Here is a 252,353-nt window from a genome sequence, read left to right on the forward strand (position 1 = left end):
TTCCATCTACTCCACCCCCCAAGCTCCCCCACCGACCCTGGCATCTGTTCTGGACATGTTACTTGGATTCCCAGTCCTTGAGTCCTGTCAACAACACCTCTTTTCTTCCAACGAGCATTTATAGTGGGGATGTGCGGGTGAGGTTGACACTGTCCCTGACTCTCGACGGGATGCTGGAGTGAGATAAATTGTGCCCCCCTCCAAAAAAAAAGAGGTATGTTCAAGTCCTAACCCCTGGTACCTGTGAATGGAAAAATAAAGAAATATATTTGCTGAGGTAATTAAGGATCTCAAGATGAGATCACCTTGGATATAGGGTGGGCCCTCAACCCAGTGACTGGTGTCCTTCTAAGGAAGATCACAGACACAGAGAGAAGGCCAGGTGAAGACGAGGCAGAGACTGGAGTTAGGAAGCCCCAAGCCGAGGAGCGCCAAGGGTTACCAGTTGCCACCAGAAGCTGGCAGGGAGGCATGCAAGAGATTCTCCCTCAAGTCTCCAGATGGAACCAACGCTGCTGACACTTTGATTTCAGACTTCTGGCCTCCAGAACTGCGAGAGAATAAAGTTCTGTTGCTTTAAGTTGCCAAGTTTGTGGTCATTTGTTACAGCAGCCCCAAGAACCTCATACAGAGGGCTTGAACCCCGACCTGCACCAAAGGCACTGAGCAGAGGGCCACGGGGTCTGGGGACAGAGCAGCCCCGACCTGGGGGTCAGATGAGGCTTCTCAGCCATGGCCACACTTGACATGGGCCTGTAACCTCACCAGGAAGAGACAGGGACATGGGAGAACCTCACAGACAAGGTCCAAGGCAGGACCATTCAGTGTTTTCAGTGCCCAGTTAACTGGCCGGTGGGGCCTCAGCCCAGGGAGGGGGGCTGTAGACCAGGGGCCTGGAGTAGTGATTGGGGTGGGCCCAAGGGCTGAGGCCTTGAATGGCGGGGTTGGGGCAAAGAGGAGAGAAGTAGGAATCTTGCCTAAAAACCAGAAAGATCTGGATGGCCTGCTCAGCGCCTGGAAGGGCTGCAGGGAGGAAAGGGGGAAGTGGGGATCCAGGTGGGCCTTGAGCACCAGGCCACCTGAGGAATCTTCAGGGAGGCGGATGTCAGCTCAGCATACACTAGAACTTTCTCATGCTCAGGGTCCCCCAGACTGAGAGCATCTCGGAGGGGCAGTAAGCTCCCCATTAAGGGAGGTGTGTAAACAAGAGTGCCTGGGGGACTTCCCTGGTGGTCCAGTGGTAAAGAGCCCGCCTTTCAATGCAGGGGACGATCCCTGGTCGGGGAACTAAGATCCCACATGCCGCGGGGTAACTAAGCCCGCACGCCACAACTACTGAGCTTGGGTGCCTCAACGAGAGAGCCCGCGTGCCGCAAAACTACAGAGCTCACGTGCCCTGGAGCCCGTGTGCCACAACTAGAGAGAGAAAACCACATGCCACAACTAGAGAGAAGCCCAAGCGCCACAACGAAGAGCCCACATGCCGCAACTAAGACCCAATACAACCAAAAGATAAATAAATAAATAAATATTAAAGAGAAAAAGAATGTAAAAACTTATTTTAAAAAAAAGTGCCTGGGAGAGACCCCAGCCCCGTACAAGGCTTGTTACCGGTGGCCCCGAAGGGCCCCTTTCTGTCCTGAGACCCTATACGCTGCCTGACTGGGCCCTCACGCCAGCAGCCAGTCTCAGACCTCCCCCTCCCCACTCCAGGAGTCCATTTCCCTGAATTACTCTGGCCCAAGCCAGCCATACCCCCTTTCCTGCCAGACTCTGGAGCCTGCCACCTGTGAAGACACAGATGCCATTCTTTGAGACCCAGAATTTGGGAACAACAGGCAGATTCTCATCACCCCCAACCTCCCAGAAGAAAGGCTGGCCCTCCTGGGCCTCAGAGCCCCAGCTTATCTCCCGGGACTCCCCTCCCCCTGCGGGAGCAACCTCTGCCGCCCCCTTTTAGTGTGTATTTCCTTCACACTAAACATCTGACATCTGTTAACCATCTCCACAACCCTCAGAGGCAGTACACAAGATTAAGAGCACCAAAGTTGCTGTGGGACCTTGGATAATTTTATAACCTCTCTAGGCCTCAGTTTCTGCAAATTGCAAAATTAATGTAACTGCCTCCTAGATGGGTTAGAATCTGGAGTGCGGCTGCATAAGTGATGGCTCTTATTACCGTTTTGAGCCAATGGGGAAACCAGCCCCGGTGCTGACTGCAAGGCTCTTTTGCCCCATTTACCTGCTGACATTTATAAGCCCCCACGTTTTCAAGTGGATGCTGGTCTGAGGGCCAATGAGTGAGATAGACCCTACCCTCAGGGGGCTCACAGTCTGATAGTGAAGGCCAACTTATGACCAAGTTACAAGGCGATGTGATAAGGGAGTACAGAGCACCGTGAGAGGGCAAAGGAAGGGTGGCCCGTCCAATCTGAGGGGGGAGGGCTTCCTGGAGGAGGTGACATTTAAGACCTGAAAGATGACCAGGTATATAGGCCAGGCAAAGGGGGTTGAGGAAGGCATTCCAAGCAGAGGAAACTGCAGATACCAAGGAGCTGCAGTTCGCTGGGCTGTAAACCCAGGAGAGAGCAGGGAGGGGGTTCCACCTGATCAATCCTGAACATCCAGCACCTGGGAGGTGCCCATAAGTATTTGTTGAGGGAATGAAATTCACTTGGGGAGGGGAAAGGAGCAAGACGGGGCTGTGGAGGTGAGAAAGGACTAAGCAGGGTCTTGTGGGTCCCCGGAGTTTGGACTTTATCTTGAGGGCTTAAATGCAAGTCAGAAGGAATCCTTTTGCTGGAACAAGAGGGTTGCGGTGGGGATGGAGGTGGGAGCATATCTGGAGGCTTTGCCACCCACACGGGTACCTGGGCTCCAGTTCCAAGTCCCTAGCCTGCTGACCAGTCCAGCCCTGGGGCCTCCCTCCCTGGGCCCAGGCTTTCCCTCACCCCCTCTTGTCCCTGAAGCCCAGCCTGTGCCCTTCCAGGTGCTGCACCCCACCCCTGAGCATAGCCCCCAGACCCTGAGCCTTTGTCCCTACTGTCAGTCCTGCTGTGGAGGTAACAAGCAGCGGGGGCTCCTCCTGTCTTTTGCAATAGGTTTCTTGCCACTAGGGTTCCGACCTAAGAACCTCAGTTTTCCCATTTGTACAATGAGCATTCCTCGTCCTTCCTCTCTCACAGGCTGGCTGTGATGAGCAGTGAGATGGTGCATCTGAAATGTAAAGCACGTTAAATACACATAATTTTCATTTTTACCTTTCACCATTATGGTAGTCAGATGTGTTCCTGAGAGAAAAACTGTAAAATACTAGAAAACAGAAAAAGGAAAACAGATGTAGTTCCCTGAAGTCCCACTGCCCAAGGGGAACATCTTGGTTTCTGCCTCAAGTGTGTGTTGTGACCATTCCAAAGGGAAACCCAGCCCCGGAGGAAGTGTGGGACAGGTCAGGCCGGCCCTCCAGGCTCAGGCCTTCTTTGAGGAGGAAAGGTTATATGGAAGCCCGTCAAGGCACATTTATTAAGCGCCGACTGTGTGCCCGGGCTGGACCGGGAGACAAGCCCTTCATATTTAGTGAGAATGTTGATTTCCCAGAAGGTTTGTCACTAAGGGTGGGATTGTGCCAGGGGACACTGTGGGGTTCAGAGCAGAGGCTCCTGAGGGCTGAGGGGTTGGGAGCCTCTGTCAGAAGTTCTTCAAAAACAGTCCGGTACCTCCAATCCAGTTTGGCCTACAACATCTGACACCTGGGGAAATTATTGCTTTCAAAATAAGGAAAGAAAATCAAAGTTAATATTTTATCTCACACAAATATTTTGTCAACTAGTAAACTGCACGTCAATATAGTGTGGTACAGAATTCTATTTCTGTGAAGTGTGGACCCATTTTGTGTGATGTGTTGTGTTGTGCGATGAGGCCTTCAGGAGAAAGAGGCCCTGGGGCCTAGGAAAGTCTTAATGTCCCTGGCCTCCAAATTCTTTCCCCAGACCCGGAATTGCCTAAGCTCAGCCTCTTCTGGGGGGTGAGACCAGAAAAGTGCGGGCACCATCACCAAGAAGTCACTGTTAACATAGGACAAAAGGGTTTCCCTGGTGGCGCAGTGGTTAAGAATCCGCCTGCCAGTGTAGGGGACACGGGTTCGAGCCCTGGTCCAGGAAGATCCCACATGCCACGGAGCAACTAAACGCGTGAGCCACAACTACTGAGCCCGCGAGCCGCAACTACTGAAGCCCGCACGCTTAGAGCCCGTGCTCCGCAACAAGAGAAGCCACTGCAATGAGAAACCCGCGCACTGCAACGAAGAGTAGCCCCCGCTTGCCTCAACTAGAGAAAGCCCGCACGCAGCAACGAAAACCCAACGCAGCCAAAAATAAATAACTAAAATAAATAAATAATAATAAAAAATAGGACAAAAGAACCACAGGAATGCATCTCCCAATACCCCCCCGCCCCCGCCCCAAGACCCTGAGATGCGGTTGAGGCTACCCTCCCCCAGGATGCCCAGGGAGAGGCGTCAGGGCCTTATGGGAGTAAGCAGGATGTGGGGCAGCCGCAGAAAACATTTGGAGGTGGTGGCAGGTGTCACCAGCAGGCCGCTGGCTGACACAGAGCCGGAACAGTCCTGGCAAGACGAAGGGGCATGAGCTCAGGGTTGGGCACGGAGCCCAGGAAGGGGTCAGGAGGGGCTGGGCACTGCCCACCTCCAGCTCCACCATGAAGCCTACTGTCAGGACACTGACCTCCTCCCCCCGCCACCAGCTCTAGCTTGTCCTGCCCACCCCTCAGAGCCCAGTGCGTCAGAACTCCAGAAACCATCCATACCCTCCCCCTCAAGGGAGCCTGGGATAGAGTTGGCATGGATGCTTCTGTGGGGGAGGAACAACTGACTGAAGATTCTTCTTCAGGGTAATTCTTAAGACTCTGCTCTTTCTTTTTTTAGCCTGGGAGGTGGCAGAGTATTTTCTCTAAATGTCTCGGTAAGCCAGAAATCAGGTCAGATATCTTTGTTGTATTTTCTCACCCATCGCTTTGGCCTTTTGTCTAGCTCTTGCCATCCCTCAGGCCACACACTTTAAGCTTCAGCCACGATGCCCTACTAACTATTTCCCCAAACACAACAAACTGTTTCTTGCCTCCAAGCTCTTGCTCAGTGCAATTCCTTTTGCCTGGAATACCCTCTATTTGCTTCTCTCCATGTAAACTCCTCTTCATCCTTCAAAACCCTCTCCTGTAAAGCCTTCCATGATTGCTCCAGCAGGTCAGTCAGGCTCCTCTCCCACAGTACCTGGACCCTCCCTCTAGCACATCACATAGAGTGTTTTTTCTGGAAGTATTTCCTTCCGTGCCTGTCCCTACTGGATGCTGGCCAATTGAAGAGTAGAAGCTGGTTTTTAGTCATCTCTCAATCCTTCACGCCCAGCATACAACAGATGCTTTGTCAATATTTAAAAATCAAGAACCCACATTTACGGCTTCCCTGGTGGAGCAGTGGTTAAGCATCTGCCTGCCTATGCAGGGGACATGGGTTCAAGCCCTGGTCCAGGAAGATCCCACATGCCGCAGAGCAACTAAGCCCAAGCACCACAACTACTGAGCCTGCGCTCTAGAGTCTGCATGCCACAACTACTGAAGCCCACACACCTAGAGCCCATGTTCCGCAACAAGAGAAGCCACCGCAGTGAGAAGTCCGCGCACTGCAGTGAAGAGTAGCCCTCGCTCTCCGCAACTAGAGAAAGCCCGCACGCAGCAACAAAGACCCAACGCAGCCAAAAATAAACAATAAATAAAATTTTTTAAAAAGATAAAAAAAAGAACCCACATTTATGAAGGCCTTCCATGCCAGGCAGAGTTTTCAGTGCATTACATGTATCTAAGACTCCCAACACCCCTACAATGACAATTACTTTATCAACCCCAACTCCACATATTCAGAAATGGAGGTGTAGAGAGGTTAAGAAATGTGGCCAGCAAGACATGGAAACAACCTAAGTGTTTGCCAATGGATAAATGAATAAAGAAGATGTGGTAGATATTCACAGTGGAATATTATTCAGCCATGAGAAGGAAGGAAATCTTGCCACTTGTGACAACATGGATGAAACATGAGGGCATTATGCTAAATGAAATAAGTCAGACAGAGAAAGACAAATACTGTATGATATCACTATGCGTGGAATTAAATTAGCCAAACTCATAGAAACAGAAAGTAGAGTGGTGATTACCAGGGCCTGGGGGAAAGTGGGGGTGGACGGGAGATGCTGGTCAAAGGGTACAAATTTCCAGTTCTAGATGACTAAGTTCTGGGGATTCTAATATACAGCGTGGTGATTATAATTAACAATACTGTATTGTATACTTGAAAGCTGCCATAAGAATAAATCTTCAATGTTCTCATCACAAAAAGAAATGGTAATTATGTGATGTGATGCAAGTGTTAGTAAACATTGTGGATCATTTTGCAATATACAAGTATATTAAATCAACCCCTTAAACTTACACAATGTTATACATCAATTATATCTCAATAAAACTGGGGGAAAAGTTATTTTTAAAGAAACAGAGTGGTTTCTGACAAATTATAAATGAGACCTGAGGAAGCAGTTCATGTATTTGATGCTCCCACAATTTGATTGTCTTAAGTGTGGCTTCTACTTTTATCTGGTGGGGGATAAGTCAATTAATTGTTCTATTAAAAAGAGAAAGAAAGAAAGAAAAGGAAAGGAAGGTACAACAGACACTGCAGAAATACAAAGCATCCTAAGAGACTACTACAAGTAACTCTATGCTAATAAAATGGACAACCTGGAAGAAATGAACAAATTCTTAGAAAGGTATAACCTTCCAAGACTGAACCAGGAAGAAATAGAAAATATGAACAGACCAATCACAAGTAATGAAATTGAAACTGTGATTAAAAATCTTCCAACAGGGCTTCCCTGGTGGTGCAGTGGTTGAGAGTCCACCTGCCGATGCAGGGGACACAGGTTCGTGCCCCGGTCCGGGAAGATCCCACATGCTGCAGAGTGGCTAGGCCTGTGAGGCATGGCTGCTGAGCCTGCGCGTCTGGAGCCTGTGCTCCGCAACGGGAGAGGCCACAACAGTGACAGGCCCGCGTACCGCAAAAAAAAAAAAAAAAAAAAAAATCTTCCAACAAACAAAAGTCCAGGACCATATGGCTTCACATGTGAATTCTATTAAACATTTAGAGAAGAGCTAACACCCATCCTTCTCAAACTCTTCCCAAAAACTGCAGAGGAAGGAACACTCCCAAACTCATTCTATGAGGCCACCATCACCCTGATACCAAAACCAGACAAAGACACTACAAAAAAAGAAAATTACAGACCAATATCACTGATGAATACAGATGCAAAAATCCTCAACAAAATACTAGCAAACAAAATCCAACAACACATTAAAAGGATCATACACCATGATCAAGTGGGATTTATCCCAGGGATGCAAGGATTCTTCAATATACACAAATCAATCAATGATACACCATATTAACAAATTGAAGAATAAAAACCATATGATCATCTCAATAGATGCAGAAAAAGCTTTTGACAAAATTCAACACCCATTTATGATAAAAACTCTCCAGAAAGTGGGCATAGAGCGATCCTACCTCAACATAATAAAGGCCATATACGACAAACCCACAGCAAACATCATTCTCAATGGTGAAAAACTGAAAGCATTTCCTCTAAGATCAGGAACAAGACAAGGATGTCCACTCTCACCATTATTATTCAACAAACTTTTGGAAGTCCTAGCCACGGCAATCAGAGAAGAAAAAGAAATAAAAGGAATACAAACTGGGAAAGAAGAAGTAAAACTGTCACTCTTTGCAGATGACATGATACTATACATAGAGAATCCTAAAGATGCCACCAGAAAACTACTAGAGCTATTCAATGAATTTGGTAAAGTTGCAGGATACAAAATTAATGCACAGAAATCTCTTGCATTCCTATACACTAATGATGAAAAATCTGAAAGAGAAATTAAGGAAACACTCCCATTTACCATTGCAACAAAAAGAATAAAATACCTAGGAATAAACCTACCTAGGGAGACAAAAGACCTGTATGCAGAAAACTATAAGACACTGATGAAAGAAATTAAAGATGATACAACAGATGGAGAGATGTATCATGTTCTTGGATTGGAAGAATCAATATTGTGAAAATGACTATACTACCCAAAGCAATCTACAGATTCAATGCAATCCCTATCAAATTGCCAATGGTATTTTTTACGGAAGTAGAACAAAAAATCCTAAAATTTGTATGGAGACACAAAAGACCCCGAATAGCCAAAGCAGTCTTGAGGGAAAAAATGGAGCTGGAGGAATCAGACTCCTTGACTTCAGACTATACTACAAAGCTACAGCAATCAAGACAATATGGTACTGGCACAAAAACAGAAACATAGATCAATGGAACAGGATAGAAAGCCCAGAGGTGAACCCACACACCTATGGTCAACTAATCTATGACAAAGGAGGCAAGGATATACAATGGAGAAAAGACAGTCTCTTCAATAAGTGGTGCTGGGAAAACTGGACAGCTACATGTAAAAGAATGAAATTAGAAGACTCCCTAACACCATACACAAAAATAAACTCAAAATGGATTAGAGACCTAAATGTAAGACCGGGCACTATAAAACTCTTAGAGGAAAACATAGGAAGAATACTCTTTGACATAAATCACAGCAAGATCTTTTTTGATCCACCTCCTAGAATAATGGAAATAAAAACAAAAATAAACAAATGTGACCAAATGAAACTTAAAACCTTTTGCACTGCAAAGGAAACCATAAACAAGATGAAAAGACAACCCTCAAAATGGGAGAAAATATTTGCAAACGAATCAACGGACAAAGCATTAATCTCCAAAATATATAAACAGCTCATGCAGCTCAATATTAAAGAAACAAACAACCCAATCAAAAAATGGGCAGAAGACCTAAATAGACATTTCTCCAAAGAAGACATACAGATGGCCAAGAAGCACATGAAAAGCTGCTCAACATCACTAATTATTAGAGAAATGCAAATCAAAACTACAGTGAGGTATCATCTCACTCCAGTTAGAATGGGCATCATCAGAAAATCTACAAACAACAAATGCTGGAGAGGGTGTGGAGAAAAGGGAACCCTCTTGCACTGTTGGTGGGAATGTAAATTGATACAGCCACTATGGAGAACAGTATGGAGGTTCCTTAAAAACTACAAATAGAATTACCATACGATCCAGCAATCCCACTACTGGGCATATACCCAGAGAAAACCATAATTCAAAAAGACACATGCTGGGCTTCCCTGGTGGCTCAGTGGTTGAGAATCCGCCTGCCGATGCAGGGGACATGGGTTCGTGCCCCGGTCTGGGAAGATCCCACATGCCGCAGAGCGGCTAGGCCCGTGAGCCATGGCCGTTGAGCCTGTGCGTCCGGAGCCTGTGCTCTGCGACGGGAGAGGCCACAACAGTGAGAGGCCCGCGTACCGCAAAAAAAAAAAAAAAAAAAAAAAAGACACATGCACCCCAATGTTCATTGCAGCACTATTTACAATAGCCAGGCCATGGAAGCAACCTAAATGCCCATTGACAGACAAATGGATAAAGAAGATGTGGCACATATATACAATGGAATATTACTCAGCCATAAAAAGGAACGAAATTGGGTCATTTGTTGAGACGTGGATGGATCTAGAGACTGTCATACAGAGTGAAGTAAGTCAGAAAGAGAAAAACAAATATTGTATATTAACGCATGTATGTGGAACCCAGAAAAATGGTACAGTTGAACCCATTTGCAGGGCAGAAGTTGAGACACAGATGTAGAGAACAAATGTATGGACACCAAGGGGGTAAGCCACGGAGGGGTGGGAATGGTGGTGTGATGAATTGGGTGATTGGGATTGACATGTATACAATGATGTGTATAAAATTGATGACTAATAAGAACGTGCTGTACAAAAAAATAAATAAACTAAAATTCAAAAATTTAAAAAAAAAGAAAAAAGAAAGAAAGGAAGGAAGGAAAGGAGAAAGAAAGAGAGAAAGAAGAGAGAAAGAAAGAAAGGACTTCCCTGGTGTCACAGTGGTTAAGAATCCACCTGCCAATTCAGGGGACACAGGTTTGAGCGCCGGTCTGGGAAGGTTCCACATGCTGCAGAGCAACTAAGCCCATGTGCCACAACTACTGAAGCCCACACATGTAGAGCCCATGCTCCACAAAAAGAGAAGCCACCACAATGAGAAGCCCATGCACTGCAACAAAGAGTAGCTCCCACTGCCCACAACTAGAGAAAGCCCGCACAGCAATGAAGACCCAACGCAGCCAAAAATAAATAAAATAGAATAAATAAATTAAAAGATCTCCTTGTTTAAAAAAAACTTTATGAAAGAAAGAAAGAAAGAAAGAAAGAAAAGAAAAGAAAGAAGAAATGTGGCCAAGAACAAACACTGGCAGGTGGCAGAGGTGGGATTCAAACAAATGAGTAACAAGTGGTAATAATAATAATAAGTAATGAGTTGATGAATGAAAAGATGAATAAAAGGACTGAAAGGAGGAGAAAAATCAAATAAAGAGGGATGTCCTCTGGATTGGGGAGGAAGTGCTCCCCCTCACATGTGAAGAGAAACCTTTGATCCAAATCTTTTAATAAAGAAATATATTCTTCCTTCTCCTGCTCCCTCTTATTACTGCCTCCCACTCAGGAACTGAGAACTGGCATGTAAAAATAGCAAACCTGAAGGAGTGTGAAGGAAGTGCTCAGCAGAGCACCCCACCAGGAGCTCCACTCTCCTACCGTGTCATCCACTCCAGATTTCTTTCTTTCTTTCTTTCTTTTTTTTTTTTGCTGTACGTGGGCCTCTCACTGTTGTGGCCTCTCCTGTTGCGGAGCACAGGCTCCAGACACGCAGGCTCAGCAGCCATGGCTCACGGGCCCAGCTGCTCCGCGGCATGTGGGATCCTCCCGGACCGGGGAATGAACCCGTGTCCCCTGCATCGGCAGGTGGACTCTCAACCACTGCGCCACCAGGGAAGCCCAACTCCCGATTTCTTGCTCATCCTTCTGAGCCCAGTTTATTTACCCCTCCTCTGTGAAGCCTTTGCCAACCCCCAGCAAGTAACAGAAACCCAAGGAAACTAGCTGAAGCAAAAGAGGGGGATTTATCAAAAAGATCTAGCGTTTCAAGCCATCCCAGGACATCAATGCAGCCAGATGTCCATGAAGGACAAGGATCAGGGACAGAGAGACTATCAGGAGCCCTAACGGCTCCCCGCCTGTGGCTCAGCTTCCTTCTTCCTTTTGCGCGGTCCCCCGTTGCGGGGGAGAACGGCCACCCACACCCACGCAGTTAACATCATCTTTAGAATTTCAATCTGTGCCACATTCTCAGGGAAGAGCTCTGATTGGCTGGTTTGGATCAGGTGATCAGCCCTGCTCCAATCCCCTTGGTCAGGAGTGCTGTCACATGGTACAAATATGGCAACTGGAGGCCTGCCCTCAGAGAATGAGGGGAGAAGCAAGGCACCCAAAAGGTGTCTTTGCTGCCTGCTCATTCACCCTCACTCTTCCTGCGGAATTAATCTCTCTCTGTGCTTACTGCTCTTCCTTCACAATTCCATTTAAGCTCTGATCGCGTTCTTCTGCTTGCTGTCTGAATTGAATTGGTGCGTGTGTGCCTATCCTTGTGCACAAGCCCACAGGAGGGCTCCAGCTTGCAGTATAGACTGACCCTCGACCCCTGTGTTACTTTAAGGCCTCCATCCTGAACCTCTCTTGAAGGCCAGCTTCATGGGTGTACAGCCTACACTTGGTTTAATGCTCTGCTTTTGCCCTCTTGAAATTCTCAATAATTTTTGAATAAAGGGTCCAGCATTTTCATTTTGCACAGGGCCCTGCAAATTATGTAGCTGGTCCTGCCTCTCTCCTTGCCCCACCTCGAGCTCTTCCTCCCAACCTAAGTCTCCGTGGGCTGTCATAATAAAATACCACAGACCGGGTGGCTTAAACAACAGAAGTTGATTTTGTCATACGTCTGGAGGTTAGAAGTTCAAATCAAAGTGCTGGCAGAGTTGGTTTCTGGTGAGATTCCTCTTTCTGGCTTGTAGAGGGCTGCCTTCTTGTTGTGTCCTTAATGGACTTTTCCCTCTGTGTGCCTGTGGAGAGAGAGTGCATTCTGGTGTCTTCCTCTTCTTATGAGGATGCCAGCAGATCTGATTAGGGCCCATCCTAGTGACCTCATTTAATCTTAATTACCTCCCCAAAGGCCCTATCTCTAAATACAGTCACACTGTGGGGGGGAGGGGTGGCTTAGGACTTTGACATGTGACTTGTGGCGGTGGTGGGGGACACAATCCAGTCCATAACACTGACCTTCTTGGATCCTAGCCCCTTTGCTTGCACCCCAAGCACAGCCTCATGCCTGCTCCTTGGACTTGCCTAGTGACACTCTCCCTTGGAGTTGACCTCTAGTTTTCCTCCTTAGTGATGGCCTACTTTGTCTTGGATTCCTCAACCTGGGCAGCACCCTGCCCTACCCAGTCTACTCCTGACCTTGTCTGTTGCAGTCCTTTAGGGCCTGGGGACCCCCCACCCCAGGCCTGGAGGAGGGTGGGGCCAGTCTCCTCCATGGCATGGGAAGCACTCACACCCTTCAGGGACTTTGTCAGCTGCTGGATGGTGCTTTCTTACTTGCCTAACTCATACTCAAACTTCAGAATTTGCCAAGAGCCCTCCCCTTCTTGCATGCAATTTCTGCCCACCTTCCACTACCCTCATGGCTGGGGTCTTATTTTACCCCATTAGCATTCCCACGATACCACATCACAATGGCCAATTTCATACCTATTGGTTCTGCTGGTGCCTTTGTCATCATCTTCACCCTGGTGCCTCACACAGGGTTGGCACAGAGCAGGCACAATAAATAATAAGCCCCTATTGAAGGTGAGGCTTAGGCTTGTCACCTTTGATCCTTTTCCCCAGACCCTTTCTTTTTCTTTTTAATATTTATTTACTTATTTGGCTGTGCTGGGTCTTAGCTGCAGCTCGCGGGATCTTCATTGAGGCATGTGGGATCTAGTTCCCTGACCAGGGATCAAACCCAGGCCCCCTGCATTGGGAGCGCAGAGTCTTAGCCACTGGACCACCAGGGAAGTCCCTCCCCAGACCCTTTCTGACTGTACCCAGAAAGTGTGCAGGGAGGATTGTCTGCAGGGACAGAGAGGGAGTTGGCCACTTCTAGGCCAGATGAGAAAATAATCTGTTGGTTTCTTAATCATATGGCTTTTAAAAACTAGAGCCATCAAAGGTCCCAGATAACCTCACATACTTTGGTCCTTTTTACTTTCTATTTGCAGTCATGATAGTCCTTAGGAAATATATTCACTAAGTTTTTAAAAATTATGGAAGCCATACAGTTATATCCTCACTGTAGAAAAATCAAACAAAAGGCTGTAGTTTAAGATTTGAAACACAAAAATTGGTTTCAAAAAACTGCAACTCTTTCTAACTCTGTAATAAACATGATGACCCAAAACCTATGGGATGCAGCAAAAGCAGTTCTAAGAGGGAAATTTATAGCAATACAATCAAGAAACAAGAAAACAAGAAAAATACAGGAAACAAAAACTATAAAAAAATACAAACACATGGAGCCTAAATCTGTAGTAACTGAACTCAGCTCCCTAGCCCACAATTCTGCTCAATAGCAGCAAAATCCCTAATATTGCCAAGTTACCACTGGGCACTTTCCATTTACACTTAGACTTTATAATCTTTGAGAAAGTTTTTCTTATATTTTTGACCTTGGCTAACAGTAGGAAATCCACTGCACTTTGAAACCCAGTGCAACATTTAATCAATAATCAAGGAGCAAAAGTTTCATAAAATAAAACTTAATTTGATACTCTCTGATATTTTCTATCCTGTTTCTATTTTCTATTCTATTCTGTGATGCTTTATTTGATTCTATTCTGTGCTGTCCACTCAGTGAATTTCAAGAACCACTGATGGGTCATAAGCCAGTTTCTCTCCCTGCCCCTTTTCCTCTGCTTCTAGTGTTACCTGAAAACTGGGTTTGCCTCTTGGTGGGTGTTGAGCCAAAAGACACAACCAAGCCAAAGATCAGGAGAAGGAAGGATTTACCACTTGCAGCAAGTAATGAGAACACAGGGGATCTCTCCCGAAGTAGCGTTGCCCTGAAGAGCAAAATTGGGGAAGTTTTAAGCTAAGGTACATGCATATTCATGAAGGGGCTTGAGTGGTATATGCATATTCATGAAAGGGCTTGAATAGAGAATTCAACACAGAATTGGGAAAAAGGTTGACAGAGTCCAAGCTTCAGTGGATTGTTGAAAGGTCAACATCTTCATTCCTTAGGTTCCAAGCAGTTTGGTGTCTGGGGTCTTAGCATGTAGTTCCTGTAGAACAACTTAGAGATGTCCAGTGTCCTTGAAACACTGGATCTTTTTGATAAATCCCCCTCTTTTGATTCAGCTAGTTTCCTTGGGTTTCTGTTACTTGCTGGGGGTTGGCAAAGGCTTCACAGAGGAGGGGGAAATAAACTGGGCCCCGTAGGATGAGCAAGAAATCGGGAGTGGATGAGACGGTAGGAGAGTAGAGTTCCTGGTGGGGTGCTTTGCTGAGCACTTCCTTCACACTCCTTCAGGTTTGCTATTTTTATATGAGAGGATACATGTGTATCAGGTTGTTCTTTTTTTTTAAATTAAAGTCTAGTTAATTTATAATGTTCTGTTAATTTCTGCTGTACAGCAAAGTGATTCAGTTATACATACATATACACGGAAACCCCCTTGCCTCTTTCCACTGAGGAAAACTTTTTGTTCTGAGTGCTCCAAGGCCTGCAGCACTTTATTTCTCAACAAATCTCTTCTTCTTCAGAAAGCCCCACAATAGAAAGCTCCTAGGGGAGAAACTTGTTTTGTTTCTGTTCTGAATTTTGAAAAGTCTAATTTGGAACCCAAAGCTGAGCAATGACTTCTTTGTTCCCCTGCATCCGCCCTCCCAGGAACCAGTGGTGGTGGTGTGGCTGGAGGGAAGAGTAAAATGAAAGAAAAAACAATAACAACCGCAGAATCAAAATAACTCTTCTACACAGATGGAGTGAAAACCCCCCACCCCCACTTCCCCACGCTACCCTCTGAAAGTAAGCACCTCTATCAGGTGTTTGTTTATACATTCCTGTATACATACATGAACACAACTTTGTGTGTGTACATATATATTCTGCTGTTATTTTTGTCATTTAGAACCAGCCTGCCTGGATTCAAATCCTCACTCTGCTATTTACTACATGTGCAACCTTGGGAAAATTACTTAACCTCTCTGTGACTCAATTTTCTCAACTGTAAAATGGGAACAACGATAGTGATTAACCCAGAGTAGCGAAGATTACATTTATTTTATTATTATTATTTTTTAATTTATTAATTTATTTATTTTTGGCTGCATTGAGTCTTCATTGCTGCGCTCGGGCTTTCTCTAGTTGTGACGAGTGGGGGCTCAGTAGTTGTGGTGCACGGGCTTAGTTGCTCCACGGCATGTGGGATCTTCCCGGACCAGGGCTCGAACTCGTGTCCCCTGCGTTGGCAGGTGGATTCTTAACCACTGTGCCACCAGGGAATCCCGAAGATTACATTTAGAGAGAGGCTAGCACATGATGAGCTATACAGTGTTAGGACTGTGATTTATTGCAGAATATTCCATTGTGTGGGCACATCATCGTCTCCTATTGAAAGACCAAGGTTGTCTTCAGGTTTCGTTCTTGCAAATAATGTTGCAATGAACACACTGGGCATGTGCATTTTTCTTGTTTTTTTTTTTTTTTTTTTGCGGTACGCAGGCCTCTCACTGTTGTGGCCTCTCCCGTTGCGGAGCACAGGCTCCGGACGCGCAGGCTCAGCGGCCATGGCTCACGGGCCCAGCCACTCTGCAGCATGTGGGATCTTCCCGGACCGGGTCACGAACCCGTGTCCCCCGCATCGGCAGGCGGACTTTCAACCACTGCGCCACCAGGGAAGCCCCTGCATTTTTCTTTGAAAAGTTACAGCCCAATTGTCTCCTCCAATGATTGTACCAATTTATACTCCTGCCAACACTACCTATTTTTCCTAGACTGTCATCAATACTGGACACCATCAGTTTGTTAGGTGAGAGGATGATGTGGTATTTAGCAGGCTTCTCCGCTGTCAGCTTGCTTTTTATTCCCCCATCCCTTGGCTGTGAACTGTGTTTATGGTGCCTATGGTTATATAGCGAGCACTCCTGGAACGCTTAGCCTGTGCTAAGAGCTTCTGCGGGTTGTCTCCCCAATTTCTGAGAACAGCCTGTAATGTTGGTTCCCCTTATTGTCTCCATTTCATAGATCAGAAAGCAGAATCCTCCCGCGATGAGCCACACCAGAGCTAGCAAGTGGCAGAGTAAGGGCTCCTTCCCGGTCTGCCTGACCCGGCACCTAACTGCTTAGATGTAGAAACTGAGGTCCAGAAAAGGGACGTTTCTCTGAGTGCACCCAGCACGTCCGTGGCTCTGCTCAGGCCCTCGCACGGCCAAGCCACCTCTGTCCCCACCAAGTGGGCAGCTGTTTCTCACCCACCATGGCCTGCCCTGGCCCCAGCCCTGCCCCAAGCTGCCCACTCCAGACCCTCCTCCAGTTTGTGTTCTTTGGCCACTGTGGCTTCTAGCATGCCTGGGGAAGGGACCCAGACTTCCCAGCAAATAAACACCGCCCACAGATTTCCAAATATACAGATAAGTGTTCCCTCCCGCCTCGGCCAGGACTGGCTGGAACTCCACACTTTCGGCCCTTCTTCTGCTCTTCCTGGTGTCGGGTTCTGGGTCTGAGTCCTCAGTGGAACAGCACGTGTCCTCCACGGTATGGGGGAGGGGAAGCCTGCACCGCGGGGCATCACTGTCATCAACAGTAGCAGAGTAACTAACAGCCATATCCCGGTTTGGATACACTTTTCCAGTGTTCACATTTTACGAAACAATTGTGAACAGAGTCTCCCCAAACAACTTGGACAACAGTGTCTTTGTCACCAGACAGAGCCCTGTTGGGAGTCATCTAACAGGGCTGTCACCAGCACCCCACACCCCAGCCTCACATCCAGGGGGGTGAATCAGGGTCCAGAGCTGTTCAGGTATGTTAGCCATCTCCACGTGGTTACCACTTACAAAGAGGGCTGCTTTTCAAAAATTTGATTAGGAAGAATTTTGAACATATACAAAATTAGGCAGAATGCCCACCCTCACCCAGTCCCCATCACCCAGCTTTTGCAGTTATCAGCTCAGGACTGATCTTGCTTCATCTTCATTCCTGTCTGTTCCCCTCACCTTTAAAACAAATATTGTATCATTTCATCCACAAAAGGTAAGAGTCATCTAAAAGATGAAGAGTCTTTTATTAATATAACTATAATAACATTTTCACCCCTAAGAAAGGAATAGATCTCTCATATCATCCAAAATCTGGTCAATATTCAAAGTTCCAGATACTTCAGAAATCTTTTCTTTTTTTAATAGTTTGAATTAGTATCTAAATAGGGTTAATACACTGTGATTGGTTAATATGTCAGGTTTCTTTTACTCTGGAATTTCCCCGTCCATCTCTCTCTTTTTCTTTTTCTTTGCAATTTATTTTGTTGAAAAAACCTTGGCTGTTTCATCTGTAGGGATCACTACGGTCTAGAATTTGCTGATTGCAGCCCCATGGTGTAGTTCAGCATGATTCTCCATCCCCAGGGGTTCTTATACATTGGGAGTTGCATCTAGAAGTGCATCTGATAAAGGCAGGCTTGACTTTTTGGGGCAAGAATATTTCATAAGTGGTACTGTTTCTCCCGTCTGGAAGCATAAACTGTCTGGTTGCTCCTCCTTTTATGATGCTATCCTGTTGCTTTATATTTTTAAAACTCTTATTTTGAAAAAAACTTCGAACCTATGGAAAGTCGCAAGGATAGTGCAATGAACTCTCATTGATTTACCAGTTTTTGCCACATTTGCTTTATCATTCATGCTCTTTTCATATATAGATACATTTTTCTAAGTCATTTGAGAATGGGTTTCAAACATCAAGCCCCTTCACCCTTAAATATTTCAGGGTGAACCTGCTAAGAACTCTTTTCCATAAGCATCTAAAAGAAAACCCGTTCTTCTATTTTCACAGTACTTCTGACACAGTGTGTGGGATCTTCCCTCACACTAAACAATTCTCCAGCTCTTCAGACATCAAGTTGGTGTCCTACAATTCAGTTCTGACATTAACTTCCCAGAGTTAGCATAAACCCCACAGGTTAAGGGCTCAGTCCCACAAGACTGCTCCCACTTTGGACACCAGTCATAAGTTGCCGGTTGTCACCTGTGCTTTTGGCCAACCAGCTATAAATTAGGGGTTCCTAGACCCTCGCCTCAAGTTTGATAATTTGCTAGAAAGAACTCAGGGAAATATTTATGTTTACCAGTTTATTATAAAGGATGCAGATGAACAGCCAAATGGAAGAGATGCATAGGGCAAAGTATACAGAAGGGCCGGAAGCCTCCATGCCCTCTCTGGGAGTGTCACCGTCCTAGCATCTCGATGTGTTCACCAACCCAGAAATTCTCTGAACCCCGTTGTTTAGGGTTTTTGTGAAGGTTCCATTAAGTAGGCATGCCTGATTAAATCACTGGCCTTTGGTGATGGAACTCAATCTCCAGCCCCTCCCGCCTCCCCAGATATCAGGAAGTGGGGCTGAAAGTTCCAATCCTCTAATCACCTGATTGGTTCCTCTGGCAACCAGTCCCCATCCTCCCAGCGTCCCCTTATTAGCATAAACTCAGGTATGGTTGAAAGGGGCTTATTACAAATAACGAAAGATGCTCCTATCACCTCTATCACTCAGGAAATTCCAAGGGTTTTAGGAACTAGGGACAGAGACCAAATATATATTTCTTATGCCACACTATCAAATTCAGGAAATGTTACAGTGATGACATTCTATTATCCAATATCTAGATCATACTCCAAATTTGCCAATTATCCTGTGTTGCTTTTTAAAATGACTTTAAAAGACTTATTTCCGGGAATTCCCTGGCAGTCCAGTGGTTAGGACTCTGCGCTTTCACTGCCGAGGGCCCGGGTTCAATCCCTCGTCAAAGAGACTTATTTCCAAATGTCTAATCCTTGCAGCCATGGAGTCGTATCCTCAGAAATAATTTATAAATCTATATTAAATTTATTTTTATTTCCTTTTTGTTATCAAAGCAATAAATGTACTTCGTTTAAAACATAAAACAGTCTAGGGACTTCCCTGGTAGTGCAGTGGTTAAGAATCCGCCTGCCAATGCAGGGGACATGGGTTCAATCCCTGGTCCGGGAAGATCCGACATGCCGCGTAGCAACTAAGCCCTCACGCCACAGCTACTGAGCCCGCGTGCCACAACTACTGAAGCTTGCGTGCCTAGAGCCCACGCTCCGCAACAAGAGAGGCCACCGCAATGAGAAGCCCGCGCACCACAACGAAGAGTAGCCCCTGCTCACTGCAACTAGAGAAAGCCCGGGCAGCAACGAAGACCGAACACAGCCAAAAATAAATAAAAATTTAAAAATAAATAAATAAAATGGTCTAAACTTATGAAGAAAACTAACATTCCTTTGCTTTCTCCCACTCCGTCCCCATGGCAGCCCCCCATGGCTTCAGCCCAGAGGTGTTTCCTCTGGGATTTACCTCCGTGTTTCTAGATAATACGCTTTCATTGCATTTCTTGGTTTTTCAAATGTAGACGTTTTCTGTTGGCTTCTACTATGAAAGGTCACAAAGCAGCCCTCCTTGATCACCCCTCACCCACACTCCCAGTATAGTTATTAATACCTCATGAGTTCTGGTTAGATATTCATTGGTTACATTGTTTTGACTGTGTAAATACTATTCACAGCTGAGCCACTCCCTCCCCACACCCCCGACCCTGAGACTCTCACTTGTAACGTGGGAACACAGTGGGTCTGCTCCCTTCACAGTGGGCACCCCCATCCTCTGTGCTGGAGTGGTCACAGGGAATCTCTCTAAGCTACCTCTTTCCCTCCTCTCCTGAGAAGCCTGTCACGGCTCCCTGGTGATCCTTGGGTGAAGTGCCATCCCGGGTCCTTTGAGCCCTGTCCCTTGTCTATCTGTCTGTCCTCACCTCCCCCACTCCCATTTTTTCCCCAGCAAAACTGAGTTATGCCTCGATCTCCAAACGCTCTAGCTGGTCCACGTCTCCACGCCCCACACGTGCCACTCCCTCTGCCTGGCACGCCCTCCCCAACCCTTCCACGGGGTGAACCACACTCAGCTCTGCTGTCCGCTCCTCAGGAAGCCTTCTGTGATGTCCACCTTCCAAGAGCTAAGCTTGCCCTTCTCTGGGCGCTTCTGCTCCCTAGCCAGCTCTGGAGTACTGGATCATCAACAGGGATGTCACCCCAAGGGGCCTGGAGGGCTATGCATGTCGTCCTTTCTGAAGTTCTCAATGGAGCAGGGCTCTGACTGAGACTTGCTGAGTGTTGGTTGAATTGACTGCTTGTGCCTGGAGCTCAGAGAAGGGAGACAGGGCCTGGCAGCCGGTAGGGGCAGGGAGGGTTCAGTGGCAGCCATGGTAGGGGGTGGGGTTGTAACTTATAAATTTAGTCTATCTCTAGACACATTTCATTTAGTTATTAATTTTTATACCAGAATGACAAAACCCTTTGAAAGGACACCCATTCCTTATAATAGCCTTTTGAGTGTGAAGTCATAAACTCTTTAATAAGATACATTCAAGAACCAAATATGGGAAAAGCTACCATTAAGATTTGGAGTTGGGGCTTCCCTGGTGGTGCAGTGGTTGAGAGTCCGCCTGCCGATGCAGGGGACACGGGTTCGTGCCCCGGTCCGGGAGGATCCCACATGCCATGGAGCGGCTGGGCCCATGAGCCATGGCCGCTGAGCCTGTGCGTCCGGAGCCTGTGCTCCGCAACGGGAGAGGCCGCAGCAGTGAGAGGCCCGCGTACTGCAAAAAAAAAAAAAAAAAAAGGTGAGGAGAGAGGCCTTCCTCCCACGCCCATTCCAGCATTGGCACTAAAAGAGACCACCTCCTCGGAGGCCCCAGGGCAGGCGTCTGGTCTGCGGCTGGGCCCACTTTCCTGGATCCTGACGCCTGCGACCCTGCCAAGGTCCAACTCGGCCAAGGTGGGTTGAGGACATGGCACGCTCTGAGGGCCAGGCTTCCCGAGGCTCTCATTGATAGGGCGCTTCCGTGGGCCGGCCCTGGGCTCAGCACATGCGTGCTTTGGCCCATCTCATCCCTAAGACACCTAGAGCCAGGTGCTATTGTTAACATCCCCATTTCCCAGAGAAAGTCTGCTGAGGCTCAGAGAAGGGTCATACAGGGAGAACGTCCTGGAACTGGCTACTAAGATCCCAGGGCTAAATGCTCTCAGTGCTTTCCATGAATTAACTTGGGTGAGGAGGGACCGTTATTATTTCGATTGAACAGGTGAGGAAACCAAAGCACAGAGAGGTTAAGCAACTTGTCCAAGGTCACTCAACAAGTAAGTGGCAGAACCCGGGCATTCGGCCACAGAGTTTTACTCACTTTGCTCTCAGCCTGATGGTGAGGGTGATGAGGAGGGGGGGCGATGCTGGTGCTCCCGCTCAGGACACAGCACACCTCAGTTTGCAAAGATATTGCACACTTGCCACCTCACCTGCCTTTCAGCCCAGAGAAGACACAGAGATCACGGCCCCCATTTTGCAGAGGAGAAAATGAAAACCGGAGGAGGGTAACGACTGGCACAATGTCACACAGTAAGTTAGCTGCTGGATAGGGGCTTGGGTCCCAGGTTTGATACCCAGGCCTGGGCTGGCCCTGGCCCCCTGACTGGCTGGACCCACTGAGTTTGGTGACCCTGAGGAAGGGGGTTTGGAGCACACAGGGCAGGTGGGCAGAGAGTTCTGAGTGGGGAGGCAGGAGCTCTGGAGGGGAGCCCAAGTCTTACCTCCGGCTTGCCGTGGGAACCTCAGTTTCCTCATCTGTCAAATAAATGGCCTGGATCTGCTGGACCCTGAGGGCCCTTCCAACCTGAATTCACGAGGTGCCTGGGACCACAGTGTTCCCTGCTCGCCCCGTTGCTTTCCCTATTAGTGCAGCCGAGCAGCCCCATTTCCCCTGCAGGATATTTTTTCCCACCTGTTCGCAGCCTCCTCCCATCTGGCATGGCTGCAGGCCTCAGGAAGCTGGGCAAGATGTCCAGCCAAGCCCAGAGCGTCACACTGGTTCGGGAATCGGCACCTCCTGTTCAATCTGCCTCACCACGCTGCCCAGTGAGCACTTACTCGTTCTGTTTTGTAGCAGAGTAGCCTGTCATCTGTCTGTCTGTCTGTCTGTGACCCTCTCCAGCAGGACTGTGAGCTCGATGAGGGCAGAGGTCACATCGAGAGATCAGAGCTTGATAAGCAGTGAGCTTCCCATTTCTGGAAGCATGCACAGAAAGGCTGCGTGTGGCCGGGATGTGGAGCAGGAGAGAGAATGGAGCCGGGGGTGGGGGGGAAGGGAATCAGGCCCTCCAGCTCTGGGCTCTGAGACCCCCATGAGCGGTCCTTGAGACCCCACAGCCCAGGAGGGGACTGGGAGGCTCTGTCCTCTGTGGGCAGTGGAAAGAGAACACAGAAGCATGAAACTGACTCATCAAGGATGTCTTTATGGGAACTGCGGCAGACACTGGCCTGAGGGCGGATAGACTCAGAGCCCCCAGGGCTTTTGCTCTGTAGGAGTCCCCTCTGTGCTTGGGCCACACTGACCGCCAATATCGGGAGGCCTTAGTGGGGAGCCACAACCCCCCACAAGTGTCCACGCTATCAGCCATGTCCTCTGGGGTCTGATGGGCTGCCACACCATGAGAGTGAAGTCTTCCGTGCTGTCGAAACCAGGATGGGCAAAGCTTGGAGAGTGCACTTCGGGGGAGGGGGACCGTTTGCTGAGCCAGGGGCATCTGCTGCATTCTCGCCCATTCGAATGGTCTGCACCTCCAGACGCACCGCGTTCCCTCTGGCTTCAAGGCCTTTGCCCAGGCCCCTCCCTCACCTGAAACACTCATCCCCTCCCCTGGCCAGGCTGACTCCTACTCATCCTTGAGGTCTCTGTTTCAGTAATTCAACAACTGCTTCCTGGGCACCTACGATGAGGCAGACACTGTCCCAGGTGAGCTGTTGGCGGTGAGTGAATAGTCCTGCCCTCTCAGAGTTTCCACACGATGCTGATGTGAGATGAGTTGCAATAGGCTTGTGGCTATAACGAGTAGCCCCCAAATCAATGGCTTAACCCAATGAAGGTCTATTTTGCACCCATATCACAGTCCAAATGGGTGGCAGGGGGGCTCTGCTTCAGTGCCACTGCCATCCCCTAGCCTTGGATAGGGTCCCCTTGGACCCTCTGCATCAGGCTGGCTGGTGAGGGAAGAGGGGGAGCGTGGAGAGTTGGGCAGGGAGGCTCCACGCCTTGGCCTGGAGCAGCAGGCATGCCACTTCCACCCACTTTCTCCTGGTGCGAGCTTGGCGGCAAACACACTGTCTGAATGCCCTGGGGCTGCTGTAACAATTCTTGAAACTTGGTAGCTTGAAACAACAGAAATGTTTTCTCTCATGGTTCCGGAGGCCAGAAGTCTGAACTCAAGGTGCTGGCAGGGCCATGCTCCCCCTGCAGCTTCCAGGGCAGGGTCCTTCCTTCCTCTCCTAGCTTCTAGGTGCTGTCAGCAATCCTTAGCATCCTGGGCTTATGGCCGCATCCCTCCAATCTCTGGCTCTGACTTCACATCGCCTTCTCCTCTGTGTCTTTCCCTTTTTGTGTCCTTCTTATCAGGATACTTGTTATTGGCTTTAGCCCCCTGATAATCCAAGGTGATTTTCTCATCTCAAGAGCCTTAATAATTATACCTTGCAAAGACTTTTTTCCAAATAAGGTAAAATTCATAGGTTCTGGGGATTAGAACACGGACCTATCTGTTTGGGTGCCACCTTCCAACACTAGCAGAATCACCTGGACTCCTTTACATGGCAGCCAGCTTCCAGGCGGGCAGAAACAAGCTATTGGTACAAAGTCTCTTAAGGCCTAGGCTCAGAAGTCCCAGAACATTATTTCTACTGCATTCTATTGGTCAGAGCAGGTTTCAGGGCTTACCCAGATTCAAGGGAAAGTAGAATACATAGAATACCCCTCTTGTTGGGAGATGTGGCAACGACAATGCCAAAGGGCACGCTTCATGGGAAGGGATGGTTGCTGCTGTCTTTGGAAACAAGCCAACAGAGTGTGTGTGTGTGTGTGTGTTGGCAAAGGTCTCTGCTAGAGGCCCCGGAAATGTGCTCCCTGATGATGGGGTTGCTGATGAGGCTGAGGTAGGAAATGCTCCACCCGAGTGGAGCTCAGCCACCAGCTGGATGATCCTGGGCCAGTCCCTCATTCACTCAACAACTACCTACTATGTGCCAGGCCCCGAGCGAGGCACTGGGGTCCCAGTGGTGAGCAAGCCAGGTCCCTGTGGAACTTTCCATCCCGTGGATGACAAAAGCTTGTGACTGGACACACTTGTCACAGAGTGTGACAAGTAGAAGGAGACCAGCAAGGAGATGGGCTGGAGAATCCCTGGGGACAAAAGAGGCCAGGATGAGCCTGGAGGGCAGAGACCCAGAGGATGACCCCTCCTGGGTCTCAGTTTCCTCCTCTGGACATCAAGAGGGTTTGTCAGAGCCATGAACTCAAACTATGTTCCCTGGAGTCCTAGCATCTCCCAGAGGCACCCCAGGGGCTACTGCAGGGGATACTGCAGAGGGGGCTGAGCAGGGGGCATCTAAACTTTGTGACTAATTGGGTTGGAAGCTTCCAGGGATCTCCCACAGTCTAGGTGCCAAGCTGGACGTCCCAGTCTTGTCCTGGTCTCATCCCGGTGACTGTCTGGGACAAAATTTTCCCAGGACCCCTCCTATTCCTGAATGGCTCTGCCAGGGCCCTGGGCTCTGGGGAAATAGGGAACCTCCCCTTTGTCTATTGGGCCCTCAGGTCCCCCTACCACCCCAGAACAGACCTCCACCAGGATGCTTACAGCTGCTCCTTTACCTTTGACCTTGGGTCTGCTTGATCTGGGAGAGCCCCAGGGACCCCAAACGAGGTGCCAGTGTCTCTCAAAGAGCGCAGGCTCTTTGGGGTCACACCCTCCCCTCTGTGTGGCCCTGGGTGGGCCCCTTGCCCTCTCTGATCCTCTGGGTAAGTCCTGCCTCATGGGGGTGAGCACAAAGGCAAGGAGCTGGTGAGATCCAGGCCCTCTGACGCTGGCTTGAGGTCAGCACAGGGGGAATCAGAGACGAGGCAGGAGAGGCCCAGCCTCCTGGGGACCTGCCCCTGGTGCTTCTGCCCCATGATCTGGGAAGCTCTGGACCCCGCCTGCCCCCAGGGGGTTGGGAGAGGACTGGGGGCGAGTTAGTCAGTAGGAAAATCATTTACTTCAGTTCAGCACCTTTTATTCCTGTGTTCAATGCAGTGTTGGGCATTGGGTAGGGGTGGGGCCAGAGATGCCAAAGAGAATAATCCCTTCCTGCCTCTGGGCCTCAGTTTTCCTCTCGTTCGCACAGGGAGGGAAGTCTTCCTCTGTTTCCTTCATGGGGAGACTGTAAGGACAGCGACAATACATGCAATACACGACAAGACGTAGTCCTTGCCCTGGGGACGGGCTCACCCTCTGGGAGGGAGGCCCGTGCCCCGCCCACCATTAGCAGCCGGCAAGAAGGGTGCCTGGGGCCCTGGGACCAGGGGATGTGCCAGAGGCTCTCAGCCACGGGTCTGGCTTCACTGAGCTCTGTCCTGGTGACAGAGGCCTCAACGGGCCACGTAAGGAAGGGAAGCAGTCCACGCAGAGGAGGTCACTCCATTCACAGTCCAGAGGGCCACGAAGAGGTAGGTCGTGCCATCTCATCCAGGTGCAGCGAGGACCCCCACCGCTGCTAGCATCCTTAGCTGGTGGTGCCCAGCGAGGGCTGTGGGGAGGCCGACTGGCTCAAGGTCACGCTGGGGAAGCTGGTGACAAAGCTCTCCCACCTTCTTATCTTCTGCAAGACAGGAGGGGGCGAGATCAGGGCCCAGGTCTCTGGACTGGGTGGTGGGCTTCAGGTGCTGTTCCACCTACAGCCACGAGGTGGTGGTAGACCCCAGAGACAGAAGCACGGCTCACTAGCCACCCTTCCTCCTAGAGGAAGCCGGCAGCTCCCACCCAGGGGGGCCCGGTCACCCCCTTTTCCAGGGGAGAGGGGAGCACAAGATGTAACTCTTGGGAAGTTGTACTGGCTGATCTCTTGCCTCCAGCAAAATCCACCCATCTAGCGCGCTGACAGATTGATCATCTCGGAACAGCTCTGACCATATCACCCACCTGCTCTAAAACCTTCCCTGACTCCCCAGTGCCTATGGGATAAACCCCAAAGGCCTTCAGGCCCCCCTGAAATACAGTTCTTGGATATCTCTCTCTCCAGCCCCTTCCCCAGACAGCTCTATTATCTTTTTGATCTACAGCCCCATACATTTCTGCCTCTGAGCCTTTGTTGCCCTGAGTCCCGCTCCTGGGGACCTCCCCCTCCCCTCTCGCACTCCTCCATCCACCAACCCTCAGCCAAACCTGTTGATACTGCCTCAGCCACTGCTGGCTGCCTTCTTGCTGGCCTTGGATCAGCTGCTCTGTGTCCCCCAGGCTCCCTGGCAGTTGCTCCTGCCCAGGGGCGTCCAGCCTTTCTGGGCCTCCATCTGAGGACCTGGACTTCTCACGCCCCTGTCTGAGGCTCAGCGCCCGGCGCAGTCGGCCTGCCAGGGGCCTCCCCCAGGGCTCCTGGAGCTTGCTGTAGGAGGGCCGTGGTCCTCGCAAGGACTGGCTGCGTAGCCCTGTCCCCATGGTTCTGGATGCTGCAGGCGCGGGACTGCTCCAGCCCCTTGGTGAGCCCCTGGCCTTCTGAGATGGCCTGGTGCCTCCACCCACCTGACAGGAGCTCACTTGGGGACAAAGGTTGGTGCTGCTGAGGTGGCCGTCGTAAACCGAAGGGCGGGTGGAGAGGCGGTGTTGTGGGTGACTCAGGGATGCTTGACCTCGGTGGCCTGCCCTCCACTTCCTCCTCCAGGCAGCCTTCCCTGACCACTCCACCCCAAAGATCTTGCTCTCCCCTGAACTACTGTAGTCCTGGCCGTCCAGACTCATTTTGTTGACAGAACAGATGGCTCAACAGCAAAACAGAGACAGGCTTTTAAGAAACAGGACAGCTCCAACCTAGAACGGTCAAATTCACAGAGACAGAAAGGAGCACGGTGGTTGCCAGGGCCTGGGGGGAATGGCAAGTTGCTTAATGGCTATAGAGTTTCAGCTTTGCAAGGTGAGAAACTTCTGGAGGTTGGTTGTACAACAATGTGAACGTATATAATGCTACTGAATTGTACATGTAAAAATGGCTAAGATGGTACATTTTATGTTTCTGTATATATTTTTTGCTACAATTGGAAATTTAAAAAAAAGAAAGAAAGAAAAAAGAAACAGGATAGTTCTAGGCTGGAAGTTAGGAGACTTGGGTTTTTTCCAGGCCTAGCTCTGCCCCTAATTTTCCAGCACAGAATAGGGTTAAGCACTCAGGCTCTGAGGACCAGCTGCTCCTGGGTAAACCTCGGTTCCATTCCCTGCAGCTACGTGATGTTGGGCGCCTTCTCCCTTGGTTTCCTTGTCTATAACAGAGACAGATAACTCACGTGTTGTCATGAGGATTAAATGTGATGATGCTATGCCCAGAAAAGGGCTTGGCATGCAGCAAGTGCTCAGTAAAAGTAAGTTGGTGGCATTCAGTATTTGAGGCAAATCCTTTCTCCTCTTGGTCAGTCTTCTCATCTGTAAAATGGGTTGTTGTGAACATCAAATGAAATCATGAATGTGGATGCCTCTAAAGGCAAGACTACCAGCAGCAGCTCTTTCTCCCAAGTCAGGGGAAAGAGAAAAGTACTTGGGCTGGGCCAGCCGATCCTCAGAATCCTAGAATTTGAGAGTTTAAAGGGAGCTCAAACATCTGGGCCACACTCCTTTTTGTTTTAACGACTATTTTTTGAGCTTTTTTTTTTTTTTTTTTTTTTCACTTGTTCTGGAGCTAAGTCCTCCCTATATTTCATTTAAACCTCATGATAGTCCTATGAGGTGTGCATCATTATCCTCATTTTATAGATCCCCATTTTGTAGATGGGGCAAACTGAAGCTCAGAGAGATTAAGCATGCCCAGTAAGCGGCAGAGCTGGGCCTCCCGCCCTGGTCAGACTGGTTTTAGAGCCCGTGTTTCAACCACTCTGCTCTCCTGTCCTGGTGTTGGTGGCAGAGGCGGGACTGGAAGCTGGGTGTCCTGCTTCCTCTGTGCCACACGGGGTGCCCTGTCTGGGGTCAGGGAAGTGCTGGCTGCAACTCTTGGCTCACCCCAGACTCCTCTGCGCCTGGTCTTGTTTTTTTTCCTCTCTCAGAATTTCTAGGCCTTCCTTGGGTTCAGGATCTCCTAATATCTGTCAGGCTCACCTCCCAGCCAGAGGAGCCAAGGCAGGGCCAGTGTGAAGAGGAGAATGGAGAAAAGGGCCCCTGACCCTCTGTCCCAGCCTGTCCCAGAGGTGGACTATGACCATTATTCCAACCCTGACCACACGTTTAATGCCTGACCCATGTGCCAACCCTGACCTTGGTTAAAAAGCAACGAAACCATTACACAGTCTTTAGCGCCTTCACTCCAGCACAGTTAACTCAAATCCTCACTCTCATCCAAGTCTGAGCTGGGAAGAGCTTGCTGATGACTCACGGGCCTCTGAGATGTGTCAGGGTGAATCACTCACTCTTGTGTCACGCCTGTAGCTGCCGACTACCCTCTTGCCAAGCGTGTAATCTTACAACAATTTCCCAAATCCGTAAATCCGTGGAGGACCAGGAGAAAATATGTGTTCTTTTCCTTCCCTCCCCACTGCCTCCCTGCCTTTGTCACCGGGGGGGTGGGGTGGTGGTGGTGGTGTGGTTCTTACCTTTCCAGACCCTGCTGGGTGACAGCTCCCCTGGAAGCCTGCCCAACCCCTCAGCCTGGGGTAGGGAGGCAGTCCCCTGTCCAGCCCGTCCAATACACACAGTAGCAGCAGTCACTCCAGGATGCCTTTCCCCAGCACACCGGTGTCCCTTGATGGCTAGGACAACATCTCTTTCATCTCTGTCCCCAGGACATGACATAGTAAATGCTTGGGCTTAAATATTGGAGACCATTATGTGTCTATTGCTGTGTAACAGAATACCCCAAAACTTAGTGGCTTAAAGCAGCTCTCATGTATAACCTCACAGTTTCTGTGGGTCTGGGATCCAGGCACAGCTTAACGGGGGCCTCTGGCTCAGGGTCCCTTGCAGGCTTCAATCAGGAGGCTGTTAGTCACTTCCAGGTTTGACTGGGGGTGGATCTGCTTCCAAGGTTGTTGGCAGGACCTGATTCCTCACAGGTTGTTGCAGTGAGGGTCTCAGTTTCTTGTTGATTGTTGGCTGTTCCCAAGGGCAACTCACATCATGGGGGCTGGCTTCAGCTGGAGCCGGCAAAAGAGTGTGAGAGATGGCAAGCGGGCAGAAGCCAGAGTCTTTGGGGAACTTAACCTCAGAAGTGACCTCCCATCACTTTTGCCATCACTGTTCCTCCAAGGCGAGTCACCAGGTCCAGTCGGCACCCAAGGGAGAGGACAATGGCATGAGCACCAAGAGGCGGGATCTTTGCGGGTCATCATGGAGGCAGCTTACCCATGAGGCCTGGGTCCCAACCCCATCAGACTGCCCGAGCCGAAAGCCTTGCACATTTATGGGACACTTACGTGCTTTGAGTGAGCAGCTTAACCTCACGTGCCTACAGTTACTCAGCTATAAAGTGGGGATAATATTTTATTTCATCAAATCTAAGATGACATCGATAGAAAGATAGCATTATTTTATACACCAGTAAGAAAGAATATCCACTGCCCATTCATTGGAAGATGCAGCCCCATTTCAGAGCTTGAAGTGTGGGGGGAAAAAGTACGTCTTAAAATTAATGAAACACACAATGTTTATTTCCTAAGGTGATCTGAGACTTAAATGCCTGGTACCATTTAAGGTTGTTGTGAGGCTTAGATGTACAGAAGGCTGCAAACTGGGGCAGGCTGCCCAGGTGTTCCATTTATTTATTTATTTATTTATTTATTTATTCATTCATTCATTTATTTATATATGGCTGCATTGGGTCTCCGTTGCTGTGTGCAGGCTTTCTCTAGTTGTGGCGAGCGGGGGCTACTCTTTGTTGCAGTGCACGGGCTTCTCACTGCAGTGGCTGCTTAGTACTTGTGGCACACGGGCTTAGTTGCTCCGCAGCATGTGGGATCTTCCCGGACCAGGGCTCGAACCTGTGTGCCCTACATTGGCAGGCAGATTCTAAACCACTGCTCCACCAGGGAAGCCCCAGATGTTACTTTTTATTAGTGAGCCAATGAAATTAATCCACACCTACACACTGTGGGCAAGCTCTTGTTTTGATTATGTCTAGGCTAGAAGTGAGGCCAAGGGGAGCAGGATAGAATCTCCACCCCCAGAAAAGGAAGGATTCTCATGTACATCAAGCAAGGCACCTTAAAACGACACCAAGTACTGAGTGTGCACAGAAGAGAACGGGAGACCCCCATCTGTCTTGGAGGTGGTTAGCATCTGGGCAGGCTCCCTGGAGGAGGTGGTGTTGGAGCCCAGCATTGAGGGCAGGGAGGACAGTTGCAGTAGAGATAGAGGTAGGATCCTGTGGGTGACCAAAGCCTGGGAACACAACGGGTTGCCCTTGGGTGGGAGAAAAATCTGGAAAGGCAGACTGGAGCCTGCTCTTCCTTCCAGACCTGGAAGAGGAATCTGAGCTTGGGAGACAAGGGGAATGGGGTGTGCCCTCCACTCCAGGAGCTTTACCTCTGTGATTGCATTTCACCCTCACACTCTCAGGAGCTTAGCCCCATTTTTCAGATGAAATAACAGAAGCTCAGAGAGGTGAAGCAACTTGCCCAAGGAGACACAGTCAGTAGTGGGCCTTGAATGCAGCCCCACAGAGTCAGGCCAGCAAACAGAGTCCTCAGCAAATGAGTGTTCCACCCCCCAGCCCCCACTCCTCACCCCGCTCTTCATGCATCCTACACGATGATCAGGCAGAACCATTAGCCTAAGGTTAATGCCACTAGAGTTTTCCTTGAAAATATGATGCCCACCATCCATGAGGCAAGGGGCTCATGTGTGTGTGTTTCAACTAATAATTTATCTCTTTGCCTGAGCAGCTCTTATAATACAGTACATTTTGGGGGAACTAGTTCTTTTACTCCAGAACAATGATCCATTGTTTTGGTTTTCATTTCCCAAAGGAAGCTAGAATGCCAGGCTATCAGGTTCAGCAAGAGATTTTGGTCAAGTTATCAAACAAAGGGAACAATAAATAGTAATAATGCTATTGATTATAAGAGCTCCCAAATTCTGAGCACTCAGGCTGTGCCAGGCGTTGTGTTTAGGGCTTCCTGTATTCGGTCCTGAAAGCACTCTGAGGACTCGGCGGAGGATTGTTCTCAGTTTAGACAAAGCGTGTATCAGTAATTGCAGGGTCCCAGAACTGGCCATGCAGATGCTCTTGCATTGTTTTCAAATATGAAGGACCTGATGACTATCAGTGGAGGGTCTGCCCCTTCTCCTGTCTGAGCCTATTACCTCATCTGTAAAATGGGCCTAAGCGGGTCTAGCCAGGGTGCCCTGAGGTTTCCTTTGTTAAAAAAACACCAGTCACTGGGCACAATCAAAACCCCTTGCATATACAGGTCTGGCAGGGCCCTGAAAAGCTGTCTGTACAATCACATCCCAGGAGATCTGTCTCTTGTGGGAAATCTTGGAAACAATTGCTCAAGGCCCTTCCACCTCTGAGGACTGTGATCTTAGGACTCAAATGTCAAACCAAAGCTCTTCCTTTGAAATCTGAATTCTAAACATTCTTGTCTTCTCTTTCACAACAAGGTGGCCAGTGGAGCAGAAAGAACACGGCCTGGGGGGTCAGCGGACTGGAGGTCCAGTTCCAGCTCTGCCCCTGACTAGCTATGTGATCTCTGAGCCTCAGTGTCCACACCTGAAAAATGGGTACAGCATACCTGCCCAGGGATGTGGGGAGGTCCAGAGGAGCTATGGCTCAGAGCTGGGAGGAGGATCTTACCCTCCTCTGCCTCAACCTGTGGGCAGAGGCCTTGATATGGACCTGGGGAAGTGCTGAGACTGTGATCTGCTAGACTGACGCCCAGCTTGGCAAGTGGAAGGTCTGACCGACTTGTAGAGATGCCATGATGGGATGGGCTTGTGTATGGAGGAGTCACCCCAAAAGCCTGGCTGGAGTGGCCTGGACCCCTCAAGGATGTGGGGGGGAGGGAAACATATCAAAAAGAGCAGAAGAGCTACTCCTGAACCACCCCCACCCCATCACACACTGTGAGGGTCCCCTGTTGCTTAGAATGGAGACACAACCTCTAGCCTGTGGAGAAGGGCTCTCGTGGCCATTCGTCAGTCAGTGAGTGGGTGCGTTCATCACAGCCTAGTGCCCTGCCTTGTGTTTCCATCAATAAGGGTTTATCCTGAGGTCTCATCATCAGTTAGGCTATCTGCGGCTCAGCGCGAACTGCCAGAATTTTGTTAATTTTAAAAAAAAGTGATTTTTCTTGGTCATCTCAGGACAGGGGTTCTGGGAAATCTAGGTTGTCCTTGTGAGATCCTCAGGGCAAACCTGGCCTTCCAGATTGTAAACACAAGAGTGGTGGGCTGTTTCTGGGTTTATAGTGACTGCTACAGTTTGAGGGTTCATGGCTTTGTCTGGGAGTCCCCATCCACTCAGATGCTTCTGCTTACCCAAGCCTTCTCAGTGCCAACTGCTCTTGGCCTTCCCCACAGCTCCCTCTCAGGCTGCACTTCCTGAACTTACTAGCAAGCTGTCCTCACTGTCCCTCTCCATGCCTTGACCCCATGATGCCCTCCCCCAGCTTTGCTTGGGCCATGTATGGGATCCTTTTTTACCAATATATTCACCTGATTAACTCTTGATTTATGCATGTATGTATGTATGTATCTATCTATCGACTTTCCCTCCTCCAGGAAGCCCTCCAAGCCCCCTCTCATGGGGAAAGGGACCCCTCCTTGGACTCCCATAGCACTCTGGCCATTATCTCTAGCACTTCACCACACTGTTTTGAAGTGGAGTGCTTTGAGGTCTGTGTACCCTCACTGGTCTGGGAGCAGCTTGGGGATGGGGAAAATACCTCATTTTCACCGTATGTCTATTGAGTGCTGCTGAAGGGGCTGCAGAGTGAAGGGATCACATTTGTCCCCACCACCCCATTTTCCTTCCTGGACCAGTTGACACCTCCCTCCTCCGAATTCACTCCTCCCTATCAGATCGATCGTGCCTGCTTCTCTTTAACTTTCCCCTTCCCCTTAAATGTGGTACCCTGCAGACTCCTCTCTCTATCGGACTCCGCTCAGCTTCTGGGGCAGTCCCATCCACTCCATAGCTTCGACCACTAAGTGTGGGCTGATGACTCCCATTCCTTCATTTGCCAACTATATGTTAAGCATCTACCATGTGCCAAACTCAACTTTTTTTTTTTCTTTTTGCGGTATGCGGGCCTCTCACTGTTGTGGCCTCTCCCGTTGCGGAGCACAGGCTCCGGATGCGCAGGCCCAGCGGCCATGGCTCACGGGCCCAGCTGCTCCGCGGCATATGGGATCCTCCCAGACCGGGGCACGAACCCGTATCCCCTGCATCGGCAGGCGGACTCTCAACCACTGCGCCACCAGGGAGGCCCCAAACTCAACTTTTGTAGAGGTGATGTTCAAGTGTGGGGAAGGGACAGGAGTATAGAAGATAAACAGACAAAAACCACGAACTTTCCAAAAAGTGACAGTTACTAAGAAGCAATAAAGAAGAAGTACTCCCAGCCTAACAGGAGCCCTGAGCTGCTCTGCAGCTGCCCCTGGACCACTCCCTCCCGACAGAGCCCTGCTGCCCAGCCTATGCCTCTTCTGGCTGGCCCTCCACAGGCTGGTCTCAGCCTGTCTGTCCCACTTCCCCTTCCCTTGCATCTCGCAGAAACTCAGCCAAGTTCCCCAACCTTCCGGGGCCTCAAGAGTCAATTTCACAAGTTGGGGCCTGTTTTAAAAAAAATAAATTAAATAGAAAGATTCCTGGGCCCCACCCCATGAATCAGAATCCACAGGGGCCTGAGGTCCTGGAATCCATTTTGTTTTTAAAGAGCCCCAAGGGATTCCTCTTATCAGGGAAGTCTGGGTAATAACTTCTCTAGGCACCTCAGTGGGTCTCAACGCTGACCCACATTAGAACCATTTGGAGAGGTTCTAAAACTAGCAATGCAATGTAATGCAATGCAGGGGATTCCATTCGCCAGAGACAGACTTAAATGGTATTCTGCTGATGATTCTAAGACCTCTGAGTTGGTGGTTAATATGTATAAGAACCATGGGGGAGGAGTGGGGCTCAAGAATCTGTGTTTCCAATCAGTACCTTGTCCCAAGGAGATCCTGTCACTAGTATTACAGAAGCCCACGCTGAGAAATGCCTTTTCTAGCCACACTGGACTCCTCATCGCAGCTTTTTCTTGGGCAGTTTTCTCTGTCTGGGGTGGAATACTCCTCCCAGCTTTGTCCTCCTGGAGGACTCAGCCTGGAGGTAGGACAGAGCCTGGATGGAGAGATGTCTTGTTTCCTAGTCAAACTTCAACCAATTTACGTGCCTGAGCTAATTGTCCAAAATGCGTACTACTTTTGTTCACAGCAGTCCATCTTTTAGTTCTCAATTAGTTTCTTTGTTCAGACCTCCACCTGGTGGTGTTGACATGGGATTCACCTGAACCTGCGTGGAGCCACCTGCCCTCTGCTCCAGACTCAGGATTTCACAGGGACCAGCCAGGACTGAGCTGATGTTCCCCGAAAACTGGGTTCACCTCTTGGTGGGTGTTGAGCCAAAAGATATAACCAAGCCAGAGATCAGGAGAAGGAAGGATTTATTACTTGCAGCAAGTAAGGAGAACACCGGGGATTTCTTCCAAAGCAGTGTCTCCCCAAACAGCAAAATTGGGGAAGTTTTAAGCTAAAGGTATATGCATGTTCATGAAGGGGCTTGAGCGGAGGAGAACACAGCATAGAATTGGGGCAAAGGTTAACAGTTAGGTTCCAGTGGACCTGGTGGTTGAGCACCTTGGTGGGGGAAGATGTTAAGTTCCACAAAATAGCTCAAGAAAGTGCTTCAGGCCAATCTTTATCATTGAAACAGAACTGGAAGTTTACAACTGATTTATTGTCTTTGCTATTGTTACTTCTCTTGCCTGATAACAGTGTTTGTTCCCTTAAGATCATTATTACTGAGACCTGTTCAGGGCAAGAACTGTGGTCAGGTGAGCTCTATGATGTGATGGCAGAGTCTGTTTTTTTTCACGTGCGTCTCCGGCATAGCACCAGGCCCATAGTAGGTGCTCAAGGGATGCTTGTTAATTGAATGAATACCTGAATCTGGAAAACTGGATTTTTTTTTTTTTTTTTGCGGTACGTGGGCCTCTCACTGCTGTGGCCTCTCCCGTTGCAGAGCACAGGCTCCAGACATGCAGGCTCAGCGACCATGGCCCACAGGCCCAGCCGCTCCGCGGCATGTGGGATTTTCCCGGACCGGGCATCGGCGGCGGACTCTCACCACTGCGCCACCAGGGAAGCCCGAAAACTGGAATTTTAATCCTTGTTCTGGTACTAAAATAGCTGTGTTGGACTGACCCAGGTTGGAGTTCCGCCAGATATGTGGAAGGACAAAGAAATTTGCCCAAAGGACCAACAAAATGGACACAACACAGAGAAGAGAATGGAGTTGTAATATCTCTCCACACTCAATCATCAAATTTTAGTTTAAAAGATGTTCTCATAGTCCTTGATTCTCCCAACTGTCTAGAAGCAGGTTATTTTTTCTCCATGCCTTGATTATCATCTGATGTACCTTATATTTTATTTTATCGTCTTTCTTCTCTCACTGGGAGGCAGAAATTTTGGTTTATTTTGGTCACTACTGCATCTCCTGGTTGGCACAGAGCCCAATTTTTGAAGCTTTCCGTTCAACCAAGCCTTCTAAACCCTCTAGGTCCTGAGTGGCCTCAATTTACAGATTAGGAAACTGAGGCTCAGAGAGGTGAGGTTGCTTGTCCAGGGTCACACCGAGACTCCTGCCCGTCACCATCACCCCCACAGCTGCTAAAAGACAATCACGTAAACCCGCCTGGCACAAGCGCCATTTCCTTCCTCCTGCCCTTCGCAAACCCATTATCCTCCGACCTCTTCTCCACCCACTAGCGTGCACCTGAGCCCACCCGGATCCCTGAGCCCACCCGGATCCCTGAGCCCGAGGGCTATCTGTTGTGCTTGGGGTTTTGAGAGACACGTGCTACCCAGGTGAATGAATCGCACGTCCCCACCCCCGCCAACAGCCAATCACAGCCTGTCAGAGCCCGGCCACTTCCGCCTATTGCGGGCCGCGGCTGGGGCCTTGAGGCCCACGTGGGGCTCTGGAGACAAGGGAGTAGGTGGTGGTGAGCCAGGGGCGGGCTCCCCCAGCCTCGTCACCAATCCAGGGGCCTGCCGGGGACGGGAGGGGCGGGGCTGGTGTGGGGCGCCAAGGCTTAAACGTGACGGGCAGGCGGGCGTAGGGAGGAGTCCCGGGCAGAGGAACGGTGAGTGACAGAGGACGGTGTCCAGTAACAGGAGGGGTTGGGCTGTCTGAGCCAATAAGAAGTCTGCAAGGCGGGACTGGGACCGCAGCAAGTTCGGTTGCGCGGAGACCGCAGCTGTTCCCTGTCAGTGGAGGCAGCGGCGGTAGAGGCGGTGGCGGCGACTTGCGGCAGCAGCGAGGAGGTGAGTGCCGGCGGCGCTGTGCATTTTCCTCTTCCCGCAGCGGGTCGGAGCGGGTGGGCGTGCGCCGGCGCTGCGGCGGGGGACGCTTATGTAAGGGTTGCGCGCGCCAAGGCGGCGCCAGCTCCACGAGTGACGGCTGGAGGAGACGGCAGCGGGCGGTGCGCGCCGCGCCGCGCGCCGCCCCTCCCCTCCCCTCCCCCTCCCGCGAGGGACTGTTTGCGCGAGCCCGCCCCCCACCCCCACCCTGGGGACCCCTAGCCTCAGTTCTCCGGGCCCGCCGCCCAGCGAGCATCCTTCCCGCGTTGGCGCAGCCCGGCCTCGTCCACTCGGCGCCCTGGGGGCCGCCGGAGGCTTTATTCCTGCTCTCGGGCCCATTTTGCAGATGGAGAAGCTGAGGGCACGGAGCCCTCAAATGCCTCGCGCGAGGTCCCTGAGGGCTCGAACCCAAGTCTGTCAGAATCCGGAGCCCAAGTGTCCCCCACCATACTGGAAGTTGCTCAGCTCTGAAGAAAGCCGTGGCGTGTAAGGCGAGGGTTTTCCGTGTTACGAGTGCCTGCACTCTGCTTCCCGTAGGATCCTCCTGGTAACCCTGGGGGGCATTCTTATAATTCCACTTAGTTTCAGAAGAGGAAGCTTGGGACGCCCAGAAGCAATGATTAGGAGGAGGTGGGGCTGGGCTCAGCCCGTTATTTCTACAGCTTTTAGCAGTTTACAAAGTGCAGTGAGTAGCAGCTGGCCCTCCGGGAAATGCCCTCCTGGGCACGCAGCCTGAAGCCCTGGCTTTGAGGACCTGCCATACAGGTTCCTCCCAGCACATCTTGTTTTGTGTACTTGGAGTGAGTTGTTTCACCTCTGGGGATCCCTTTCCTCATTTCACAAGTGCCGGGGCTAGGTCAGGTCCCTAGGTCCCTGGGAGCTTTGAAATTTTTAAAAATCTGATTAAAATTCATTTTGTGATAAAGAGGAAGCCAGGGATCCCCATTCTGTAGCTGAGAAAACTGAGGCTCAGAGAGGTGCCGCTATTTGCCAGATCATAACCAGAGCCTCCCCAGTCTTTACCAAGAACTCTTTGCCTTCCCGTTGCTCCCTTACCCACTGCTACCAGCAGCCTTGGCCTCCCCACCCCCGAACCCTTCCCCTGCCTGTGATGCAAATACTGGAGTGGATGTGCTCAGCATTTCGATGCCCTTGCAGCTACAGCTTTTCTGCTTGCCTGTTCTTCATCTAAACCCTTGAACTCTTCATCACATTCTTTGCACACCTGTCATGTTCAGAGCCCTAGACTGGGTGCTGCGCGAAGACGTGGGAGACGAGGTGCCCCAGAACTGCCAACAAACTGGTTGGGGGAGAGAAAAAGAAACAGAGCGTAAGCAGAAAGTCAGCATGCTGCAGATGTTTGTAGAGAGCTGGTGTGGGCGACGTATGGCCAGAGGAGGACGTGGAAGAGGAAGTTCCGTAGAGGCTGGCAAATCAGGGCAAAACTCACACCAAGGCCAGGGACAGGAGAACTGGACTGGCTGGGGGCTGGATGGGCGTGGATTAGGGAAGGCTTGGTGGAGGAGGCGAGTTGTGAGCCTCCTTTTTTTTTTTTCCTATAAATTTATTTATTTTATTTTTGGCTGCGTTGGGTCTTCGTTGCTGCCTGTGGGCTTCCTCTAGTTGCGGTGAGCGTGGGCGACTCTTCGTTGTGGTGCGCGGGCTTCTCATGGCGGTGGCTTCTCTTGTTGCAGAGCACAGGCTCTAGGTGCACAGGCCTCAGTAGTTGCGGCTCACAGGCTCTAGAGCGCAGGCTCAATAGTCGTGCCACACAGACTTAGCTGCTCCGTGGCATGTGGGATCTTCCCGGACCAGGGCTCGAACCTGTGTGCCCTACATTAGCAGGCGGATTCTTAACCACTGCGCCACCAGGGAAGCCTGAGTTGTGAGCCTCTTGAGTCCACGGGGCCCAGCATTGAAGAAGCAGTGATTGATTGGATTTGAGCAGCCACGGTTTTATGGTGAAGTACAGGTGAGTTTTAAGTAACTGGACCCTGGCAGAGGAAGGCTGAGGAAGGTGGAGGGAGCACGTGGAGGAGATAACACTTCCCAGTTGAGTGTGAGAAGTTTGGTCGGTCACCTCGCAGAGGCCTCTGCAGGGGGTGTTGTAAGGTGAGGGCACTTGCTAAGGTGCGGGTGAGTCAGAAGTGAGATTGGGTCCAGAGGCGCCGGGGTGCTTGGTTGGGCTCTGAGGGCCCAGCAGCAGTGGGTCTGAGCTACAGTCTGTTCTGTTTGTCTTCTAGTAAGCAACCTATGAGCACGTGTCCTTGTGAGAAGTTTCTTAGTGGCTGCTCTGCCCTGCAGAAAAGGGCTTTGTTCACTATAGCTGCACAGAATCTATTGGTTGAATTGATCAGAATTTCCACAGTTTACCCCAAAGTCCCCTCTGCGCCTTATCTCTTTATCTTTCTCTACTGAAGCCTGTCCCAGCTTGACTGGCTCTCTCCGTGCCAGTTCTCACCTCCAAGCTCATCCCTCAGAGGGGTTTGCCTTGATGTTGGAACCCCGGTGGATCCCTCCTGCCTTTGAGGTGCCAGTACAGGTGGCTTGTCTTTTTTTTTTTTTTTTTAATCCTCTGCCTTGTTTTCCCTTTGTCTCACTTCCAGCGCCCTGGGTGCTGTGCTAGGTCCCTGTCCTGACACTGTTTGCAGAGGCGTGGGGCACTGGGGCACAGCAGGACAGCAGATCCAGGTCTCATTCCGAGTCACAGCACGTGCAGGGGCTGCAGGGATGATTGTCATATGTCAGAGGATCTGGGCGGAAGGCCTGGGCAGGCCCCAGACTGTCCAGATCTCTCCCTTGCACTTTCCCGTGTGCGCTGGAGACCTCAGGCCCGCAAACATTTCCCGTGAGGACTAGTGTGGGCCTTCTGTCTGGCTCCCTCCCGGTGGCATCTTACTCTCCTCTGAACAGGGCCCCCCTCCCCCCATCCAGAAGGCGTGCCTGTTTGGGGGCAAGTTTCTCTTCCAGGCACATCGTTCACAGAAGTGGGGCATTTGCCTGCTCTCTCTGAAGCCTCACCTGGGCCCGCCTGACCATCTCTTCCCTTCCCTCCGTGTCTTAGCTGCCTCTTGTCTCAGCTGTGGATACTTTGCCAAACTGTCAAAGGAGTAGGGCCTGACAGTGGAAGATGGGACAATGACGAAAGGAGGAAACCGTTTCCTCTTCCTTACTGAATGAAAAGATGGGCTCCCGCCTGTTGGGCTTTTTCTTCTCTTTGACCCCACAGCTACCCTCTTCTGCCTCAGCCTCATCTGAGACTGCTGGCTGTTGCCCCGAAACTCACTTCTTTGTGTCCTTCTTCTGATCTTGTTCCTGACGATCTTGACTCTGCAGGACTTTTCCTCTTCTCTTGTCCTGTCGAAATTACTCTTCAGGCTTTCCTGCCTTAAGCCATGCTGAATCTATTCAGCTGGACGTGGGTTCTCTCTTTTAATAATAATGATAAATAATGATGGGTTGTTATTAATAATAAAAGTCATCCCTTTTTGAGCTCTTACTGTGTGGTGGCAGGGACCTTGCTAAGCCCCTTTTATGTATTATTTGATTATCACAACAACCCTACAACAGAAGTACAGTCAGCTCCTAGTTTACAGTTGAGGAACTGTGAGTGAAATAACTCCCCCAGAGTCACACAGCTAGGAAAGGGCACGGCTGGGGTCCTCCCCAAGCTGTCGGGCTCAGCGTACACGCTTGGGTCCCTCTCACGTACTATCCTGTTCTTACCTCTATTGGCTAACCCCCAACAATGGTGCCCTATGCAGGGTATGTGCTCAAGACGTATTTTATTGAATTGAATGCCCCAAACATTCATTTTCAGCCTTGACATAATCCACCAAGGCAACTCGTTTTCTTGGAACATGGTTTTAGTTCATTGGATGGTTTGCTGGCCTGTGTCTCCATTTTGCTCTTTACTGACCAGTGGCTAAAACTAACGGACAGGTGTGGCCTTTCAAAAACAAGCGGTCTGTAAACTCCAGAAAGTGGTCACGCACCACCAGCTGGGCTCCCATGGGTCCAAACACAGGGTGTGCTCTTTGTGTGTGGGGTGGTGGTCTCTGCAGGAAGGGATCTGAGGACATAGCTGGCGAAATAGGAAACACATCAGCTTCTTCATTTGTGTCCAGTTGCAGAGTGAGACAGGAACCAGGCTCAGAGAATCCGGAGGCAAGTTAGCTCCTGAAGGATTGGAGGTGGCTCGAAAATTGGCCTGAGGTTGGATGGCAGTGGGCAGGAGGACCAGGCAGTTCAGATCAAACAAGAAAAGTTTCTAGAACTTGTTCTTGTGTAGTGGGTGCCAGAGAAAGGTTTTACTTAAATGCTGCTTATTAGGCACGTCGGCCAACGTCTGAGCGTGTCCTCTATACCAGGCACGGTGCCGGTGCTTTGAGTGTGTACCTCCTTGGGAACCCTCCTACCTGGGTGGTGTTGTTACTCCCATTTCACAGATGAGGAAACAAGCTTTGAGTGGTTCTGGGAGTGGGTGGCAAAGCAGCAAGAATAGAGCCCAGGCAGATGGACAACAGAGCTGGGGTGCTCTCAGCCCCGTGCTGTCCTGGTGGCCCCCCAGATACCCCTGAGATCAGGGGAAGCAAAGCAGCAGTTCTTCTCTGGGTTCTAAGTCTGTGTTCCTGCTATGCCTGGCTTCTCTGGGGAGTGCTGGGAGAGAAACGAGGGTAACACTTTCTTTTTCTTTTATTTAGATAACCCCTTCCTCCTGAGAGCAGACAATACACTTGAGGGTAAGTCCTGTGCCTGGATCCAGGTCAGTGGGATGCCTGTGGGAGCAGCAGCTGTAGATGTTAGCAGTCCTGGCACGTCAGTGATCAAGCTCAATAAATAAAAAAGGCCAGGCTCTGATTTTTGGAAAATATATGCAGTCTTTGTCTGTTCCCGACTCTCTTGGTTTTCTTGGTTTTCACAGGAAAGTGATGTCTGGCTCCCTGCTGGCCTCAGTTGGCTGCTGGCCAGCCTCAGCAGGAGGCCCGACTTCTGGAAGGGTGTGGTTTGGGACGCCTGGTGGTGGGGGAGAGTGGCGAGGCTCCTCAGGACCACGGGAAGGAAGCATCTGTAGGGCTGGGCAGCCTCTGAGAAGAGCCCTTGAGTCCGTGTGGAGAGCAGGCAGCTGGGCACAGGAGGTGGCTCTGTCAGCTGGCTGTAAAAGCACTTGACACATGTGTCCAGACAACGACGAGGGGGTGAAGGTGGACTTGCCCCTTCTTCCCCCTACATTGTGCTCTGTGTGGCAGCACGGCCCTGTATAACCTCGTGCTCTTAAGGTTTCCCCTCACACAGGAAACTCCACTGATTGCATTGATCCTGGTGCATCTCCACAGCCTAAATTCCAAGGCCCTCGGGTCCGGGGTCCACCTGCTGGTCTGTGAGAGGGCCCTAGCCGGGCACGGTCCTGGCTCTGTGTAGCATCCCGCCTGCATTTCAGACACTGATATGCTCTTCCCTTCATCCAGAGGCAGGCCAGCCGCTACCCCCTGTTTCACAGCCAGGTGCCCTGGGAACATAGTGGCTCAAGGACAGCTTTGCCCAGAGCTTAGGTTCAGTGCTCAGTGTGGAGATTCCTTTGTCTGGGGACTTTTTTCAGATGATCCTTCAGAACCCATAAGCTGTTCTCCATCCTGAGATTTTTCCACAGTCCTCACGTGTCCTAGGTCTTGGGCCAGGAATGGCCGTTTTCCACTCTGAGATGGAGTTTGCTTGGAAAAGTGGGCGGAGTGTAAAGGCAGGTGGTATGAGTGGAAATGCCTCCGGACCTTTGATGGACTCCACCCTCCACAAACTTCCCACTGTTCCCTCTGCTTGCTCTCGGCCTACCATCTTAGCTGATAGAGTTGTTGTTGCTCTTACTGGCATCCCTGTGAGAAGAGGGGCAGTTCGGTGACAGTCCCAATTTCTCAGCTTACGGAGCTGAGAAATTGGGGCCCAGAGAAGGCTAATTAGCAGAATCCAAGATTCTGACACCCCTCCTTTTTTTTTTTTTTGCAGAGTGTCATCTTTTCTTGCATGCCTTCCCCAAATCCATCAGTAGGAAGGGAAAATTAGTCGCCAGGAAGGGCCTTCTTCTGCCGGGTCATCTACTTCGTTAAAGCTTGTTTGGCTTTTCAGTCCCTACTTCCCTCCTGAGTCCATGGAGCTTTGCTTAGTTACTGTAGCTAAGACTCTGCCATTGAAGGTTCCCGCCTTCCCCGTCCTCCTCCTTTTGGTCGCCTTGGTGATCCTGGAGGGAGGTAGATGTGGGCTTCTTTTTTTTTTTAAGTATTATTCCAGAAGGCATAACCCTGGGTCATCTCAACACCCCCTCACTGCTGCTGTTCCTCACCTCCTTATCCTGATTTGCCTATGGGGCGGGGGGCGTTTGGCGGTGGTGCTGGGATATCCAAGGCAGCTCTAGGTACATTTCCACCAGCTGTGGGCCAGACTCCACATGTGGCAGCTCCTCTCTGACTGAGGCCTCGGGAAGATTCCATGATCTGGCTGTGCTGAGTCATGCTTAGTCTCTGAGGATACGTGTGTCACCTTTCGCATGTCTGTCTCTGGTCAGCCCAGGGTCTGGGAAAGGCTGCAGTTACTATAGAATGATACCATGCTCATGATCTTTGCTATTTGTCCATTGCTGTATGCTTTTCTGAGGGCTTTTACTAATGTGCTGTTTATCAATATGAAATTGATTAATATTAAATCATTTATAATAAGTGGATTATTCTGGAAAACATTCCTCTCATGAATGAGGAAACTGAAGTTCGGTGAGACCAAGTGACTTGGTGAGTTTTGGGTGACTGGTGAGTAGCATGCTTGAGTGAGATTTTTTAATCATCCTCCCGCCCCCGGGTTTTTGTGTAATGCAAAGATTATTCAGAAGTTACTTTGATTGTAAAAATTGATTTTCAGTTTGTTCAAGTTACAAACTCAAAAATCTCATTCTTCCTTTAAGGGCCAGTCTTTTACATTTAGCTTTTAAGTGTAGCCTACAAATCCTTCTGTTCTACTTATGATTCTAGAAAATTTTAATAATCACTTTAAGCGGTCTTTGGGTTAATACTTGATCCATTTGCAATCTTAACTCATTTGAAAATTTTAAATTGAGTTTATGAGTTACATTCAACTTCCTTTAATAATACTTGCAATTGTCTGATTACCAAGTCTTTAATACTTAAATATTCCTGTTTAACTAATAAATTAAACTGACTCTTAAATTTTCTTAAACATTCCTATACTGTTTTATCTTATTTTTTCACACAGCTTTACTGAGGCATTTTTGACATAATAAATTGCACATATTTAAAGTGTACAATTTATATTTTGAAATATGCATGCACTTGTGAAACCATGACCACAATTAAGATAGTGATTATCCAAAAGTGTCCTTGTGCCCCTTGGTAATCCCTGCCTCCCACCCCTCTCTGCCTTTACCATCTCCAAGTAACCACTGAACTGCTTTCTGTTACTATAGATTAATTTGCATTTTCTGGAATTTTACATAAGTGGAATCATATAGTATGTACTCCTTTTTTGTCTGGCTTCATTCACTCAGCATAATTATTTTGAGGTTTGTCTGTGCTGCAATGTGTGAATAGTTCTTTTTATTGTTGAGTAATATTCCATTAGTGGATATTCCACAATTTGTTTCTTTCTTCACCTGTTGGTCATTTTAATTGTTTCCAGTTTTTGGTGATTCTAAATAAAGCTGCTGTGAACCTCTGTACAAGTCGTTGTATGGACATATATCTCCTTTTATCTTGGCAAATGTGTAGGAGCAGAGTGGCTGGATCATATGGTAGGTATATGTTTAACTTAAACTGCCCGACCATTTTCCAAAGTGGTTATACCATTTTACATTCCCACCAGCAGCGGATGAGGGTTCTGGTCCCTCCACAACCTTGCCAACACTGGAGACAGTCAGTCTTTTTCATTTTAGCCATTCTGAAAGGTATATAGTGGCATCTCAGGGTGGTTTCAATTTGAATTTCCCTGGTAGCTAATGATGTTGAGCATCTTTTTGTGTGCTTATTTGTCATCTGCCAATACTGATTTTATTTTATTTTTTATTAGTTTTTTAAAACTTCATCTTTTTTTTTCTTTTTTTAAAATGTTTTATTTATTTTATTTTATTTATTTATTTTTAGCTGCGTTGAGTCTTCGTTGCTGTGCGCAGGCTTTCTCTAATTGTGGTGAGCGGTGGCTGCTCTTTGTTGCAGTGCGCGGGCTCCTCATTGCAGTGGCTTCTCTTGTTGCAGAGCACAGGCTCTAGGCACAGGGGCCTCAGTAGTTGTGGCGCCTGGGCTCAGTAGTTGTGGCGCATGGGCTTTGTTGCTCCGCGGCATGTGGGATCCTCCCGGACCGGGGCATGAACCCGTGTCCCCTGCATCGGCAGGTGGACTCTCAATCACTGTGCCACCAGAGAAGCCCTGGATCAGCATTTTTATAGCAAAAAAAAAAATGGGAAACCACCAAATGTACATCAGAAAAGGATTGCTACATATGCAGTCCATTCAGTGTCATGCAGTGCAGCTTTAAACATAGCCCGTGTACCCTGATCAAACTGTTGCTGTAAAACTATTACCACAGAGCAAGAGCCAAGATACTTTTACTCGAGAAAGGTAAAACAAAATGTATAATACCTCATTTTGGTTATTTTCGAATGTTCTTCCAATTTTTTTTCTGGATGCTGGAATTATAAAATTGCGTGTTTAATAAATGTTGCTGTGTCTTTGTAAATAATCAGATTTTTAAAAAAATTTAGAGAAGTGTGGCATTTAAAACACTATTTGGGGCTTAAGATCAAGTACAGAGTGTTTAAGTATCAGAGTTCTTTTACCCGTATTCTTCAAAAAATTGTTTAGAGGGATGAAAACCTCTTCCTAACTGCCCTATGAGATATAGATTCCTCGGGAATGGTGAAATAAGGAGTTCTTAAAAGATATTCCTTTGTAAAAGAAATGAGAAAACTGGCAAAAATTGTCAGAATCAACTTTTTCAGAACTCTGGAAATTGACCAAAGGCTTGCAGCAATCCAGGGAACATTTATTCAAGAAAAATGGCTGAATCTTGTTTTCAACAAAAAATTATGAGGCATGTAAAGAGTGGCATATACACAGGAAAAGACACAATCAGTAAACACTGTCCCTGAGGAAACTCAGGCCTTAGACTTTATAGACAAAGACTTTAAATCATCGATTTAAAAATATGTTTAGGACTTCCCTGTCAGTCCAGTGGTTAAGACTCGGAGCTTCCACTGCAGGGGGCATGGGTTTGATCCCTGGTTAGGAAATTAAGACGATCCCCCATGCCTCACTGCATGGCCAAAAAATGTTTAAAGAACTAAGGGGAAGTATGAGAACAATGCCTCACCAAAAAGAGAGATGATCAATAAGGGATAGAAATTACCAAAAAAAAAAAAAAAATTCTGGAGTTGAAAATTACAATAACTAAAGTGAAAAAATCACTAGGAGCTCAACAGCAGAGTTGGGCAGGCAGAAGAATCAGCAAACTTTTTTTGTTTTGGCCGCACCACACAGACTTGGGATCTTAGTTCCCCAACCAGGGACTGAACCCGCACCCTCGGCAGTGAAAATGCAGAGTCCTAGCCACTAGACCACCAGGGAATTCCCAGAATCAGCAAACTTGAAGATAGGTCAATTGAGGTTAAACACTGAGAAACAGAAGGAAAAAAGAATGAAGGAAAATGAGCAGAGCCTCAGACACCGACAGCATACGCATGATGGGAGTCCTAGAAAGAGGATAGAAAGGAGCAGAACGAATGTTTGATGAAATAATAGCCCTAAAATTCCCAAATTTGATGAAAAAGAGTAATTTATGTACCCAGGAAGTTCAGTGAACTCCAAGTAGGATAAAATCAAAGAGATCCACACCTAGACACATCATAATCAGAGAATCTTGGAAGCAGCAAGAGATAAGCAACGCATCACAAGGACCTTTGATAAGGTTAAGAGCTCACTTCTCCTTGGAAACCATGGATGCCAGAAGGCAGTGGGATGAACATAGATGCCATATGAGGCAGAACCTTCAACTGTATTTGATCTTTGAGTCTTAGATGGCTCTGATCTCTTCCATCTTCAGGGATAACATGTCAATGTAGTCCCTAAATAACAATTACTCAAGCTCCTTTCACACTTGACCTGTAGGAATTCTTTTACCAAGTTCCCCTCTGCAGGTATTTTTAGAAATACCTAAGGAATACTTATTATGTGTTCCACCAAGCCTGGGACATAGTTGGGGCTCAAAAAATCTTTGTTAAATGAATAAAATCTACCTGGGTTACTGATTTCCTTGGCCAGCTGTCTGTTTTCTCTTCTGCATGTCACTAGTTCTCCCTGTTTCAGGGTTGTTGCCTCCTTCCTCATACTATTTTGCCTTCAACATGCAAACAGACTTATCTCATAACTTTTCAAAGTACATCTTTTAAAAATATTACCGGGGCGTCCGGGTGGCGCAGTGGTTAAGAATCTGCCTGCCAGTGCAGGGGACACAGGTTCGAGCCCTGGTCCGGGAAGATCCCACATCCCGCAGAGCAACTAAGCCAGTGCGTCACAACTACTGAGCCTGCGCTCTAGAGCCCGCAAGCCACAACTACTGAAGCCCACGTACCTAGAGCCCGTGCTCCGCAACAAGAGAAGCCACCGCAGTGAGTAGCCCCCGCTCGCCACAACTAGAGAAAGCCCGCGCACAGCAACAAAGACCCAACACAGCCAAAAATAAAAATAAATAAATAAAAATTTTAAAATAAATAAAATAAAAATATTACCAGATATTTCACAAAATTTTACTGAATGCTTGGGGATAGCAGGATGGAATTACAACACAGAAAAAAAGTTTTGTCCCCAAAGGTGAATTCAACCTTTACCTCAAGAAAAATAGAACAACTACTATAATCTACTAATGGCAGCCTCTCCCCTACCCCTCAGCCGTCAAGGTTTCAACAAATATTGGGGTCTCATCTCAACTATCTCACCCCAGGACACTATGGAACCAACTGCTGATGTTCTGTTGCTTTTGTTGTTGATAATATGCCTTATATGTGTATCACACTTTATAGTTTTATTCTTTATTGGACAGTTCTCATTGGGACAGGTTAAGGTTGTGGTTTCATCGTCATGGATGATGGATCAGAGGTTCGGGGGGGTTCAGTGACTTACCCAGCTCCACCAGTAAGAGGCAGAGCCAAGCTTTGGAAGCAGCCATTCCAGTTCCTGGCCTTGGGTTCTTCCTGCTGTGCCACAGAATATTAGAACATGATGCCTCAGTGTCACTGTGCACAGGTCTGAAAAGACCAACCCGAAACTCTCCGACTTTCCTACGTAAATTAATCTCTTGATCCGTGTTTGCTGCTTTTGTCTCAAAAGCCATTTGTTGTCACCTGGGCTTGTGGCCAGTTGGGAGTCTTCACTCAGGGCAGGGCTCTCCCTGCCATGTTGCCTAAGACCTTTTGCCTTTCCTCAACCTTTCTGGATTTTGACTATTCAGTTCCAGCCGGTTGCAAAACAGCTGTTTGTGTTTTTGCTGACCTGAATCATCTTTCCATCCCTTTTTACTTCTGATAGTCTTAAATGGCAGTTTCAATATTTGGCAAAATAAATTCCCCGTGATCTAATCCTGAGTTTTCACTCTTGACTGAATGGTTTAAAAAGGGCAAAAGTTATTACTGTGCATTATTCTAAGAAAGTGTTTGTTCTTTCCTCAAGCATTTGCTGTGCATCTGTGGCAGGCACAGATGGATCTGACGACATGGCCCCTGCCTTCAGTCGCTTATCCTGTGGTTGAGGAGAGAAGGGATGCATGTCCTGGGGCAAAATACATGCTCGCTTAAGTAGTAACTAGCTAATAAGGAACAGTCATAACTGCTGTTTACTGAGTGCTGTTTCTGTGGCAGGTAAGATGCTAAATGCAAAAACGAATGTTGAAAATTATCAGGCAAGTTCCTTAGGCTCTTTGAGCTTTGGTTTCCTCGTCTATAACATAGGGACAATAAGACCTTCCTCATGGGGATATTGGGGGGATTAAATGAAATAACGTAAAGCGGCACTTAGTGGGCACATCCTAGCGGTGGCTGTGTTGATGGGGCCAGTGGAGAATAGTTCCAGGAGAACTCATTATGGAGAGTAGAATACATGAGGCCAAGGGTCTGCAAGCTGAGGGGACTCGGTGGGAGGGGAACTGCTCAGAAAGGACTTCTTGGGAGAGCTGGCCCTTGAATGAGGGAGTCACATTGGGGTTGGTGGAGAGGAGGGGACGGTACCCTCGCAGTGGCACACGGAGCAAAGTCATGGCGATGATAAGAGCCAGGCGTGGGAAAGGGGTGATGCCCCTAGCCTCACTGGCAGGAGGAAGGCGATGGATGGTCCATGAAGGTGGAGATTTGTGTCTGCTTTGTCTTCTGCTGAACCCACAGGACCCTGGAACTTAGGAAACCCTGTTAAAAAAAAAAAAAAAGGATGCTGTTGGGGAGTAGCGAGCATCAGGGCTGGGAGATTCATTCTCTGAATGCCCAGCTGCCTGTTGGGATTTGAGACAACAAGAAGCCTCTGAGATGCTTGAGCTGGCGACCCCCCAAAAGGTGAATGGGGATTTGAGAAACTCTTCTGGAAGCAGTGAGCCAGCTGACCTGGCATGGGGAGAGGCAGGAGGTCAGGGTGGGGGACCAGCTTTGAGAGGCAGTTGTTGCAATTCAGACCTGCTGTTACCACGTGTGTGGACTAGGGAAGGGGTGGTGATAGGAAGGAAGAACTGAACACAGAAGAAAGGTTGTCATGGGGCCAAGTGGAGAGAGGACTTGGAGAGCTCTAGTTTGTAACTCTACCTCTGTCCCGAAATGCAGAGCAAGGAAAGCAACGCATTCATGTAGCTGAAGGACTGAGGTCGGGAAAGTGGAGAGGCGTAGGAATGAGGAGCTGAAATGGGGTGCCATCTTTGGAGATGGGCTATTAAACCCAACTCAGAATTTCCTGAGAAAATTGAGTTTGCTTGAGACTGGAGCAGTTAGTTCTGAGAACTTACCTGGAGAAAAGTTAGAATAGACGGGGGGCCCCTGCTGACGAGAGGGGAAGTGCGTGGAGACTGAAGTCACAAGTTAGGGGATGGTCAGCTTTACCTTCTATTGTAGAAAAGGTCTGAGTCTAGTCCTGTAGCTGGCCTCTCCCTTTGTTGTTGTTACAACTCTGAGTCAGTTTTCTCCCCCCTCATGGCTCACTTCTGCAGCTGGGGAGAACACACAGCTTAAAGAGGCTTTCTCTCTAGGGGGCAGATGAAGGACACTTCTGGGGCAGAGGGCCCCAGAATGTAGCCATTCCTAGCAGACTTATGGCCCCAGAAGGACGTTTCAGTCACTGCTTCTTTTGAGATTTTTGTCCCAGATCAGCCAGCCCAGCAGAGTAAGCCCAAGTGGTCAGTTATCGATGGGATCCCAACCAGGGGTCTCTGATGGTGTTTTTTACCTTCAACATCTCTGACACCAAATGTGTGCTGTTTTTCCCAGCACCAACAAATTCTCTGACTCTCTGGCACCAACTGGGTGATCTACAATTTAATTCAGTTCTGACACTAACCACGTGGAGTTAGCGCAGATACCAGAGGTTAAGGGCTGAGTCCCACAAGATTGCCCCTATTTCAGTCCCCAGTCCCCAGTTACCACCTGTACTTCTGAGCAACCGGCTAGAAATAGGGCATTCCTACCTAGGTTTGATAATTTGCTGTAATGGCTCACAGAACTCAGGGAAACACTTTACTTACATTTACTGATTTATTTTAAAGGATACAAATAAACAGCCATATAAAGGGGTACTTTAGGTGAGGTCTGGAAGGATCCAGGCACAGGATCTTCTGTCCCCGTGGAGTTAGGGTGCTTCACCCTCCTGGTATTCACCAACCAGGAAGTTCCCTGAACCCTGTGGTTTAGGGTATTTCTGGAGGTTCCATTGTGTAGGCATGTTTGGCCATTGGTGAGTAACTCAATCTCCAGCTCCTCCCCACTTCCTCAGAGTCCCGAAGTCCGGGGTTAGGGCTGAAAGTGCCAATCCTCTAATCAAGTGGTTGCTTCCTGCAGTAGCCAGCCCCTGTCCTGACGCTATATCTAGGGACTCACCAAGAGTCATTGGATCAGCACAAACTCAGGCGGTTGAAAGGGACTTTTATGAATTACAAAAGGTGCTCCTCTCACCCCTATCACTCAGGAAATTGCAAGCGTTTTAGAAACTCTTGTGCCAGGAACCTAGGGCAAAGACCAAATATATATTTCTTATTATATCACAACATTGCAGGGTCTCTGTGGGATTCTGGGCTTGGATGGGCTGGAGTTGTACCCTGGCTGTGAAATCTTTTGAGATGATGGAGGACCTTCCACCCTGAAATCTGAGGTCTGGTGAAACAGTTACTGATAAGGCAAAGGAAGCCCAGGTGTGACCCAGGTAATGGCCTCAGCAGCACTACACTTGAACCTAACAGAGTTTTATACAGGTTACCAAGTGGTAACCCAAAAGATTAGGGCTTGACTTAAAAAAAAAAAAAAGAGTTTTATATTTTAGCTCAGTAATACTTGCACCTGGTACAGATGTTTAAATGTATAAAAATCTTTTGTTTTCTCTCCCTTATAACCCAGTGTCTCTCCCTAGAGGCCACCTCTGGTTAAAGTGTCTTGTCTATCCTTTTAGAGATGATGTGGCCATTTAAAATAGAAGTATATTTCTGTACTTTTTTTCTCCTACACCCTCTCTCTGCTCTGTGCCCTTTTCATTTATGAATGTATCTTAGAGATCTTCCATATCAGTACGGATGTCTGCCTCACTCTTTTTCTTTTTTTTTAAACAAAATGCACATCTTTATTTGTATATTAGAGTCTGAAAGAATATATACCAAACTGTTAATTCTATTTGAGGAAAAAAAGGGAGGGTATCAGTTACTGTGTTTTCACTTGCAAATAATAGAAAATATATACACAAATATGCTTAAATAATAAATGGAATATATTGACCAAGTAACCAAAAAGCTCAGACGTGAAGTGGGCTTTGGTGAAGGGTTGATGCAGGAGTTCAGCAGTGTCATTCAGCTGCCAGCTTTTCTCTGTCTTGCCCTTTGCCTTCAAATGTAAAAACTTCTTGAGGACATTATGCTAAGTGAAATAAGCCAGACAAAAAAGGACAAATACTATATGATTCCACTTATATAAGGTACACAGAACTGTCAGACTTTTTTTTTTTAACATCTTTATTGGAGTATAATTGCTTTACAGTGTTGTGTTAGTTTCTGCTGTATAACAAAATGAATCAGCTATATGCATACATATATCCCCATATCCCTTCCCTCTTGCGTCTCCCTCCCACCCTCCTTATCCCACCCCTCTAGGTGGTCGCAAAGCACCGAGCTGATCTCCCTGTGCTATGCGGCTGCTTCCCACTAGCTCTCTGTTTTACATTTGGTAGTGTATATATGTCCATGCCACACTCTCACTTCGTCCCAGCTTACCCTTCCCCTTCCCCGTGTCCTCCAGTCCATTCTCTACATCTGTGTCTTTATTCCTGTCCTGCCCCTAGGTTCTTCAGAACCATTTTTTTTTTAGATTCCATATATATGTGTTAGCATACGATATTTGTTATTCTCTTTCTGACTTACTTCACTCTGTATGACAGACCTTAGGTCCATCCACCTCACTACAAATAACTCAATTTCATTTCTTTTTATGGCTGAGTAATATTCCATTGCATATATGTGCCACATCTTCTTTATCCATTCGTCTGTCGATGGACACTTAGGTTGCTTCCACGTCCTGGCTATTGTAAATAGAGCTGCAATGAACATTGTGGTACATGTATTTTTTTTTTTTTTTTTTTTTTTTTTGCGGTATGCGGGCCTCTCACTGTTGTGGCCTCTTCCGTTGCGGAGCACAGGCTCTGGACGCGCAGGCCCAGCGGCCATGGCTCACGGGCCCAGCCGCTCCGCGGCATATGGGATCTTCCCGGACCGGGGCACGAACCCGTATCCCCTGCATCGGCAGGCGGACTCTCAACCACTGTGCCACCAGGGAGGCCCTATCTTTTTGAATTATGGTTTTCTCAGGGTATATGCCCAGTAGTGGGATTGCTGGGTCATATGGTAGTTCTATTTTTAGTTTTTTAAGGAACCTCCGTACTGTTCTCCATAGTGGCTCTATCAATTTATATTCCCACCAGCAGTGCAAGAGGGTTCCCTTTTCTCCACACCCTCTCCAGCATTTATTGTTTCTAGATTTTTTGATGATGGCCATTCTGATTGGTGTGAGGTGATACCTCATTGTCATTTTGATTTGTATTTCTCTAATGATTAGTGATGTTGAGCATCTTTTCATGTGTTTGTTGGCAATCTGTTTATCTTCTTTGGAGAAATGTCTATTTAGGTCTTCTGCCCATTTTTGGATTGGGTTGTTTGTCTTTTTGATATTGAGCTGCATGAGCTGCTTATATATTTTGGAGATTAATCCTTTGTCAGTTGCTTCATTTGCAAACATTTTCTCCCATTCTATGGGGTGTCTTTCTGTCTTTTTTATGGTTTCCTTTGCTGTGCAAAAGCTTTTAAGTTTCATTAGGTCCCATTTGTTTATTTTTGTTTTTATTTGCATTTCTCTAGGAGGTGGGTCCAAAAGGATTTTGTTGTGATTTATGTCATAGAGTGTTCTGCCTATGTTTTCCTCTAAGAGTTTTATAGTGTCTGGCCTTACATTTAGGTTTTTAATCCATTTTGAGTTTATTTTTGTGTATGGTGTTAGGGAGTGTTCTAATTTCATTCTTTTACATGTAGCTGTCCAGTTTTCCCAGCACCACTTATTGAAGAGGCTGTCTTTTCTCCATTGTATACTCTTGCCTCCTTTATCAAAGATAAGGTGACCATATGTACATGGGTTTATCTCTGAGCGTTCTATCCTGTTCCATTGATCTATATTTCTGTTTTTGTGCCAGTACCATACTGTCTTGATTACTTTAGCTTTGTAGTATAGCCTGAAGTCTGGGAGCCTGATTCCTCCAGCTCTGTTTTTCTTTCTCAAGATTGCTTCAGCTATTCAGGGTCTTTTGTGTCTCCATACAAATTTTAAGATTTTTTGTTCTAGTTCTGTAAAAAATGCCACTGGTAATTTGATAGGGATTGCACTGAATCTGTAGATTGCTTTGGGTAATATAGTCATTTTCACAATGTTGACTCTTCCAATCCGAGAACATGGTATATCTCTCCATCTGTTTGTATCATCTTTAATTTCTTTCATCAGTGTCTTATAGTTTTCTGCATACAGGTCTTTTGTCTCCTTAGGTAGGTTTATTCCTAGGTATTTTATTCTCTTTGTTGCAGTGGTAAATGGGAGTGTTTCCTTAATTTCTCTTTCAGATTTTTTGTCATTAGTGTATAGGAATGCAAGAGATTTCTGTGCATTAATTTTGTATCCTGCTACTCTACCAAATTCATTGATTAGCTCTAGTAGTTTTCTGATAGCATCTTTAGGATTTTCTATGTATAGTATCATGTCATCTGCAAACAGTGACAGTTTTACGTTTTCTTTTCTGATTTGGATTCCTTTTATTCCTTTTTCTTCTCTGATTGCCATGGCTAAAACTTCCAAAACTATGTTGAATAATAGTGGTGAGTGTGGGCAACCTTGTCTTGTTCCTGATCTTAGAGGAAATGGTTTCAGTTTTTCACCATTGAGAACAAGGTTGGCTGTGGGTTTGTCATATATGTTCTTTATTATGTTGAGGTAGGTTCTCTCTATGCCTACTTTCTGGAGAGTTTTTTTGTTTTATCATAAATGGGTGTTGAATTTCATCAAAAGCTTTTTCTGCATCTATTGAGATTATCATATGTTTTTTATCCTTAATTTGTTAATATGGTGTATCACACTGATTGATTTGAGTATATTGAAGAATCCTTGCATTCCTGGGATAAACCCCACTTGATCATGGTGTATGATCCTTTTAATGTGCTGTTGGATTCTGTTTGCTAGTATTTTGTTGAGGATTTTTGCATCTATGTTCATCAGAGATATTGGTCTGTAATTTTCTTTTTTTGTAGTATCTTTGTCTGGTTTTGGTATCAGGGTGATGGTGCCCTCATAGGATGAGTTTGGGACTGTTCCTCCCTCTGCTATATTTTGGAAGAGTTTGAGAAGGATAGGTGTTAGGTCTTCTCTAAATATTTGATAGAATTTGCCTGTGAAGCCATCTGGTCCTGGGCTTTTGTTTGTTGGAAGATTTTTAATCACAGTCTCAATTTCAGTGCTTGTGATTGGTCTGTTTATATTTTCTATTTCTTCCTGGTTCAGTCTTGGAAGGTTGTGCTTTTCTAAGAATTTGTCCATTTCTTCCAGGTTGTCCACTTTATTGGCATAGAGTTGCTTGTAGTAATCTCTCATGATCCTTTGTATTTCTGCAGGGTCAGTTGTTACGTCTCCTTTTTCATTTCTAATTCTGTTGATTTGAGTCTTCTCCCTTTTTTTCTTGATGAGTCTGGCTAATGGTTTATCAATTTTGTTTATCTTCTCAAAGAACCAGCTTTTAGTTTTATTGATCTTTGCTATTGTTTCCTTCTTTTTCATTTATTTCTGATCTTATCTTTATGATTTCTTTTCTTCTAACTTTGGGGTTTTTTTAAAAATTTATTTTATTATTTATTTATGGCTGCGTTGGGTCTTTGTTGCTGTGGGAGGGCTTTCTCTAGTTGCGGTGAGCGGGGGCTACTCTTCATTGTGGTGCACGGGCTTCTCGTTGCAGTGGTTTCACTTGTTGCACAGAACGGGCTCTAGGTGCACGGGCTTCAGTAGTTGTGGCATGTGGGTTCATTAGTTGTGGCTCACGGGCTCTGGAGCGCAGGATCAGTAGTTGTGGCGCACAGGCTTAGTTGCTCTGCTGCATGTGGGATCTTCCCAGACCAGGGCTTGAACCCGTGTCCCCTGCATTGGCAGGCGGATTCTTAACCACTGTGCCACCAGGGAAGTCCCTATTCTGACTTTTGTAGTAATTATTCTCTTGATTTTCTCAATAGTTTACCATTTATGAACAATCTCTAAATAACTTATTGTTTAGTTGTGCCTTTTTTGGAACATCATAGACATGGAGTTGTACTGTGACTTCTGTGACTGGCTTTGCATTACATTGGGATTTATCCACGGGCATGCATGTGATTCCTTTCGTTTTCTCTGCTGTGTAGCTTTACACTGTATGAATGTGTTACAGTGTATTTATCCTTTCTGCTGCCAGGAAGCCTGTAGGCTGCTTCCATGTGTTTGTTCTTAGGAATAACCCTGCTGGGCACATTCTTATACATGACCCCTGGTGTATGGGAGCAAGTTTTTCCAGGATATGAAGTAGGAGTGGAATTCCTGCCACATCTAACTCTTCCTGGTTATGCAAAACTCTATTCCAGTGTGGTTGTACTAATTTACTCTTTTTCCCACCGGCAATATAGAGCATTGAGTATTTTCTGACCACCCATGTGGTGGGAATTTGAATCACAAACCTGTGAGTGTCATCTTGTGATTACAACTTCTTGGGGTGAGTTTTTTTTGTTTCTCCAAGTGCTCAGTGCCGAAGATAGAGACACTTGATGTTTTGTGCAGGTAGCTATTGGGGGTGAGGAGAAGTAGATCAGGTTTATTTCTGCTTTACTCATATTCTGAGGGAGTATGGTTGGAAGTCACAACTTCACTGGAGGTATGGTCTCCTTAGACCTCCCACTGTGGGTGGGCTCTGGGCTCTGCCTGTGTGCCCTTTGAAACTTTGAAAACTGAAGCTCAGGTTTGCCTCGGTTCTGCAAATGCCCTCAGTGCAAAAACTTCAATGTTTCCTTGCCTCTCTGGGTTTCTGCCTCTGCTTAGATTTGGACCCACATGTTCCTTGTTTTCTTGCTAACTTGTCTATTCTTTTAAGAAAAAAATTTAAATATATATACATATATAGACACACACACATATTTTATCTAGCATTTTTAGTTGTTTTTAGCAGGAGGGATGGACGGTTATCTCCCCCAGCTAGAAGAATTCTTGTTTAAAGTAGTGCTTTTGGAATAGAGTCCTTGCATCCCTAGGGATGTGGCTTCCATTCTCATGGGTCTTTGGATTTCACACTTGAGAATAAGACCATCCGCATCACAGTGATGTTATGGAGGCTGTTTGGGCCGTTCCCCCAGAGTTGTAGTACTTTGCTGCTTGGGTTGGGCCAGGAAATGTGACTCACTCATTTCAAACTCATGTGACACTGATTTGTCCCAGAAGGCCACTTTGTGAATTTGTAATGGAAGATGGAATCCCTGGGGTCTGCCCCTCCTGGTTTTAAAGACCTGTGGTTGGCCCATCTGTACCAAGTAGGTCTTGCCAGGGTCTAGGTCCACTCTAGCATTCAGTATATAGATAGGTTTGCTTTGGAGAGCAGGAATAGCACAACTATTAATACATGTCTTAAGGGATTTTAAAAATGATATTATCCTATTTCAGACCCTGATCCCCCTTGACTCTGGTTGCAGATTCCTACTTTCACATAGATCTTTTTCCAAATATTTTACCCTTCTGATTTATGAAATTCCCCATAATTCACATATTTTTGGCATTCCTGGGAAGACTGAATACCCTGCTGTCATTCTGCTGCTGCCAAACTGATCTTTTTATGTGTTAATTTCAGGCTGGCCTGATTCTTGTTTGGTTTTGTGTTTTCTTAAAAACCTTCTTATATTGTCCTTCTGTTGTCTGGAAACCAAAAAGGCTACTTATTTATTTTATTTTTCCTTTTTTTCTTATTGTGGTAAAATACACATAAACTTTACCCTGTGAACCATTTTTAAGTATACAGTTCAGTGGTATTAAGTCCATTTCACCTTGTTGTGCAACCATCCTCACCGTCCATCCCCATAACTCTTTTCATCTTGTAAAACAGAAACTCACTCCATTAAACAATAACTTCTATTCTCCCCTCCCTGCCAGGCCCTGGCAACCATCATCATACTTTTCGTGTTTTCATGTGCTTATTGGCCATTTATATATCTTCTTTGAAGAAATGTTTATCCAAGTCCTTTTTTCCATTTTTGAATTGGGTTGTTTGTTTTTTTGCTGTTGAGTTTTAGGAGTTCTCTCTATATTCTAGTTATTAACCCTTTATCAGATATATGATTTGCAAATATTTTCTCCCTTTCTGTGGGTTGCCTTTTTACTCTGTGAATAATGTCTTCTTTTTTTTAAATTAATTTTTATTGGAGTACAGTTGATTTACAATGTTGTGTTACTTTCTGCTGTACAGCAAAGTGAATCAGTTATACATATACATATATCCATTCTTTTTTAGATTCTTTTCCCATATAGGTCATTACAGAGTACTGAGTAGAAGTTCCCTGTGCTATACAGTAGGTCGTTATTAGTTATCTTTTTTTTTTTTTTTTTTTTTTGTGGTACGCAGGCCTCTCACTGCTGTGGCCTCTCCCGTTGCGGAGCACAGGCTCCGGATGCGCAGGCTCAGCGGCCATGGCTCACGGGCCCAGCCGCTCCGCGGCACGTGGGATCTTCCCAGACCGGGGCACGAACCCATGTCCCCTGCGTCGGCAGGCGGACTCTCAACCACTGCGCCACCAGGGAAGCCCCCTAGTTATCTGTTTTATATATGGTAGTGTGTATATGTCAATCCCAATCTCCCAGTTTATCCCTCCCCTTCTTCCCCCCAACCCCTGGTAACCATAAGATTGTTTTCTACATCTGTAACTCTATTTCTGTTTTGTAAATAAGTTCATCTAAAACATTTTTTTAGATTCCACATATAAGCGATATCATATGATACTTGTCCTTCTCTGTCTGACTTACTTCACTCAGTATGGTGATCTCTGGGTCCATCCATGCTGCTGCAAATGGCATTATTTTGTTCTTTTTTATGGCTGAGTAATATTCCATTGTATATATGTGTCACATCTTCTTTATCCATTCCTCTGTTGGTGGACATTTAGGTTGCTTCCACATCCTGGCTATTGTAAATAGTGCTGCAGTGAACATTGTGGGGCATGTATCTTTTTGAATGATGGTTTTCTCCGGGTATATGCCCAGGAGTGGTATTGCGGAATCACATAGTAGCTCTATTTTTAGTTTTTTAAGGAACTCCATACTGTTCTCCATTGTGGCTGTACCAGTTTACATTCCCACCAACACTGTAGGAGGGTTCCCTTTTCTCCACACCCTCTTCAGCATTTACTGTTTATAGATTTTTTTGATGATGGCCATTCTGACTGGTATGAAGTGGTACCTCATTGTAGTTTTGATTTGCATTTCTCTAATTAGTGGCGTTGAGCATCTTTTCATGTGCTTTTTGGCCATCTGAATAATGTCTTCAGATACACAAATTTTTAAAATTTTCATGAAGTTCAATTTGTCTATTTTTTCTTTTGTTATTTGTGCCTTTGATGTCATATCAGAGAAGTCCAGTGTCCAAAGTCATGAAGCTTTTGTCCTGTTTTCTTCTAAGAGTGTTATTATTTTTGGTTTACATATAGGTCCTTGATCCATTTTGAGTTTATTTTTGTATATGCTGTTAGGTAAGAGTCCAACTTCATTCTTTTGGATGTGGGTATCCAATATTCCCAGCACTATTGGTTGAAAAGACTGTCCTTTCCCCATTGAATAGTCTTAGCATCCTCATCAAAAATCATTTGACCATATATGTGAGAGTTTATTTCTGGGCTCTCTGTTCTATTCCATTGGTCTATGTGTCTATCTTTATGCCAGTACCACACTGTAATTGATTACTGTAGCTTTGTAGTAGGTTTTGAAATCTGGACGTATGAGTCTTCCAGTTTTGTTCTTCTTTTTCAAGATTGTTTTGGCTACTTGGGGTCCCTTGAGATTCCATTAGGATGGGTTTTTCTATTTCTACAAAAAATGTCATTAGGATTTTGATAGGGATTGCTTTGAATCTGCAGAATGCTTTGGGTAGTATTGACATTTTAACAATATTAAGTCTTCCAACCCATGAACATGGGATGTGTTTCCATTTATTTATGTCTTTTTTAATTTCTTTCAGCAGTGTTTTATAGTTTACATTGTACCAGTCTATCACCTCCTTGGTTAATTCCTAAGTATTTTATTCTTCTTGATGCTATTGTAAATGGACTTGTTTTTGTAATTTTCTTTTCAGATAATTAATTGTTCATGTATAGAAATGCAACTGTTTTTTGTGTGCTAACGTTGTATCCTGATACTTTGCTGAATTCATCTATTAGCTCTCACAGCTTTTTTATGGACTCTGTTGAGTTTCTACGTGTAAGATCATATCTGCAAACAGAGGTAATTTTACTTCTTCCTTTCCAATTTGGATGCCTTTAATTTCTCTTTCTTGCATAATTGCTCTGGCTGGAACTTCTAGTACTATGTTGACTAGAGTGGAGAAAGTGGCATCCTTACTTTGTTCCTGATTGTAGAAAAAGCTTTGTCTTTCACCATTGGGTATTATGTTTGCTGTGGGGTTTTCCTGAATAGCTTTTATTATGTGGAGGTAGTTTACTTCTGTTACTGTTTTGTTGAATGTTTTTACTCTGAAAGGATGTTGAATTTTGTTAAATGCTTTTTTTTGCATCAAATGAGATGATCATGTGGGGGGTTTTTTCCCTTCATTTTGTTGATGTGGCATATAACATTGATGTATTTTTGTTTGTTGAACCATCCTTGCATTCCAGGAGTAAATCCCACTATGTCATGGTGTATAATCCTTTTAATATGCCTCTGAATTCTGTTTGTAGATTTTTACATCAGTGTTCATAAGGGATATTGATCTGTAGTTGTTTTTTTTTTTCTTGTAGTGTCTTTGTCAGGCTTTGTTATTAGGATTCTGCTAGCCTCATAGAATGAGTTAGGAAGTGTCCCCTCTTCAGTTTTTTGGAAAAATTTCAGGAGGATTGGTATTAGTTCTTTAAATGTTTGATAGAATTCACCAGTGAAGCCATCAGGTCCAGGATTTTTCTTTGTTGGGCAATTTTTAATTACTCATTCAATCTCCTTACTAGTTATAGTTCTATTCAGATTTTTTTATTTCTATGTGATTTAGTCTTGGTGATTTTGTGTTTCTAGGAATTTATCCATGTCATCTAGGTGATTCAGTTTGTTGGTGTACTGTTGATCATAGTTATCTCTCACAGTCCTTTTGATTTCTGTATAATCAGTTATAACGTCCCCACTTTCATTTCTGATTTCAGTAATTTGAGTCTTTGCTCTTTTTCTCTTAGTCCATCTAGCTAAAGGTTTGTTAATTTTGTTGATCTTTTTCTAAGACCCAACTTGTGGTTTCACTGATTTTCTCTATTGTTTTTCTATTCTCTATTTCATTTATCTCTGCTCTTAATCTTTATTATTTCCTTCCTTCTGCTGGCTTTGGACTTAGCTGTTGTTCATTTACTTGTTCCTTAAGTTATAAAGTTAGGTTGGTGATTGAGGTCTTTCTTGTTTTTTAATGTAAGCATTTATAGCTATAAATTTCCCCCCTAGCACTGCTTTCACTGCATCCCATAAGTTTTGGTATGTCATGCTTTTGGTTTCATTTGTCTCTAAGCATTTTATTTCCCTTGTGATTTCTTCTTTGAACAATGGGTTGTTTAAAAATGTGTTTAATTTCCACAAATTTGTGAGTTTTCCAGTTTTCCTTTTGTTATTAATTTTTAACTTCATCCTGTTATGGTAGAAAATATTTTGTATGATATGTATCTTTTAAAATCTTTTGAGACTTAATTAGTGGCCTAATATATGGTCTATCCTGGAAAACATCCCACGTGCACTTGAGAAGAATGTGTATTCTGTTGTTGTTGGGTAGAGTGTTCTTCATATGTCTATTAGATATAGCTGATTTATTGTGTTGTGTGAGTCCTCTATTTCCTTACTTCTGTTTTACCTATTATTTTGATAAGGTATTGAAGTCTCCAACTATTATTATAGAACTGTCTATGTCTCCCTTCAATTTTGTCAGTTTTTGTTTAACATATTTTGATGGTCTGTCATTAGGTGTGTAAATGTTTATAATTGTTATGTTTTCTTGCTGTATTGAACTGTTTATTAACATATAATGTCCTTCTTTGTCTCTTTTAACCTTTTTTTATTTAAAGACTGTTTAATCTGATATTAGAATAGCCACTCCTGCTCTGTTTTGATTACTATGAATGAAATATCTTTTTCCATCCAGTCACTTTCAACCTGTTTGTGTCTTTGGATCTCAAGTGACTCTCTTGTAGACAGCATATAGTTGGATCTTGTGTTTTTATCCATTTTGCCAATCTCTGTCATTTGATTGGAGAGTTTAATCCATTTACATTTAAAGAAACTACTGATAAGGGGGGACTTCTGTCATTGCACTATTTGTTTTCTATATGACATAGCTTTTTTTGTACCTCATTTTCTGTGTTACTGTTTTTTTGTGTGTGTTTAGTTGTTTTTTGGTAGTGAAATGTTTAAATTCCTTTCTCATTTGCTTTTGTGTAATATTCTATAACTATTTTCTTTATGGTTGCAATGGGGATTACATTTAAAACCCTAAAGTTATAACATTAATTTGAATTTATACCAGTTTAACTTCAGTACCATACGAAAGCTGCTCCTTTACAGCTACTTTCCCACCAGTATCAGTTGTTTTGTCATAAGATTACATTTTTATATGTTGTGTGCCCCCAAACATAAAACAATAATTCCTTTTAGTGCATTTGTTTCCTAAATTATGTAGAAAACAAGATCTGAAGTTACAAACCAAAGTTACAGTAATACTAGCTTTTTCACTAATAATTTTTTTTCTTTAATTGTATTATAGTTGACCCTTGAACAATGCAGAGGTTAATCCACATATAACTTATAGTCGGCCCTTTGTATCTCTGGTTCCTTTGTATGCATGGGTTCATCCAACCATGGACTGTGCAGTATTATAGTTTTTACTATTGAAAAATATCTGTGTATAGGTGGACCCATTCAGTTTAAACCCGTGTTGTTCAGGGTCAGTTGTAGTCTCTTAAATCATGTAGAAAACAAAAAGTACTAAACCATTGTTATTATAATACTAGATTTTATAATTGCCAATGTTTTTACCTTTATTGAGATCTTTATTTCTTCATATGCCTTTGAGTTACTGTCTAGTATACTTTTATTTCACCTTGTAGGATTTCCTTGAACATTTCTTGCAGGGCAGGTCTTGTGGTCACAGAGTCTCTAATCTTTTATGTGGAAATATCTTAATTTCCCCCTCACTTTTGAAGGACAGTTTTCTTTTTTTTTTTGCTGTATGTGGGCCTCTCACTGCTGGGGCCTCTCCCGTTGCAGAGCACAGGCTCCGGACGTGCAGGCTCAGAGGCCATGGCTCATGGGCCCAGCCGCTCCCCGGCATGTGGGATCCTCCCGGACCAGGGCACGAACCCATGTCCCCTGCATCGGCAGGCGGACTCTCAACCACTACGCCACCAGGGAAGCCCTTGAAGGACAGTTTTGCCAAATACAGGACTTATGTTTGATAGGTTTGTTTTGTTTTTTAGCACTTTGAATATATTGAACCACTGCCTTTTGGCTTCCAAAGTTTCTGTATGAGAAATCTGTTAATCTTATTTTTTGAATTAATTAATTAAGTTTTGTCTGTGTTGGGTCTTTGTTGCTGTGTGCAGGCCTTCCCTAGTTGCGGCAAGCAGTGGTTACTCTTTGTTGCGGTGCTGGGGCTTCTCATTTCAGTGACTTATCTTGTTGCGGAGCATGGGCTCTAGGTGCACGGGCTTCAGTAGTTGCAGCACGCAGGCTCAGTAGTTGTGGCTCGTGGGCTGTAGAGCACAGGCTCAGTAGCTGTGGTGCATGGGCTTAGTTGCTCCGTGGCATGTGGGATATTCCTGGACCAGGGCTCAAACCTGTTTTCCCTGCATTGGCAGGCAGATTGTTAACCACTGCGCCATCAGGGAAGTCCTGCTGTTAATCTTATTGATGATCCTTTGTATGTGACATTTGCTTCTCTCTTGTTGCTTTCAAAATCCTCTTTGTCTTTGTCTTTTGAAAGTTTGATTATAGTGTGTCTTGGTGTGGGTCTCTTTGACTTCATCTTATTTAGAGTTTGTTGAGCTTCTTGAATGTTTATATTTATGTTTTTCATCAAATTTAGGACATTTACAGCTGTTATTTCTTCAGATATTCTCTCTGTCCCTTTCTCTCCCTTTTCCTTCTTTTTAAAAAATAATTAAGTAATTAATTAATTATTTTTTGGCTGTGCTGGGTCTTCTTTGCTGCATGCGGGCTTTGTTGTGGTGAGCAGGGTCTCCCCTTTGTTGTGGTGTGCAGGCTTCTCATTGCGGTGGCTTCTCTTGTTGCAGAGCACGGGCTCTAGGCATGCGGGCTTTAGTAGTTGTGGCACTTGAGCTCAGTAGTTGTGGCTCGCAGGCTTTAGAGCACAGGTTCAGTAGTTGTGGCACACGGGCTTAGTTACTCCATGGCATGTGGGATCTTCCCAGACCAGGGCTCGAACCCGTGACCCCTGCATTGGCAGGTGGACTCCCAACCACTGCGCCACTAGGGAAGCCCTCTCCCTTTTCCTTCTGAGACTCCTACAGAGTGTATGTTGGTACACTTGATGGGGTACCACAGGTCCCTTAGCCTCTGTTCACCTTTCCTTCAGTCTTTTTTCTTTCTGTTCATCAGGCCTGATAATTTCCATTGTTTTATCTTAAATTTCACTGATTCTGTTTTCTGTCTGCTGAAATTTGCTTTGGATCTCTGTAGTGAATTTTTCATTTCAGTTATCATACTTTTCAGCTCCAGACTTTTTTTGTTTCTTTCTTTTAAGGTTTTCTGTGTCTTTATTGATATTTTCATTTTTAATTGATATTTTCATTTATTTTCTTGCCTTTCTCCACATCTTCTGATAGTTCTTTGAGCATCTTTAAGACAGTTGTTTAAAGTCTTTGTCTAGTATATCTGCTAGTATATATATATATGTCTTTTTCAGGGACAGTTTCTGTTAGGTTTTTTCCTCTGACTGGGCCATACTTCCTTGTTTCTTTGTATGCCTTGTGATATTTTTTGTTGAACACTGGACAGTTGATTCTAATAATGGGGTAACTCTGGAAATCAGATTCTCCCCCTTTCCCAGGGTGTGTGTGCTGTTTTTGTTTTTTTGATTGTTGTAGGCTGTCTCTGTGCCAAGAATCAGCCTGAGGTGTGAACTTAAGGTCTTTTCAGATGTTTTCTTTCCTAGGCATGCATGGTCACTTTCTAATTTTCCCTGTATATGCAGTTGTTTTTGAATTTCCTAGTCTTCGATGTCTGGCTTCCAAAAGGAGAAAAAGCCAGAAATGAAGTGGGAGAAAAGATGGTGTGGAATCTTTAAATCCCCTGGCAGTCACTTCAGCCAGAGGGGGTGGGGCTTGCAGCAGTGGGGCTGGGTGGGGGGGATGAGAGGGATGCAGCAACAACGGCTGTCTGTCTCTTTGTCTGCACCTTTGTGATAAGAAGCAGCAATCAGTGACTGTCCTCAGTATTTGGAGGACAGAGTCCTTTCTGCCCACCCTGGCCCCACAAGCTCTGTGCCAGGTGCTGCACGAACAGTGGCAGAGTTGCCTGCCATTGGGATGGGTAGGGAGTGAGTAGATGCTCCTGTGCTAGGAGCTGAAACTGACTGAACTGAACCACAGTTGACCAAAACTAACTGTGATGTACCCTGTATGTATACAAAATAAAATAGGTGGGAGGATTCTGGGAAGGCATATAAGTCTCTTACAGGTGTGTCCATAAATATACAGGTATTATTTCCCACGTTTATATTCATTTTTTGTAGAACTCTACATTTTATAATGATATAAAAAATTAAGACAACTTTCCTCTAAAATACCTGTTTCTTTTTCATATTCTCCTTTACTAGTGCCCCTTTTTTTCTCCTCCCACTTTCTTTACATGAATTTTGCATTTTCTATTGCCTCAGTTCTATAAATTGCCTTCTGAGTTTAGCAGTTGTAGCCATCACATTTCTGACATGTTCTGTGCCGTGGAGCATTGCCTTTTTCAGTGTAATCAGTTGCATAGGGTCTCATTTCCCCTATTAGGTCTCTGCTCTCCAGCTTCCCCTCCTTTTTTTTTTTTTTTTTTTTTTTTTTTTTTTTTTCTTTTTGCGGTATGCGGGCCTCTCACTGTTGTGGCCTCTCCCGTTGCGGAGCACAGGCTCCGGATGCGCAGGCCCAGCGGCCATGGCTCACGGGCCCAGCCGCTCCGCGGCATATGGGATCCTCCCAGACCGGGGCACGAACCCGTATCCCCTGCATCGGCAGGCGGACTCTCAACCACTGCGCCACCAGGGAGGCCCCAGCTTCCCCTCCTTTGCCAGGGAAATGCCCTGGAACCTCTGTGCGCCCTGAGGCATTCCTGCCTCTTTAGTAGTTCTGTCTCTGGTCTCAGGTCCTCTTTAGTCCCTTTGATATCTGCCTGTCATGCTTTGCTCATCACAAGGCATCAGTCTGTTCTTTGGACCATTTTAGACATAAATTCGTATGTTTGTTTTTATTTTCTTAGCCTTTTCCCCTTCCTGTTTCTTCATATAAGTTTCTTCTGTTCTTTACATTTTTCTTTTCTTTCTCTTAGTCCTGATTCTACAAACATTTCTTGTTTCCTGTGCTCTGGTTTCCTGCCTTCCTCACCACTCTTTCATCTTAAGTAGGTTTGACACCATCCAGCTCTTTCAAGTGGGGAGAGCAGAACCCAAAGTTGGCACCCCAAATTCTATCCTTTTCTTTACTGCATGAATAGAGAAACCTTTACTGAAAGCCTGTTGTGTGCCGGGGGCTTGAGCAAGCACTTGCCCACCTGTCACCCCCTTGTCTTATTTAGCCTCGCAGAAGCATGGATGCACATAACAGCATCCCTGTTTTACTAAAGGATCCAAAAGGTCAGCCTGTGGAGTTTCTCACTGACGATCTGTAAACTCCCTTCTGTTGGGTTGTGGGGACAGGAAGGAGTACAATCAGGTGGTTTTCTGTCCATGCAGCTGGTGCTTCATGTATATAGATTGTTGACAATGACTTTTAAATTTCAGCTGCTTCCCTCTGCCATCTAGCACATTTCCGGACTGCTGTTACCTTCCATATTAGAGAATGAAAATGAAGGAATACAGTGGTGTGATTGGGCGCCAAGCTCTGGAGTCAGACTCCTGGGGTCAAGTTCTTGACTAATTAAAGCATAACTAGGAAGGCCAGCCTGGATGGTTAAAAATTATGTATTTAAAATGTCACATATGCATGAGTGTTCATAGTAGCATTATTCATAATAGCCAAAAAGTGGAAACAACCCAGATTTTTATCAGCTGGTGAGTGGATAAACAAAATGTGGTATATCTAGATGGTGGAATGTTATTCATGCTACATGCTACAACCATGGATGAACCTTGAAAACATTATGCTAAGTTAAAGAAGTCAGACACAAAAGGCAACATACTGTATGAAATTTATATGAAATGTCCAGAATAGGCAAATTCATAGAGACAAAAACCAGACTGGTGCTTGCCATTGGTGAGGGGAGGGGGAAATGGAGAGTGACCGTAAATGGTACCAGGTGTCTTTGTGGGGTGTGATGAATATGTTCTGGAATTAGATAGTGGTGATAGTTGCATAGTATTTTGAATATAGTAGAAACCACTGAGGTGTATACTTTAAAATGGTTAAAATAGTGAAAAAAAAACTAAAAAAAATTTCTAAAGTAGCAAACTGAAAGTTTATTCACATCACATTAGACTGATTTCTCCTGTGTGTCAATGCACCTGTACATTTTGTACATACTCGAACCCACTGTATGTACATTATCAGGCCCATCTGCTGTACAATTCTAGTTGGTCATGTACCTAGTCTCTGGTCATATCAATTTACCATGATTTGATACAGTTTAAAAAAAATTCTACTTCCTCTGCAATGCCAGGCACTTAAGAAGTATGCTACAAATATTTGTTGAATTACCTGTGCTTGTTATTCCCATTTCATTAGTGTGGAGAATTGCAGGTTAGCTGTAATTACCTATTGTTCCAGATTGTTTATGTGCCTTTCAGTAAGAGCTCTACATTTTACATTTGTAAGCTGTGTACATATTTTTTCCTGATAGAAAATAGCTTACTGCTATTAGCAGTAATATCTGCTAATTATAAGAGATTGTTCAGGTAATGGTCTTGCCTGGACTGTGGCCTTTAGCTTTTAGAACAATTCTGTATCTTCAAAGGAGCTTCTTTTTTGAAATCTATTTGCCCTATCATTCTTTTCATCATCTTCTCTGCATCTGGAGTTTGCTTGGCTTTCATCATTTCCTGCTAAATAGCTTCTTAGTCACCTTCTCTGAGACAGGAGCCTAGGATGCCATTGTCCTCTTGTCCAAAGATCTCATCTCTCTTGTTTGCAAATAAGAAGGAAGAATAAACAGAGTGCTTGCCATTTGTTCTGCTAAGTCAACACCCCCTTAATTCCTAACTTTTTTCTTTCTCTTTCTCTTTCTGTGGCCTTGTCATTTTCTGAATTCCGAAGCCGTGTGCTTTTCCGTGACCCATTTAAAACCTTCATCTGTGATATAGCTCTTTTGCGGAAAGGAGGCGGTGGACTTCTAAGACTTCTCCCTTTCCCTTTGTGAGTGGCAGAGATGCTTGCCAGTCTGCCTTCTTGCTTCTCAGTAGTATCTGGTCCCCTTTCCCTGATGCACTCATGCCTCGGCAACCTAGAGGTGAGACGTGGTAGCAATGACTGGCCATTCTGTCTATGAAGCTAATATTATTGACCTGTGCCTTGCTTTTCTCTTGGGAGTTATTTTCCAGGAATGAGGATGCTCTCATACTCTCTGCATCCTTGTCTGAACGCCCCCCCCCCTTTTTAAATTTATTTATTTATTTTTGGCTGCGTTGGGTCTTTGTTGCTGCACGTGGGCTTTCTCTAGTTGAGGCGAGCGGGGGCTACTCTTGGTTGCGCGGGCTTCTCATTGTGGTGGCTTCTCTTGTTTGGGGGACGGGCTCTAGGCGCGTGGGCTTCAGTCATTGTGGCACACGGGCTCAGTAGTTGTGGCTCGCGGGCTCTAGAGCACAGGCTCAATAGTTGTGGCGCACGGGCTTAGTTGCTCCGCAGCATGTGGAATCTTCCCGGACCAGGGCTCGAACCCGTGTCCCCTGCATTGGCAGGCAGATTCTCAACCACTGCGCCACAAAGGAAGTCCTGAAACCCCCTTTTTAGCTAACGGCAAACTTGGGCAGGACAGTTCCTCAGAGTGAGGGGAGAGCCCAGGACCTGGAGTGCAACTAACAGGACTTCTCAGTGATGGGGAGGCCGATGGCTCTCGGCTTCTTACCAATAGTAAATGACTCATGCCTATGTCACCTGTGGCCATGTGGGGATGTGGGCCAGAGACAGGAAATGAAAGGGTAGAGCAGAGGAAGACCAGGCACTTCTCCCTGGAGTTGTAGATGCCAGTCCAGCAGAGCTGATGGCCGTTGCTTTTCCTCACTGAGCTGGTGACCAAAAGAATATTTTAATCTTAGGATGGGACCGTGATTTTTTGAATGAAAGTGTTGCACTCTGTAGCTGCCTCTTCCTCCTTCTTGTCATTATTCTGTTTGTTTGGATTTCAAGCCCCAAACCCCATTCTCTACCCCCACCCCTCTGATTTAAATGAATACTGTCTGAAACCCTCTTTCTTCAGAAAATCTCTTCTGTGATCGTAGATGCTAGGTGGGCTTTATGCAGACAAAGGGACCCCCCAACCTCATTCACAAGCACAGGGGACTTGTACTTAGGAAGGTGGTGGGTCTCTTTTTTCCTATTTAACTGAGCTGGGGGTTAGGGAAGGAACCCCTTTGCGAATGATGTGGAGGAGGTAGCTTTCTCTTTTTGGAGGTTTGCCAGTCTGGAGCTCTCAGGGAGAGTTCCAAAGTGTGGGCAAAATCAAGTCAGAATTCTTGGGTGATGTTGTATCTGCAGGTTGATTTTTTTTCCTCGTTTAGAACTCAATTTATATAAAAGGATACAACAGTAAAATAGTAATGGCAGCTCCGTCCATTCTGCTCTGCTGCGGTCTCTTCTGGAGGGTAGAAGGTGTTACCTTCAGGAAACTGAGGCTCCGGGAGGTGAGCTGATTGCCCAGAGTTGTGCAGGTACGCAGTGGCAGAGCCCAGGTTCAGACTCGTCTCTCTGCCCGACAACCCAGGCCGTGCCCTGTGCCGGGCGCTGCCAGAAGAACAAAACGTGCCCCGCTGCGGGGTGCTGTGCATAGTGTGTTTCCCTGTGTCATTGCCGTGCTTGTGTCCTTCGCAAAGCCTGTGGTTTCCTTCTATTTTTCCTTCCCCGCTAGCCTCTGAGTGATGCCAAGGGCCTGGAAGCAGGGTTCTCTGCTCAGACATCTTGGTTCTCATCTGTTTTACAAGTTTATCCTTGGCCTCTGTTCTCTTTTTGCTTTTGTTTCCTTTCTGGAATGCATCTTTAAGGCTGTAGTAAAGATAAAGATAATCCTGCCCAAGGGCTTGAAGAAATGTAAAGGAGAAGGTTTTTTAGCAAGCAGTTGAGGTTTCCAGCAAGGTTTGTTGCCACACTCCTCGATGCCCTGGGGGTCGTCTTTCTCAGAAGTGGAGGAGACAGGTGTATAAATGGACACAGCTGTGGGGCTGCGTCGAGTCGTGGACCCAGTGGGGCATCTTGTCCTCGGCCACATTTCCTCTATCACATTTCTCTGCATTAAGCAAATTAAATGGGAGCCCAGGCCCAGCGCCATTCCCTGAAGAGATCGGAGTTCTGATTCCAGGTAGAAGGAAGAAAGCTAAACCAGTGAGGGTGCTTGCAGGAGGGTGCGGTGAAGACAGGAGTGGCTCTGAGAGTCTTGGGATCTTGGGGTCGACGGGAAGCCATTGATTAGAGCTGGCCCTTTGCCCTTTCTGAAGCTGCAAGCAGGTCCCTGGGAGACAGGCCTTCCGGTGACTGCCACTTTATGTACCCGATTTTAGGTCCGTGCCATTTCCCCTGTTCCCCTCTACTTGTCCCAGACACATATTCAACCTGGGGCTGACGGCCCTGCTGATGAGTAGCCTGGCACCTTTCTTCAGGGTGTCTCCTGAGCCAGCTGAGACTCATCTTGTTGGCATGTAGAGTCTGAGAACACATCTCCCTTGCTTTCCCCCTCCTCCCTTCCCCTTCCCTCTATGCCCCAGCTAGGGGCATGCGGTATCCTGGGTCCATGGTAAAATAAGCTTAGTTGCACACGCACCTTCTTTCAGTCTCTGCTACTCTAACTATTCCAGGTCAAACCAGCCTCAATCTGAATTCACTTACCCACATATTCATTCAACAAGCCTTTTGTGCCAGGCACTGTGGTAACCTACATTTTCAAGGCTGTATCTGATATTGTCAAACCAGTATCATATGCAAAAGTTTGGGTCACTGATCTGCCTTTGACCTGATGCCCGTTTTATAAACTCGTTTTCTTCTTGATTAATACAGTACCTCTTCCCCAAAGAGTTGAGGCCTAGATTTTGATTCTGACCTCAATTCAAGGTGGGGAGCCTGGACCAGGCCCCTCACTGCCAGGTCTCATTCTTTTCTCAGCGATGGGAGTTAGAACCTCCCTCCCCCTTTGTTATCTGTTTGCTATTCCTAGCACAGATCCTCAGGATTGGCCTGTGCACTGCCTCTGGCCTGGAGCCCATCTGGTTGTTGTAGCTCCCCTGTCCCCCACTCCCACCCTGAGCTCCTCCCCCAGGCAATGGCTTCTCGTTCCTTCCCAGCTTGTCCAGCTCCTGGAGGTCTCTGGAGAGTCCCTGACTGCACACAGGAAGCCCCATCCAGGGTTCTGCAAAGATGCTGTTTAAGGGTGTGAGTGAAGGGAGAATTTGAAAATAGAAAAAGGGACTCCACTCACTTATTTTACCCTTTGAGACTAACCTGGTGGCTTGAACCAGTCCACTTGGGCCCATGATGCCATGATTATTGGAGTCTTTCCCAGGGCCTCTTCTGGAACCCTCTGGTTTCTGGGGATGCTGGAGGCTTGTGGGGCTTGGTCTAGCTCCTCTCTGAACTGCTGTGTTAGGGGTGCTTCTGGATCAGAGATCTTCAGGGAGAAGACCCAAGTGTTGCTGCCCTCTGGTCCTGGGCCTTCTCCACTGGGCGGGGGCTCTGCTTTGAGGCCAGGGTGAGCAGAACATCTGGGGACTTAGGGGTGGGGAAGCCTTTTGTTCATTCCCTTATTTATTTGTTCTTTTGCCTCTCACCTTCCCACCCATCTCATCTCCCCACCCCAAAAAGAGAATGTCAGAAGTAGAAATGTTAGCAGCAGAGTAGACTCTTAGAGACTCAGGTCTGGTGGTTTATTTATCTCCCTTCTGCAGGAGCTGCAGGTGGAGACAAGAGTTCTCACTGCCTTCACATGAATTTTCCTTTAGTTCAGAATTACTTAGGAGGAGGAAAGAAGATTGTACTTGCTGTTTTCCTTACCACCTAGAGAGCTCACAAGCTGTGGCAAGGGTAGGGACTGGGTATTTTGACTCAAGATTTTGCAGAGGATGCTGGGTGCTTCATGCTGGATAGGAACAGGTGCTAACTTAGGGGGGAGCTAACAGTATCCCAATTTCTCCCCTCCCTGTAGCAGGAGGTCCTCATGGACCGTCCCAGGCCCTAGGCAGCCCTTCCAAGGACCTCCCCACAGCCCACCCGGAGCTGTGAGTGCTGCTGTCCGGAAGGCTGAGGCCGGGGCTGAGGTGCCTTTTGCCGGCACCTCAGGCCAAAAAATCATCTCTCCCGTGTTATACACGATGCCAACAGTTTTCCAGACCCTTTCCCCTTGTCAGCAACTTTCTTATTTCAGAGCAGTTGACATGCATTTATGTAGGTGTTAGATTACCGTGAAGCTTAGATCCAGCTTAGGCAAAACACAGACATACCAGACAAAGCCTGAGAACAGTGTACAAAGCAACAAACACATCAACCACTATAAAATGCGATCAGTCATCCTGGGCCTGGCTCCTGTTTTCCTTGGAGCTTAGTTCTGGAATTTCAGACCTGGCTTTTTTTCTTGGCTTATCAATTTTCCATATCCTTGAACTCCTTATCCCAGGTAGAAAAAGGTGAAGGGCCATCTCTGGAAACCTATACCAGTTTGCATAGGCCCTTACAGTAAGCAAAGTACTTTCACATACATTCCTAAGGGGTATCAGAGGTCTCATTCTGCAGATGATTTGCCCGAGGTCACAAAGAGCCAGGCCTGGGATCCAGGTATTCTGCCACCAAGTCTTGTGTACATTCTGCAGAGCCCTGTTTCTCTCCCTTTAGGGCTTCTTTGTTCTCTGAACGTTTATCCAGTGCCTGCGTGGTTCCCTGCTCTGCTAGGTTTGGGATGCCAAGGTGAATACGCCGTGGTCTCAGGCCTGGCAGTGTAGTGAGCTCCTTGCTGCCTCTAGCCAGCCACGTCACTTGGGAAGTAAGGCTCCTCTTAACCTTCTTCGGAACACAGACTGCATAAATAAATGTGCTTGGCAGCAAGGAGAACAGGTGTCCTGTCCAGAGCCATGAACCGGGCCTGCCCGTTGCTGGGGGAAGACACTGGGCTGGGCCGAATGGTGGGGGCACTCAGGAAGGATGTGGTGAATGAGAACTGGGTGCCTTCCCTGGAAAGTGGAGCCCACGCACGGAAAGCCTGAGGATTGATGGGAGAGTGAGGGAGGAGGTCTGGGCCCCGCAAAAAGCTCATTCGTTTTTGCCAGTCCCACCAGCAGTAAGTAGAGCGAGTTCTAGCAGACTCTGTTGGTGGCTAAAAGCAACGCCGCTTGGTGTGTTTGTTCAGGGGGTGAGGAGGAGGAGGGACCGAAGCAGAGGAGGGTGGGTGGTGGTGTAAGAGCATTTAGGGAGAGACTGAGCCAGCATGGGGAGAAAGGGTAGTTAGCACTTAGCTTGAAATGCTAAAAGATTTAAGCAGTAGCTGGTGCTAGGCGAGGACTGAGAAAGGAGAAGGGAGAGTGAACCGACTCTGGGGCCTCCGAGGATTGGAACCAGCCTTCCCTCTCCCCCCACGCTTGCTCCTCAGGGTCAGGAATTCCACCTGATCGCCCTCTCTGTTCCTTTAGCACGAGACTTAAGGATATTTGTCATGGAAGTCTCAGAACCTGGCCCAGTGCCTCTCAATGAATTGTTCCCCATGAAGCTCGCTGAGGCCTATTGCCCCTCTCCCAGTAGCCCCCACCGAGGGGAGGGCCCCTGGCACAGCCCCGCCCCACCCGGGATGGAGCCCTTGGTCTCCATGGTCACTGGGCTCTGAGTGGTCAGCAGCTAGCCCTCAGCTTCAGGGGCCACTGTGTAGCTGAGAGAGACTTGCATTTGCTTCCCAACAATTTATTGAGTGCTCACCCTGTTCCAGGCCCCGTGCTACACACTGGAGACACAGCAGGGAACCAGAAAAACAGCCCTGATCTCCTGTCCTCAGGGGAGACAGACAGAGAAGGCCAGTTAGTTGCCCTGTAATAGCAGCCTTGATGTAAGGAGAGTGCCTTAACCCGAGTGGGCCAGGAGAAGCCTCCCCCGCTGTGCCGTTATCTGCTTCACAGCAGGCGCGGCTGGGTGAGGATCTTGGCAGAACACTGGGGAACTTGGGGCAGGTTTCACGTCTCAAACTCTCAGTGAACTGGAGTGGAGGGTGGGAGGAGCTATGGCAGCCACGCCCCCTCCCTGGCTGGAGCCACGCCTCCCCCTCCGCAGCTGGAGTCTCTTCCGGAGCTGTGTCGTCCTGGTGAGTCCCTTCCCATTGACGCACCCTAGGACCCCGTGTGGCACTGCTCTTAACTAGCCTCTGTGGTGTCACTGGGGTGATGGCAGAAGGGCTTGTTTCAAGTTGAATTAAATGCTTTCTTGCCCGGCAGCGGATTATCAGATTGTGGGTTATTTGGTTTTCTCCTCACATCTGTTAGGCGTTTACTTCAGGCCAGGCTCAGCCCTTCCCTCGAAGAACTCTCAGCAAAGTCTTCTTGATGTCTTTTTTTCCTGGCCTCTTACCTGCTGACCTTACTGAGAGGTACTGGGCAGGGGTGAAGTGTGAATTCAGCACAAACCGCCTTGGTACCCACAGGAGCGCAGGTGGAAGAAACTGAGCCGAGTTCGGGGTTGCCCAGGTAGCAGTGACTGGAAAACAAGAAGTACCCGGGCTGTGAGGCCCTGATTTCCTTTTTGAAGGCAGCCTTTGTAGCTCTTCAGGCCATGACTGTGGTTGTGTCTGCAGGGCCAGGGCCACCCTTAGGCTGGGCACGCGTGGCCTCTGCCTGGAACTCTGCACCTGAGGGGCCCACACTTTGGAGTGCCCCGCTCCAGTGCTGTTCCAGCTGGACATTCCGAACCCAGACTGGGACCCACATCAGCCACTCTGGGGAGCTCTCAACCCTCTACCCTGTGCAGGGACAACCAGATGTCCTGTGGGGTTGTCCAAGGGCCCTGAGTCCAGGCCCCATTCCAGGAGGGCAGATTCCACTGGTGGCTGTGACAGTCCTTTGTAGGGTTGTGTGAGGTTGGGCGGCCAAAATGGTGCTGACACACTAATTTTGAGCAACTCAAGTTTTTTATATAGATGAGGGGATTTCCCCGCCACCCCCACCCCAAGTGTTTGCCTGGGACCCCACGTATCCTAGGGCAGCCCTGTCCAGGGGCTACCCATCGGGCCTTCCAGCTCTGCTTAGCAGCTCTTGGCCTAGACCAGAGTGTAGGATAAGGGCCTATTGTTTCTCCCTCGGGCCTGAATGGCACTCTGTTCTCTGCATTTGGCTCCCGGGCCAGCAGCTTTCCTGCTTGTCTCAAATGAGAAATTCGTTCCCACCCTGACTTCACATTGTTTTACTGGAATCATGGGAGGATAAGGCTTTGAGCCAACATGGGGTCTTGTGTTGGTCGCTGCTGGTTGGGAGCTGATAACTGAGGTGCAGAGAAGGGGGCCTTTCCTACCAAGAGACCTTAGTCTGGGGGAAGCAAAAGGGGGAAAACCCCTTTGTTCACATTGAACTAAGGGGCGAGTTGGCAGGAATCTAGGCCAGCTCTGACCTGGCAGGAGAGGAATGTGGTAGGAATGCAGAGAATTGGTAGGAAGCCCCCTCTGTGCCCCCTGGGTGAACTGAGACTGGGGGCAGCTGGGCAGAGCCAAGGTGAGATATTTGCTGCCCTCTTCCCTTTCTTCCTTGCTTCCTGCCATCCTTCCCCAGCCACACGTGTTCCTCTTTGCCCTGTCTACTGTAGAGCAGAACAATCCCGAGATTGAAGGGGCCTCTTTTGTGTCGAGGTCAAAGGAGTGGAAAGGTGGTGTGGGACAGAGAGCTTGCTGGTAAGACTTTGAAACCACAGGAAGCCATCTGCTCAGCTGAAACTCCTGGGCCCTTTAAGGTGGTCAAATATAGGGCAGTGAGGTCAGTCCGGAATCACAGCCCATTCTGCGCTCACCTCCACTACCTCCTCTTATGTCACAAAGTGAAGAAGCCTGTTTGCTTTATTTTAAAGTTATTTTTCCTTCTCTCAGTCCACAGGGAGTGGCCTCCTAGACCAGTGGTTCTTCAAGTGGGGTCCCCAGGTCCCTGCAGGTCCTCAAGACCATTTCGAGGGGGTCCCTGAGTCAGATTTTCGTATAATACTAGGAAGTTACCTGCCTTTTCCACTGTGTTGACATTTGCCCTGATGGTGCAAAAGCAATGGTGGGCAAAACGGCTGGCAGCTTTGCAGGAGTCAGGGCGGATCCCTTCACCTCCACACACTTGCAGTTCAAAAGAGCCAGCTTCACTTAAGACTGGCCTTGATGAAACAGTAAAGATGGCTCATTTTATTAACTCTCTATGCTTGTGTGCAGGTCTTTGATATTCTATGACGATGAGATGGGAAGTAAACAAACTGCATTGGTTGGCTCGAGGGAAAGCACTTCGGGGGGTTTTGAGCTATGAGCTGAACTAGCCGTATTTTCAGGGGATGCTGTTTTTACTTGAAAGTAACTGGTAGCCGTGGTTATTCAGACTTGGGTATCCGACAGACTTTTTCTCGAAAATGAATGTAGTGAGCCTGTTGCTTCAAAGAAAACAACTAATAGTATTTGTTGCCAGTTTGTTTACCAATAGTATTTGGTAAAATTAGAGCTTTCAGGCCAAAATTAGCATTTTGGAAAGCTTGTATCCATCCTCTTGTGCTCGACAACTTCTCAATACTTAGAGTTTTCTGATGAGATTGATGGTGATATTACACCTGTGACATCTTGGCATTTTATTATATCAGTAAAATGTGTCAGCATCTTGAGGATTAGAATAACTCAGTAAACCGGTATTTTCCAAATGACCAGTGTATGACGTTACAAAATCATGTTGGGAAAAGGCCCATTTGCAATTTAAGAAAGGCCAATGGGGGCTTCCCTGGTGGTGCAGTGGTTGTAAGAATCCGCCTGCCAATGCAGGGGACACGGGTTCGAGCCTTGGTCCGGGAAGATCCCACGTGCCGCAGAGCAATTAACCCCGCGTGCCACAACTACTGAAGCCCATGTGCCTAGAGCCCGTGCTCCGCAACAAGAGAAGCCACCACAATGAGAAGCCCACGCACCGCAACAAAAGAGTAGAGCCTGCTTGCTGCAACTAGAGAAAGCCCACGCACAGCAACAAAGACCTAATGCAGCCAAAAATAAATAAATGAATGAATAAAATTTATTAGGGAAAAAAAAAAGGCCAATGGATTTTTAACGTAACAGTACATTAAAGTCCATAGGGTTTCATATTTCACATTATAATTAACTACCATTTGTCAGATTTTGGTATAGCATCCAACAGTGGTATCCACAATAGTCTGAAAAGGCAATTAACATATTCCTCCCTTTTGCAACTACATGTCTGGGCGAGTCTAGATTTTCTTCATAGACTCTACTTATTACAATAAATTGAACACAGAAGTGCAGATGTGAGAATCCAGCGTCTTCTATTGAGCTGAACATTAAAGAGATTTGCAAAATGTAAAACAAGACCCATTCTTCTCACTAATTTTTTAAAAATATAGTTATAGGGCTTCCCTGGTGGCTCAGTGGTTGAGAGTCCGCCTGCCGATGCAGAGGACACGGGTTCTTGCCCCGGTCCGGGAGGATCCCACATGCCGTGGAGCGGCTGGCTTGAGCCATGGCCACTGAACCTGCACGTCCGGAGCCTGTGCTCCGCAACGGGAGAGGCCAAAACAGTGAGAGGCCCGCCCACCGCAAAAAAAAAAATAAAATAAAAAAATAAATTAAAAAAAAAATAAAAATATAGTTATATTTTGGGCTTCCCTGGTGGTGCAGTGGTTGAGAGTCCGCCTGCCGATGCAGGGGACACGGGTTCGTGCCCTGGTCCGGGAAGATCCCACATGCCACGGAGCGGCTGGGCCCGTGAGTCATGGCCACTGAGCCTGGGCATCCGGAGCCTGTGCTCCGCAACGGGAGAGGCCACAACAGTGAGAGGCCCACGTACCAAAAAAAAAAAAAAAAAAAATATATATATATATATATATATATAGAGAGAGAGAGAGAGAGAGAGTTATATTTTATTAAAATATTTATGTTAGCTTATAATGTGTTTGTTATTTTTAAACAAATTAATAAATATCAACAAAGTTACCACATCCTGGAATAACCCTGCACTGAATTTTCTTTGTCTACAGAAACCCCTCCTCCCCTTATTAGAAAACTCTCTGAGGTCCAGAAGCATCTAGACTTCTGATTGATGGTTAAAAGGCAAACACAAAAAACTTATTTGCACAAGAACGTTAACTTTTCAAGAAGCCTTAACATGCATTACTTTTAAGATTTTATTTTTATAACAGCTTTATTGAGATATGTTTCACATTCTTTAAAATTCACCTTTTTAAAGTGTATAATTCAGTGGTTTTAGTATATCCACAGTGTTATACAACCATCACCACTATCTAATTGTAGAACATTCTTATCACCCCAAAAAGAAGCCCTGTTTCCCAGAAGGAAACCTTCCCCTACAGCCTCTGGCAACCATTTTCTGTCTCTATGGGTTTACCTACTTTACATGTTACATAGAAATGGAATCGTATAATAGTGGCCTTTTGTGTCTGGCTTATTTTAGTTAGAATATTTTCAAGGTTCATCTGCTGTGTAGCAAGTAACAATACTTAATTTTTAATGGTTGAATAATATTCCATTGTATGGCTATACAACATTTTGTTTATCCATTCATCAGTTGGACATTTGGGTTGTTTCCAATTTTTGGTTATTATGAACAGTGCTGCTATGATCATTTAAATGCATGTTTTTGTGTGGACAGATGTCTTCATTTCTCTCTTGTGTATATATCTAAGAGCTGGATCATACGATATCTCTATTGTTTGAGGAACTTCAAAGAGTTTTCCAAAGTAGTCATTTTATATTCCCACCAGCAGTGTATGAGTGTTCCAGTTTCTCCATATCCTCACAAATACTTATTATTGTCTGTCTTTTTGATTATAGCCACCCTAGTGGGTGTGAAATAGTATCCTGTTGTGGTTTTTTTTTTTTTTTTTTTTTTTTGCTGTACGCGGGCCTCTCACTGTTGTGGCCTCTCCCGTTGCGGAGCACAGGCTCCGGACGCACAGGCTCAGCGGCCAGGGCTCACGGGCCCAGCCGCTCCGCGGCATATGGGATCCTCCCAGACCGGGGCACGAACCCGTATCCCCTGCATCGGCAGGCGGACTCTCAACCACTGCGCCACCAGGGAGGCCCTCCTGTTGTGGTTTTGATTTGCATTTTCTGTAAGACTAATGATGTTGAGCATCTTTTCTTATGCTTATTGGCCATTCGTATGTCTTCTTCAGAGAAATGTGTATTCAACTCTGTTGCCCATTTTTAGTTGTGTTGTTTGTGTTTTTGTCATTGAGTTGTAAGAGCTCTTTATATATTCTGGATATTAGACCCTTATCAGGTTATATGATTTATAAAACTTTTCTCCCATTCTGTGGTTTGTCTTCCTTTTCTTGCTGGGGTCCTTGAAAGCACAAAAGTTTTTTTATTTTGATGAAGCCAATTTACCTATGTTCTTTTTGATTGCTTGTGCTTTTGCTGTCATAGCTAAGAAACCATTGCCTAATCCAAGGACACAAGGATTTATATTTTATTCTAAGATTTTTACAGTTTCAGGCCTTAAGTTTAAGTCTTGGATCCATTTTGTGTGAGATTCTGTAGATGGTGTGAGGTTAGGGTCCAACTTCATTCTTTTGTGTGTATATATCTGGTTGTTCCAGCACCATTTGTTGAATTGTCTTGGTACCCTGTTGAAGATTGATCACTTGGCTGTAAATGTGAGAGTTTTCTGGGCCCTCAATCTATTCCACTGATCTATATGTCTATCCATATCCCAGTACCACACCATTTTGATTACTGTAGCCTTGTAGTAAGTTTTGAAATTGGCAAGTGTGAGTCCTCCAACTGTGACCTTCTTTTTCAATATTTTTTTGGCTCTTCTGGTTCCTTTGCATTCCCATGCAAAGAATCATCTTGTCAATCTCTAATAAAGTGTGCTGTGATTTCTTGATAGAGATTGCATGCATCTGTAGACCAATCTGTAGACCAATTTGGGGAGTATTGCCATTTTAACAATATTAAGTCTCTGATCTGTGAAAATGAGGTGTTTTTGTTTAGGTCTTTACATTCTTTCAATGATATTTTGTAGTTTTCAGCGAACCAGTCCGCACTTTTGTTAAATCTGTCCCTCGGTGTTCTATTCTTTTTGTTACTTGTCTTACTGTATCTTGTTTTAACTTTATCTTGTTTACCCCTCCTCCCCACTCTCTCCTCTCAACCACACTGAGTCTCCATAGGGCCTGGCACTTCAGTAGCACAGTGCACTACAGTAAAGGTTTTATGGTTTATTGATTTTTTACCCACACCACCTTTGTGAAGAAGGCATGGCCATTACTGCCCCTGGCGTAACGGTTGAAGAAACTGAAGCCCAGAATGCAAGGTGAGCCCCAGCACAGCACTGGCCGATGGTCGCAGAGGCAGGGCCCGGGTCTTTGTGACTCACAGCTCCTTCTGGTCATCATCCTCCCTGAGACTGACACGCTATTCTTGGCCCCCAGGCTTGTTTCTGTGTTGCTACCTCTCTTATCTTGAGCCCCTGGGCATGATGGGAAGAGAGATGGATGAAGGCTGATATCACAAGGACTGACCATTGGGATCACTCTTCTGGGCATCACCAATGTGCCAGACTCTCTAGGTATTTCAAAAACACATGACCTCTTGAAGCCCTCAGAGCAACTCTACAAGATGACTTAGATCTTTCTGCATTTTATAGATCAGGAAACTAAGGTTCAAAGGGTCATGAAAATTCCCAAGTCAAAGAGCGGATTACGTGTTGGAGCTGCAGTTCAGCACAGTTCCCAGAGCTCCAGCTGTGGCGCTGGACCAGGGGAGTCGTGGTGCTGGAAGGTGTGAGCTGTGTAGAGGAGGAAGGGAATGGGGGTTTCTTGGAAATTGTGAGGCTCCCTAACACTAGGGCTGGGTTGGTTCAATCCAGAAGCATTTGCTCATTAGTCTGGAGCTGATGTCTCCAAGTAGTGGGCTTGTTGCGTCTTTCTGAGGGTGATGAAGTGCCAGCAGAGGCCTGGAAACAGCCCTGTGACCCTATACCCTGTAGTGTCATCCTTTGGTGATTAATTCTGGTGGTGGAAGCTCATTTGCCACGTGTAGGTCTTGCCTCCACCATCCACATGGTGAATTCTATTTTTTTTTTAATTTTTATTTATTTAATTTTTGCTGTGTTGGGTCTTCGTTTCTGTTTCTCTAGTTGCGGCGAGCGGGGGCCACTCTTCATCACGGTGCGTGGGCCTCTCACTGTCACGGCCTCTCTTGTTGCAGAGCACAGGCTCCAGACATGCAGGCTCAGTAGTTGTGGCTCACGGGCCCAGTTGCTCCGCGGCATGTGGGATCTTCCCAGACCAGGGCTCGAACCCGTGTCCCCTGCATTGGCAGGCAGATTCTCAGCCACTGCGCCACCAGGGAAGCCCTTACACATGGTGAATTCTTAAAGTGCAGGGGTCACATCACCTTCTATCTTTGTTTCTCCATAGCACCTAGCATTGTTTCTGTTACCTGGTGGGCATTCCTTATAAGCTTTTTGAATAAATGGAAGACATTCTGCTTGGTTTGCTCCTAGAAGTTATAGACTCTCAATGCCTCTGTGGCTGGATTTGGGGTGATAGAGAAGAATGCGGGACCAAGGCCATTAGAGGGGTCCAGCTGCTCTGGTAGCGCGAGACAAGAGGCTTGAGACAGATGCAAGATCTGCCTCTTGTTGACCATGTCCCCATCCCCAGAGCTGAGCGCAGACCGATGTCGTTCCTACTTGGAGTCCCTGATGGGATGTCTGGTGTGTCTGTCACACGTAGGGTCAACAGTGTTGTTTCCACATCTGAGCAACCCATGAAACCAGAAAAACTTGGCCATCAGTTTACCTGCGACAGACCCTTACTCCTTACCCCAACTTTTGTTTCCTAAGATGAAGAAAACAACCATGAAGAAGTAGTAATTGGTGGCCTTGGTGGTATTTCACAACTGCGTAGAAAGTGAGTTGCTGCAATTTCCAATGCTGGATGTTCTGCTTAGACTGAAAACAGCTGCACAGATGATTACATTCCTCTGTGATGCAGTGAGGGGTAGGGAGCTTGCCTTTCTCCCCAGCCCTGTTGTGGCAACTGGTGTCCCGGTCACACCAAGCCACACATGGCTTGTGAACATGCAAAGCCAGGTGGCCTTCCCGTTACAATGCTCCCTCTTGCTGGAACACTTCGTCTTCCTCCTTCCCTGCCAGGCCACCTGTCAGTCTCCTCCTTAACCTCCAGTCTCATCTCTAGATGTCATTCCTGCTGCTGTTGAATAGAAAGTGGCTATTCATAGTAACCAGATCCATTGAGCCCTCACAACCGTGCAAGGTATATGACCGGAAGGAGCTGTGAGTCACAAAGACCCGGGCCCTGCCTCTGCGACCATCGGCCAGTGCTGTGCTGGGGCTCACCTTGCATTCTGGGCTTCAGTTTCTTCAACCGTTACCAGTTTATAGATGACAAAACATTTTACTATTCCTGGATGGAGCCTCTCGTTGGAGTGTCATTCTGGCCTCATCTCCCGGGATCTCCAGCTGCCGGTCTTTGCAGGGTTTATTAGTGGTTCTCAGCCTTCCTTAGCGGGCTGGAGGGGAAGCACGAGGCTGCTTGTTGTCAGCTCTGGAGAATGATGAAGAGGTGGAAACACAGGTAGCTGTGCGGGTCAGGATCTGGATCCGAGAGCAGTGAGCAAGTTCCCTTCCCCACTGGGTTTTCACTTATCTCCTGGGCTCCAGGAGGCTCCTGTGATTTGGACCTTCACCTGACTTAGGGACCAGGTGCACCCACATTTCATTAGCAGGCTCTCTGGGCGCCAGCTGCCATGTCAGGTGGACGCACGGAGCCAGGGAAGGCCCTCTCTGACTAATTAACCTTGGGTGTTGGACACTAAACAAAGTTAGAACAGTGAGTTATTGACTCTGCTCCCTCCAAGAGCTTGTCAGAGCTGAGGCTGCGTTGTTTTTTGTTTTGTTTTGTTTTTAATTAATTTTTTTTTTTTTTTTTTTTTTTTTTGCGGTATGCGGGCCTCTCACTGTTGTGGCCTCTCCCGTTGCGGAGCACAGGCTCCGGACGTGCAGGCTCAGCGGCCATGGCTCACGGGCCCAGCTGCTCCACGGCATGTGGGATCTTCCTGGACCGGGGCACGAACCCGTGTCCCCTGCATCGGCAGGTGGACTCTCAACCACTGCGCCACCAAGGAAGCCCGAGGCTGGTTGTTTTTGTTTTAGTGGTAGTGGGTGGTGCGCAGTGGGTGGGAATGCTACTCCTGTTTTTTGGGGTTTCTTAAAGATTTATTTTTATTTATTTATTTATTTTGGCTGTGCCGTGTCTTAGTTGCGGCACACAGGATCTTTGCAGAATGCAGGATTTTTTAGTTGCGGCATATGAACTCTTAGTTGCGGCATGCATGCGGGATCTAGTTCCCTGACCAGGAATTGAACCCAGGGCCCCTGCGTTGGGAGCGCAGAGTCTTACGCACTGGACCACCAGGGAAGTTCCTTTCCTCCTGTTCTTGACTGGAGTGGTCTTTGGGAGAACACTGCTCTAAACGAATTGGTCTGGGTGGGCTTAATAATGTGGGCACGCATTTAAAAACCTTGCTAGGGCTTCCCTGGCGGCCCAGTGGTTAAGAGCCTACCTGCCAATGCAGGGGACACGGATTCGAACCCTGGTCCTGGAAGATCCCACATGTCGCGGAGCAACTAAGCCCATGCGCCCCAACTGCTGAGCCTGTGCTCTAGAGCCCATGAGCCACAACGACTGAAGCCTGCGTGCCACAACTGCTGAAGCCTGCGTGCCTAGAGCCCGTGCTTCTCAACAAGAGAAGCCACCGCAATGAGAAGCCCATGCACCGCAACAAAGAGTAGCTCCCTTTCGCGGCAACTAGAGAAAGCCCGTGCGCAGCAATGAAGATCCAACGCAGCCAAAAATAAATTAAATTAATTAATTTAAAAAAAAAACAAAAAAAAACCTTGCTATCGAGGTCATACCAAGCCAGCAACCCCCAAGAGCCACTAGGTAACATGTGCCCTTGTGAGGAATCCAGTCTCTGGCCCCATGATGTTACCAGTTCCCAGGGGCACAGCCTGAGGCATCCCGAGGTCTCAGGAGGGGGAGAAGGACTTTAGACGCCTCCTTGTTTCTTCTCCTGTTGGATCCTCTGCCCCTTTTCTTAGGCCAGAAGCTCTCTCCTGCCTGGCTCTCCCATCCCTGGCCCCGGTCCTCCTCCCCTTGTAAAACCCAAATACCACTGCCCTTTAATCCTTCCGCCAGAACACATGGGCAGCAGTTTTTCACTGCCTCCTCCCAGCTCACCCCTGACCTGATTTTGTTTTTTTGCCTTTTCTCAAACAGTCTGTTCAAGGTCTACTCCTGAGTTGGAGGTTGGCTCACAAGCAACCTCTCTCTCCCCTGAGCCATAGGGGAGGGGGCAATTCTGGAAAGTCATTGACAGAGGCTTAACCCAGAACGTCATTTATAAACAGGCAGCAGGCAGAGGGCCCAGATTTCGGTGTTCTGGCACCAAGGACAGCATGGCCTCCCTGGGGCTCTGCAGACCAGCTGCCGCGGTAAGAGGACCGCCTTTCAGAGTCCCCTAGGCATACTGTCCTGGGTGGGGTGTGCACGCACTGTGGCCTTGTTTCTCTCCTCTCTGGAACTTGGCAGCCTTCTCGTACCTGGGAAAGGAGAGGACACAGGGATTCTGGGAACAGTCCTTAGAGACAGGAATCCAGGAGGGGTGGCCTGGATCATTGCTCATGGGCCTGTGGGGACACTGGTCAGGGATGGGCAGGACCGAGGAGCCCGAGGTAGGCAAACCCTACCTGACAGTGAAAATGGGTTCTGCCCAAGACCTGGGGACAGAGGAAGATGGGCCGTGGGTCCGAGCTGTGGGCCAGAGTGCCTTTGTGTGGTGGTGACATTTAGGGGAAAGGTCACCTGGTTCCTTTGACTGGGGTCCCTTGTTGAGATGGTGAAGCTGCCAGCGGTCAGGGGAAGGGTCTGCTCTGAGCACAGCACCAGGCTGGGGGCCCAGGGTGCACATGTGCTGTGCGGCACATCCTTGGCCAACTCGGGCCTTGATGAAATGCTCTGGAGCCGCAGAACAGGAAGGCCTGGCTTTCCTTTAGGAATCTGGAAAAGATCAGCTCTCCTCAAGACGTGAGTTTGTGATTATATCCTAGACAGCAATGAATGGAAAGTGGGTAGGCACCCCCTTCTGGGAGGCCAGATTTCTGGCATTTGAGCAGACTCGCAGCTCAGGTCTCAGTGGGGAGGACTTATCCCATTTGCTTAGAAGAAAACCTTTCCCTCAGTTTACAGGGAGGAGAAACAGATAAGGGCCCCAAATGGCTTCTGGTTCTTATCTTCAACTGCAAACAGGCCAGACTGTCCTCCAGGTCATGGGATAAAGACTCAAGGAGAAGGGAGAAACTGGCTGTGTGTGTGAGTGTGTGTGTGGGTGTGTTTCAAGGAACAGGTGAGAGGGAGGGACATACAATTCCCTTTGCGTTGTCCCAAACTTCCCAAGAGCAGAAGTTGATAAGGAATATGCCTTTTCTCCGTGGTGTCCTGGGCCAGGGATGGAGGGATGTGGTTCCTTTGACTTTATTCTCAGTCAGGTAACTCTAAGGGACACCTGCCATGAGGAGGAAGTCTGAGACAAGGAGGCAATCAGTACTTACTAATCAGGATGGATCTGGAATGATCTTGTTTGTGTATTTGGTCTCCTTCTGACTGGAATGAAATGTCAGTTTCACGTGGGCAGGGACCTCTTCTCTCTTGTTCAAGTGCCTAAGGGCACCTGGCGTGTTACAAAGGCTCAGTCAATATCGAATGACTGAATGAAGGGAGTGCCTTTTCTTTGCTTCTCATTTCACTGAACCTCTCCAACTTCATTTTCTGTTGATTTCATACCAGACTTTTCACTTGATCAGCACCTACTTGGTGACGCCTGACCCTGGCCCTAAACTAGTCAGGCCAGACTGTGCTTGCAGGGAGAGGAGGCCCATGCCAGACTCTCTCTCCGTCCATCTGCCCGCCAAGCAGGTGTTGTCACCCCGTGTGCCAGGCGCTGCGACCCACCGGGGCCTCTTGAGTGGATCCTTCCTCTGAGCCCAGATCAAGTCCCCACCCCCATGACACCTTACCCAGCTCTCCTCAGCTGCTTCACCCTTCCCCCGCCTCCTTTGCGTATGCTAGGTGTTTAATATTCCTTATATTTCAAGTGAACTAGTCTTGTCTCCTCGCCAGATAGACAGTTTCTTGAAGGCACGGGCCGTGTTTTATATTATCCTCTCTCCTTCAAGTCTGTGTTACAGGCAAGAGGTGCTCAATAAACACTTGATGGCTCTGATTGTGTGAAATCTAATCATAGTCCTTTGAGGAGGCTTTGCAGTTTACAGTTTATGAAACCGAAGGGACAGCCTGCAGTTTCACGTACAACAGGTCGCTTACTTGTCAGCCCTCCGTGTTGGACGGATAAGCCTGCCTTATAGGTGGACTAACAGGTCTGAACTGTTTTTCACTCATAACACTTCTGACATCGAATATGTGGGTTTTTTCCTCACACCAACCGATTCTCCAGTTCTCTGCAGACATCAACTAGGTATCCTCCAATTCAATTCAGTTCTGACACTACTGAAAGTTAGCACAGACCCCACAAGTGAAGGGCTCAGTCCCACAGGACGGTCCCGGCTTCAGACACCAATTACAACACCTGGCCTCCTGTGAATCAGAGATTCCCCTGACCCCTCCTCAGGTTCGAGAATTTTCTAGAACTGCTCACAGAACTCAGAAAAGTACTTTAGTTACTACTACCAGTTTATTTTAAAGGATACCATGAACAGCCAGATGAAGGGGTAAATAGGGCAAGGTCTGGAAGGGTCCAGAGTGCAGGAGCTTCTGTCCCCAGGGGTTGGGGTGCACCACCTCTTAGCACAAGGTTGGATTTACCAACCTGAAAGTTCTCTGAACCCCATCGTTTAGAGTTTTTATGGAGGTTCCATTACACAGGTATGATAGGCCATTGGTGATTAACTCAATCTCCAGTCCCTCCCCTCCAAGTAACGGGATAGGGCTGAAAGTTCCAACCTTGTAATCACAGGGTTGATCCCTCTGGCAACCAACCCCCATCCTGACGCTATCTAGGGACACACCAGGAGTCACCTCATTAGCATAAACCCAGGTGTGATTGAAAGGGGCTAATTATGAATGAGAAAGGTGGCTCCTGTCTCCCCTTCCACTCAGGAAATTCCAAGCATTTTAAGAGCTCTGTGCCAGGAACCAGGGACAAAACGCAGATTATATATTTCTTATAGATCACATTATCACACAGGTGCAGAGAGGTAGATTGATCCCCAGGCTCAAATGACCAGATGGTGGCAAAGCCAGAAGTTGAACCTGAGTTTTTTGACTGTCAGACCTTGCCCTTCCTATGGAACCACGCAGTGTATGGGGTGTATGGGGGTGTGTGGTCCCCACCTTCGCTTCATCAAAGCTGCTCCTGCCCTCCATGAAGGGAGGTTCCTGCCTGATTTCACTTGTCACCCCTGCACTCCCCAGCCCCTCCCACACCCTGGCTGTTTTTCCCTTTATCCTTCCAAAGCTGCAGCTCCTGGGATGCTGGTGCAATGAGTGGAAATGGAAAATGGGCTTCATGAAGGAACACTGAGGTGGCAGGGAGTTCAGGAGGTGGTGCTGGGGCCAGGGGGGCAGCAGATGGGGCTGGAAAGCCCATTTTCCTTATCTAGAAAGTGAAGATGAGGGACTTCCCTGGTGGCACAGTGGTTAAGAATCCTCCTGGTGGGCTTCCCTGGTGGCGCAGTGGTTGAGAGTCCGCCTGCCGATGCAGGGGACACGGGTTCGTGCCCCGGTCCAGGAAGATCCCACATGCCGCGGAGTGGCTGGACCCGTGAGCCATGGCCGCTGAGCCTGCGCGTCTGGAACCTGTGCTCCACAGCGGGAGAGGCCACAACAGTGTGAGGCCTGCGTATCGCGAAAAAAAAAAAAAAAAAAGAATCCGCCTGGCAATGCAGGGGACACGGGTTCTGGGTTCAAGCCCTGGTCCGGGAAGATCCCACATGCCACGGAGCAACTAAGCCCGTGCGCCACAACTACTGAAGCCTGTACTCTAGAGCCCACAAGCCACAGCTACTGAAGCCTGTGCGCCTAGAGCCCATGCTCCGCAACAAGAGAAGCCACCGCAATGAGAAGCCCACGTACCAAAACGAAGAGTAGCCCATGCTCGCCGCAACTAGAGAAAGCCTGTGCGCAGCAATGAAGACCCAGCGCAGCCGAAAAAAAGTTAGAAAAGAAAAAAAAGAAGCTGATGCTGTCTGTGCCCGTAGTCAAGTTTCCTGTTAGTAGCAAATGAGAGCATCTATTAAAGTCCTTTATAAACTGCAAAGCCATAAGAATATTGTTGTTCAATATAATGAGAGTATACAAGTTGCAGCTCAATAAAGTTTCAAATGGGATAATACCCACCTCATAAGTGTGAGGGTGACCTGGCTGGTGCCTCGTCCAGGCCCTGGCACTTAACAGATGCTTGTAGCTATTATTCATTATTATTGTTTTGGTACTTATTGTAAGACATGGCCTCTTCCCTCAGAGAGGGATGGGTCGCACTGAGGGCGCCTCCTGGAGTAGGGCCTGTAGGTTGGGACTGAGAAGATAGAAGAGGCAGTCTGTCACCTGGGGCTTTCGTAATTCATTTACTACATCAGGTCCCGAAACCCTGTTTTTCCATAAAGTCTAAACTTCTCAGCTGGGATGCTCCTTCCTCCCTGGCGAATTTTCAGCAGTCTAACTTCTCAACATTGAGGAGAAACTACTACCTTCAAGCGAACATGCCCACTGCTGTTGGTAAGCAGAAAGTGAGCCTTGGCACTTCAGAACCTGCTCAGTAGGCAAAAGAGCCTGCGGTTGTAGTTGCCAGAGCTCCTGGCAGCCACCCAGCTCCTCTCCCCGCCCAGGGCATGCACTGCAGGGTAAAGGCCAGTGTGGGTCTGTGCGCCCTGGCTATCACTGCAAAACTTCAAAACAACCCAGGGGAGGTGCCTGCTCCACTCATCTGGGTGCTCATTCGGGCTTCCACCAGCAATGGGCACAGGACCATTGAGGTGCAGTTAGCCTGTGCGGGAGAGGCTGTGCTGGGGGGACGAGGCGTGGGTGTGATGCTGACCCGGCTGGTGGGGGAGCAGGCCCTCACACAGTGATTGCAGGCCCGGGAACAGCCAGGGCAAGTGTGACGCTGGGGAGGAACGGTTGGGGGTTGGCAGGCAGAGCAGAGCGAGGGTGCTAATGAGTATGCTAGACAGGATGGTAGATCTTAAATCTTCCCACAGCTGGCTCCTGGGGAGCAGGGCCGTGACCGAGGCACAGCTCGGGACGATGGGCAGAACGGAATGTGACTGCCGTGGCCAAGCTACATATCCTGAGTTTCTGTTTCCTTACTTAACAGAGCTGGGGCCGTACGACTCACCTTACAAGGTTTTTTGATGGTTAAATGAGATAATGTGAAGCACTTAATGCGATGGCTGGCCCTCGGTGGCAAGCCCATGCAAGCGATATCCCTGGTTCTGATGCTTTGCCAGGTGGCCGTGGTCATTAGGATAAACCCAGCAGTAGTGGGTGCCTAGGACTCCGTCTCTGGGAAGCCTCTGGCCAGCTTTTGTGCTCAAATTCCAAAGCAGGGTGAAAGGTCAGATCAAGGGGCAACAAAGGAACGTTTTCCTGGGGAATCAGGAACAGGGAGAGAAAGCAGCCCTAGTCAAGGTCGTGTCCTGTCTGGGTTGCTGTTTACTTTCCTTCTTCCAGGAATGGAAGCTCTTTGCCACTGAATTCCGTCACCATCTCCTCGGCTCGTGAACTCTGTGAGGTGGTGATCAGTTTACCAGAGAACCAAGTTTTCACGCTGAGTGAAGTTCCACAGTGCCTTCCTCTGTAGGGTGGTTCGGGGTGTGGGTGTTGAGCAGAGTAGCAGTACAGGCTGGCCAGGAATGGTCGATGGTCATGCATTGATTCTGAGAAACTGAATTAATTGGCCAAGGCAAGTCAGGCACCCAACAGGGGAGGTTGAGGCATCCAGGGACGAGCAATGGTAGGAAGTCATTACTTACCTCTAGGCCTGAAGGGGCCAGGAGAGGAAATAGTGTTTCCTCCAGACTTCAGGGCCGGTTGACAGTGTGGCAGCAAGGATGCCCAGCAGGGACTGTCCTAGAGACCAGACATATCCTGAGTCAGGACTGTGACATCAAGGCCAGCAGAGAGTAGGGAAGAGCATACTCCACGTTCTCTCTTCTCCCAGCCTCCTCTCTCCTGCCTGGGGCCTCCCATTGGCTGAACCTGCAGGACGCCAGCCAGCGAGGGAGTCCAGGTACCTCCATCCACAGGCCTCAGCTTCTCTGGGTGCAGAGCAGAGAAGGGGGATGCAGAGAGGTGAGCAGAGAGCAACCAACCAGGAAACCTCTCCCAAAGCCTAGTTCCTGGTGGAAACATCGACTCAACAGGTGTGACGGACTTCCCTCGTGGCGCAGTGGTTGAGAATCCACCTGCCAATGCAGGGGACACGGGTTTGAGCCCTGGTCCGGGAAGATCCCACATGCCACGGAGCCACTAAGCCCGTGCGCCACAGCTACTGAGCCTGCGTTCTGGAGCCCGCGAGCCACAACTACTGAGCCCGCGTGCTGCAACTAGTGAAGCCTGTGTGGCCTAGAGCCTGTGCTCCACAACAGGAGAAGCCACTGCACCGAGTAACCCGCACAGCACAGCGAAGAGTAGCCCCCCCGCTCACTGCAACTAGAGAAAACCGCGCACAGCAACGAAGACCCAACACAGCCAAAAATAAAATGTAAACAAATAAATACATTTATAAAAAACCAAACAAACAACAACAACAAAAAAAAAACAGTTGTGACAAGCGGAGGAATGAGAGCTCTGGCCTCCTAAGGGTCATCATAGCAGCTGCTGCTCTTTGGGCAGGGGCTATCTCCAAAGTTAGTCACAGTTTCAGATTTGATCATCAAGGGCAATTAGGAAAGATAATGAAATGAAAGTCATAGAGATTGGAAAGGAAGCAGTAAAAGTATCTTTATTTACAGCTGACATGATCTGGTAAAGGAAAATGTAAGGAATTCACTAAAAATCTGTTAAAACTAATAAAGGAGTTCAGCAAAGTTGTAGGACACAAGGTCAATATACAAAAATCAGTTGTATTTCTATACAGAGGCAATGAACAAACGGGAAATGAAGAAAATTCCATTTACAGTATCCTCAAAAAGAATAAAATACTCAGGAATAAATTTAACAAGAAAAGTGTAAAACTTGTAAGAGTATAAAACGTTGAAAAAAATGAAAGAAAACCTAAATAAATAAATGGACTCCCTATGTTCATGGATGAGAAGGCTTAATATTGTTAAGACATAGGCTTAATATCCTTAAATTGATCTACACATTCAATGCAGTTCCAGCTGCCTTTATTTGCAGATGACAGTATGAGCCTAAAATTCACATGGAAATGCAAGGGAACTAGACTGCCAAAAGAATCTTGAAAAAGAACACAGAGGACTCACACTTCCCAATTTCAAAACTTATCACAAAGCTACAGTAATCAAGACAGAGTGGTACTGGCATAAGGACAGACATAACAGATCAATGGAATAGAATTGAGAGCCCAGAAATAAACCCTCACATTTATAGTCAGTTGAGTTCTAACAAGGGTACCAAATAACTTAATGGGAAAGGAATAGTCTTTTCAACAAATGGTGCTGAAACAACTGGACATCCACTGCCAAAGAATGAAGTTGGACCCCAGCCTCATACCACATATAAAACTCAAAGTGGATCAAAGACCTAAAGTAAGAGCTAATAACTATAAAACTTTCAGAAGAAAACAGGGTCATAAATCTTTGTGATATTGGGTTAGGCAGTGGTGTCTTAGATATGACAGCAAAAGCACGAGCAATAAAATTTTAAAAATAGATAAATTGGGCTTCATCAATATTAAAAACTTTTGTGCAGCAAAGGACACTATCAAGAAAGTAAAAAGGTGGTTCAAAGAATGGGAGAAATTTTTTTGCAAATCATATATCTGATAGGCCCTTGTATCTAGATTTTTAAAAACTCTTAAAACTCAACAATAAAAATACAAATAGGGGCTTCCCTGGTGGCGCAGTGGTTGAGAGTCCGCCTGCCGATGCAGGGAACACGGGTTCGTGCCCCGGTCCGGGAAGATCCCACATGCCGCGGAGCGGCTGGGTCCGTGAGCCATGGCCGCTGAGCCTGCGCATCCGGAGCCTGTGCTCCGCAACGGGAGAGGCCACAACAGTGAGAGGCCCACGTACCGCAAAAAGAAAAAAAAAAAAATACAAATAATCCAAAGGCAAAGGATATGTATAGACATTTCTCCAAAGAATATATCCACATGGCCAGTAAGCACATGAAAATATGCTCAACATCATTAGCCATCAGGGAAACGTAAAACAAAACTGCAATGAGATATCACTTCATACCCACTAGGATGGCTAATCAAAAAGACAGATAATAACAAGTGCTGGTGAGGATGTGGAGGAATTGGAGCCCTTATAAGCTGCTGGTGGAATATAAAATGGAACAACAGCTGTGGAAAACAGTCTGGCTGTTCCTCAAGTGGTTAAACATAGAGTTACCATATGATCCAGCAATATATACCCGAGAGAAATGAAAACACATGTGCACCCAAAACTTGGACACAAATGTTCACAGCAGCATTATTCATAATAGCCAAAATGTAGGAACAACCCAAATGTCCATCAGATGGGTTAATAAAATGTGGAATATCTATACAATGACATATTCTTTGGCAGTTAAATGGAGTACTGTTACCTGTTACAACATGGATGAACCTTGAAAACATTATGCTACGTGAAAGAAGCCAGACACAGTGGAGCATATAATTTAGTATTCCTGTGTCAGTTAGAAGCAAGGCCCTGGGCCTCACGTGTCACTCATGTTGTCTTCCTGTGTCACAGTCAGGTTCAGCCAGAGGCCATTTCCACCATGGGTCCCATCAGTAGGAATGCTGGCTCCACTTTCCTTCAGGTCCCCTTGTGGGGAAGGGTGCCTGTGGAGTGGTCCTGTGTAGTCCACGCCTTACCTGGTGCCCCTCTGCGTGCCACGCTCTGGGGACGCCCTCTGCCTTCCTCTTCTTGCAGCTCCTGCTGCCTTTCTGGCCTGTTCTCTCCCTTTTTTGTGTGGGGCTCATCCACAGTAGCTTCCCGAGAAGCAGTACCAGGAGGTCAGTTGTGGCAGCCCTGTTCTTTGTATTTTTTTTCCTTATTGTCTTTATTTGAAGAGAGCTCAAAATACTAACAGAGTATCACTTTATTACAGTCATGATTTCACAGTCACAAGACTGAAAGTTTCAAATTTTACCAAGAGTGAAATGGCTTTATATATGAACTTCGGTCTAACCCCGAAATAGCAGCTTCCCAGGTTTCCCACAGAACTTGACCATAATAATGTATAAGTCCCATTCTCATACGCATCCTCATTCACATAGACTGCTCTTAAATTGAGTTTGATTCCAAAGTGATTAGAATTGCGAGATCATCTAACTGGCCTGAGGATCCAGTGATTTGTTCTTTATCTTTATTTCACCTTCACACATAATGGATAGTTCAGCTGGATAGAGAGTTTCAGGCTAGAAATCGTTTTCCTTTTGCAGTTTTAAAGAATTGCTGTGTACTTTTCTAGCTTCCCAAGTTGCTGTTAAGAAATCCAAAACCATGCTGATTTCAGATTCTTTGTGCCCCCTTTCCCCCACTTTCTGCAAGCTTACAGGGTCTGAAATTTCACGACATGCCTGGTGTGAGTCTGCATTTGTCCATCGTGTCGGCTCAGTGCGTCCTTCCATGTGGAAACAGGGCCTCCTGTCCTAGGGGTTTCTTGAATTATTTTGAATTATTTTGTTTCTTCCCCTGTGTTTTAGCTGATCTCTCTTTCTGAGACTCCTGTTATTTAATTTTTGGATCTCTTGAACTGGCCTCAAATTCTCTTCCCTTTCTTTGTTTTTTAAAATAAATTTATTTTATTTATTTATTTTTGGCTGCGTTGAGTGTTGCTGCGTGCCAGCCTTCTCTGGTTGTGGTGAGCGGGGGCTCCTGTTCGTTGCGGTGCGCGGGCTTCTCATTGCAGTGGCTTCTCTTGTTGCGGAGCACGGGCTCTAGGCATGAGGGCTCAATAGCTCTAGAGCGCAGGCTCAGTAGTTGGGGCGCATGGGCTTAGTTGCTCCGCAGCATGTGGGATCTTCCCGGACCAGGGCCCGAACCCGTGTCCCCTGCATTAGCAGGCGATTCTTAACCACTGCGCCACCAGGGAAGCCCTCTCTTGCCTTTCTTGCCCATTTTCCCCTTTACCTAATCTTCCAACCCTTCTATTGATTTTTTTTGTTTGTTTTTCCCATTATATTTTAATTTCCAAGAGCTTTTCTTGCTCTCTGAATGGGTCTTTAAAAATATGTGCATAACATCCTGTAGTACCACCTATGTAATCTTTTCTTGTTTCTCTGAGGATATTAATGACAAGTTCATTTAAGTTTTCTTCTCCTTGCTTTGGCTGTTTCCTCCAAGTTGCTTTTTTCTGCTACTTTCCTTTGGTCTCTCTTTGAAGGAATCTGTCCTCGGCTGCCCAGTGATCTTTGGTTGCCGGTTCACTGTTAGTAGTAGGGGCTAAAAGCTGCCTGGGAGTCCAGTTTCTGAGGTGCACAGTGGTGATGAGGCATGCTATTTGTTGGGGAACCTCAGTGTCAATATCCTGAGTCCTCCCCTCTTGGGCTGGGTCAGGTCTCAGAGGAGGGGAAGGGTGTTCTAGGAGCTGAGTGGGCGAGGGGACAGGATGCATAGGCTCACTTAACCTTCCTCTCCTGTTTTTGGCAAGGTACCCAGGCCCTCAGCTGTGCCTTGCATCCCCCAGTGCAGACCCTGAGCTTCGTTCTCTCCGGAGAGCAAACCTCTGTTCTTCAGGAGAGGGTGGGAGAGGGGTGGTCTCCAGCAGCATGAGGTGGGGGAATGGATCTAGGGGTCTAACTGCTTCTCAAAAGCTTTCACCCAGCTTCCATTGTACGTATCAGCCCACTCATCCCATCCCAGGGGACCTGGAGCCACAGTTCCCTAGCTTTTCTTGGATTCTGTGGTGGGAACTGGTGGATGATCAGCCTTCCCCACTGCCAGGTAGAGCCACGAGGACACTTAACCCAAGCTGCTTCCACAGTTATGTTGCTGTGGTCTCCCCTCCTGGTCTCTCTTTCCTTAGGGATTTATAGCTTAAAAAACAAAAACCTCTTACTAAAGTTTTGGTGGGATTTCGGGAGGGAGAAAAATTAGACACATAACCCAGACATGAGTGGGCTTTGCACAGGGAAAAGGGCATCCAGGTGGGGAGCATCTTGGTGGAAGGAGTGCTCTGAGGAAGACGGGAACGTGCTTGGATTACTTGGGAACAAGGAGGGGGCAGTTTGGCTGGAGTTATAGGACCCAGGAGGCTGAGGAGTGATGGGAAGTGAGGCTCGACAGGCAGCTTGGACTAATGATGTGAGGCGAGATTCTTACCTGTAGGCAGTAAGGGTCGTGGAGGGTTTTAAAAAGAGAGTGAAAGAATGCCCGCACTGGGGATGCTGTCCTCAGTATATAGCCTGGATCAGTAGCTAAAGCCAACCAATGGTAATGGTTGGTCATGGTTAGGAGGCTTTTACAGCAGTTCAGGTAGGAAGAAGGGGGTGATCCAGGGTGGGTTAGTGGAAATGAAAGCAAGGAGGACATGAGGGATTTCAGAGGAAGAACTGATGGGCCTTCTTGACTAGATGGTGGGAGAGGGAGAAGGAAGGGCAAAGATGACCCCCAAACTGAAGCCCTAGTTCCCTGGGGATGGAAGACAAGAGGTGTTTGGTTGGGTTTTGAGGAGTGTGTCTCATCTGGGATGGGGGAGGGAGGGGGTAAGTTCTGTTACAGAATAGACATTTGACATGTATATGCAACAGCTATTATTTTAAATCCTCACATTTCAACCTGCAAATGCCTCTGTTGGTTAAGAAAGAGAGAAGGGGGTGGGGTGGGGAGAGAGAAAAGGTGTCAAGGGTATATGAGCAAGGAAGTCAGTCCCTTAAAAAGCAAAGACTAATTTTCACATTGTTAAATGAGATTATCAAAGGAATCTCGTTTGATCTTGTGACGAGCCTATGCACATTACTGTTATTATCCCTGATTTTACAGGTGAAGAAACTCAGGCCTGGAGCTTAAACAGCTTGCCCAGAGCTAGTGGGCTTGGTGGAGCCCTGACTGGAACCCAGGCCGTTCGACCCCTGGGGTCTTGCCACTGTGTTTTCCCTGCCCTGTTACGTCAACATCTGGGGATTCTCTTCACGTGTTTTCTTTTCTCCTTAAGACCCAGTCAGGGCCTCGCTACTGTTGGTGCATTGGGGCTGCCAGATAACATACTAAGTGCAGGGATGGCTGGTCGGATTCAAATTTCAGATAAACCAACAATTTAGCAGTGTAAGCGTGCTCCAAATACTGCACAGGATATACTTGATATACAGGATATATATATGTTTTCAATGCACTCTAGCTGAAATTCAGATTCTAACTGGACACTCTGCATTTTAATTGGCTGAGTCTGGCGGCCCTTGGCTCAGCGACTTTATCTTGGTTGAGAAGAGAGTCGGGAGCCCGGGAGGAGATGGAAGTAATGTCTTGCTACTCACATTTCTCTGGCCAGACTGTGCTGAGGGCTACCAACCTCTGATTCATGGTACTTTTTTTGTTTGTTTAATTTATTTTTTGGCCGTACCGCGCGGCATGTGGGGTCCTAGTTCCCTGACCAGGGATCAAACCCACGCCCCCTGCAGTGGAAGCACCAAGTCTTAACCACTGCGCCACCAGGGAAGTCCATCATGGTACATTTTAAAGTAAAACATACTTAATATCTAAATTCCAAACATATCTAACTTTTGCTTTTCTCCTCTAAAGAAAGAATATTAACACAGCCTATTGTACGAACGTGCCAAGATACAGGTAGATCACAGCAGAAACTTAAGAAATCTCATACAATCAATCGAATATTTTACTATTCCAGAAGACTCATTTGACCTAAACCAAGTCATTCAGAAAACTGTCTAAATATTTTTTAAACCCCCTCACAGGGAAACGCCATTGCCTTTTCTAATCTGTATCTTTTGCTGATCTGACCGGCCAGATATTTTTCGTAAAGCTTAGTCTCATCCTGCTTCTTGGAGCGGCTGTGGCTAACCAGGAGTTTGGGTGTGAACAGGAGGCACGGCTGTCTGCAGGTCTGCCTTCCCTGGGCTGCTGCTTCTCTGGCTGTACCTCTCTGAACGTGATGTCTTGCCCTGTCAGCCCAGGGAGCTGGAGCACGAAAGCCACTGGTCATCTCAGCCCTTGGCAGGGTCAGTGCATTGGGTGGTGCCTGGGTCCCAACCAGTGCTGGGATATTTTACACTGGCACTAGAGCTTTGCTCTCAGAGGACGGAGGCTCTTCATCCAGTACAAGGCCGGTCTTTCACCTGAGCTGAGCCGCTTTCCGGGGTTCTCCATCCCTTTAACTCCTAGCAGCCTACCCTCCTGTTCCAAACAGCATTCGGCTCTATTTTCTGACCTCCTCCTGTGGAAGGATTAGCTCGCTTTTACCCCCCAGCCCAAACATACCCACTTTCCCTGCTCTCCTCCTTCCCGCATGGTTATGTAACCATTTAAAAGTACATTTTCAGTTTTTACATTATTAAAATCAAGTAAATATTCACAGTTGAGAACACCAAGTGTATACATGATAACATTTTCCTGTATAACTTCTCAGTTTCCTGGAGTTACTCTTTTTTTTTTTTTTTTTAAATTTTTTAAATTTATTTATTTTGCGGTATGCGGGCCTCTTACTGCTGTGGCCTCTCCCGTTGCGGAGCACAGGCTCTGGACATGCAGGCTCAGCGGCCATGGCTCACGGGCCCAGCCGCTCTGCGGCATGTGGGATCTTCCTGGACCGGGACACGAACCCATGTCCCCTGCATCGGCAGGCGGACTCTCAACCACTGCGCCACCAGGGAAGCCCTGGAGTTACTTTTTACTTCATTCCTTCATCCCCAGACGAACTATAAATTGCTGTCTGCTCCCCATTTTTTCAGAGACATCAGGTAATCCAGCCTTTTTGTTTGTTTATTTAGACCCCTGATTGCCCCCTTGGAGCCCCATCTCTGGAAGCTTCCTGGCCTGTGCTGTTATCTGGAGAAGCAGTTCTCACCATCCCCTGAGAATTCCCTGGGCTTCCTTCTGTGCTGGCTCCCAGGCTTCTCGGTCTTGGTTTATTTACTCCCTTGTTTTGTTGGTGCTCATCTCCCAAGAGTTTCCTGGGAAAATGCACGCGAGGGTGGTAAACTTTCCTAGGCCAAGCAGGTCTGAAAATACCTTTATTTTGCCCTCCCACTTGATTGATAGTGTAACCGGGTAGAAAATTCTAGGTTGGAGAGCGTTTCCCTCAGAAGTGGCTCAGCGTTACTGTGGCCTCCTTCTTCTCTTCAGCAGTGTAGTTGGCTGAGTGACGGCCCACAAAGATGTCTAGGTCCTCATCCCTGGCACCTGTGTCACATTATCAGGGAAAAGGGTCTTTGCAGATATGACGAAGTGAAGGATCTTGACATGGGGAGGTGACCCTGGATTATCCGGGGGCCCTAAATGCCATCGCAGGTGTCCTCAGAAGGGAGATGCAGGAGGTTAGACACACACTGCAGTTCTAGAAGGCCAAGTGATGACAGAGGCAGAGACTGGAGTGATGTGGCCATAAGCAGAGGCATTCCGGCAGCAACCAGAAGCTGGAGGAGGCAAGGAAAGACACTCCCCTGCAGCCTCCGGAGTGCATATGACCCTGCCTGTGCCTCGATTTGGGCCCAGTGAAACTGATGCTGAACTCTGGCCTCCAGAACTAAAAGAGAATACATTTTGGTTGTATTTTTTTATAAATTTATTTATTTATTTTTGGCTGTGTTGGGTCTTCGTTTCTGTGCGAGGGCAGTTGTGGAGAGCAGGGGCCACTCTTCATCACGGTGCGCGGGACTCTCACTGTCACGGCCTCTCCTGTTGCGGAGCACAGGCTCCAGACGCGCAGGCTCAGGAGTTGTGGCTCACGGGCTTAGTTGCTCCGCGGCACGTGGGATCCTCCCAGCCCAGGGCTCGAACCCGTGTCCCCTGCATCGGCAGGCAGACTCCGAACCACTGCGCCACCAGGGAAGCCCCATTTTGGTTGTTTTAAGCCACCCACTCTGTGCTACAGGAAGTTAACGGGATCCCCCGATCTCACCTCCAGGCAGGACTCTGGGCATCTTGCTGGGGCTCAAAGGGTCCTCACGGCCACAAGTGCACGAGGTGCAGGAGGTGACGCTGGATGACTCTGCCCTGCTCCCCCACCCCGGGGGGCTGGGGGTGGGCTCCCTGGACTCAGCCTCTTATTTTCTTACCTTTTCTCCTATTTGCCATATGTCAGTCTTTTTGTTATGCTTTCTGGGTGATGTCCTTCACTGTCTTCTAATTCTTCTATTTATTATGTTTAAAACTGTCTGCAATGCTATTTTTAATTCCCTAGAGCTCTTTCTCATCGCCTTTTAAAATAGCTGCCACCTCGCAAAGCTATAGCTTCTCGTACTTCTCTGAGATTAATTATAGTGTTTTTTCCTAAGTCTCTGCTCTCTCTGTTACTTTCTCCTCAGAGTTCCATGTTTTTATTCCCGATTTGTTTCGGTGAATTTTTTGGGCTCTGTCCTCAAACATCTGGTGCTTTTGGCTGTCCCTTCATACTGAAGCCGACTGGAAAGCCTGGGCATGGTGGGGCTTATGGACCCGTTGTCCTCACCTTGAGAGGAAGCTGCAGGCCAGCCCTTTCTTTGGGTGCCCACTATGTGTCTGTAGCCACGGGACGTCCGTCCTGGGCGGGTGGTTTCCTAGAGAGGAGCCCTCAGGGTGCTCCCTAGCCATCAGCCTGGGAACCACTTCGTGGTAGCCGAGGGCTTTGCCATCTCCCCCGCTCTCTGCAGTGCCGTCTGGTGCCCTGTCTGCCGCCTCTCCCCTGGCTGGGCCTCGTGGCCACAGTGGAGCCTCTCCAGGAACCCAACCTCTCGTCTTCTGAAAGGTGCCAGTGCCTGGCGGTCAGGAGTGGGGCCCTGGCTGCCCATAACCGGTCCACCTGGCTCTGACACTTCCTAGCAGCGTGCTCTTGGGCACATGACTCCATCTGTCCTGCCTGAGCCTCAGTTTCCATGGCTCTAGACCTGGGAATGCAGGTGAACCGTCGCAGGGGTCGCTGCGAGGATTCAGCCAGTGACTGCACTGGACTCAGCAGGGCTGAGGCTGTTTGCTGTTCTGTGGTTCTGCTGGGGTGTGGTGCGGAGATGGGTCTGGGGCTCTCATTCCCTTAGACTGTAACCAGCCTTCGGTTTGCAGCCCCACTGTCCAGCCGACCCACTAAGTTCTGAACTTCCCGGGAGCCTGCAACTCGAATTTGCTCACACTGCGGAATCCCCTGCGTGCTCTCCACCCCCCACCCCCAGTCATTGCCACTTGCCCACGTGCCGTGCATCCTTCAGTTTTAGGGGCCTCTCTCATCTGCTGCCCTTGGCTTTCCCATTTGTCCTTGGGGGTTTGTGCTCTTTTTAAAAAGATCCTTTTACCGATGTTTTAGTGGGATTTCAGAAGGGTAGAAATGAACTCCTGCGTTCGATCCATACATTTCACCAGACCTAGTTCTTACCATAAAATGTGAAGCAAATATGTCAACATAGTGACATCAGTTTATTCTGAGTTTCTGGGTCTTATATATATTGCTAGACGTATTGTCTGTATTTTTCAAATGTTTCATAAAGAAAAGAGAAAGAAAGAAAGGGAGGGAGGGAGGAAGGGCGGGCGGGAGGAAGGGAGGGTCCCTCCATCCTAGTACCCTCTAGGATCGTCTAGGATCCTCAGATGCTCATCCTGCATTCCTCCTCTTCTTACTTGAACATTCAGGTAAGACGTCCTTGTCCAGACACTGGGGTGTTTACAGCACAGACCTCCTCACCTCCCCCTAACTCACTGTTACCTCTACCCGCTCTGAGCCACCGCTGAGGCCACCAGGGAGCCCTCTGCTGCCAAATCCCATGTCTGTTCTTTTCACTCCTTATCAGAGCTCTGCTGCCTTAGACACTGACATTCCTCAGAGCCCTGGCTGGTCCCTGGGTGTCCCTCGGCTCATCCTGGCCGGTGGGTGTTTCTGGCTGTCCCATCCACCCCTCATGTCCCCAGCAGGACATGGCTCCCAGACCTCCTTCTCCTGCTCAGAGTTCTCCTTCAACGTCAGACTCACGTCCAGCAGCCTGTTTGGACTCCCCAGCTGGATAGCTTGCAGTTAATTTCAAGCTCATCAGGGTCAAAATTGAACTTGCCGGCCGCTACCTACATCCACTTCTGTGTTCCTTAACTTGGCATTGCCACTGTTCACCCCTTCCCTTAAAACAGGAGCCAAGAGCCACCCTTACCTGTGGCCTCTTTACCCCTCGTCGAACAGCTGCTTGAGGAGTACTTCCGGCATGTTTCTTGCCTACATTAGAACATCTTCCTTGTTTTTCTTCCACCTCTAGTCTTTCCTCCTCAAATTCATCTTCCTCAGAACAGCCAGAGTGGTCCCTCTAAATTGCAAATCCCTCCTCCCCCGCCTAGTTTCCTGGGTCACATCCCCTGACGTTGAGGGTAAGTCTGCGCCCCTTGCTGTGCATGCAGGCTCGTGACCTGGAGTCTAGGTGTCTGCGCTTGGTCTCCTGGGCATCCTCACTCCCTGCCTCTGGCCTCAGTGGACATTTGCCAGGCTGTTTGCTCCTTTGTCTTTGCTCCCACTGTCCCCACGCCTGAACCACCTCCCTCCTTGCTCCTTGTCCTTGGATTTGTCCCTGGTGTGTTTCTTCAGGAGGTCTTCCTGCTGGCTCTGCCCTCTCTCCATGCAGCCATGTGTTGGCATCGGCACTGTTCACAGGCTCGTTTTTGCTGCCACCCACTCGGCCTTTCCTGGCCCAGAGCGGGTGCTGATCACAGTCCTAAATAGCTCCGTGCTCTGAAGGCCCCCGCTTGGCCTGCTTCAGGATGAGCGGGTGAGAGAAGGGGGTGTTTTTATTTTTTATTTTTAAAAACAGTTTTTGGCTGTGCTGTGCGGCTTGCAAGATCTTAGTTCCCTGACCAGGGATTGAAGCCATGCCCCCTGCAGTGGAAGTGTGGAGTCCTAACCACTGGACCACCAGGGAATTCTCAAGGGGGCGTTTTTAACACCCTATGCTCCCCAGCCCCTGGTTTTAGGATCTCTATAGGTTCTGGTCATTTATGGGGAACGTAGGTCTGTTAGATTCCTAGGGCTGCCATAGCAAAGAACCCAAAACGGGATGGCTTACGGCAGAGATTTATTGTCTCACAGTCCGGAGATCAGAAGTCCAAAATCAAGGTGTTGGCAGGGTCACGGTCCCTCTGACAGTTCGGCGGCGGGGGGGGATCCTTCCTTATCTCTTCCAGCTTCCGGTGTTTCCAGCAATCCGTGGCATTCTCTCCAGGCACATGGCTGTCTTCTCCCTGCGTGTCTCCACATGGTCTTCCATCTGCGTGTGTCTGTCTCTATGTTCAAATTTCATCGTTTTATAAGGACACCAAACATATTGGATTTGGGCCCACCCTAGTGACCTCATTTTCACTGATTACCTCTGTAAAGACCTTATTTTGGGACTTCCCTGGTGGTCCAGTGGTTAGGACTCCGCACTTCCACTGCATGGGGCGCGGGTTCAATCCCTGGTCAGGGAACTAAGATCCTGCATGCTGTGCAGAGCGGCCCCCCCCCAAAAAAATGACCTTATTTCCAACTAAAGTCACATTCTGAGGTCTTGGGGGTTAGCACCCCCACGTATCTCTTTGGGGCACAAAATTCAGCCCATACACTGGTGTCCACTTTCCTACCACCTTGAAACTGGGGTGACCTGAGTGAGCGAGTGGGGACGAGGTCCTGTGTGACTCGCCAGCTGGGGTGGGTGTGCCACGAAGGTGTCAGGGAGCTTTCTGGACCACCTGCATGCCTGCTGTGTTTTGGTGTCCGTCTCCCTGCAAAGCATCATCCAGCCATAGTTAGAATTGAATTTCTAGTGCCTGTTACCCCTCTCAGCCCTGAAATGCTGTTCTGGTTCCCACCCCCAGGCTGGGAGGTATTTTTTGCTGACCTTGCCCCTTTGACCTTCCTTGTCAACACTTTGGGCTCTTATCTGTGTGTAAGGGACACTCCTGTGTCCCTTTAGCTTGTGCGTGCTGCTCCAGGAGGGGCCACGCCTTATTCATTCGTTGTCTAGCCGCTCCACAGTATTTCTGGGTTCACAGTACTCTGCAAGCTCATGTGGCCTGGAGCCGTCATTCATTCATTCACTCATTCATTCCCCAGACATTTAATGTCGGTGTCAGGCACTGGGCAGAGTGCTAGGGAGACACTGGGGGACAAAACAGACCGAGAATCCTGTCACCAAGTCGTCACAGTGTCTGGTGAGATGGGTCAGCAAATCGTTTATAACATTAAGTGCTCCTTTTTTTTTTAATTTCATTTTTTTAGAATAAATTTATTTTTTTTAATTTATTTTTGCCTGCGTTTGGTCGCTGTTGCAGCGCGCGGGCTTCAGTGGTTGCAGTGCACGGGCTCAGTAGTTGTGGCGCACGGGCTCAGCTGCTCCATGGCATGTGGGATCTTCCCGGACCAGGGCTCGAACCCGTGTCCCCTGCATTGGCAGGCGGATTCTTAAGCACTGTGCCACCAGGGGAGCATTAAGTGCTCCTTCTTGAGGACACAGACGCAGACACGACCTCACCGAGAACCCCCACAAGCAGGAGGACAGGGGGTGTGGCAGGGACAGTGACAGAGCTGCGCTGAAGACAGATGGCCGCCCGAGGAAGGGTGTCTGAGCTGGCTGGGGTGGTGGAGGAGTCCAGGAAGGCCTTCCTGAGTGGGACCTAAAGGATGTGGAGAAATTCGTGAGAGTGGCTTTCCGGCTGTGAGCCTGGCCCGACGTTCCGGTCCCCAGGCAGGCGTGCACAGGTTGGCAGTAGCACTCCTTTTGCACCAGGGGGCAGTGTTTGCCCTGAAAGTCTCCCTGCCCTTAAATGAGGCTGGGACAGGGCAGCCGCTGCTGTGCCCACCGGGCCCCCTCCTCACCCTGTACTCCCTGCCACTCCCTTGCGGGCCTTGATCAGGCCTCACGCGCCTCTCTCTCTGAGCCTCCTCTGTTTCCCAGTCCACAAATCCCCTCGGCCCACGCAGGGCCCGTCGTCCCAAGGTGCCGCTGTTCCCCCCTCTCCCCTCTGCCTGCTGCCTAAATCGAGGGTTGCCAGGGACGACGCGGAGCCCCGCCGCTCAGGGTGGGAGGCGGGCTGTGCTGCCCCGGGCCCCGCGCTGTGTCCGCTCTGAGTCTCTTCCTGCCTTTGATGTTCTCGCGCCCCTTTCTTCTTCATCTGTCACCTTCGTTGCTTCTCGTGTCCTCCCTTCGGCTCCCCCTGCTCAGAAGTCTCGGCCTTGGTCTGTCCTCTCTTGGGCGCTTTGATATCAGCCGCTGCAGCCCTGAAAGTCAGGCGGAGTCTTTCCCTTTCATCTGTCCCCATTAGCCTCCAGCCCCGGCCACCATCCGACACGTTTAGGACAGCACGGAGCTGCCTGGAAGGAAGGCTCCCCGAGTGCAGCCCCATCCATCAGAGGCTCGCTTCTGCCACAGTGTGGAGTCCTCCACCAAGAACTCTTTCCCTCTGGTTCTGACCTGCTTTTGCTTGCAGCCAGCCGCTGAGGCCGGCTGGGGGCAGGGGATAAAGCCTGGTAGGGTGCTAGTGCTGGGGGTGGGTAGTAGGAAGTAATTGTGTAGGAGCCTCACTAGTTAATTTGGAGATTCCTGGGGCTTGTTTCTGACCCGCTCTCCCTTCTTCTCACCCCATCTGTCTGCTCCAACACACATCTGAGACGGATGTGTTCAGGGACCTGGGGACTGGGGGCGGACAGTTCAGTCTGTGGGCTTCCAAAACTCACACATCAGCCAGCCACCCCCAAAGCAGGGCCGCAGCTTTACTTTCCTCTGTGCCTCCTGCCCACAGTTGCCCTCTGAGTCTGCAGGAGCTGCTGTGTGAAGAACAGGGATATTTAGGGTGGAAGCAATACAGATCCTCGAAGGAACATTCCAGGGCTCCATGCTTGGCTACAACAGCTATTCAAGTGGCCGCCTACCCTGATCCCAGCAAGGCTGCTCTGGCTGAGAGTACGTCCGCCCTGAGCCCAGTGGCTTTATTGTCTGGACCAAAATTTGGACGGTGATGGCTTGACAGCGGAATTTTGTGCTGCTCTTGGTTGCAAGAGGCAGCCTGGGAGGTGTAGTTTAGGTTTGAAGTAATGGGACCTCTAGTGACATTTTGATGATTTATTGGATGAATTGAAACTGCCCTAGCTCATCAGGGACACATGATTGCTGGCACTGTTAGCCTGCTCCCTGGTGAGAAGTGCAGAGCCCCACTGGCGGCCCTGCCGAAGTTCAGGCACTAACACATTTTTATCAGGAGTGGGGTTCTGGCTTTTGGTTTCCAAGTGCCTGTCGCGCTTTGCTTCTGATGAAAGCCACAACTTCTTCCTTTAGTTAGGTGAGGGCACCCTAATGGGCCAGCGCTGTTGCTCTAGAAGGAGACGTACAAAGTGGGCTCAGAACTGCCCCTGCTGGCTGACCCTGAGTGTGACTTAATCCCACTCTGCCTGGTTCCTTCTGTCAAAGGGAGTGACAAGCAGCTGTGCAGCTGCCCTTAGTACGTGCGGAGCTCGGTGCCTGGGAGAGAGTAGAGGCTCTGCGAGGTGTACTGGTCCCCGCTGTGTCCCCACCTGCTGGCACCGGCCTGGCACAGAGGTGGAGCTTGGCGAGTGCTGGATGTTGTAGAAGCCGCAGGGGCAGGTCGGGTCGCCGGGCCTGGCAGACGATGTCGCTGCCTCCCCTGCCTCGTGCCCCGGGTTGTCGTCAGCGCCCTCTTGACTGAATCGTCACCACTCCCTTCTGGAAGGAGAGAACACTGAGCTTATCCATTCAGTGTTGGGGGGAGGTTTGAAGCTGGAAGAGAAGTGGAGAGACTGCCTGTGGAGTCACGCTGAGAGGCCGCGGGGGAGAAACAGGTGTTCCCGACACTCCCCGCCTCCCTGTGCCTCGTTCTTGCTGGCGCTGTTTACACGTCCCAAGTGAGAGTCAAAGCTGTCTTCCTCCCCGTCTCTAATGCACAACCCGGGGCCAAGGAAAGGGATCTGTCAGCTGGCATTTGCAAAAATAGCAAGCGGGCCTCTCTGGGCCTGTCGGCTCTCTGGAGAGGAAACCGGATAAGGGATCTTTGGGCGGTGGCGGTTGCTTTTCTCTTGCTCATCACTCCCCCATCTCTGAGGTCAGAAAAGGAGATTTTTGCTCACGTGTGCCACTGGCACTGAGCAAGGCAAAGTGGCGTCCCCGAGGCAGGTGACCGGAGGCTGGCTGTGCCCTGGCTCCTCCAAGGGGCCTGTCCCCCTGGGGGAACCCAGCCAGTGGGGGAGTGCCATCCGTCCGCAGAGCAGCCGCCCTCGCTGAAGACTTGTGGCTCCCCTGGGCAAGGTCAGCTGATGCAACAGAACACGAGGGCTTCCCAGGGCGTTGGGTTTGGTTAACGAAGGCCTCGGCGTTTTTAAGGAAGACTTTCAGCCAAACTGCCAACGACCTTGAGGGCTTCTGGGTTCCCATCTCGCAACCGAAAGCTCAAAAGCAAGGCACAGTGTGGCACCCATGGTGGGATCCTGGGCCTTGCCCACACCGCCCTCCTGTGACCAGTGCCGTCACCTGTGCTCTGCCCTGCGGTGAGGGGACGGGGATGCTACCTGCAACGGTGCTTGCGGGAAGGCCAGTGCTCTGCGAAAGTGGCGCTGTGAGGAGGGGCTGGCACTCAGGTCACTGCAAGATGCCGGAGTTTGGTCTCAGGGTGGGGGTCCCATTGAATGCCAGAGGCAGCCCCTCTAAGAGGGCTGCAGAAGGGAGTTTGGTCTCCTGAGGCCTGGCTACGCTCACACCTCAGGCGCTGGGCTTCTGCTACCGGGCCTCACCAGGTGCCTGGCTGCCTGCCTCTGCCACCCCGAGCGGGAATCCGCCCATTCGGCTCCTCCTTCGGCCCAGCCCGGACCCTCAGACTTGACACAGCCAGAGTGAGTGCATCACACACTCGAGCCACGAAGGGCCTGCTTCCTGGAAGGGAGGCCTCTGTGAGGTGGCCCACCTCTGCCCTGCAGGTTTTCTCCCAGCTGAAGTTGATTCTGGAAAGGCCTTAGGAGGCACCAGGCAGCCGAACCCCCTGGGTTTCAGGTCTGGGAGGGGAGTGGGACTTGACAAGAGAAAAGGCTGGGTCCTGGGTTAACCAAGTCCTGAGGTGTCCTGGGAAAGCAGCAGGATTTTTATTCACCTTTGTGTCCTCAGGACCCAAGCGTGGCTTTGCAGGGTCAGGAGGTGGGGGTCGCTTGTGACTAAGCCGGGAACTGAGCTACAGGGCTGTGTCTAGGCTCTGAGGGGCAGTGTGACCCGTGCCCTCGGGCATCCACGAGGGCCCCGTCTGACCAACCTCCCCAGACCCCACTCTGCCTGTTGGCTGACGTTTCTGTGCCTTTCACCTGCAGGGGTAGCAGGAAGTCCGCTGTCCTGCTCCCGGCTGGTGTCCTGCCTCAGGACACCCCCTTCGGGCTTCCCTGGTGACGCAGTGGTTAAGAATCCGCCTGCCAATGCAGGGGACACGGGTTCAAGCCCTGGTCCGGGAAGATCCCACATGTCACGGAGCAACTAAGCACGTGCGCCTGCACTCCAGAGCCCGCGAGCCACAACTACTGAGCCTGTGTGCCACAACTATTGAAGCCCACACGCCTAGAGCCCGTGCTCCGCAACAAGAGAAACCACTGCAATGAGAAGCCCACGCACCGCAACGAAGAGTAGCCCCTGCTCGCCGCAACTAGAGAAAGCCCGCGCGCAGCAAGGAAGACCCAACGCAGCCTCATTAATTAATTAATTAATTTTTAAAAAAAGAACACTCCTTCATGCTCTTTCCCCGTCCCTGGGGATCGGGGAGCAGACTTTGGGCTGTGAAGCTCCTGCTGCCTGCGTGGCCCAGCCTCCCTGCCTCCCCTGCTCCGGGGTGCCCCTTCCCCCAGTTTCAGCCTTGGCAGCCGCCCCTGCCTCCAGCACTGTGGGACAGGAGAAATTTGTACCCTGGGCCAGTGACTCAGGCCGAGCAGATGGCGTGGCCTCCCTGGGCAGAAGCAGCTCTGGGTGCCTGGCTGGTGCGGGGTGAGTGCCCCGGGGCTCCCTTGTCAGGTGCAGGTCTTCCCACCCGAGAACGCGCTCCGCTCTCCATGGGCGCATGTTCTGGCCCTTGTCCAGCGAGAGCCACTGGGCGGGTGGCCGCATCGCTGGTTTGGGCGGGAATGAGAGCCCTGCGGGTGTGGGCACCAGAGCCGGGGGGTTCCTTCGCGTGTCCCGCACTCATCAGGGAGGAAAGGCCAGTGGGAAGATGGCGCTGGCGGCCATGTTCATCGCCCAGGCATGGCGCTCAGGGCCCCTGCTCAGTGATCCACAGGACGACCTGCCGAGGTTGGGGTGGTGGTAGCCACTTCTACAGAGGAGGGAATGAGGCGTCAGGTGCCCAGACCCAGGCCTGCTGACTCCAGGTTCACACTGGGCTGCCGGCCGGTGGGTGTGACTGCCCTCTGCCCACTTTCCCCACTGCTCTGACTTCAGCGAAGGACCGTGACCTTTCCCCTTCTATAAACATCTGCCTGCTCACTCCCGCACCCCAGGGTCTGCTTAGGTCTCAAGTCCAGGCCGATGTTTGCTTCCATCTGCACAGGACAGGGGGCTCCGGGGCATTCAGAGCCCCCCCCCCCACCTCTGCCACCCAGTGCCCAGACCCTGGTTTCTTGGTTTGTAAAGTGGGACGCCAGGGAAGAAGCTCTTGCTGTCTAGAGCATGTGTGAGGGTCAAATGCAGAAATGTGTGTGGGTCTCTAAGGCCGGATAATTCAGACTCCCTTGTTTGCTGACTGAGCTAGGGAGGCACTTGGCACCCAGCCTGGGGGCATAACCTCCAGGGATCTCTTTCTTTATCAGGAAAAGGGATTGGGGCATGTGTGGTTGGGGAGAGGACAGAAATGTCTGTTTATCCACAGGACAATGCGTAGTGCCTAAGGCGTCCTCAGGAGTAAACCCACCCAAGTGGGAGAAAAGAGCGTGTGCCTCCCTGGAACTAGTTGAGACGTACCTGGAGGATGGAGGATCTCCGTGCCAGTGGCACCAGCTGTAAGGCTGCTCACCTGTAGATAAGTGAGGAAGATCCCGCCTGCAGCCCTGAGCAGAGCAGGCATCTGGTGCCCAGGACGAGGGCGAGGTCTGCATCCCACACCTGCTCCCCGGGGTGTGCGCCATCGACCGCCAGGGCCTGCCTGCTTCTGGCTGCTCCGCTGGGCAAGTGCTTCCCTCCTCGTGGGTGGGTGTCTGAATCCGGAAGCCGGTGCAGAGGATTAGGTGCTGCGAGTAGACCTGCGAGGGGGAGATGACAGGATAGCATCTGAAGTTCACTGGCTTTCAGAAAGGTGTGGGAGTCAAATGTTTCCACTCTGAGGCCCAGCTGGTACTTGGCACCCACTGTGAGCGGGTCCCGGGGGCTCCCTTGGGTCGCTCCTCCATTGGCACCAGCTGGAGCACGGCTTACTTCCTTCGGACCCACAGACAGGCTGCAAAAGCAGTGCAGGGAATTCTCACACCCCTTACCCCAATTTCCCAAATACTGTTGACCACATTTGCTTCATTATTCTCATGCTTTTCCCTGAACCATTTGAGTGTAAGTTGCAGATATGATGCCCTTAAACTCCTAAACACTTAAGTGTTTTTTCCCTAAGAATGAGGATATTCTCTAAAGTAACCACAGTACAACAATTAACATTGACACAATACTCGTTTCTAACGTACAGACCTTATTTAAATTTTGTCAGTTGTCCCCCTAATGTCCTTTACTGCAGCTGAAATCCAAGATACAATCCAGGAGCACATGTGCATTTCATTGTTATGGCTCTTTAGTCTCCTTTAACCTGGAAGTTCTTTAGTCTTTGTCCCTCATGACCTTTGACACGTGTGAAGAGTCCAGGCCAGTGGTTTGGTGGAACGGCCCTCAGTCTGGGTTTGCCTTGTGTTGCCTCCCGATTAGACTCAGGCTGGGCATCTGTGGCAGGAACACCCGCAGGTCCTTCTTGGCCGCCCGTCAGGAGGCATGTGATGGCCGTTTCCTGCTGGTGATGTTAACCTGCATGGCGCGTCCTGGGGTGTCTGCCAGGTTCGTCCGCTTTGTATTAATAAGTAAGGACTGTGTGCTCCATTTCAGAAGATGAGCCAGAGCCCAGCGAGGCTGCTGCCCCACCCCTGACATTCGCACTGCTGGGTGGGACCCCGGGCGCCCACCTCCCGCCCTCGCCTCTGCCCCTGTTGGCTCTCAACTCCCGAGAGCTTCTGCCACAGTCCCACGGCGCTTCCTGGCTTTCCTCCCTCAGCCTCCTTCGCTGGCTCTTCCTCCTCATCCAGAATCAGCGTTGGTGTACCCGCTGCTCCTCCCTTGACTGTTCTGTCCCCAGCAGATCTACCCCAGGCCCAGGGCTTCCAACCCCACCCTTTTGCTGAAGCACCCAGGCTTCCTGCCTGGCTCTGACCTCTTCAGCAGCCCGTCCCCACCCCCAGTCTGGTCTCTCCTGAGGTGGGGGAGGCACTTGCGCTCGCCCATCCTGGGCTTCTTCCTTCCCCTCATCTTCCACAGTGAGTCTCAGCGAATCGAGCCTGTTGTACCCCAGATACCTCCCCACCCCCTCTGCCCCCCCAGTCAGAGGTGCTGTCTCTGTCTCAGCCCCTGCGCAGCCCCACACGTGCACCCTCTTCCCGTCCTCGCTGCTCCGAACCCAGGCATCTTTTCCAAACACGCAGCAGGTCGTGCCCTCCACCACCATGTTGGGTGAGAGGCGGACGCACCCAGAGGCCTCGGCAGCCTGGCCCGTCCCGCCTTCAGCCGTGGGGTCCCTGCCCCCAGCTATCAGACCGGACCTTTCTTGGACACACCCAGCTCCTTCTTCCCTCGGGTCCTTGGCCGTGGCTGTTACTGTGCTTGGGGTGCGTTCCCTGCAGCCTGCAGATCAGATCTGCGTGTGGCTGCGGCTTCCTCCATTTAGGTCCCCAGGTCTGTGCCCTCCTAGGAGAGGCCCACTTAATATCCAGCCCCCCGCCTGGTAATTCACAAAATGTTACCTGTTTTCTTGCCCTTGGGGCACTAGTCGTGATCTGAAAGGACCGTATTTCTGTCTGTTTTTTTCCTTTTCTCTTCTCCTTCCCTGGGTCTACCTCCTGTGAGAGCCTCCTGCCTTGTTCTCGCCGCCCTCGCCTGGTGCTGTGCCTGGCGGGGTTGATGCTTGGCGGGCCGCCCTCTCTCCCCTGGTCTGAGGGCTTCCCTCGTCTCTCTTTCTTCTCTTTATTTCCTTATTTCTTTTCTTCTCTTGTCTTTCTATTTGGTCTTTATTTCCCCTTATCCGTCTTGTTGGCCATAATATGATGCTGAGGTTTTTATATATTAAAAAATATATTTTTTTATGCTCCTTACTTAAAACAAAATGGCTGGGTCAAGCATTTAAACTTTACTGAGAAATAGTTCACGTGGTTAGCTGGATAAAGGCACCGGAGCAGGGGTAAAGGACCGAATGCCAGTTTGGGCTCTGCTGTAACAGCTGTGTGACTTTGAACACACTTTTTAAAGCTCGCCTGGGCCTTGGTTTTCTTCATTTGTAAAATGAGGCGGGTGGTTGACCTCTGAAGATGTTCTACATTCTGGGATGTAAATTGCCCTCAATTTATTTTTATTGTGATAAAATATATATTGAGATAACAGAATTTGCCATCTTAACTATTTTTAAGTGTATAGTTAGTTCACTGGCATTACGTACATTCACATCGTTGTGCAACCGTCACTCCTGGCCATTTCCAGCACTTTTTCGTCTTGCAAAACTGAGACTCTGTCCCCTTTAAACACTCCCCATCCCCACCCCCATCCCCTGGCCCCCCCACTCCCACTGTCTGTCTCTGTGAATTTGACTCCTCTAGGGACCTCATCTAAGCAGAATCATGCTGTATTTGTCTTTTTGTGACTGGCCCGTTTCACTGGCCCTCAGCTGGGTTTCATGACTAATTTACTTAGTAGCCCTTGTAGCAAGGAAGGTTTCTGCAGTTTGAAGAAATCTGCGTTTTAACTAAGCAGAGGCTGTGCTTCCCGAGAGCACACTGATGCGGGTTCGCTCCTGGGGAGATCCACTGTCACCCTCCCTGCCCAGCCAGACGGAACCCTGAGGGAGGGACGCAGGGGTCAGTGTGGGGCACGAGGGTTCTAAAGTCTGGGGCTGCCTGGACGGCTGTGCCCAGCAGAAGGGACACTGACATTACACACTGTGGTCACACAGGGCTGCTGGCTGGTCTCTGAAATTGCTTTGAAAGCTTGAAGTGCGGTGCTTTAGAAATTATCGTGAGTATTAGAGTATTAGGGTAAGCTTGGGGTGCCATCTGGGTGTGAATTTGCTCCCTTCCCTATAGTCACTCAGCCCCGCAGGGAGGAATCAAGGCAGCAGTGGTGCTGGCTTTCATGCAGGGCTGCCGGGAGGCTGGCGCGGGACCCCCCCTCTTCCTGGGAACCCCCCCAGAGCTGAGGCTTCTCTAACCTGGCCATGACTTCCCTCCCTAGATGCTGAAGTTTCAAACTATCCGTGGGGGCCTGAGGCTCCTAGGTATCCGCCGAACCTCCACTGCCCCCGCTGCCTCGCCCAGTGTCCGGCGCCTGGAGTACAAGCCCATCAAGAAGGTCCTGGTGGCCAACAGAGGTGAGCACAGCGGGAGCCAGTGTCCAGCTCCTGCCCCAGCTCCCTGCCCCTTTTTCTGCGTCTCTTAGGACCCAGGGATCTAAATTCCCATCCTGTTGCCCACCCCCGGCCCCAGGCGAGATCGCCATCCGTGTGTTCCGGGCCTGCACGGAGCTGGGCATCCGCACCGTGGCTGTCTACTCGGAGCAGGACACTGGCCAGATGCACCGACAGAAAGCTGACGAAGCCTACCTCATCGGCCGCGGCCTCGCCCCGGTGCAGGCCTATCTGCACATCCCAGACATCATCAAGGTGGCCAAGGTGAGCGGGGCTGGGCTGGGATGGGATGGGAGCCTCTTGAGGGCCAGGCCTGGGTCCTGTGCCTGCCCCCCCAAAACTTGATGCTGCTGGCAGTGAGTCCCTGTGAAGGGATGAATGACTGAGTGAGTGAGCGAATGAATGAGTGAGTGAGCGAATGAATGAGTGAGTGAATGAGTGAGTGAGTGAAGGAATGAGTGAATGAGTGAGTGAAGGAATGAGTGAGTGAGTGAAGGAATGAGTGAGTGAGTGAATGGAGCAAGTGAGGGGGGGCAGGCGCGAGGGCTGCAGGGTTTGGGCGGGCCTGTGTGAAGGGCTTTGAGGCGAGCTCCAACTCTTCTGACGCCACCACCCCCGCCAGGAAAACAACGTGGATGCTGTGCACCCTGGCTATGGGTTCCTGTCAGAGCGAGCAGACTTTGCCCAGGCCTGCCAGGATGCCGGGGTTCGGTTCATTGGGCCGAGCCCTGAGGTGGTCCGCAAGATGGGAGATAAGGTGGAGGCCCGGGCCATCGCCATCACTGCAGGTGAGGATGGGGGCCACGCAGCTCCTGAGGAGGGCTGTCCGGGGTCGGGGGCGCTGCTGGCGGGCTTCGGCCTGACCTGCCTGTCTCCCAACAGGTGTCCCTGTGGTCCCCGGCACAGACGCCCCCATCACTTCCCTGCACGAGGCTCACGATTTCTCCAACACCTATGGCTTCCCCATTATCTTCAAGGCCGCCTATGGGGGCGGGGGGCGCGGCATGAGGGTCGTGCAGAGCTACGAGGTGAGCAGACGCCGAGGGCTGGGAGACCACCTGCAGAGGGACTGGGGTGCTGGGAGCGGGCGGGGCCGTGCACAGCAGAGCTTGGGGCTCACTGTCTCCTTGGCCCTCGCCTGCCCTCCCAGGAGCTGGAGGAGAACTACACCCGGGCCTACTCGGAGGCTCTGGCCGCCTTCGGGAATGGGGCGCTCTTCGTGGAGAAGTTCATTGAGAAGCCGCGCCACATCGAGGTGCAGATCCTGGGTGAGTGGGGCGCATTCCCAGGGCCACAGCGCAAGGCAGCTGCCAAGGACCCGCTTCTTCTGGCCTGGGGAAAGCTGCAGGGGCTCTCCCTCAGGGAGACCCTCCCCAGGAAGGTGGGCTGTGAGGCCATGCTGGTCAGGCCCGAGGCCTCCGTTGTACCCGTTTCTGTCCTGGCTGAGACACCACTGGGAGCCGTGCCGAGCGACCACAGTGCTTGCACGGGGACCGTCAGCAGCTCAGGGGTGTCTGGGCCCCAGGAGGAGCTGAGCACAGTCTACCTCCACCCCAGGGGACCAGTACGGGAACATCCTGCACCTGTACGAGCGAGACTGCTCCATCCAGCGGCGGCACCAGAAGGTGGTCGAGATCGCCCCTGCTGCCCACCTGGACCCCCAGCTTCGGAGCCGGCTCACCAGTGACTCTGTCAAACTTGCAAAGCAGGTGAAGGGCAGGGGCTCTCAGGGACAGAGTTTGAAAGCCAAGGGCACGGGCTCCTCCCCATGTGGAGACAAGGAGCCCATTCCTGCAGGCTTGCTTTGAGCTCCTGCTGGCATAAGCCTCACGGCCGGCGGTTGCTGGGGTCCAGATGTGGCCAGCTGCTGCAGAGCAGGGAGGCCCACGGTGACCAGCTCCGGGACGGGGGCAGGAGGACTGAGGGCTGATGCGGGGCCCTCGGGATCCTTGCTTTGCAGCCTCAGAGGCGCTGGGCCCAGAGGCCAAGGCTGGAGACCAGAAAGGCTGAGAGGAGGAGGGAAAGAGCCACTGGCCCCTCCTTAGTGCCCTCTGCACAGACTGAGTTTCTGCGCAGCACCAGCGAACCCCGGGAACGAAGGGAGTGAGAGTCAGTGGGATCTCTTAAGATTAAGGAACAGTATTCAGGCATCTCTTCCTCACTTCTTTTTTGTTGGCTGCGCTTGGTCTTCATTGCTTCACGCGGGCTTTCTCTAGTTGTGGCTCGCAGGCTCTAGAGCGCAGGCTCAGTAGGTGTGGTTCACGGGCTTAGTTGCCCCGCGGCATGTGGGATCCTCCCGGACCAGGGCTGGAACCTGTGTCCCCTGCATTGGCAGGCGGATTCTTAACGATTGGGCCACCAGGGAAGCCCCTCGCTTACTCTTAACTGTCCCCTACATCACATCTATTGCAACCCATTTGCTCCCCAGGTCCTCCTCCGCCTGTCTCTGCTCTGCAGGGATGTGGAGTGACTGCCCCCAGGCCGGCCCGGGAAAGTGCCTGCCACGCGTGACCAGGCTGCAGCAGGGACCCTGCTCTCTGTTCCGCTGGGGCCCTCCTGACCCCACCCCCACTCAGAGGCCAGGCATCCTACCCCCGCCTCTGCCTCCCCATCCCAGAGGCCCGAGTGGACATTTCTTCAGATCTGCTCTCCCCGGCTGCCAGGTGGGCCTCTGGGCCTGCTCTCCTTCCAGAGCCGAGCTCCCTCAGGCTCTCAGGCAGCCCGCACCCACGGACCACGGACGCTTCTGTAACCTTCCCCAAATGGAAAGCCAGCCACGGCTAACATGCGGCGTTGATTAGGGTCTGATGATAGTTGAGATTTTGGTTCCTTTATAAGAGGACTGTTCTTGCCTTGAGTTTGGTCTTATTTATTGGCTTATGCTGTGTCTCCTTCCAGAACAGATTTGAGGGAGCTGAGTGAAGTCTAGTTTGTGGTTTTGGTAGGACCAGAAGTGAAGCTAGAATTAGGCTTGTATTTTGAGTTAGAGCCTCATCTGTTGGTTCCTCTCAAATGGCATCTCTTTGGGTAGTGGCCAGAAGTGATGATGGAGTAAAGTAGAGGGGAACCTTCTGAAGACCCTCTAAGAATAAGAAGGGTCCAGGAGAGGCCAGGGTATGCGCAGGTGGGCCTGTGCCCAAAAGCTGAGGAGCTGCTGGGTAGAAGGCACCGTCTGGGCCAGACAGGAGCTTCTGCTCGCGTCTCACCCAGACAAGCTGTGTGCAGCCCTTAGAGGTTCCTGTGGAGGCCTGGGGTAAGATGTCCAGGCCGGGGCCCATTGTGGGTTTTGGGCTCTCGCCTCCCGGGGCAGGGCTGGTGGGCCGCCTGCCATCGGTGGGGGCGGGGTTTGCCGCCGTCTGTTCTATTATGGAACCAGCCCAGTGGATGAGCCTGCCTCCCCATCGGGCTCCCACCACTGTGCCCCTGCTGATGCGGCCACCCCACAGGTGGGCTACGAGAACGCGGGCACGGTGGAATTCCTGGTGGACAAGTACGGCAAGCACTACTTCATTGAGGTCAACTCGCGCCTGCAGGTGGAGCACACCGTCACCGAGGAGATCACCGAGTGAGCACGGGGTCGGCCCAGTGACGCAGGGGCAGCCTCCGTGACCAGCCCGCGGCTGCAAACGGCGGGGAGCAGTGCTGGGAAGGGGCGTCTCCCCCATCTTGTGTGAAATCCACATCAGGTGGTTCCTAGGGAGTGGGCAGCAGGAGCTCGGCTCACTGTCCACTGGTAGAGAATATTTAGGGATCCAGGTACTTACTTTTTATGAAAATTATTATTATAAAAGCATTACATGGTTATTGTAAGAATTAGTACAAAGAAGCAAATAAAAATGACTCAGAACCCCACCCCTCAGAAACGGGATGCTGAGGAGGTTCCCGGCAGGCTGTGCTGTGTGCTGCACATCATGACCTCGCTGGAAGAAGGTGCCAATCAACCCCATTTTTCAGATGACGAAACTGAGGCTCAGAGAGGTTAAGAGAGTTGCTCAAGGTCACACAGCTGGTCGTCTCCAGCCCTGTGCTGTGTCTCCTACGCCCACACTAAATCTTTTGGTTTCTTTCCATCTTTATTTACTACATAAGTAGTTTGACACAACTGAGATGTTTTGTATAGAACTTTTATTCTACATTTAAAATTTAATATTTGTCTAAGGCATTCCCATTCTTTCCAAATACTTTAAGTGGTTGCACACTATTCCATCTTCTGGGTATTTTATAACTTATCTACATATTCCTCTATTTTTAGACAATCAGATTGTTTGGCTTTTGTAGTTATTAAGGGTGTGTCAGTTAACATCTTTGGGCCTAAATCTTTGCCCACCTTTCTCAAGAGTTCTGAGGACAGACACCTTTAGTAGGATTACCTGAGCAATGGATAAGCAACATCTCACCTAAAGAGCCTTCGAGACCCCTTGTTCCAATTTGTTCTCCCACAAGCATTGCGTATAGACATTCCAAAAAAACCTGCCCATTTTATAAACAATTAATATGGCCTTTCATTGTTTCAAAATACATACAATGAGCCTTTCAAGTGTTACACCCTAGCTTTGGGCCAGTCCATCTCACCATGGAACTTCTTGGACAGTTCCTTCCCCGACCCCTGACCCCACCTGAGACTGAGGACGCTGCTGGGGCACCTGCCTTTGCCCGGCAGGTGCACGGAAGGCCTCAGAGTCCTTGTTCTCTCGAGGTAAAGGCTGAGTCGAGGCACATGCTCCGGCCTCACCCTCTGGCCCCGTGAGACTTTTCCCCATTGCGTTGCTGTAAAATTTTCTTCAATCTTGAGCCTGTTCTGAGCCTGTTCTGCTAAGGATGGGAGTCTTTGCTTGCTCGAGAGCAGAGGTTTTATGTCAGACAGACACAGACTGGGGTGCAGCTTCCTCCCAAGTCACTGGCTGCGTAGAGCTTGGGTGGGCTGCAGCCTCTCTGACCCTTGGGCTCCTCCTCTGATGGGAATCACAGTGACTCAGCATTACTGTGGAGGTGAAGCTTGGAAAGAGCACAGCCATGGTCTGCGGTGTACAGACGCGGCGATGTGTGGTAATCCTCCTCACTGCTGTGGAGTGGTTTAGCAGGAAATACGAAAACACGGAGGAAGATCCGCCAGGGTAGTAGTTCCCAGGCTGTCCTTATCATAAGCCTTGGTGACAATAAATTTAAAACCTTGAGTTTTTTTGTTTGTTTGTTTTTTTAACAGGCTCTGGTGAAATATAACAGATTTGATGCTTCTGGTTTTTTTGTTTGTTTGTTTGTTGGGGTTTTTTTTTTTTTTTTTTTTTTTTGAGGTACGCGGGCCTCTCACTGTTGTGGCCTCTCCGTTGCGGAGCACAGGCTCCGAACGCACAGGCCCAGCGGCCATGGCTCATGGGCCCAGCCGCTCTGTGACATGTGGGATCTTCCCAGACCGGGGCACGAACCCGTGTCTCCTGCATCGGCAGGCGGACTCTCAACCACTGCGCCACCAGGGAAGCCCTGAGTCTTTTTTTTTTAACAGCTGTTCCACTTAGATTTGTTGCTGACCTTAGGAGCATGGCAGTCAGTGAGGGTGTGCTTAGAAAACCAGGCACATTTGGAGAGCTTTGTACTCTGAGATCTTCTCTGAAGGGTCTTTCTTGGGGACAAGCCCAGCTGCAACATAGGTCCTGGGAGGGTGGCATCCTGACCACGATGGTGCCCACCGGTGTGGACCCTCCAGTAGCTTCGGCCCCATCTCAGCAAGCCTGGCCTTCACTATAATCCTGTCATCTTGCAAACTGGCCCCCAGCCCCACCCAGCACATACCCTGTAGCACATACCGCTCTTAAGAATGAGGGTCTGAGCCTTCAGATCCGGGCTTGACCAAGGGAGGGTTTGGGGGAGGCAGGAGGACAGAGACTCCAGGGAAGGAGTAGCGCAGAGCGTGGGGAGGAGTAGTTTGGGAGCGGGCGCGAGATCAGGCAGACGCTAATGTTTCAGCTGCCCCTCCGGCTGCCGCGTTCTCCTCATTCAGACCCTGCGGGTTCCCAGCCTGGTCTGGTTGGGAGGAGGCTGCCGAAGGGTCAGCCGGCAGGGGCGGCGGGGCCGGGGCTGCCCTCGCCCATCTCCTGCTTCACGCTCTCCCCCTCCTCTGCCTCTCCCCCATGCTGCAGTGTGGACCTGGTCCACGCCCAGATCCACGTGGCCGAGGGCCGGAGCCTGCCTGACCTTGGCCTGCGGCAAGAGAACATCCGCATCAACGGCTGTGCCATCCAGTGCCGGGTCACCACTGAGGACCCCTCGCGCAGCTTCCAGCCAGACACCGGCCGCATTGAGGTAGGGCCGCCTTCCCACTGAGCCCGCCACCAGTCTCGGCCTGCTTGCAGACACTTTTCCCGGGGGCACGAGGGAGGCTGTGGGCCCGGCAGTGAAGGAGGCCCCTGGCTTGAGCTGACTGGAAGCTGGCTGAGAGTACGTGGGAGCCAGGCACTGTCCAGGACTAAAGGGGAGAGCGCTCCTGGGGAGAGACTACCATGTGCACAGGCCGGAAAGGCCAGCGGAGGGGATCACGTGGAACAGGGAGCAGACCAGCTGGGTGCCAAGTGCAGGGTCCCTGGGAACGAAGCCCAGGCCCTTGGCTCGTGTCACAAGAACCCAAAGCTTCACTGCCCACCAAGCAGCGCTGCTGGCTTCTGTCCTGCCTTCAGTCTGAGGGAGACCCTGGGTGCAGCAAGGGATTGGGGCCCGTTATGTCTCAGTGGAGGGGACGGTCTGGGCCAAGGGACCCATCAGGGATGAAGGAGGGAGTCGGGGAGATGGAGGGGGCCAGGGAGGAGACCGAGAGGCAGGCTCGGCCTGTCAGGGGCTGAGAGAGGGCCTGGGCACTCCTCTCTCCCCTCCCCTCCCCTCCCCTCCCACCCCAGCCTCTGGGCCCGCTGCAGGCAGGAGCCCTCTGGCCTGCTGGGACTCCTGTTCCCTGGTCCTGTCTCATGCCATCAGCTAAGGATACCTCCAGTCCTGCACGTCAGCAGTGCTGTCAAAGGCTCTGCTGGTTTAGTGCTCCCCATCTGGCCCGAGCCTCTGAGGAAGCAGGATGCGTGCGGGAGTCCAGGGAGGAGGGCGAGGGGGATTTTGAGACAGACCCTGAGTTCCTGAGACAAGGGACGGGGGGTGGCCGGGGAGGGAAGGCGAGCTCTCTGGATTCTGAAAGCCACGCAGAGCGGCTCGGCTTGAGGCAGGGCTGCCGCCGGAGTTCCGTTCCTGGAAGAGGGTCCGAGTCCACAGGTGGGGGCCAGCCCCAAGGCCAGAGTGCTGTGTGCTGGGCGGCCCCGACTTCTCTGCCCTCGGCCGGGAAGGGGCAGCTCGGAGACACAGGGCTGCCTTGCTGCACCTCCACCTCCGGGGCCTGGCTCCTCCGAGCCTGGTTTACCGCAGAATATTTTTAGCTGACAGTTCCTGCTCACAGCTGCGTGTTCACCCTTAAATATTTTATTGAGTTCCTTTTTATCGAACACGGGCCTGTGTCCCTTAGATGCGGAAATACGGTGCAGCGTGTGTCCCAAGCCCCCCGGCTGTCCCTCCCGCCCCGTCTCCCTGACCTGTGCCGCACACGACCCGGGTGTAGGCTCTCCCTCCCCCTCCATAGATGTTCACGCCCCAAGCCCCTGTCCCCGTGCCATGGCCCCCCTCCCCGCATCGGACCATTTGGAGCCCCCGTGCGTCCCCATGAGCCGCCTCTCCGACCCCTCTCTCTCTGCTTCCCTTCCTGGGCCCGTGGGCTCCTGGGTGTCTCCCTGCATCTGGCCTGCCTCCCTGTCCCTAGTATTAATCATCTGCTCACTGGCTCCTCCCATTTGATAGGAAGGGAAGGTGGGGGGGGGCGCCAAGGCCTTTCCTGTCACCTCGTATGTTAAACGCCCCCTGGCCTGCCCCCACTTGCCTTGCCCTTGGCCTGCAGCATCCTTGTCACCCGTGTGTGCTTCCTCAGTTATTTGTCTGCCCCCTGCGAGCAGGGGACTCTGTTTTAGCTGCTCTGTCCCCACTACCTGGCACGAGGTGGGCACACGTGCTGTGGAATGAATGAGTGAACAAATGAACAAACCTGAAAAGCAAGAGGGTTGGTCAGGCGGGCAGGGTGGCGGGCGGTTGGATCTGGCCGGCTTGCCCTGGTCCCTCCGTGCCTTGCAGGCTCCGCATCAGCCCTGAGTGCTAGGCGCCAAGCCCTGGGGCTGGCGGGGCATGCCCTCCCCATCCCTTGTCCTGCCCCCTTTCTCCTCTTGGGGAGGAGCGAGCGGTGACTGTGGCCCTTCCTCCACACGGTGGGGTGCCCCTGAGTTTGCTGGCAGAAAGTAAGAACTTCACAAGCCAGAGTTGGGGTTCACCTGTGCATGGCCCTCAGCACCCTGCCGGCCCACGCTGGCCTCTCCCCGCAGGTGTTCCGGAGCGGGGAGGGCATGGGCATCCGCCTGGACAATGCCTCAGCCTTCCAAGGCGCTGTCATCTCCCCCCACTACGACTCCCTGCTGGTCAAAGTCATCGCCCACGGCAAGGACCACCCCACAGCCGCCACGAAGATGAGCAGAGCCCTTGCCGAGTTCAGAGTCCGAGGCGTGAAGGTGAGAGTCTGTAGGCCCGAGATGCCCATTGGCCTCTCGGTCAGGCCCTGTCACTTGTGTATAGCTGGAGATGGAATCACAGCCACACACTGTCTTGTCCCTGAGGCCAGCGCTGCTCGAGTAGCTGCGGGCACTCCCTGGGCAGACGCTGCCGCCAGACGCTCTGCAAGGCAGGAGGGCCAGCAGGACGGGGCTCTGCCCCTCGGGGATCACGCTGCCCAGCCCCCTGTGGAGGGTGGCGGCCCGGCAGACCCACTCCTCCTCCTCATCTGAGAGTCCCGGGGGATGCTCTACCCGTGCTGAGGACACCGTCCTCCCCTGCCCACTGCACACGGGGAGCTGGGTGGCTGACGGCCCCTCCGCACCGCCCTCTCCTTCTCGGCTGCTCCAGCCCTGCTGCGTCCAGGCTCGGCGCTGGGTCTGGGGCGCGTGGGCAGCACTGTCCTCTCTCAGCCCCACGTCATTCCCCTCACCTGTTGACGTGCTCCACGGTGTCTGGCAGGTGCTCCGAGGGTGCAGAAGCGTTTTGAAAAAGCACGTGGGAGGGAGGAGCCTGTGGGGCTCGGCCCACCTCCCGGGGTCCGTGCTACGGGGCCTCCGCACTTCCGTGAGGTGCCTTAGGGCTCCCGGCCGGGGGGCCGTTTCCTGCACACGTGTCGTGACACTGTGTGCTCCACCCGCTTCTCGCTGCGGGGGCTTGGTCTCCCACCACGGTGTCCCAGGGCTGCTTCCAGTGGGGGTGGCCGGTGTGCAGGGGGCCCGGCCACCCCACCCCTCGCCTGCCTGCTTCTGTTGCTCTGTTGTCGTCCTGTTGGTGACCCTGGCTGGCCCCTGCCATGGTTGTGCCCCTGGGCCATAGGACCCTCCACCTGTCCTACGGGCTGGAGGGCTCCTGAGCACCCACTGCCTTAGAGCTGGAAGGTGGAGAAGGGAGACCAGGGCCATGGGGGCCGTGGAGGGGCTGAGGAAGGTGGGAGGCTGACAGCAGGCTGGGGCACCAGCATCCTGCCCAAATGTGCTCCTGGACCAGGCCACTGGCCCTGCCAACGCTGCGCCGCAGCCCTGCAGGCCGCCTGCCCTCCCCCGCTTCCCCTGTGCCTTTTCCACCCTCTCTCCGCGGCCCCTTGCAGGGCTCACGCTCTCCTGCTCTTCTCTGTTGAAGACCTTGTTTCATTTTATTTAAACCAGGATCTCTCTTGGGCCACATCCAGGTATGTGTTCCGGGGCTGGGCGGACAGGCACACGTGTGTGTCGATGCCATGCACACGTACAAGTGTGTGAGCTTGGTCTGCCACACGTGTACGCACGCACTTTATCGCGCCAACTCTCACTGGGCTGCCATCAGAGCCACAGTGGGCCCCCTTAGGCAGAAAGGGCCACACACCCCTCAGCACAGGTGTAGCACTGCGGACCTGGGGTGCCACGCCCACCCTCCGCAGCGGGATCCGGGCACCTGCATGTCCTGGAGGCACTGGGTGCACGGGCCGCGCCACACGTGCCTGGAAGTGTGTTTGGAGCACTGATTGCTCCCAGCTGACGCCCAGGAGCAGTGGTTGTTTGAAGGCTGGAGGAGGCCTGTCTGGGCTAGAGGCTGGCGGGGACCTGGGCCTGGAGGAGGCAGGGCAGGGCACGCTGCCCCGTGACTGTGGCTCCTTGAGGTGGGGACTAGAGTAGTGGCCGTGTGGGCGTGGTCTCCCTTGGTGTCTGCCCCTGGGTGTCCAACAAGAGCAAAGCCACGAGGGGCGTCAGTGGAGCGGTTGAGAGCCAGGATCTTGCTCAGGGCCTGCATCCCTGACAGGAATCTTCTAGGGGGGTTCCAGACTGAGAGCAGGGCAACGGGATTCCAAGTCCCTTTCCAGTCCCTTTGGGATGACATTTTATACATCCAGAAGGTGCCCTGGCCGACAGTGAATAGGTTGTCACCCACGGGAGCCAATGGGGACTTCCTTACTGAGTTGCTAAGAACGTTACTAGCCCAAGTCCCTTTGCCCAGAAGGGCTGCACCGCCTCCCACCTGCTCCCTTTGCTGCCCTGTGCACTGTAACGCCCATGCCAGGTGAGGGCGAGACATCCTGCCCACGCGCTGTCAGGAAGGGGCGTTCCCTGCGCTCAGACGTGGGCACAGAGCACAGAGGCGCTGGGCCCCACAGCACTCCAGGGCCCGAGGGCACCCCAGGCTGGCTGGGCCTCCACGGGGCTGGTAGCCCCAGCGCTGACCCTGTCTTGTTTGTGCCTCCACTGGCCTGGAGTCCCCCCTCTCTTTTCAGGGAACCTAGCAGGGCAAGACCAGAGACTAGCGCTGAGGTGACCTCAGTAATTTTATTATAAAGAAAAACAAGACTTGCACTTGGTGGCTGTAGCCCCTGCCTCGGAGGCCATGAGCACCTGTCACAGGGACCTGTCCCATTTTGCCCGACTGGAGGCCAGAACCAGGGAGAGGGCCCCCTGTCCTGCCCAAGGGACCCAGGGTAAAACCAGGAGGGACTCCCAGGCAGCACTGACCCACCGGGCCAGGAGGCTGCCCACCCCACACCCTCTGCCGCCCACCCCGGGCTGGCTCCCTTGCCATCACACTACACTCTCTTCCAGCCGCTCGGCGCTGCCCCCCATGCCCCGGCACCCGGCCCCGAGCAGCCCCCCGTGCACAGAGTGGCTCCGTCGGGCCCAGGCCCCTCCGAGGCGCCTGGCATACCCATAGCACCCGCCCGTGTCTCCCAGGTCCAGGGAGCAGCTGCGCTGGGGGCGAGGCGGGGGGCTCCGTGGTGGGTGCGTCTTGGGTGTGGGGCTGGGGCCCCCGTTGGTCTGGGATTGGACGTGGCTGAGCTTGAGGGGTAGGCGGCCATTCCCGGCCCCCCGGCCCCGAACCAGCAAGGCCACAGTGAAGACCAGTAAGGCAGCCACCAGCACCCCCCCGACAGCCACAGTCAGGGTCCCGCCCAGCACGTGGGCCTGCAGGGCGTGGCACAGGGGCATGGCTGGCAGCGTGGAAAAGTGGGCACAGCCCAGCAGCCTAGTGGCTGTGAGGTCGGAAGGCCCAGCAGCGGGTGACAGGGCCAGCAGACAGAGGTCATAGTCGGCACCTGGGACCAGGTGTTTCAGCAGGAAGTGGTGGCTGGAGGCTGGGACGATCCTGCGGGCAAGGGCAGGCGGTCAGAGCACAGGCACGGGGGCCCAGGCCCCAGCCCACCCCCCACCAGCCTCACCACGCGCCCCCAGGTCCCAGCTCTGAGCAACCCCTTCCCCAGGACCGCATGGGCCTGTGTGTTCACTGAAGAAGGCAGAGAAAACAAGACAGGCGCGTGTGGCCCTGGAGCTGGTTGTCAGAGGCCGGAAAGGTGTGCGCGTTGACACCCGGGCCCAGGGCTGGCCTTGAGGCGGTGGAGAATCACACGCCAGACGCACAAACAACATGCGTGTGCGGGCCAAGCCCACAAGCTTAAATGCAGACGGCCGCCAATACCGGAGGCCTCACGGGCTCTGCCACACCTGAGGCCTCCCCTTCCCCGCCCCCTGCAGCCCCCACTCGGCCCAGGCAGCTCAGAAGCTGAGGAGGGGTGTGTGGAAGCCCCGAGGAGAGAGAAGGAGCAGGAGAGGTGGCCAAGCCCAAGGGGTGGAGCTGGGCTCAGAGGAGGGCGGCTGGGGGTGACGCTGGGGGCCACGGACTACGAAGCGCCTCCTCACCGGTACATGAGGGTCTCGTCCTCGCTGCTGTTGTACTGGATTTGGAACATCCACACAGGGTCCGCCGGCCGCCCTGGCCCCCAGCTCACTAGCCCCGAGGTGGCGGTCACCTCTGTCACCTGCACGGCTGGCTCAGACTCCAGCGTCCCCTCGCCCTCGGCAGCAGTGCGGGCTGAGGCGGCGATGTCCGAGGGCCCCGGTCGGGCCCCCTCGGTACTGCCGTTCCCTCCGTGGGGCAAGGCCAGCACCCGTAGTTCTACCCGCGCTGTGGCCTCGCCGGCAGGGTTGGTGGCAATGCAGGTGTAGCCCCCCGCGTCCGTGGAACCCGTCACCCCAATCTCCAGGGTCCCATTGGGAAAAGCCCGGGCTCGGGAGGAGTTGCCGACCAGCCGGTCGTCAGGGCCGACCCAGTGCATGGTGGGCGCGGGGTCGCCGAGGGCCCGGCACCGCAGTGTGGCCCGCTGGCCCTCCAGCACCCAGAGGCGCTGCGTGTGGCGGGCAATGAGGGGCGGCTCACAGGAGAACTCGCCCTCAGGCACGGCCCAGAAGTAGCGGCCGGCCAGGCCGGGCGGGGAGGCGCACGTCTCCAGGTCGTCGGGCCGGGCGAGCCGCCGCAGCCACAGGAGTTCGCAGTTGCAGTGCAGGGGGTTCCCACTGAAGCTCAGCACCAGCGGGGCAGGCGAGGCCTCGGCGTTGCGCCCCCGGGAGAAGAGCGGGTCGGGCGCCAGCGTGGCCAAGCGGTTGGAGGTGAGGTCGAGGCGGGAGAGCTGGCCGAGTTGGGCAAAGGCGCCCGGGGGCAGTGCGTCGATGAGGTTGTGGTCCAGGTTGAGGGTGTGCAGGGCAGGCATGGCGCCGATGCCGGCCCAGGGCACCTGCCGCAGGTTGTTGTAGGACAGGTCCAGGTCCTCCAAGGTGTCCAGGAAGTCGTCAAAGGCCCCCGGTGCAATGCGGCCCAGCTGGTTGCCGCTGAGAATGAGGTGCTGCAGGTTGACGGGGCCCCGCAGGCTGCTGGTGCCCAGCTCCACCAGCCTGTTGCCATCCAGGTGCAGGGAGCGCAGGCTCTCCAGGTCCCCGAAGGCGCGGGCCCCGATGCGGGTGATGGCGTTGCGGGACAGTGTCAGGTCCACCAGCCCCGTCATGTTGCGGAAGTCTGGCGGCCCTAAGGCCTGGATGAAGTTGTCAGCCAGCCGCAGCTCCACTGTGCGCCGGTCCACGTTGGGTGGCACGAACAGCAGGCCTCGGTGGGCACAGAGGGTGCTGAGCGACTCGGACAGGTTCTGGCAGACGCAGGGCAGTGGGCAGGCGGCCGCTCCACTGGCCAGCAGCAGCAGCAGGAGCGGCGGGGCCATGGTGAGCGCCCTGGAGGGAAGGGTCACAGCCCAGGCACAGGTGGGTCCGGCACAGGTGCCCACTTGCCCCAAGACCCAGTCTCCGGGGCCAGCTTCGAGAGCCTGGCCTGGGGGTGGGGTCAGGGTCAGAGGCCCAAGGGGTCCCCCAAGGCTGAGAGAGGGCTGGAGCCTGCAGGGCCAGGGCCCCCAGAGTAAAGGTCACATTTCCCAAGCAGTTAGGGGGAGTCCGGGCTCTGGGGACAAGGTGAGGCTTGAGGCAGGAAGCGGAGGTGGCCATGAGAGCAGGGAGGGTCCCGGAACTTCCCTTCCCTGGCGTCCCCTGGAATCTCCGGCATCCCTTCGGCGCCATCCCCTCCCCCGCCTGCTAAGGTGCCCCTCCCCAACCCCTCCCGTGGCCCTTACCCCTCCCTGGCCAACCCCCAGTCTGTCCCCCGCGGCCCCCTCACCTGGTGTCCGCAGCTCAGGGGGCGCGGGCCGGCCTCCCCGTGGGCCCGGCCGGCCCCTGCCGACTCCAGGCGGCTCTCCCGCGGGGGTGAGGCCCGGGGCTGACCAGCCGCCCAACGCACGCCTTCCGGCCCATGGCGCTCGGGCCCGCGGCCCCGGCTCACTCGGTTCCCTGCACCTTTTCCGCGGCGCGGCGGCGGCGGCAGCAGCAGCGGCGGCGGCGGCAGCAGCAGCGGCGGCGGCAGTAGCAGCAGTGACAGGCAAGGGGAGTGCGAGCCAACGAGCACGCGCACCGTGGACACGCACGTGGAGAGCGGACGTGGAGGGGCGCGCGGGGACCCACCGGGGCCCAGGCCGGCTCCCGAGGTCACCTGGATACGCGGCCACTGCAGGGCCCACGGGTGGCTCCTGGTCACGCCCGAGGCCCGGGCCGGCGCGGACCCACCGCGCAGCCCCCCGGCGCCGCCGCAGTGCACTCACCCTGGCACAGGCGCGCGCGCCCCCGGCCACCCTGGCGCCCCTGCATCCTGCACCGCACTGGCGCCTGCTGCCGCTGCGCGAACCGTCACTCTGCAGACAGCCAGACAAAGCGCCAGCTCTCGGGCCCCTTCACCATCTCCCAGAGACGAGAGTCTTTGTCACATGTCGCTGGGCACCCTCCCGAACACACCCACACATGCCCACACACCCACACGTCCCCGCACCCACAGGCAGGGCCGGGTGCAAACCCGCACTGTTGCTGGGACCCTTGCATTCACAGACACACGCTGAAGGTCATAACCGTTCTGCATCGCCAAGTCACGTGGAGGGTCCCCAACAGGCACGGGCCTTGCGGGGGGAGGAGAGGGTTTGGGGCGATGCCCCTCCTCCCCCTCCCCCTCCCCCCAGGCAGGGCTCCCGCAGGGTGGGGCCGAGAGGGCTCGGCCTTGGGTCGGGCGCCGTGCTCCACCCCCGCTGCCGGCCCCTCCCTCCTCCTTCCCGGGCTCCCCGCCCTGCCTGGTGCGCTCTGGAGCCAACCGGTCTCCGCCTCCGGCCCAATTGGTCTGCGCGGCGCGGTTCCCAGCAAGCCGGTGGTGGCACGCTGTTTGAAGCTGTGCGTTTGTGGTCCAGGCTGTTCCGACAGCCCCTCCGTCCAGCTTCTGCCCTTACCGGGCCATTTCCCTGGAAGAGTGGCCCGGGACAAGCTCGGCTTAGACTGCTCAGCTGAGAAGGGGCTCTCGGGGTGTGTGTGAGTGGTGGGAGGGGTGGCGGGGCGTGAGTTCCCTGCTTTCTACCTCCGAGATCCGGGGCTTGGGTGGGAGCGCTGAGGGCTGGAAACCAGGTCGGGCACTCTGGTCTTTCGTCGTGGCTGCCCAGATGGGAAACAAGGCAAGTCACCACCTCCCCCAAGTATTTCCTGGTCCTCAGGCTACTCAGATCCTTTCCCTTCCCTCAGGGAAACAGACGGAACTCTAATCCTGCCTGGTACACCAGCTAACCTTGGGCAAGTTTTTTAACCACTGAGACAATTTTCTTATCTAGGCCAAAGAGTATTAATTTTATGTGCTTCATAGGGCTGAGAGGAGAAGAAATGAAGCAGCCTGTGAGGGGCTGAGCCACCTGGCCGCTGGAAGCCATTCTTACCGTTGCCACTCCCCCGGCCTCGGCTGTTGCATTTGTAAAATGAAGGCACTGGATCCTAGCCCAGGTCAACTCTTGCTCAGTGGCATTAGATATCCCCTTGTTCCTCTTCTCCCCATCAAAAATGTTTTCATTCACTCTAAACGTACGTGTTTACTGGCATCCATTGTGTGCCACTCTGTGCAGGGAGTTGGGGTACCAACTCCAGATGGGGTACCAGGAACCAGATGGGCCTGGTTGCTATCCCCATGGAGTACAGATGGGATGACAGAGCCTCCGAAAATTACAAAGGGGGAGGGGTCTACAAAAGGGACATGCAGGGTGGGACGGGGAGGCCTCTTAGGATCCTTCCCACCCCTAGGCGGCTCTAGGTTCTTTAGCTGGTTTAACTGGTTTCTTCAAAATGCCATGCCTTGGCGTAGGTGAAACGTCCCCGTATCTTTAAGAGGAGCATTGACTAGTCTCGGGGGCAGACAGGCAGACTGGTCACACCAGACGCACGAGGCAATGTCGGCTGGGCCCCACTCTGCAGTGGCCGCCAGTGGGAAGCTGGCTGGGGAGGCACCCTTCCCATTCCGGGCCTCCAGGTGATAGGAGCCCTGGGGGAACCGGTAGAATCTCTCACAGTAGCAACAGGGCCCAGCAGCTCATGCTGGGCCTGGAGTCCCTCCTGAAGGTGCCAACAGAGATCACGGATGGGTGACACATGGAGCTGCCTTCTCTGAAGTAACAGCCAGGCTGTAGCCATATGATCATAGGCACACATACACTGGAATCCCTTCCACTTGCAGTCATGGGGCATCTCTCACAGCGCTGGCTCCCAGGCCCCCATGTGGCCTCTAGGTTAGACTTTACCCTGCCCTAGCGTCATTCTGTCACCCAGCTGTTTAACGAGCAGAACTGGGGGCCCTTGTGCACAAAGCACATGGGCACCGGTCCCTCAGACAGCACCCATGCTCCCGGGCATGTGAGGGATACAGACAAGCAAAAGATGATGAGGCTGAGGGAGGAACTTTCCAACAGCTGATCCCATGGAGTCCTAGAAAGGGAGCATCCGGCTCCACCGTGAGGGTGGGGGATGACGACAAAGAAGGTCTCCGAGTTCAGACTTCCAGGAAGAGCTTACCAGGCAGGTGTGGAGGTGTGAGAGCACAAGGCAAGATTGGTGTGGCTAGAGGTGGCCATGGTGAGGGAACCCGGCAGAAGGCATGGCCTGAGGACAGGGGTCACGGAGTCTAGAGATGGCTATGGTAGAGTCGTCTGCCTTGACCAGTGGCACAGGAGTGGGGGGTGAGGGTGATTTTAGCGGAGGTTTTGGTAACTGGGTAGATGGTGAGACACCCAGCAGAAGGCAGAGGACTGGGTGAGAGAAGCTGATTTTGGACTTGATGAGCTTGTGTGAGGGACACACAAGGACAGATGCCCAGGAGGCATTTCCACTTTGGGTCTGGAGCTGGAGGCCCAGGACAAGGCCACCCAGAGAGAGTGTGCTGTGTGGGAAGAGGCCCAGTGACAGCCCTGAGAACTCCATCCTGCAGAGGTGGGAGGAGCCCCCAGTGGGGACCAGGGAGGAGAAGGAGGGGAGCAAGATGTCTTGGAAGCCCAGGGAGAGAACATCCCGGTGGGAGCTGTTAGCAGGAGAAGGCTGGGAAGGTGCCCCCTTAACTGGAAGGAGGGGCCATAGGGAGACTATCAGGGCATGGCCGTGTGCTGTGTGTGGCGGGGAGGGTGCTGGAGGCGGGAGCCTGTTTGAAGAGGTGCAGCTAGCAGGGCCAGAAGGGGGCTGCTTTATGCCGCACCGCTGTGGGGAAGGCCGAATCCATCTTCTATGCTGTGGGATGGGAGGAGGTGCTTATTTCCAGATCCCTGAGGAAGGAGGAGGTGGGGCTCAGCACATGCTCCAGGGCCAGCAAGGAGGGCAGGACGGGCTCAGGCCCCTCACGGCTCAGGGGACTCTGCCAGAACGGGGGTGGGTCTGGTGAGGAGATGGGGGAACGCCACTCCACAGGGAGGCTTGAACCTCAGCATGGTGCCCTGGGGAACTTGGGCAGCTGTGCTAGCCTAGGGTGGCACTTTTAGCTTCTCCTGTCCCTGTGTGTGCTGCACGGTGACACCCTCCCACCCGCCTCTGTCCTGCAGACCAACATCCCCTTCCTGCAGAATGTGCTCAACAACCAGCAGTTCCTGGCAGGCACCGTGGACACCCAGTTCATCGATGAGAACCCGGAGCTATTCCAGCTGCGGCCTGCACAGAACCGGGCCCAGAAGCTGCTGCACTACCTTGGTCCGGCCCCGAGACTGCCCTTCTCTCCCCTCCCAGATGCCTTGCTTCTGGCCCCCTGCCCAGAGAGCTTCCCAGCAGCCCCTGCCTCGGTCCTCAATCTGGTCCTGCACCTTCTTCCTTTGCTTCACCCTCCCACCCCGCCCACCTTCCTTGCTCCTGATCTTAGAGGCCCCCTTTCCCATCCATGTGGCCGTCATTAGGTCCCCACTGCCTGGACCCAGGAGGCCCTGGCTTTGGAGAGGACGGGCCAGCTGGAAGACCAGGGATCCTGGAGGAATCCCCCCATCCCCGAGCCCAGCGACTCTGCCCTCAACTCAGGCTCTGCCCAGCCTGCCCTGACCCACTGCCCACTCTCTCCCCAGGACACGTCATGGTGAACGGCCCAACCACCCCGATCCCCGTCAAGGCCAGCCCCAGCCCCATGGACCCTATTGTCCCTGTGGTGCCCATAGGTAGGTGAGATTCATTCTGCCACCTCGTAGGGGAGACAAAGAGGAGGCTGCCCCCTGCAGGATGGGTACTAACGCCCCAGTCTGCCCTAGGCCTGCCCCCGGCTGGCTTCAGAGACATCCTGCTGCGGGAGGGTCCCGAGGGCTTTGCTCAAGCGGTGAGGAACCACAAGGGGCTGCTGCTGATGGACACGACCTTTAGAGACGCCCACCAGTCACTGCTGGCCACGCGTGTGCGAACCCACGATCTCAAAAAGATCTCCCCCTACGTTGCCCACAACTTCAGCAAACTCTTCAGCATAGAGAACTGGGGAGGTAGGCTGGAGGAGGGATGGGATGGGATGTGGGACAGTGCATGGAAGGAATGTGGTATCCACAGTACAGGCAGGCCACTCGGGCTCTCCAGGAATAGCTAGAGATGTTAACACTGAGGGAACGAGTGAGAACTGAACAAGGCACAGCATTCATGTGTTTAGCAAATAGTGACTGGTGCCCGTTCTAGCCAGTCCTGGTGCTGGGCATGGGATCGCAGAGCTGAGACCCAAGCAGCTCAGGGTCAGAGAGGAGATGCCTGCCTGTTAATTATAGCATAGAGAATATGGGGTGAGGGCTGTGAAAGCGGATGCAGAGAGGACACAGTAAACCTGAGCTGTCCCAAGAGATCAGCAAAGGAAAAAGTCTGCAGGGATCGTGGCTGGGATGCGAGGGATGCTGAAGATGAGCAGGGCCTGGCGGTAGGGCCAGAGGCTCAGGCTGCAGAGCTGCAGGGCGTGGTGGGGTCCCCAGGACGTTTCGGGGTTGACCTGGGCCTCTTGGTCCCTGTGCAGGAGCCACATTTGATGTTGCGATGCGCTTCCTGTACGAGTGCCCTTGGCGGCGGCTGCAGGAGCTCCGGGAGCTCGTCCCTAACATCCCGTTCCAGATGCTGCTGCGGGGGGCCAATGCCGTGGGCTACACCAACTACCCCGACAATGTGGTTTTCAAGTGAGCCTGGGGTGGGGTGGTGGGCAGACACGGCACGATGTGGCCCGGCAGGTGCCAGGCCGCAATGCAATGGCCTGTGCTCCCCACAGCAGGCTTGAAACCAAGTCTCTCGGTAGCTATACCCAGCAAGGGCTGCAAGTTACAGTCAGAGAACTGGGAGGGCTTCCAGTGGAGGCCCCAGGAGGGCAGGTGACTTGTCCCAGGCCACGTGGTATAGAGCTGGGGCTGAAACCCAGGCCTCACTGTCTCCCCAGCAGATTCTTCGAACTTGGGCAGACTGAGCTGCACTGCATGCGACTAGCACAGGACAGCTCCGCTCCTTGCCGGATGCTGCTGGGGCGACCCTGCCCAGCCCAGGCTGCCCTGGAGAGGCCTTGTCCACCCTATGGACATACTGTGGTGCCCCCTGGCTCTGTGGGTGCCACGCCCCCTGCCAGACCCGACCCTCAGACCTTATTCCCCAGGGGCTGCAAGTGGGCGAGGAGGCAGAAAAGGATGTGCTGCAGGGAGTGGGATGGCACTAACCCCTGAGCTCTCCTACCCACTCAGGTTCTGTGAGGTGGCCAAGGAGAATGGCATGGATGTCTTCCGGGTCTTTGACTCCCTCAACTACCTGCCCAACCTGCTGCTGGGCATGGAGGCGGCGGGCAGTGCCGGTGGTGTGGTGGAGGCCGCGATCTCCTACACGGGTGACGTGGCCGACCCCAGCCGTACCAAGTACTCGCTGCAGTACTACATGGGCTTGGCTGAAGAGCTGGTGCGAGCTGGCACCCACATCCTGTGCATCAAGGTGCCCGGGCCCAGCCTACCCCCAGGAGTCTCCCCACCATGTCCCTCATCCCCCCCATGTCACGCCCCCTCCTCACCGTCTTTCTCTTTCTCCTCCCCTCTTCCCTTAGGACATGGCAGGGCTGCTGAAGCCAATGGCCTGCACCATGCTGGTCACCTCCCTCCGAGACCGCTTCCCTGACCTCCCACTGCACATCCACACCCATGACACATCAGGGGCGGGCGTGGCAGCTATGCTGGCCTGTGCCCACGCTGGCGCTGATGTGGTAGACGTGGCAGCTGACTCCATGTCTGGAATGACTTCACAGCCCAGCATGGGGGCCCTGGTGGCCTGTACCCGAGGGACTCCCCTGGACACAGGTAGGAACAGCCGCAGCCCAAGGCCATTCCCCTCTCAGAGCTGCAGCCCTCACCAGTCCCAGCAGTGCTGGGCATATCCTAGAATCCAGATGCTCCGGCCTGGCCTGGTCTTGCCTTCCATCAGCCATGTCTGCAATGTGGCCTGACCTGGCCCTGGGGTCCTGGAAGGAGCATCTGGAAGCTCAGCACATTTCCAAGCCCTCTCCACCTCTGGCCTCCCTGCAGGGGTGCCCCTGGACCGTGTGTTTGACTACAGTGAGTACTGGGAGGGGGCCCGGGGACTGTATGCGGCCTTTGACTGCACGGCCACCATGAAGTCTGGCAACTCTGATGTGTATGAAAACGAGATCCCAGGGGGCCAGTACACCAACCTGCACTTCCAAGCATACAGCATGGGGCTCGGCTCCAAGTTCAAGGAGGTCAAGAAGGCCTATGTGGAGGCCAACCAGATGCTGGGCGACCTCATCAAGGTGAGCCAGGCCCAGTGCTCTTACCCCTGCCTATGGGCCTCTATACGGTGCCTGGCACCTTAACCCAGGGGTCCCCTCTCCTCAGGTAACCCCCTCCTCCAAGATCGTGGGGGACCTGGCCCAGTTTATGGTGCAGAACGGGCTGAGCCGGGCAGAGGCCGAAGCTCAGGCAGAAGAGCTGTCCTTCCCCCGCTCAGTGGTGGAGTTCCTGCAGGGGTACATTGGCATCCCCCACGGGGGGTTCCCTGAGCCCCTTCGCTCCAAGGTAAGGAAGGCCCAGCACAACGTGGTGGGGCGGAGGGGAGTCCAGGAATCAGGCCTGACCCTCTGCTTTGCACCCCAGGTGCTAAAGGACCTGCCAAGGGTGGAGGGACGGCCCGGAGCCTCCCTCCCTCCCCTGGATCTGCAGGCACTGGAGAAGGAGCTGATAGAACGGCATGGGGAGGAGGTGACCCCAGAGGATGTACTCTCAGCGGCCATGTACCCCGACGTCTTTGCCCACTTCAAGGACTTCACTGCCACCTTTGGCCCCCTGGACAGCCTCAATACCCGCCTCTTCCTGCAGGGACCCAAAATTGCAGAGGAGTTTGAGGTCAGTGGCTCTGGCACCCATCTGCACTTCACCCCAGCACTCCTGCTATCCCTAAGGACCCCAGCACATCTAGAGTGCCAGGCTTTGGCTTGGCCATCACCGGGCCTCGTGAGCTGTGGGTTCACAAAGTACCCTTAAGAGACCAGGGAGCTAGGCCTTTACAAGTGAGGAGCTGAGACCCCGGGAGGGGAGACTTGCCTGGGATTGGGTCAGGGGGCTGCCCTCCCCCCACCTGACCCCGCCCCAGCTCTGAGCCTCCACACCCTCCCTGCAGGTGGAGCTGGAGCGAGGCAAGACGCTGCACATCAAAGCCCTGGCCATAAGTGACCTGAACCGGGCCGGCCAGAGGCAGGTCTTCTTCGAGCTCAATGGACAGCTGCGATCCATTCTGGTCAAGGATACTCAGGCCATGAAGGTACAGCGCCCCCCAGGGCCAGCCAGGTGGTGGGGATGGGCAGGGCCTGGTGTCTCACATCCTCTCCCGTCTGCAGGAGATGCACTTCCACCCCAAGGCCCTGAAGGACGTGAAGGGCCAGATTGGGGCACCCATGCCTGGGAAGGTGATAGACATCAAGGTGGCAGCAGGGGCCAAGGTGACCAAGGGCCAGCCTCTGTGTGTGCTCAGTGCCATGAAGATGGAGACTGTAGTGACTTCGCCCCTGGAGGGCACTGTCCGCAAGGTCCACGTGACTACAGATATGACACTGGAGGGTGACGACCTCATCCTGGAGATTGAGTGATCTTGCCCTGGACTGGCAGCCTGGCCATCCCCACCCCAAGCCTTCAAGATGCTGCGCGGCCAGGGCAGGCCCAGGCCAGCCAGTGCCCGAGGGCAGGAAGGCCGGGCCCTGGAGCTCCTGTCCTCCGTTGTTTGTGGCAGGAGAGACACTGCCTGTGGTGGCCCATGCCTTTCCTGCTGCCCTCTGTCCCTTCCCTGCCGGTGGACAGTCGCTCACATATTCATCCCTTGCCAAATAAGGGTCCCCTCCTTGCTGGAGACTACAGGTGGGGGTGCAGGCAGGCCTGGGACCCAGGGGAGCAGACTTAGGGGCCCTGCCTCCTGCAGGGGAAACCTAAGCCCCAGGTCTGAGAACTTCGCTCAATAAAACTGGCTTTCCCCTTCCCTCCATTCTGGGTCCTGTGCAGCCCACCCCGCCCTAGTGCCACACGGCAGAGGGGCAGGGCTGCCTCTTGGACTCCCCCATGGGCAGGGGGGCGGTCAGCTGTATCTTCCTCCTAGGAGGGTAGTGAGGATGACAACAGAGGCCCTGGTTTTAAGTCACTACTAAGTGCCTATTGTATACACACCCCAAACAGGATTAGCTAGTTGTCACTGAGAGCTTGGGCTGGGGAAGGGGTTGTTCCAAGCACTTAACACCTATTAACTCAACACCTATTAACACTTTCACCCATTTTATAGACACAGAAATGGAGTCACAGGCAGGTTAAATAACTTGTCCAGGACCCGACAGCTAGTTAAGAGGCAGAGAGAGTTCAAACCCAGGCTGCTGGTGGACTTGCTTCTCAACTACACTGCTTTATTTTCTAAGCTGGGACCAATCCACTACCCTATTCAGAACTAGATGCAAACAGACACCACTTGCTAGAGGCAGACGAGACCCTTGGGTGTGGGAACCTCTGGGTGTGGATTTTGGTGGGAGGTTAGAAGCACTGGACTGAGTCCCAGGATCTAATCCTGCCTGCTCCCCTGCCCCCCAAACAGCCCTCGGGAGAATCCTAATTCTGCCCTGCAGTTCCCTCACCTGTGGGGTGGGACAGCAACCCTGCCTGTGTCACTGCACTGCTGCCCACTGCACAGGGGAGGTAAGGATGGTGAGTAAAGAGAAAGGCAGGGGGGCCCTGGGCAGTTCCTGAGCAGGAGCATAAGGAAGAGGAGGGACAGAGCCCAGATCCCCCGACCCTCAGGGGACCAGGCGGAAGTACATCCCAGCACCCTGCCAGCCTAGTGCTCTCAGGGTCCTACACCTAACCTTTGGTGTGGTCCTGGGCCGCCTCCTCTCTCGACTCCCAGATCCCAAATGTACCCTCTAAGACCAGCCTGTGCTCAATTCCTTGGCTTCCCTGACAGCTGCTACACAGGCTGGGGTAGAGGAAAGCTCTCCAGCGAGGTAGGTATGTGACTGTCACGATGCCCTTTTAGATCCAGTTATAGTTTAGCCACAGCCAACCTGGGGGAGCTGTGGGGAGTGACTGCACAGCGGTTTCCTTTCCTTCGACCACAAGCCTCAGGGAAGGGGACTTGGGACAACCTCCTTGAGTCTGGAATGGGACCTAAAGGGATAACATTAAGAATGTTTTTAAAAAAGGGGGGGGCTGTCCTAGGGGCAGCAGAATGAGACTATAAGAACCATTCCAAAAACACGAGGAAGAGCAGGTAAAATACTACCAAGTTCTAGAAAGAACCCTGAGTTACAGTGTTGCTTGGCAGGGTTGCTTATGCTCGTTGAACCTTTGTTCTGGGTTCCTCCAGGGACCAAACAACTGGCATGGTGGCAGAGGTCTGAGGTGGAGAGAGCCAAAAAAGCCTCCCAGGTGACTGAACTTCCAGTTTAGACTTATTTCCTGTTGTGTAATGTGAGGCGGGTAGACTTCGGGGAGGTCCTGGTGGAAGGCCCATAGTGGACTCCCCCACCCTCTCAGAGGCTGGAGGCTCCATCACTGGGGCCAAGGCCCTGGGTTCTACTCTGATCCTGGTAGATAGGCACAGGCCCCAGGGTGAGCCGGGCCCACACCTGGTACCTAGTCCCAGGGCAACCACAGGCTCCCATCCTGTCTGGTACTTCAGGGAACTATGCCTACCAGGCTTACCTGCCTAGAGGTTAGTGTTCAAGGTAGCCAGGACCAGGTGGGGGGCATATTCCCAAGACCCCAAAGAGACTAATTCCCAAAGGTCCAAGGCCATGTTACCCAAGTTAAATCTCTTTAATATCCCAATACAAAGTCCTGATGCAAAAAGACAATGAGAAAACCCTGGGTAGGTGGGGGGAGGGTTTTTGTAAATTCCACCCCCGAGCAGCTTTTCAGAGGCAGGGGGGACAGAGCAGCTCAGAGAAGCAACAGTCCAAAGTGAGGAAGGGAGTGCACGGCTCCTGGGACCCGCCCCTTGTCCCCTCACTCCCGGCTGCTCCTCAACCCCCTTTCAAGAGGGGCCACATCCTTTGGATACCTACTCCTTTCTCTTGGTCCCTGGGATTCAACTAGCTCTGGCTTCAATCCCCTACAAAAATTCCTGAGTTCTCGGGGACCCCAGCCAGCTCCTCCCCTGCAGTACCCCTTGATGGGGAGGGACTGGGAAGCCCATGAGAGTTCATAGGAGTGTGTACAGGAGCATGGGTCAGGAGCACAGGGGAGCCTCTGAGTCCCCTGCCCGCTCCAAAAGCACACAAAGGGGAAGGCTGCCGTAGAGCTTAGGGTCCGTGAGGGGCTGGAGCAGAAGCAGGAAGAGTCCCACACCCAGGGCATAGCCTGCCAGCAGGGGCAGCCTCTGCGGATGCTCCAGGGCTGCGCATACGGCAGGAAAGCCCATGTAATTGCAGAAGGAGTGGCAGAGAACCGGCCCAATCAGGTGTCCTGGGGAGGGGAGACAGAGTAGCTCATGGAGCAGCCCCACCACCTCCCCGGGCCCTTCCAGGGCTAAGACCCTCATCCCCTGAAACAGGAGATCACTGCCCCACCCATCCACCCACACACAGCCTCTGCTTCCTGCCAGCTCTCAAACCACACCAGGCTCAGCCTGTCTCAAGGACTGCGGTAGAAGAAACTTGTCGCTCCTAGAACAAACACAGATTCCCATTCTCCCACCCACTCCTGTGGGCCCTTGAGCCCCAGGGGACCCGAGAGACTGAGGACCAACCTGTGCGAATGAAGAGGAAAGCAGTGTAGGCACCGAAGACAGCTGTGTAGGAGAACTGGAACGCTGGAGACGGGGAGGCCTCGAGTGACCACACCTGCATGCCCTTCCTGCCCCAGCACTGCACACCCATCAGCCAGAGACATCCCCTTCCCCTGGGGGCAGTGGCTGCCTGCCCCAGTACCTAGACTGTTCTCTACACCCCAACTCCCATGGTCAGCGGCCCCTCCAATACTATAGCCCTCTGTTCCCCATTCTTCCTCCAGAGTGACTTATCAGGGACACCCTCACACACCCAACCCAGGACTGCCCCAGGCAAGCTCTCTACGACTCACCTGCAGACAAGAAGATGCTCCCCACACTGCTCTGGCGGAAACGAAGCTGCTCAAAAATGTGGTGAAAATGGGCTGAGGAAGATGAGAACCACGTCACATTCCTCCCAGCCTGCCCTATAGGCCCTGCCCTTGCCCCAAACCCCATTCTTGGTTCCCATGCCAGGAACATCTCAGCAAGACCAGGTTGGGCAAACTCACCAACTCCAAAGAAGAGTGGGCAGGTGAACACAGCAGGGCCCAGGCCCGTGCACGGTGCTAACATGGGGAGCATGCAGGCCCGGAACACCAGCTCCTCTGTCAGAGGGGCGATCACTTGGTTCCGCAGCCAGCGCATGTCCGTGAGGCAGCGGGCCCAGGAGCGAGGGGCTATAGGGAGGGGATTCAGGGCAAGCAATGAGTGACTATTGAACAAAATGACCCTAGAGGCCCCAAGGGCCCCTCTGCCACAACCTCCCCCTGGCCAAACTCAGCTTAGGCATAAATACTTGTGAGAACAGGAAAGGGTCAAATTTTCTTATCGGACCTAGTATAAAACAGTGTCTCAAGGGGACTGAAAGGGAAGGCATTAGTAGCTGAGGCAAGGTGTCCTGACTGTAAACTCTGGAAACATCAAAACTTGCCCAAAACCAGCTCTAGTTTGGGAAACCAAAGGTTAAGGGAAGTAACGGACAATGCTCTCTTGTCCACAACAAGTACTGCCTGGGGTCCCTACGGGCCTCACTGGACATCAGGAACTAACTCTTAGAGACCACTGGATATCTGCTCCCACTTTACTGATGAGGAAACAGAACATCTCATGTCTCACGTCCAGGACCCACCATAAGCGCACTGATCCCCTTACCTCATTGTCCTGGACTGCCCGTGCCTACTTTTTTCCTTGGCCCTGAGGACTCACCTAGGACAACCTTCAACCCATCTGCCAGGTCACAGGGGCAATCCATAGAGAGCTGCATCAGTGGGCCCAGGAAAAGGATCTGGGGACAAAAAAACAGGAGCGATCAAAGGAAAGGTTCAAACCATAATCCACTGCCCTTGCCCAGACATGGCTTCATGAGACTTCAAGCTTCCTGTTCTCTGCCAGGATTTCCCATAGATGCATACCCGAGGGCCCTGAGCCATCTCACAATTCTTGTCTCCCATCAGTCAAAAGCTGGATACAATCAGGATTAGAAAAAAAGGCCACGGAAAGAGCGTCACGCTAATAACGAAGAGCAGAGAAGCAAAAATAAAGCAAGAGCACTCACCATGGTCAGCAGCAGGGGCAGCAGCGCTGCTGGAAAAATGCCCTCCAGCCTGAATCCCATCAGGGTGAGCAGGGATGTGCCTGGCTGAGCCACAGAAAAGGGGGCATCAGTCTTGCTTCCTCCCCCAATGAGCCCTGAGACCTCTCGCCCGCTGCCCTCTGCCCCGCCTCCTTCGCACCTGGATGCCTGTAAGTTCCCTCCAGAGTAGCACGCAGAGGGGCGAGAGACTTGACACTACCAGGACACTGGTGAAGCGCCGCTTGATGACGGCAGGATGGTCCCTATGAAGGAGGCAGTAAGTTCAAGGGGCCCACAGCCACCTCCTGACAGCGCGGCCCCACCCTCTGTTCGCCCAAGCTCCGCCCACAGCCCCGCCTCGTGGAGGCGCGGGTTCCGGCCGCGCGCGCAGCCCCCGCACCTGGGCAGCTCGCTCTTCCAGACGTAGAGGCTGCCCACATAGGAGCAGGCGAGGCTGAGACAAGAGAACACGGACACCCAGCAGCACAAACCGGGGCCTGGACCGCCCAGAGCCGCCGACTCGGGCTGCCGCTCCGGCCGCGACACCGACAGCAGGCGAAACCCATCCCCGCCCAGCGCCGCCATCGCGCCCGGACCCGCGGCGCGTCCCAGTTCCCGCCGCTGCCAGGCCCGCTCCGGCCGGAAGCGTGGTGACGTCATCCGGCGGCGCGGGCTCCAGCCCCGCCCCCGACCCCTCCCTGACACTGAAGCAGAAGCTGCGCGCGCAGAGTAGGTTTATTGAACTACAGACAACATGCGGCCCCGGCAGCGGCGGGGCCGACGTGGAGGCGGCGGGAGGGGGCCCGGTTCAGAACGCAGAGCCGGGACTCAGCCACTCGGACAGATTGGAGATTTCCTGCAGCCACAGCGCGTCCTGCGGGAGGAAAGGGGGCCCGGGGTGAGGACCCCTCGGCAGCGGCCGGGTCCCCGCCCTCCCGCCGCGCCCTCCCCTGCGCGGCCTTAGCCCGGTTACCTCCAGGCCGCTCCTGGGGCCCGTCCTGTTTCTGGTAGGGGTCAGGGGAGCCGCGGTGGGTTCCGCGCGGCCCAAGGCGGCCTCTGACGGGTTCAGGGCCCGAGGGGAGCGGAAAGCCCGCGTCTCCTCCACTCCTTGGCAGAGGCTGCCTCTTTTGAGACTCTTGTTTTCTACTTGCCCGCTGGTCCCTAGGAGAAAACAAGCCCGCTCATCTTACTCCCATGTCCTGTGCTAGGACGACCCTTGGGGGAAACCTGGGAGAAAGGGAGGAGCTGGAGTGCGGCTCTCTTAGCCCTCCCACCTCAGGACCCTTTCATCTGGTCCTGTCCGGATCAAAACCCGGCAGCTCCGGGTCTTCAGGGTCAGGCTGAGGCTGCACAATGGCTTCGGGGTCTCCCTGTAGCCACTGAGCTGGGCCTGGGAAGAGGCATCTGGGATTGAACCAAGCCCTCACTTGGGGCTTGCGCCCACTTGGTCACTTCACACAGATTCCTCGTGGAGTCTGCACCATCCAGCTCCTCCCTCCCTGCCAAGCTGTGATTCCCCTGCCAGAAAGCCGGCCTCGCCTCTCTCCCGCTTTGTTGCGCACGCTGCATTAGGCAGTGCAAACTTAAAGTAAGTTTGGACCTATAGGTTCATCCTGAGCACGTCCTGGGAATATAGATCAATGAGCTGTTCCCTGGGTGAAGCTCACAGATGCTAGGAACGATGCAGAAGTGTGTACAAAGTTCAGGGGTAAAACAAGCTGTTAACCATCTCTGTAAGTGAAAAATGGTTTCCTTGAGGAGATGTCTGAGATGGGTTTTGAAGGATGAAGAGTAATACACTGGACTGACAAGGCAGAGGAAAGGATGAACAGGCTGAAAGGGTTAAGCAAGCACCCAAAGGCATTAAACAGTATCCCACACAAAATGCAAAGTGGGGGTCCAAGGAGGTGAACCTGAATGGGTTAGTGGGAATCAGAGAAGGCTAAGAAATGGATTTTTATCTGTAGGAAATAGGAAAGCAGTGAAGAGTTTTTAAACACTGGAGATACATTGTTAATTTTGTATTTCAGAACAGTCATTCGTCAAAGGTGTGGCTTAGAGTCAGCTTAGAGGAGGGAAGACCTCAAGAGCCCAGAAGAAGTGAAGGCAGCAGGGAGGAGTCAGAAGTATTCATAAGGCCAAATCGACAAGCCTTGGTAGTAGACTGGATATGAAACATTAGAATGGGGGGCATCTCAAACGAATCTCAGGTTTCAGATGTGAAAAACTGGATAGGTTGTGCTATTAATCATGACAGAGACTGAAGAAAGAAGAGCTGATCTTGGGTGTGTGTGCAGAGGGCAAGATATCAGGAGAAAGGAAATTGAGGTACCAGTGGGACCGCCATATGTAGCAGCCTAGTGAGCAGATATATCTCCCACCTAACAGGAGAGACCTGGAATGGCCATACCAGCTGAGGAGTCTTCTGCCCAGAGGCAGGGGTCAATGCCTGGGATGGAAGAGAGCAGCTAGGGAGGGAGTGCAGTATGAGCACTATTTGGGGGTGGCCAGAGGAAGCTACTCGAAGAGAGAAGATAAGAGATGGGGAGAACCTGGTGAGTCATAGTCTCACAGTGCCAAGCTCTGCAAATAGTCCAGGTGTGATAAAGATAAATGCACAATCATCAATTTGGTAATTAAGAGGCCTTCCCAAACAAGAGACTTTGCAGTTCACAGGCCACAGGGAAAGCAAGTGCCCTGGGTTAGGGAGAGAATGAAAGAAAAAGAGGGAAACAGTGTAGCTTGCTTTTTTGAGAAACTTGATTGAGATGTGATGGAGAGAGATAGGTGGGAGAAGTTCAAGATGATGGGAGATATCCTTTTGAAGATGGACCTCCTGAGGGAAAGGAACTCAGAAAAGAAGTTGAAGGTGCAGAGATGATAACGTGCTACCAAGAAAGCAGTAAGGATAATGCCACCCCTGAGCCTGGAGGGGGTGAGTCCCTATGCTGATAAGGTTCTGGCAGTGGGGGGAGTACAAACCGGGTGAGTTTACTGAAAAAAGAGGTTAGTAAGTGAAGTAGGAGGCTAAATCAGGAGGACGAGGCTTGGTAGTTTTTTAAAAGAATGGAGTGGCCACTGAGGAGAAGGCCAGGAAGACAATGGAAAGAATTGACAAACTGAAGGTTCCTCAGGGAATGGACCACAGGTGTACAGTGGCATCACACACTTAGTGATCTCCTTCAGCGTAGCTGCCCATGTGGAACATAGGACTGATGGCAACTGGAGTTGCAGCTCTGTAAGGCAGAGCAGCTCAAACACTCTTCTAGGGGGCAGTCCACCAGATCATAAACACCTAGATTTTAAGGCTTATGGTGCATTGTAGAGAAAGCATGAGCTTTAGAGGCAGCAGGAGTTCAGATCCTCCTCCTGCTAAGTGCTCTATCCGATCTCTGAACCTGGGTTGTCTCTTGTGAGAGGGGGCCAATGCTACCCACCCCAAAGGGTCACTGTGAAAGTGGTCACTGGAAGAGCCTAGCATCTCCCTGGGTCCACAGAAGGTGCTGAATTAAATGTTACTTTTTTTCTTCTAAGGGAAGTACTTATTCTTTTGTCTTTTCACTACATAAATACTGAATCGTATGTGGTGAATACTGAATTGTGCTATATGATACATTTCCATTCTTCTAAATCTCCAAATCTAAATTATAGATTCTTGGCTTTGTACCAGCCTTTGCTGCAGGGTTCTTTTCAGGAGGAACAGCCCCCACAACATTTAAAATACAGTTTAACTGACAGAATGATTCAGAAACACACCTTAGGCCTAAGCACAGACGCCATGCAGTATGTTGTAGCTGTTACCCTGGAAAGAGGAATTTTACCAACAAAGCACGGTGCTGAAAGCAGTTCCCAAATTCCCTCAAGCCCAGGCATTGTTTGGTCCGACAGTGCATCCCCACCAGCCTGGCTCTGTTAGAGACAGACCAGAGCCAGACTGCCTGGGTTTGAATTCTGGCTCTGTCGTTTACTAGCTGTGTGACCTCAGGTAAGTTTATTGACATCTCTGGGCTCTGTTTCCTCATCTGTAAAATGAGGATAGTAATAGTACCATAGGATTGTTTTGAGAATTAAGAGCGTTAATACACTTTCAAATCTCGGACTAGTGCCTGGCACCTGCATCATACCAGTTCAAGCACCAGTGGCTATGATTATTTTCAGACATACACAACTGCTACTGCAGGCCCTGAAGGCTGTTTAAGTGTTGGAGGGAGGGGAAAAGACAATATAATCACCGTCACATTACACACACTGACACCTCCCCATAACATTTATCAAGGTTGAGGTGGTGTCTGCATCCAGGAGCAGACTCCGGAGCCCCAAACACAGTAGTAACCAAAACGAAGGACAGCCACAGCAGCAACACTATAATGATGAAAACATGAAGGAACCAACTGAATTCAGGGCCCTGCCCCATCATGTGCAGCTATCTAACTGCACAAACTGTGAGAAATTTCTAGTCCTATCGTACCAGCTTTTGGAAGGGAATGCCTCCTGCTGCCCCAGAATACCCAGAGTGGTGGTGGGAGCCAAGCAAATCCCAGAAGAACATTGCTGTGGTGTAAGGTGCTGTCTGAAAGTTTGAAGTCACACCTTTTACTTCCCAGCTTTGATCCAGGGCTCACCTGAAAAGCTGAAACCTTACCTGCAAGGAGCTCTGGGCTGCTGTTCTCGTGTGCATCCTCTGTGCTCTGCTCTGCATTATTTTTCTCTGGGAGCAGCTGCTTAAAAAATTAGAAGTCCTAAGTGAGTTTTGCAGAAGCATGAACAAGCCCCAGTGAGATCACGTGCCTGGTGGCTTTGTTGACCTCACAGGGCTTTCCTCCTTCACCTGGAACCCCTTCTTACTTCCTCCTGGCTCATGTGAACCCCCTGCCCAGCCCCCAACTTTCAAGACTTCCTTCTTCTTTTGGAGGCTTTGCAGTTCACTCCAGCCATTCCGGGCATTTCCTAGCTTTTCTGAACTCTGGTCACTCATGTACTGTCTGCTCCATTCCTCGGGCTCTTAAGTATGCACTGCATGCCCCTTTTCATCAATTTATGTATTTATGTCCATTTTCTACATCTTAAATTCCTTGTAAGGTTCATCATGCCTGTATCTCTTTTACAGCTAGCGTAGTGCCTTGCACAGGGTAAGTGCTCAACAAATGACTGACTGAGGTCAAACATGGGAAGCCACAGGGCACATTTTGTAGTCTTGTATAGCCTTTCAAAGCCCTGCTATTTGGTTCAATTTGGACAGAGAAACAAAGGTCAGAACCCAATCCTCCCAGCTCCTTGTTTTTCAATACAAGTATATAAAAATAGATATCCTCTTCATCAAAATTAAAAACTGTTGTGCTTCAAGGGACACTTGAAAGTGAAAAGCCAACCCACAAGAATGGGAGAAAATATTTGGAAATCATATCTGATAAGGGACTTGTATCCAGAATAAAGAACTCATAGTTCAACTTTAAAATAACAACCCAATAAAAAAATGGGTTTGACAAGGAATTTGAATAGACATTTCTCCAAAGAAGAGATATAAATGGCCAATAAGCACATGAAAAGATGCTCAACATCATTATTCATTAGGGATATGCAAATCAAAGCCACTATGAGATACCACTTTATACCTACTGGGATGGTAGTAATAATAATAGATAATAACAACTGTGGATGAAGATGTGGAAAAATTGGAACCATTACACAGTGCCGGTGGGAAAGTAAAATAATGCAGCCAGTTTGGAAAACAGTTTGAGTTACCATATGACCCAGCAATTCTGCCCCTAGCTATACACCAAAGAGAATTAAAAACATATGTCCACACACACAAAAATGTTTATATCAGCATTATTCATAATAGCCAAAAAGTGGAAATAACATGTCTATCAACTGATGGATGGATTAAAAAATGTGGTGTATATCCATACAATGGACTATTACTCAACCATAAAAAGGAATGTACTGTTACCCATTACAACATGGATGAACCTTGAAAACATTATGCTAAGTGAAAGAAGCCAGACACAAAAATCCACTTATTGTATGATTCCATTTATATGAAATATCCAGTATAGGCAAATCCACTGAGAGGAAAAGTAAATTAGTGGTTGCCAGGGGACAGGAGATAGGAGAACTGGGACTGACTGCAAATTAGGTACAAGGTTTTTTTCTTTGGCGTGATGGAGATGTTCTGGAATTTACTGGTGATGGTTGCAAACCACAGTGAATATACTTAAAACCACTGAATTGTAAATTTACAGTGGTAAATTTTATGGTATGTGAATTATAACTCAATAAAAAATGTATTCTATCATATGTTGTTTACCAAGGCAAGTTTCAGTTTCTAAGTAATTATATTCCAAGAAACATAGAAGAGGTAAAGATGGCCCTAAGGGTGTGAAAAAACTAACAGTATTAGGAAAATTTCCAAACATCTTTTTTCTTCTTTAAGAAAAAGCTTACTCTTTTACTTCACTCCAGCCTAGAAATCTCATGTAATAGACAAACCTTTACCCAAGGAAATACCTACATTCAGATATAAATCTGAGTCCTAGGAGAGCCTTGCACACCTTCCATTCTCATCAGGTCCCCCAGATGAGAGAGCCCTATCCTCAGGGTAGACCTCCTTGAGTTTAACACTCTATGAGACATTTCATTCTGGTCTACCACCTGCGAAACAATACCTTTCCTTAGGAAGCTGCCTCCATGCTACTGCTCCTGCTTACTCTGGGTTTAAGTTTTTAGTCCCTACACTCAAATGTGACAGTAAGTCCAGGATTACTATCTTGTCTTCATGGCCCACTGTCCTCTGTTCCAAAACCAAGGCTTAAAATCTCCACTCCTGGCACGACCTTTCCATGAATATATTCTATAAAACACTAAATATTCTCTCATTTCTTTCATTTCTCCATAAACTATATAATAGCCATAGATGGTTTTATTCAATGTTATTCAAGAGGTCAGCTATTCTACTTTACCTGTTTAGAAATGGAAACTGAGGGACTGGTGCAGAGGTAAAAGAATTGGACCTATCATCATTAATCTTGTAGTTTTTAGCTACAGCCACTGGGTGCCAGTCGTGTGCCACTAACAAGTTACTAATCACTGGCCATTATCTGAGGGAAACGGTAATGATCTTGAGTAGAGAAGTATGGGTTTGGTCACTCATCTTCTCTGGGCTTGTGATCGAGTCCTATATGGCAAAAATGTTACTAGGCTTCGGATCCAGGAGACCTCATTATAAATCCTAGCCTTGCCATTTACTGACTGTGTGATTCTGGGCAAATTAGAAAAGTTCTCTAACCAGTTTCTTCATCTATAAAATGGGAAATCTACAACCTACCTCAGGACTTTTGTAGAGATTAAAGTGGAAATCTTGGCACAGATTAGGGAGTCAATAAACGTTCCTTCCTTCCAAGCCCTATGACTACTGCGTAAGACTAGCCAGCCATCTGCCAAATTTGCTGGGCTGTGAATGGCCCTGAGGCTATGGGCCATCACCATAGCAATACAGTGGGGCAAAGGAGGTCAGATCATTTCCTTTTCAGATCTCACTGGGATATCAGAGAGGCCCAAGCAAAAGGACTTCACAGGCTGAAACACTTGTAGATCCTGCCCATATATCTCAGGTCCTATGATAATGCCACATGCCTTACCCTTGACCTATCCCTAGAAATTTGAAGATATAGATGGCTGCAGTGAATTGAATAGTAGCCCCCCAAAAGATATGTCCAAGTCTTAACCACTAGTACCTGTGAATGTGCAAAGGGTCTTTGCAGATGTAATTAAGGATCTCAAGATAAGATCATTGTGGATTTAGAGAGGGCCCTAAATCCAATGACAGGTGTCCTTGTAAGAGAAAGGCAGAGGGAGACTTGAGAGACAAAGGGGAATGGCCATGTGAAGATGGAGGCAGAGACTGGAGTCATGTGGCCACAAGTCAAGGAACATCTGGGGCCACCAGAGCTGTAAGGGGTAAGGAAGCATTCTCCTCTAGAGCCTTTGGAGGGAGTGTGGCCCTGCCAACACCTTGATTTCAGACTTCTGGACTCCAGAACTCTGAGATAATAAATTTCTTTTGTTTTTAAGCTACCAAATTTGTGGTAATTTGTCACAACATCCAAAGGTAACTGATACAATGGGTATTAGCTTTTACCTATTCGCTCAAGTTGTGGGCAGCAGCTTACCGAGCTGAAGGGAAACCAGCAAGAGTGTTTGCAGTGAGCCAGCTGAAAGGAATGGCAGATGCATTCCTAGGAAGGTGCTTCCTAGAAGGTACATGCAGCCATGAAAAAACAGTGTGGTGAAGGGAGTATTTACAGGGGTTCACTGCTACAAAGCAGAGGAGAGTGGGCAAATCCATGAGATGCTGTGATCCTTGGGTGACTAGGTACCCAAACCTCCCCATCTGATCAGGCAAACAGAAGTAAGAGGGGGAGAGAGGCACAAGAGGTGTCTCTCAGAAACAGTGCCTGTAATTTTTATAGCAACTTTATTGAGATATAACTTGCATACGTATAATGAATTGCATCTTTATAAAATGTACAATTTGATAAGTTTGGGCAAATGTACATACTTGTGAAACCATCAAGATAACCAGCACATCCATCACCCTCAAAAGTTTCTTCTGCCCTTCATAACTCCTCCACTCCCTCCAACTCCTATGCCTCCCGTCTTCAAGCAACCACTGATCTGTAACTACAGAGTAACTGGCATTTTATAGAACTGTGATAAATTCAGTCAAGCAGTATGTACTCTTGTATTTCCAGGTTTTTTCATTCAGCATGATTATTTAGAGGTTCATCCATCCTACTGTGGGTATCAACAGTTCACTCCTTTTATTGCTGAGTCGTATTCCAGTGAATGGATATGCCGCAGTGTATTTATTCATTTACTTGTTGACACTGGGTTGTTTCCAGTTTTTGGCTATTACAAATATGGTAGATGTGCCATGAACATTGGTGTATACATTTTTGTGTGGTATATGCTTTCACTTCTCTTGGGTAAATACCTAGAAGTAGAATGGCTAGGTCGTGAGATAGGTGTATATTTAACTTTTTAAGAAACTGCAAAACTGTTCTCCAAAGTGGTTGTATCATTTTTTATTCCTACAAATAGGGTACAAAGAGTTCCAGTTCCTGCACATCCTTGCCAACACCTGGTATGGTCAGTCTTTTTATTCCAAGTAGGTGTGAAATATTATTTCATTGTGGTTTTCATTTGCACTTCCCTAATGACTAATAATGTTGAGCATATTTTTGTATGTTTTTTTAAATTAATTAATTATATTTTTTGGCTGCATTGGGTCTTCATTGCTGCGCGTGGGCTTTCTCTAGTTGCAGTGAGCGGGGGCTACTCTTCATTGCGGTGCACGGGCTTCTCATTGCGGTGGCTTCTCTTGTTGCAGAGCACGGGCTCTAGGCGTGCGGGCTTCAATAGTTGTGGCACGCGGGCTTAGTTGCTCCATGGCATGTGGGATCTTCCGGGACCAGGGCTCAAACCCATGTCCCCTGCATTGGCAGGTGATTCTTAACCACTGTGCCACCAGGGAAGTCCCCATATTTTTGTATATTTAGTTGCTTTTGTATATCTTGTTTTGTAAAATGTGTGTTCAAATCTTTTGCCAATTAAAAAATTGGGTTGTTTGTTTTCTTATTATTGAGGTTTGAGAGTTTTAAAATAATCTGAACATGACGGTAAGATTTTTAACTAAAAGTTCAACTTCTTTAATACTATAAAACTACCAGGTATATGGAGCTATTTCTTCTTGAGTGAACTTTGGTAATTTATGTCTTTCAAGGAATTTTCCATTTAATCTAAATTGTCAAATTTAGTGCAGTGTTCATAATATTCCCCAATAATCCTTTTAATATCTGATGCCACCTCTCTAATTTCTGATATTAGTGGCAATTTGTGTCTTCTCTTATTAATCTTCTTTCTCAATGAACCACCTTTACGTTTCACTGATCTTTTTTCTCTATTGTTTTTCTATTTTACTGACTTCCACTCTGATCTTTATTATTTCATACTTCTGTTTATGTTTAATTTGCTCTTCTTATTCTACTTGAAGTTGGAAGCTGAGGTCATTGATTTAAGACCTTTTTCTTTATCTTTTTCTTTTTGGCTGCACCACATGGCATGTGAGACCTTAGTTCCCCAATCAGGGATCAAACCCCTGCCCCCTGCAGTGGAAACATGGAGCCTTAACCACTGAACCACCAGGGAAGTCCCGAGACCTTTTTCTTTTCTAACACAGGTATTTTCCTCTCTAACTACTGCATTAGCTATGTCTCACAAATTTTGATAATATGTACTTCCATTTTAATTAAATTAAAATATTTTCTACTTTCTCTTTTGATTTTGTGTTTGATCCATGGGTTATTTATAAGTGTGTCATCTAGTTTCCAAATATTTGGAGTTTTACAGATATCTTTTTCTTATTGATTTTATTATAATAAAATAATAAAATATAATAATTCTATTGTGGTCAAAAACATACTTTATATGACTCAGAGCCTTTAAAATTTATTGAGATGTATTTAATGGCTCAGAATATGGTCTATCTTGCTATATGTCCCTTGTATACTTAGAAATAATGTATAGTCTACTGTGGCTGGGCAGAGTATTTTATAAATATCAGTTAGGTAAAGTTAATTCATAGTGTTATTTGAGACTTCTACAAACTTACTAATTTTGTTTTTTTTGGCTGCGTTGGGTCTTCGTTGCTGTGCACGGGCTTTTTCTCTAGTTGTGGCGAGGTGGGGCTACTCTTCATTGCGGTGCGCAGGCTTCTCACTGCGGTGGCTTCTCTTGTTGCGGAGCAAGGGCTCTGGGTGCGCGGGCTTCAGTAGCTGCAGCACATGGGCTCAGTAGTTGTGGCTTGCAGGCTCTAGTGTGCAGGCTCAGTAGTTGTGGTGCATGGGCTTAGTTGCCCCACAGCATGGGGGAATCTTCCAGGACCAGGGATCGAACCCATGTCCCCTGCATCGGCAGGAGGATTCTTAACCACTGTGCCACCAGGGAAGTCCCCAAACTTACTGATTTTTCTGTCTACTTGTTCTACAAATTACTGAGAGAGGTATGTCGTGATCTCCCAATATAATTGTGGACTTTATTTCTCCTTAGAGTTCTGTTAATTTTGCTTCATGCATTTAAAAACTCTCTAAAAAGTTTTATGAATGTTTAGAGCTATTGTGTTCATTGTATTCACTGTATTATATTCATCATTATGAAGTAACCCTCTTTATCCCTAGTAATATTCTTTGCTCTGAATTCTACTTTGTCTGATATTACTATACCCTCTCCAGCTCTCTTTTTATTAGTGTAAGCATGGTATATCTTTTTTCTATTCTTTTACTTTTAATCCATTTCTGTCTTTATATTTAAAGTGGGATTCTTATAGGCAGCATATAGTTGGCTTTTTATTCAATCTAACAATCTCTGCCTTTTAATTGGGTTGTTTAGACTATATTTAATATGATAATTGATATGGCTGGGTTTAAATATATCATCTTATTGTTTTCTATTTGTCTCATCTGTTCTTTGTTCCCTTTTCTTTTTCATCTTTTTCTTTTAGATTGAGTATTTTTTGATAGATTATTTTCTAGAGCAGTTTTAAGTTCATAGCAAAATTGAGCAGAATATAGAGAGATTTCCCATATTCCCTCTGTCCCCACTGATGCCTCTACCATTATCAACATCCCCCACTGGAATGGTACATTTGTTACAAGTGATGAACCTACACTGACATATCATTATCATCCAAATTTCATAGTTTATGTTAGGGTTCACTCCTGGTGTATATTTTGTGGGTTCAAACAGATGTATAATGACACATATCTACCATTATACTATCATACAGAATAATTTCACTGCCCTAAAAGTCCTCTGTTCTCCCTCTATTCATTCCTCCTTTCCTCCTAACACCTGACAACCACTGATTTTTTTTACTGTCTCCAGAGTTTTGCCTTTTTCAGAATATCATGCACTGTATTTGGAATCATATAGTATGTTGTCTTTTCAGGTTGGCTTCCTTTTACTTACTTATATGAATTTAAGTTTCCTCATATCTTTTCATGGCATGACAGCTCATTTCTTTTTCAGCGCTGAGTAATATTCCATTGTCTGCATGTACCACAGTTTATTTATCCGTTCACCTACTGATAGATATCTTGGTTGCTTCCAAGTTTTGGCAATTATGAAGAAGGCTGCTGTAAACATCTGTGTACAAGTTTTTGTGTGGACATAAGTTGTAACTCCTTTGGGTAAATACCAAGGAGCATGATTACTGGATCACATGGTAAGAGTGTGTTTAGTTTTATACAAAACTGCCAAACTGTCTTCCAAAGTAGCTGTACTATTTTGCATTCCCACCAGCAATAAATGAGAGTTCCTGTTGTTCCACATCTTTGCCAGCATTTGGATTTTGGCCCTTCTGGTAAGTGTATAGTGATATCTCATTGTTGTTTTAATTTACATTTCCCTGATGATGTATGATGTGGACCACCTCTTCATGTGCTTATTTGCTATCTGATGCCATTTTTCATGAGGTATCTGTTAAGGTCTTTGACCCATTTAAAAATTTTTGTTGAGTGAATCCACGGCAGAGCAGGCAATTTGAACGCCACCCAGCCGGGGCACGCGGCCAGGGTGCTGCTGACCCTCACCTGGACACCAGCCTCTGCCTCTGGACCCGGAAGGCCGAGAAGGAGCCGCAGGTCCGCAACCCTGAGCGCCAGCCATGGGCCCGCGTCGAGGGTTCCGCAAGCCCGAAGCCCCAAGGAGGCGCACCGCGAGCCCGGCTCCCGCCGCCCGGCCGGGTCCATACTTAGGCACTTCCTCCCGTCAACTTGCTCGCCGGAGACATTGGGTTCTGAAGGAGATCCGAACTCTTGAGAAGAGCACACACACCTGTTGTTAAGGAAGAACCCCCTTCTGCCGCCTGGCAAGAGAAATATGTGTTAAATTCACTCATGGTGTGGACTTCAGTTGGCAAGCTCAGGCCATGTTGGCCCTACAAGAGGCAGCAGAAGCATTTCTAGTTCATCTCTTTGAGGATGCTTATCTCCTCTCCTTACATGCCCACCACGTCACTCTCTTCCCAAAGGATGTGCTGCTGGCCAGGAGGATCCGAGGCATTCAGGAAGGGCTCAGCTGAGCTCCTGCCGCCCGTGACTCTGGATGATACCAGGGAATCTGCCCGTAACCAGGACCAGATTCTGTACAAGGTGCTGCCTGGACTTGCTGTTTCTGAGCAGAGTGTGTGTGTTGTTTTTGTAATTAGTTTTTTTTTTAAGAAGACTGCATGGCTTTCCTCTGTAACAGAAGTAATATATGACAGAATCAACACATTCCGAAAGTCCTGAGAATAATTTTCAGATGAGGAGACTCCAAGTTTGACTTCACTTTGCAAATTATCCATACGACTGATGATTTGGAAGACATCAGATTTTCTAGGTTATGGGAGAAAAGGATATTTACTGATTATTTTAGATCTTTCTGTACCATTTAAATTTTTTACCATATGTATATTTACTTTTATTTAAAACATAAGGGAAAAAATAAGAGACAACCACTTCAATCAGTTGCATGGAAGAGCCTGGCACATCCAGCATACAAATCTGTCCTTCAGATTGACTTCATCATTAGTGGCAGCAGCAAGTTCCTGTGTGGATTGTGCCTGTCGACAGATTATAAAGCTTTTCAAAAACTCAACTGGGATGAAAATAGGAAATCGTTAAGGTTTGATGTTCTGGCTCCTTCTGGTAAATTCCTATCAAAATCACTCAGAAATTCTAGCTTGTAGAATTTATTTTATTCTTATTTGCAAATCATAGACAATGTATCATAATTTATACCTCAGAATTTTTCATTCCAGGACTTTTTTTTTTTTTTTTTTAATATTTATTTATTTATTTTTTGGCTGCGCTGGGTCTCCGCTTCCGCGCGAGGGCTCTCTCCAGCTGCGGCAAGCGGGAGCCACTCTTCATCGCGGTGTGCGGGCCTCTCACTATTGCGGCCTCTCGTTGCGGAGCACAGGCTCCCGACGCGCAGGCCCAGTAGTTGTGACTCACGGGCCCAGTTGCTCCGCGGCACGTGGGATCCCCCCGGACCAGGGCTCGAACCCGAGTCCCCCGCATTGGCAGGCAGACTCCCAACCACTGCACCACCAGGGAAGCCCCCATTCCAGGACTTTTAAGAGCCTTTTCAATGCTTTTACAGGTATTTTTTATAACTTCCTTGTGGAGAGATAATAAAAATAATTCTTTAATGAGAAAAAGTTAAAGCGAAGTTACTATTATACAGAGATTATACTGTGTTCTTTGTGTGTTAGCGTTAAGTTCTTCACTTGGACACTTTGCCAACAGCCACAATTTAAACGAGAGAATTCAGGGATGTGTTTTTGTCTCCAGTGGAGTAGAGTATGAGCAGATAAAAACCTTGCCCATTGCTTGTAACTGAGAGCAGTTGAAGAGATTTCCAGAGAAATGGGAAGTGCCACCCGAAGACTTCTAGATATTGTGTGTGGTGAAAATGATTAGTGAGGGTGGATACTAATAATGATGCGTCGGCCAACTGAATTGAGAGACAAACTAAAGGGAAAAGGACCAAGTTCTGTTGTTTGATAAATTTTAACCCTTTGGAAAAACCTTTTCCTGTTGGACATCAACTCATTTTTATGTAGACATTGGAATAAAGCTTATCTATCTATGACTATAAAAACATTTTTTTCTTGTTGTTGATTTTTAAGAGTCCTTCGTGTATTTTGGATAATAGTCCTTTAATCAGAGGTGTCTTGTAAGTATCTTCTCCCAGCCTGTGGCTTGTCTTCTCATTCTCTTGAGGGTTGAATATTTTTTATGATTCCATTTCATCTCCTTTCTTGGATTATTCGGTATAACTCCTTGATGTGTTATTTTGATGGTTCCTTTCACCTTTCACTTACCAGTTTATTCCAGTAATATTACACCACTCCACAGACAGCATAAACCCTTACAACGATGCATCTCCATTTCTCTCCTCCTGGTCTCTGTGCCATTGTTGTCATACAGTTTACTTCTAACATAGGTTGTAGACCTCAAAATACGTGACTGTGTTTGCTTTAAAAAGTTAATTATGTTTTAAAGAGATTTAAATAATAAGAAAAGTCTTTATATATATCCACATAGTTACCATTTTAAGTACTCTTCATTCCTTTGTGTAGACCCAGGTTTCCATCTGGTATCATCTTCTGCTTGAAGGACTTCTTTTACATTTATATTTCTTGTCTGCAGATAATGAATTCTTTCATCTCTTGTAGGTCATAAAAAGTCCTCATTTCATATTTGTTTTTAAGGATACTTTTGTTGGGTAAAGAATTCTAGGTTGACAGGTTTTTGGTTTTTTTCAGTACTATAAAGATGTTCTTCCATTTTCTTCTAGCTTATACGGTTTCTGATGAGAAACTTGCTGTAATCCTTATCTTTGTTTCCTTGTATTACATAACAAGGTGTTTTTTTTTTTTGTCTCTGTTTTTAAGATTTCTTTTTACCACTGGTTTTAACCAATTTAATTATGATGTGCCTTGTTGTAGTTTTCTTTGCTTCTTGGGCTTGGAGTTTGTTGAGATTCTTGGATCTGTACGATTAATAGATTTCATCAAATTTGGAAAAATTTCAGCCATTATTTCTTCAAATATATTTTCTGCCTCTGCTGCTTCTTCAGATTCTTTAATTATACATGTATTAGCCTATGTGAAGTTGTCTTATAACTCACAGATGCTCAATGGTCTATTATTATTTTAACCTCTGTGTTTAATTTTTATTTATTTATTTGTTTGTTTGTTTGTTTGTTTTTGGCTGTGTTGGGTCTTCATTGCTGCGCGCAGGCTTTCCCAAGTTGCGGTGAGCAGGGTCTACTCTTTGTTGTGGTGTGCGGGCTTCCCATTGCAGTGGCTTCACTTGTTGCAGAACATGGGCTCTAGGCACGTGGGCTTCAGTAGTTGTGGCATGCAGGCTCAGTAGTTGTAGCTCACGGGCTCTAGAGCACAGGCTCAGTAGTTGTGGCACACGGGCCACACAGGGATCGAACCCATGTTCCCTGCATTGGCAGGTGGATTCTTAACCACTGAGCCACCAGGGAAGCCCCCTCTGTGTTTAATTTCAGATAGTTTCTATTGCTCTGTGTTTTTCCTTAAGTGTCTAATGTGCCATTGATACTATTCGGTGTAACCAGTATAATTTTCACCTCAGAGACATTAGTTTTCACCTTAAAGTTTGTTTGGGGTCTTTTTTATACCTTCCACATCTCTAACGAATATGTTCAATCTTTCCTCTAGTTTCCTGAACATATGGAATACAGTTATAAGAATAACTGTTTTTTGTCTACTAATTTTATCTTCCATGTCAGTTCTGGATCAGTTTGGATTGATTGACTGATCAATTGATTGAGTTTTCTCTTCATTGTGGGTTGTATTTTCCTCCTTCTTAGCATGTCTGTTATTTTTTTTATTAGATTCAAGGCAGTGTGAATTTACCTTGGTGGGTGCTGGATATTTTTGTATTCTTATAAATATTCTTGAACTTTGCTCTGAGATGCCACTGAATTACTTGGAAACCACTTGATCCTTTTAGGTCTTGCTTCTGCTTTTGAGCTTTGTCAGGCAGAACCAAGGAGTGTTTATTGTAGATGTAATTTTTTTCCATTTCTGAGGCAAGACTATTAGTATTTTACCTGATGCTCCATAAATTATAAGACTTTGCTCTCTGGTTGATGGGAATAGGCACTATTCCCAGCCCTGTGTAAGCTCTGCCTATTGGCCCCTGTAATCCTTCTGAGTGGTTCTTTACCTGGACGGTTTCTTCACATGAATGAGCTGATCAGTACTCAACTGAATACTAGAGAGAGGAGCCTCTGCAGATCTCCAGAATTCTCTCTCTGTGCAGTTCTCTCTTCTCTGGTACTCTGCCCTGAAAGCTTAAGCTGCCTTAGCATCCCTGGATTCCTAGCTTCATCTATTCAACTCAGGGACACCATTAGGCTTTGCCTGGATTCCTTCTCCCTGTTCCACAGTCTCTGTACTTTCTCTAAGCAGTGTGCAAGGGCATTCATAGAGCTCACTTCGTTGTTTTCCATCTCTCAGGAATGACTATCCCATCCATTGTCTGAGGCCCAATGTCTTGAGAACCATTGTTTCATATGTTGGTTTTTTTTGTTATTGTCCAGATTTTTGGTTATTTCAGGAAGGAGGGTAATTCTGGTCCCTGTTACTCTATCTTAGCCAGAAGCCACTGTATAATCATTTCCCTCTTAATCTCTTTTATTTACTCATCTTATACTTTAATTCCAGAAAAGTCAATCCTGCTGATGGTTGCCTAGAGAGCCAGAAAAGTGGGCTTCAGCTGAAACACTACTACTACCTACACCCAGAATCTGGCAATACACAAAATTTCCCAGCTATGATTTCTCTTCACTCATTAGAGGAGCCTATAACTATCTGATCTCCATGAGGGCAGAGACCCCAACTAATGCAACTCTGTATCTCCAGCATCCAAAAAGGTAAATAGATAAAAGTATGTTTTTCATTAGGCAAAACTAAACATAGGAATTCCATCGTATCATCATCCTCATAAAAGTAGCTATGTGCTTAGCAGGTTACTTACATTATCTTATTCAAACCTCACAACGATCATTTTAGGTGTGCATCATTCTTATTTTACTGATAAAGAAACTGAGACTTGGAATAAATAGCTTCTATAATAATACCATGCAACTAGTTTGTGGCAGAAATGGAATTCAAGTGACATCTCTAACCATGCTCTTAACCTCTATGTAATACCATGTTCTATAAAGTTTTTCTAAACCACAGTCTTCCTTGCTAAAAGGCTAACCTCAGATTGTGCAGTCTAAAGTACTACACCTACCCATTGTGTATTCAGGGTTCTCATACATCAATATGGAAGATTTCCACCAAAGTACCTATTATTACTTTACACTTACCTGCTTCACCTCACGTGAGCAGTGGTGAAGAAATCGGTTCTGGGTGATCTCATGAAATGATTTATGCAGCTTGGTCCTAAATTCCTGTGTGTCAGCTGCCTAAAATGGGCCAGAGACAGAATATGTTGAGTTCCAGTACTGGCAACCAAAGGGTAAGTACCCACAGGAAGTTTATATGGGGAGAGATCGAGACTAATAGAAAGGCAAACCACTGACATCCTTAATGTTGTGTTAGAAGTTTCCTTAGTTCCTGTGGACACAGGATAAGTAGAAAGAAGGTCTGGGATATTTGACATGAGACAGATAGTTGTGGCTCCTATATATCTTCCAATTTCTGTTACCTAAGCAAGATCTTTCAAACAAGGTCTCTGTTCTCCTAACTCTATAGGAGATAAATATCCCAGAGATCCATCTGTTCGTGAAGAGGTTATATAAACTGCTCTCCTCTAAAACAAATTCCAAGAGAGCAGAGGTTCTACTGAACAACTCAGGCTGATATAGGAACTTTTCCCCAGATAAATCTTTCAGGGAGGAAAGGAACAGTAATTTAGTTTGCATCCATTAAGGAATGGGTAACAGCCTCTACTTTTTAGTATAGAATTGTATTGATAGGATATTAGAGTTAAAAGGGGCCAGAGTAATCACCTAATACAACACACTAATTTCATTTCATTGTATTTTTATTTATGTATATGTATGTCATGAAGGAAAGTACAGTGTTTATTGTAAGGCACCATACAAGGAGTCCAGGGTAGCGAATGCTCCAAAAAACCTGAACTCCCCGATGGGTTTCAGGGGGGTATTTTTAAAGGCCAGGTGAAGGAGGGAGTCGCAGGTTATGTGATCAGCTCATGAACAATTCTCTGATTGGTTGGTGGTGAGGTAACAGGATGGTGTCACAGGAGTTAACATTATCAGTCTTCAGGCTCCAGTAGGTCTGGGGGCTACTGCTCATGGTCATCAAGTAGTTAGAATCCTCCATTCGGTGAGGGTTTTTAAAACATATATAAAACAACTCAGGAAATGTGCATCATATACTGTTATCTAGGTACCTCAGAGAGGAGCTAAAGCAGAGGACATGGGTGGAGGGGTCTTCCCCTATAGGAAAGGCCCCATAGGGTCCTGCTCAGTTACAGTTTCATGCAGCTTTCCATAATTCTATTTAGAACAAAATACATATGAATGCTCAAGCAATGATATATAAATTGCATAATTTCAGTAATGCCACATACCACTTAAATGCTCTTATATTTGCATTTAAAACTGGCACCACACAGAATGAAAATGAATGATAAAATTTATACAAATAATGTAAAATTTTAATTTTTCTTTACTTAGAACATTAACTAGCAAATAAAAAACACCAGACAAGTCAAATGAAACTGCAGAATAAATTTACTATCTTTACTGCTTCCCCCCCCCTTTTTTTTTTTTTTTTTTTTTGGCTGTACGCGGGCCTCTCACTGTTGTGGCCTCTCCCGTTGCGGAGCACAGGCTCCGGACGCACAGGCTCAGCGGCCATGGCTCACGGGCCCAGCCGCTCCGCGGCATATGGGATCCTCCCAGACCGGGGCACGAACCCGTATCCCCTGCATCGGCAGGCGGACTCTCAACCACTGCGCCACCAGGGAGGCCCGTTCCCCCCTTTTTTGCATTTTGCAAGGGCCCCCAAAATTGTGGTGCTACCCCTGACTCTATATAAAGAAGCAGCCCTGGGGAACTTGGGGATGAACACACTAATTTTATAGATGAGACAACTGAAATTCAAAAAGGAGAAGTGACCCACCCAAGATCTCATAGCCAGTTAGTATGAAAGTTAGGGCTGACTTTCACTGTGCTACCCACGTGACCCAGAAAGTTGAAGCTGTGAGAAGATGCACTAGATTATAAAGGTGTTATACATTTTGACCCATTACCATTTATAGAAATTTATTTTAGGAAATAATTCAAAAGAAGCAAACGACCACATATAGGTATTAACTGAAGCACTATTGGTTGGCAGAAAAAATGTAAACAACTTAAATGTCTGTCATTAGGGGAATGGTTTATTAAATTAGATTAAACTAATACAGTGGAATATTGGTTAACCAATAAAAATTTTAAGACTGTTGAAATAGGGGAAAATGTCAAATTATATATGAATATAAAATACTTTGTTATGACTATATAGTATAATGTATATGAGATAATATGCAAAAATTAAGTGATAAAGTTTATTATTATTTTAAATTTTATGTATATTACACGATCTTTTCAAGAAAAAAAGTCAAAAAAAATGAAGTGACATGGAAAGAATGTGTTATTCCTCTGATAATTTGGTCAGCACATACTGGAAGGAAGGAAGGAAAAAAACCAACATTTATTAAGAATCTACCATGTGTAAAAATGGGCAGAAGACCTAAATAGACATTTCTCCAAAGAAGACATACAGATGGCCAAGAGGCACATGAAAAGCTGCTCAACATCACTAATTATTAGAGAAATGCAAATCAAAACTACAACGGGGTATCACCTCACACCAGTTAGAATGGGCATCATCAGAAAATCTACAAACAACAAATGCTGGAGAGGGTGTGGAGAAAAGGGAACCCTCTTGCACTGTTGGTGGGAATGTAAATTGATACAGCCACTGTGGAGAACAGTATGGAGGTTCCTTAAAAACTAAAAATAGAATTACCATATGACCCAGCAATCCCACTACTGGGCATACACTCAGAGAAAACCATAATTCAAAAAGACACTTGCACCCCAGTGTTCATTGCAGCATGATTTACAATAGCCAGGTCATGGAAGCAACCTAAATGCCCATCGACAGACGAATGGATAAAGAAGATGTGGTACATATATACAATGGAATATTACTCAGCAATAAAAAGGAATGAACTTGAGTCATTTGTAGAGACTGTCACACAGAGTGAGGTAAGTCAGAAAGAGAAAACAAATATTGTATATTAACACATACATGTGGAATCTAGAAAAATGGTACAGATGAACCAGTTTGCAAGGCAGAAATAGAGACACAGATATAGAGAACAAATGCATGGACACCAAGGGGGGGAAGCTGGGGTGGGGGGGGGTGGGATGAACTGGGAGATTGGGATTGACATATATACACTAATACATATAAAATAGATAACTAATAAAAACGTGCTGTATTAAAAAAATAAATAAAATAAAATTCAAAAAAATAAAAATACTAGCCATTGCATACTACTTAAGACAATTTAAGATGAAATGTATTAAAACTTAAAACTTTAGCATTAAAAAAAAAAGAATCTACAATGTGTTATGCAGGTTCACACTTAGCTCTCAACTTCATAATAACCCTGTGAGGTACTATTATTTTTTTCTAATTTGTAGATGAAACTCAGAGAAGTTCAGTACAGGCCTAAGTCCACCTAGCTAGTAAACAAATGAGCCAAAATTTGAACTCAGGCCTTTGATTCCAAACCTTGCTACACTATTCCATACTGCCAAACACATGTAATGCTTATGGTTGCTCAGTTATTTTCAGTATATTCTGTTGCCATGAGGTAATAGAACATTCTTCAATAAGAAATTGGGAATCACTGATCTAATCCTAACTCTGCTTATAACTACCTATATGATCGAAAGGAAACAGAAATTTTAAATAACTTGTTTTCTCATTTATAAAATAGTATATACATCACTCTCCATCCAACAAACATTTCTTAAAACACTTATGTAGAATCATAGGAGGATCAAAGTAAATAATGTTTCTAAGAGCACTGCACATACTACTAAGATAGGTAGTAGAATGTCATTAAAACCCTGGCACTTTTAAGCATCCCCAGTCTCTTACTCACTTGAAGCATCTGGAGGCATGTCTTTCGGAAGCTGCTGCTGGTGCTTCCAGTCATGATACTCATGATGGAATTCACAGCCACTGAGAGTGAGGCCTGCAGTTTCTGACGAGCCTAGAGAATAAAACAAGGAAGGGGGAGACTGCAGTTTATAATAATCCCAAACTGCTGGTTCAGAAAATCCCAAAGCGACCAAAGATTTTAGTCAGAGCAGGATTTCAAAAATTCCTCCCCCTCCACCAAAAATACTTACTGAGATCATGACATACAAAGGACACTTAGACTTACTGACATAGATACATTCAGAAAAGACACGCAGTAAGACACTGAGCAACAAAACAGATATACTTACTATTAAAAAACAAAAAGCTTTAAGCTTTATTCTTTTTTTTTTTTTTGCGGTATGCAGGCCTCTCACTGCTGTGGCCTCCCCCACTGCGGAGCACAGGCTCCGGACGCACAGGCCCAGCGGCCATGGCTCACGGGCCCAGCCGCTCCGCGGCATATGGGATCCTCCCAGACCGGGGCACGAACCCGTATCTCCTGCATCGGCAGGCGGACTCTCAACCACTGCGCCACCAGGGAGGCCCTAAGCTTTATTCTTTTAGTGTAGTTGCCTTTTCCCTGAAAAGGAGGCCATATGAAGTAAGAAATGTGTTACCAAAAGTACACAGGGTGGAGGGATTCAAAATGTCAGGTAAGAAGACAAAGTGAAGTTATAAAGGATTAGGAAATGGGGGAAGAATGTAAGATTTAGTGAAACAGCAGCTCTAGACACATGTGTGGGAAGGGGAAATATATAGATAAGAAACATATGCATTGATGTAAGCTTTTATATATAGGATGGATAAACAACAAAGTCCTGTATAGCACAGAGAACTATATTCAATATCATATGATAAACCATAATGAAAGAGAATATAAAAAAAGAATGTATATATATGTATAACTGAATCACTTTGCTGTATAGCAGTAATTAACACAACATTGTAAACTGACTATACTTCAATAAAAAAAAATTTCAGGCCAAGTGCATGCATGTGCTTTCAATTTATCCAGAACTTATAGTCAATAATATAGCACTTCAATGTGTGAAAGAGGGAAGAAGACATTAATGACACTACAAATTAATATACAGAAATACTTCAATGTGTAAAACTACCTAGAATGAATATAGTGTCCTGGGTTCAGTGTTTACTGTTCCTCTTTTATAAATGTTTTCCTGTCCCCTGGTATAATGCAAGTGGTGAAAACAAACTAACAGGCAGGCAAAACCAAGCTCATTTTGCTTGTGAAAAAACACACTCACATTGTAAGTCACGTGTTCCAAAAAGAAAATGAAAGTTGTTCACACTCAAAAAAAAAGGAAAGAAAAGAGGTATGTTATCAGTCATTTTCCCTGGTCTACTGTTCTGCCTGTATTTATTCAAACTCACCTACTAGGAGATAAGACAAAGCAAGCTGGTTACAGTGACCCACCTAAGTTAAAGCCCGAGTTCCTAGGCTAGATGCAGTTTATAAGACCAGCCTAGGTGGGGACTTCCCTGGTGGCGCAGTGGTGAAGACTCCACACTCCCAATGCAGGGGGCCCAGGTTCGATCCCTGGACAGGGAACTAGATGCCACATGCATGCCACAACTAAGACCTGGTGCAACCAAATATATAAATAAATAAATATTTAAAAAAAGATCAGCCCAGATGACCAAAGAGAGGAAGAAGCATTCAGGGAGGAAGGGCTCTCAGGCCCTGTCTGCCATATACTCTTTTTCTTAGAGAGAGGAGAAAGGGAGCTGTGAATTTCTTATTACCTTGACAGCCTGGTGATGCTGCTCCAAGGCCTGGTCCACAGCGACCTGGATGGAATCTTGCACCACACTGTGGCTCTCCGTGAGAATGGCACTGAGATGAGTTGTGAGCAAAGTGTGGACTCCTAAGGGGAGGGAGAATGTTGGTAACCTTGAGTGAGAATGACCACTTCAAGACTGCTGCTGTTCATATGCTGTGAGTCAGGGCTGAGAATGGGAAAGAGGCTGCTTGAAAAAAGAAGCCTATCCAGAGATAATTACTTTTTTAGACAAAACCCCCCAGCAATTTACAAACCTACCCAATTCCCACTTACAAATGAACGAAAGCTCACTAAAATTAAAGTGAAGAATGACATTATTTTTGAAGAATCAAATGAGGGATCCTGTTTAGTTCACATCAGAAACAGAAATATATGCTATGATACCAGTGGCTCCCAAAGGAAAGGGAAAAACCTCCTGGAGAGTATGTCTAATTCCACTCTGTTCCTATTTGAGCGTCACTGTTGTGGTGAACCACTGCTACTGCCAGGGTATCAATCCTTTTAGATACGCTGTGGTATAAAAAAAGTTAAGGGCTTCCCTGGTGGCACAGTGGTTAAGGATCCGCCTGCCAATGCAGAGGACACATGTTCGAGCCCTGGTCCGGGAAGAATCCCACATGCTGCGGAGCAACGAAGCCTGTGCAGCACAACTGCTGAGGCTGTGCTCTAGGGCCTGTGAGCCACAACTACTGAGCCCACATGCCTAGAGCCCATGCTCTGCAACAAGAGAAGCCACCGCAATGAGAAGCCCACGCACTGCAACAGAGTTGCCCCCACTCGCCACAACTAGAGAAAGCCCGCACACAGCAACAAAGACCCAATGCAGCCAAAAGTAAATAAATGAAATAAATTTATTTTTAAAAAAAGAAAAAGTTAAAACTCACAATCTGAGAATTGCTGGTATAAGGTCTTTTTAAATGAGGGACTATCTCTGATAAAGTAACCATAGGCACCACTGCTCAGCATCCTGCAGAAAAGCTAACACGTGAGACCGATGGGCAAAATACGTCATTAAACAATATGCCAGCATTGATGATCCTGATACAACCAATACAGGAAGACAAATTTATTTTGGGGGGCACCTGGAGAAAATGCTTCTTAATTAATCTTTCTTCTTTCAGTGTTTTTCTACTCCCTGTATGGTCTGTTCAAAGGTAAGGCTGGCTGGCTTTTCTCAGGGCTGCAATTAAAATGCAAGTAAGGAAAAAAAAATGCAAGTCAGAAGGAACATTTTCTACCACAAGGTACCATGATGCTTTCCTAGAAGGGAAGGGAAGAATTGCTCTGCTCAAAAGGGCTCTGGAACTGGAATCAAGAGAACATAGATTCTAGCGTCAATTCTACTATCAACTAATAGTGACCAAGTCACTTCACTTTTCTCATTTTAGTACAGAAAGTGTCTTTATACAACCTGCTCTCATGGGTATTTTGTGCAGATGAACTGGGATAATATATATAAAGTGTTTTGAAATGTACATTGCAATATTCAAAGAGAAAATATCACTATTGCTATGATATCATGTGGATTACTATTTTCTATAGTTTGGTCCTAAGAATAGCCTTAAGAAATCAGTTGGAGCCCCTTTGAAAGCAGACATTTAATTAAAAAGCTACAGTTTCATCCCTAAAACTGCTGATACCACCAGATGCCTTTAACACTGTGGCAAAATGAGTTAATCATAGAAAAGTTACCATGACAAGGTAGGCAGAAGGCCAATTAAGTGATTTTCTTTTTTAAGACACATGGAAACAGACTGTAGTTCTGCACAAGCTGTTTCCTAAAAGGAGCTCTGGAGAAAGCTTTCAAGGATCTGAGAAAGAAGAGGGGGAAAAGAAAATAAAATTACTACGTATATCTATATCCATGTATCTATACCTACCTACCCTTACAGTGCATCTTCTTCAAAGGCTAGTCCTGAACTCTCAGATGTATAGGGAAATTTAAAAGATAACTACTATGTTTACTAATGCAGTGATGGATTTCTGTTTAATCCAGTACTGAGCACCACCACCTGAGATGCTGCAGGCCTTCAGAGTCAAGCTAAACAGAGGTGTACAAACTATCACAGTACTATAATAATGACAGTAACCCTGGTTTCTGAGGAAGTATGTTTAATAGGATTCAGAATGTGGTACCAGATTTTATGTCATCCTAGGGAAGACTGAACATGGTGCTCCCTCTAGCAGACCAACCTTAAAAAAAAAAAAAAAAAAAAAAAAACTGCCAAAGATAGCAGATCTTACATTAAGAGGGTCTTTAGACTTGGAAGGGCCTTTGATAGCACCTAGTCTAAGGATCTCATGTTAAATATATGAAAAGGAAGGATCAGATGATTTATGCAACTTGCTTCCCAAAAAATCATTAAGGAATTTGGTAGCAGAACTAAAATTAAACCCAGGTCTCTTGATTGTACCCTGAAGTCCTTTCCACCATACTAAGCTGCTTCTCTTATGAGTCTTTGTCCATGCCAGCACAGGTGGGATAATAGCCCTAGGCATTCTCACCTTTGACCTCCTTGCTGGAAGCCTCATTAGTTTGGGTCTCTTCTATGTTCCCATTCCAGGGCCTTAATGAATGGAACAGTGGGGCACCAGAGAACACCAGCTCCTCAAATAAAAGAGTTACAAGCCAGAGCCCTGGAAAGCAGTGCTTCTCTCCTAAAGAATATATACATGATGGAAAAAGGCAGGAGAGGCATGGAAGGCTGGCAGTAGGAAGAATCCCACAGGTTCAACAAATAGTTGGCAGCAATGTGAGGTCTTCTGATCTGGTGTTGTAAGCTGTCTCATTTCTCTTATGACTCAGTGGAAGCAGGGCCACACCAAATAGCACTGGAACACCTAGAGAGTAAAGTCCCAAGAAAAAACAGTCGCCCACAAAGAAAGAATAACCCAGAAACTTATCAGGAACACCAAAAGGAAGGCTTGTGAACATTTCCCCAGACATTTATAAGCTCCACTTCTTGCTTCTTCCTTCAAAGTTTAGGAGGGCACTGAGAAACACTTAAATTTATGTCTCAGGCTTTATTAGATTAAAATGCATAAGCCAGGCTTCCCTGGTGGCGCAGTGGTTGGGAGTCTGCCTGCCGATGCAGGGGACACGGGTTCGTGCCCCGGTCTGGGAAGATCCCACATGCCGCGGAGCGGCTGGGCCCATAAGCCATGGCCACTGAGCCTGCGTGACTGGAGCCTGTGCTCCACAACGGGAGAGGCCACAACAGTGAGAGGCCCGTGTACCGCAAAAAAAAAAAAAAAAAAAAAAGCATAAGCCAACTCTCATACTCATACTCAGTGGCTCTCAAACTTTACTATGTTTAGGAATCACCTGAGAATCTTGTTAAAAATGCATATTCTTCAGCCATATCAGATTTTTACATTAGCAAAACAATGAGTTAATCCTTGCCCAGGAAGCTGCGCATTTTCAAATACTCCAGGTGATTCTGATGCATGTGTTTCATGGACCACAGAACAGTGAAATCACTGCTTTACCATTAACAGAGAGAACCTTCTGATAACAGGTTATCACCTATCTGCTAGATAAAGGCCAAAGGCATTTGTATGCCTGAACAAGGACAATTTCTCCCTTTCCAGAGGTTGATGTGGCAATCACACAAAGCCATTCATACCAATGTACTCCCACAGCTCCTCGTGTTCAATCTGAGATGTTGCATTAAGGCCAAGTAAAACTGATAACTTTTCTTTTTTTTAACTTATTTAAGCAAGGTTTTTCATTGAAATGAGTTATTTTACAGAAACACATCTATTCAGATTTATGCATCATGTAGTCTCCTTTCTTTATTCTCTTAACATTTAAGCACACCCAAGCTGGCAGCCCCACTCTCCTATACCTACCCCAGAGTTCCATTTTCTGGACTGGAAATCCGCTGTGGAAGTCCACAAAGAGAAAAAGCAGCAGAGTTTGTCCCTGGGGGTCCATATTCTGAGTCTGATCCCCCTCACTGGATTCCACCTGATAACTCACATCTGGAAGCACCAAATCTAGAGGACAAGATATTACAGAGTATCCTAAGATAAGTAAAGCCCTCAAAATGCTAAGTGAATAAAGAACCTATACCTCAAACAAAGAGGGATCTGAGATAAATCTAAATTTGAACACTCCCTTCTCCTGAATCTGTTTTTCTACCCACATGATAAAAGCAAATAATAGTGACTCACAGGAAGAACATCAACATAACAACTGGGTGTATAAAATGTAAACCAAACAGCATTCCTTAGAATTTACTGGGAAGTATTATACAGTAAATTCATTCATTCCTCATGTAACTTTCTAAGGTAGGTATCACTAATAAGAGGCTAGTAAAAAGTAGGTATAGCTAGTAAGAGTAATGATAATGATAACAGCTGACTTGTATTGAATGCTTACCACGTGCCACGTACCACATTAAATTCTTGGCATGTACTATCTCAACATTCAGACTTCACCACACTATGGTATGGGACATAGTCTTATGCTCTTTTACAGGCAAGAAAAGAGGCACAGGTAGGTTAAATACATTGCCAACATGAGACAGGAAGTGGTGGAACTGTTTTAGACTAACTCCAAAATCTGTGCTCTTAACCACAGTGCTGTATAATATTTGTATTCCCAAGTAATCTGATCCCTATGGTCTTTTTCTAGAATATAATCACTATAGTCCTAAATTCCATCCAGATCCATATAGAGAAGTACCTCCATGTGGATCCTGGTTCTGTAATGAGGGAAGGTGACATGTGCGGACATTTTCTACGCTATTCATTTCCAAAATTAACTGAGCAAGTTTAGGCATCACAAATTGGCAAAAAATGAAGGAAATCAACAAAGCATGAAAATAAAAATGAAAGAGAAAAGGAGATATGGAGAGCCCTCAAGATTTAAAAAATCCTGATAGCATGACATCCCATCTGTTAAGACCAAAAATTATTATTATTTTTTTTTTTCAGAGACATCAATGGTTTAATGGATAGGGGGATCTTACATGTCTGAAGCAAGATCCTGGAGTGATACCCCACTGTGTGTGGCAGACAGCAGGCAGAACATGGTTATCAAAATCTGGAGAAACTATTCTAGATAGACATTCCCCAAACATAATTATTCCTATAGAGTTTACCTAAAGGCTCTTATCTCATTTACATTTACTTAAAATTTCATCATAGCAAGATATTTTCCTTGCTGACAAATTTGCAACAGATATAATATGGTCTTATTTGGTCTCAAAATAAGCCTAGGTACAACAGAAGTATTATACTTAACACTGATGACTCTAAAGACATGTCTATATTAATCAAACCAACAAGTTTAAGCTAGCTTCAATACCAGATATCCATTCAGTACTGAATATTTCCCATATCACGTGAAACTGAAATTCATTCTGGAGTTTATTTTATATTTCTGAGAGTTTATATGAGCGCTTAATTTCTCTTAAGCCAATTAAACAGAGCTCATCCACAAACAAATCTTGGCAGTGCCATTTGGAGGCAGAGACACCTTATATTTATAAGGTACACATAGACACACATTTATTTATGTAGACACAGAGATCTCACAGTTTTCTTGCTAGAGTTTAAAAAGGCCTTTTTTTTTTTTCTTCACTCTCAAGGATCACAGGTAATTAAAGTTCCTGAGAGCCCAGGTAGATTATTTACATCTCAAAGACACAGGAAGAGAAATACCAATTCCTTCTAGAAAGCTAACTTCCTCTAAGGCCTATGCAAAAACCAGTTTTTAGAACGTCAGAAGAGTCCCATCTTGGACGTTTTCAGGGATTTTTTTCAGTTTCTAAATAGCCAATTCAGTTTAAACAAATAACAGTAATAGACCATAATACATATCATTCACTCACATTCACTTGCCTCACTTTCAGAGGAACATGAATCACCATTCAAGTTACTAAGACCCACCTAGCGAGGGTTAAAACCAGGAAGAGAGAACAGGATTTGGACTCAGGTACCCAGACACTCACACACACACCCCCCAAGATAAAAGCCAGACCAATTCCAAAAGGCTCTCTTTGGTACAACAGCAGAGCCATTAGGGGACACTGTTCTCTTAATACACCTTCCACAGTTTGCCAGGGGAGAGGAGTAGTAGGTATTCCCCCTCATTGGGCCAGGTGGTGCGGTAGGCAGCCATTACCCAAGGGAGCAAGGAAAGCACTTCACCCTCACTGATGGCCCCATATAAGTGCTAAGGGGCAGCCCACAGCTGTGGCCACAGCCTTATTAAGACCAGACATTCTTTCTTCACAAAACCACTTACCTCCTGAAGCCCAAGGACACCCTCCTTTCATTCCGCCCTCTGGAATAACTACCTACTCAAGAAAAAGTGTCTTACCACGAGGCCTACTTCCAAGATGACGATTCTATCTTTCCCCCGGAGATACTTCCCTATACCGGCAGGCTTCAATCTTCTCATACCAGTCACAACTCTAGAATACCTCCTCACTACTGGTGAACTTCCTCAGGATCCAGTTCAACAGACTGCCTTCTAAATTTTAAAGGATTCTAGCTAACAACAGTCAAACTCAAGACTATAAAGCTCCTAGACATCAGCTCATGGTTGCATATTCCTATTTCTCAGTTTTATTTGTTGGTCTAATTAAGCATCCAACTTTCAGTATGATTCACCCAAAGCCAATGTGGTTAGGCTCTATATGAATAGTACAGTCAGCTTCCTAGGTTTATCACTATATGGTTTATACTCCTGCCTTGCTTTTACGTAGTATTACAATTTTTCTAAGTAATTTTATATGGATTTTTTCATTTCATTGGGAAATATTTCTCTTCCACGATAGTTCAAAGATGTCCTTGCAACTTTACTAACCTTTCTAAAACCCCAGAGTTGATGGATTAAGGTACAATAGAAACCCTCTGAACAAGTCCCTGGAAGGTGAAGGCCCACTGACTACATCAAGAGGGCCAGGAATAGAGAAGGCAGGAGAAATGAGGAGAACCAGCATCAACACGTAATGCCAGAATGGTTAGGCTCTGATGGGGCTTTGCCTGTTGACACCTGTTTGACTCACTTCATGTGGAATCTCAAACTTAGCCAGACTCCCACCTGTACCCCCCAACCTAAGCCATCAGATCACTAGGTCCTATTCTTGTATACAATTGCTATTTATATTTCCTTGCATTTCTCTAATATTCTCCAGAGTTCTTTATTCCTATGCAAACAAAGAGAGAGAGATTTACCTCCATCTAAATTGAAATCCAAATTGGGCACCATACACAAGTGGTATTTCTTCCAGTTAATGAAATAAGAGGTATCTTTGAAGATAGTAGAAGTTGGCTGCTCCGGATTTGGCAATATCAGAGGCAGACCTGAAGGTCCATATAGAAATATGTGTAGTTGTTAAAGAAAACTGCAAGTTTTTAGTTTTTTATAACTGTATTTTTATGCATAAAACAAACACAACACTGACCTGGTTCACACTCTCAGAAATAAACTAGTGTGCTAGGCGATTACATATTAAGCCTTTTTCACATTAAGAATAGGTGTGAGGCACCAGAAATAGATCCACTAGAATCCCCAGGAATTTATTTTGGGTTTAATGAGTGTGAGCTACAAATATAGTATTGGGACAATTCGTTTATTTACTCTCCTACTCATTAAATCATAGGTTTGAATGGTACCACAGGCTAAACACTACACTGTACTAAGTTCTGGGGATACAAAGATGAATATACAGATTTAATACTTACCTTCAAGTTATATTTATAGTATGGGAGATACATGTAAAAACATGTAATATGATATGATACATGCTAGAATAAAAGTATATACAAAGGAATATTTCCCAGTAAGTATTTGAGTATATTCAGATTGAGAGGGAAACACTTCACCTTCTCCAACCTACTCTCTAACCAAGACTAAGGAAGGTAGGCCCTTAAATGGTTTCCTTCTCTTGACTTCTCATTCCTACCCTCACCCTCCCTGTAGCCCAGTGTTTCTCAACCTTGGCACGTTGACGCCTTGGGCCAGATGATTCTTTATTGTGGGGCTGTCCTGTGCATTGTAGGATGTTTAGCAGCATCCCTGGCCTCTACCCACTAGATGCCAATGTCACCTCTCCCTCCAGTCGTAAGGATCAAAATGTCTCCAGACATTGCCTAATGTCCTCTGAGGGCAAAATCACCCAGTTAAGAACCACTGCCTAAACTTTGTTGTCCCCTGAACCAAAGCTAATAAGACCAGAATATATATTGTCCTGTATCTTTCTGTTTTCATCCTCTTTTTCATAGGGTAAACATGAGGCATTAAGTGTGAAGATTAAAATCCTTACCCAGTAGGCACTGGGGCATTACTGAAAGTCACGACAGAGCAAAGGGAGGCAGTGCCTATAAATGAAGTCTCCATCACAAATCCAAGAAGGCATTAACACTTGAGCTAAGGCCAACACATTCACTGTTTAGAGCCAGGGGAGATTTTAGGTGCTGCAAACTCAGAATAAGAGTGGAATACCTGAATAGTCAAAATATGTGAATGTCTTTTAATTGGGCTGTTTAAACTATTTACATTTAATATGAATAATTATGGCTGAGTTTAAATCTAGCATCCTGTTATCTGTTTTCTATTTGTTCCTTGTATTTTATTTCCTTTTTCTTCTTTTCTATTTTTGGATTGGGTATTTTTTATAACTCCATTTTATCCCTTTTTTTGACTTATTAGTTATAACTCTTTGTGGTATTAACTTAGGGATTGCTTTAGGCTTCACAGTATACAACTCTAACTTATCACAGTCTGCTTTCAAGTGATATTGTAACAGCTCACACATGTCTAGTATGAGAACCCTTCAACAATGTACTTCCACTTCTCCCCTCTTGGCCTTAGTGCTATTGTCACACAGTTTACTTCTACACATGTTGTAAGTCCTATACACTGTTGATATTTTTGAAGTCAATTATCTTTTGAAGAGGTTTTTTAAATAGGGCAAAAATCTTTTATATCTACCCAAATAGTTATGATTTCCAGTGCTTGTCTTTATTTGAGTAGATCCAGAATTCCATCTGGTACCATTTTCCTTCTGCCTAAAGCATTTCCTTTAACGTTTCTTATAATACAGGTCTCCTGGTGATGAAGATTTTGGTACACCTGAAATATTTTTTATTTTGCCTTCATTTTTTTTTTGAATTTTATTTATTTTTTATACAGCAGGTTCTTATTAGTTATCTATTTTATGCCTTCATTTTTGAAAAGTATTTCCTCTTGGTATAGAATCCCACATTAACAGTTTTCTTTTCTTTTATTACTTTAAAGACGGTGCTCCATTTTCTTCTAGCTTACACTGTTTCCAGTGAGAAATCTGTGGTAATTCTTATCTTTGTTCCTCAATATGTAATGTGTCTTTTTTATTTTTTATTTTTTTTATTTTTTTTTGCGGTACGCAGGCCTCTCACTGTTGTGGCCTCTCCTGTTGCAGAGCACAGGCTCCGGACGCGCAGGCTCAGCGGCCATGGCTCACGGGCCTAGCCGCTCCGCGGCATGTGGGATCTTCCCGGACCAGGGCATGAACCCGTGTCCCTGCATCAACAGGCGGACTCTCAACCACTGCGCCACCAGGGAAGCCCCTGTAATGTCTTTTTATCTCTAGCTGTTTTTTGTTTTTTGGTTTTTTTTTTTTTTTTTGCGGTATGTGGGCCTCTCACTGTCGTGGCCTCTCCCCCTGCGGAGCACAGGCTCCGGACGCGCAGGCTCAGCGGCCATGGCTCACGGGCCCAGCCGCTCCGCGGCACGTGGGATCCTCCCAGACCGGGGCACGAACCCGCGTCCCCTGCATCGGCAGGCGGACTCCCAACCACTGCGCCACCAGGGAAGCCCTCTCTAGCTGTTTTTAAGATTTTTTCTTTACTACTGGCTTTAAGCAATTTGATTATGGTGTGGCTTGGAATAATTTTCTTTATGTTTCTTATGTTTAGGGTTCATTGATCTTCTTGGATCTGCAGGTTTATAGTTTTCATCAAATTTGGAAATTTGGGGAACATTATTTCCTCAAATGTTTTATCTGCCTTGCCTCCCTGCAGGATTCCAGTTACACATTACTGAATTAGGCCACTTGAAGTTATCCCACAGTTCACTGATGCTTTGTTTATTTTTTTAGAGTCTTTTTTTATTTCACTTTAGTTTCTAGTGTTGTGTCTTCAAGTTCACCAATCTTTCCTTCTGCAGTGTGTAAATCTGCCATCAATTTCATTCAGTATTATTTTCATCCTGAAAATTATATTTTTTTCCTCTAGAAGTTCAATTTGGGTCTTTAAAAAATCTCTTTCATCTCTTTATTTATTTATTTATTTATTTATTTATTTGCAGTATGCGGGCCTCTCACTGTTGTGGCCTCTCCCGTTGCAGAGCACAGACTCCGGACGCACAGGCTCAGCGGCCATGGCTCACAGGCCTAGACACTCCACGGCATGTGGGATCTTCCCGGACTGGGGCACGAACCCGTGTCCCCTGCATCGGCAGGCGGACTCTCAACCACTGCACCACCAGGGAAGCCCCCATCTCTTTATTTAATATGTTCAATCTTTACTCTCACTTTTTGAACATGGAATACAGTTATAACTATTTTAATGTCCTTGTTTACTAATTCTATCACCTGTGTCATTTCTGGGTAGGCTTCCACTGATTGAAGTTTTTCTTTCATTATGGGCCCTATTTTCCTGCTTGTTTGCATGCCAAGTAATTTCTTATTGGATGCCCAGCATTGTGAAGTTTACCTTTTTGGGTGCAGAATATTTTTGTATTCCTATAAATATTCTTGAACTTTTTTTCTGGGACACTGTAAAGTTATTTGGTAACAGTTTCAGTCTTACTGATCTTACATTTAAGCTTTGATATGTGGGACTAGAGAATCCTGTAGGCTATGGCTAACTTTTCCCCACTACTCAGGCAAAGCCTTCTTAAGACTCCACCTCATGCCTTAAGAAGTATGAGGCTTTCCACCCTGCCTGATAGGAACAGGAACTATTCCCAGCTCTGTGTGCATTCCAGGGATTCTCCTCTGTCTGGAGCTCTATTTCTATGTATTTATTTCCTCTTCAGTACTCTTTTCTATAAATCCTAGCTGTCTAGACCTCCCTGAGCTCTGAACTTGGTCTCCTCAACTCAGAGAGATCCACCAGACTCCAGCTGGGTATCCCCTCCTGGTGTTGTAGCCTGGAAATTCTCTCTAGACAGTACAGTGGGGCAAACACAGGGTTCACTTGTTTGTTTCTCCTCCTTCTAGAACCACTGTCTTGCATTATCTGTTGTGTAATACCTGAAAACTGTTGTTTAATATAATTTGTCCATTTTTTCTAGCTGTTCAAGGTAGGAAAATAAATCCAGTCCCTGTTATTTGATCATGGCTGGAAGTGGAAGTTACTAAATCCAGTCCCTGTTATTTGATCATGGCTGGAAGTGGAAGTTCCTAAATCCTCTGACACAATCTCATTGGCCTTTGATAACTTCCTTGCTTTCTGGCCCAACAAGATACCCAGCTCATCTTGTACATTTCTACTTTAGGCCCAGAATCAGCCACTTCTCCTTTTTACACATTTTTACACATTCTGAGTACCAGGAGTGTTCATTGCTTCTAAGGTTTTTTTAGTGGACAGAGCTAAGAAATATATAATTTTTAAAGTCAGAAAAATTGGGGATTCACATTGGTATTTTCAATTCTGTCTCAAAGTTACTTTTAAAAATTCTTATTTCTTTGAATTTACACTCATACATCTTCTATCTTATGCTAAAAAATTTGGTTCCTAACAATGTTAACATAATTACTTGTTTTTACATAAGTATACACACAATTACAATATAATAATACCAATATTATTACTAAGAATCAAGACCACTTAATGAATTTTAAGAGTTCTTTGCAGTTCATTTCATCCTTAGAATATCCCACCAAGAATGTACAGTCAAAACACTATGTTCTAGTCAGCTGAATTAATTCTTCTTCTTGTATGGATTTTGACAGTAATATAATATATAGGTAGGTTCATTACCTTTTATCTTGAAGAATATTTTTACTGGGTATGGAATTCTAGGTTGATGATTATTTTATGTCAGGACATTAACACTATTATTCTACTACTTTCCGTTGGTATGAGGAAGTCAGCTGTCAGTTTCTCTTTTGAAGAAAATCTGTCTTCCCTGGGTGATTTTAAGGTTTTCTTTTTGTCTTTGATCTTCTAGAAGGCGTGGATATATATAGAGATATATATTTTTTATAAATTTATTTATCTATTTATTTATTTTTGGCTGTGTTGGGTCTTCGTTGCTGCACACGGGCTTTCTCTAGTTGCAGCGAGTGGGAGCTACTCTTCGCCGCAGTGCGTGGGCTTCTCATTGTGGTGGCTCGTTGTTGCAGAGCACAGGCTCTAGGCACGTGGGCTTTAGTAGTTGTGGCATGCAGGGTCAGTAGTTGGGGCACACAGGCTTAGTTGCTCGGCAGCATGTGGGATCTTCCCAGACCAGGGCTCGAACCCATGTTCCCTGCATTGGCAGGCGGATACTTAACCACTGCATCACCAGGGAAGTCCCAAGGAGTGGATATCTTTTTATTTATCCTGCTTGGTTGTTCAGCTTGAAATCTGTTTTAGTTGCTTCAGCCATTAACCCTTCAAATATAGTTTCTGCCCCATTTTTCTCTCTCTTCTCCTCTGGAACATGAATTAAATGTACATTAGAATGTCTCACTGTTTCCTCTCACTGTTTACGTCTTCTGTATTCTCCGTCCTTTGTCTCACTTTGCTTTGTTTTGCTCAGTTTTTGCTATCCTTATATTTTAGTTCGTAAATTCAGTTATGCTGTGTCTAATTTGCTATTAAACCTGCCTACTGAATTTCAATATTGGTTATTGTATAGTTTGGTCCTACAATTTGTTTGGTTCTTTCTAAAATTATGTCACATTCAATAGTTTCAGTTCCCTGGCAAAATTTTTAAGCTTGCCTCTCATTTTCATAAACATAGTAAGCATATTTTTTTATTTTTAAAATCAGTGTCTGATATTAGCAATTATCTGGAGTCCCAGTGCATGTTGCTGTTGCTTTTGTTTTTGTTAGGTCTTGTTCACGCCTGTCTTCTCTTGTACCTGATTGTGTGTGTGTGTATATGTTAATGTGTGCATGCACATGGGAGCTGGATGTTATATTTAAGTATTTGTTAAATAATTTGAAGCATAGATGCAGTTATCTTCCTCTAGCAAGAATTTGTTTGCTTCTACAGGCATCTGGGAGAATTAGAAATTTAGAATCATCTTAAACCAATTTCAAAGTTTAAGATTTTCTGGCCTGCCTAAATCACCCCCCAAAATAAATGCACACCATTGAAGGATGGTTTATTTCAGGTTCACCTTACTCCTTAAAGTATAGCCTTTTACTTATCCCTGTCCAAAACAAGAGGTGTCTTTAACAGCACTCCCAAGCTCAGCAGGCCCTGAAATCTTTGGCCTTCTTCTCCTGCATTGATTCGGAAGTTGTCTTAGTCTCTCAGCTGCTTGCTTTAATTGGCAAATGACCCCAGGGCAAAAGAGCCCTCAGTGCTGGGCTCAGCTTTTTGTAATTCCTTTCTTTCCTAAATCATGGCCCAGAAATTCCTCCCTATTCACTAGCTGTTGGATATTTTTATGATGTCTTGGTATTTCATCCAGCCTTTGTCTTCATTAGGAGGGCTGGTCTAAATTACCTAGTTTGCCATTTTCAGAAACTGAAATCCCACCAGTTTTCATAGTTAGCTCTCTCCCTTTACTAAAACATCACCTCCCTGGAGTCTTCACTGACCATAATATTTAAAATGACATCCCCATCATTATCTCTTTACCCACATTATTTTATCTTCACTGCACTTATCACTACCTAACATCCATTTATTTATTAAATTTTCCCATGAAAATATAAACTCCAAGAGGATAGAAAATTTGTCTTATTCCCTCTGGAGAATGGGATGAGGACGAAGAGAAACTTTCATATTTTATTTATACTCTTCTGTATGATCTAGATATTAAGAAAAAGCATGTTTTAAAATATGAAACGTCAGGCTTCCCTGGTGGTGCAGTGGTTGAGAGTCCACCTGCCGATGCAGGGGACACGGGTTCGTGCCCCGGTCCGGGAAGATCCCACATGCCGCGGAGCGGCTGGGCCCGTGAGCCATGGCCGCTGAGCCTGCGCGTCCGGAGCCTGTGCTCTGCAGCGGGAGAGGCCACAACAGTGAGGGGCCCACGTACCGCAAAAAAATAATAATAATAATAAAATAAAATAAATAAAAAAATAAAAGAATAAAATACGAAATGTCCATGCACAGTGTTTATCACTATCCTGGCTCCTTCCTCCTCCTTAAAGACATCCTCAGCTGACATTTAACATATCAGGACCTTGGCCCTCTTCTGTTCTTGTTCTTTATACTCTACTACAACTTCCTTTACTCCTACAGCTTCAATCATATAATCATAATAATACTGAACATTTATCAAACACTTACATTATGTGTCAGGCAATATGCTGGGAGCTTCACATGGATTATTATATAGTTAACCCTAAAACAAACAAATCCCAAAAGAACAACAAGAGAAACCTTTGCAAGGGAAAATAAGTCTTTTTTTTTTTTTTTTTTGAAAATAAGTCTTTGAGGTAGGTATTATTATCCCCATACTAAAGCTGAGGAAATAAAGGCTTAGGCTGGTTGAGTAAGTTGTGCAAAGTCACACAGCTAATTAGTGGTGAATCTAGCATTTTTACTCCTGTGTCATGCTCTAGCCATAGCACTATACTATACTATAGTTACCTATGGAGAAAACTCTGAGGCTCTAAAATCTATTTCTCTAAATCTGACCACTTCCAAATTCCAGACCAAAATTTCTATATGGCTGCTTGCCATTTTTAAAGGATGTCCTGCAGGCACCATAAATGCAACATATGTAAAGCCAAACTAATCTTCTTCACTCCTCAGATCTGCTATTTATAATTTCCATCTTGTTGCCAGTATCATTATTCTGCCGGCCATCTATGGAAATCTTTTTTAACAGCTTTACTGAGGTTTAATTTACATATCATACAAATCACCCATTTAAAGTGTACAATTAAGTTGGTTTTAGTGTATTCAAAAAGTTGTGCAACCATCACCACTATCAGTTTTAGGACATTTTTATCACTCCCAGGAGAATCATTCCCCATCTATTTTCTGTCTCTATAAATTTGCCTATTCTGGATATAGAGTTCTTGACATCAACTTTAGCCATTCTCTGCCCCTAATCTCTCCCTAGCCAAACAATGAATTGGTTACCTCATCATGTTGATTCTTTCCAGTGATAAGTCTCTCCTTTCCATGCTCATCACACTTTTAATTCATGCACTTAATAGCTCTTGCCCAGCTCCCTTACTTATTTAATTAGTGATTACTGACGTCTCTCTCCCACCCATCCTGTACAAGGCTGCTAGAGATTCCTAAAACATTTAACGGTTTCCCATTATATAGAGAATAAAGTTCACACTCCTTAGTGTGGCACTCAAGATCCACCATATTCAACTCCAAACTACTTTTCCAGCCTCATCTCTCCCTCTTGCACCATTCATTCCATGCTTCAGTCATACTGGATTATATGAAAACAGTGTGGCACGTGTCATATTTTATAGTTTTCAGTTTCTTGGAAAAATTCTCAAGCTTAGCTTTCATACTGGATTTTTGTTTTTATACAAATCATACCAGCTTCTAGATACAGAGTTTATATGCTAGAGGCTTTTCTAGAATTGAAATATAAAAATCCATTTTCAAAGACAATGAATTTGAACATTTTGGTGGACTCTGTCATCAAAAGGATATGGAAGCTGAAGAAATCCTATTCAGCTGGTTGGAAAAGACCTTTGGGCAAGGACAGAGAGCAGCAGCTGGAGTCAGTATCAGCTCCCCCAACAAGCCCATTTCAGCCACATCATCAGGGATGAAGAGCATTACTGGATGTCCTAGCACAGGATGGATTCTGCTGCAGAGTAATTCAGTTGTACCAAATTTTGGTGTACTGTCAAAAAACAGGTAAGACAAATTTAGCTTTTTTCCCTCTTAAGAAATTATTTTAAAGGGAATTCAAAATTCTTTTTATAACTTCTAGCATATGCATAACCATACCATCCACCATATAAATTCTGTTGGTATAAGTAACTTGTGTCCCACTCAGTGAATCACAGGGAATGGAAAAAGTAGACAAACTGGCATTTCAGGAATTATAGCATGGCTCCTGCTTTTGCTGCCACTAATGGCAGTTTTATATTCTCAAAAGTATATTCTCTCCACTAAAATTACTCTATGGTTCTGAGCAGAAGTTTCCAAGATCATTCAAAGATCAGCATGGTGGGGGTGGGGGTCAGGGGTCCCTGAATCACAAATGGCCTAAAACTGGCCTCATGATACTTAGGTTTCTGCTTTTACACATGCTACACCTTCCCCTGAAGAAGTCTGAGGTTACTATTTGATAGGAGTAATGAGAAAAAATTGGGACATCTTTCTCTCCTAGAAAGAATCTAGTGAAATTTGGTATTTGCTTACTTTCCAACAGCTCTTTTCTAAACAGAAAAGAAATGTTAATGAACCTTTCCCCCTTTCTCTAAACTAATCAGGTCACCCAGGGAAATATGTCCACAAACATTGGCTTAGAGGCTTAAACTCTTTCAGTAAATCTATGATAGCAAGGCTGTCTGCCTGTAGGGACTGTATGATGCTAGAAGATTACTAAATAAAGATGTGGGGTGGGGGTTTTGTGTCCTGCAGATATTAAAGAATAAAACATAGTCTAATCTGAGAGGTAATTTTGGTCAAAAGTAAGAAAACAGACTGAAAAACCATAGGCAGTCTCTTCAAGCCTTAAGATCCTATGACTACCAGTGTTGATCCAGGGCATATAAGTGGAGGCAGAAACTATTGAATAAAGAATAGATTCGTTGGACTTAAACATAAATTAGGCATTTTCTTGCTATAATTCATGTTCCCTTTGGGTTCTGTGGTAATTGGATAGTACAGGAAGGCAAAGCACAGGGTTCTACTCCATTTATTTTCCACCTCCTCCATGGATTTTTTTGCAGTCTGAAAAAGGTAGAGGTGGGAAGAAAGATGATTTCTAAACCTACGCAAAATGCTAATACACAAGCAATAATATACAAAGAATTCCTTTGCAGTCATAGTATCTCTCTAGCCAAGAGTTCAAGTAATCTTTAAAGTCATTCCTCTCTTCTCATGTCTAAATGGGATTGGAGTTAGCAGGGTTTGTTTTGTTTCATTTACAGAAGAAATTAAGGCATGGAGAGGAGAAGGAACATGCATGTCCTCAGGTCAATTAGAATATATTCAAGGAGCCAGGAATAATAATAGTTTTCAATACAGATAGCTTAAAATTTTTACTTTCAATTTTCTTACAGAGAATCTGACACTTGGCACTAAGAATTGACAACTGAGACCACTTTCAATTTCTGCCCACATTCATACTCATACTAAGAGAGTAAAACATGGAGAGGGACAACAATGCTTTCCCCTTCACCTCACATAATGCTGATAGTTTACGACAAGAGCAATTCCATTTGACAGGTTCAAAGTAGGTTCATTCTCTGCCCTGCAAAGCAAAGAAAAGCTAAGCCATATCTCAAAGATTCTAAAACCAATCTCTGCCTCTTACAAATTTTGGCCCATGAGTACCAACCCCCGAGATTACTGAAATTTAGTAACCAATTAACCAAGGGGAAAATGTCTATTTTTAAGTTTTCTCATTCTAGTGAAATGGAAAGTCATGAAAGGTTTAATCTACTTACTCATTAGAAACTAATCTAGAGGGCTTCCCTGGTGGTGCAGTGGTTGGGAGTCCTCCTGCCAATGCAGGGGACACGGGTTCGAGCCCTGGTCTGGGAAGATCCCACATGCTGTAGAGCAACTAGGCCTGTGCGCCACAACTACTGAGCCTGAGCTCCATCCAGAGCCCGCGAGCCACAACTACTGAGCTCGTGCGCCACAACTACTGAAGCCCAGGCGCCTAGAGCCCGTGCTCCTCAACAAGAGAAGCCACCGCAATGAGAAGCCTGCACACCGCAATGAAGAGTAGCCCCCACTCGCCACAGCTACAGAAAGCCTGCGTGCAGCAACAAAGACCCAACGCAGCCAAAAGTAAAATAAATAAATTTATTAAAAAGAGAACTAATCTAGAATAAGAAAATGTGGGGGGCGGGTTCTCAGAAAATTAGTTTCAAAGTGACTTCGAGTCAAGAAATCAAACTGTGAACCCACTGGAAATAGGACAATAATGACTGAGAAAAATTGTAGAGCCACTGCATAAACTTAAGCCATGGATTAAGGACTTACCTAAAGATCTCCATGGAGAGGATTCCATTCACCTTTACACTAAAATTAAATCTAATCTGCAAAATAAATGGGGTGTGATATTTAACATGAACCAGAATAGGTTTTAAAAATTTCCATATTCAATTCCTAAAGGAGAAGATATTCTTTGTATCACCTTTTTTTTTCCATTGCACTTTCCCTAAACATACTTAACACTTGTCTGTGTTCAAATTCTGCATCTTAAATACATTGAGTTCTACATTACAATTCCAAGTAGTCACAAATTATGAGGAAATACTACCCTTTTGTCCTCTGCTGTTCTCCTAATGTATCTCTTTTCCCCTTCTTAAATGAATTATCAATTTTTCTCCCTATTGTTTCCATTGTTTTCGTATATGGAATATTCCATGCTCTTTTCTTCGTTTTTTCTTCCCCTATCCCCGTCTCTTATGTCCTCCTTCCAGTTTACTTCACTGTTCTAATTATTTTATACCTTCAACCTCTATTTTTCTTTCTATATAATATAATGGGTAATAAGGAACTCTAGAGCCAGACTGCCTCATTTCAAATCCTGGCCCTGCAAGTGATTTAACCTCTGTACCATATTTCCTTGGCTCTAAAATAGGAATGATGATGATAAAACCTACTTCACAAGGGGTGTTGGCAGGGTTGAATGAGTGAGTATGTGGAGAGCACTTGGAAGAATGACTGGCAAACAATTAAGTACTGAATCCTGCTTAAGACAGAAAAAGTAGGAAATGTGCAAGAAAAAAAGGGGAAGTTATATAGCATACTTAATTGTGTGCAACTTTATGAACATATCAAACTACAGGTAATAATAAAAATTTTAGCTTTCCAGAGTTCAAAGTAGTTTATCAAAATTTCCTTAGTTGCTCTTATAGTCACTTTAGAAAAAAAGGAGATAATCAGCAAAGTTTATCATCCAGGTTTAAAAGAAAAATGAAGCACAGAAGAGGGAAACGAGGTATCCAAAGTGATACAATAAAACAGTAAGGCAGTAAAAATAAGAACCCAAAAGAAAGTTCTCTCTATATCCAAGGGCTTTCAACTATGTCACATGACCAACATCAAGCCTGCCTTAGGGATACAGGAACCAAATCAATTCAATATTAAAACTCTTAATGATTGTAATTAAAAGAAAGAGGACCAATCAGATCCTTCCATGCCCTACAGAGTAGAGGTCTTTTAAAAACATATGACTTATTGTGCAAAAGAACAGCTTACCTTGGGGAGCACAGTGATGACTTTGCGTAAAAAATTCTTTATAACCAGGCTATCTGTCATCAAAGTTCTGGGCTTTTCATGAACCTGTAACAACATAGCAAAAACATCCACCGCACATACACAAACCCAAGAGCACAAGTGAATTAAATTATGGTATTTCTTCTTATAAAAGTAACTACACCTCAGAAAGCTTTTCAGACATCCAAGGGGAAACATCTTTGGGTCTGAAAACTGAACACCAAAGGTAATCTAATAGCCATCACTTCTTGGGCTAAAGTACCTATTTCATGGAACTTCAGGAGACGTGAACAAATACCGGAGTAAAACCCACAATCTCAAAACCACCTTTTGGAACAAATTTAAAAGTAACTTAGATTGGAGCTGAGAAGAGTAACTCTATCTTTACTATTCTAACGTGGGTCAATCTGTATTAAGAATCTGAGTGGAGTCAAAGGAGCAGGCACTAAAAAGAACCTATTTTTAAACCTTAATCCATTCATCCAAACATTTATATTTAATGAAAAGCTGTAAAGGAGAAAGCTCAAAAGTCAGAAGACCTGTGTTCTAATACTGGCTCTATAAAAATTACTTCAGTAATCATAAAAAAAAAATCACTTAACTTCTCTGGACCTTATTTCCTAATCTGCAAAACAGGCATAAAACTTAGCCTTTCAACCTCACAAAACTGTTTTAAGGACCAAAGAATAACCTGAAAATATATGTTAGACATGGTAACAATAATAGATACCACTTGATGAATGCCTGCTATGTGGCAAGCAATATGTAGGTGCTATATCTACAACAATCCTCAAGTCAGGTATTACAATCCCCTCTTTATAGATTTTTAAAAATGAGGCTCAGAATTCCCTGGAGGTCCAGGGGTTAGGACTCCGAGCTTTCACTGCCAAGGGCGCATGTTCAATCCCTGGCCAGGGAAATAAGATCCCTTCAGGCCCTGCAAGCCCTGCAGCGCGGCAAAAAAAAAAAAAAAAAAAAAAAAAAAATGAGGCTCAGAGAAGTTATGCAACTTGCCTAAGATGTTCAGTAGTAGAGCCAGAATTTGACCCTAAGTCTATCTAACAACAATTGTCCATGCTCTTTCCAATATACCTCCATACAAATATAATAAGATTTATCACTTAATGAGGGCTTTCTCTATTCCAGGAATGGTACTAAATATTTTACTTATATTACTTCATTTACCCCTCACAGAAGCCCTATTAGGTACATATAACCTAAGTTTTATGGATTAAAAAAAATGAATTTCAAAGAGGTTAAACAACTTTGCCAAGGTGTGCCTGTTCTGGCTCCAAAGCTTTAGTATTAACCACTTTCCTATACTATATTTAATATAGTGTCCCTAAAACCGAAGTTAAGGGGCTTCCCTGGTGGCACAGTGGTTGAGAGTCTGCCTGCCGATGCAGGGGACGGGGGTTCGTGCCCTGGTCCGGGAAGATCCCACATGCCGCGGAGCGGCTGGGCCCGTGAGCTATGGCCGCTGAGCCTGCGCATCCGGAGCCTCTGCTCCGCAATGGGAGAGGCCACAACAATGAGAGGCCGGCGTACCACAAAAAAAAAACAAAAAAAACAACAAAAAAAAAACCGGAGTTAAAATGCGTCTCCGAAAAAATGGAGAAGTCAATGAAGAAGAAATAGAGTCAGAAATCAGTAAGTTCTTTTTCTTTTCTTTTTTATAAATTTATTTATTTATTTATATAATTTTTATTTTTGGCTGCGTTGGGTCTTCACTGCTGCACGCGGGCTTTCTCTAGTAGGGGGCTACTCTTCATTGTGGTGTGTGGGCTTCTTATTGCGGTGGGTTCTCTTGTTGAGGAGCACGGGCTCTAGGTGCGCAGGCTCAGTAGTTGTGGCGCATGGGCTTAGTTGCTCTGCGGCATGTGGGATCTTCCCAGATCAGGGCTCAAACCCGTGTCCCCTACATTGGCAGGCGGATTCTTAACCACTGCACCAGCAGGGAAGTCCAACCAGTAAGTTCTTATTAGTGGCTCAGAAAATACAGAGCCATGTACTAGGTGTATATTAAAGGAGAAAAAAGGTCCCAGACCCCCAAATCTCATAACACAATAAAGAAGAAACATGTAAATATCTAATAAAGAAGAATAAACTATTATAATACTCTTTATAAGTACACTGAAAAAGAGATCAAGAACTGTGCAATGGCAGCCCCAACTGACAGCTGCCTGCAACTTTATGGGAGACCCTGAACCAAAATTTAGCACCCCAATTCCTGACCCACAGAAATTGTGAGACATAATAAATGATTATTGTCGTTTAAAAAAAAAAAAGAACTGTGCAATGGGTGGGGATAATTAGAAAAACTATTATAAAAATTTTTGAAAGTATTAGAAAAATGGATGGGGATTATTAAAAAATTCTGGAAACAAACCTAGGATTATTCACACATGTAAACGGCAGTAATTAAACAGTAATTGCAGCATACATACCATAGTCACATCCTTCTTTTAAAATTTTTTATTATAAAATGTTCAAATAGTAGGAAAGCAATGGTCTCTTTAAAGCATTTCCTATACTTAACACTTCCAAAACAACTTCTTGGAACAGTTTCAAACTTTTGTAACTTTAGTGATTATAGGGTATATCACAGAAAGGGCTTAATTATATCTAGCAGTAAGGCAACCAAGTAAGTGAAAGTTCCTTGAGCAGCTACCACAGAGGGTCTACAATTAGTAAGGATGGGAATATGTATATATGTATATCTCTACCCATTTTATCATTTTGTATCATGGCAAAAATAAATACAAAAATGGATAAATCCGTCAAGAAGATCTTGCAAAATCAAATTGTTTTTGGAAGGACATGTTATCCAGCCTAATGGACTCCAAGATGCAGGACTGACTGAGCATAAACACAAAACCAGTATCTCTCTTAAATGAAGTTTTCCTCAGTCTTCCCTCTGGAATTAGCTTTCCTCATATGCCCAAAGCAGTGGATCATTTATTACCGCTTTTTCATGGAGGTCTCCATTCACTAGCCTTTGCTATAAACCTTGCCACTTGACCCTTCTTCCCAGTTGAGATATACGTGTATGATGAAATCTTTCACAACCTCCCCTTTTTCTCTTCTCATTCTCTTGATTCAAAAATCTTTTAGGGGGCTTCCCTGGTGGTGCAGTGGTTGAGAGTCCGCCTGCCGATGCAGGGGGCGTGGGTTCGTGCCCCAGTCCAGAAGGATCCCGCGTGCCGCGTAGTGGCTGGGCCCGTGAGCCATGGCCACTGGGCCTGCGCGTCCGGTACCCGTGCTCCGCGGCGGGAGAGGCCACAGCAGTGAGAGGTCCACGTACCACAAAAAAAATAAAGAAAAAAAATCTTTTAAATAGGTACTTCCCTGGTGGCGCAGTGGTTAAGAATCCGCCTGCCAATGCGGGGGACACGGGTCGAGACCTGGTCCGGGAAGATTCCACATGCCGCGGAGCAACTAAGCCCGTGTGCCACAACTACTGAGCCTGCACTCTAGAGCCTGTGAGCGCGTGCTCACTGAGCCCGAAAACCACAACTACTGAAGCCCGTGCGCCTAGGGCCCATGCTCTGCAACAAGAGAAGCCAATGCAATGAGAAGCCTGTGCACCGCAACAAAGAGTAGCCCCCACTCCAGCAACTAGAGAAAGCCCACACACAGCAATAAAGACCCAACGCAGCCAAAAATAAATAAGTAAATAAATTTATTTTAAAAATATTTTAAATAGCTGCACAGTATCAGAGACAATGAGATGTAATAGAGCAAATGCTTTCAGGAAATCCTTGTTCCTCTTAGGTTATACTGCTCTTACCTCTCCCCACCTGTCACCAACTGATTACTGGGCATTAAGCTCACAGTTCTCCTCTGTACTCTATAAGCTCACAGTTCTGCTCTGTACTCTAAGTCCTGCCATCATCTTGGCTGACTTCCACATACAAACAGATGACCAGTCTAAGCAACAATTTGGTCTCATAATACTCTGACCTCCTCAACTCCAATGACCTTGACCTCCACTCATTTCCAGCCACCTACTTCCACGGCCATAGATTGGAACTGTATTGTTCTGGAAGGCTTAAACTAAAATGTCCCACTCTTATGTGAAAAAATATGCTCCAAGATGTTAATAGTGGCTACCTTGATTAAGTCAATTATCTGTACTCTAAATGCACACTTTGATTTCCTCTTGCAATAAGGAAAAACTAAAAACAAAACAAAAAAAGAAACTTTATCACTCTGATGATAAATTTTTGTTCTTTCAAGCCTCTGAACTTTTTATACCCAGAAAATCTGTTTTTCAGTCTCATCAAAGACCTCTAGACCTTGACAACTTCCCATTGGGTTAGGTACCCTTCCTCTAGGCTACCTCAGCATCAGTGCTTACCTCTACCATGATACATATTACACTGCATTGTAATTATTTGTTTACTTATCTATCTTTTCCTTTAGATTCCAAGTTCCTTGGGATCAAGTAACATGTCTTGGGACTCTGTCTAGCACAGTGAAGCTGTCATGAACAAACACAGGTTTCTGAGTGAAGGAATGAATATTGAAACAGCACTGATCAATATGAGTAAGACTTTGATTCAGATTCTAATTCTGTCCTTAACTTTGGTATGACCTTGGGAAAGTCAGTCAAATTCTCTGAATTTCAGTTTTCTTGTATCTGTAAAATGGGGTGATGATAATCCTTGACTCTCAACCACTGCGCCACCACGGAAGCCCAAACATCACTATTTTGAAAGCTCCCAGGTGATTTAAAATCGGCACATGGAAGTTTAGGGACCAATGCCTTATTTCATTTCAACTTTGAATTATAACGGACCTAGGCTTTTCTTTCCTGTTACTACATTTGTAGAAAAATAAGAATCAAAACATCATTAATTTATAGAACCACAGCAAAACTTGCCTCAAAAATCATCTGGAAGGGTGTTACACCTGACACGTCCTGAGAATAGCTGGCTTCCTCTGAAGTCCAGCTCAGCTCTGCAGAGAGTCCAGGCAGTATAGACTGTATTCCTGTGTGAGAAGAGATGGTGGCAGAATAGAACAAGCAGTTTGCATGAGCACCAGAGTTTCTGGAGTTATTAAACTGATGAGCCAAGAAGTCTCTTCCCTGATGAAAAGATTATCTGCAAAATTTTAAATATGACTGGAGATGGCTATGCATCAGCAAATTGCTTAAACATTTAGAATTACTTTATGGGGATAAGATTTAATCACGTTTTCAATTTTACACAAATTGAAAATTTGCTAAATCAATTTGTATTTTCACTTAATTTCCACAAGGCCATATCCAATGCCACAAATCTTCAGAGTTGATAGCTCTAACTGATATTCTTATATTTTTTAATAAATCAATTCATTATTTAATAACACAAATCCAGTAAGTGAGCTAATTTAGAACTTAAAACAGAAAAATTCAAGAATGACCCTCTCAGGCATTTACCTAATGCCTAATGCCTTTTTTTACCCAAGAAAAGCAAACTCTTGCTAATTTAATTGTCAATTAACCATGTCGTATATTTACATATTTTGATTCAGAACTCTTTACACAAAGCATCAGTGAGTCCTGGATCATCATCAACAAATAGAACCTCAAAGTATGCACCATCCTTCTTTCTTTCTGTACCCTGGCACTAATATTATAAAGGGAAAAAACCCCAAATCTCCCATTTTATAAAATGCCATCCCTTATTTCCCCTCTGTAGCAGTATTATAATAGAGAACTAAATATGAATAAAAATATATATCTCAGTCTCTGAACGTTCTACCTTATAAATGAGGTTGACAATGTTGATATTATACAAGAATTCAACTTAAAAATTTTAATAACAATAACATATATCCTAAAATAATAGCACAACTTTCTTCTAAAACATTCATACCATATATCTAATAAAGCTTTAACTGTCTCAAAGAAGATCAAGTTCTAGCTATCAATCTTAATGGGTAATATTTTTCTTGCCATTAGTTTGTTTTTCAAATATAATTCAGTCACAAAGCTTGAGATAATATGGCAGCAAGGTTATGCTACACTGAAGTTTAATGAAGTTGGCACTAAAACAGGATGACTTACATCAATCTTCAGTTTTACCACTGACTGACTTTCTGACCTAGGGTGACCCCCTTTTTTCTGTGATTCAGTTACCTTCCTATGAAATAAGAAAAAATTGTTCCTTAATCCTAAAAGTAGTAATATAGTGAAAAATAGGGAAAACATGTAGAAACATGAGAAAAAGGTTTGTCAATAACTTGGAATTCTCTAGAAATCTTAATAATGATTTTTTAAAATGAGTAGTTATTTGGGGGAAATTAATTTCAATTAACTCACTCCATACACCAAAAAAAAAAAAAAAAAAGTCCAGATGGATTGACTAGAGTTAAATGTGAAAAGGTAAATCAATAGAACTAAATAAAAAGCCTTCTGTTTCAAGATAAGTCAAGCATACGTTGAAATTTCATCTTCCCATTCAAACACACAAAATGATAAAACAAGTATTTTTAAATTTTAATAAAACATAGTCATAGGGACTTCCCTGGTGGTCCAGTGGTTAAGACTCCACGTTTCCAATGGAGGAGGTGAGGGTTTGACCCCTGGTCGGGGAACTAGGATCCCACATGCCACGTGGCACAGCCAAGTAAATAAATAAATGAATGAATAAAAATTAAAACAAAACAAAACATAGTCATAGTGAGAAAAAAAGAAAAGAGAAATCTTTATAGACCAGAAATAGAGAGGTATTCTTCCCTAATCTTCAGAAAGGAAAAAGAATCCACAATGGTAAGTAAGGACCAAAGATGCCCCATGTTTGAGGCATGGAATAGAAAAAAAAAAAATGGAGCTAATATTGCAACACCAACAGGTTTAAGAGCAAGAGCCACAGAGGCCACACGTCGGAGGTATAAGCAAGGGACCAAAACATGAACAAAAGCCAAAGGTATGCCACCTGCCTACCTGAGGGTTGGTTAAAAGCCGAGTGACGCTAACAGCAGCATCAGTGATGCAGGAGGAGGACCTTAGAGCCATGTAATGTAAGTACGGATGAGACTCAGAACTATATATTCTATTAAGACACACGAGCCTTTTATCTTTCCACTCAAGCAAAGTTTAATCCAAGATACGTGCCCTGCAGATTAGGGCTCAGCAACCCAGAGAACCTCCTACTGGAAGGCTGTCAGTGCAGGATGTGTTCAGGACAAAAGGGTCATGGACAATTAGCTCTTAACTAAAAATTACCAACCAGTGAAGACGAATACCATGAAAAACAGGACACATATCAACCAACAAAATGTATACCTGAGGAAACAGAGTTAATAAAACAATCTGAAAAGAACTTTAAAAATAAGCGCTCTGTATTTTATACCTTCAAATATAAAAAGAAGCCATGAAACAAGAATACACTGCCATCAATTAAACAGAAAGTAACAGCCAAAAACCCTATTAGAAATCTTAGAAATTGAAGATACAGTGTTTGAAATGAAAACCCTATGGATGGTAGATTAGACACTGTAAAAGAGCATATTTAAAAGAAAAGGTAGTACTTGAATGTCCATAGAAGCATGATTCACAGTAGGAAAAAGTGGAAACAACCCACATGTCCAACAAATGATGAACAGATTAACAAAATATGGAATATTATTCAACTACAGAAAGAAATGAAGTATTGTTACATGCTACATACTAACATAAATGAATCTTGGAAACATTATGCTTAGTGAAAGAAGCCAGACACAAAAGGCCACATAGTGTATTATTTTGTTTATATGAAATGTCTAGAACAGGCAAATCCATAAAGACAGAAAGTAGATTAGTGTTTGCCAAAGGACAGGGGGTAGGGGTAAGGGGAGTGACTGCTAATGGGTACAGGGTTTCTTCTGCGGGTGATGAAAATGTAATGTTATAAATAGTGATGATAGTTGTACAACTTTGTGAATATACTTAAAACCACTGAATTATATACACTTTAAAATGGTATATTTTATGACATGTGAATTATATATCAATTAAAAGAAGGAAAAGATAAAAGATATTAAGAACAGATTCTAAAAGACAAAAACACTAAAAAAATTAAAATTAAAAAAATTCAGAATAAAGAATGACTGAGCCACACAGCTAAACACATCACAATGAAACCCAGAATAACAAGGATAAAGAGAAAACCCTACAAGCTACAAATGAGAATCAAATTAGCCAAAAGAAACATGAGTTAGACTTCTCATCAACAATGCTAGATGCCAGAGGATAACCGAGTACTATCTTCAAAGATCTGAAGAAAATTCACTTTGACTCTGGACTTTTAAGAGAACCAAACTACCATTAAAGAATGAGAAACTTAATATGTTTATATTCCTTAAGCCCTTGCTGAAAGAACTACTAAATAAACCAGCAGGATCTTTGAAAATGAGTTTACATTTGCACCTTTTTGCTGAGATGGGGTGGAGATAAGGGGGAAAGAATGATATAATATCAATAGCAAACTACTTATTGACTTAGCTCTTCAACTGTTAAAGAAAAAGTAGATAGGGCTTCCCTGGTGGCGCAGTGGTTGAGAGTCCACCTGCCAATGCAGGGGACACGGGTTCGTGCCCCAGTCCGGGAAGATCCCACATGCCGCGGAGCGGCTAGGCCCATGAGCCATGGCCGCTGAGCCTGCGCGTCCGGAGCCTGTGCTCTGCAACAGGAGAGGCCACAACAGTGAGAGGCCCGCATACTGCAAAAAAAAAAGAAAAAGTAGATAGAAAAATTTCAATCTTGTGGCAATGTGAACATACATCAAAACCATATATTGGGACTTCTCCTTCTTGTAGTGATGAAGTAACTGGTACCAAATAAGCCCTCCCACCAAAAACTAGTATAAAACTGGATAAAATATACTAGGCAATTGTTTTCAGGCATTGAGCAATAAATAGCACAAGCTGTGATCCTTGAGAGAAGGGAAACCCATGACATGACCCCTATGATTGCCCTGGATGTCTGCCTGGGGAAATTTTCCTGCCCATGGAGGACAGAGCTGGAGCCCAAGCAGAGCACAGTGGTTCCATTAAGCTGAGGAGACAGCAAATAGAGCTCAGGGTTGTGAAAGTACCTGGAATCTGCAAGGCAGGGCACTGGAGAGGAGGGAGCTGTGTAGAAATGGGTACCAAAAGTCTGTCTGGAAGCTCCCCACGAGCCCTTGGCCAAGGGCTGGGCTATGCATACAGTGGTGAGACTATATAAGATTTCCCAGAGAGCAGTTGCAATGGAGTTGAAAATGGAACAAGAAATTAGTGGTGGGAAATGTTGGCCTAGAATGGAGAGAACTTGATAAAACTGATGGTGTCCAGTTGAGATGGCAAAAAGGTAATATTTTAGTAGTAAAAAACACATTCAAGAAGGAGGTCTGATCCACCCTAAAAAAGCCTAAAACCAAGTCTCAGCAAGATTCACAGAGAAGATACAGTTGGAGGTTGAGTGGTATCAAGTTAGAGGGGTTTGAAAATGACTTGGCTTTCTATAGATCTACCCTTTAAAACGTATTTTAAAAGCCTACACAAGGTTAGGGTGATTAGCTTGCTAGAACTGCCTGCTAGAACAAAAATCAACACTCTTCAGAGGTAGAATGAATATAGAATAGATCACATTACGCAGTAGAAAATAAATATTTAATAGACATGCAAAGAAAAAGGAAAATATAACTCATACAAAAAAGCAATCAATAAAAACCAAGCCTGTTACAGATGTTACATTTAGGAAAGGTTTTAAAGCATATATTACAAATATGTTCAAAGGCTTAAATGGTGGTTTAAATGAGTGAACTGATAGGGAATACCAGCAGAGAAATATGGACACTGTTAAAAAAAAAAAAAAGAACCAAATGGAAATTCTATAACTGAAAAGTTCAATAACTGAAATTAAGAATTCACTAGATAGGTTTAATAGTAGATGACAGAATAATAATATTGAGATGACAGAAAACTCAGTGAAATTATTGAAGGCAAAGAACAAAAATTATCCAATCTGGAAAGCAGAGAAAAAAGGGCTGAAGAAAAATGAATAGAATCTTAGAAAACTTCAGGACAATATCAACTAGTCAAAAATATGTGTAATGGGGGCTTCCCTGGTGGCGCAGTGGTTGAGAGTCCGCCTGCCGATGCAGGGGACACGGGTTCATGCCCCGGTCCGGGAACATCCCACATGCCGCGGAGAACCTGGGCCCGTGAGCCATGGCCACTGGGCCTGTGCATCCGGAGCCTGTGCTCCGTGGGCGGGAGAGGCCACAGCAGTGAGAGGCCCACATACCGCAAAAAAAAAAAAAAAAAAAAAAAAAATGAGGGTAAGACAAAGACATTTTTAGGTAAACAAAAGATGTTGTTGCTAGAAGACCTGCACTATAAGAAATGCTAAGGATGTTCTTTAGGCTTAATATGGAAACCCAGATATACAGGAAGAAATGAAGCATCAGAAATAATAAATAAATAGATAAATATAAAATACTATTTTTTTCTTCTTGCATTTTTCTTAAAATACAACTAATAGTTTAAACAAAAATAATAACATTGTAAAGCAGGAATTATAACACCTAAAAATATTCAAAATAGTATTAAATTATAACATCCCCCAAATATAATAAATATCCACAAGTTCATCCTCATATACATAATTGAATTAAAGGTGAAGAAGGGGCAGGTCTTCCTTACAGATAAATTCCAATAAATAAATGTAGAAGGAATGAGGATGTATTAAATCATGATAACACCACAGTAATAACTGCTCCAGGCAAGACCCACCAATGCTAAATTAGTAGATGAAAGTTTAAGAAGAAATAGGATGCTTGCATAATCTCATTGTATTTCCCCCAAATATTTAAAAATTACAAAGAGTAACTCTACTTGGAAAAATCTGACAGATAGCACCTTAATCAAGTGATCAAGGTTAATATTACCAACAATAAGACATATCAACATCTTCAATTCCTTGATATGATGCACTGAAAAGGACACATCATCTCTGTGGTATTCTTTCTGGCAATGTATAACCTCAATCTAATGTAAGAAAACAGCAAACGAGTTCACATTGAAGGACATGCTACAAAACACCTGACAAGTACACTTCAAAAATGTCAAGGTTATGAAAGAAAAAGAAAGACTGAGGAATTGTCACAGATGGAAAGTGATTAGTAACACATGACAACTAAATGCAAAGTGAGATCCTGGAATGGATCCAGGAATCGAAAAAGAACATGAGTACAAAAACTGATAAAATCTTAAGTCTGTAGTTTAGTTACTAGTATTTTACCAATGTTAATTTCTTAGTTTTGATAATTGTACTACAGTTATTTAAAATATTAACTGCAGAGGAATCTGGGTGAACAGTATATAAGAACTCTGTGTACTGTTTTTACAACTCTTCCATCAATCAAAAATTATTTTCAAATTAAAAATGTAAATACTCTGCAAAAGGATGAAACTAGAGCACTATCCTACACCATACACAAAAATTAACTCAAAATAGATTAAAAACTTGACTATAAGACCTGAAACCATAAACTCCTAGAAGAAAACATAAGTGGTAACCTCCTTGACATGGGGTTTGGTGATGATATTTTTAACTTGACACTGAAAGCAAAGGCAACAAAAGTAAAAATAGGTAAGTGGAACCTACATCAAACTAAAAAGCTTCTTCACAGCAAAGGAAACCACCAACAAAATGAAAAGGAAGAAAAAATCTGCAAATCATGTATCTGATAAGGAGCTAATAACCAAAAAATATAAAGAAATCATACAACTCAATAGCAAACAAACAACCCAATTGCAAAATAGGCAGAGGATCTGAATAGACATTTTCCATAAAAAGGCATACAGATGACAGACAGGTACATGAAAAAATGCTCAACATCACTAATCATCAGGGAGATGCAAATCAAAACCACAATGAGGGCTTCCCTGGTGGCGCAGTGGTTGAGAGTCCGCCTGCCGATGCAGGGGACACGGGTTCGTGCCCCGGTCCAGGAAGATCCCACATGCCGCGGAGCGGCTAGGCCCGTGAGCCATGGCCGCTGAGCCTGCGCGTCCAGAGCCTATGCTCCGCAACGGGAGAGGCCACAACAGTGAGAGGCCCGCGTACCGCCAAAAAAAAAAAAAACCACAATGAGATACCACGTCACACCTGTTAAAATGGTCATTAAAAACTTGGAAGCAACAAACACTCCTGGTACTCAGAATGTGTTCTCTAAATACCACTGCTCACTAAAAAGGAGAAATGGCTGATTCTGGGCCTAAAGTAGAACTGTACAAGATGAGATGGGTATCTTGTTGGGCCAGAAAGCAAGGAAGTTATCAAAGGCCAATGAGATTATGTAAAAGGATTTAGTTATAAAATAAATAAGTCACAGGAGTATAATGTACAGCACGGCAACTACCTTTTTTGTATCACATACTTGAAAGTTGCTAAAAGAGTAGATCTCAAGAGTTCTCAACAAGAAAAAAAACTGTAAGTATATATGATGACAGATGTTAACTAGACTTATTGTGGTGATCATTTTGCAATATACACAAATATTGAATCATTATATTGTATACCTGAAACTAATATAATGTTACATGTCAATTATACCTCAACTTTTAAAAATTTCAGACTTAACCTATGTAGAATCTGCACTTATGAAGACTGCCAATTATCAAGTATGCTAAGGGGGGATTCTTTGTAACAAGGCTGATCATAAGTAGTTTTATCTATTTCCAATGATATACGTAAGCTAAAAGAAGAAAAAAATTTTATATTGGTTCAAGATGGTGGAGTAGAAGGACGTGCACTCACTCCCTCTTGCGAGAGCACAGGAATCACAACTAACGGCCGAACAATCATCGACAGGAAGACACTGAAACTCACCAAAAAAGATACCCACATCCAAAGACAAAGGAAAAGCCGCAATGAGACAGTACTAGGGGCGCAATCACAATAAAATCAAATCCCATAACTGCTGGGTGGGTGACTCACAAACTGGAGAACACTTATACCACAGAAGTCCACACACTGGAGTGAAGGTTCTGAGCCCATGTCAGGCTTCCCAACCTGGGGTCCAGCAATGGGAGGAGGAATTCCTAGAGAATCAGACTTTGAAGGCTAGCGGGATTTGATTGAAGGACTTCAACAGGACTGGGGGAAACAGAGACTCCACTCTTGGAGGGCACACACTAAGTTCTGTGTGCATCGGGACCCAGGGGAAGGAGCAGTGACCCCATAGGAGACTGAACCAGACCTACCTGCTGGTGCTGGAGGGTCTCCTGCAGAGGCGGGGGGTGGCTGTGGCTCGCTGTGAGGACAAGGACGCTGGAAGCAGTTCTGGGAAGTACTCCTTGGTGTGAGCCCTCCCAGAGTCTGCCATTAGCCACACCAAAGAGCCCGGGAAGGCTCCAGTGTTGGGTCACCTCAGGCCAAACAACCAACAGGGAGGGAACCCAGCCCCACCCATCAGCAGACAAGTGGATTAACATTTTACTGAGCTCTGCCCACCAGAGCAACACCCAGCTCTACCCACCACCAGTCCCTCCCATCAGGAAACTTGCACAAGCCTCTTAGATAGCCTCATCCACCAGAGGGCAGACAGCAGAAGCAAGAAAAACTACAATCCTGCAGCCTGTGGAACAAAAACCACATTCACAGAACGATAGACAAGATAAAAAGGCAGAGGGCTATGTACCAGATGAAGGAACAAGATAAAACCCCAGAAAAACAACTAAATGAGGTGGAGATAGGAAACCTTCCAGAAAAAGAATTCAGAATAATAGTGAAGATGATCCAGGACCTTGGAAAAAGAATGGAGGCAAACATCAAAGAAGATGCAATAAATGTTTAACAAAGACCTAGAAGAATTAAAGGACAAATATCTAGAAGAATTAAAGAACAAACAAACAGAGATGAACAATACAATAACTGAAATGAAAAATACACTAGAAGGAATCAATAGCAGAATAACTGAGGCAGAAGAACAGATAAGTGACCTGGAAGACAGAATACTGGAATTCACTGCTGTGGAACAGAATGAAGAAAAAAGAATGAAAAGAAATGAAGACAGCCTAAGAGACCTCAGGGACAATATTAAATGCAAAAACATTCACATTATAGGGGTCCCAGAAGAAGAGAGAGAGAAAGAACCCAAGAAAATATTTGAAGACATTATAGTTGAAAACTTCCCTAACTTGGGAAAGGAAATAGCCACCCAAGTCCCGGAAGCACAGAGAGTCCCAGGCAGGATAAACCTAAGGAGAAACACACTGAGACACATTGTAATCAAATTGACAAAAATTAAAGACAAAGAGAAATTATTGAAAGCAACAAGGGAAAAATGACAAGTAACATACAAGGGAACTCCCGTAAGGTTAACAGCTGATTTCTCAGCAGAAACTCTACAAGCCAGAAGGGAGTGACATGATATAATTAAAGTGATGAAAGGGAAGAACCTACAACCAAGATTACTCTACCCGGCAAGGATCTCATTCAGATTCAATGGAGAAACCAAAACCTTTACAGACAAGCAAAAGCTAAGAGAACTCAGCACCACCAAACCAGCTCTACAACAAATGTTAAAGGAACTTCTCTAAGTGGGAAACACAAGACAAGGAAAGGACCTACAAAAACAAACACATAACAATTAAGAAACATACATATCGATAATTACCTTAAACATGAATGGATTAAATGTTCCAACCAAAAGACACAGGCTCACTGAATGGATACAAAAACAAGACCCATATATATACTATCTACAAGAGACCCACTTCAGACCTAAGGACACATACAGACTGAAAGTGAGGGGATGGAAAAAGATATTCCATGCAAATGGAAATCAAAAGAAAGCTGGAGTAGCAATACTCATATCAGATAAAATAGACTTTAAAATAAAGAATGTTACAAGAGACAAGGAAGCACACTACATAATGATCAAGGGATCAATCCAAGAAGATATAACAATTATAAATATATATGCACCCAACATAGGAGCACCTCAATACATAAGGCAACTGCTATCAGCTATAAAAGAGGAAATCAACAGTAACACAATAACAGAGGGGGACATTAACACCTCACTTACACCAATGGACAGATCATCCAAAGAGAAAATCCATAAGGAAACACAAACTTTAAATGACACAACAGATCAGATAGATTTAATTGCTATTTATAGGACATTCCATCCCAAAACAGCAGATTACACTTTCTTCTCAAGTGCATACAGAACATTCTCCAGGATAGATCACATCTTGGGTCACAAATCAAGCCTCAGTAAATTTAAGAAAATTGAAATCATATCAAGCATCTTTTCTGACCACAATACTATGAGATTAGAAATCAATTACAGGGAAAATAACGTAAAAAACACAAACACATGGAAGCTAAACAATACGTTACTAAATAACCAGAGATCACTGAAGAAATCAAAGAGGAAATCAAAAACTACCTAGAGACAAATTACAACAAAAACACGACATCCAAAACCTGTGGGATGTAGCAAAAGCAGTTCTAAGAGGGAAGTTCATAGCTATACAAGCCTACCTCAAGAAACAAGAAAAATCTCAAATAAACAATCTAACCTTACACTCAAAGAACTAGAGAAAGAAGAACAAACAAAACCCAAAGTTAGTAGAAGGAAAGAAATCATAAAGATCAGAGCAGAAATAAATGAAATAGAAACAAAGAAAACAATAGCAAAGATCAATAAAACTAAAAGCTGATTCTTTGAGAAGATAAACAAAATTGATAAACCTTTAGCCAGACTCATCAAGAAGAGGGAGAGGACTCAAATCAATAAAATTAGAAATGAAAAAGGAGAAGTTACAACGGACACCGCAGAAATACAAAGCATCATAAGAGACTCCTACAAGCAACTCTATGCCAATAAAACGGACAACCTGGAAGAAATGGACAAACTCTTAGAAAGGTATAATCTTCCAAGACTGAACCAGGAAGAAATAGAAAATATGAACAGACAAATCACAAGTAATGAAATTGAAATTGTGATTAAAAATCTTCCAACAAACAAAAGTCCAGGACCAGATGGCTTCACACATGAATTCTATCAAACATTTAGAGAAGAGCTAACACCCATCCTTCTCAAACTCTTCCAAAAAATTGCAGAGGAAGGAACACTCCCAAACTCATTCTATGAGGCCACCATCACCCTGATACCAAAACCAGACAAAGATACTACAAAAAAAGAAAATTACAGACCATCACTGATGAATATAGATGCAAAAATCCTCAACAAAATACTAGCAAACAGAATCCAACAACACATTGAAAGGATCATACACCATGATCAAGTGGGATTTATCCCAGGGATGCAAGGATTCGTCAATATATGCAAGTCAATCTATGTGATACACCATATTAACAAATTGAAGAATAAAAACCATATGATCATCTCAGTAGATGCAGAAGAAGCTTTTGACAAAATTCAACACCCATTTATGATAAAAACTCTCCAGAAAGTGGGCATAAAGGGAACCTACCTCAACATAATAAAGGCCATATATGACAAACCCACAGCAAACATCATTCTCAATGGTGAAAAACTGAAAGCATTTCCTCTAAGATCAGGAACAAGACAAGGATGTCCACTCTCACCACGACTTTGCAACATAGTTTTGGAAGTCCCAGCCATGGCAGTCAGAGAAGAAAAAGAAATAAAAGGAATTCAAATTGGAAAAGAAGAAGTAAAACTGTCACTCTGTGCAGATGACATGATACTATACATAGAGAATCCTAAAAATGTCACCAGAAAACTACTAGAGCTAATCAATGAATTTGGTAAAGTAGCAGGATACAAAATTAATGCACAGAAATCTCTTGCATTCCTATACAGTAATGATGAAAAATCTGAAAGAGAAATTGAAGAAACACTCCTATTTACCATTGCAACAAAAAGAATAAAATATCTAGGAATAAATCTACCTAGGGAGACAAAAGACCTGTATGCAGAAAACTATAAGACACTGATGAAAGAAATTAAAGATGATACCAACAGATGGAGAGATATATCATGTTCTTGGATTGGAAGAATCAATATTGTGAAAATCACTATACTACCCAAAGCAATCTACAGATTCAATGCAATCCCTATCAAATTACCAATGGCATTTTTTTTTTCCTTCGGTATGCAGGCCTCTCACTGTTGTGGCCTCTCCCGTTGCGGAGCACAGGCTCCAGACGCGCAGGCTCAGCGGCCATGGCTCACAGGCCCAGCCGCTCCGCGGCATGTGGGATCTTCCCGGGCCGGGGCACAAACCCGTGTCCCCTGCATTGGCAGGCAGACCCTCAACCACTGCGCCACCAGGGAAGCCCCAATGGCATTTTTTACAGAACTAGAACAAATCATCTTAAAATTTGTATGGAGACACAAAAGACCCCAAATAGCCAAAGCAGTCTTGAGGGGAAAAAATGGAGCTGGAGGAATCAGACTCCCTGACTTCAGACTATACTACAAAGCTACAATAATCAAGACAATTGGTACTGGCACAAAAAGAGAAACATAGATCAATGGAACAGGATAGAAAGCCCAGAGATAAGCCCACACACCTATGGTCAACTAATCTATGACAAAGGAGGCAAAGATATACGATGGAGAAAAGACAGTCTCTTCAGTAAGTGGTGCTGGGAAAACTGGACAGCTACATGTAAAAGAATGAAATTAGAACACGCCCTACTGAACTCAAGTGTTGTGTCAGCTTAAAACACTGCTATTAATGATAGTATAAAATAGTAGAACATGTTTCTTCATTTAAAAATGTATTAATGGTTGTCAGTTTGGGAAGAAAAAAGATACTTTTAAAAAATCAGAAATGACAAAATGTATTTATGTTGCAATAAAACTGTACAGTGTGTCTAAAAAAAAAAAAAAAAAAAAAGAACACGCCCTAACACCATACACAAAGATAAACTCAAAATGAATTAGAGACCTAATTGTAAGACTGGACACTATAAAACTCTTAGAGGAAAACATAGGAAGAACACACTTTGACATAAATCACAGCAAGATCTTTTTTGATCCACCTCCTAGAGTAATGGAAATAAAAACAAAAATAAACAAATGGGACCTAATGAAACTTAAAAGTTTTTACACAGCAAAGGAAACCATAAACAAGACGAAAAGACAACCCTCAGAATGGGAGAAAATATTTGCAAATGAATCAACGGACAAAGGATTAATCTCCAAAATATATCAACAGCTCATGCAGCTCAATAGTAAAGAAACAAACAACCCAATCCAAAAATGGGCAGAAGACCTAAATAGACATTTCTCCAAAGAAGACATACAAATGGTCAAGAAGCACATGAAAAGCTGCTCAACATCACTAATTATTGGAGAAATGCAAATCAAAACTACAATGAGGTATCACCTCACACCAGTTAGAATGAGCATCATCAGAAAATCTACAAACAACAAATGCTGGAGAGGGTGCGGAGAAAAAGGAACCCTCCTGCACTGTTGATGGGAATGTAAATTGATACAGCCACTATGGAGAACAGTATGGAGGTTCCTTAAAAAACTAAAAATAGATTTACCATATGATCCAGCAATCCCGCTACTGGGCATATACCCAGAGAAAACCATAATTCAAAAAGACACATGGGGGCTTCCCTGGTGGCGCAGTGGTTGACAGTCTGCCTGCCGATGCAGGGGACACAGGTTCGTACCCCGGTCTGGGAAGATCCCACATGGCGCGGAGTGGCTGGGCCCATGAGCCATGGCCACTGAGCCTGCGTGTCTGGAGCCTGTGCTCTGCAACGGGAGAGGCCACAACAGTGAGAGGCCCGCGTACCACAAAAAAAAAAAAAGACACATGTACCCCAATGTTCATTGCAGCACTATTTACAATAGCCAGGCCATGGAAGCAACCTAAATGCCCATTGACAGACAAATGGATTAAGAAGTTGTGGTACATATATACAATGGAATATTACTCAGTCAAAAAAAGGAGCGAAATTGAGTCATTTGTTGAGACGTGGATGGATCTAGAGACTGTCATACAGACTGAAGTATGTCAGAAAGAGAAAAACAAATATCGTATATTAACGCATGTATGTGGAACCTAGAAAAATGGTACAGATGAGATGGTTTGCAGGGCAGAAGCTGAGACACAGATGTAGAGAACAGACATATGGACACCAAGGGGGGAAAACTTCGGTGGGGTGGGGATGGTGGTGTGCTGAATTGGGCGATTGGGATTGACATGTATACACTGATGTGTATAAAATTGATGACTAATAAGAACCGGCAGTATAAAGAAACAAACAAACAGAACAATTAATACTTAACTTTCATTGGGTTATTTGTTTGGAAATATATTAATATAAATGCTTCAGACATTACATGAAATTTCTAAAAATCTTATATGTTCTGGTATAATGTTATAAGTCATAATTCTAGTTATTACTTAAAAATGTATATCTCAGAAATAACTAAATTTCCTTATCAATTGTATTATTATGAACTTTCATCAAACCTTTAACCATGGTCATTTTTAAGTCTTTTGTCATTTACAGACAGTTCTGGATGTACTCTGATGCTTCTGCAAATATGTTCCTATAAAAGGGCTGCATCTTCAAGGAATTCATGGAAAAGACTCTGACAAGTACAGGTTTCTGGTGACTGACTGTACTGCTGAACTGAATGAATAAGCATTTTCAGAACTCTAATGAAAAACTGATGAACTCATAAAAGTGCTATTAAAAGATCAAGATGAAAAAAATTAATTACATGGGACTGAGTGAGCTGATGAGGATGGTTATAATTTTTGAGACTTTCTGTTTGAATTAAAAAAAAATCCCACAAGGACTCAGAGGCAAAAAATATACAAATCAATTTTCACTGCAAAGTAAAGGAGCTGTTACAGTGGAGGATTACTGGACTGAATGTTAATATTATGACATAGTGTGAGTGTGTTTCGTGTTTGGTACTTGCAATCATTGTTGCTTTTGTTGTGGTCATCCATTTACAATGCTTGGTGTCAGTCTATTTATCTCCTGTAAAAATAAAATACAGTGTGTGTGTGTGTGTGTGTGTGTGTGTATGTAAGTGTGTGTGTGTGTGAAAAAATAAATTAAAAAAAAAGAAGTAAAACTGTCACTGTTTGCAGATGACATGAAACCATACATAGATAATCCTAAAGAAGCCACCACAAAACTACTAGAGCTAATCAATGAATTTGGTAAAGTTGCAGGATACAAAATTAATGCACAGAAATCTCTTGCATTCCTATACACTAATGATGAAAAATCTGAAAGAGAAATTAAGGAAACACTCCCATTTACCACTGCAACAAAAAGAATAAAATACCTAGGATAAACCTACCTAGGGAGAAAAAAGACCTGTATACAGAAAACTATAAGACACTGATGAAAGAAATTAAAGATGATACAAACAGATGGAGAGATATACCATGTGCTTAGATTGGAAGAATCAATATTGTGAAAATGACTATACTACCCAAAGCAGTCTACAGATTCAATGCAATCCCTATCAAATTACCAATGGCAATTTTTACAGAACTAGAACAAAAAATCTTAAAATCTGTATGGAGACACAAAAGACCCCAAATAGCCAAAGTAGTCTTGAGGGAAAAAAATGGAGCTAGAGGAATCAGACTCCCTGACTTCAGACTATACTACAAAGCTACAGTAATCAAGACAATATGGTACTGGCACAAAAACAGAAATATAGATCAATGGAACAGGACAGAAAGCCCAGATATAAACCCACACACTTATGGTCACCTTATCTTTGATAAAGGAGGCAAGAATATACAGTGGAGAAAAGACAGCCTCTTCAATAAGTGGTGCTGGGAAAACTGGACAGCTACATGTAAAAGAATGAAATTAGAACACTCCCTAACACCATACACAAAAATAAACTCAAAATGGATTAAAGACCTAAATGTAAGGCCAGACACCATCAAACTCTTAGAGGAAAACATAGGCAGAACACTCTATGACATAAATCACAGCAAGATCCTTTTGGACCCACATCCTAGAGAAATGGAAATCAAAACAAAAATAAACAAATGGGACCTAATGAAACTTAAAAGCTTTTGCACAGCAAAGGAAAACATAAACAAGACGAAAAGACAACCCTCAGAATGGAAGAAAATATTTGCAAATGAAGCAACTGACAAAGGATTAATCTCCAAAACATATAAGCAACTCATGCAGCTCAATATTAAAGAAACAAACAACCCAATCAAAAAATGGGCAGAAGACCTAAATAGACATTTCTCCAAAGAAGATATACAGATTGCCAATAAACACATGAAAGAATGCTCAACATCATTAATCATTAGAGAAATGCAAATCAAAACTACAATGAGATATCATCTCACACCGGTCAGAATGGCCATCATCAAAAAATCTACAAACAATAAATGCTGGAGAGCGTGTGGAGAAAAGGGAACCCTCTTGCACTGTTGGTGGGAATGTAAATTGATACAGCCACTATGGAGAACAGTATGGAGGTTCCTTAAAAAACTAAAAATAGAACTACCATACGACCCAGCAATCCCACTACTGAGAAAACCATAATTCAAAAAGAGTCATGTGCCACAATGTTCACTGCAGCTCTATTTACAATAGCCCAGAGATGGAAACAACCTAAGTGTCCATCATCTGATGAATGGATAAAGAAGATGTGGCAAATACATACAATGGAATATTACTCAGCCATAAAAAGAAACAAAATTGAGCTATTTGCAATGAGGTGGATAGACCTAGAGTCTGTCATACAGAGTGAAGTAAGTCAGAAAGAGAAAGACAAATACCGTATGCTAACACATATATATGGAATTTAAGAAAAAAATGTCATGAAGAACCTAGGGGTAAAACAGGAATAAAGACACAGACCTACTTGAGAATGGACTTGAGGATATGGGGAGGGGGAAGGGTAAGCTGTGACAAAGCGAGAGAGAGGCATGGACATATATACACTACCAAACGTAAGGTAGATAGCTAGTGGGAAGCAGCTGCATAGCACAGGGAGATCAGCTCGGTGCTTTGTGACCAACTGGAGGGGTGGGATAGGGAGGGTGGGAGGGAGGGAGATGCAAGAGGGAAGGGATATGGGAACAGATGTATATGTATAACTGATTCACTTTGTTATAAAGCAGAAACTAATACACCATTGTGAAGCAATTATACTCCAATAAAGTTGTTAAAAGAAAAAAAAAGAGTCATGTACCAAAATGTTCATGGAAGCTCTATTTACAATAGCCAGGACAAGGAAGCAACTTAAGTGTCCATCAACAGATGAATGGATAAAGAAGATGTGGCACATATATACAATGGAATATTACTCAGGCATAAAAAGGAATGAAACTGAGTTATTTGTAGTGAGGTGGATGGACCTACAGACTGTCATACAGAGTGAAATAAGTCAGAAAGAGAAAAACAAATACCGTACACTAACACATATATATGGAATCTAAAAAAAAAAAAAAAAAAAACAGAAAATGGTCAGAAGAACCTAGGGGCAAGACAGGAATAAAGATGCAGACCTACTAGAGAATGGACTTGAGGATACGGGGAGGGGGAAGGGTAAGCTGGGACAAAGTGAGAGAGTGGCATGGACATATATACACTACCAAACATAAGGTAGATAGCTAGTGGGAAGCAGCCGCATAGCATAGGGAGATCAGCTCGGTGCTTTGTGACCACCTAGAGGGGTGGGATAAGGAGGGTGGGAGGGAGGAAGATGCAAGAGGGAAGAGATATGGGGACATATGTATATGTATAACTGATTCACTTTGTTATAAAGCAGAAGCTGACATACCATTGTAAAGCAATTTTACTCTTAATAAAGATGTTAAAAAAATCTATGCATGCGATAAATGGAGGGGGTATGCTATGAAATGTTCTGCAAATAAAGTTGTTTAAAAATAGAAAAAAAAATTAAAAACTGAAAAAAAAAGAAAGCCCAGAGATAAACCCACGCACCTATGGTCAACTAATAATCTGTGACAAAGGAGGCAAGGATATACAATGGAGAAAAGACAGTCTCTTCAATAAGTGGTGCTGGGAAAACTGGACAGCTACATGTAAAAGAATGAAATTAGAACACTCCCTAACACCATACACAAAAATAAACTCAAAATGGATTAGAGACCTAAATGTAAGACCAGACACTATAAAATTCTTAGAGGTAAACATAGGAAGAACACTCTTTGACATAAATCACAGCAAGATCTTTTTTGATCCACCTCCTAGAGTAATGGAAATAAAAACAAAACTAAACAAATGAGACCTAATGAAACTTAAAAGTTTTTACACAGCAAAGGAAACTACAAACAAGACGAAAAGACAACCCTCAGAATGGGAGAAAATTTTTGTAAACGTATCAACGGACAAAGGATTAATCTCCAAAATATATAAACAGCTCATGCAGCTCAATATTAAAGAAACAAACAGGGCCTCCCTGGTGGCGCAGTGGTTGAGAGTCCGCCTGCCGATGCAGGGGATGCGGGTTCGTGCCCCGGTCTGGGAGGATCCCATATGCCGCGGAGCGGCTGGGCCCGTGAGCCATGGCCGCTGGGCCTGCGCGTCCGGAGCCTGTGCTCCGCAACGGGAGAGGCCACAACAGTGAGAGGCCCGCATACCGCAAAAAGAAAAAAAAAAAAAAAAAAAAAAAAAAAAAAAAAAAAGAAACAAACAACCCAATCCAAAAATGGGCAGAAGACCTAAATAGACATTTCTCCAAAGAAGACATACAGATGGCCAAGAAGCACATGAAAAGCTGCTCAACATCACTAATCATTAGAGAAATGCAAATCAAAACTACAGTGGGGTATCACCTCACACCAGTTAGAATGAGCATCATCAGAAAATCTACAAACAACAAATGCTGGAGAGGGTGTGGAGAAAAGGGAACCCTCTTGCACTGTTGGTGGGAATGGAAATTGATACGGCCACTATGGAGAACAGTATGGAGGGTCCTTAAAAAACTAAAAATAGATTTACCATATGATCCAGCAATCCCACTACTGGGCATATACCCAGAGAAAACTATAATTCAAAAAGACACATGCACCCCAATGTTCATTGCAGCACTATTTACAATAGCCAGGTCATGGGAGCAATCTAAATGCCCATCGACAGACAAATGGATAAAGAAGATGTGGTACATATATACAATGGAGTATTACTCAGCCATAAAAAGGAACAAAATTGGGTCATTTGTAGAGACGTGGATGGATCTAGAGACTGTCATACAGAGTGAATTAAGTCAGAAAGAGAAAAACAAATATCATATATTAATGCATATATATGGAACCTAGAAAAATGGTACAGATGAACTGGTTTGCAGGGCAGAAATAGAGACACAGATGTAGAGAACAAATGTATGGACACCAAGGGGGGAAAGTGGTGGTGGGGGGGGAGTGGTGGTGTGATGAATTGGGAGATTGGCACTGACATATATACACTAATATGTATAAAATAGATAACTAATAAGAACCTGCTGTATAAAAAAAATAAATAAAATTCTTAAAAAAATTTTTTTAAACTCACTCAAAATTAAAATACTGCACAAACAAAAAACTAAGAGAATAATTGCCAACAATGACAAAGAGGTTTACCATACTTACTATACAAAGGATAGAACTTTGTATAAAATAGAAAAGCACTAAGAGCCTAAAGGGGAAAATGAGCAAAAAATGTGTACATTCAACAAAGAAATAAACAAATCAATAAACATAAGACAGTCATTTCACTTGTATTAAATGCAAGTTAAAATGAGATACAATAATTCTAGTTTTTTTCTAAGTAGAAATAGACACACACTCACACACACACCCACTATGGTAATTTGAAAGAAGGTATGCCAAGGTTTTCAAAGTATGATTGTCTCTGAAATTATATTATAAATGTGTATAATATTATAATTATTTTCACCTTTAGGTTTTTTTTAATAATAATGGGAACTGTTCTTGAAATTTTTTTTTTGGCTGCACCATGCGACTTGCGGGATCTTAGTTCCCCAACCAGGGATCGAACTCAGGCCACAGCAGTGAAAGCTCTGAGTCCTAATCACTGGACTGCCAGGGAACTCCCACTTTTGAAATATTTTTTTAAGTGCTTTAAATATCTAAAAAATGAAAGGCAATATTCTGCCTATCAAATTAACAAAGTCTTGAGTAGTAGTGCACAATACTGGTAAGAAGGGGATCAGACAGGTGTTTGTATACGTTGATAGTAAAAATGTAAATTGCAATAATTTTATGGAGAACAATTTAATAATTTCATCAAAGTATTATTTATAATACCATAAAATTGGAAATCACCAAACATACTGAAAGAGGGGAAAGCTTAATAAATTATTATAACCTTTCAATGGAATAGTATAAATTTTTGTAACTTGTTACTCTATAATTTCAAACTTACAGAAAAGTTGCAAGAATAGTACCAGAAACTCTCATATACCCTTTACCCAGATTTAGAAATTGTATATTTTGACACATTTGCTTTATCCTCTTTCTCTTTCTCTGTGTGTGTATGTATGCATATTTTTTCTTGAACCAATTGAGAATAAACTGGAGACACTGTGCACCTTTTTCCCTAAAATAATTCAGTGCTTATGTTCTAAGAAGAAAGTCTCTTATATAATCTCAGTATAATTATCAAAATAGGAAATTTAGTATGAATGTATATAGTATTATTATCTAATCCATAGTCCATATTCAAATTTCAGCCATTATCTTAATAATGTCCTCTATAGCTATCTTTTCCTGGCCCAGAATTCAATCCAGTATTGCACATTACATTTAGTTTTCAGTCTTAACTCTCCTTTATTTCTCTGCCTTTCCTGGTCTTGACATTTTTGAAGAGTTCAGACCAATTTTTTTATAGAATACCCCTCAAATTGGATCATCTGCTTGTTCCTTAAAATATTCAGGTTATGCAATTTTTTCAGAAATACCACAAAAGTGATGTTGTGTCCTTCTCAGCACATATCAGGAAGCATATGATAACAGTTTGTTCCAACATTGGTGATGTTAACTTTGATCTTTTGGTTAACGTGTCCCATAGATTCCTTTACTGCAAAAGTTAGTATTTTCCCCTTGTAATTGATAAATATTTTCAAAGTAATCTCCACAAATTATGTATCTGTTCCTCATTAAAGTTGCACTCATTAGTGTTAGCATCCATTGATGATTTCCTAAGTCCTTTATCTTTTCGACACTTATTGGCATTCTACCTGTAAAGAACAGCTTTCCTTTCTCCTTATTTATTTAAATCAGTATGGAGTCATGTGTTCTTATTTTATTCACTGAGTTATAATCTCTTACTATCATTATTTACCCTATATTATTGTCCCACATTTGGTGAATGGAAGTCCCTTCAAGCTGGCTTGTGTGTCTGTCCACATCACCTTCAAGGAATTCCTTAATTTCAAGGATACGGGGGCTTCCCCTGGTGGCACAGTGGTTAAGAATCCACCTGCCAATGCAGGGGACACGGGTTCGAGCCCTGGTCTGGGAAGATCCCACATGCCGCGGAGCAACTAGGCCCGTGTGCCACAACTGCTGAGCCTGCACTCTAGAGCCCACAAGCCACCACTACTGAAGCCCACGTGCCTAGAGCCCATGCTCTGCAACAAGAGAAGCCACAACAATGAGAAGCTCACGCACCACAATGAAGAGTAGCCCCCACTCGCCACAACTAGAGAAAGCCCGCACTCAGCAACAAAGCCCCAATGCAGCCAAAAATAAATAAATAAAACAAAAAATTTTTTAAATTAAAATCAAGGATATTCTAGGCTCATCTTGTATTCTCCCTACCCCAATCCTGGAATCAGTGTTTTCCCCAAGGAGTTCTAGTTCTTTTTAGTGGAGAAGGGTGGTTGGAAACCAAGATTTGAGAGCTAAGCAATTGCTATCGGGATATTATTATTTCTAGGCTCTCTCAACAGACAAAGCTAGGATACACACACATCTCTATGTTTCTATATTTATCTATCATATGTAATATATACTATACAGTTGGAACCATGAGTTCTAATTCCACAGGGTGCATTTTAGTCTGCCCCCTTTCCATACTTGTAACTTCTTTATCCAACACTGAAAAATCACGTTCCTATTAATCTCAATATATTTACTCAATTTATCAAGCTAGAATACACAGGAAGTAGTTTCAGAATTGTTAAACCTTATCTCTGCAAAGTAAACCTACTAACTAGATTTCAACATTTGTTTATAGTTCTTTTATTTAGGTAAACTTTACATACAATATAATGCACAAATCTTCAGTGTACAACTTGCAGAGTTTTGACAAATGCATATAACCAGGTAACTCATGCTCCATCAAGGTACAGAACATTTCCATCATCCCAGAAAATTCCTAATTGCTTTTTTCTCAGTGAACACTTCTCAGAGGCAATCATTTAAAAGTTTTTTCATTAGTTTAGTTTCACTGTTCTTGAACTTTATATAAATGAAATCCATATACAGTGATTCTTTTGTGCCCATTTTCTTTCTCAGCATAATGTCTGTGAGATTAATGCACAGGCATACCTCATTTTATTGTTTCATCACTTTATTGCACTTCACAGATATTGTATTTTTTTTTACAAATTGAAGGTTTGTGGCAACCCTGCATGGAACTAGTCTATTGGTGCCATTTTTCCAATAGCATTTGCTTACTTAGTGTCTGCGTCACATTTTGATAATTTTTGCAGTATTTCAAACTTTTTCATTATTATTATGTTATGGTGCTCTGTGATCAGTGATCTTTGATGTTATTGTATTACTGCAAAAAGATTATGACTAGTTGAAGGTTCAGATGATGGTTAGCATTTGCTGGTAGTATTTTTAAATTAAGGTATGTATATTTTTAGACATAATGCTGTTGCATACTTAGTAGACTATGTATAGTGTAAACATAACTTTTATATGCACTGGGAAAGCAAAAAATTCATGTGACTTGCTTTATTGAGGCTTTTTTTTATCAGAGTGGTCTGAAATTGAACTTGCAAAATATCCAAGGTATGCCCGTAATTCATTCCTTTTTATTCCTGACTAGCATTCCATTACATGTATACACCCAATTTATTTATCCATTCTCTTGTTGGACATTTGGATTTTTCCAGTTTTTGGCTATTTTTAATAAAGCTGCTATGAACAGCTGGTGTAAATCTTGTTTTGGACAAACAGTTTCATTTCTCTTGGGTAAATACCTAGAAATGAAATTGATGGGTCATGGCATAGGTATATGTTTCACTTCATAAGAAACTGTCAAACAGTTTTCCAAAGTGGTTGTACTATTTTACACTCCCACCAGCATTATATCAGAGATCTGATTGTTCTACATCCTTGCTAACATCTGGCGTTTTTTAATTTTAGCTATTCTGGTGGATTGTGAATTTAATTTACAATCTCTGGTGACTGATGATGCTAAGCACTTCTTCATGTGCTTAATGGCCATTCAGATACTTTCTTTTGTGAAGTATCTATTCAAACCTTTGGCCCACTAAGAAAAAAAATAGATTTGGAACTTCCCTAGTGGTCCAGCAGTTGGAACTCCACACTCCCATTGCAGGGGACCCTGGTTCGATCCCTGGCTGGGAACTAGAGCCCGCATGCCACAACTAAAAGATCCCGCACGTGGCAACCAAGATCCCACATGCCACAACTAAGACCTGGCGAACCAAATACATAAATAAATAAATATTTTTTAAAAAGAAAGAAAAAAATAGCTTTATTGAGATACAATTCACATATCATACAATTCATCCATTTAAAGTGTACAATTCAGTGGTTTGGGGGTATATTACATTATTAGTTTTTAAGCTGTGGTAAAATATACATACAACAAAATTTGCCAATTTAACTATCTTAAAGTATACAATTCAGTGTCACTAATTACACTCACAATGTTGTACAACCATCACCACTATCTATTTCTAAAACTTTTTCATCATCCCAAACAGAAACTCTGCGACGATTAAGCTGTAAGTCCCCATTCTCCCCACTTCCCATCTCTGGTAACCTCTAATCCACTTTCTGCTTCTATGAATTTGCCTATTCTAGATATTTCATATTAGTAGAATCATACATTACTTGTCCTTTGTGTCTGGCGTATTTCACTTAGCATAATGTTTTCAAGGTTAATCCATGTTGTAACACATATCAGAACTTCATTCCTTTTCATAGCTGAATAATATTCATATATATATATATATATATATATATATATATCTCACAATTTGTCTATTCATTCATAAATTGATGAACACTGGGTTGCTTCCACCGTTGGGTTATTGTGAATGATGCTGCAATGAACACTGGCATACAAGTATCTATTTTAAATCCCTGCTTTCAACTCCTTTAGGCATATCCATAGGAGTGGAATTATATGGCAATTCTATATTTAGCTTTTTGAGGGACTCCCGAACTTTCTTCCATGGTGGCTGAATTATTTTACATTCCCAGCAACAATGTTCAAAGGTTCCAGTTTCACCACATACTTGTCAACATTTGTTATTTTCTTTATTATTCATTTCTTATTGAAGTATAGTTGACATACAATATTATATTAGTTTCAGGCATACAACATAGTGACTTGAATTTATATACATTACAAATTGATCACCACAATAAGTCTAGTAACATTCTGTCACCATACAAGGTTATTACAATATTACTGACTATATTTCCTATGCTGTGCATTACATTCCCGCGACTTATTTATCTTATAACTGGAAGTTTGTATCTCTTAATCCCCTTCACCTATTTCACTCAACTTCCCATTCTCCTCCCATAATCATCATCATCACTGTCTTCGTCATCACTGCTATCCTAGTAGGTGTGCAGTGTTTGGCCTGTTTTTGTTTTTGTTTTTTTTCAATCAGGATGTCTTTTTTTGGGGGGGTGGGTACGCGGGCCTCTCACTGTTGTGGCCTCTCCCGCTGCAGAGCACAGGCTCCGGACACGCAGGCTCAGCGGCCATGGCTCACGGGCCCAGCCGCTCTGCGGCATGTGGGATCTTCCCGGACCGGGGCATGAACCCGTGTCCCCTGCATCGGCAGGTGGACTCTCAACCACTGCGCCACCAGGGAAGCCCAGGGTGTCTTTTTTTTATTATTAAGTTTTAGAAGCTTTTTTTAATATTATGGATATTATGGATAAAAGCCTGTTGCCAGACATGTTTTGCAAATATTTTCTCACAACTATGGTTAACATATTCACTTTCTTAATGTCTTTTGACGAGCAAAGTTTTTTATTTTGATGAAGTTTATCAATTTTTTCTTTTATGGTTACTTATTTCTATGCCCTAAGATTTTGCCTACTTTTAGGTTAAAGGATATTCTCCTTTGTTTTCTTCAAGAATCTTCTTAGCTTTTATTTTTAGGTCTATCTTCCATTTCTAATTTTTGTGTGTGATCAGCAGTAGATGTCAAGGTTCATTTTTTTTCCTTATAGACATATGGTCATTCCAGCAACATTTGTTGAAAAGACTTTCTTTTCCTTGATGGATTGCTTTGGTGCCTTAATTTTTTTTAAAAAATCAAATAACCATATAAGTATGAGCCTGTTTCTGGCTCCTTTTCATTTCCATATATTTTCCTATTTTAAAAAAATTAATAATGCTTATTTTTTAGAGCAGTCTTGAGTGAAAAATTGAGGAAAAGTACAGAGAGTTCTCATATATCCATACTCCCATTTATGGACTTAAGTTTTCAATTCATTTGGGTAAATACCAAGGAGCACGATTACTGGATCATATGTTAAGAATATGTTTACTTTCATAAGAAACTGCCAAACTGCCTTCCAAAGTGGCTGCAGCGATGAAAGAGAGTTCCTATTGCTCCACATCTTTGTCAGCATTTGTTGCCAGTGTTGTCAATGGGTTTTGGCCATTCTAATAGGTGTGTAGTGGTATCTTGTTTTGATTTGCATGTCTCTAATGACATAATAACGTGAAGCACTTTTTCATATGCTTACTTGCCATCTGTATATCTTCTTTGGTGAGGTGCCTGTTCAAGTCTTCTGCTCATTTTTTAAAAACTGGATTGTTTTCTTATTGTTGAATTTTAAGAGATCTTTGTATATTTTGGATAACAGTCCTTTATCAGATATGTCTTTTGCAAATATTATCTCCCAGTCTGTGACTTGCCTTTTCACTCCCTTGAGATTGTCTTCCACAGAGCAGAACTTTTTAATTTTAATGAGGCCCAGTTTATCAATTATTTCTTTCATGGATCATGCCTTTGATGTTGTATCTAAAAAGTCATTTTTATACCCAAGGTCATCTATGTTTTCTCCTATATTAATTTCTAGGAGTTTTATAGTTTTGTGTTTTACATTTAGGTTTATGATCCATTTTCATTAATTTTTATGAAGGTGTAACATCTGTGTCTAGATTCTTTTATTTATTTGTTTATTTATTTGCATGTGGATGTCCAGTTGTTCCAGTAACATTTGTTGAAAAAACTAATGCCTGTCCTCCTTTGTCAAAGATCAGTTGACTATATTTATGTGGGCTCTCTATTCTTTCTGTTCTGGGCCCTGTTTCTGGGATCTCTATTCTGTTCCATCTATCTGTTTGTCTATTTTTTCACCAGCACCACACTGTCCTGATTACTGTAGCTTCATAAGTCTTGAAGTCACATAGTAGCAGTCCTCTGACTTTGTTCTCCTTTAATATTGAATTGGCTACTCTGAGTCTTTTGCCTCTCCATGTAAACTTTAGAATCATTTTGTTGATATTCACAAAATAACTTGCTGGAATTTTTATTTGGATTGCACTGGATCTATAGATCAAGTTGGGAAGAACTGACACCTTGACAATATTTAATCTTCCTATCCATGACATGGAACATCTCTCCATTTATTTAGTTCTTCTCTGATATATTTCATCAGAGCTTTATAGTTTTCCTCATATAGCTCTTATACAAAGGTTTTGGGTTTTTGTGGGTTTTTTTTTTTTTTTGCTTTGTATCTAAGTATTTTCTTTTTTATGGTGCTAATGTAAATGGTAATGTGTTTTTAATTTAAAATTCCACTTGTTCATTGCTTGCATATAGGAAACCAATAGACTTTTGTATATTATCCTTGTATCCTGCAAGCTTGTTATAACTGCTTATCAGTTCATGTAAAATTTTTAACCAGTTTGTGAATTTCTACAGAAAGTCTGCTGATATTATGATTGTGTTGACTCCATAGATCAATTTGGGGAGAATGGACATCTTATCAATACTGAACTTTCCAGTCTATAAACATGATATATCTCTCCATTTATTGTTTAATTTCTCTTGTCAATGTTTTATAGTTTTCAGCAAAGAGCTTTTACTTTTTACATTAAATCTATCCCTACGTGTTTCATATTTTTTGATGCTATTATAAATGGAACAATTTATAAATTTTATTTTACAATTGTTAGCTGCTAGTATAAAAAAAAAACTTTGGGGGGAATTCCCTGGTGGTCCAGTGGTTAGGACTTGGCATTTTCACTGCCAGGGCCTGGGTTCAATCCCTGGTCAGGGAACTAAGATCCCACAAGCCACATGACACAGCCAAAAACAAAAATCTTTTTGTATATTTACCATGTATCCTGTGACCTTGCTAAATTCACATATTTCTTCTAATATTTATTTTGTAGATTCCCTAGGATTTTGTACATTAAAAAAATTATATCATTTAAAAATAAAGACTGTTTTACTTCTGCCTTTCCAACTTCTATGCCTTGTACTTATTTTTCTTGCCTTGTTACATTGGCTAGAACCTCTACTATGATTTTTAAATGATATTCTTAAAGACCTTGTGAGATAAGAAAATTCTTACTCAAAGTGAAAAATAAAAAAATATACCACGCTGGGAACTTCCCTGGTGGCACAATGGTTAAGAATCCACCTGCCAATGCAGGGGACATGGGTTTGAGCCTGGTCCGGGAAGATCTCACGTGCTGTGGAGCAACTAAGCCCATGTGCCACAACTACTGAGCCTGCGCTCTAGAGCCCTCGAGCCACAACTACTGAGCCTACATGCCACAACTACTGAGCCCGCGTGCCTAGAGCCCGTGCTCCACAAGAGAAGCCACCACAATGAGAAGCCCGTGCATTGCAACGAAGAGTAGTCCCTGCTCGCCGCAACTACAGAAAGCCCGCACACAGCTATGAAGACGCAACGCAGCCAAAAATAAACAAATAAATTTATAAAAAAAAAAAAGAACATCCATAGTGATATTCTTGTATCAGTAGAGTATTAGAAGAAAATGAGATTTAGGAAATCATTACATTAGACCTATCATTCCATAGCCAACTGTGCATCTTGAAACAAAATGGCATTATAACAGAGAAACTGAATCTCAATGATTTGTACATCATAGTGTCAAGCCTAGAAATACAATTTACACAGTATCTTAGTCCCTTTGGGCTGCTATAACAAAATAAGACAGATTGAATTGCTTATAAAGAACAGAAATTTATTTCTCACAGTTCTGGAGTCTGGAAGTCCAAGATCATACTGCCAGCATGGTCGGGTTCTGGGCTCTTTTTTGGATTACAAATTTCTAATTGTATTTTCATATGGCAGAAGAACCTGGAGAACTCTTGTCAGTTCTTTTTTTTTATAAGGGCATTAATCCCATTTGTGAGGGCTCCACCCTCATGACTTAAGCACCTCCCAAAGGTCCCATCTCCTAATACCATCACATTGGCCATTAGGATTTCAACATATGAATTTGGGGGGGGACACAAACATTCAGAGCATAGTACAGAGCTAATGGCTGAATTTATTTTAAACTTCATCTTAGAAGTTTTTCCCTAAAAACATGGAAAAAGTTCAGAAAAAAGAAAGTACAGATAGTAAAAACTTATAAAAAGTTTCAAAAATATATGAATTAAAACTATATACCTGGGCTTCCCTGGTGGCGCAGTGGTTGAGAGTCCGCCTGCCGATGCAGGGGATGCGGGTTCGTGCCCCGGTCCAGGAAGATCCCACATGCCACGGAGCGGCTGGGCCCGTGAGCCATGGCCGCTGAGCCTGCGCGTCTGGAGCCTGTGCTCCGCAACGGGAGAGGCCACAACAGTGAGAGGCATGCGTACCGCAAAAAAAAACAAAAAACAAAAAACTATATACCTGTTAATTAACTAGTAAATTGGCTAAAATAGTTTAAGTAATTGAAAGTCCTAATGCTAGCAAAGTACAGGAAGTTAATATCCTCATATACAAATGCTACTATTACATGATACAACTTTCTAAAAAGCAATTTCAAGAGCCATAAAAATATAGACTTTAATCAACTTAAATCTACTTCAGGAAATTAGTCCTAAATTTTTCAATTAAGTAAAAAGCTATATGTGTTAAGGTACTCATCTCAGAGACATTAACATTAATTAGCACTTATTGAGAACTATGCACTCAGAATAACCACTATGCCACATACATTATGTGTATTACCTCATTTAATCCTCAAAACAGCTTTATGAGGTAGGTATTTTTCAAAAGATCAAATAAATTGCTCAAGGATACACAGTATGAGTCCTTAACCTCTACAGTATATTGCTATTCATAGTAATGGGAAAAAAGAAAGAAGCCTAAAAGCCTAAAAATATAAAATGGTTACTTAATTTATGATATATCTTCTTATGGACAACTTATCCATTAAAAATAATGACTAGAAGACTGTCATAACATGAAAAATGCTGACACGTTAAGTGAAAAAAAAGTAGTAGGACAAAACTGTGTATATATTGTGATTACAACTATATTAAAAATACATGGTGGAGGGCCTCCCTGGTGGCGCAGTGGTTGAGAGTCCGCCTGCCGATGCAGGGGATACGGGTTCGTGCCCCGGTCCGGGAGGATCCCACATGCCGCGGAGCGGCAGGGCCCGTGAGCCATGGCCGCTGAGCCTGCGCATCCAGAGCCTGTACTCCGCAACGGGAGAGGCCACAACAGTGAGAGGCCCGCATACCGCAAAAAAAAAAAAAAAAAAAAAAAAAATACATGGTGGAAAAGTTTGTGAGAAGCTTTTTCCTTTTCCCTATTTTCCCTTAATTTTCTAAAGTGGGCTATATTGCTTCTATAACAAAAAGTACCATTTAAAAATAATTTCTCTGATGATGGCAAAAGTTGAGATCCGGCTCTTTGTTGTTGTTTCCCAACAGACTCAGCAAACCAGTAATTATTTGGTTTTCTTGCCTTTAACCAGTGAATAAAGTAACAACAGTAATACCAAACATTTTAAAGAATGAGGCTAATTAAGCCAAAAGATGAAAAGTTCTTTGGTTGGCTCTGTGGCTTGATGTCATTAGTTAAATTGGCTAATCATTTCCACATTATAAAACAACCCCAGACATGCTTTCGAGAAGGAAATAGAAAGCAGGACATTATAATGGAGAATCAGCAAACTTTCAGAAACACTGTGTCAAATCTTCATTTACTCCCTCAAAAAGCAGAGAGACTAGTGGCCATTACTGCATATCCAGTTGGCTCGCCCAGCCAAGCAAGCCAGTCAACAAAGGTGTGGTCACTCAAGTACCTAACAAAGGAACATGCACCTGAGCCTCATACTACCCCAAACAAAAAGATGTAGATTGGGGCTTCCCTAGTGGCACAGTGGTTGAGAGTCCGCCTGCCGATGCAAGGGACACGGGTTCGTGCCCCGGTCTGGGAAGATCCCACGTGCCGCGGAGTGGCTGGGCTCGTGAGCCATGGCCGCTGGGCCTGCGCATCCGGAGTCTGTGCTCTGCAACGGGAGAGGCCGCAACAGTGAGAGGCCCGTGTACCGCAAAAAAAAAAAAAAAAAGGATATAGGTTGAAAATGGAGGAAGAAAAACATGATCATTCTTCCAAGCCTACACTTACCTCGTCACACAACCTCAACAACTCAACCACCAAAAATGATACAGGCTACAGATTTCTTCAACTTGTGGTATGAGAGTGAAGTGAGAAGTTGTCAAAGAAAGAGGGAAATTAATATCTATTCATTCATTGAGCATAAATAAATAGTTGATTATCTGAAAAGTTAATACATAGTCAAACCTCTAGCAAAACCGAATACTGTATAGTAGACCAAAATACTATGGAATAGTGGTTAAGACATAGCCTCTGGAGCCAGTCTGTCTGGGTTCATATAACCCACTCAATCACTTAATAGATTTGTGACTTTGAACAAGTTACTTAACGTTTTTGTGTTTAGGTTTTTTTGTTTTTGTTTCGTTTTTTGGGGTTTTTTTGGTACGCAGGCCTCTCACTGTTGTGGCCTCTCCCGTTGCGGAGCACAGGCTCCGGACGCGCAGGCCCAGCCCAGCAGCCATGGCTCACGGGCCCAGCCGCTCCGCGGCATGTGGGATCCTCCCGGACCGGGGCACGAACCCGTGTCCCCCGCCTCGGCAGGCGGACTCCCAACCACTGCGCCGCCAGGGCAGCCCGGCAGGCGGACTCCCAACCGCTGCGCCGCCAGGGCAGCCCGGCAGGCGGACTCCCAACCGCTGCGCCGCCAGGGCAGCCCGGCAGGCGGACTCCCAACCGCTGCGCCGCCAGGGCAGCCCGGCAGGCGGACTCCCAACCGCTGCGCCGCCAGGGCGGCCCCTGTTTGTGTTTAAAATGAAATGTTTGCTATTAGTGTTATCATTACCACCATCAAGAAAAAGAGAAGGCGCAAAAACAACATAAGAAGCCCCAAAGAGATAAGAGTACAGATATTTTTAAATGATAAAGGAATATTATAGGACTTCCCTGGTGGTGCAGTGGTTATGAATCTGCCTGCCAATGCAAGGGACATGGGTTCGATCCCTGGTCCGGGAAGATCCCACATGCCTCAGAGCAACTAAGCCCACATGCCACAACTACTGAGCCTGCACTCTAGAGCCTGCAAGCCATGAGCCCACATGCCGCTACTACTGAAGCCCACGCGCTCTAGGGCCCATGTGCCACAGCTACTGAGCCGGCATGCTGCAACTACTGAAGCTTGCGCACCTAGAGCCCGTGCTCTGCAACAAGAGAAGCCACCACAATGAGAAGTCCCCATGCCACATCGAAGAGTAGCCCCCGCTCGCCGCAACTAGAGAAAGCCCACGTGCAGCAACAAAGACCCAACCAGCAGCTAAAAAAAATAATTAAAAAAATTTTTTTAAGAATACTATAAATAGGGCCTCCCTGGTGGCGCAGTGGTTGAGAGTCCGCCTGCCGATGCAGGGGATACGGGTTCGTGCCCCGGTCTGGGAGGATCCCATATGCCGCGGAGCGGCTGGGCCCGTGAGCCATGGCCGCTGGGCCTGCGCGTCCGGAGCCTGTGCTCCGCAACGGGGGAGGCCACAACAGTGAGAGGCCCGCATACCGCAAAAAAAAAAAAAAAAAAAGAATACTATAAATAACTTCACATCAATTAATCTGAAAACTAAGATGAAATGCCGAACACATAGCAAGTGCTCAATAAATACGTACTGGATTAATGAATTAAAAGGAATAAGGGATAATGTATGTGTGTGTGTGTGCGCACATGCATTTTTCTTTTTTTATATATATACACAGTTGACCCTTGAACAACACATTTGAACTGTGCAGGTCCACTTATATGCTGATTTTTTTTTCAATAACTATAGCACCTGCGTTTTCATTTTACAGATCTTTAAGTGTGGGGAAAAGTTTGTGTCTGATTAGAGATCACAATATGTGGAATCAAAAGAACTAGGGTTTGAGTCCTGATTCTATCCAAACTGTTTCAACTTCCTGCCCTTGAGTGAGTCATTTATCAATTCATTTGTTTTTGAGGCAGAGATAACAGTACGCAGATTTTCGACTGTGTGTGGGGTCGGCGGCCCAACCCCCCATGTTGTTCAAGGATCAACTGTATTTCCAAAATTGGCTCTAGGAGAAATAGAAAACTTAACAAGCCAAACATTATTAAAGAAAGCAAGTTGGTTATCAAAAATAATTCCTTCTTCAACTCCCACACCCCCAAAATACCAGGTTCAAATGATTTTTTTTTTTTTTTTTGCGGTATGCGGGCCTCTCACCATTGTGGCCTCTCCTGTTGCGAAGCACAGGCTCTGGACACGCAGGCTCAGCGGCCATGGCTCAGGGCCCAGCCGCTCTGCAGCATGTGGGATCCTCCCGCACCAGGTCACGAACCCATGTCCCCTGCATCAGCAGGTGGACTCTCAACCACTGTGCCACCAGGGAAGCCCTCAAATGATTTTTTTACAGGGTAGTTTTACCAAATTTTCAGAGAACAGATACAAAAACTTCGAGAACAGAAATGGATAAACCTACTCAACTCATTTTACAAAGCTAGTATAATCTTGTACCAAAATAAGACAAGGACAATATAAACCAATCTCACTAGGAATATAGATGCAAAAGTTAAATCCAGGATATGTAACAATTATATAATGAAATTGTGATACAACCAGCAAGGGTGTTTCTTATCAGAAAGTCTATCACCATAACTCATCATATTAATAGATTAAAAACTTTAAAAAACATATCATAATCCCAAAAGATGTAGAAAAAGCACTTTTGAAAATACAGTACTCATTTATAACAAACACTACTAGCAAATTAAGAATAGAAGAGAAATTCCTTAACCTGACAAGGAGCAAATATCAAAAAACTATTGTAAAATCTTACTGTATGGTAGAATTTTAAGTAATATCATTGAAGGAAGGCAAGACATAGATGCCTAATATCACCTGTGTTCTTCTATCCAATACTAATATTGTTCTATCTAATGCAATATGATAAGGAAAAGAAATAAGCCATAAAAGAAGTGAAAATGAAAAGAAAAAAACGGTAAGAATTTAGAAATACTTTGATTGTCCTTATAGAAGATCCAACAGAAGCTACAGATAAATTATCAAAATTTTAACAGTTGGGTCAGTAATATTGAAAAAATGAATGCCACTCACAATAGCAATAAAAACTATAAGACATTAGGAATAAATACAACAAAAGATGTCTAGGACTTATGAAAAGAATTGTTAACATAAAGAAGTGTTAACATAAAAGAAGATCTAAATAGGAAAGACGTCAGCAAGATGGCAGAAGAGCAAGTCTCAGGCCCTCACTCCCCCTTGGAGATACCAAACTTAACAACAATATCAAATTGCCTTTTTGAGAACTCTAGAAACCAATTAAGAGGTTGCAGCATGCAAGGCAAGCACAAAAAGCAGTCATTCCAAAGCAGGATCCAGGCTAAAGGAGCACCTTCCATCATAGGCATCCTAGCCTCATAGCAGAAGAAAAGGAGCTATGACCAAAAAACACACTGGCTCTTAAAGCTTTTCCTGGGAGGTGGTGCATATTACTTCCATTTGCATTTCACTGGCCCAAGCAAGTTACATGGCCCAGACCATAGGGAGATAAGAAAATATTTCAAACAAATAATAAAATCTAGCAAAATGGCTTCTGGAGTCAGGCAGGCTTCAGCTTTACTAGCCAGGTGCTCTTGGGAAATTTCCTTATTCTCTAGAATCTATATACTGGAGATTATAGGGCCTACCTCCCAGTTGTGACAATAAAAATTAAATAACATACTTTTTTAAGAAAAAGAAGATCTAAATAAATGATAAAGTATATCAACTCACAGAAACACTTAATACTATAAAAATGCTAATTGCTACCAAATTAACCTACAAATTCAGAATAATAACAATCAAGATCACAATAAGATTTTTCATGGAACTTAACTAACTATAAAATTCATAGGCGGGACTTCCCTGGTGGTGCAGTGGTTGGGAATCCACCTGCCAATGGAGGGGACAGGGGTTCGAGCCCTGGTCCGGGAAGATCCCACATGCCGCGGAGCAACTAAGCCTGTGCGCCACAACTACTGAGCCTGCACTCTAGAGCCCGGGAGCCACAACTACTGAGCCCACATGCCAGAAATACTGAAGCCCATGTGCGTACAGCCTGTGCTCCACAACAAGAGAAGCCACCACAATAAGAAGCCCACGCACCACAAAGAAGAGTAGCCCCCGCCCGCCTCAACTAGAGAAAGCCCGCGCACAGCAACGAAGACCCAAAGCAGCCAAAAATAAATAAATTTTTTAAAAAATTCATAAGCAAGATAATGGTTTTAAAAACCAAAGGCAGGGCTTCCCTGGTGGCGCAGTGGTTGAGAGTCCGCCTGCCAATGCAGGGGACACGGGTTCGTGCCCCAGTCCGGGAAGATCCTACATGTCGTGGAGCGGCTGGGCCCGTGAGCCGTGGCCGCTGGGCCTGCACGTCTGGAGCTTGTGCTCCGCAGCGGGAGAGGCCACAACAGTGAGAGGCCCGTGTACCGCAAAAAAAAAAAAAACAAAAACAAAAAAACAAAGGCAATTCTGGAAAAAAATAAGGAGGGGGGATTTGCCCTATCATACAACAAGATTAATTCTAAAGCTTTAGGAAATAAGACTCTATGATACCAGCCTAGGGACAGACATGAAGACTAGAGCACCCAGAAACAGATCCAAGCATATATAGAGTCCTAGTTTATGAAAGAATAATAACACAAATTATTGGGGAAAGGAAAAGATTTAAATTAGATTCCTAACTTGTATCATAAATAAACATAAACTCTAGATTAATTATAATTATAATAATAATTAAATATAATTATAAAACTTTAGAACTATTAAAAGAACTATTTAAAAGAATATCATGACTTCAGTGTAAAAAAGAATGGTCTCAAATCAATGATTACAGCTTCCACTTTAAGAAACTAGAAACAGAAAAGCAAAAGAGATCCAAAACAAGCAGAGGAAAGGAAAGAATAAAAGACCAGAGTGAAAATCAATGAAATAGAATACAACAGAAAGAATATGGTTCTAGCGAGACTGATTAAAGAAAGAGAAAGTGAGAAAGTAAGAGAACAGGGCTTCCCTGGTGGCGCAGTGGTTGAAAGTCCGCCTGCCGATGCAGGGGACGCAGGTTCGTGCCCTGGTCCGGGAGGATCCCACATGCCGCGAAGCGGCTGGCCCGTGGGCCATGGCCACTGAGCCTGCATGTCCGGAGCCTGTGCTCCGCAACTGGAGAGGCCACAACAGTGAGAGGCCCACGTACCACAAAAAAAAAAAAAAAAGAGAGAGAACAAATACAAGCCACCAACATCAGGAGTGAGAGAGGTGATATTGCTAGAGACTCTACAAGTGCTGGAAGGATAATAAGGGTATATTATGAACTATTTTATGCCAATAAATTTAACAACGTAGATGAAATGGACAAATTCCTTGAAAGGTACAAACTACCCACACTTACTCAAAAAAACAAAATAACCTGAATAGCCCTATAATTATCAAAGAAATTGAATTTGTAGTTAAAATATTCTCACAAAGGAAAAATCAGGCCTGGATGGCTTCCTCTGATTAATTGTACCAAATATTTAAGGAAGAAATAATACCTTCCACAGAAATTCTTCTAGACAATTGAAGAACAGAGAATACATCCTAACTCATTTTATAAAGTCAGCATTACTCTGATACCAAAATAAGACAAAGTCATTACAAGAAAAGAAAACTACAAATATCTCTTATGAACACAGATGGAAAAATTATTTTTTAAATGTCAGCAAATCAGGCTTCCCTGGTGGTGCAGTGGTTAAGAATCTGCCTGCCAATGCAAGGGACACAGGTTCGAGCCCTGGTCCGGGAAGATTTCACATGCTGTGGAGCAACTAAGCCCGTGCACCACAACTACTGAGCCTGCGCTCTAGAGCCTGCGAGCCACAACTACTGAGCTTGTGAGCCACAACTGCTGAAGCCCATGCACCTAGAGCCCGTGCTCCACAACAAGAGAAGCCACCACAATGAGAAGCCCACATGCCTGCGCGCAGCAACAAAGACCCAACACAGCCAAAACTAAAAATAAACTAAATAAATAATTTATTTAAAAAAAATTTTTAATAAATAAATAAAATGTCAGCAAATCAAATCCAACAATACATAAAAAGGATACATAATGCATCATGGTCAACTGGGATTTATCCCAGAAATGTAAAGTTGGTTTAACATTTGAAAATCAATGTAATTCACCATATTAACAGCCTAAAAAAGAAAAATCATATGATCTTCTCAATAAATGCATAAAAACATTCGATAAAATCCAACATCCATTCCTAATAAAAACTCTCAGCAAGCCAGGACTAAAAGAGAAGCTCCTCAAACCAATAAAGGGCATATTTAAATATTAAAGAAACAAAAGAAGACAAATTCATTTATTTTAACTTCTCTTGATCTTCAGTCAATCTTCTCTTTATAAAATCTTGCCATGTGTTATGCAAATTTAGCAGCAAGAGACTATTTAGAATGTATCAAAAGCGTGAGGGTTAAGTGTGGACTCACAGGATAACCAATGACCTAAGTCCCCAGACTCTTCCCTTACTTCTAAACTTAATATCGGAGACTGAGGTTAGTCTCAGTTTCCTCATCTCTGAAACAGAAATGGTGATAACTTATGTCTGACCTACCTCTCGAGAATTAGGTCATGTCTACAAAACGAGCTCCCAGGAGAAAAAGTGTTAGATAAGTAGTGAGATTTAGAGTTGTTGATCTTGTAAGATAGAAAATTATAATAGATTTAAAATTTTTGACTATGAGAATCTCAGATTTTAAAAATATATATTAAGTCAGACATCCAAGAGTTCACCATTGTGAGTTTTTCACTCAATGTTGAGGAAGCCTGGACACATCAATCTCTCTAATGTATGAAAAGCACAACTCCTGATTTCCATTCCCAACAAATTAACAAAAGGGACAAAACTAAATATTTTTCTTTTTAAATCTCCCTGATGCCATTTTGGAGGCAAAAGCTGAACTATCATAACTATGTAACCATACATCAACAGCAAAACTGTCTTCTCCAATTTCAAGGGTTGGTATTCCTATCTAGTCTTTTGAAGAAAACAAAGGTTGTAAATTTTCTTACTTGGGAAAAATACATGAACATTTTTTTAAATGATTAGCCAAACTGTATTTTAGTAAAGCGTTAAATTCTGTCAATAAACATGGGAGGGCTTCCCTGGTGGCGTAGTGGTTGAGAATCTGCCTGCTAATGCAGGGGACACGGGTTCAAGCCCTGGTCTGGGAAGATCCCACGTGCCACGGAGCAGCTGGGCCCGTGGGCCACAACTACTGAGCCTGCGCGTCTGGAGCCTGTGCTCCGCAGCAAGGGAGGCCGCGACAGTGAGAGGCCCGCGCACCGTGATGAAGAGTGGCCCCCGCTTGCCACAACTAGAGAAAGCCCTTGCACAGAAACAAAGACCCAACACAGCCAAAAATAAAAATAAATAAATTAAAAGAAGGCTCAACATTTTAAATAAATAAATAAATAAATAAAAATAAACATGGGAATGAGGAGATATTTAAAATAAGATTAAAAAACAAGTAAAAATAATATGACTAGGAGAGACAAAAAAACAGTGAAATAAATGAAGACCTATATATATATGGCTTTTTTCATATTCCTCCATCTCATCACTCTCTTCTACCCTTTCTTTTCCTTCTTTTCTTCACTAAAGTAAGGACATGTTAGGAAGTAGCTTCAAGATCTGGGCAAGAAGGACAAGCTAAAACTATCCCATTTCAAATAGATATTTATGATAGAATTAGTTCTACATAAATGGATAACAAATGAATATGTAAATGGATTTCTACATAAATGGATAACTATATGATGCAGAATAGTAGTACATATGTTAATATAAAGGAATGAGAATTTTTAAACACATAAGAATTTATCTATCTTAATGAGCATCATCCTTCAAAGTGCAGAAGATTATTCTAATTGACAGAGGACCTCAAATCAGGTCTGAGGTGTTTTATTCTAATAAGCAATTGGGAGTCATTAAGGGAGGAACATAAAGCTTTGTTTAAATTAATATATAATTTAATAAATAATAATTCTACACTATAAAAGCAAAATTAACCAAAAATTCAATTACATTAGATAATGGAGAAAAGAAAAGGAGAAGCCTCCCCTTTCCCTCAAAAAAAGCCAAAAATTTTAAGCCTGGAGAATTATGAAAATGTTAGTACCACTGAAAGGAATGGAGATTACACAGCAAGTTAGTTTAAGAAAATGAACCCTATTTTAGACATGTTGCACAAGATATTCCAGAGGAACCCTCAAATGGAATAGTCCAATTGACAATCAAAGCTGGAAACACATTAGAGATAGAGACAAAAAAAGTCTCATCAACATAGAAATGATAGTTAAAGCCTTAAAAGTAGAAGATATCTGAAGTAAACGTAGAATAATGATGCAGAATAATAAAGGGAAGAAAGGCATATTGGTGACTGAACTTTAGGGAATATCCTCTGTGTTACCAAAGAAGCACTATGGTACTTATCACACTGTATTTTATTTTCAGAGGTACCTCTCACTATAACTTTCTTGTGGCAAGGTAGGGGTTCAATAAAGGTTTACTGGACAAAAGTTCAAAAGTTAGGTACCAAAGACAAAAGAAAACTTAAAAAGAACATAAACCGTTAGAGAGGTAGAAAAACAGGGAGATTATCTTGGTCATCATTTATTAATCCAGCATAAATAAAACACCCAGAAATATGAGCCTGTTTGTTTAGGAACTGATCTGAAGTGGTCCAGATCCAGAGAAAAAGTACCTTGATACAACTCTGATAGAATAGACTGAAGAGTAAAGAAAACTGAAGCTGGATGGCTCTACAACAGTACAGTTCCCCTAAAGAGAGGGCAGACCTCCTTTTAGGCATTGAAAGAAATCAACTGAGCAATGAAGAGGATGACAGAGCTAACAAACTGAATTCAGAGGCATATTAATTTTGTACAGATATGTAATTCTTTAGCACTGGGAAATCTGATGGTTAATGAATCAGCCACCAGAGACTTCCTGATGAAGTTAATTAAACAGTGTAAAGATTTGTGAATGGACCAATTCAAAGCAGTTTGCTAATAATGTTATAGGAATGCTAAATAAATAACAATAGTAATAAAGGCATAATTAATGGTACATAAGTCAGGGAGCTAAGGAATTCAAATCTTAGTCTTGGACAGTTTCCTTTGTGAGCTTCACTGAGTCATTTTTGTTACTAATTAGTAAGAATAAATAGCATTATTAAGTGGAAGTTAATATCATGAGCCCTAACAGCTAGAGAGAAGACAGGCTAAAGCTGGTTACTAAATGTGATTGACTATGAGCAAATGACTCAATTTTTATTGTGTATTTGATGTGCACTACTTCCTCTTTGTACAAAAGGTTAGCCACCTCCACTTCATCACAAGGATATGAAAATAGACTAAATAAATATGCACAAAATTGCTTTGAGCTTTTAAAATAACAAATTAAAACTAAGTCAACATGACACAAACTGTCTAAAGTTTGTATTAGCATAATAAATAGGTGGTTATTCCATAAACTATACTCAATACCTTCTCCCTAGTATTAACAATGATAATAAAACCATTTCTTTGTACTTACATGGCTTTTCACTTTTTTCAAAGCACTTTCACAAATATTAGTCTAAGAAGCAGCACTATGTATGATCTAACCACTCATTGTGCAGTTTAAGTTTAAGCTGCAGGAAATATTCCTATCTCCTCCCTAGAGTTAATAACATATTCCCTTTTATTTTTATGAATTTTCATTTCTTTCAAAGCACCTTCACACATTTAACTGGAGCAGTGGCATTAAGAATGCCTTTCCACTCTTTGCATCATCTCAATGGCATAATCCAAAAAGGAAGAGAACTAAAGATTGATAAATAGACTAGATGATTTCGAGGCAGTCAACTCATGATTCTTAAAGTTGAATTCAGATTTTCTAAAAGACTTAGAATTGCAGCAAACTCTCCAGGACAGTAAGCTGATTCTCTCTTTCTTCCAGGCATAGGCTTTGGGAGGCAGTATACTTAGATGATTAAGATATCTTAAACATGGTACTAAGGGGAGAAACCAAATCTATCATGTTCACCACTGTAACCCCTCTGTGTCAAGCACAAAGCTCAGCACATAGTAAATGCTCAACAAATCATCATTTTGATTATTACTACAGGGAGAACATTCTACCCAAGCTCCCACAGAACATCTGTTATGGAGCTAAGAACAAAAATTTCTATTTTTTGTTTTATTACTTTTCCTCCACAATTACTGCTTTTAAATGTGTGCACGCCAAGCAGAATCTAAACAAATTAGGACCACAGAGCAAAAAGCTGAGGTTTATTAAGAATCCAGTGTACAGACAGCTGGAAGGTAGATTCAGAGGGCCAAGACAATTTCATAGGTGAAAGGGAATACACCTGATGACCCTTAAATTAACAAGCAAGCACTTTTAAATCCCCATGCTTAAACTAAAAATTACTTCAAATAAGAAGTTTCAAAAGGCAGAATTGTTTCCTATATGTTTATGTCTTTAGTCTTTCATATTGTGAGTTGCAAAAAAATAGTTTCTTCTTTTCTTTGATAAGACCAAGATAAAGGAAGGTACTTTGGCTTATGCAGTAATTGAGTTGCTGGAAATTTGGGTATAAATTAAAATTTTAAATTGATTGTATTTTAAAAAGCATTAAGAAACCCTGCTATTTAAAAAAGTCCAATGGTAATACATTTCACATTTACTTTATAACATTATACCCTTCTAATGTAGCTTTTTGATTGTTTCTATATTTAATATATAGCATATTTTCTTAAAGCAGTGACAAACATAAGTCAAAAAAAACCCACCACAGTTAATTAACTGTACTCCAATATAAAATAAAAAGTTAAAAAAAAAAACACCACAATCTACTTATATTCCAGGTTTAGTTGGGGAAAGTTTCTTTTAAAAAATTGTTTTGTAAAATTTGTAAATTAACCACTCATTAGGAAAAGACAAACCCATTAGATAATATTTACAAGCCATACAACCATAAAAGATAAAAATGAAAGCACAATGGTTCTCAAATCATTTTGGTATCCTTAAAATAATGTATGTATGTCCTTTGGTTTTAGATTATTCTCAAATCAAAGGAAAGAAGAACTTCTAAAACTAAGGTCACTGAAAACTCCTAAACCATAAACCTTGGCATGTGGAAAACAGTATTAATACCAGTCAAAATCTTTTATAGTAAAAGCATTCTCCGTATATTATTTCTTTGAGGTAGATGGGAACAAATACTTTACTAAAAATTGTATTTTACACCTGGGAAAATTCTGCCTGAGGTTGTATAGAGAGTATTCAGAGAAGCTACAGTGACCTAGGCATCTTGTCTTAGGTCTATACAATTTTCCTGTATCTGTACAATTTTATAGATCATCTTTCAGCAGGAATTTCAGATAAATTACAGGATAAACTGCTGCATGGAACATGCAAATATACTAAAAAAGTATTCATTGTTTATCCGAAATTCAAAGTTGAGTGTCCAGTATTTTTATCTGCTAAATCTGACAACTCTATCTTTCAGTATATGTTAAGTTTGTTTCAGAAAATACCAAATTTATTAACAGGAAGAGATTTAATCTTGTGGAAGTTGGGTAATTCTTTACCTTTTAGGAACTTCTTGAGGACCAAACCGCCAAAAATGCTTCCTGCAGAAGCAACTGTAAGAAACAGAATACAAAGAAGTATCATAAATAAAGCAATTCAATGGATTTCATCTAAAGAATCATATGGGAGCCTGAAATCACTGTTTATAGATACAGAACATTAAAAGATGGTCACTAGTAATGAATTCAGTAAAAATGGAGGCACCAAAGAAGTATTATGAGGCTACAACTGTTCAGGGGCAGAATAACTTCTTAGAGATGAGAACCAAATAGCAACTCTTTTTACCTATATTAACACCAGGGCTGTGTCTTTGGATATTACTATTCCTGATAGAAAAGGATCATAGGAAGACCATAGACTGTTGCTAGTAACCAGAGTATATCATGCCAATAACTCATATTCCAGTATGAGATTCAATTAAAATTTTTGGCCTTTCTTTTAACCAATTTACTCTTTAGTAAATTACTCTTTACTAGACTATAAGGTAAGAATTATCTGTACCTAGAGTTCTAAATCTGAACATTCAGGCACTTAGAGCAATAATTCTTCAGGGTAAAAGGGTAAGGGATGAAGCAGGCACCTAAGAGGGGGAAAAGATCAGAATCACCTGGAGGCTTTTTTTTTCCCCAAATAGAACATGCCTTCCCCCAGAGTGATGCGACCCCAGAGTTAAGAATCTAAGAATCACTGCTACAAGAACCAATGGAAATGTGTCTATCCCTCAAGGAATATGTATTCTTCGGGCAGGGAAAAAAGGTTGAGAACCACTGATCTAGGGTGAGAGGCAATACCATTCTCTAAATGTGTGCTGTCCAATACAGTAGCTACTAGCTACATGAGGCTATTTATAAATTTAACTAAATTAAATCAAATGAGAAACTCCATTCCTCAGTCACACTAGCCACATTTCAAGTGTTCAATAGCCAAGTGTGGCTAATGGCTATGGTATTGAACATCATAAAGAACATTTCCATCATCACAAAAAGTTCTATCAGATAGCATTGCTCTAGATCTCCAGATTTTGAATGATTCTGGATAAATGATACATATTTCAAAAGGCTTGAGCCCAGGTAGCATAGAATATTTAACAATCTTTTTTTTTTTAAACTTAGTGTTCCTCACAGGTATACACTGATTCTGACCTAAAGGAGTGGGTGATTGTGATTGGGACAGGGATGGAAGGTGGTAGCAGGCTGACACCAGTGATTAGTGAGGAGCTAGAATATCAACAAGAAACAAACCACAAACTGTATGTCTCAGTGTGTCCATGATGTTTCTCAACTGCATATACCACACTGTTCCCTCTAACAACCTTTCTTAGTTTTAACAAGTATCATATCAACAATTGTTGAAAATGGGTCACTTTGGGTGAACATGTGCAGGGAGAGCAATCATTCTGCCTGCTCCACACCCAACCCAGCCCCAAATTTTCAGCTATGCTTCTAATCTTTCTGTATTAAATAAAGTGCTACCCTTCAAATGCAAAGATGACAGAACACATATTTTTAAAGCAACAGCATTCCCCCAAATTCTCTTTATAGAACAGAAGATGATTTTTAAAAAAGCTACGAGGTCAAGTATGTTTGGGAAATGCTATATACTACAGCCCATTTTTAAAGATTCACAGTCCGTGCTTGCATATTAAAGGTTCTGAGGATCTAAAGTAACAAAACTCATTTGATTTTAACCCACATTCCTCAAGTTTAGATGACTGCATAACTCCTTTCTCATAATTTATATAAACATCCTGTAGCACACATTTTGGGAAACACTGCAGTAATATTTGTTAAAGCCTTCAACAATTACTGATAGGAAAAACTATTGGGCTGGCAAAAAATTTCCTCAGCTTTTAAGTAAAAATAACAGACATTTTTCATTTTTACCAAGAACTTTATTGAACAACGTATTCACCGTTTTGTTCCACTACCTTCTGCCACTTTTCAGGCAACTTCATAATTCCATCTTCCCAAAACTTTTTATCTTTTTGAGCAAAGAACTGGGCCAGGTGCCTTTCACAGTCTTCAAGGGAATTGAAATTTCCATTAAGAGAATTCTGTAAAGACCGAAATAAATGGAAATCTGAACGTGCAATGTCTGGTGAATACAACGGATGAATCCGAACTTCCCAGCTAAGCTGTACAGTTTTCACCTGGTCATCAAAGAAACATGCGGTCTTGCGTTATCCTGATGGAAGATTATGCATTTTCTGTTGACTAATTCCAGACGCTTTTCAGAGTGCTGCTTTCAGTTGGTCTAACTGGGAGCAGTACTTGTTGGAATTAATCGTTTGGTTTTCTGGAAGGAGCTCATAATATAGGACTCCCTTCCAATCCCACCATATACACAACATCACCTTCTTTGTATGAAGACCAGCCTTTGGTGTGGTTGATGGTTGTTCATTTCGCTTGCCCCACAATCTCTTCCATTCCACATTATTGTACAGTACCCACTTTTCATCTCCTGTCACAGTTTTAAAAATGGAACGTAACATTCGTTACGTTTAAGTAGAGAATCACATGCGGAAATACGGTCAAGGTTTTTTTCGCTTAACTTATGTGGAACCCAAACATCAATGCAATTAACATAACCAAGCTGGTGCAAAAGATTTTCTTTTTAATTTATTTTTGGCTGCGTTGGGTCTTAGTTGCTGCGTGCGGGCTTATTGCGTGGCTTCTCTTGTTGCAGAGCATGGGCTCTCTGCACGCGGGCTTCAGTAGTTGCAGCACATGGGCCCTAGAGTGCGTGGGCTCAGTAGTTGCGGCTCGCGGGCTCTAGAATGCAGATTCAGTAGTTGTGTGTGGCGCACGAGCTTAGTTGCTCAGTGGCATGTGGGATCTTCCCGGACCAGGGATCAAATTCATGTCCCCTGCATTGGCAGGCGGATTCTTAACCACTGCACCGCCAGGGAAGTCCTGCAAATGACTTTCAACACTTGATTTGGATATTTTGAGTATGTCGGCTATCTCCCGTGTACTATAACGTTGATTGTTCTCAATTAATGTCTCGATTTGATCCCTATCAACTTCAACAGGTCTGCCCAACCGTGGAGCATCGTCCAGTGAGAAACCTCCAGCACGAAACTTTGCAAACCACTTTTGACACATTCAATCAGTCACAGCACCTTCTCCATACACTGCACAAATATTTTTTTTGCGTTTCAGTTGTGTTTTTACCTTTCTTGAAATAATAAAGCATAATATGCTGAAAATGTTGCTTTTTTCTTCCATCTTCGATATTAAAATGGCTACACAAAAATTCACCAATTTTCATAAGTTTTTTTAAAATGCACGCTGATATGACAGCTGTCACAATACAATCTAACAAAATTGTTTTGAATGAAGTTAAACACAACTAAACACTACTAGAGCCATCTTACAGAAAAAAACAAACAAACCTTTTGGCCAACCTAATATATAGTCATCTCTCAGCCTCTCATAGATGGATCATTCCAGCAACAAAATTTTCTGGTTTGTTGTGAGTTGCATTTTGTGCCTCTAAAAGAGATTTTGAAGAACTAAGGTCCATTACTTGTGAATATGACATTACGTGGAAATAGGGTCTTCATAAATGTCATCAAGATGAAGTCATACTGGGTTAGAGTGGCCCTAAATCCAACTGGTGTCCTTATAAGAAGGCCATGTGAAGACACAAACACAAGGGAGGACATTACATGTAGACAGAGACAGAGATTGGAGCAATACATCTACAAGTCAAGAAACACCAAGAAACACCAAGAAACACCAAGGGCTTGCTGGCAACTACCAGAAGCTAGGAGAGAGATAAGGAAAAGATTTCTCCTTCAGAGCCTCCAGAAAGAACCAACGCTGCTGAGAACTTGATTGTGGGTTTCTGGCCTTCATAACTGTGAGAGAATAAATTTACTTTGTTTTAAGCCACCTGGTTTGCGATACTTTGTTACAGCAGCCCCAGGTTTAGTTCCCAGCCCTAGCCCAATGACACCAATCCACACGTTCAGGTAAAGATGACAGATTGAACATACACATCTACTTTTACTCCCTCTGGAAATCTCAATAAAATGGAAAAGGAGTATTTTTTAAAGGAATAAACCCACAAAGATAGAGAATAAGAGAGAAAGATGATTATAATAAAATTATAGAAACAGAAAAGCAGAAGGACTAGTGGGAAAGGATTTCAGACTCAAGACCTGAAAAATTGAATTATAAGCCAAAAAAGGGAAAGGTGAAGAAACAATACCAATTATACAACAAAGACTCAAAAATGGCAGTATTAGGAACCTCTGGAAGTAGGAGTGGGAGCCAAAATAAGGAGAGTCAGCTGAAAAAATGAATTTAAGAAGTAGTCAGATCTTTAGATTCCCTTCTCCACTCAGCCTTCTAAGGACTGGCCCTCCCTAACCTTGGTGAGGGGTTGGGGAGAGGTTATTCTTTGAAAAGATAGAAGCATGGGTCTCTGGGCTGGGAACTAAAGTTGTACTAAAAACAAACGGATTGAGTGAACATAAACATTGAATACTAAGATACAACCCCCCCACACTCCTCCCACCCCAATCCCTCAATCCCAGAATGCTGGCAATCTGGCTTTTTATCCACCTGGTGAAAGACTCTGAACATATGCATAGAAAAATCTAGAAGAATATATATTGAATATTAATAATTATCTCAAGAGGTGAGATTACTGAAGAGTCTCATTTTCCATAATATGTTTCTGTAATGTTATGTTTCATGACAAGCACGTATTGCCTATCCTCCTGTCAAAAAAATAATAAAAATAATAAAGAGACAATAAGCAGAAGAGAAAGGCCCCTTATACTAGACGGGCTGAAGAGGTCCATTAGGCTCAAAATGTCTACGGAATTCAGTTTCTTGCCAAAAGCTATTGTGGCTCAAGTCCCTTTCTTTGAGTGAAATCAACCCTGCCACCTTGAGCACAGTTTACTGGATCAGAATCAATGCACAAGCTAAGAGAACCATATGCAGACCAATATCACCCTAGCCATGTAACTAACCACCTCTCTCACGAATGGTGGGAATTCTGTCCAATCAGAGTGGAGTTCATGCGGAGTAACAGCAAACCAAACTATCATACCCCTCTTGAGGATGTTTACTGCTAGGTAAACAAAGAGAAGACAGGTCATTCCAGTTCAGGTGAGAAAATGTCTTGTAGAGCCTAAAGTACTATCCAGTCTCAACTGGGACTCAGGGTGACTCCTCTAAGGCTGATGGGACAACTTCATTCCAAAGTATTCTTCAATAAACACACACACACACACACACACACACACACACACACAAAACAGTCAGACAAAAAAGTTATCACTTCACAAGGTCAAGAAAATTAATTGTGTCAGGGCCACTCAATGCATCAGCTTTCCAAGAGTACAGGCAAAAATGATGAAACAGTAAGAGCCAAATGGAAGAGATATATATTTTCAAATTAACTGCAAGTTAGGATTATCAAAGTATACACCATTCATCATTTAATTTCTTTTTTTGTGTGTGTGGCTCTTTTCCAGCTACCTAAAGGCTGGACATGAACGAAAGAGGATACAAAATTCAATGTAATATAATTTAGCTATGAAAAAGGAAGTTAAAACCAAGAGCAGGAGTTAGATTGTTTCTGAGCAATCTAAACTTAAACCAGTAAAATAAATAATCCTTTGATAAGTCATCCTACTCACCTTTCCTGTATGACAGATTTGTAAATCTATCACCAGATACTTATTTCATAATCACTTAAGTTTAATTATGGAACAACTCTGGAGTAATAACATAATAAAACATTATGACTAATTGAAAATTTTAAATAAACTATAACATAAATCATGACAAAACAAAGAAATCAATATTTTTTTTTCTTCCTCCACTTACTAGTTGTTACACAATGAAGAGTATTTGCCTGGTGCTTAGAATTTAATGCTTCTATGGAAATCACCAGCTCTCCTTCTAGCAATGCTCCCTTTGATATTCTTGCTGTTTCACACCTCCAGTGAATAATTAAATATTTCAGTATCTGAAAAGGGCACAATTCAAAGAAAACATAACCTTCTTTAAAAAATCGTGGTAATAATAAACTTGTATGACACAGTTAAATTAATAATTCTCATTTCCAAAAACTAATATTCTTGCTTGCAAAATGTCAGATTTACAATTGTTAAGAACAAAGCATTGTGTCTAAACAGAAGAAACAGCTAGGTGAGTGACTTAAAAAAGGAGACAGAGAAATTCAACACAACGTCCAAGACAGGAAATGGAGACAAAAAATTGTTTTATTCAAAGGATAAGTTCATCTGGAAATAATAATTTGAAAAAAATAAGTGGGAGTTTGTTTTTCCTGTTTTATTTTTTTTCTCCCTAAATAAAAGCCAACATGAAGATTATGAATAAGAATAGCATCTGCAGGGGCTTCCCTGGTCGCGCAGTGGTTGAGAGTCCGCCTGCTGATGCAGGGGACACGGGTTCGTGCCCCGGTCCGGGAAGATCCCACATGCCGTGGAGCGGCTGGGCCCGTGAGCCATGGCCGCTGGGCCTGCGCGTCCGGAGCCTGTGCTCCGCAACGGGAGAGGCCACAGCAGGGAGAGGCCCGCGTACCGCAAAAAAAATAGCATCTGCTTGTGAATCACCTTTACCTTTTATTAAACCAACACTTCTGAGCGTCAGAATACTAGTTAAGAGCACTGGCTCCAGAAGCAGATGCCTGGGTTTGAATCCCTGATGAGCCAAACACTAGCATGTGACCTTGTGCAAATTACTTAACTTCTCTGTACCTCAGCTTCCTCATTTATAAACATGAGGACAAATCTACCACATATAGCAGCTGCTGAACGTAAACAAAACAATATGTGCAAAATGTTTAACACAGTGCCTGGTATATAGTAAATGCTTAATAAATGTTAGCTATTATTTCTAACAAATTCATCTGCACACAATATTTTAAGTTTAACAGGTCTCCACGATATCTTGGCAAAACATTCAATCTTGATGAGACAATTTTAAAATAAAATATATTGTATTTAATTTCCATTACTATTAATGAAAGTAGACTCTCACTTCCACACTGAGGTACCATAGCGAAAATTATTACCCTCCACCCCCCACCTTTCTTTTTAAAGGCAGGGAGATCCCAGCATGAGAACTTGGGAACTAAGATCCCAATTTGTCCCAGTTTGTAAGAAAGGTTCCCAGGCACTTCTACAGTCTAACACTTTCCTTCACACATCCTCTGACTTACTGTGCTCCCTCTGTTCAGATTTTCCCTCAGTTTCTTTATCCGTAATGAGAGAGCAGTTGGGAAGAGAACATCAGCCTGTGAGTCTGTGAGTCAGAAGCTCTGGGTTCTATGCTAGGTTCTGTCATCTGTAAAATCTAAACCTCCAACTCTCTCTGATAACAAAGAAGGCAGGAAGCCTGGGAGAACTCGAGGTGCCTTCAGGTCAACCCCTTGTGGCCTCTGGTCCTATTTCACCCGTCTAGTAGTTACGTACTACTAGTTAATCTAATACGAGGCCAGTAGTGAAGAATTCAATCACGTAAGGCTATAAAAACGCTGTCATGAATGAACAAAGGTGGCAAGTCGGGGCCAGGTGTTCAGTCCCACCCCCCAGAGCATCTCTGGCGCGTGGTGTGTTCCGAACTGGGTGAGTGAGGCCTCCGAACCTCAGCCTCTCATCAGGCAGCTGCTCTGGGACCTGACCCAGGAATCCCCTCCAAACCTCGGTTGACCCGCAGGCCGGATACGGCTTTCCCCCGCTCCCACTTTGCACCGAATGGCCCCGACTTCCCCCCAGGTCGCCCACCCCTGCTTTCTGCTCACTCTCCCCGGCACGGGCGGGTCCTCCTGGGCTGCCATCCAGGCTCGAACCTGGGCGTCCGCTGAGGTTTGGCAAACACTTGAGCTGCCTGAGCCTCGGTTTTCTCAGCTGTCAGGTGGGGGCGGCACCAGCGCTCAGAGGACGGCCATGCCACCCACTGACTAAATTCTCCTCACTGAGCACCCCACGGGCTTTACTGCCCAGATGCTCCCACGCCCCACTTCTCCTCTGCTCCTCACAACCCCGCGAGGGACACGCTGACTTTCACCGAATCCTATCATTCCCGAACCTTCCTTCTCCCCCTCAGGCAAAGCCAGACCCCTCTGCCCAAACTTCGCGGCCACCTCACAGGGCCCGTCTCCTCAGACTGTCCTCCTTCGCTTTCACTCCCTTCCCGGCATCACCTCGCAGACGGCCACGGCCGTCCCCTCCATTCCGCGCGGCGAGCAGTAGCGACGACCAATCGCTGGGCGCCCGCCAGGGATTCGACCTCCGCCCGCGCCCACGCCCACGCCCACGCCCGCGCCCACGCCTGGCCGCGCGACGCCGCCCCTTCCCGCCCGCGCGCGAGAGAGCCCCGCCCACCGGTTCGCCGCGCCTGCGCACTCAGCGCCGCCCCGCCCCCCTGCGGCGAGCCGCCAGGACCTGCTAGGAGTGGTCCGGAGGGTACCCGCTGTAGCGGAGGTCCGTGGGCCGGCCTGCGGGGATGGGGAGAGCCCACGGGTGGCAACCGAGGCTGCAGGCGAGCAAGAATGAGGGCAGGCCACCACTCCTCCCTTCCTCCAGAAAGAACTTTCCCACGGTCCCAGCGCGAGGTGCAGCCCTCAGCTCTTTGCCTCCGCCGGTAGAGGGGCTGCCGGTGCCGGAAGCGAGATCCCCAAACCGGTGCTTGACCTCCAAACAGTCTCACCTCCTGGGGGGACTGCCCCAAGTGCCCCAGGCCAACCTCTGGTTTCCCACCCTTGGCAAGTTAAAAAAGAGTTAAATTTGAATTTCAGATTTAAAAAAATAATAATAATAAAAACACAAGTTTTTAGTCATACGTGTATCCCATGCAATATTTGGGACATATGTATACTAAAAAAAAATTCGTTCTTCTGAAATTCAAGACTGGGCGTCTTGCATTTTATCTGGCAACCTGTCCCAAGCAGATCCCCCGCTTAATCCCAGGGTGCCCAGCCAGCCCCTAGGCAGGATCTGGAAGGGAACAAGCCCCCACGTTTGGGCACTAAATATGCCAACGACAGGACCTGGATTTCTTAGGCTCCAGCTGACAGAAGCTCCAGGGTTTTCCAAGAGCATTCCCAACTGATCGGGAAGGTAGTCCTCCAGACTCCAGCTGCTGAACTCAGGGCTTTTGAGGGAGGAGCGTGGTAGGAGGGGCTTGAGCCCAAACTGATGATTTGGCAGTTGGTTCCTCAGGCATCCAAAAGAAAACTGGTGAGAGAGAGTCCTGCCTGGCAAAGGGTTGCCCAAGGAGAAGGGTGGTGCAGGGTGTGTTGGCTGCTTCCCTTCAAGGAAAATTCTTCCACCCCAGCTCCAGAAAGCCAGGACTGGGCAGAACAGGCAGGGGAGCTGGCAGAGTGCCTGTCCAGTACATAACCTTGGTGCTACTCCAGAGGACGTGACTATTAAGACCTGAATCATAGAGCCTTGTCCATCTTTGCTCAGCACTGTTGACCACCCTCCCCATCTCTGTTGCTCAATAGGTAGATCCACTGCAGAAAGGTGGCTTTTATTTATGGAAAATTCATCATAATACCATCTCGGACTTGATATGAGAGCTGACTTTTGGGGAACCGTTGGAGCCTTCCTCTCCCTTTCACTCTCTTCTCTCTCGGGTGTCTCCTTTAGAAACGGGAGTCGCCAAGGGGAAGGGAGCTAAGATTGAATGACTACCTGTTGTAGGATACCACCGGCTCTTTACATCCATTTTTTTTACCCTCACAAGTATCTTGTGAGATAATTGTTATCTTCACTATTTGATGGGTGAGAAACCAAGATGCTGAAGATGGCTCTTTAAAATATTTCCCATGGAGATTGTTGTCTTAGCAGAAAATGCCCCACCTTGAGAATGACACTGGGAAGGAAGGGTGGAGGAACAGCTGCCAATGTAGAAGTACTTCAAGTGAGTTGGTCGTCCTGCTTCCAGCCCTTGGCCTTGGAGTGAGCATCAGGGATGAACATGCAATGGAATACCCAGTACCATCCTAGAGGCAGGGGAGGCCTAACAGAGGTGGGCAGGGACACAGCCAGATGTAGGCAGAAGTGAGGAAGGGAGCCTGTGATCTGAGGGCCTGCCATCAGGATTGCCACCACATAAACCATTGTAGTCAGCAAAGTTTGATGCAGGCTTGCCATGTGGTGGGCACCTACTCTGTGCTAAGTGGTCTTCACCTTTCCTTTATCTTAAGTAATCCTCCCAATCTTGTAAGGGAAGTGTTATTATCATTGTTTTATTAATGATGAGAATGAGCTTCCAAGAAGAGGTTGTATGACACTGAGTTTGTAAATGGCAGAGCCAGAATCTGAAATAAAAATCTCTTAACCACTCTTTCCTTCTCCCACGTGGATGTGACTGCCTAACTGCTTGTCTCAGAGTTCTGTAGTACAGGGACATTAACATTACCGTGAGAAGCCAACCCCTCCGTGCAAAAGCTAAGAGAGTGAACTCAGGTACCCTCATCTCCCTACAAACCAAGGCTTGAATGAGCCACAGTTCCCACCCTTCTTTCACCCATCGATGTGTGCCCCCATTCTGTTTGAGGTCTAGTAACTAACATACTATTGGACTGACTCCACATTATTAGAACTGTTTTTACTTAGACCCCATCCTCAGAGCAGTGGAGTGTTAGAGCCAGAAGGGATTGCAGTAGAGGTTATCAGTGATCCCCAACAGATGAAAAAGTTTGAGGCCCAAAGAAATGAAATGACCTGTGTGAGGTTAAGGTCACCTTAGTCAACCAGGTCAACCAAGGAGCCTTTGGATGCTGCTTTGGACATCTTCAGCCCTGGAGTTCAGGGTCATATTACCAGTGTCTTCAGAGGGCCAGTTCTCCCCTGTCATTAGACTTAATGGCATATTGACTCTGTTTGCATTCCTCCACCTACCTCAGGATTTGGATTACTGTTGCATGCCCACTTTGGGACATGCTGTTTATTCTGAGAAGAAATGCCCTGTCTGGGCAAAAGAGCCCCGGATTGATTCTGACCCAAACCCAACAGTTTGAGTGGAGCCAGAACATCCTAGGGAATGCTACCAGGTGAACAGTGACATTTTAGGAACTGTTGAGCTGTCTTTCCCTTTTGAATGTGCCCTCTCTGTGTATATCATTCCTGGATACTTCTTAGGAGCTACCTTGTTCTCAGGCTCCCCTACAGCATTCAAAAGCCCTGAAGAGATGACCCTAGGCACTTACGTGGAAAATATCCCTGAGGTCCCCCTTATCAGGCTGTTGCAAAATTAAGTCCACTTGAGTAGTTTCTTTCCCCCTGGGAATCTGTTGAGAGCCTGCTTCTCATATAGGCAATAGGAAAGGGTTAACTGCCTCTCTCGGGTCCTGAGCCAAGTCTGTGCCCCACCAGTTCCCATAACCGGGTTTCCTGAAATGGAGCAGGTCCCAGGTGCCTCTCCACTAATCACATCCCTGGAAATGGGGCCAGGAAGCTCAGATTAGCTCATCCCTTCACCTTCTTGAGGCCTTCTCCACCTGGAGCACAGAATCTGGGGCAGCTTCATGACTCACCTCCCTCTGCTTCCCTATCAGGGGTCAGAAAGGGATATTCTCGCAGAGGAATATTAGATTATGGGGGGCACTAGAGGCTATAGTGGTGCTGACTTTTGTGCCAATTCTTGCACTACAGCAAAGGAAAGATTCTCCCCCCAAGACGACATCACTGTTTGTATAGTTAGAGTATTTCTTCTTCACCCCCATTCCCTATGTTTTCTTCCTCTCCTTCTTAGAATGACTGACTATGATACTGGGTAGCTTCCTGTTTTTCCTGGCTGACGATCACCCTTTGCACAGAATCTCTGATTTCTCATCTACTAGTAGCGGGTTCTGGGGCCAGCCCAGGATAGCATTCCTTTCCTGTTAGTGTCTGGTTTCTCCTCTTTCTAGATAACCCATAAAATCTATATCACAAAGTGGTTCTGCTCTCCGTAATTGGCTTTTTACTTTCTCTCTAGGCAGAGCTGGCTTTGTCCTGCCAGCTGGTGTCCACCAGAAGGGAAGTATTCTTTGTAGCATAGAAGACTCAGGAATGGAAACAGCAGTGGTCACATATGGCCAAGTAAACCAATTGATTCAAAGGCCAGATGATCAACTTTACTTGAAAGACAAGTAGGCTAACTGGGACAAAGAATCTTCTTCTAGGTGCTCCGTTAAAGAGGACACTGGTTCCACATGTTCAGTCTTGGTTCACTTGTTGTATGATTACAGTACTCTGAAGAATTTTTCCAAGAATGCTGGTGTACGAAGTCTTTAAAGCTAGTAATATGGAAACTTGGTTGAGCTTATCTTTCACTGGTCTCCAAAGTTGACTTGATTTTCACCCATTCTAGCTTTAAGGCTGCTTCTATCTTCTGTTTCCCCAACTTTCATTCTCACCAGCTGAGAAAAGGCTGTGGGATCAAAAGTCTAAAAGGGTCAGGATGTCTTCATTCTTTTGCCATTTTACTAGTCACTTTTGGTGTTATGTTCTAGTTTTCCACAACTAAAATAGGAAAATTCTCCCAGGAATATGGTTAAAATAACATCTGTGAAACAACTGGAGAGTTTTAGAATCTTTAAATTAGAAGAAATCTTAGAATTCATTTAATCTAGTGCTTCCCAACTAGAGGAGCAATATTTTTTCCAATTCATTTCCTTTATCTCCACCCCTCTTCCTGAATAGCCTCTCTCTACCTCCTTCCTCAACCTATTCCTGGTAACCAAGGCAGAGAATTGATCTAGTTTGCATATTTTGTGTATTTAGGATTGGGAAATACCTCACTGATTTCGTGCAAGAGTCATTCCAACTGTCCTGACAAGCTGATACCTAGCTTTTATTTGAATTGTTGAATTTACTTGAATTGATGAATTTACTTGAATTGTTGGGAAAGATGCCACCTCAGAGGCAATCCATTCCAGTTTTGGACAGCAGTGGTCTGGTAGGGTTTTCCATTATATTGAACTGAAATCTCTCCTGCTGTATCTTCCATCCATTGGTCCCAGCTCTGCCCTTTGAAACCACAGAGAATTCATCTAATCGTTTTATAAAGGGTAGAGGGGAATACCCAGGATTGTTATTGTTAACTTGTCATAGTGGTTCAGACCTGGTCTGAATGATTGTATTACAGATGTCCTTTGCTTTATACACTAGCTATGTTCCTAAAACGTGTAAACCCAGTTTTGTGTGAATCAAATCATTTTAAACATACTGGGAAACTGACTGTCTGAAAGGAACCCTGTTATCAGTTCTTTCATTAACTAAAAATTCCTTTTGTAATGCAAATAACCACCCCCTCCCCGCATTTAACCTTTTTTGCAAGTCTAGATTTTCATACATGATGTTTTACTTGAGGGGAGATTTGTCTATATACAAAACAAGTAAAATAATGATAATAGCAATAGCTAACATTTATTGAGCCCTTATCTGGCACCGGGTGTCACGCACCTGCCATACATTATTTAATTTCTCACCACAACTTCCCTTAGAGTGATCCTCTATTTCTAGGGGAATCTGAGGCTTAGAGAAGTTAAATAACTTGTCCAAGATCACACAGTTAGAAAGTGATGGCCCAGAATTTCAACAAGGTCACAAGACTCTAGAACCTTGTGTCTTAACCACCGGGAAGTTTCAAATGCCAATAATAGTTGAAATGACTAACTCCTAGCTATGTGCCACAGCACAAGTAAATCAGGCTATGATACAGAAAACTGACCTGAGATTTCTATAGCTTCAAAGATGGACACAGAATCTACTCTTTTTGGGTTCTGGCACTGTAAGTTTCCCAGCACAACTCACATTTTCCAGTGCAATTTGATCAAGGAACCCCAAAGACATCCCTTCAGTTATTAACACTAAGCAGATACTGCCAAATTTTATTACAGATATATGGGTATCATCAGACACTTTTTCATGGGAGTCTGTGTACTCCCAGGGCTTTGTGGCATAAGCTTCTTAGAAGAAAAAAGTAGTTCATTATTGACAGGTAAAATCAAAAGTATTGAGAATCATGGTTGAGCCCAGCCTGTTCCTAGGTGAGTTGGAATCATTCAAATGTGTTTTTAGGTCCAGTTTTTAATGGTGCTTAGGTTTGCAAGTTAAAAATAGTTTGGGAGGGATGGTCCATAAATAAGTACTGTTTTGAATCCACACTGGACAAAGATAAATAGTTGTAATACTTCTGTGTTCTCAAATCAGTTCCAGTTTCTCCAATTTAGTCAACAACAGCATGCACTCACAACATTGCTCAGCTCAGAACGCATCCCCTGAGGCTCCTAGAACCCCAGGCTTTTCCACACTATAGAAGGGAGCTCCAGGTAGGGCTCTTCCATCCTCCACACCCCTCCTCCGCAGACCACCGTCAGAACTCCCCATTTGACTTGAGACTTTATCTTGGCTCATCCTCAGACTTTTGCTTTCAAATACATGATCATTCTTTGCAAATCATGTCTGAATTGGTGTTACACAGGCCTCCTGGTCCACCGTTGTCTCGGGAAATCAGGTCAGTCCTTGTAAGCCCTGGAGCTCCCCTCGCAAGCCCACGTTTCTGACCTTTACTTGTACAGCAGGCTTGTTTACAACCTCAGGTCACAGACTTAGGTGAGGAAATACGTAATTTTCTTTATTTCTCCACCTAGCTCTTCAGCCCCCATTTCTACTAATGGCAGAGAAATAGTAAACCATGCCGATTCCAGACAACTCAATCATCTCAAGTTTTAAAGTCAGTCTCTTAGGATTCTCCTCCCAATCCCCTTCTCACAATGTTCTACTTTGTGGTTTATGTATTATTCTGATGCCAGGGAACAGGCTTTACGGTCAAGTGCTCTCTTGCCTAACTGATAAACTCTAGCCTTCACTTGGTCTTGGCCAATGGGCACTGCATCTGCTGCAGAGATGAGGTTCTCTGGTGAGTGGAAGCTGTGGTCTTGGTATAGAAAAAGAGCAGTGATTGCTTCATGGGGAGCTCAGGGGTGGCTCCCACTTCATCTCTTCCTGGTATATCTGAGCCTCCATCGGGTCCCTGGCTTGGGCCACGTACCCCCTCAGCCTCTACTGTGGGGTGCTCACCCCCTACCCCACAGCAGTCCCTGCAGGCACCCAGTTCTCAGCTCACTCTCACTCTCCTCTCAGGGACTGGGCACCAAGGAATTTTTCCGATTTCCTCCAAAGGTCAATGAGCCAAGGAGACTTGGGCTTAGGGGGTGAGAAGCCTAGGGGTGGTGAGGAGATGGAATACATCTCAGACTTACTTTGCCTACACAGGTGACGGTGCCACTTCTATCCTGTGGCAGTTGCCCTTGTTGACACAGGGTACTTTGAAAGGCTGTGTCTCCTCAGTTCCAGGAATGAAGTGGAGCATGAACCCCCTCTGTCTACTATTCTTTGGTGGGGGGAACAGAAAACAAAACCCCACTGTTGCACCTAGTTGTTCTTGCACAACAAGAAAACTCTCTTGTTCTCCTTCCCCAAGCTTTTTCAGTTTTGCTCCAAGCTCAAAAAGGATTATATTTTCTGTGTGAAGGGGAAACTCACATGTTCTTTCCAATTCGACAGTTGATGGCATAAACTGAACTTTAGGTTCATCAGGTTCTGGCTCTTGAGATGTCTCTTGGATTAAAAAAAAAAATCCCTCTCAAGAACCTGGCTCTTACAATGAAAAAGACTGAAGCTTTCAAGAACATCTTCTCTGCAACAGATTTTAAAAGGTCTAAGTTAAGAGTTCAAAAACGAAGACTTTGATCTTCTGTATCATTTCTATGCAGAGGGCAGTACATCTAGAAAGCACTTGCTGCTGCTTAAGTGATGGGGGATAGATTAGGAGCAAAAGAAATGGAAAACACATTGTTTGGTATGAAAACATCTAGTTGCTTCTGTTTACAACAAGGAATCACCTTCTCCCCCAAGGTCTTTTCTGTTATTCACTGATTTGTTGCACAGGTATCTACATGTCTGCTCTGTTGAGAATACAACTATGAAAGGGATATTCTCTCTTCCCTCATGGAGCTCATGCTCTAAGAGGAAACACGACCAATGGGCAGTAACAGTCCAGTATGGAGTGATAAGAAGGCCCCTGCCCCAGACTTGGAGCCCAGGGAAGGCTTTGTGGAGGAAGCAACAGCGAGAACTTTAGACTTTATCCCAAAGGTGTTGGGGAGCTACTGAAGGGTTTTCAGCAAAGAAGTGATCTGTCAGATTGTTGTGTTAAAAAGAGCACTTAAGCTGCAGAGTGGGAGATAAAATGACCCAGGAACAATGCATAGAAGGAGAAAAGGGCTTAGAACAAAACACCATCACCAACAATAACAACGAAATTACTTGACAAGCAGAAAAGAATTCACAAAAGAAACAAAGGAGGGACCACAGGGGTTGAAGGAAAACCAGGAGAGTGTGGCAACCCTAAACCAAAGGAAGAACATTTCAAGAAGCAGGCACACTTAGAGTCCATTGCTGCCAAGAGAAATGGTAAGATAGTAATTGGAAATTGACACTGTATTTAGCAATAGGATTATTGACGACCTGGTTGAAAGCAACTTTAGAGGACTAGAAGTTATATTGCATTGGATTAAATCAATTGCATCAAAGCCTATCTATCCCCTTCTGTCTCTACACTGATATCTTCCAAATGCCTATCTTAGTCCAGACCTCCTCTTTTTTTTTTTTTTTTGTCCGCGCCAGCAGCATGCAGGATCTTAGTTCCCCAACCAGGGATCAAACTCGTGCCTGCTGCAGTGGAAGCTCAGAGCCTTAACCACTGGACCACATGGGAATTCCCTAGACCTCCTCTTTGAGCTCCACACCCAGATGCAATGGATGACTCAATATCTCCAAGACCAACACTCTCTCCACCCAAACCTCATCTCAGCAAATGGTACCTCCCTTCCTCCAGTGGCACAGTCCATCCATGAAAACCCCTTTTTCCTCACGACCACCCCTATATCTAACCCATCACCACATCTTGCCAATCCTTTCTACCTATGTGTTCCTCCATCTCCACTGCCAGCATCCAAGTTCAAGCTACCATCTTCTCTCTCACCTGAACCACGGTGGTAGCCTTCTAACTGGTTTCTCACATCAAATTACATACCCCTCTAACCTGTTCCCCACACAGCAGCTGGAGTAATCTTTTAAAACTACAAAGTTGATCACTTCACTTCCTTGTTTCAAATCACTCAATAGCTGCCAGGGCTCTAAAGGTAGAAAACAAAATTCTTTAAATGGCCTAGTAAGCCCTAGTAAGCATGATCTAGCCCTTGCCTATCTTCCTAGCCAGAATTCAACACACAATTCCTCTGTCTTCCTTCTCACTGTCCCTCTCTGTTTCTCACACCATGCCTCCTGCAGTATCACACACTCTGCATCCCTGTAGCCAAGAACATGGTTCAAATGTCAGACTGTCTGAGGTAAAATCCTAGGTCTACCCCTTCCAGGTTCAATGACCTTGGGCATGTCACTTAATGTCTCAATGCCTCCGTTTCCTCTTCTGTAGACTGGGGTTAAAACTTACCTCTTAGAGTTGTTACAAGAAGGAAATGAAATGTTCTGTGTAAAGTATAGAAACAGGGAATTCCCCAGCAGTCCAGTGGTTAGGACTCGGCGCTTTCCCTGCCGGGGCCTGGGTCCAATCCCTGGTCAAGGAATAAAAATCCCACAAGCAAGCCGTGAAGCACAGCCAAATAAATAAATAAATACATAAATAAAGTATAAAAATATAGTCCCCAATTAATGTTAGCAACTGCCCCGTTCCCTGCCTGGTTAATGCTTCTCATATTTCAGATCTCAGCTCAAATTATCTGCGGGATGCCTCCCTCGCGCTCCCACCTGCCCACCACACCACGAACTCCCTAACCAGGTTATGACTCTGTTAAATTCTCACATAGGGTCCTGAACTTTTCATTCATTCTACAGTACTTTGTGATTATATACCCGAGGAATTATTTTATTAAGATCCATCAACCCTACCAGCCTGTAAGCTCCAAGAGGACAGAGACAGTGTCCATTTTACTCATTATTAGATCCCCAGATCCCAGCACGGTGTCTGGCATATAAAGCAGGTAGGTTTTGGATGAACGTTTGATTGAAAAGGAGGCAAAGAAGCGGAGCCAAGGAGTTCAAATGACTCTAGAAAACTGTCATCATAAAGATTAAAGGCAAGACATGGAGAAGGATCTGGTTTTCTCACTACATTTTTAAGCTGGAAGATACTTGAGCATGTTTAAATGCTGTTGGGAAGGAGCCAGAGGAGAGGGAACTCACCAAAAGGGATGAGAGCCATGGGGCTGCGTGAGGGGATGGGACTTAGGGCAGGAGCAGGAAGAATCAGTCTCAGACAGAAGGAGGGACACCTCTTCCATGGTATAGCAACGAAAGCTGAGAATTCAGCTGTGCCTGTAGGTTTGGTGGCAGGAAGTCCTACCAAGGCCTTTCCATGAATCTTGGTAGCGTAAGCAGCAAACCTGGATTTCTCCGAGAAGCTCAGCATATTTAGTGGACATCACTCCATTCACTTTTGCCACTCATGTAAAAAGAAAGCAGATATTTTCTTCATCATTGACTGTACTGACGCACTACAGAGCAAAATAACAAGTTTCCAAAGCAACTCAGTTACAGAGCTGAGACAAGCGATCTCAGTGTTCTCTTTATTGAACATGCTTCCTCCCCAAATTGGGAAACAGTATGGTAAAATGATAATATGGTAAAATAATAGCTGGCACTAGTTGAGTGCTTACTATGTATGGGGCACTGTTCTGGTAATTTATCTGCAATAACTCATTTGATCCCCACATTACGATACATTTTAAGATGAGGAAGCTGAATTCCAGGGAGGTTAAGTAACTTGCCCAAGGTTAACAGGTGGAGGTGGCAAAACTAGGTTTTAAACCCAGGAGTCGGGACTTCCCTGGTGGTCCAGTGGTAAAGAATCTGCCTTCCAAAGCAGGGAACATGGGTTTGATCCCTGGTCGGGGAAGTAAGATCCCACACGCTACGGGGCCACTAATGCCGGGTGCCACGACTACTGAGCCTGGTCGCCTCAACGAGAAAGCCCACGTGCGGCAAACCACAGAGCTTGCGTGCCAGAACTAGAGAGAGAACCCGCACGCTACAACTAGAGAGAAGCCTGCGTGCCACAACAAAAGATCCTTCATGCCTCAGTGAAGATCCCGAGTGACACAACTAAGACCCAATGCAGCCATAAAAAAAATAATAAAATAATAAAATAAAATAAACCCAGGAGTCTGATTCCAAAATTGATACATTAAAAATTTTTTTTATTTTATTGAAGTATTGTTGATTTTCAACGTTGTGTTAATTTCTGCTGTACAGCAAAGTGATTGTTGTACATATATATATTCCTTCTCATATTCCTTTTCATTATGGTTTATTACAGGATACTGAATACAGTTCTTTATACTCTACAGTAGGACTTTATTGTTTATCCATTCTATATATGATATTTTGCATCTGCTAATCCTAAACTCCCAATCCATGTCTCCCCAAAATTGATGCTTTTAACCACTCTTCTATACTCCCTCTCTAGCAGAGGGGAAAGAACATATGAGGAATCAGAAGACCTGGTATCTGTATTACGAACTAACTCTATATGCTTGGGCATTCGCTTAGGTGTCTGAGCATCAGTTTGCTCATCAATAAAATGAGAATGAGAACGTTTACTTTATGAGGCTTTTAAAAGGGTTATGCAATGTTGAAAAGGGGAAATCACTATATACAAGATATTATTGTCATGTTTATCATAAAATCTAACAAACTTGTCTTCTAGTTGGGTCACAATCTAATAGGCTATCGTGGAGACCCTCGGTTTCCATAACCAGTACAGCAGCAGCAGGTTGGCTGATTCTCATCCCATCAGCTTTAACATCCCTGACCAAGTCTCCCTGATGACCAAAAGCACACCTCGGTGCTCCCTTCCTCCTGAATGCACTCACTACTACCTTTGGGAACAGCTGCAGCTTATGCTCTCACTTCTTTGTTGCCTGAGGAGTGACTGACTGTTAAAAAATAAGGAGACTGAATTACAGCTAACAGTGAAGTGCACTCCGGAAGGCCAAGTTCCAGTTTGGTGGTAGAATCCTGGTTCCAGTTTAATGGTGGAATCTGACTATCAGAGCTGGGAGAGAACTTCAAGTTCTTCTTTTAGTGCAACTAACACAACAACCCCTCTCCCAACCCATTTTATAGACTAGGAAAACTAAGGCCAGGTAGGTGAGATGAAACAGCTAGTTTGGATTGGTAGCAGGCTTTTTCTTTTTATTACCTTGAAAATGGGTTTAACACAGATGATTTCACCTTACCAAAATCATATCTGGAAAGTACTTCAAATATTTATATATTTGTTTCATTATGTGTACCTTTTCAGAAAGGAGCCAAATCCTAAAATGCTATTACTCATAAATAAATAAAACCTTAAACCAATAATTCAGGTAAAGCCCATTCTTCACATTGCCCTTACTTGGCCATTTCAAGCATTTCTCTGGTAGAAACAGGCCCACATCTTCAGGGGCAGTAAAATCTAATGGTTCAATTCGGACTGCTCTGTACAAAGTTCAGTCTACTATTACTAGTTCATCTCTTAGCTTAGTCTCCTAGTCTGAAAGAACTGTACCTACCTCTTAGAGCTGGAGTTGGGGGGGGGTCACATGAGATAACATACTTTTAGCACCTACCTGGCACTCTATAACTTTATGATTTGGGCATAATTCTTTCCTCTCTTAAGGAGATAGCAATTCACTATTCGATGACCTTAGACCACTAGACCTTAGACCACTCCGATGCTACTAAACCAAGGAGAAACCCAGCTGTGACAGGCTGAGAAATGTCCGTCCCCACCCCCATTCCCTTTTAAGACAGTGAGTAGGCCGGAATTCTGGTTGATAAATGAGAGGAGCTGAGAAGGAGCTGAGAGAAGCTGCAGTGATGACTGTTCTGAGAATCTGATCTGCGAGGAGACGAATCTCCACATGTACCATGGAGATGCTTTGGGAAAGAGAGCCGGCCTACCCGACCGAAGGAGGACCAGAGAGAGAAG

The 252,353-nt window shown here is 46.0% G+C and overlaps 6 protein-coding genes across 22 annotated transcripts; 2 read left to right on the plus strand and 4 right to left on the minus strand.

Moving 5' to 3' along the window:
* Nucleotides 1–26,034: 26,034 nt before the first annotated feature.
* Nucleotides 26,035–26,963, minus strand: LOC309807366 (uncharacterized protein C11orf86 homolog; the record flags this gene model as incomplete). The annotated part of the gene is made up of 2 exons (XM_082626855.1): nucleotides 26,035–26,130; nucleotides 26,694–26,963. 2 exons carry the CDS (start codon nucleotides 26,961–26,963, stop codon nucleotides 26,035–26,037), a joined length of 366 nt encoding a protein of 121 aa, XP_082482981.1.
* A 9,989-nt stretch (nucleotides 26,964–36,952) lies between these two features.
* PC (pyruvate carboxylase) lies at nucleotides 36,953–136,372 on the plus strand. Of its 9 annotated transcripts, none has more exons than XM_082628259.1 (23): nucleotides 36,953–37,031; nucleotides 41,771–41,809; nucleotides 108,345–109,005; nucleotides 113,476–113,611; nucleotides 113,727–113,911; nucleotides 114,270–114,435; nucleotides 114,530–114,675; nucleotides 114,798–114,915; nucleotides 115,205–115,356; nucleotides 117,094–117,212; nucleotides 119,782–119,944; nucleotides 122,041–122,223; nucleotides 131,457–131,601; nucleotides 131,964–132,053; nucleotides 132,144–132,365; nucleotides 132,878–133,034; nucleotides 133,584–133,824; nucleotides 133,934–134,183; nucleotides 134,409–134,653; nucleotides 134,739–134,918; nucleotides 134,997–135,245; nucleotides 135,520–135,660; nucleotides 135,737–136,372. In XM_082628259.1, the coding sequence occupies exons 4-23, from the start codon at nucleotides 113,476–113,478 to the stop codon at nucleotides 135,983–135,985; spliced, it is 3,537 nt and encodes a 1,178-aa protein (XP_082484385.1). In that variant the 5' UTR covers nucleotides 36,953–37,031; nucleotides 41,771–41,809; nucleotides 108,345–109,005; the 3' UTR covers nucleotides 135,986–136,372. The 9 variants fall into 9 exon arrangements, with proteins under 9 accessions (XP_082484385.1, XP_082484382.1, XP_082484386.1 ...); XM_082628257.1 differs by lacking the exon at nucleotides 108,345–109,005 and adding an exon at nucleotides 37,414–37,553 and having other exon boundaries at nucleotides 36,969–37,031; XM_082628256.1 differs by lacking the exon at nucleotides 108,345–109,005.
* Nucleotides 124,505–127,809, minus strand: LRFN4 (leucine rich repeat and fibronectin type III domain containing 4). 2 transcript variants are annotated; one of them, XM_082628268.1, is made up of 3 exons: nucleotides 127,700–127,809; nucleotides 125,905–127,263; nucleotides 124,516–125,353 (listed from the first exon to the last, which is right to left on the minus strand). In XM_082628268.1, exons 2-3 carry the CDS (start codon nucleotides 127,251–127,253, stop codon nucleotides 124,792–124,794), a joined length of 1,911 nt encoding a protein of 636 aa, XP_082484394.1. In that variant the 5' UTR covers nucleotides 127,254–127,263; nucleotides 127,700–127,809; the 3' UTR covers nucleotides 124,516–124,791. The 2 variants fall into 2 exon arrangements, with proteins under 2 accessions (XP_082484393.1, XP_082484394.1); XM_082628267.1 differs by lacking the exon at nucleotides 127,700–127,809 and having other exon boundaries at nucleotides 124,505–125,353; nucleotides 125,905–127,639.
* On the minus strand, nucleotides 128,451–141,383 carry RCE1 (Ras converting CAAX endopeptidase 1). Of its 8 annotated transcripts, none has more exons than XM_082628270.1 (9): nucleotides 141,114–141,383; nucleotides 140,874–140,976; nucleotides 140,696–140,779; nucleotides 140,347–140,425; nucleotides 139,650–139,817; nucleotides 139,452–139,497; nucleotides 139,120–139,182; nucleotides 128,972–129,045; nucleotides 128,451–128,858 (listed from the first exon to the last, which is right to left on the minus strand). In XM_082628270.1, exons 1-9 carry the CDS (start codon nucleotides 141,371–141,373, stop codon nucleotides 128,452–128,454), a joined length of 1,284 nt encoding a protein of 427 aa, XP_082484396.1. In that variant the 5' UTR covers nucleotides 141,374–141,383; the 3' UTR covers nucleotide 128,451. The 8 variants fall into 8 exon arrangements, with proteins under 8 accessions (XP_082484396.1, XP_082484403.1, XP_082484398.1 ...); XM_082628271.1 differs by having other exon boundaries at nucleotides 128,476–128,858; nucleotides 139,452–139,523; nucleotides 141,114–141,375; XM_082628277.1 differs by lacking the exon at nucleotides 141,114–141,383 and having other exon boundaries at nucleotides 140,696–140,775.
* A 27-nt stretch (nucleotides 141,384–141,410) lies between these two features.
* Nucleotides 141,411–239,623, minus strand: TOP6BL (TOP6B like initiator of meiotic double strand breaks). The gene is made up of 16 exons (XM_082628279.1): nucleotides 239,506–239,623; nucleotides 237,162–237,303; nucleotides 231,312–231,365; nucleotides 188,782–188,891; nucleotides 183,879–183,962; nucleotides 182,655–182,710; nucleotides 181,843–181,914; nucleotides 180,138–180,333; nucleotides 171,533–171,683; nucleotides 168,194–168,340; nucleotides 164,304–164,425; nucleotides 162,499–162,609; nucleotides 158,672–158,770; nucleotides 145,356–145,431; nucleotides 141,687–141,874; nucleotides 141,411–141,587 (listed from the first exon to the last, which is right to left on the minus strand). Exons 1-16 carry the CDS (start codon nucleotides 239,533–239,535, stop codon nucleotides 141,522–141,524), a joined length of 1,704 nt encoding a protein of 567 aa, XP_082484405.1. The 5' UTR covers nucleotides 239,536–239,623; the 3' UTR covers nucleotides 141,411–141,521.
* On the plus strand, nucleotides 153,379–154,123 carry LOC309808216 (histone H3-like centromeric protein A). Its single transcript, XM_082628278.1, is given in 3 exon segments — nucleotides 153,379–153,596; nucleotides 153,599–153,622; nucleotides 153,624–154,123. Coding segments are annotated over 3 exon segments (414 nt in total). The 5' UTR covers nucleotides 153,379–153,434; the 3' UTR covers nucleotides 153,852–154,123.
* Nucleotides 239,624–252,353: the final 12,730 nt, after the last annotated feature.

This window comes from Mesoplodon mirus (assembly GCF_964341445.2).
Source record: "Mesoplodon mirus genome assembly, chromosome: 7".
NCBI lineage: Eukaryota > Metazoa > Chordata > Mammalia > Artiodactyla > Ziphiidae > Mesoplodon > Mesoplodon mirus.

Excerpts from the sequence above, each read along its gene's own strand:
- TOP6BL (XM_082628279.1), bottom strand. The coding sequence starts at position 239,535 with ATGGAGGGGACGGCCGTGGCCGTCTGCGAG. Across the intron at positions 171,684-180,137 it reads ATAGGATTTCTTCAGCTTCC|ATATTTCTATATGGACCTTC; the intron begins ATATCCTTTTGA and ends TAACAACTACAC. Across the intron at positions 168,341-171,532 it reads GGATTTCAATTTAGATGGAG|ATTTGGTGCTTCCAGATGTG; the intron begins GTAAATCTCTCT and ends CTTGTCCTCTAG.
- LRFN4 (XM_082628267.1), bottom strand. The coding sequence starts at position 127,253 with ATGGCCCCGCCGCTCCTGCTGCTGCTGCTGGCCAGTGGAGCGGCCGCC. Across the intron at positions 125,354-125,904 it reads GACGAGACCCTCATGTACCG|GATCGTCCCAGCCTCCAGCC; the intron begins GTGAGGAGGCGC and ends CCTTGCCCGCAG.
- PC (XM_082628255.1), top strand. The coding sequence starts at position 85,160 with ATGGCCTCCCTGGGGCTCTGCAGACCAGCTGCCGCG. Across the intron at positions 122,224-131,456 it reads TCAGAGTCCGAGGCGTGAAG|ACCAACATCCCCTTCCTGCA; the intron begins GTGAGAGTCTGT and ends TCTGTCCTGCAG. Across the intron at positions 134,654-134,738 it reads TGCTGGGCGACCTCATCAAG|GTAACCCCCTCCTCCAAGAT; the intron begins GTGAGCCAGGCC and ends CCCTCTCCTCAG.
- RCE1 (XM_082628270.1), bottom strand. The coding sequence starts at position 141,373 with ATGACGTCACCACGCTTCCGGCCGGAGCGGGCCTGGCAGCGGCGGGAA. Across the intron at positions 139,818-140,346 it reads TGGGTTGAAGGTTGTCCTAG|CCCCTCGCTCCTGGGCCCGC; the intron begins GTGAGTCCTCAG and ends CCCTCCCTATAG. Across the intron at positions 128,859-128,971 it reads CCAAGCCCCGGATCTCGGAG|GGAAATGGCCCGGTAAGGGC; the intron begins GTAGAAAGCAGG and ends CCACTCTTCCAG.